We start from the raw sequence: 288358 nt of genomic DNA on the forward strand, positions 1-288358 counted from the left end.
TGATGACCTTTGAACACATATATGCATGATTGAATCATTCTGCATATTTTTTGATAACCTTAAAACATATATGCAAGATTTAATCACTATGAAATTTTTTTGACAACCGTAGACCAAGTATATGCATGATTGAGTCACTATAATTTTTTTTTGACAGGATTAGAACACATATATGCATGATTTAATCACTATGAATTTTTTTTGACAACCTTAGAACATGTATATGCATGATTGAAACACTATAAATTTTTTTTGACAGCCTTATAACAAATATATGCATGATAGAATCACTACAACTTTTTTTTAACCGCATTAGAACACATATATGCATGATTGACACATGATAAATTTCTTTGACAACCTTACAACACGTAGATGAATGATAATCATTATAATTTTTTTTTTCGACTTAGAAACACAGGTATGCATAATTGATTCACTATGATTTTTTTTGACACCATTAGAACACATATATGAATGATTGAAATAGTACGATTTTTTTTAACAGCAGTAGAACACATATATAAATGATAGATTTATAATGCATTTTTTTTTTACAGTTTTAGAACATATATATGCGTGATAGAATCACTATGAATTTTTATTGACAACGTTAGAATACATATATGCATGATTGAGTCACTATGAAATTTTTTTGACAGCCATAGAATACATATATGCATGGTTGAATCACTATGAAGTTTTTTTGATACCCTTAGAACACATATATGCATGATTGAATTTTTTTTGATTTCGTTAGAACATATATATGCATGATTGAATCTCTATGAAATTTTTTGGACAACCTGACAACACATATATGCATGATCAAATCAGTATGAATTTTTTTTGACAGCCTTAGAACATATATATGCATGATTAAATTTTTTTTGACAGCCTTAGAAGACATATATGCATGATTGAGTTACTATGATTTTTTTTTGACAGACTTAGAACCCATATATGCATGATTGAATCACTATTAAATTTTTTTAGCAACGCTAGAACACATATATGCTAGATTGAGTCACTATAAATTTTTTTTGACAGACTTAGAACACATATATGCATGATTGAATCACAATGAAACTTTTTAACAGTCTTAGAACACATATGTGCATGATTGAATATTTTTTACAGTCTTAGAACACATATATGTATGATTGAAAATTTTTTGACAGCCTTAAAACACATATATGCATGATTGAATCACTACAAAAATTGTTTTACTGGATTAGAACACATATATGCATGATTGAAGCACTGTAATTTTTTTTGACAACTTTGAATACATATACGCATGATTGTCACTATTTACATATATGCATGATTTTTTTTGATATTCTTAGATCATAGATATGCATGATTGAATCACTAATTTTTTTTTTACAATGTTAAACATATATATGCATGATTGAGTCACTATGAAAATTTTTTGACAGCGTTAGAACACATATATGCATGATTGAATCACTACAAAATTTTTTTGACGGCCATAGAACATATATATGCATGATTGAATCACTATAATTTTTTTTTGACCAATTAAAACCCATATATGCATGATTGAATGTCTATGATTTTTTTTTGACAACTTTATAACACATATGTGCATGATTGAATCACTATGAAATGTTTTAGACAGCCTTAGAACATATATACGCACGATAATTTTTTTTTGACAGCCTTAGAACACATATATGCATGATTGAAATTTTTTTGATGGCCGTAGAACACATATATGCATGATTGAGTAGCTCTGAAGTTTTTTTGACATGCATAGAACACATATGCATGAATGAATCACTTTGAAATTTTTTAGAGCACATATATCCATGATTGAGTCAGTATGATTTTTTTTTGATAGCCTTAGAACAAATATATGCAAGATTCAATCTGTAAAAATTATTTTTGACAACTTTAGAACACATATATGCACGATTGAAATATTTTTGACAGCCTTAGAACACATATATGCATGATTGAATCACTACAAATTTTTTTGACTGCATTAGAACACATATATTCATGATGGAATCACTGTAATTTTTTTTGACAACTTTAGAAGACATATATGCATGATTGAATCACAATTTACATATAAGCAAAATTGAATTAGTATGATTTTTTTTGACATTCTTAGAACACAAATATGCATGATTGAACCACTATAATTTTTTTTTGACAATGTTAGAACATGTATGTATGATTGAGTCACTATGATTTTTTTTTTGACAATGTTAGAAATCGTGTGCGTGATTGAGTCACTATGATTTTTTTTGACAGCCTTAGAACACATATACACATGACTGAATCACAACGAAATTTTTTTAACAATGTTAGAACACATATATGCATGGTAGAATTTCTATGAATTTTTTTTGATAGCCTTAGAACACATATATGCATGATTGAATCACTATGAAATGTTTTTGAAAACCTTAAAACAAATATACAGATCATTGAATCACTATAAATTTTTTTGGACAGTCTTATCACACATCTATGCATGATTGAATCACTATGAAGTTTTTTTTACAGTTTTCGAACACCTCTATGCATGATTGAATCACTATGAAATTTTTTTGACAACCTTAGGACACATATATGCTTGATTGAATCACTATCGATTTTTTTTGACAACCTTAGAACACATTTGTGCTTAATTGAGTCACTATGAAATTTCTTTGACAGACTTAGAACACATTTGCATGATTGAATCACTATAAATTTTTTTATAGCTTAGAACATATATATAACTGATTGAATCACTATAAAAAAAATTTGATAGCATTAGAACACATATAAGCATAATTGAATCACTATTAAAATTTTGTGACAGCCTTAGAACAAATATATGCAAGATTGAAACACTATAAATTTTTTTTGACAGCCTTAGAACACATATATGCATGATTAAATCACGATGATTTTTGTTTGACAGCCTTAGAACACATATATGCATGACTGAATCACCATGAATTTTTTTTGACAGCCTTAAAACACATATATGCTTGATTGAATCACGATAATTTTTTTTGACATGGTTAGAACACATGTATACATGATTGAGTCACTATATAATTTTTTTGACAGCCTTAGAACACAGATAAATGATTGAATCACTATGAAATTTTTTTGACAGCCTTATAAGACATGTACGCATGATTGAATCACTGTGAATTTTTTTGACAACATTTGAACACATATGTGATAATTGAGTCACTATGTAATTTTTTTGACAGCCTTAGAACATATATATGCATGATTGAATCACTAGGATTTTTTTTTGACAACCTTAGAACACATATGTGCATGATTGAATCACTATCAAAATTTTTTGACAACCTTAGAACACATATACGCACGATTGAATCAGTATGATTTTTTTTTGACAACGTTAGAACACATATGTGTTTTGTTGAGTTACTATGAATTTTTTTGACAGCCTTAGAACACATATATGCATGATTGAAATCTATGCATGATTGAATCACTATGATTTTCTTTTTTACAGCCTTAGAACACATATATGCATGATTGAATCAATATGAAATTATATTGACAACCTAATAAGATATATATGCTTGACTGAATCACTATGAATTTTTTTGAGAGCCTCAGAACACATATATGCATGATTAAGTCACTAAGAAATTTTTTTGACAGCCTTAGAGCACATATATGCATGATTGAATCACTATGAAATTTTTTTGACAGCTTTAGAACACATATATGCTTGATTGAATCAGTATGAAAATGTTTTGACAACCTTAGAACACATATATGCATGATTGAATTAGTATGAAATTTTTTTGACACCCTTAGAACACATATATCCATGATTAAATCACTATGACATTTTTTTGACAGCCTTAAAACACATATATGAATGATTGAAATTTTTTTGACAGCGTTAGAACATATATATGCGTGATTAAATCACTATAGTTTTTTTTAACCACATTACAACACATATATATGCATTATTGAATCGCTATAATTTTTTTTGACAACCTTCGAACTCGTACATGCATGGTTGAATCACTATAATTTTTTTTTGACATTCTTAGAACACATATATGCATGATTGAATCACTACAAATTTTTTATTACAATGTTAGAAAACTTATATGCATGATTAAGTTGCTCTGAAATTTTTTTGATAGCCTTAGAACCCATATACACATGATTAAATCACTCTGAAATTTTTCTGACAACCTTACAATACATATATGCATGATTGAATCACTATGATTTTTTATTGACAATGTTAGAACACACATATGCATGATTGAGCCTCTATGAAATTTTTTTGGGAGCCTTATAACATATATATGCATGATTGCATCACTTAGAATTTTTTTTGAGAGCCTTAGATCATATTATGCATGATTGAGTTTTTTTTGACAGCCTTGGAACACATATACACATGAATGAATCACTATACAATTTTTTTGACTGCCGTAGAAGACATATACGCATGATTGAATCAATATGATTTTTTTTGACAAACTTAAATCTCATATAAGCGTGATTGAATCACAATGATTTTTTTTTATAGCCTTAGAACATACATATGCATGATTGAATCACTATGATTTTTTTTGACAATGATAGAACACATATATTTTTTGACAGCCATAGAACACATATACGCATGATTGAATCACTATGATTTTTTTTGAAAAACTTAGAACACATATACGGATGATTGAATCATTATAAAACTTTATGGACAGCCTTAGAACACATCTACGCTTGATTCAATCAATATGATTTTTTTTTGACAACCTTAGGACACACATACGATTGATTAAAACACTATGATTTTTTTTGACAACCTTAGAACACATATGTGCTTAATTGAGTCACTATGAATTTTTTTTGACAAACGTAGAGCACATATTTGTATGATTGAATTACTATACATTTTTTTGACAGCCTTAGAACATATTTATGCATGATTGAATCACTAGAATTTTTTTTTACAGCATTAGAACACATATACGCATGATTGAATCACTATTAAATTTTTTTTACAACCTTAGAATACATATATGCAAGATTGAATCACTATAAATTTTTTTTGACAGCCTTAGAACACATATATGCATGATTGAATCACTATGATTTTTTTTGACAGCCTTAAAACACATATATGCATGATTGAATCACTATAAAATTTTGTTGACAAGGTTAGAACACATATATACATGATTGAGTCACTATAAAATTGTTTTGGTAGCCTTAGAACACACACATAATTGATTGAATCACTATAAATTTTTTTTGACAGCCTTAGAAGACATATATGCATGATTGAATTACTATGATTTTTTTTTTGACAGCTTCAAAACACATATATGCATGATTGAGTCTCTTTGAAATTTTTTTGACAGCCATTGAACACATATATGCATGATTGAATCACTATAAAATGTTTTTGATAGCCTTAGATCACATATATGCACAAGATTACAAATTTTTTGACAGCCTAAGAAAACATATACGCATGATGGAATCACTATGAATTTTTTTTTGACAGCCTTAGCAAACATATACGCATGATTGAAGCACTCTAAATTTTTTTTGACAACCTTAGAACACATATAGGCATGATTGAATCACTATGAAATTTTTTGACAGAGTTAGAACACATATGTGATTAGTTGAGTCACTATGTAATTTATTTGACAGCCTTAGAACACATATACGCATGATTGAATCACTATGAATTTTTTTTGACAGCCTTAGAACACATATATGCATGATAAAATCACTATCAAATTTAGTTGACAACCTTAGAACACATATACGCATATTTGAATCACAATGATTTTTTTTTGACAATGTTAAAACACATATGTGCTTAATTGAGTTACTGTGAAAACTTTTTGACAACCTTAGAACACATATATGATTGATTGAATCACTATGACTTTTTTTTGACAGCCTTAGGAAACATATATGCTTGATTGAATCAATATGAATTTTTTTTGACAGCCTTAGAACACATATATGCATGATTGATTCACTATGAATTTTTTTTAACAGCCTTAGAGCATATATATGCATGATTGAATCACTATGAATTTTTTTGACAGCCTTAGAACACATTTATGCATGATTGAATCAGTATGAAATTTTTTTGAAAACCTTAAAACACATATATGCAAGATTTAATCAATATAAGATTTTTTTGACTGCTTTAGAACATATATATCCATGATTAAATCACTATGAAATTTTTTTGACAGCCTTAAAACACATATATGAATGATTGAAATTTTTTGAGAGACTTAGAACATATATATGCGTGATTGAATCACTGCAATTTGTTTTTGGTCGCATTACAACACATATATGCATGACTGAATCACTATAATTTTTTTCGACAACCTTAGAACCCTTACATCGACGGTTGAATCAGTCCAACTTTTTTTAAACCTTAGAATGCATATATGCAAGATTGAATCACTATAAATTTTTTGTGACATTCTTAGAACACATATATGCATGATTAAATCACTACACTTATATGCATGTTTGAGTCGCTGTGAATTTTTTTTGATAGCCTTAGAACCCATATATGCATGATTGAATCACTATTAAAATTTTGTGACAACCTTCGAACACATATATTCAAGATTAAATCACTATAATATTTTTTTGACAGCCTTAGAACACATATATGCATGATTAAATCACTATGAATTTTTTTTGATATCCTTAAAACACATATATGCATGTTTGAATCACTATGAATTTTTTTTGACATCCTTAAAACACATATATGCATGATTGAATCACTATAAAATTTTGTTGACAAGGTTAGAACACTTATATACATGATTGAGTCACTATAAAATTGTTTTGATAGCCTTAGAACACACACATAAATGATTGAATCACTATAAAATTTTTTTGACAGCCTTAGAAGACATATATGCATGATTGAATCACTATGATTTTTTTTGACATCTTCAAAACATATATATTCATGATTGAGTCTCTTTGAAATTTTTTTGACAGCCATAGAAGACATATATGCATGATTGAATCACAATGAAATGTTTTTGATAGCCTTAGATCACATATATGCAAGATTACAAATTTTTTGACAGCCTAAGAAAACATATATGCATGATTGAATCACAATGAATTTTTTTTGACTGCCTTAGCAAATATATATGCATGATTGAAGCACGATTTTTTTTTGAAAACCTTAGAACATATATAGGCATGATTGAATAACTATGAATTTTTTTTGACAATGTTAAAACACATACGTGATTAGTTGAGTCACTATGTAATTTTTTTGATAGGTTTAGAACACAGATATGCATGATTGAATCACTATGATTTTTTTTTGACAGCCTTAAAACACATATATGCATGATAGAATCACTATCAATTTTTTTTCACAACCTTAGAACACCTATACGCATGATTGAATCACTATGATTTTTTTTGACAATGTTATAACACATATGTGCGTAATTGAGCTTCTATGAAAATTTTTTGACAGCCTTAGAACACATATATGCTTGATTGAATCACTATGAATTTTTTTGACAGCCTTAGGAAACATATATGCATGATTGAATCAGTATGAAATTTTTTGGACAGCCTTAGAACACATATATGCATGATTGAATCACTATAATTTTTTTTTGACAGCTCTAGAGCACATATATGCATGATTGTATCACTATGAATTTTTTTTGACAGCCTTAGAACACATATATGCATGATTGAATCAGTATGAATTTTTTTTGACAGCCTTAAAACACATATATGCATGATTGAATCAGTATAAATTTTTTTGATAGCCTTAGAACATATATATTGAAGATTAAATCACGATTAAATTTTTTTTGACAGCCCTACAACACATATACGCATGATTGAATCACTATGAATTTTTTTTGACAACTGTAGAAGACATATACACATGATTGAATCAATATGATTTTTTTTGATAAACTTAAAACACATATACGCGTGATTGAATCACTATGAATTTTTTTTGACAACCTTAGAATGTACATATGCATGATTGAATCACTATGATTTTTTTTTGACAACGTTAGAACACATATATGCTTGATTGAGCCTCTATGAATTTTTTTGACAGCCTTAAAAAATATATATGCATGATTGAATCACGAAGAATTTTTTTATTAGCCTTCAAAAACATAGATGCACGATTAAATTTTTTTTGATAGCCTTATAACACATATACGCATGATTGAATCACTATGATTTTTTTTGACAGCCGTAGAACACATATACGCACGATTGAATCACTATGAATTTTTTTTGACAGCCTTAGAACACATATATGCATGATTGAATCACTATGATTTTTTTTTCACAACGTTAGAACACTTATGTGCTTAATTGAGTTACTATGAAATTTTTTTGACAGCCTTAGAACACATATATGCATGATTGAAATATATGCATGATTGAATCACTATGAAATTTTTTTGACAGCCTTAGAACACATATATGCATGATTGAATCAATATGAAAATTTTTTGACAGCCTTAGAACACATATATGCATGATTGAATAACTATGAAATTTTTTTGACAGCCTTAGAATACATATATGCATGATTAAGTTACTATGATTTTTTTTTTACATCCATAAAACACATATATGCATGAGTGAATCACTATGAAATTTTTTTGACAACCTTAGAACACATATATGCATGATTGAATCAGTATGAATTTTTTTTGACAACCTTGGAACACATATATACATGATTGAATTTTTTTGACAGCCTTAGAACACATATGCACATGATTGAATTACTATGAATTTTTTTTGAAAATGTTAGAACAAATATATGCATGACTGAATCACTATAAAATTTTTTGGACAACCTTAGACCACATATATGCATGATTGAATCACTATGAACTTTTTTTTATAGTTTCAAAACACATCTACGCATGATTGAATCACTATAAATTTTTTTTGACAAGCTTAGGACACACATACGCTTGAATAAATCACTATTAATTTTTTTTGACAACCTTAGAACACATATGTGCTTAATTGAGTCACTATAAAATTTTTTTGACAGGCTTAGAACACATATTTGCATGATTAAATCACTATAAATTTTTTTGACAACCTTAGAACATATATATGCATGATTGAATAACTATAAATTTTTTTTGACAACATTAGAACACATATATGCATGATTGAATCACTATGATTTTTTTTTTACAGCCTTAAAACACATATATGCATGATTGAATCACTATAAAATTTTGTTGACAAGGTTAGAACTCATTTATACATGATTGAGTCACTATAAAAGTGTTTGACAGCCTTAGAACACATAGATAAATGATTGAATCACTATGAGATTTTTATGACAGCCTTAGAACACATATATGCATGATTGAATCATTATGATTTTTTTGACAACTTCAAAACACATATATGCATGATTGAGCCCCTTTGAATTTTTTTTGAATGCCTTAGAACACATATATGCATGATTGAATCACTATGAAATAATTTTGATTGTCTTAGATCACATATATTCAAGATTACAATTTTTTTGACAGCCTAAGAAAACTTATACGCATGATTGAATCACTATGAAATTTTTTTTGACAGCCTTAGAAAACACATACACGCATGATTGAATCACTACAAATTTTTTTTGACAGTCGTAGAACACATATACGCATGATTGAATCAATATAATTTTTTTTTGACAAACTAAAAACACATATACCCGTGATTGAATCATACGTATATGTGCTTTTTTTTTACAGCCTTAGAACATACATATACATTATTGAATCACTACAATTTTTTTTTGCTGCATTAGAACACATAGATGCATGATTGAATCACTATAATTTTTTTACATAACCTTAGAACACATACATTTATGATTGAATCACCATAATTGTTTTGATAACCCTAGAGTACATATATGCAAGATTGAATCCGTTTAAAATTTTGTTAACATTCTTCGAACACATATATGATTGATTGAATCACTAATAAATTTTTTTGACAACGTTGGAACACATATATGCATGATTGAGTCACTATGAATTTTTTTTTTATAGCCTTAGAACACATATATGCATGATTGAATTACTATGAATTTTTTTTGACAGCCATACAACACATATATGCATGATTCAATCACTATGAATTTTTTTTGACAGCCTTAGAACACATCTATGCAAGATTGAATCAGTATGAATTTTTTTTGACAGCCTTATAACACATATATGCATGATTGATTCACAATAAATTTTTTTTGACATCCTTAGAATACATATATGCATGAATAAATTTCTTTTGACAGCCTTAGCACATATATATGAGTGATTGAATCACTACAATTTTTTTTATGACCGCATTAGAACACATATGCATGATTGAATCACTATAATGTTTTTTGAGAACCTTAGAACCCATACATTCATGGTTGAATCAGTATAAATTTTTTTAAACCTTAGAATACGAATATGCAAGATTGAGCCACTATAAAATTTTTGTGACATTTTTAGAACACACATATGCATGATTGAGTCACTATAATTTTTTTTGACAATGTTAGAAAAAATATATGCATGATTGAGTCATTGTGAATTTTTTTTGATAGCCTTAGAACACATATATGCATGATTGAATCACTATGATTTTTTTTGACAGCCTTACAACACATATATGCATGATTGAATCACTGTGATTTTTTTTGACAACGTTAGAACACATATATGCTTGATTGAGCCTCTATATAATTTTTTTGACAGCCTTATATATATATACAATTGTATCACAAAGAAATTTTTTTGACAGCCTTAGAACACATATATGCATGATTGATTTTTTTTTGACAACCTTAAAACACATATACGCATGATTGAATCACTATGAAATTTTTTTGACAGTCGTAGAAGACATATACGCATGATTGAATCAATGTGATATTTTTTTAACAAACTTAAAACATATATACGCGTGATTGAATCACTATGAATTTTTTTTGACAGCTTTAGAACATACATATGCATGATTGAATCACTATGATTTTTTTTGACAACGTTAGAACACATATATGCATGATGGAGCCTCTATGAATTTTTTTTGACAGCCTTAGAACATATATATGCATGACTGAATCACTAAGAAATTTTTATGACAGCCTTAAAACACATATATGTATGATTGATTTTTTTTTTTACAGCCTTAGAACATATATACGCCTGATTGAATTACTATGAATTTTTTTTGACATCCGTAGAAGACATATACGCATGATTAAATCAATATGATTTTTTTGGACAAACTTAAAACACATATACACGTGTTTGAATTACTATAGTTTTTTTGTGACAACCTTAGAACATACATATGCATGATTGAATCACTATGATTTTTTTTACAACGTTAGAACATATACATGCATGATTGAGCCTCTACGAAAATTATTTGACAGCCTTAGAGCATATATATGCATGATTGAATCACTAAGAAATTTTTTTGACAGCCTTAGAACACTTATACACATGATTGAGTAAGTATGAATTTTTTTTGACAGCCGTAGAACACATATACGCATGATTGAATCAATATGATTTTTTTTTGACAAACTTAAACCACATATACGCGTGATTGACTCACTATGATTTTTTTGTGACATCCTTAGAACACATATAAGCATGATTGAATCACTATGATTTTGTTTTTACAATGTTAGAGCACATATATGCATGATTGAGCCTCTATGATTTTTTTTTGACAGCCTTAGAACTTATATATGTGTGATTGAATCACTAAGATTTTTTTTTGATAGCCTTAGAACTCATATATGCGTGATTGCATTTTTTTAGACAGCCTTAGAATACACATACGCTTGATTGAATCAATATAATTTTTTTTGGCAAACTTGAAACACATATACGCGTGATTGAATAGCTATGAAGTTTTTTTGACAGCCTTAGAACATGCATATGTATGATTAAATCACTATAATTTTTTTTGATAACCTTAGAACACATACATTTATGATTGAATGAGTATGATTTTTTTTAGAGCCTTAGAAAATATATATGCATGATTGAATTTTTTTGACAGCCTTCGGACACATATATGCATGATTGATTTTTTTTTGACAGCCTTCGAACACATATATGCATGATTCAATCAATATGAAATTTTGTTGACAACCTTAAAACACATATACACATGATTGAATCAATATAAAATGTTTTTGACAGTGTTAGAACACATATATGCTTAATTGGGTAACTATGAAATTTTTTTGATAGCCTTAGAACACATATATGCATGATTGAATCACAATGAATTTTTTTTGACAGCCTTAGAACACATATATTATTGATTGAATAACTATAAAAAGTTTTTGACAGTGATTGAATTACTACAAATTTTTTTTCACATCATTAGACTACATATATGCATGATTAAATGACTACAAATTTTTTTTGACAACTTTAGAACACATTTCCACATGATTCAATCTTTATGAAATTATTTTGACAGCCTTAGGATACACATCCACATGATTGAATAACTATGATTTTTTTTGACATCTGAGAACACATATCTGCATGATTGAATCACTATAAAATTTTTTTGAGATACGTAAAGCAGAAGTATGCATGATTGGATCCCTATGAAAATTTTTTGACTGCCTTAGAAGACATGTATGCATGATTGTATCTCTATGATTTTTTTTTGACAGCCTTAGAACACATGTATAAATGATTGAATCACTATGAATTTTTTTCTGACAACCTTAGATTAGATTTATGCATGATTGAATTTCTATTTTTTTTTTCACAGCCAAAGAACACATATATGCATGATTGAATCACTATGACCTTTTTTTGACAGCCGTAGAACATATATATGCTTTACTTAATCACTGTAATTTTTTTTCACTGCTTTAGAATATATATATGCATGATTGAATCACTATGATTTTTTTTTACTGATTTAGAACACATATATGCTTGATTGAAACACTATGAAATTTTTTACAGCCTTAGAGCACAAATATGCATGATTGAATCACTATTTTTTTTTGACAGCATTAGAGCACATATATGCATGATTAAATCACTTTAAATTTTTTTTGACAGCAATATAATAAATATACACATGATTGAATCACTATTATTTTTGTTGACAATCTTGGAACACATATCTGCATGATTTAATCATTATGAATTTTTTTTCACAGCTTTAGAACTCAAATATTTATGATTGAATCACTATGATTTTTTTTTTACAACCGTAGAACACATGTATGTATGATTGAATCACTATGATTTTTTTTTGACATCCTTAGAACACATATATACATGATTGAATCAGTATAACATTTTTTTGATAGCCTTAGAACACATATATACATGATTGAGTCACTATGAAATTCTTTTGACAGCCTTAGAACACATAGATAATTGATTGAATCAATATGAATTTTTTTTGACAGACTTAGAACACATATATGCATGATTGAAATTATTATGTTTTTTCTTGGCAGCTTCAAAACACATATATGCATGATTGAGTCTCTTTGATTTTTTTTTGAAAGTCTTAGAATACATATATGCATGATTGAATCACTATGAAATGTTTTTGACTGCCTTAGAACACATATATGCAAGATTGAAATTTTTTTAACTGCCTAAAAACACATATATGCATGGTTGAATCACTATGAAGTTTTTTTGACAGCCTTAGAACACATATATGCTATATTGAATCAGTATGATTTTTTTTGACTGCCTTAGAACACAGATACGCATGATTGAATCACTACGAATTTTTTTTGACAATGTTAGAACACATATATGCATGATTGAGCCTCTATGAATTTTTTTTGACAGCCTTAGAACTTATATATGTGTGATTGAATCACTAAGAATTTTTTTTTATAGCCTTAGAACTCATATATGCATGATTGCATTTTTTTAGACAGCGTTAGAATACATATACGCTTGATTGAATCAATATAATTTTTTTTTGGCAAACTTGAAACACATATACGCATGATTGAATAACTATGAAGTTTTTTTGACAGCCTTAGAACATGCATATGTATGATTAAATCACTATAAATTTTTTTGATAACCTTAGAACACATACATTTATGATTGAATGAGTATGATTTTTTTTTTACCGCCTTAGAAAATATATATGCATGATTGATTTTTTTTGACAGCCTTCGAACACATATATGCATGATTGATTTTTTTTTTGACAGCCTTCGAACACATAAATGCATGATTGAATCATTATAAAATTTTGTTGACAACCTTAAAACACATATACGCATGATTGAATCAATATAAAATGTTTTTGACAGTGTTAGAACACATATGTGCTTAATTGGGTAACTATGAAATTTTTTTGATAGCCTTAGAACACTTATATGCATGATTGAATCACTACGAAATTTTTTTGACAGCCTTAGAACACACATATTATTGATTGAATAACTACAAAACGTTTTTGACAGTGATTGAATTACTACAAATTTTTTTTCACAGCATTAGAATACATATATGCATGATTAAATGACTACAATTTTTTTTTGACAACCTTAGAACACATTTTCACATGATTCAGTCTTTATGAAATTATTTTGTCAGCGTTAGGATACACATCCACATGATTGAATCACTATGAATTTTTTTTGACATCTTAGAACACATATCTGCATATTTGAATCACAATAAATTTTTTTTGAGAGACTTAAAGCACAAGTATGCATGATTGGATCCCTATGAAAATTTTTTGACTGCCTTAGAACACATGCATGACTGTATCTCTATGATTTTTTTTTGACAGCCTTAGAACACATGTATAAATGATTGAATCACTATGATTTTTTTTCTGACAACCTTAGATTACATTTATGCATGATTGAATTTCTATTTTTTTTTTCACAGCCAAAGAACACATATATGCATGATTGAATCACTATGACCTTTTTTTTACAGCCGTAGAACATATATATGCTTTACTTAATCACTATAAATTTTTTTCACTGCTTTAGAATATATATATGCATGATTGAATCACTATGATTTTTTTTACTGATTTAGAACGCAAATATGCTTGATTGAATCACTAAGAATTTTTTTACAGCCTTAGAGCACAAATATGCATGATTGAATCACTAATTTTTTTTACAGCATTAGAGCACATATATGCATGATTAAATCACTTTAAAAGTTTTTGGACAGCAATATAATAAATATACACATGATTGAATCACTATTATTTTTTTTGACAATCTTGGAACACATATCTGCATGATTTAATCATTATGAATTTTTTTTCACAGCTTTAGAACTCAAATATTTATGATTGAATCACTATGAATTTTTTTGACAACCGTAGAACACATGTATGTACGATTGAATCACTATGATTTTTTTTTGACATCCTTAGAACACATATATACATGATTGAATCAGTATAACATTTTTTTTATAGCCTTAGAAAACATATATACATGATTGAGTCACTATGAAATTGTTTTGATAGCCTTAGAACACATAGATAATTGATTGAATCAATATGAAATTTTTTTGACAGCCTTAGAACACATATATCATGATTGAAATTATTATGATTTTTCTTGGCAGCTTCAAAACATATATATGCATGATTGAGTCTCTTTGAATTTTTTTTGAAAGTCTTAGAATACATATATGCATGATTGAATCACTATGAAATGTTTTTGACAGCCTTAGAACACATATATGCAAGATTGAAATTTTTTTAACTGCCTCGAAACACATATATGCATGGTTGAATCACTATGAAGTTTTTTTGACAGCCTTAGAACACATATATGCATTATTGAATCACTATGATTTTTTTTTGACTGCCTTAGAACACATATACGCATGATTGAATTACTATGGTTTTTTTTTGACAACCTTAGAACACATAAACAAATGATTGAATCACTATGATTTTTTTTTGACAATGTTAGAACACATATCTGCTTAATTGAGTCACTATGATTTTTTTTTGACAACCTTAGAACACATATATGCATGATTGAATCAGTATGAATTTTTTTTGACAGCCTTAGAACACATATATATACATGATTGAATCACTATAATTTTTTTTTGACAGCCTTAGAACACATATATGCATGGTTTAATTTTTTTGACAGCCATAGAACATATATATGCATGATGGAATCACTATAATTTTTTTTGAGTACCATAGAACACATATATGCATGATTGATTCACTATAATTTTTTTTGACAACTGTAGAATCCAAACATGAATGGTTGAATCACTATAATTTTTTTTAAACCTTAGAATACATATATGCAAGATTGAATTACTATAAAATTTTTGTGACATTCTTAGAACACATATATGCATGATTGAATCACTATAATTTTTTTTTGACAATATTAGAACACATATATGGATGATTGAGTCACTGTAAATTTTTTTTGATAGCCTTAGAACACATGTATGCATGGTTGAATCACTATGATTTTTTTTTGACAATGTTAGAACACATATATGCATGATTGCTCCTCTATGAATTTTTTTTGACAGCCTTAGAACATATATATGCAAGATTGAATCATTAAGAATTTTTTTTAACAACCTTAGAACACATATATTCGTGATTTAATCACTATGAATTTTTTTGGACAACATTTGAACACATATATGCATGATTGAATCACTATGATTTTTTTTGACAACCGTAGAACACGTATATAAGAGATTGAGTCACTATAAATTTTTTATGACAGCCTTTGAACACATATATGCATGATTGAGTCACTATAATTTTTTTTTCAAAACTTTAAAGCACATATATGCATGATTGAGTCACTATGAATTTTTTTTGACATCCTTACAACACATATATGCATGATTAAGTCACTATGAATTTTTTTTGACAGCCTTAGAACGCTTATGATTGAATCACTATGAATTTTTTTTGACGACCTTAGAACACATATATGCATGATTGAATTTTTTTTGTCAACCTTAGAACATACATATGCTTGATTGAATCACTACATTTTTTTTTGACCGCATTAGAACACATATATGTATGATTGAATCACTCTAATTTTTGTTGACAACCTTAGAACACATACATTTACGATTGAATCTCTATAAATTTTTTTGACAACCTTAGAGTACATATATGCAAGATTGAATCACTATAATTTTTTTTTGACAGTCTTAGAACACATATATGAATGATTGAATGACTACAATTTTTTTTAACAACGTTGGAACACATATATGGATGATTGAGTTACTGTAATTTTTTTTTGATAGCCTTAGAACACATATATGCAAGATTAATCACTATGTAATTTTTTTGACAGCCTTACTACACATATGCATGATTCAATTACTATGATTTTTTATTTGACAATATTAGAACATATATATGCATGATTGAGTCTCTATGATTTTTTTTTTACCACCATAGAACACATATACGCATGATTAAATGAGTATGAATTTTTGTTGACAGGCTACGAACACATATATGCATTATTGAATCAGTATGAAATTTTTTAGACAGCCTTAGAGCACATACATGCATGATTAAGTCACTAATTTTTTTTTGATGGCCCTAGAACATATATACGCATGACTGAATCAATATGATTTTTTTTGACAACCTTAAAAACATATACGCAAGATTGAATCACTATAAGTTTTTTTTGATAATGTTAGAACACATATGTGCTTAATTGAGTCACAATGAATTTTTTTTGATAGCTGTAGAACACATATATGCATGATTGAATCACTATGATATTTTTTGACAACTGTAGAACACATATACAAATGCTTGAATCACTATGAATTTTTTTTTACAATGTTAAAACACATATCTGCTTAATTGAGTCACTATGATTTTTTTTTGACAACCTTAGAACACATATATGCATGATTGAATCAGTATAATTTTTTTTTGACAGCCTTAGAACACATATATGCATGATTTAATCACTATGAATTTTTTTTGACAGCCTTAGAACACATATATGCATGATTAATCACTATGAATTTTTTTGATAGCCTTAGAACAATTATATGCATCATTGAATCACTATAATTTTTTTTTGACATTAATAAAACAAATATAAGCAAGATTCAATCATTATAAAAAAAAATTTGAGAGCCTTAGAACACATATATAAATGATTGAATTAGTATATTTTTTTTTTGATTGCCTCAGGGCACATATATGCATGATTGAATCACTACGACATTTTTTTAACAGCCTTAGAACACATATATGCATGATGGAATCACTATGAATTTTTTTGACAGCCTTATAACATATATATGCATGATTGAATCGCTATAATTTTTTTTTGACAGCCTTAGAACATTTATATGCATGATTGAATCACAATAAATTTTTTTTGACAACATTAGATATGCATCATTGAGTCACTATAATTTTTTTTTGGCAGCTTTAGAACACATATATGTATGATTGAAATTTTTGTTGACAGCCTTAGAACATATATGCATGATTAAATCACTATAAACTTTTTTTGACAGCCTTAGAATATATATATGCAGGATTGAATCACTATTAAATTTTTTTGACAGCCTCTGAACACATATATGCAAGATTGAATCACTATAATTTTTTTTTGACATCATTAGAACACATATATGAATGACTGAATCACTATAAATTTTTTTTGACAACCTAAGAACACATATATGCATGATTTAATCACTATGAAATTTTTTTGACAGCCTTAGCACACATATATGCATGATTGAATCACTATGAATTTCTTTTGACAGCCTTAGAACACATACATGCATGATTGAATCACTATGATTTTTTTTTGACATAGAATACATACATGCATTATTTAATCACTAAGAAATTTTTTTGACAGCCTTAGAACACATCTATGCATGATTGATTCACTACAATTTTTTTCTGACAGCATTGGAACACATATATGCACGATTGAATCACTATGATTTTTTTTGACAAACTTAGAACATATATATATATATATATATATACATTTTTGAATCACTATGAAATTTTTTTGACAGCCATAGAACAGATATATGCATGACTGCATCACTAATACATTTTTTTGACAGTCTTAGAACATATATTTGCAAGATTGAATCTGTATGAAATTTTTTTGACTGCCTTTAAACACATATATGCAAGATTGAATCACTATGATTTCTTTTTTGACAGCCTTAGAACATACATATAAATGATTGAATCTCTATGAATTTTTTTATAGCAATAAAACAAATACACACAGGATTGATTCACTCTTTTTTTTACTGCATTAGAACACAAATATGCATGATTGAATCACTATAAATTTTTTTTGACAGCGTTAGGACCCATATATGCATGATTGAATCACTATAATTTTTTTGACAGCCTTGGAACACATATATGCATGATTGAATCACTATGATTTTTTTTACAACAATAGAATAAATATATCAATGATTGAATCACTATAAATTGTTTTGGACAACCTTAGAACACATATATGCATGAATGAATCACTATGAATTTTTTTTGACATTCTTACAACACATATATGCTTGATAGAATCACTATGATAATTTTTGACAGCCTTACAACGCATATATGAATGATTGAATCACTATGAATTTTTTTTGACAGCCTTAGAGCACATATATGCACGATTTAATCACTATGAAATTTTTTTGACAAGCTTGAAACACATGTATGCATGATTGAATCACTACGAACTTTTTTTGACAGACTTGGAACACATATATGCCTGATTGAATCACTATAAATTTTTTTTGACAGCAATAGAATAAATATTTGCATGATTGAATCACTATAAAAAAAATTTGATAGCCATAAAACACATATATCCATGAGTGAATCACTTTGAAATTTTTTTGAGAGCCTTAGAACACGTATATGCACGATTTAATCACTATGAAATATTCTTGACACCCATGGAACACATATTTGCATGAATGAATCTCTATGATTTTTTTTTGATAACCTTAGAAAACATATACGCGTGATTGAATCATTATGAAATTATTTTGACAGCCTTGGAACACATATATGCATGATTGAATCAATATGAAATTTTGTTGACATCCTTAGAACTCAAATATGCAATTTTGAATCACTATAATTTTTTTTACAACAACAGAACAAATATATGCATCACTGAAACACTATAAATTTTTTTTGACAGCCTTAAAACACATAAATGCCTGATTGAATCACTATAATTTTTTTTGACAGCAATAAAACAAATATATGCATGATTGAATCATTACAAATTTTTTTGACAACCTTAGAACACAAACATACTTGATTAACTCACTATGATTTTTTTTTGATAGACTTAGAGCACATATATGCAAGATTGAATCACTATGACATTTTTTTGATAGCCTTAGAACACATATATGCATGATTGAATCACTATGAAAGTTTTTTGTCAGCCTTAGAACAGATATATGCATGATTGAATTACTATGATTTTTTTTGACAGATTTAAAACACATATATGCAAGATTAAATGACGATAATTTTTTTTGGCAGTATTAGAACACATATATGCATGATTGAGTCACTATGATTTTTTTTGTCAACCTTAGAACACATATATGTATGATTGAAATTTTTTTCACAACCTTAGAACATATATGAATGATTAAATCACTATAAATTTTTTTTTGAAAGCCTTAAAGCACATATTTGCATGATTGAATCACTATGAATTTTTTTTGACAGCCTTAGAACACCTATGTGCATGATTGAATCACTAAGAATTTTTTTTGATAGCAATAAAATAAAAACATGCATGATTGATTCACTATATATTTTTTTGATAGCGTTAGAACACATATATGCACGATGGAATCACTATAATTTTTTTTTGATAGCCTTAGAACACATATATGCATGATTGAACCACTGTAAACCTTTTGTTGACATCCTTAGAACACATATGGGCTTGATAGAATCACTATGAATTTTTGTTGACAACCTTAGAACACATATATGAAAGATTGAATCACTATGAAATTTTTTTGACAGCCTTAGAACACATATAAGCATGATTGAATCCCAATAAATTTTCTGTGAAAACCTTAGAACACATATAAGCAAGATTGAATCATTATATAAAATAAATTTTGAGAGCCTTAGAACACATATATACATGATTAAATCTGTATAATTTTTTTTTGATTGCCTTAGGGCACATATATGCATGATTGAATCACTATGACATTTTTTTGACAGCCTTAGAACACATATATGTATGATACAATCACTATGATTTTTTTTTGACAGCCTTAGAACATATATATGCATGATTGAATCAGTATAATTTTTTTTTGATAGCCTTAGAACATATATATGGATGATTGAATCACTATGAATTTTTTTTGACAACATTATAACACATATATGCATGATTGAGTCACTATGAACTTTTTTTGGCCGCCATAGAACACATATATGTATGATTGAATTTTTTTTTACTGCCTTAGAACATATATGCATGATTAAATCACTATAAAGTTTTTTTGACAGCCTTAGAGTACATTAATGCATGATTGAATCACTACTAATTTTTTTTGAGAGCCTCTGAGCACATATATGCAAGATTGAATCAGAATGATTTTTTTTACAGCATTAGAACACATATTTGTATGACTGAATCACTATAATTTTTTTGACATCTTGAGAAGTCATATATGCATGATTAAATCACTATGAATTTTTTTTATAGCCTTAGCACAAATATATGCATGATTGAATCACTAAGACATTCTTTTGACAGCCTTAGAACACATACGTGCATGATTGAATCACTATGATTTTTTTTTACAGCATAGAATACATACATGCATTTTTTAATCACTAAGAATTTTTTTTGACAGCCATAGAACACATCTATGCATGATTGAATCACTACAATTTTTTTGACAACATTGGAACACATATATGCACAATTGAATTGCTAGATTTTTTTTTTGACAAACTTAGAACACATATATACATTATTGAATCACTATGTCAATTTTTTGACAGCCATAGAACATATATAAGCAAGACTGAATCACTAAGACATTTTTTTTGACAGCCTTAGAACACATATTTGCAGGATTGAATCTATATGAAACTTTTTTTGACTGCCTTTAAACACATATATGCAAGATTGAATCTCTATGAAATTTTTTTGATAGCAACAAAACAAATACACACATGATTGATTCACTACAAATTTTTTTTAATGCATTAGGACACATATGCATGATTGAATCACTATAATTTTTTTTGACAGCCTTAGAACACATATATGCATGATTGAATCACTATGATTTTTTTTTTAGCAATAGAACAAATATATGCATGATTGAATAACTATGAAATTTTTTGGACAACATTAGAACACATATATGCATGATTGAATCTCTATGAAATTTTTTTGACATCCTTACAACACATATATGCTTGATAGAATCATTATGATTTTAGTTTGACAGTCTTAGAACACATATATGCATGATTGAATCACTATGAAATTTTTTTGACAGCCATAGAACACATATATGCATGATTGAATCACTATGAAATTTTTTTGACAGACTTGAAACACATATATGCATGATTAAATCACTACAAACTTTTTTTGACAGACTTGGAACACATATATGCCTGATTGAATCACTATGATTTTTTTTTGACGGCAATAGAACAAATATAAGCATGATTGAATCACTATAAAAAAAGTTTGATAGCCATACAACACATATATGCATGATTGAATCACTATGAAACTTTTTTGAGAGCCTTAGAACAAGTATATGCACGATTGAATCACTATGAAATATTCATGACACCCATAGAACACATATATGCATGACTGAATCTCTATGAATGTTTTTTGATAACCTTAGAACACATATACGCATGATTGAATCACTATGAAATTATTTTGACAGCCTTAGAACACATATATGCATGATTGAATCACTATGAAACTTTGTTGACAGCCTTAGAACTCATATATTCAATTTTGAATCACTATATTTTTTTATAACAATAGAACAAATATATGCATCATTGAAACACTATAAATTTTTTTTGACAGCCTAAATACACATAAATGCCTGATTGAATCACTATAAATTTTTTTTTGACAGGAATAAAACAAATATATGCATGATTGAATCCTTATAATTTTTTTTGACAACCTTAGAACACAAATATACTTGATTAACACACTATGAATTTTTTTTATACCCTTAGAGCACATATATGCAAGATTGAGACTATGACATTTTTTTGACATCCTTAGAACACATATATGCATGATTAAATCACTATAAAAGTTTTTTGACAACCATAGAACAAATATATGCATGATTGAATTACTATGATTTTTTTTGACAGATTTAAAAGACATATATGCATGATTGAATGATGATATTTTTTTTTGACAATATTAGAACACATATATGCATGATTGCGTCACTATGATTTTTTTTGTCAGCCTTAGAACACATATATGCATGATTGAATTTTTTTTCACAATCTTAGAACATATATGCATAATTAAATCTCTATAATTTTTTTTTTGAAAGCCTTACGACACATATATGAATAATTGAATCACTATGAATTTTTTTTGACAGCCTTAGAACACATATATGCATGATTAAATCACTATAAAAGTTTTTTGACAACCATAGAACAGATATATGCATGATTGAATTACTATGAATTTTTTTTTGACAGATTTAAAAGACATATATGCATGATTGAATGACGATATTTTTTTTGACAATATTAGAACACATATATGCATGATTGCGTCACTATGATTTTTTTTGTCAGCCTTAGAACATATATATGCATGATTGAAATTTTTTTCACAATCTTAGAAAATATATGCATGATTAAATCACTATAATTTTTTTTTAGAAAGCCTTAAAACACATATATGCATGATTGAATCACTATGATTTTTTTTTGGCAGCCTTAGAACACATATATGCATGATTGAATCACTATGATTTTTTTTATTGCAATAAAACAAATACATGCATGATTGATTCACTATAAATTTTTCTGATAGCGTTAGAACACATATATGCAAGATGGAATCACAATAAATTTTTTTGATATTCTTAGAACACATATATGCATGATTAAACCACTGTGAAATTTTTGTTGACATGCTCAGAACACATATGTGCTTGATAGAATCACTATGAATTTTTGTTGGCAACCTTAGAACACATATATGCAAGATTGAATCACTATGAAATTTTTTTGACAGCCTTATTACACATATGCATGATTGAATCCCTATATTTTTTTTGAAAGCCTTAGAACACATATAAGCAAGATTGAATCATTATAAAAAAAAAAAATTGAGAGCCTTAGAAAACATATATACATGATTGAATCAGTATATTTTTTTTTTATTGCTTTAGGGCACATATATGCATGATTGAATCACTATGACATTTTTTTGACAGCCTTAGAACACATATATGCATGATGGAATCACTATGAATTTTTTCTTACAACCTTAGAACATATATATGCATGATTGAATCAGTATAATTTTTTTTACAACCTTAGGACATATATATGCATGATTGAATCACTATGAATTTTTTTTGACAACATTAGAACACATATATGCATGATTGATTCACTATGAATTTTTTTTGGCAGCCTTAGAACACATATATGTACGATTGAATTTTTTTTGACAGGCTTAGAACATATATGCATGATTAAATCACTATAAAGTTTTTTTGACAGCCTTAGAATACATATATGCGTGATTGAATCACTATTAAATTTTTTTGACAGCCTCTGAACACATATATGCAAGATTGAATCACTATAAATTTTTTTTTGACAGCATTAGAACACATATATGTATGACTGAATCACTATAATTTTTTTGACAACTTGAGAACACATATATGCATGATTAAATCACTATGAAATTTTTTTGACTGCCTTAGCACAAATATATGCATGATTGAATCACTAAGATATTCTTTTGACACATACGTGCATGATTGAATCACTATGATTTTTTTTGTCAGCATACAATACATACATGCATTATTGAATCACTAAGAAATTGTTTTGACAGCTTTAGAACACATCTATGCATGATTGAATCACTACGATTATTTTTTGACAACATTGGAACACATATATGGATGATTGAATAACTATAATTGTTTTTTGACAAACTTAGAACACATATATACATTATTGAATTACTATAATTTTTTTTTGACAGTCATAGAACAAATATATGTATGATTGAATCACTATGACATTTTTTTGAAAGCCTTAAAACACATATTTGCTAGATTGAATCTGTATGAAATTTTTTTGACTGCCTTTAAACACATATATGCAAGATTAAATCTCTATGAATTTTTTTTGATAGCAGCAAAACAAATACACGCATGATTGATTCACTACAAGTTTTTTTTTACTGCATTAGAACACATATATGCATGATTGAATCACTATAAAAAATTTTTGACCACTTTAGGACACATATATGCATGATTGAATCACTATAATTTTTTTTACTACCTTAGAACACATATATGCGAGATTGAATCACTATGATTTTTTTTACAACAATAGAACAACTATATGCGACAATAGAACACATTTTTGGACAACCTTAGAACGCATATATGCATGATTGAATCTCTATGATTTTTTTTTGACATTCTTACAACACATAAATGCTTGATAGAATCACTATGATTTTTTTTGACAGCCTTAGAACACATATATGCATGATTGAATCACTATGAAATTTTTTTGATAGACTTGAAACACATATATGCATGATTGAATCACTACGAACTTTTTTTGATAGACTTGGAACACATATATGCCAAATTGAATCACTATGAATTTTTTTTGACAGCAATAAAACAAATATATGTATCATTGAATCACTATAAAAAATTTTTGATAGCCATAGAACACATATATGCATGATTGAATCAGTATGAATTTTTTTGAGAGCCTTAGAACACTTATATGCACGATTGAATCACTATGAAATATTCTTGACACCCATAGAACTCATATATGCAAGACTGAATCTCTATGAATGTTTTTTGATAACCTTAGAACACATATACGCATGATTGAATCACTATGAAATTATTTTGACATCCCTAGAACACATATATGCATGATTGAATCACTGTGAAATTTTGTTGACAGCCTTAGATCTCATATATGCATTTTTAAATCACTATAATTTTTTTTTACAACAATAGAACAAATATATGCATCATTGAAACACTATAATTTTTTTTGACAGCCTTAAAACACATAAATGCCTGATTGAATCACTATAAAATTTTTATGACAACAATAAAACAAATATACGCATGATTGAAACATTACAATTTTTTTTGAAAACCTTAGTACACAAATATACTTGATTAACTCACTATGAATTTTTTTTTATAGCCTTAGAGCACATATATGCAAGATTGAATCACAATGACATTTTTTGACAGCCTTAGAACACATATATGCATGAGTGAATCACTATGAAAGTTTTTTGACAGCCTTAGAACAAATCTATGCATGATTGAATTACTATGAACTTTTTTTGACAGATTTAAAACACATATATGCATGATTGAATGACGATAAATTTTCTTTGACAATATTAGAACACATATATGCATGATTGAGTCACTATGATTTTTTTTGGCAGCCCTAGAACACATATATGCACGATTGAAATTTTTTTCACAACCTTAGAACATATATGCTTGATTAAATCACTATAATTTTTTTTTTGGAAGCCTTAAAACACATATATGCATGATTGAATAACTATGATTTTTTTTGACAGCCTTAGAACACACATATGCCTGATTGAATCACTATGAATTTTTTTGATAGCAATAAAACAAATACATGCATGATTGATTCACTATAATTTTTTTTGATAGCGTTAGAACACATATATGCATAATGAAATCACTATAAACTTTTTTTGATAGCCTTAAAAAAATATATGCGTGATTGAACCACTGTGAAATTTTTGTTGACATCCTTTGAACACATATGTGCTTGATAGAATCAATATGATTTTTTGTTGACAACCTTAGAACACATATATGCAAGATTGATTCACTATAAATTTTTTTTGACAGCTTTAGAACACATATATGCATGATTGAATCACTATGGCATTTTTTTTGACAGCCCTGGAACACATATATGCATGATTGAATCACTATGAATTTTTTTTGACAGACTTGGAATACATATATGCATGATTGAATCACTATAATTTTTTTTTTGTCAGTATTAGAAGACATACATGCATGATTGAATCGCTATGAATTTTTTTTGATAGCCGTAGAACACATATATGCATGATTGAGTCACTATAATTTTTTTTTGACAGCATTAGAACGCATTTATGAGTGATTGAATCACTATAAAACTTTTTTGACAACCTTAGAACACATATATACATTATTGAATCACTATGATTTTTTTTTTACTGCCATAGAACACATATATGCAAGATTAAATCACTATGACATATTTTTGACAGCCTTAGAACACATATATGCAAGATTGAATTACTATAAATTTTTTTTTGACAGCGTTAGAAGACATATATGCAAGATTGAATCACTATGATTTTTTTTTGAAAGCCTTAGAACACATATGCATGTTTGAATCACCATGATTTTTTTTTATAGCAATAAAAGAAATACATGCCTTAGAACACATATATGCATGATGGAATCACTATATTTTTTTTGACAGCCTTGGAACCCATATATGCATGATTGAATCACTGTAAATCTTTTGTGACATCCATAGAACACATATATGCTTGATAGAATCACTATGAATTTTTTTTAGCAACCTTAGAACACATATATGCAAGATTGAATCACTATGAAATTTTTTTGATTGCCTTAGAACACAGATATGAATGATTGAATCACTATGATTTTTTTTTGAAAGCCATAGAACATATATATGCATGATTGAATCACTATGAATTTTTTTTGACAGACATGGAACACATATATGCATGATTGAATCAGTACAATTTTTTTTGACAGACTTGGAACACATGTATGCATGATTGAATCACTATGAACTTTTTTTAACCGCCTTAGAACACATATATGCAAGATTGAATCACTATGAATTTTTTTTTAGAGCCTTAGAACACATATATGCGTGATTGAATCACTACAATTTTTTTGACAGCAATAAAACAAATATATGCATGATTGAATCAGTATAACATTTTTTGGACAACCTTAGAGCACATATATGCATGATAGAATCACTGTGAAATTTTTTTGACATCCTTATAACACATATATGCTTGATAGAATCACTATTTATTTTGTTGACAGCAATAGAACAAATATATGCATGATTGACTCACGATAAAAATTTTTTGAGAGCCAAAGAACACATATATGCATCATTGAATCACTTTGAAATTTTTTTGAAAGCCCTAGAACACATATATGCACGATTGAATCACTATGAAATATTCTTGATACCCATAGAACCCATATATGCGTGATTGAATCTCTATGAATTTTTTTTGATATCCTTAGAACGCATATATGCATGATTGAATCACTATGAAATTTTTTTGACAGCCTTAGAACACATATAAGCATGATTGAATCACTATGAAGTTTTTTTGATAGCCTTAGAACACATATATGCATGATTGAATGACTATGATTTTTTTTGACAGCGTTAGAACACATATATGCATGATAGAATCACTGTGAAGTTCTTTTGACAGCCTTGGAACACATAAATGCATTTTTGAATCATAATAGTTTTTTTTACAGCAATAGAAAAAATATATGCAAAATTGAAACACTATAAAAAGTTTTTGACATCCTTAAAACACATATATGGCCGATTGAATCACTATCAAATATTTTGAAAAGGAATAAAACAAATATATTTATGATTAAATCATTACAAATGTTTTTTGACAACCTTAGAACTCAAATATACTTGACTGAATCACTTTGAATTTTTTTTGACAGCCTTAGAGCACATATATTCTAGATTAAATCACTATGAGATTTTTTTGACAGCCTTAGAACACATATATACAAGATTGAATCACTATGAATTTTTTTTGACAACCTTAGAACACATATATGCATGATTGAATCACTATGAATTTTTTTTGACCGCCTTAGAACACATATATCCATGATTAAGTCACTATGAATTTTTTTGGCAGTCTTAGAACACATATATGCATGATTGAAATTTTTTTTGACAGCCTTAGACAATATATGCATGATTATATCACTATAAGTTTTTTTTGACAAACTTAGAAAACATATATGCATGATTGAATAACTATACAATTTATTTTACAGCCTTAGAACACAAATATGCATGACTGAATCACCATAAAATTTTTTTGACAACACTAGAACACATATATGTATGATTGAATCGCTATAAAATTTTTTTGATAGCCTTAGAGCACATATATGCATGATTGAATCACAATAAAATTTTTTTGACAGCCTTAGAATACATATATGCTTGATTGAATCAATATAATTTTTTTTGACAGCATTAGAACACATATATGCAAGATTGAATCACTATAAAACTTTTTTGACAGCATTGGAACTCATATATACATTATTGAATCACTATGAATTTTTTTTGACGACCACATAACACATATATGCATGATTGAATCACTATGGCATTTTTTTTGACAGCCCTAGAACACATATATGCAAGATTGAATCAGTATAATTTTTTTTTGACAACCTTAGAACACATATATACAAGATTGAATCACTATGATTTTTTTTATATCCATAGAACAGACATATGAATGATTGAATCACTATGAATTTTTTTTGATAAAAATAAAACAAAAACATGCATGATTGACTATAAATTTTTTTTAACTGCATTAGAGCACATATATAATTGATAAAATCACTATAAATTTTTTTTGACAACCTTAGAGCACATATATGCATGATTGAATCATTGTGATTTTTTTTTGGCATCCCTAGAACATATATATGCTTGATAGAATCACTATGAATTTTTTTTGACAACCTTAAAACACATATATGCAAGATTGAATCACTTTAAAAATTTTTTCACAGCCTTAGAACACATATATGCATGCTTGAATTACTATAAATTATTTTTGAAAGCCTTAGAACACATATATGCATGATTGAATCTCTATGAATATTTTTTGACAGACTTGGAACACATATATGCATGATTGAATCACTACAAATTTTTTTTTACCGACTTGGAACACATATATGCATGATTGAATCACTATAAACTTTTTTTGACCGCCTTAAAACACATATATGCAAGATTGAATCACTATGATTTTTTTTAGAGCCTTAGACCATATATATGCATGATTGAATCACTATAATTTTTTTTTGTCAGCAGTAGAACAAATATATGCATGATTGAATCACTATAAATTTTTTTTGACAGCCACACACGTATATGCATGACTGAATCACTATGAAATTTTTTTGAGAACCTTAGAACACATATATGCAGGATTGAATTACTATAAAATTTTCTTTACACCCATAGAACACATATATGCATGATTGAATATCTATGAAATTTTGTTGATAGCCTTAGAACACATATATGCGTGATTGAATCTCTATGAATTTTTTTTGACAACATTAGAACACATATGTGGTTGATAGAATCACTATGAAATTTTTTTGACAGCCTTAGAATACATATATGCATGATAGAATCACTATAAATTTTTTTTGACAGCCTTAAAATACATATATGCAAGATTGAATCACTATGAAGTTTGTTTGACAACCATAGAACACATATATGCAAGACTGAATCACTATGAAATTTTTTTGACAGCCTTAGAATACATATATGTAAGATTAAATCACTATGAATGTTTTGACAGCCATTGAAAACATATATGCAAGATTGAATCACTATGATTATTTTTGACCACCATAGAACACATATATCTAAGATTGAATAACTATGAAATTTTTTTGGCAGACTTAGAACACATATATGCATAATTGAATCACTATAATTTTTTATTGATAGCCTTAGAACATATATATGTAAGATTGAATCACAACGATTTTTTTTGACAGCCTCAGAACACATATATGTACGATTGAGACACAACAAATTTTTGTTGACAGCCTTGGAACACATATATGGACGATTGAATCACTATGAATTTTTTTTGAGAGGATTAGAACACATATATGCATGATTGAATCGCTATAATTTTTTTTACTGCAATATAACAAATATATGCATGATTGAGTCACGATAAATTTTTTTGACAGCCTTAGAACACATATATGCATGATTAAATCACTATGTTTTTTTCTGACAACATTAGAACACATATATGCATGATTAAGTCACTACGAATGTTTTTTGGCAGCCTTAGAAAACATATATGCTTGATTGCATTTTTTTTTACAGCATTAGAACATATATACAAGATTAAATCACTATGAAATTTTTTGGGTAGCCTTAGAACACATATATATAAGACATAATCACTATGAATTTTTTTTTACAACCTTAGAACACAAATATGCATGATTGAATCTCTATAATATTTTTTTGATATCATTAGAACACATATATGTATGATTGAATCACTATAAATTTTTTTTGACTGCCTTAGAACACATATATCCATGATTGAATCTTTATAATTTTTTTTTGAAAGCCTTAGCACACATATATGCATGATTGAATCACTATGAATTTTTTTTGACAACCTTAGAACACATACATCTCTGATTGAATCACTATGAAATTTTCTTAACAACATAAAATACATACTTTCATGGTTGAATCACTGTAAATTTGTTTTCACAACCTTTGAACACATATATGCATGATTGAATAACTAAAAAATTTTTTTGACTGCCAAACAAGAAATATATGCATGATTGAATCACTCCGAACTTTTTTTTATAGACTTGGAACACATATATGCACGATTGAATCACTATGATTTTTTTTATAGCAATAGAACAAATATATGCATGATTGAATCACTATAAAAAACTTTTGACAACCGTAGAACACATATATGCTTGACTCAATCGCTATGAAATTTTTTTGAGAGCCTTAGAACACATCTATACACAATTGAATCACTATGAAATATTCTTGACAACCTTAGAACACATATATGCTTGATTGAATCACTATGACAATTTTTTAACATATTTAAAACACATATATGCATGATTGAATTACTATGATTTTTTTTGACAGCCTTATAACACATATATGCATTATTGAATCGCTATGAATTTTTTTTGACAATATTAGAACATATATAAACATGTTAGAGTCACTATGAATTTTTTTGGCAGCCTTAGAACACATGTATGCATGATTGAAATTTTTTTGATAGCCGTTGAACATATATGCATGATTAAATCACTATAAGCTTTTTTTGACAAACTTAGAACACATATATTCATGATTAAATCACTATAAAATATTTTTGAGAGTCTTTGAACACATATATGCATGATTGAATAATTATGAATTTTTTTTGACAGCACTAGAACACATATATGCATGATCGAATCACTATAAAATTTTTTTGACAGCCTTTGAACACATATATGCATTATTGAATCACTATAAAGAAAATTTGACTGCCTTAGAACACATATCAGCATGATTAAATCACTATAAATTTTTTTTGACAGCCTTAGCACACACATATATGCATGATTGAATCACTATTAATTTTTTTTTGACAGCCTTAGAGCATATACATGCATGATTGAATCAATATAATTTTTTTTAGCAGCATACAACAGATACATGCATGATTGAATCACTGTAATTTTTTTTGATAGCCTTAGAACACATTTATGCATGATTAAATCACTATAAAATTGTTTTGACTGCTTAAGAACTCATACATGCATGATTGAATCACTATAATTTTTTTTTGACAACCTTAAAACACATATATGCATGATTAAATCACTATGAAGTTTGTTTGACAGCCTTAAAACATATATGCATGTTTAAATCACAATAAATTTTTTTGACAGCCTTAGAACACATATATGCAGGATTAAATCACTATGATTTTTTTTTGACAACCTTAGAACACATATATTCATGATTGAATCTCTATGAAATGTTTTTGACAGCATTAGAACACATATATGCATGATTGAATCACTATGAAATTTTTTTGATTGCCTTAGGACACATATATGCATGATTGAATCACTATGAATTTTTTTTGACAGCCTTAGGACACATACATGCGTGATTGAATCACTATGAATTTTTTTTGACAACATAGAACACAAACATGCACGATTGAATCACTATAAAATTTTTTTGGCAGCCTTAGAACATATATATGCATGACTGAATCACTAGATATTTTTTTTTACAGCATTAGAACACATATATGCATGATTGAATCACTACAAATTTTTTTTGACATTGTTAGAACACATACCTAGATTCTTAAATCACTATTTTTTTTGACAACCATAGAACACATATATGCATAATTGAATCACTATGACATTTTTTTGACAGCCTTATAACACATATATGCAGGATTGAATCACTAAGAAATTTTCTTGATAGCCTTAGAACACATATATGGAAGAATGAATAACTATGAAATTTTTTTGACAGCCTTAGAACACACATATGCCTGATTGAATCACTATGAATTTTTTTTGATAGCAATAAAACAAATACATGCATGAGTGATTCACTATAAACTTTTTTCGACAGCTTTAGAACACAAATATGCATGATTGAATCACTATATACTTTTTTTGACAACGTTAGAATACATATATGCATGATAGAATCACTATAATATTTTTTTGAGAACCTTAGAACAAAAATATGCTTGATTGAATCACGGTGAATTTTTTTTGACATCCTTCGAACATATATATGCATGATAGAATCACTATGAATTTTTTTTGAATGCCTTAGAACACAAACATGCTTGATAGAATCACTACAAATTTTTTTTGACAGCCTTAGAACACATATATCCAAGATTGAATCACTATAAATTTTTTTGACAGTCATAGAACACATATATGCATGATTGAATCACTATGAAATATTTTGGACAGGTTTAGAAGACATATATGCATCATTGAATCACTATGAAATTGTTTTGACAGACTTGGAGCACATATATGCAAAACTGAATCTCTACGAAATCTTTTTGCCAGCCTTAGAACATATATATGCATGATTGAATCACTACGAAATTGTTTTGACAGCCTTAGAACTCATATATGGAAGATTAAATCCCAATGAATTTTTTTTGATGGCTTTATAACACATATGTGCATGAGTGAATCATAATGAAATTTTTTTGAGAGCCTTAAAACACATATATGCATGATTGAATCACTACAATTTTTTTTTGACAGCAATAGAATAAATATATGCATGATTAAATCACTATAAATTTTTTTTGACAGCCTTAGAACACATATTTGCAAGATTGAACCACTATGTAATTTTTTTTGAGAGATTTAAAACACTTATATGCACGATTGAATCACTATAAAATTTTCTTAGCACCAATAAAACACATATATGCATGATTGAATGTCTATGAAATTTTTTTGATAGCCTTAGAACACATATATGCGTGATTGAATCACTAAATGTTTTTTTTTGGTAGCAATAGAACAAATATCTGCTAGTTTGAATCACTATAAATTGTTTTTGACAATCTTAGAACACATATATGCAAGATTGAATCACTGTGAATTTTTTTCGACAGCCTTAGAACACATATATGCAAGATTTAATCAAGTTGATTTTTTTTTAACAACTTTAGAACACATATATGCAAGATTGAATCAATATGAACTTATTTTGACAGCCTTACAACACATGTTCTTGATTGAATAACTATGATTTTTTTTTTGACAGACTTAGAACACATATATGCAAGATTTAATCACTACAAAATTTTTTTGACAGCCGTATAACACATATATGCAAGATTGAATCACAATGAAATTTTTTTGACAGCCTTAGAAGAAATATATGCAGGATTGAGACAAATTTTTTTTTGATTGCCATGGAACACATATATGCTTGGTTGAATCACTATAAAATTTTTTTGAGAGACTTAGAACACATATATGCATGATTGAATGAGTATAATTTTTTTTGACAACATTACAACAAATATATGCTTGATTGAATCACTATAAGTTTTTTTGATAGCATTAGAACATATATATACATGATTGAATCACTATGATTTTTTTGTGAGAACATTAAAACACATATAGACATGACTAAGTCACTATGAAAATTTTTTGACAGCCTTAGAACACATATATGCTTGATAGAATCACTATGATTTTTTTTTTCGCAACCTTAGAACACATATTTGCAAGATTGAATCACTATGAATTTTTTTTGACAGCCATAGAACACATATATAAATAATTGAATCACTATGAATTTTTTTTGACAGACTTAGAACACATATATGCAAGATTGAATCACAGTGAATTTTTTTTGACAGCCTTAGAAGACATATGCAAGATTGAGACACAAATTTTTTTTTTGACTACCATGGAACACATATATGCTTGGTTGAATCACTATTAATTTTTTTAAGAGCCTTAGAACACATATATGCCTGATTGAATGAGTATAATTTTTTTTTGACAACATTACAACCAATATATGATTGATTGAATCATTCTAAGTTTTTTTGACAGCCTTAGAACATATATTTGCATGATTGAATCACTATGATTTTTTTGTGACAACATTAGAACACATATAGACATGATTGAGTCACTATGAAATTTTTTTGATAGCCTTAGAACATATGTATGCATGATAGAATCACTATGATTTTTTTTTTGCAACCTTAGAACACATATATGCAAGATTGAATCACTATGAATTTTTTTTGACAGCCATAGAACACATATATAAATAATTGAATCACTCTGAAAGTTTTTTGAAAGCCTTAGAACATATATATGTATGATTGAATCACTATGATTTTTTTTGGCAGACTTGGAACACATATATGCATGATTGAATCACTATGAACTTTTTTTTACCACCTAAGAACTATATGCAACATTGAATAACTATAAATTTTTTTTAAGAGCCTTAGAACACATATGCATGATTGAATCACTACAAATTTTTTTTGACAGCAATAAAACAAATATATTCATGATTGAATCAATATAACATTTTTTGGACAACCTTACAACACATATAAGCATGATTGAATCACTGTAAAAGTTTTTTGACATCCTTAGAACACATATATGCTTGATAGAATCACTATAATTTTTTTTGACAGCAATAGAATAAATATATGCATGATTGAATCACTATAAAATATTTTTGAGAGCCCAAGAAAACATATATGCATGATTGAATCACTATGAAATTTTTTTGAGAGCCTTAGAACACATATATGCAGGATAGAATCACTATGAAATATTCTTGACACCCATAGAACACATATATGCCTGATTGAATCTCTATGAAAATTTTTTGATAGCCCTAGAACGCGTATATGCAATGTTGAATCACTATGAAGTTTTTTTGATAGCCGTAGAACACATATATGCGTGATTGAATCACTATGGATTTTTTTATAGCCTTAGAACACATATATGCATGATTGAATCACTGTGAAGTTCTTTTGACAACCTTAGAACACATAAATGCATATATGTGTTCTAAGATTGAAACACTATAAAAAGTTTTTGACAATCTTAAAACACATATATGCAGGATTCAATCACTACAAAATGTTTTGAAAAGCAATAAAACAAATGTATTTATGATTGAATGATTACAATTTTTTTTTGACAACCTTAGAACACAAATATACTTGACTGAATCACTATAAATTTTTTTTGACAGCCTTAGAGCAGATATATGCAAGATTGAATCACTATGAGATTTTTTTGACAACCTTAGAACACATATATACAAGATTGAATCACTATAAAAGTTTTTTGACAGCCTCAGAATACATATATGCATGATTGAATCACTATGAATTTTGTTTGACAGCCTTAGAATACATATATGCATGATTTAGTCACTATAAATTATTTTAGGCAGCGTTGGAACACATATTTGCATGATTGAATTTTTTTGACAGCCTTAGTATATATATGCATGATTAAATCACTATAAGTTTTTTTTGACAACCTTAGAACACATATATGCATGATTGAATCATTGTGAGTTTTTTTTTGGCATCCCTAGAACATATATATGCTTGATAGAATCACTATGATTTTTTTTTGACAACCTTAGAACACATATATGCAAGATTGAATCACTATAATTTTTTTTCACAGCCTTATAACAAATACATGCATGATTGAATTACTATGATTTTTTTTAAAAGCCTTAGAACACATATATGCATTATTGAATCACTATGAATATTTTCTGACAGACTTGGAACACATATATGCATGATTGAATCACTATGCAATTTTTTTGACAGACTTGGAACACATATTTGCATGATTGAGTCACTATAATTTTTTTTTAGAATGTTAGAAAAAATATATGCATGATTGAGTCATTGTGAATTTTTTTTGATAGCCTTAGAACACATATATGCATGATTGAATCACTATGAAATTTTTTTCACAGCCGTATAACACATATATGCAAGATTAAATCACTATGATTTTTTTTTTGACTGCCTTTGAACACATATATGCATGATTGAGACACAACAATTTTTTTTTGACCGGCTTAGAACACATATATGCATGATTGAATCATTATGATTTTTTTTTGAGATCCTTAGAACACATATATGCATGATTGAATCACTATAATTTTTTTCTGACAACCTTAGATCAAATATATGCATGATTGAATCACTATAAGTTTTTTTGACAGCCTTAGAACACATATATGCATGATTGAATCACTTTGATTTTTTTTTTTATCGCCTTAGAACACATATATGCATGATTGAGTCACTATAAATTTTTTTTGACAGCCTTATAACACATATATGTAAGATTGAATCACTATGATTTTTTTTTGACAAGCTTATAACACATATATGCCAGATTGAATCACAATGAAATCTTTTTGAATAACTTGGAACACATATATGCAAGATTGAATCACTATGAATTTTTTTTGACAACCTTAGAATAGATATATGTAAGGATGAATTACTATGAATTTTTTTTTACAGCCTTAGAACACATATAAGCTTGATTGAATGACTATGATTTTTTTTGACAGCTGCATAACACATATATGCAAGATTGAATCACTATGAAATTTTTTTGACTGCTTTAGAACAGATATGCATGATTGAGACACAACAAAAAATTTCTGACTGCCATATCACTATGAAGTTTTTTTGAGAGCCTTAGTAGACATATATGCATGATTGAAACACTATAATTTTTTTTTGACAGATTTAGAAAAAATATATGCATGATTGAATCACTATAAGTTTCTTTAACAAAAGTAGATAACATAAATGCATGATAGAATTACTATGAAATTTTTTTGACAGCCTTTGAACAGATATATACATGATTGAAAAACTATGATTTTTTTTTAAAACATTAGAACACATATATGAATGATTGAGTCACTAACAAAATTTTTTGACAGCCTTAAAACACATATGCATGATTGAATCACTATGGTTTTTTTTTGACAGACTTAGAACACATATATGCATGATTGAATCACTATCAATTTTTTTGTCAGCAATAGAACAAATATATGCATGATTGAATCACTATAATTTTTTTTAACAACCTTAGAACACATATATGCATGATTGACTCACTATGAAATTTTTTTGACAGCCTTAGAACACATATGTGCTTGCTAGAATCACTATGAAGTTTTTTTGAGAACCTTAGAACACATATGCATGATTGAGTCACTATGAAATGTTTTTGTCAAAATATATATCACAGATATGCATGATTGAGTCACTATTAAATTTTTTTGACAGCCATAGGACACATATATGCATGCTTGAATTACTATGAAATTCTTTTGACAACCTTAGAACTCATATCTGCGTATGATTAAATCACTATGAAATTTTTTTGACTGCATTAGAACACATATATATACATGATTGAATCACTATAAATTTTTTTTGTCAACCTTAAAACAAATATCTGCATGATTGAGTCACTATGAATTTTTTTGACAGCCTTAGAACACAAATATGCATGATTGAATAATTATAAAAAATTTTTGTCAGCCATAGAACACATATATGCATGATTGAATCACTATGAGATTTTTTTGACAGCCTTAGAACACATATATGCATGATTGAATCACTATGATTTTTTTTTGGCATCATTAGAAAACATATGCATGATTGAATCACTATAAAAAAACTTTGATAGCCTTAGAACACAGATATGTCTGATTGAATCTCAATGAAATTTTTTTGACAGCCTTAGAACACATATATGCATGATTGAATCACTTAAAATTTTTTTTGACAGCCTTAGAACACATATTGGCATAATTGAAATTTTCTTGACAGCCCTAGAATACATATATACATGATTGAATCACCATAAATTTTTTTTGACAGCCTTAGAACACTTATATGCACGATTGAATAATTATAAAAAATTTTGTCAGCCATAGAACACATATATGCATGATTGAATCACTATGAGATTTTTTTGACAGCCTTAGAACACATATATGCATGATTGAATCACTATGAATTTTTTTTGGCATCATTAGAAAACATATGCATGATTGAATCACTATAAAAAAACTTTGATAGCCTTAGAACACAGATATGTCTGATTGAATCTCAATAAAATTTTTTTGACAGCCTTAGAACACATATATGCATGATTGAATCACTCTAAATTTTTTTTTGACAGCCTTAGAACACATATAGGCATAATTGAAATTTTCTTGACATCCTTAGAACATATATATGCATGAATCAATCACTATGAATTTTTTTTGAACAGACTTGGAATACGTATATGCTTGATTGAATCACTATGAATTTTTTTGACAGCCTTAGAACACATATAAAAAAGATTGAATCACAATGAATTTTTTTTGACATCCGTAGAACACATATATGCAAGATTGAATCACTATGAAATTATTTTGATAGCCTTAGAACACATATATGCTTGATTGAATCACTATGAAATTTTTTTGACAGACTTATATCACATATATGCAAGATTGAATCACTATGAATTTTTTTTGACAACCTAAGAACACATATGTAAGATTGAATCACTATGAAATTTTTTTGACAGCATTAGAACACATATATGCTTGATTGAATCACTATGATTTTTTTTGACGTAGTTAGAAAACATATATGCATGATTGAATCACTTCGATTTTTTTTTTAGTACCGTATGACACATATATGAATGATTGAATCAATATGACATTTTTTTGACTACCTTAGTACACATATATGCATGATTGGGACACCAAGTTTTTTTTTGACTTTCCTAGAACACATATATTCATGATTGAGTCACTATGAAATTTTTTTGGGAGCCTTAGAACACATATATGCATGATAGAATCACTATAATTTTTTTTTGACAACCTTATAACACATATATGCATGATTGAATCACTGTGATTTTTTTTTGACATCCTTAAAACACATATATGCTTGATAAAATTACTATGATTTTTTTTGACTCTCTTAGAACACATATACGCTTGATAGAATCATTATGATTTTTTTTTTAGAAGCTTAGAACACTTATATGCAATATTGAATCACTATGATTTTTTTTTACAGCCTTAGAACACATATATGCATGATAGAATCACTATAAATTTTTTTTGACAACCTTAAAACACATATATACAAGATTGAATCACTATGGAATTTTTTTGACAACCTTAGAACAAATATATACAAAATTCAACCACTATGAATTTTTTTTGACAGCCTTAGACCACATATACGCTTGATTGAATCACTATGAAATTTGTTTGACAGACTTAGAACACATATATGCAAGATTGAATCACTACAATTTTTTTTTGACAACCTTAGAACACATATATGTGAGATTGAATCACTATGAATTTTTTTTGACAACATTAGAACACATAAATGCTTGATTTAATCAGTATGATTTTTTTTGACATACTTAGAATATATATATGCCTGATTGAATCACTACATAATTTTTTTGACAGCCTTAGAACACATATATGCATGATTGAGACACAATAATTTTTTTCACAGCCTTATAATATAGACATGCAAGATTGAATCACTATGAATTTTTTTGAGAGCCTTAGAACACATATATTTATGATTGAATCAATATAAATTTTTTTTGACAGCCTTATAACAAACATATGCATGATTGAATCACTATAAGTTTTATTGACAACCTTAAAACACATATATGCATGATTGAATCACTATGAAATTCTTTGACAGCCTTTGAATACATATATGCATGATTGACACACTATGAAATTTTTCGAACAGTCTTAGAACACATATATGCATGATTGAATCACTAGCAATTTTTTTTGACAGCCTTAGAACACATATGTGCATGATGGAATCATTATGATTTTTTTTGACAGCCTTAAAACACATATATGCATGATTAAATCACTATGAATTGTTTTTGACAGACTTAGAACACGTATATGCAAGATTGAATCACTATAAATTTTTTTTGACAACCTTCAAATACATATATGCAAGATTGAATCACTATGATTTTTTTTTGACAACCTTAGAACACGTATATGCTTAATTGAATCACTATAAATTTTTTTTGATAGATTTAGAACACATATATGCAAGATTGAATCACTATAAATATTTTTTGACAACCTTATAACACATATATGTAAGATTGAATCATTATGGTTTTTTTTTGACAGCCTTAGAACAGATATATGCTTGATTGAATCACTCTGAAATTATTTTGACAGTCGTATAACACGTATATGCAAGATTGAATCACTATTATTTTTTTTTGACTGCCTTAGAACACATATGCTTGATTTAGACACAACAACATTTTTTTGACTGCCTTAGAACACATATATGCATGATTGAATCACTATGAATTTTTTTTTAGAGCCTTAGTAGACATATATGCATGATTAAATCACTATATTTTTTTTTTGACAACATTAGAACAAATAGATGCATGTTTGAATCACAATAAGTTTTTTTGACACAAATAAAACACATATATGCATGATTGAATTTTTATGATATTTTTTTGACAGCCTTTGAACACATTTACGCATAATTAAAAAACTATGATTTTTTTTTACAACATTAGAACACATATATGCATGATTGAGTCACTATGAAATTTTTTTGACAACCTTAAAACACATATATGCATGATTGAATCACTATGATTTTTTTTATATAGCCTTGGAATACATATATGCATGATTGAATCACTACAAATTTTTTTTGACAGCCATAGAACAAATATATGCATGATTGAATCACTATAAAATTTTTTTAACAACCTTAGATCACATATATGCCTAATTGAATAACTATCAATTTTTTTTTACAGCCTTAGAACACATATGTGCTTGATAGAATCACTATGATTTTTTTTACAGCCTTAGAACACCTATATGTAAGATTGAATCACTATAAAATTCTTTTATAACTACCTTAGAACACATATATGCAAGATTGAATGACTATGGTATTTTTTTGAGAGCCTTAGAACACAAATATGCATGATTGAATCACTAGATATTTTTTTTGATAGCATTAGAACAAATATATGCATGATTGAATCACAAAAATTTTGACAACCTTAGAACATATATATAAATGATTAAATCACTATGAACTTTTTTTGACAGCCTTAGAACATATATGCATGATTGAAATTTTTTTGACAGCCTTAGAAAATGTATATACATGATTGAATCATTATGAGATTTTTTTGACAGCCTTAGAACACATTTATGCAAGATTGAATCAATATGAAATTTGTTTGAATGAATAGAACAAATATTTGCTTGATTTAATCACTATAAATTTTTTTTGACAGCCTTAGAACACATATATGCATGATTGAATCACTATGAAATTTTTGTGACACCTTTTGAACAGATATATGCATGATTAAAACTTTTTGGATAACCTTAGAACATAATTGCTTGATTAAATTACTATGAAATTTTTTTGACAACCTTATAACACATATATACATGATTGAATGCGTATGAATTTTTTTTGACCACCTTAGAACTCACATATGCATGATTGAATCACTATAACCTTTTTTTGACAGCCTTAGAACACATATATGTAAGATTAAATCACTATTCATTTTTTTTGAAAGCCTTAGAACATATATATGCTTGATTCAATCACTATGAAACTTTTTTGACAACATTAGAACACATATATGCATGAATGAGTCATTATGAAATTTTGTAGACAACCATAGAACACATATATGCATGATTGAATCACTATGATTTTTTTTTGAAAACCTTAGAACAAATATATGCATGATTAAATCACTATAAATTTTTTTTTGATAGCCGTAGGACACATGTTTGAAAGATTGAATCACTATGATATTTTTTTTATAGACTTAGAACACATATATGCACGATTGAATCACTATGAAATTTTTTTGACAGCAATAGTACAAATATATGCATGATTGAATAACTATGAAGTTTTTTTGACAGCCTTAGAACACATATGTGCTTTATTGAATCACTATGAAATTTTTTTGACAGCCTTAGAACACATATATGCCAGATTGAATAACTATAAGTTTTTTTTGACAACCCTAAAACATATATATGCAGGATAGAATCACTATGACTTTTTTTTGATAGCTTTAGAACACATATATGCAAGATTGAATCACTATGAATTTTTTTTGACAGCCTTAGAACACATATATGCAAGATTGAATCACTATGAAATTTTTTTAACTGCCTAAGAACACATATATGTATGATTGAATCACTATGAGATTTTTTTGACAGCCTTAAAGCACATATATCTAAGACTGAATCAGTATGAAATTTTTTTGATAGCAATAGAACAAATATATGCATGATTGAATCACTATAAAGTTTTTTTGACAACCTTAGAGCATATATATGCAAGATTGAAACACTATGAAATTTTTTTGACAACCTTAGTACAAATATTTGCTTGATATAATCACTTTGAAATTTTTTTGACAGCCATAAAACACATATATGCAAGATTGAGTCACTATAATTTTTTTTAACAGCCTTAGAACACATATATTCATGCTTGAATTACCATGAATTTTTTTTGACAGCCTTAGAATACCTGTATGCAAGATTGAATCGCTATGGAATTTTTTTGACAACCTAAGAACATATATATGCAAGATTGAATCACAATGAAATTTTTTTGACAGCCTTAGAACACATATATAGATGATTGAATCACAATGAAATTTTTTTGACTGCCTAAGAACACATATATGCATGATTGAATCACTATGATTTTTTTTTACAGCCTTAGAAAACATATATGCTTGATTGAATCACTATAAATTTTTTTGGACAGCCTTAGAACACATGTATGCATGATTGAATCATTATGAAATTTTTTTGACAGTCTTAAAACACATATTTGCAAGACTGAATCACTATGAATTTTTTTTGATAGCCTTTGAACACATATTTGCAAGATTGAGTCATTATTAAATTTTTTTGACAGCCTTAGAACACATGTATGCATGATTGAATTGCTATGAAATTTTCTTGACAGCCTTAGAACTCATATCTGCAAGATTGAATCACTTCAGAATTTTTTTTACAACAATAGAACAAATATATAAACGGTTGAATCACTCTGAAATTTTTTTGATAGCCAAAGAAAACATATATGCAAGATTGAATAACTATGATATTTTTTTGACAGCCTTAGAACACATTTATGCATGATTGAATCACTATGAATTTTTTTTGACAGCAATAGCACAAATATATGCATGATTGAATCCTTTGAAATTTTTTTGACAGCCTTAGAACCCATATATTCTGTATTTAATCACTATGAAATTTTTTTGACAGTCTTAGAACCAATATATGCAAGATTGAATCACTATAAATATTTTTTCACAGCCTTAGAAGATATATATGCTTGATTGAATCAATATAATTTTTTTTTAACAGACTTAGAAGACATATATGCATGATTGAATCACTACAATTTTTTTTTGACAGCCTTAGAACACATTGATGCCTGATTGAATCACTACAATTTTTTTTTGACAGCCTTAGAACTCATATATGCTTGATTGAATCACTACAAAATCTTTTTGACAACAATAAAAAAAATATATACATGATCGAATCTCTATACAAAAATTTTGACAACCTAAAAACAAATATATACATGATTAAATCACTATGAACTTTTTTTGACAGCCTTAAAACATATATGCATGATTGAAAATTTTTTGATAGCCTTAGAACACGTATATACATGATTGATTCACTACGAGATTTTTTTGACAGCCTTAGAACACATTTATGCATGATTGAATCAATATGACATTTGTTTGAATGAATAGAACAAATATTTGCTTGATTTAATCACTATAAAATTTTTTTGACAGTCTTACAACACATATATGCATGATTGAATCACTATGAAATTTTTATGACACCTTTAGATCATATATATGCATGATTAAAATTTTATGGACAACCATAGAACATAATTGCTTGATTGAATCACTATAAAATTTTTTTGACAACCTTAGAAGACATATATACATGATTGAATGCGTATGAATTTTTTTTGACCGCCTTAGAACTCACATATGCATGATTAAATCACTATAAGTTTTTTTTGCCAGCCTTAGAACACATATATGTAAGATTGAATCACTATTCATTTTTTTTACAGCCTTAGAACATATATATGCTTGATTCAATCAGTATGAAATTTTTTTGACAACATTAGAACACATATATGCATGAATGAGTCATTATGAAAATTTTTAGACAACCATAGAACACATATATGCATGATTGAATCACTATGAATTTTTTTTTAAAATCTTAGAACAAATATATGCATGATTAAATCACTATAATTTTTTTTTTATAGCCGTAGGACACATGTTTGAAAGATTGAATCACTGAGATTTTTTTTATAGACTTAGAACACATATATGCATGATTGAATCACTAAAAATTTTTTTGGACAGCCTTAGAACACATGTATGCATGATTGAATCATTATGAAATTTTTTTGACAGTCTTAAAACACATATTTGCAAGATTGAATCACTATGAAATTTTTTTGATAGCCTTTGAACACATATTTGCAAGATTGAGTCATTATTAATTTTTTTTTGACAGCCTTAGAACACATGTATGCTTGATTGAATTGCTATGAAATTTTCTTGACAGCCTTAGAACTCATATATGCAAGATTGAATCACTTCAGAATTTTTTTTACAACAATAGAACAAATATATAAATGGTTGAATCACTCTAAAATTTTTTTGATAGCCAAAGAAAACATATATGCAAGATTGAATCACTATGATATTTTTTTGACAGCCTTAGAACACATTTATGCATGATTGAATCACTATGAATTTTTTTTGACAGCAATAGCACAAATATATGCATGATTGAATCCTATGAATTTTTTTTGACAGCCTTAGAACCCATATATTCTGTATTTAATTACTATGAAATTTTTTTGACAGCCTTAGAACCAATATATGCAAGATTGAATCACTATAAATATTTTTTCACAGCCTTAGAAGATATATATGCTTGATTGAATCAATATAATTTTTTTTTGACAGACTTAGAAGACATATATGCATGATTGAATCACTACAAAAATTTTTTGACAGCCTTAGAACACATTGATGCCTGATTAAATCACTACAAATTTTTTTTGACAGCCTTAGAACTCATATATGCTTGATTGAATCACTACAAAATCTTTTTGACAACAATAAAAAAAATATATACATGATCGAATCTCTATACAAAAATTTTGACAACCTAAAAACAAATATATACATGATTAAATCACTATGAACTTTTTTTGACAGCCTTAAAACATATATGCATGATTGAAATTTTTTTGATAGCCTTAGAACACGTATATACATGATTGAATCACTACGAGATTTTTTTGACAGCCTTAGAACACATTTATGCATGATTGAATCAATATGACATTTGTTTGAATGAATAGAACAAATATTTGCTTGATTTAATCACTATAAATTTTTTTTGACAGTCTTAGAACACATATATGCATGATTGAATCACTATGAAATTTTTATGACACCTTTAGATCATATATATGCATGATTAAAATTTTTTGGACAACCTTAGAACATAATTGCTTGATTGAATCACTATAAATTTTTTTTGACAACCTTAGAAGACATATATACATGATTGAATGCGTATGAATTTTTTTTTGACCGCCTTAGAACTCACATATGCATGATTAAATCACTATAAATTTTTTTTGCCAGCCTTAGAACACATATATGTAAGATTGAATCACTGATCATTTTTTTTTACAGCCTTAGAACATATATATGCTTGATTCAATCACTATGAATTTTTTTTGACAACAGTAGAACACATATATGCATGAATGAGTCATTATGAAATTTTTTAGACAACCATAGAACACATATATGCATGATTGAATCACTATGATTTTTTTTTTAAAACCTTAGAACAAATATATGCATGATTAAATCACTATAAATTTTTTTTTTATAGCCGTAGGACACATGTTTGAAAGATTGAATCACTGAGATTTTTTTTATAGACTTAGAACACATATATGCATGATTGAATCACTATAAATTTTTTTGGACAGCCTTAGAACACATGTATGCATGATTGAATCATTATGAAATTTTTTTGACAGTCTTAAAACACATATTTGCAAGACTGAATCACTATGAAATTTTTTTGATAGCCTTTGAACACATATTTGCAAGATTGAGTCATTATTAAATTTTTTTGACTGCCTTAGAACACATGTATGCTTGATTGAATTGCTATGAAATTTTCTTGACAGCCTTAGAACTCATATCTGCAAGATTGAATCACTTCAGAATTTTTTTTACAACAATAGAACAAATATATAAACGGTTGAATCACTCTGAAATTTTTTAGATAGCCAAAGAAAACATATATGCAAGATTGAATCACTATGATATTTTTTTGACAGCCTTAGAACACATTTATGCATGATTAAATCACTATGATTTTTTTTTTACAGCAATAGCACAAATATATGCATGATTGAATCCTATGAATTTTTTTTGACAGCCTTAGAACCCATATATTCTGTATTTAATCACTATGAAATTTTTTTGACAGCCTTAGAACCAATATATGCAAGATTGAATCACTATAAATATTTTTTCACAACCTTAGAAGATATATATGCTTGATTGAATCAATATAAATTTTTTTTGACAGACTTAGAAGACATATATGCATGATTGAATCACTACAAATTTTGTTTGACAGCCTTAGAACACATTGATGCCTGATTGAATCACTACAATTTTTTTTTGACAGCCTTAGAACTCATATATGCTTGATTGAATCACTACAAAATCTTTTTGACAACAATAAAACAAATATATACATGATCGAATCTCTATACAAAAATTTTGACAACCTAAAAACAAATATATACATGATTAAATCACTATGAACTTTTTTTGACAGCCTTAAAACATATATGCACGATTGAAATTTTTTTGATAGCCTTAGAACACGTATATACATGATTGAATCACTAGGAGATTTTCTTGACAGCCTTAGAACACATTTATGCATGATTGAATCAATATGACATTTGTTTGAATGCATAGAACAAATATTTGCTTGATTTAATCACTATAAATTTTTTTTGACAGTCTTAGAACACATATATGCATGATTGAATCACTATGAAATTTTTTTTGCCAGCCTTAGAACACATATATGTAAGATTGAATCACTATTCATTTTTTTTTACAGCCTTAGAACATATATATGCTTGATTCAATCACTATGAATTTTTTTTGACAACATTAGAACACATATATGCATGAATGAGTCATTATGAAATTTTTTAGACAACCATAGAACACATATATGCATGATTGATTCACTATGATTTTTTTTTTAAAACCTTAGAACAAATATATGCATGATTTAGTCACTATAATTTTTTTTTGATAGCCGTAGGACACATGTTTGAAAGATTGAATCACTATGAGATTTGTTTTATAGACTTAGAACACATATATGCATGATTGAATCACTATGAAATTTTTTTGACAGCAATAGTACAAATATATGCATGATTGAATAACTTGAATTTTTTTTGACAGCCTTCGAACACATATGTGCTTTATTGAATCACTATGAAATTTTTTTGACAGCCTTAGAACACATATATGCCAGATTGAATAACTATAAGTTTTTTTTGACAACCCTAAAACATATATATGCAGGATAGAATCACTATGACTTTTTTTTGATAGCTTTAGAACACATATATGCAAGATTGAATCACTATGAATTTTTTTTGACAGCCTTAGAACACATATATGCAAGATTGAATCACTATGAAATTTTTTTAACTGCCTAAGAACACATATATGTATGATTGAATCACTATGAGATTTTTTTGACAGCCTTAAAGCACATATATCTAAGATTGAATCACTATGAAATTTTTTTGACAGCAATAGAACAAATATATGCATGATTGAATCACTATAAAGTTTTTTTGACAACCTTAGAGCATATATATGCAAGATTGAAACACTATGAATTTTTTTTGACAACCTTAGTACACATATTTGCTTGATATAATCACTTTGAAATTTTTTTGACAGCCATAGAATACGTATATGCAAGATTGAATCACTATAATTTTTTTTAACAGCCTTAGAACACATATATTCATGCTTGAATTACCATGAATTTTTTTTGACAGCCTTAGAATACCTGTATGCAAGATTGAATCGCTATGGAATTTTTTTGACAACCTAAGAACATATATATGCAAGATTGAATCACAATAAAATTTTTTTGACTGCCTTAGAACACATATATAGATGATTGAATCACAATGAAATTTTTTTGACTGCCTAAGAACACATATATGCATGATTGAATCACTATGATTTTTTTTTACAGCCTTAGAAAACAATTATGCATGATTGAATCACTATAAATTTTTTTGGACAGCCTTAGAACACATGTATGCATGATTGAATCATTATGAAATTTTTTTGACAGTCTTAAAACACATATTTGCAAGATTGAATCACTATGAAATTTTTTTGATAGCCTTTGAACACATATTTGCAAGATTGAGTCATTATTAATTTTTTTTGACAGCCTTAGAACACATGTATGCATGATTGAATTGCTATGAAATTTTCTTGACAGCCTTAGAACTCATATCTGCAAGATTGAATCACTTCAGATTTTTTTTTACAACAATAGAACAAATATATGCACGGTTGAATCACTCTGAAATTTTTTTGATAGCCAAAGAAAACATATATGCAAGATTGAATCACTATGATATTTTTTTGACAGGCTTAGAACACATTTATGCATGATTGAATCACTATGAATTTTTTTTGACAGCAATAGCACAAATATATGCATGATTGAATCCTATGAATTTTTTTTGACAGCCTTAGAACCCATATATTCTGTATTTAATCACTATGAAATTTTTTTGACAACCTTAGAACCAATATATGCAAGATTGAATCACTATAAATATTTGTTCACAGCCTTAGAAGATATATATGCTTGATTGAATCAATATAATTTTTTTTTGACAGACTTAGAAGACATATATGCATGATTGAATCACTACAAATTTTTTTTGACAGCCTTAGAACACATTGATGCATGATTGAATCACTACAAATTTTTTTTGACAGCCTTAGAATTCATATATATTTGATTGAATCACTACAAAATCTTTTTGACAACAATAAAACAAATATATACATGATCGAATCTCTATACAAAAATTTTGACAACCTAAAAACATATATATACATGATTAAATCACTATGAACTTTTTTTGACAGCCTTAGAACATATATGCATGATTGAATTTTTTTTGATAGCCTTAGAACACGTATATACATGATTGAATCACTACGAGATTTTTTTGACAGCCTTAGAACACATTTATGCATGATTGAATCAATATAAAATTTGTTTGAATGAATAGAAAAATATTTGCTTGATTTAATCTCTATAAATTTTTTTTGACAGCCTTACAACACATATATGCATGATTGAATCACTATGAAATTTTTGTGACACATTTAGAACAGATATATGCATGATTAAAATTTTTTGGACAACCTTAGAACATAATTGCTTGATTAAATCACTATAAATTTTTTTTGACAACCTTAGAACACATATATACATGATTGAATGCGTATGAATTTTTTTTGACCGCCTTAGAACTCACATATGCATGATTAAATCACTATAAAATTTTTTTGACAGCCTTAGAACACATATATGTAAAATTGAATCACTATTCATTTTTTTTGACAGCCTTAGAACATATATATGCATGATTCAATCACTATGAAATTTTTTATGACAACATTAGAACACATATATGCATGAATGAGTCATTATGAAATTTTTTAGACAACCATAGAACACATATATGCATGATTGAATCACTGTGATTTTTTTTTGAAAACTTTAGAACAAAAATATGCATGATTGAATCACTATGAGATTTTTTTGACAACCATAGAACACATTTATGCATGATTGAATCACTATGAATTTTTTTTGACAGCAATAGCACAAATATATGCATGATTGAATCCTATGAATTTTTTTTGACAGCCTTAGAACCCATTTATTCTGTATTAAATCACTATGAAATTTTTTTGAATGCCTTAGAACCAATATATGCAAGATTGAATCACTATAAATATTTTTTCACAGCCTTAGAAGATATATATGCTTGATTGAATCAATATAATTTTTTTTTGACAGACTTAGAAGACATATATGCATGATTGAATCACTATGAATTTTTTTTGACACCCTTAGAACACATTGATGCACGATTGAATCACTACAATTTTTTTTGACAGCCTTAGAACACATATATGCTTGATTGAATCACTACAAAATCTTTTTGACAGCAATAAAACAAATATATACATGATCGAATCTCTATATAAAAATTTTGACAAACTTAGAACATATATATACATGATTAAATCACTATGAACTTTTTTTGACAGCCTTAGAACATATATGCATGATTGGAATTTTTTTGATAGCCTTAGAACATTTATATACCTGATTGAATCACTATGAGATTTTTTTTGACAGCCTTAGAACACATTTATGCATGATTGAATCAATATGAAATTTGTTTGAATGAATAGAACAAATATTTGCTTGATTTAATCACTATAAATTTTTTTTTGACAGCATTAGAACACATATATGCATGATTGAATTACTATGAAATTTTTGTGACACCTTTAGAACAGATATATGCATGATTAGAACTTTTTGGACAACCTTAGAACATAATTGCTTGATTGAATCACTATGAAATTTTTTTGACAACCTTAGAACACATATATACATGATTGAATGCGTATACATTTTTTTTGACCGCCTTAGTACTCACATATGCATGATTGAATCACTATAACCATTTTTTGACAGCCTTAGAACACATATATGTAAGATTAAATCACTATTCATTTTTTTTGACAGCCTTAGAACATATATATGCATGATTCAATCACTATTCATTTTTTTTGACAGCCTTAGAACATATATATGCATGATTCAATCACTATGAATTTTTTTTTACCACATTAGAACACATATATGCATGAATGAGTCATTATGAAATTTTTTAGACAACCATAGAACACATATATGCGTGATTGAATCACTATGAAATTTTTTTGAAAACCTTAGAACAAATATATGCATGATTAAATCACTATAAAATTTTTTTGATAGCCGTAGGACACATGTTTGAAAGATTGAATCACTATGAGATTTTTTTTATAGACTTAGAACACATATATGCATGACTGAATCACTATGAAATTTTTTTGACAGGAATAGTACAAATATATGCATGATTGAATAACTATGAAATTTTTTTGACAGCCTTAGAACACATATGTGCTTAATTGAATCACTATGAATTTTTTTTGACAGCCTTAGAACACATATATGCCAGATTGAATAACTATAAGTTTTTTTTGACAACCCTAAAACATATATATGCAGGATAGAATCACTATGACTTTTTTTTTATAGCTTTAGAACACATATATGCAAGATTGAATCACTATGAAATTTTTTTTGACAGCCTTAGAACACATATATGCAAGATTGAATCACTATGAAATTTTTTTAACTGCCTAAGAACACATATATGTATGATTGAATCACTATGAGAATTTTTTGACAGCCTTAAAGCACATATATCTAAGATTAAATCACTATGAATTTTTTTTGACAAACTTTGAACACTTATATGCATGATTGAATCAGTATGAAATTTTCAGACAACATTAGAACACATAATGCATGGTTGGGTCACTATAATTTTTTTTTCACAGCCTTAGAATATATATATACGCATGATTGAATCACTATGACATTTTTTCGACTGCCTTAGAATATATATATGCATGATTGAAATTCTTTTGACAGCCTTAGAACATATATACGCATGATTGAATCACTATGAAATTTTTTTGACAGCCTTAGAACACAAATATGCATGATTGAATCACTATGAAATTTTTTTAACAGCCTTAGAACACATATATGCAACATTGAATCACTATGAATTTTTTTTTGACAGCCTTAGAACACATATATGCATGATTGAATCACTATGAATTTTTTTTGACAGCCATAGAACACTTACATGCATGATTGAGTCACTATGATTTTTTTTTCACAGCCTTAGAACACATGTTAACATTATTGAATCACTATGAAATTTTTTTCACAACTTTAGAACACATAGATGCATGATTAAAATTTTTTGCACAACCTTATAACATAATTGCATGATTGAATTACTATGATTTTTTTTTTGACAAACCTAGAACATATAAATACATGATTGAGTCACTATGAAATTTTTTTGACAGCCTATTAACGCATATATGCATGATTGAGTCACTATGAAATCTTTTTGACAACATTTGAACACATACATGCATGATTGAGTTACTATGAAATTTTTTAGACAGCCTTAGAACACATGTTCGCATGATTGAATAACTATGATTTTTTTTTCACAACTTTAGAACACATATGCATGATTAAAACTTTTTGGACAGCCTTAGAACATAATTACATGATTCAATCACTATGAAAATTTTTTGACAACCTTAGAATACATAAATACATGGTTGTATGACTATAAATTTTTTTTGATAGCCTTAGAACAAATATATACATATTTCCATCAGTATGACATTTTTTTGATTGCCTTAGAACACATATATGCAAGATTGAATCACTATGAAATTTGTTTGACAGTTAGAACACATATATACAAGATTGAATCACTATGAAATTTTTTTGACGATGTTAGAGCACATATATGCATGACTGAAACACTATGAAATATTTTTGACAGCCTTAGAAAATATATATACAAGATTGAATCACTATGAAAGTTTTTTGACAGCCTAAGAACACATATATGCGTGATTGAGTCACTATGAATTTTTTTTTACAGTCGTAGAACACATATACGCATTACTGAATCACTTTGAAAATTTTTTCACAGCTTTGGAACACACATATGCATGAATGAAATTTTTTTGACAGCCTTAGAAAATAATTGCATGATTGAAAAACTATGATTTTTTTTTTACAATGTTAGAACACATATATACATGATTGAAACACTATGAATTTTTTTTGACACCCTTAGAACATATATATGCATGATTGAATCACTATGACATTTTTTTGATAGGCTTAGAAGACATATGTAAGATTGAATGACTATGAAATTTTTTTGACAGCCTTAGAACACATATATGTAAGATTGAATCTCTATGAATTTTTTTTGATAGCCTGAGAACAAATATATGCATGAGTGAATAAAAATAAATTTTTTTGACTGCCTTAGAACACATGTATGCAAGATTGAATCGCTATAAATTTTTTTTGAGATCCTTAGAACACATATATATGCATGAGTGAATCGTTATGGATTTTTTTTGATAGCCTTAGAACACATATATGCCAGATTGAATCACTATAATTTTTTTTTTACAACATTAGAACACATATATGCCAGATTGAGTCTCTATGAATTTTTTTTTACTGCCTTAGAACATATATACTCATAATTGAATCACTATGAAATTTTTTTGACAGCCTTACAACACATATATGCGTGATTGAAATTTTTTTAATGGCCTTAGAATACATATATGCAAGATTGAATCAATATAAAATTTTTTTGACAGCCTTAGAACACAAATATGCATGATTGAATCACTATGATTTTTTTTGACAGCCATAGAATACATATATGCATGATTGAAACACTATGAAATTTTTTTGACAGCCATACAAATCATATATGCAAGATTGAATCACTTTGAAATTTTTTGACAGCCTTAGAGCATATATACGCATTATTGAATCACTATTAAATTTTTTTCATAACTTTAGAACACATATATGCATGAATGAAATTTGTTTGACAGCCTTAGAACATAATTGCATGATTGAATAACTATGGAATTTTTTTGACAGCCTTAGAACACATATATACCTGATTGAATCACTATGACATTTTTTTGATAGCCTTACAAAATATATATGCAAGATTTTATCATTTTGTAATTTTTTGATAGCCTTAGAACACATATATGCATGACTGAATCACTATGAAATTTTTTTGACAGCCTTAGAACACATATATGCAAGATTGAATCACTATGAATTTTTTTTGACAGCCTTAGGACTCATATGTGCATGATTGAAACACTACGAAATTTTCTTGATAGCCTTAGAAAACATATATGCAAGTTTGAATCATTTTGATTTTTTTTTATTGCCTTAGAACACATATATGCGTGATTGAGTCACTATCAATTTTTTTTTATAGTTGTAAAACACATATACACATTATTGAATCACTATGAATTTTTTTCATAGCTTTGGAACACACATATGCAAGATTGAATCACTATGAATTTTTTTTGACAACCTTAGAACACATATATACAAGATTGAATCACTATGAAATTTTTTTGATAGCCTGTGAACACATATATGCACGATTGAATCACTCAGAAATTTTTTTGACAGCCTTAAAACACATATATGCATGATTGAATCACTGCTTTTTTTTTGACAGCCTTATAACACATATATGCAAGATTGAATAACTATAAATTTTTTTTAACAGCCTTAGAACATATATATGCAAGATTGAATCATTATGAAATTTTTTTGTCAGCCTTGGAACACATATATGCATGAGTGAATCACTATGAATTTTTTTTGACAACATAGGAACACATATATGCAAGATTAAATCACTATGATTTTTGTTTGACAGCCTTAGGACACTTATATTCGTGAGTGAATGTCTATGATTTTTTTTGAAAGCCTTAGAACACATATATGCAAGATTGAATCACCATGAAGTTTTTTTGACAGCATCAAACTTAATTGCATGATTGAATCACTGATTTTTTTTTACAACATTAGAACACATATATGCAGGCTTGAGTCATTTTGAATTTTTTTGACAGCCTTAAAACATATATACGCATGATTGAATCACTATGAAACTTTTTTGACTAGCTTAGAACACATATATGCATGATTGAAATTTTTTTGACAGCCTTAGAACATATATGCATGATTAAATTACTATGATATTTTTTTGACAGCCTTAGAACACACATATGCAAGATTGAATCTCTATAAATTTTTTTTGACAGCCTTAGAACACATACATGCATGGTTGAAACACTTTGAAATTTTTTTGACAGCCTTAGAAAAGATATATGCAAGATTGAATCACTATGATTTTTTTTTGACAGCCTTAGAACATATATATGCATGTATGGAGAAAATATATTAGCAAGATTGAATTTTTTTTTGCAGTCGTAAAACACATATACGCATTATTGAAACACTATGAATTTTTTTTCACAGCATTGGAACACACATATGCATGATTGAAATTTTCTTGACAGCCTTAGAACATAATTTTGTGAATGAATAACTATGAATATTTTTTGACAACCTTTGAACACATTTATACATGATTGAATCACTATAATTTTTTTTTGACAGCGTTAGAACATATATATGCATGATTTAATCACTGCGACATTTTTTTGATTGCCTTAGAACACATTTATGCAAGATTAAATCACTATGATTTTTTTTTGACAGCCTTAAAACGCATATATGCAAGATTGAATCACTTTGATTTTTTTTTGATAGCCTTAGAACTAGGGGTGGCAATTGGGTCGGGTTGGCGGGTCAGCATACCTCAATACGACGTGGTTATTAAACGGGTAACCTGACCCATTTATTAATTGAGTAACTCGAGACGCCACAGTTAACCCATTCAATAAATGCTTTATGTAAGCGGGTAAATGGGTTGGCGGGTGGGTTGGCAGGTCGAGTTTGGGTAAACAGGTTGGCGGGCAGGTCAGGATCAGTTAAACGTGTTGGCGGGTCAGGTTCGGGTAAACGGGTTGACCCGCCCGCCTAACCCGTTTATAAAACGGGTCAGTCAATTTCGCATAGCCCTAACACGAACCCAACCCGTTTACGACACAAACCCGTTTACGACAAACTCGAAGCAGGCTAAGAAGCGGGTTGGCGGGTCATGTCAGATTTTGCCAGCCTAGCTTAGAACACATACATGCATGAGTGAATCACTATGATTTTTTTTTACAGCTTTAGAACACACATATGCCAGATTGAATCATAATGAAATTTTTTTGATAGCCTTAGAACACATATATGCATGAGTGAATCACTATAATTTTTTTTTTGATAGCCTTACAACACATATATGGAAGTTTGAATCACTATGAATTTTTTTTGAGAGCCTTAGAACACATATATGCAAGATTGAATCACTATGAATTTTTTTTTATAGCCATAAAACATAATTGCATGATTGAATCACTATGAATTTTTTCTGACTGCCTTAGAACATATATATGCAAGATTGAATTTCTTTTGACAGCCTTAGAACACATATACATGATTAAATCACTATAAATTTTTTTTGACAGCCTTAGAACATATATATGCATGATTGAATAACTATGATTTTTTTTTGACAGCCTTAGAACACATATATGCAAGATTGAATCACTATGAAATATTTTTCACAACCTTAGAACACATATATGCAACATTGAAACACTTAATGTTTTTGACAGCCTTAGAAAATATATATGCAAGATTGAATCACAATGAATTTTTTTTGACAGCCTTAGACCACATATAGGCATGATTGAGTCACTATGATTTTTTTGACAGTCCTAGAACACATATACGCTTTATTGAATCATTATGAAATTTTTTTCATAGCTTTGGAACACACATATGCATGAATGAATTTTTTTTTGAGAGCTTTAGAACATAATTGCATGATTGAATAATTATGAATTTTTTTTGACAGCCATAGAACACATATATGCATGATTGACTCACTGAATTTTTTTTTGATAGCATTAGAACAAATAATTGCATGATTGAATCACTACAATTTTTTTTTCATAGCACTAGACCAAATAATTGCATGATTGAATCACTATCAAGGTTTTTTACAACATTAGAACACTATACATGTGATTGAATCACTATGAAGTTTTTTTGACAACCTTATAACACATATATGCATGATTGAATCACTATGAAAGTTTTTTGACAGCCTTAGAACACATATATGTATGAATGAATCACCATAAATTTTTTCGACAGCCTTAGAACACATATATGCATGATTGAATCATTATGAAAATTTTTGGACAACCTTAGAACACATATATGCATGATTGAATCACTATGATATTTGTTTGACAGCCTTAGAATACACATATGCATTATTGAATCACTATGATATTTGTTTGACAACAATAAAACAAAGATACACATGATTGAATCACTATAAAAAATTTATGACAACCTTAGAAGACATATATGAATGATTAAATCACTATAAATTTTTTTTGACAGCGTTACAACACATATATGCATGATTAAATCACAATGATTTTTTTTGACATCCTTAGAACACATATATGCTTGAGTGAAGCACTATAAATTTTTTTTGACAGACTTAGAACACATATATGTCTGATTGAAGCACTATGAATTTTTTTTACAGCCTTAAAACACATATATGCATGATTAAATCACTATGAAATTTTTTTGACAACATTAGAACACATATATGCATGATTTATTCACTATGAAATTTTTTTGACACACTTAGAACATATATAGGCATGATTGAGTCAGTATGAAAATTTTTTGACAGCCTTAGAACACATATATGCAAGATTGAATTTTTTTTGACAGCCTTAGAACATATGCATGATTAGATGACTATAAATTTTTGTGGAAGCCTTAGAACACACATATGAAAGATTGAATCACTAAGAATTTTTTTTGACAGCCTTAGAACACATATATGCATGAATGAATCACTATCAAGTTGTTTTGACAACCTTAGAACATATATTTGCATGATTGAATTAATATGATTTTTTTTTGAAAGCATAGAACACACATTTGCATAATTGAGTCACTCTTAAAATTTTTTGACAGCATTAAAACATATATATGCATGATTGAATCACTATAAAGTTTTTTTGACAGCCTTACAACACATATATGCATTATTGAATCACTATAAAGTTTTTTTGACAGCCTTATAACACATATATGCATGATGGAATCACTATGAAATTTTTTTGACAGCCTTCGAACACATACATGCAAGAATGAATCACTATAAAATTTTTTGACATCATTACAACACATATATGCAAGATTGAATCACTATGAATTTTATTGACAGCATTAGAACACATATATGCAAGATTGAATCACTATGAATTTTTTTTGAAAGCCTTAGAACACATATATGCCTGATTGAATCACTATGAATTTTTTTTGACAGCCTTAGAACACATATATGCCTGATTGAATCACTATGAAAATTTTTTGACAGCCATAAACAACATATATGCATGATTGAATCACTATGAAATTTTTTTGACAATATTATAACACATACATGCATGATTGAATTACTATAAATTTTTTTTGAGAGCGTTAGAACATATATATGCATGATTGAATCACTATGAGTTTTTTTTGACACACTTTGAACATATATAGGCATGATTGAGTCACTATGATATTTTTTTGTCAGTCTTAGAACACATATATACATGATTGAAATTTTGTTGGCAGCCTTAGAACATATAGGCATGATCAGATCACTATAAATTATTTTTGACTGCCTTAGACAAACATTTGAAAGATTGAATGACTTATTATTTTTTACAGTCTTAGAACACATAAGCATGATTGAATCGCTATAAAGTTTTTTTGACAACCTCAGAACATATATAAGCATGATAGAATATCTATGAAATTTGTTTGATAGCAAAGAACACGCATGCATAATTAAGTCACTACGAATTTTTTTTGACAGCAATAGAACAAATATATGCATAATTGAATCACTACAAAATTTTTTTGACAACCTTAGAACACATATATGCATGATTGAATCACTATGAATTTTTTTTGACAGCCTTAGAACACATATTGAAGATTGAATGACTGAATTTTTTTTAATAGCCTTAGAACAAATATATGCATGAGTGAATCACTATAATTTTTTTTTTGATAGCCTTACAACACATATATGGAAGTTTAATCACTATGAATTTTTTTTGAGAGCCTTAGAACACATATATGCAAGATTGAATCACTATGAAATTTTTTTGATAGCCATAAAACATAATTGCATGATTGAATCTCTATGAATTTTTTCTGACTGCCTTAGAACATATATATGCAAGATTGAATTTCTTTTGACAGCCTTAGAACACATATACATGATTAAATCACTATAAAATTTTTTTGACAGCCTTAGAACATATATATGCATGATTGAATAACTATGAATTTTTTTTGACAGCCTTAGAACACATATATGTAAGATTGAATCACTATGAAATATTTTTCACAACCTTAGAACACATATATGCAACATTGAAACACTTAATTTTTTTGACAGCCTTAGAAAATATATATGCAAGATTGAATCACAATGAATTTTTTTTGACAGCCTTAGACCACATATAGGCATGATTGAGTCACTATGATTTTTTTGACAGTCCTAGAACACATATACGCTTTATTGAATCATTATGAAATTTTTTTCATAGCTTTGGAACACACATATGCATGAATGAATTTTTTTTTGAGAGCTTTAGAACATAATTGCATGATTGAATAATTATGAATTTTTTTTGACAGCCATAGAACACATATATGCATGATTGACTCACTGAAATTTTTTTTTGATAGCATTAGAACAAATAATTGCATGATTGAATCACTACAATTTTTTTTTCATAGCACTAGACCAAATAATTGCATGATTGAATCACTATCAAGGTTTTTTACAACATTAGAACACTATACATGTGATTGAATCACTATGAAGTTTTTTTGACAACCTTATAACACATATATGCATGATTGAATCACTATGAAAGTTTTTTGACAGCCTTAGAACACATATATGTATGAATGAATCACCATAAATTTTTTCGACAGCCTTAGAACACATATATGCATGATTGAATCATTATGAAAATTTTTGGACAACCTTAGAACACATATATGCATGATTGAATCACTATGATATTTGTTTGACAGCCTTAGAATACACATATGCATTATTGAATCACTATGATATTTGTTTGACAACAATAAAACAAAGATACACATGATTGAATCACTATAAAAAATTTATGACAACCTTAGAAGACATATATGAATGATTAAATCACTATAAATTTTTTTTGACAGCGTTACAACACATATATGCATGATTAAATCACAATGATTTTTTTTTGACATCCTTAGAACACATATATGCTTGAGTGAAGCACTATAAATTTTTTTTGACAGACTTAGAACACATATATGTCTGATTGAAGCACTATGAATTTTTTTTACAGCCTTAAAACACATATATGCATGATTAAATCACTATGAAATTTTTTTGACAACATTAGAACACATATATGCATGATTTATTCACTATGAAATTTTTTTGACACACTTAGAACATATATAGGCATGATTGAGTCAGTATGAAATTTTTTTGACAGCCTTAGAACACATATATGCATGATTGAAATTTTTTTGACAGCCTTAGAACATATGCATGATTAGATGACTATAAATTTTAGCGGAAGCCTTAGAACACACATATGAAAGATTGAATCACTAAGAATTTTTTTTGACAGCCTTAGAACACATATATGCATGAATGAATCACTATCAAGTTGTTTTGACAACCTTAGAACATATATTTGCATGATTGAATTAATATGATTTTTTTTTAAAGCATAGAACACACATTTGCATAATTGAGTCACTCTTAAAATTTTTTGACAGCATTAAAACATATATATGCATGATTGAATCACTATAAAGTTTTTTTGACAGCCTTACAACACATATATGCATGATTGAATCACTATAAAGTTTTTTTGACAGCCTTATAACACATATATGCATGATGGAATCACTATGAAATTTTTTTGACAGCCTTCGAACACATACATGCAAGAATGAATCACTATGAATTTTTTTGACATCATTACAACACATATATGCAAGATTGAATCACTATGAATTTTATTGACAGCATTAGAACACATATATGCAAGATTGAATCACTATGAATTTTTTTTGAAAGCCTTAGAACACATATATGCCTGATTGAATCACTATGAATTTTTTTTGACAGCCTTAGAACACATATATGCCTGATTGAATCACTATGAAAATTTTTTGACAGCCATAAACAACATATATGCATGATTGAATCACTATGAAATTTTTTTGACAATATTATAACACATACATGCATGATTGAATTACTATAAATTTTTTTGAGAGCGTTAGAACATATATATGCATGATTGAATCACTATGAGTTTTTTTTGACACACTTTGAACATATATAGGCATGATTGAGTCACTATGATATTTTTTTGTCAGTCTTAGAACACATATATACATGATTGAAATTTTGTTGGCAGCCTTAGAACATATAGGCATGATCAGATCACTATAAATTATTTTTGACTGCCTTAGACAAACATTTGAAAGATTGAATGACTTATTATTTTTTTATAGTCTTAGAACACATAAGCATGATTGAATCGCTATAAAGTTTTTTTGACAACCTCAGAGCATATATAAGCATGATAGAATATCTATGAAATTTGTTTGATAGCAAAGAACACGCATGCATAATTAAGTCACTACGAATTTTTTTTGACAGCAATAGAACAAATATATGCATAATTGAATCACTACAAATTTTTTTTGACAACCTTAGAACACATATATGCATGATTGAATCACTATGAAATTTTTTTGACAGCCTTAGAACACATATATTGAAGATTGAATGACTGAATTTTTTTTGATAGCCTTAGAACAAATATATGCATGATTGAATCACCATAAATTTTTTTTGACAGCAATAGAACAAGTATATGTATGCTTGAATCCCAATAATTTTTTTTAACAACCTTAGAACACATATATGCAGGTTTGAAGCACTATGAATTTTTTTTGATAGCCTTAGAACACTATGCATGATTGAATCACTTTAAAATTTTTTAGACAGACTTAGAACACATATATGCCTGATAGAATCACGACAAATTTTTTTTGACAACCTTAGAACACATATATGCATGATCGAATCACTGTGAAATATTATTGATTGCGTTAGAACACATAGATGCATTATTGAATCACTATGACATTTTTTTGTCAGCCATAGAATATATAGGCAAGATTGAAACACAATGAAAATTTTTTGACAGCTTTAGAACACATATATGCATGATTGAATCACTATAATTTTTTTTTGACAGCCTTAGAATATATACATGCGTGATTGAATCACTATGAATTTTTTTTGAAAGCCTTAGAACACGTATATGCCCGATTGAATCACTAATTTTTTTTTTTACAGCCTTAGAACACATATATGCCTGATTGAATCAGTATGAAATTTTTTTGACAGCCTTAGAACATATATATACATGATTGAATCACTATGACATTTTTTTTATAGTGTTAGAACACATATATACATGGTTGAATCACTATGACATTTTTTTGACAGCCTTTGAATATATAGGCAAGATTGAATCACTATGAATTTTATTTGACACCTTTAGAACACATATATGCATGATTGAATCACTATGAAAATTTTTGGACGACCTTAGAACACATACATGCATGATGAATCACTATGAATTTTTTTTTAAAGCCTTAGAACACATATATGCCTGATTGAATCACTATGAATTTTTTTTTACAGCCTTAGAACACAGACATGCATGATTGAATAACTATAATTATTTTTTGACAATATCAGAACACATATATTCATGATTGAGTCAGTATGAAATGTTTTTGACAACCTTAGAACACATATATGAATTATTAAATCACTATAAAAAATTTTGACAACATAGAACACACATATGCATAATTGAGTAATTATGAAATAGTTTTGACAGTCTTAGAACACATACATGCATGATTGAATCTATATAAAATTTTTGGACAGCCTTAGAACATATATATTCATGATTGAATCACTATGAAATTTTGTTGAAAGCCTTAGAACACATATATGCCTTATTGAATTACTATGATGTTTTTTGACAACATTAGAACACATATATGCATGATTGAGTCACTATGAATTTTTTTTTACTCACTTAGAATATATATAGGCATGATTGAGTCCCTATGAATTTTTTTTGACAGCCTTAGCACACATATATATGCATGATTGAAAATTTTTTTGACAGCCGTAGAACATATATGCATGATTAGATCACTATGATTTTTTTTTGACAGCATTAGAACACACATATGGAAGATTGAATCAATATGAATTTTTTTTGACAGCTTTGGAACACATATATGCTTGATTGAATCACTATGTATTTTTTTTGACAACCTTAGAACATATATATGCATGATTGAATCACTATGAAATTTTTTTGACAACAAAGAACAAACATATGAATAATTGAGTCACTATGAAATTTTTTTCACAGCCTTAGAACATATACGCGCATGATCGAATCACTATAAATTTTTTTTTTACAACAATAGAACAAATGTATGCATGATTGAATCATTATAAATTTTTTTGACAACCTTAGACCACATATATGCGTGATTGAATCACTATGAAATTTTTTTGACAGCTTTAGAACACATATATACATGATTGAATCACTATGATTTTTTTTTGACAGCCTTACAACACATATATGCATGATTGAATCACTATGAGTTTTTTTGACAGCCTTCGAACACATATACACAAGATTGAATCACTATGAATTTTTATGACAGTATTAGAACACATATATGCATGATTGAATCACTATGATTTTTTTTTAAAGCCTTAGAACACATATATGCCTGATTGAATCACAATGGAGATTTTTTATGGCCTTAAAATACATATACGCTTGATTGAATCACTATGAAATTTGTTTGACAACATTAGAACACATATATCATGATTGAGTCACTATGATTTTTTTTGACACACTTAGAATAAATAAATGTATGATTGAATCACTATAATTTTTTTTTATGAAATATTTTTGAGAGCCTTAGAACACATATACTAATGATTGAATCACTATAAAAAAAATTTGACAGCCTTATAACACATATATGCATGATTGAATCACTGTAAATTTTTTTTGCCAATCTTAGAACACGTATCTGCATGATTGAATCACCATGATATTTTTTTGACAGCCTTAAAACACATATATGCATGATTGAATCACTATAATATTTGTTTGACAGCCTTAGAAAACATATACGCATGATTAAATAACAATAATTTTTTTTGACAGCCTTAGAACACATATATCCAAGATTGAATCACTACACATATATGCGTCATTGAAGCACTATCATTTTTTTTTACAGCCTTAGAACACATATAGGCATGATTAAATCACTATAAATTTTTTTTACAGCCTTAGAACAAATATACACATGATTGAATCACTACAAAAGTTTTTTGACATCATTAGATATCCTATATGCATGATTTAAGCACTAATTTGTTTTTGACAACCTTAGAACACAATTGCATGATTGAACCACTATGAAATTTTTTAGACTACCATAGAACACATATATGCAAGATTGAATCACTATGATTTTTTTTTTAGGCCTTAGAACATGTATATAGATGATTGAATCACTACAAATATTTTTTGGGAGTAATAGAACAAATATATGCATGATTAAATCACTACAAATTTTTTTTGACTGTAATAGAACAAGTATACGCTTGATTGAATCACTACAAATTTTTTTTGACAGCAACAGAACAAATATATGCATCATTGAATCACTATAAAAAAAATTTGACAGCCTTAGAACACATATACGCTTGATTGAATCACTATGAAATTTTTTTGACAGCCGTAGAAAACATATATGCATGATTGAATCACTATAATTTATTTTGGCTACATTAGAACACATATATGCATCAGTGAATCACTATAATTTTTTTTTGACAGCCTTAGAACACATATAAGCATGATTGAATCACTAGAAAAAAAATTTGACAGAATAGAACACACATATGTATAATTGAGTCACTATGAATTTTTTTTTATGGCCTTAGAACACATATATGCATGATCGAATCACTACAAATTTTTTTTCACAGCATTAGAACAAAAATATGCATGATTGAATCACTATAAATTTTTTTTTAGAACCTTAGAACACATATACTGATGATTTAATCACAATGAAAGTTTTTTGACAACCTTAGAACACATATATGCATGATTGAATCACTATGAAATTTTTTTTGACAGACTTAGAACACATATTCATGATTGAATCACTTTGAATTTTTTTTGACAGACATAGAACACATATGTGAATGATTGAATCACTAAAAATTTTTTTTGACAGCATAGAACACACATATGCATAATTGAGTCCCTATGAATATTTTTTGACAGCCTCAGAACACATATATGCATTATTGAATCACTATTTTGTTTTTGACAGCAATAGAACAAAGATATGCATGATTGTATCACTATAAATTTTTAGTGACAACCGTAGAACACATATATGCATGATTGAATCACAATTAAAATTTTTTCACAGCCTTAGAACATATATATGCAAGATTGAATCATTGTGAAATTTTTTTGGCAGCCTTAGAACACATATATGCCTGATTGAATCACTATAAAAATTTTTTGACAGCCTTAGAGCAGATATATGCATGATTGAATCACTATGATTTTTTTTTGACACTCTTAAAACTTATACAGGCATGATTAAGTCACTATGAAATTTTTTTGACAGCCTTAGAAGACATATATGCATGATTGAATCACTATGAATTTTTTTTGACAGCCGTAGAACACATATATGAATGATTAAATCGCTATAATTTTTTTTTGACACCATAAAAAACATATATGTCTGATTGAATCACTATAATTTTTTTTTGACAGCCTTAGAAAAGATATATGTATGATTGAATCACTACGAATTTTTTTCGACAACATTAGAACACATATATTCATGATTGAGTCACTATGAAAATTTTTTGACAGCCTTGGAACATATATAGGCATGATTGAGCCACTAAGAAATTTTTATGACAGACTTAGAAAACATATATGCAAGATTGAAATTTTTTGGACACCCTTAGAACATGTATGCATGATTAGATCACTCTAAAAGTTTTTTGACAGCCATAGAACACACATATGAAAGATTGAATCACTATGATTTTTTTTTGAAAGCCTTAGAACACAATTATGGCTGATTGATTCACTATAAAATTTTTTGACAGCCTTACAACGCATATATGCATGATTGAATCACTATGAAATTTTTTGACAGCCTTAGAACACATACATGTATGATTGAATCACTATGATTTTTCTTTGAAAGCCTTAGAACACATATATGCCTGATTGAATCACTATGAATTTTTTTTGACAGCCTAAAAAAGAAATATGCATGATTGAATGTCTACAAAATTTTTTTGATAGCCTTAGAACAAATATATGCATGATTGAATCACTATGAAATTTTTTTGACAACCTTAGAACATACATATGCGTGTTTGAATCACAATCAATTTTTTTTTGTAGCATAGAATACACATGCACAATTGAGTCACTATGAATTTTTTTTGACAGCCTTAGAACACATATATGCATGAATCACTATGAAATTTTTTTGACAGCCTTAGAACATATACATTCTTGATTGAATCACTATGAATTTTTTTTGACAGTCTTAGAACACATATATGCATGATTGAGTCACTATGATTTTTTTTGGCTCCCTTAGAACACATATATGCATGATTGAATCACTATGAATTTTTTTGACAGCCTTAGAACACATATATGCAAGGTTGAATGACTATGATTTTTTTTTACAGCCTTAGAACACATGTATGCATCACTGAAACACTACAATTTTTTTTTGACAACAATAGAACAATTATATGCGTGATTGAATCACTATAATTTTTTTTTGACAATGTTAGAACATATATATACATGATTGAATCACTAGGATTTTTTTTTGAAATCCTTATAACACATATATGCATTATTGAATCATTATGAAATTTTTTTGCCAGCCTTAGAACACATATATGAATGTTTGAGTCACTATAAAGTTTTTTTTACAGCAATAGAACAAATATATGCATGATTGCATCACTATGAATTTTTTTTGACAGTCTTAGAACTCATATATGCAAGAGTGAATCACTATGCAATTTTTTTGGCAGAGTTAGAACGTATATATGCATGATTAAATCACTAGAAACTTTTTTTGACACACTTATAACATATTTATGCTGATTGAATCACTATGAAATTTTTTTGACAGCCTTAGAACACATATATGCACGATTGAATCACTACGAAATGTTTTTGACTGCCTTAGAACACATATATGCATGAATGAAGAACAAATATATGCATGATTTTATCACTATGAATTTTTTTTGACAGCCTTAGAACACACGTGCATGATTAAATCACTATGATTTTTTTTTGACAGCCATAGAGCACATATATTTATGATTGAATCACTATAATTTTTTTTTGAAAGACTTAGAACACATGTGCATGATTAAATCACTATGAAATTTTTTTGACAGCCATAGAGCACATATATTTTTGATTGAATCACTATGAATTTTTTTTGAAAGCCTTAGAACACATATATGCCTGATTGAGTCACTATGAAATGTTTTTGACAGCCTTAGAACACATATATGCATGATTGAATCACTATGAATTTTTTTTGACAACACTAGAACACATATATGCATAATAGAGTTACTATGAACTTTTTTTGACACACTTACAACATATATTATCAGGATTGAGTCACTATGCAATTTTTTTGACAGCCTTAGAACACATATATGCATGACTGAATTTTTTTTGACAAGCTTAGAACATGTATAAATGATTAAATAACTATTGTTTTCTTTTTTATAGTCCTAGAACACACATATGCATCACTGAATCACTATTAAAGTTTTTTGACAGACTTAGAACACATATATGCAAGATTGAATCACTATGAAACTTTTTTGACAACCTTAGAACACACATAAGCAAGATTGAATGACTATGAAATTTTATTGATAACCTTAGAACACAGATATGCTTGATTGAATCACTAAGAATTTTTTTTGATAGCCCTAGAACACATATATGAATGATTAAGTCACAATGAATTTTTTTTTACAACATTTGAACACATATATGCATGATTAAATCACTATGATTTTTTTTGACAAACTTAGAACACAAATAGGCATGATTGAATCACTATAATTTTTTTTTGACAGCCTTAGAACACATATATGCATGATTGAATCACTATAAATTTTTTTATGATTTTTTTTAGAGCCTTAGAACACATATACTCATGATTAAATCACTATAAATTTTTTTTGACTGCATTATAACACATATATGCATGATTGAATCACTATATTTTTTTTTTGCCAACCATAGAACACATATCTGCATGATTGAATCACTATGATATTTTTTTGACAACCTTATAACACATATATGCATGATTGAATCACTATAATTTTTTGACAGCTTTAGAACACATATATGAATGATTAAATCACAATAAAATTTTTTGAGAGCCTTAGAACACATATACTCATATTAAATCACTATAAAAACTTTTTGACTGCATTATAACACATATATACATGATTGAATCACTATAAATTTTTTTTGCCAACCTTAGAACACATATCTGCATGATTGAATCACTATGATATTTTTTTGACAACCTTGTAACACATATATGCATGATTGAATCACTATAAATTTTTTGACAGCTTTAGAACACATATATGAATGATTAAATCACAAAAAAATTTTTTGACAGCCTTAGAACACATATATCCAAGATTGAATCACTAGACATATATGCGTGATTGAATAACTATAATTTTTTTTGATAGCCTTAGAACACATATAGGCAAGATTAAATCACTATAAATTTTTTTTGACTGCCTTAGAACACATATATGCATGATTGAATAACTACAAAAGTTTTTTGACATCATTAGAAATCCTATATGCATGATTAAAGGACTAAATTTTTTTGTGACAACCTTAGAACACACATCTGTATGATTGAATCCCTATGAAATTTTTTAGACTGCCATAGAACACATATGCAATATTGAATCACTATGAATTTTGACAGCATTATAACACATATATGCATGATTGAATCACTATAAATTTTTTTTGCCAACCTTAGAACACATATCTGCATGATTGAATCACCATGATAATTTTTTGGCAGCCTTAAAACACATATATGCATGATTAAATCACTAAAAATTTTTTTTGACAGCCTAAGAAAACATATATGCATGATTAAATAACAATAAATTTTTTTGACAGCCTTAGAACACATATATCCAAGATTGAATCACTACACATATATGCGTGATTGAAGCACTATAATTTTTTTTGACAGCCTTAGAACACATATAGGCTTGATTAAATCACTATAATTTTTTTTACAGCCTTAGAACACATATACGCATGATTGAATCACTACAAAAGTTTTTTGACATCATTATAAATCCTATATGCTTGATTGAAGCACTAAATTTTTTTTGACAACCTTAGAACACATTTTCATGATTGAATCACTATGAAATTTTTTAGACTTCCTTAGAACACATATATGCAAGATTGAATCACTATGATTTTTTTTTACGTTCTTAGAACACGTATATGCATGATTGAATCACTACGAATATTTTTTGGGAGTAATAAAACAAATATATGCATGACTGAATCACTACAATTTTTTTTTTGATTGTAATAGAACAAATATATGCTTGATTGAATCACTACAATTTTTTTTTGACAGCAATAGAACAAATATATGCATCATTGAATCACCATAAAAAAATTTGATAGCCTTAAAACACATATATGCATGATTGAATCACTATGATTTTTTTTTGACAGACGTAGAAAAATATATGCATGATTGAATCACTATAAATTTTTTTTGGCTTATTTAGAACACATATATGCATGAGTGAATCACTATAAAAAAAATTTGACAGCCTTGGAAAATATATAAACATGATTGAATCACTAGAAAAAAATTTTGACTGCATAGAACACACATATGTATAATTGAGTCACTGTGATTTTTTTTTACGGCCTTAGAACACATATATGCATGATCGAATCACTAAAATTTTTTTTTCACAGCAATAGAATAAATATATGCATGATTGCATCACTATAATTTTTTTTTGAGAACCTTCGAACACATATAAGCATGATTGAATCACTAGAAAAAAAATTTGACAGCATAGAACACACATGTATAATTGAGTCACTATGAATTTTTTTTATAGCCTTAGAACACATATATGCATGATCGAATCACTAATTTTTTTTTTTCACAGCAATAGAACAAATATATGCATGATTGAATCACTATAATTTTTTTTTGAGAATCTTAGAACACATATACTCATGATTGAATCAGTATAAAAAAAATTTGACAACATTATAACACATATATGCATGATTGAATCACTATAAATTTTTTTGCCAACCTTAGAACACATATCTGCATGATTGAATCACCATGATATTTTTTTGACAGCCTTAAAACACATATATGCATGATTAATTCACAATGATTTTTTTTTACAACATTAGAACACATATATGCATGATAAAATCACTATGATTTTTTTTTGACAACCTTAAAACACATATAGGCATGATTGAATCACTATAATTTTTTTTGACAACCTTAGAACACATATATTCATGATTGAATCACTATAAATTTTTTTTATGAATTTTTTTTGTGAGCCTTAGAACACATATACTCATGATTGAATCACTATAAAATTTTTTTGACTCCATTATAACACATATATGCATAAATGAATCACTATAAATTTTTTTTTCCAACCTGAGAACACATATCTGCATGATCGAATCACTATGATATTTTTTTGACAGCCTTATAACACATATATGCTTGATTGAATCACTATAAAATTTTTGACAACTTTAGAACACATATATGCATGATTAAATAACAATAGATTTTTTTGACAGCCTTAGAACACATATATCCAAGATTGAATCACTACACATATATACATGATTGAATCACTATAATTTTTTTTTGATAGCCTTAGAACTCATATAGGCATGATTAAATGACTATAAATTTTTTTTGACGGCCTTAGAAGACATATACACATGATTGAATCACTACAAAAGTTTTTTGACATTATTAGAAATCCTATATGCATGATTGAACCACTATTTTTTTTTTTGACAACCTTAGAACACATATCTGCATGATTGAATCACTTTGAAAATTTTTAGACTGCCATAGAACACATATATGCAATATTGAATCATCATGAATTTTGACAACATTATAACACATATATGCATGATTGAATCACTATAATTTTTTTGCCAACCTTAGAACACAAATCTGCATGATTTAATCACCATGATATTTTTTTGACCACCTTAAAACACATATATGCATGATTAAATAACTATAAATTTTTTTTGACATCCTTAGAAAACACATATACATGATTAAATAACAATAAATTTTTTTGACAGCATTAGAACACATATATCCAAGATTGAATCACTACACATATATGCGTTATTAAAGCACTATAATTTTTTTTGACAGCCTTAGAACACATATAGGCATGATTAAATCACTATAATTTTTTTTGACAACCTTCGAACACATATACGCATGATTGAATCACTACAAAAGTTTTTTGCATAGTTTTCTGCTGATCTGGCGAATGGTCTGCTCCTGAAGTTGTTTTTTTTTTTTATGTCTGGTGACTTGGACTCATGCATTGAAGCACCAAATAATGAAGTATACATGCACGACAATCAACAAAATCCAAAACAAAAATCAAAACAAAACACAAACATAAAAACAATTAACAGTTTTATTTCTAATATACATACATATGATACACAAGGAATAATAATTAACATAATAAAAGCACTCAAACACAAAGTAACTAAACTATGTCAGACTTATTCTATAAAAACCAATCTAAATCTAAATCAACAAATTTAGCAAATAATCTATTTTAATCAATGTCAAAACAATCTAATTAATCTCTGAAATAAAAGACAATTTTAATCTAAATCACAAAATCAATAAATACAGGAAATCACCACTATGTTCTCTAAGACTCACCTGTCTAATCGCTCCTTGAATCATAAAATTCGGTGAATCCTAGGAAAAACATGTGAATCCTATATTTTCTAACTATGTTAAATCCAACAGATTAAAACAAATAAAAAGAATTAACTAAACATATATTAATAAACTGAAATCTCAAAAATAACATAATATAATCGCCGTTCCCCGACAACGGCGCCAAAATGTGGTTGAACTTTTGCAATAGTATTTTTAAAAGGTATTTTTCAACAAATATTTGGAAAATCGTCAACCAAAAACAATAAATACCGACTTTCCACTTTTGTGGCGAGTACGGGTCGAATCCTCAGGGAACAGGAAAATATTCAAATTAAATCTAAAAACTTCAATTTATTAATATCATAAATGTTTACAAAGAAATTAAAACCTCTACAATTAAGCTACACACTCAAAACAAACTAGAAATTAACTCAGACAAATCCTAAACTAGGTTGCTTAAACTTCTTCAGATCGCAGGGGCGTTTTTGTCATTTCACCAAGTATAATTTTCTCGCGCTTGACAAGATTAACCTTGTAATCTGTAGTAAGCTTATCAACCTAACACAAAGAAAAGAACAAGTCAGTACACAATTATGATAATGAATTCTAAAAATTACACTAAACTAATTCTAAAATTAATTACTAAATCTAAAATTGCAATTAAGCTAAAAATAAAATAAAATGCAATATCTAATTAAACAAACTTTAAATTGAAATTAAAAACTAATTTAACCTAACTAGGATTAGTTAACCTAACTAGGATTAGTTAACCTAACTAGGGTTAGTTACCTAACTACGGTTAGTCAACCTAACTAAGGCACTAAATGTAACGCCCCGGGGTTTTAAAACCTTTAAAAATGCAGATTTTTTTTTTTTTTTAAACAGTGGAAATAATTTTTGATTTTCGGTTTCCTAAACCTCAGGCACATCACATTCCAATTAACAACAAAAACAACAATAATTTATATCAACATTATATACATAGTCTTTTCACAAGGTTCAAAAATGAAAACATTTAGGATTAAATTTAAAATAAATCCTAAATTAATCTCAGGATCTTGGGAATCTAGATTCTTCGATGCCACACTTGTCCAACATCCATTGTAAGATTTCCTATTCCATATTTGAACCTGAAATCCCCATAAAACGGGGTTAGACTTATGATAGCCAAGTAAGTCATTAATCAAAACCATACAATTCAAATATTAAGCATGATTTCAATAATTTACAAATCAAAATGCATTTATTCAAGAACAATTATGCAAAATAAGGCAATTAAAAACAATTTAAAATAATGCATAATCTCAGATCAAATTCTGTGAAAGAAAGAGGTCATTGTTTCGATATTAACGCCCTCCTGGTACGGTGGAGAGTACTCCGATCTCAAACTAAGTATTCCGGGGGTATATTATTCTATTGTGGATTACCCAGATACCTGAGTGAAACGGGATCCCATGCGAGCGGTCAACGACCGAGAAGATTATCAGCAATGGCGAGCAAACAAGGAGAGTTGGATGCATCCACTGGCATGCGGCATCCTTGAGACCCGTTGTCTCGACCTCCTCAACCCGAGTGACAGGAGGTCCAGGGAATATATCGCTCCCAACAATCATCATCTTCACAAATGTCACTCCTGGTTGTACCACTACCCCTTCCAGGGTAGGCTAAACCTAGATGGGCTTGAAGGATTCTTTTATAGGACTTTTCATCTTTTCAAAAACTAGGCTTAATAGCCAAATCATTCCTTTCAAATAAACACGATTCATATGTATCCAGCCCATCCAGAATTTTGCTCTATCACAACGAGCATTCGCCTATGAAGGCGAGAATTAAGTTTGTATAGACATGACTCCCGCAACAATAAAATCTTTCGAAAATCAATATGCTATACAAAATTCTTTTATCAAAATCAAAGTTTTGATCATAGTATCCATCCAAATTTTATTCAAATCATAAGATTGAAAATCTTGTCATTCAAAACAAATATTTATTCATGCGGATATTAAAATATGCATTTGATCAAGAATCAAATTTAGATAATCATGCATGAATTAAAAACATGAATCAAAAGCATGTCTAATATAAAATTATAAGATTTTGATAGAATAACTTACTTGGATTTTGGTAGAACTTAAGGAGAACAGGATAAAGCGCTCGTGCTTTGATTTAATCTGATAGAATTCATTATATTAGTTAATATTTTTATATCGAATTTCGAGTAGTATTTGCCCTATATTTTAAAGAAGTATCTTTTGAAGAAATTATTAAAAATTTAAAAATTTATTTGTAATTGACTTTAAAACTTTTATAAGAATTTTCACAGAGTTTCCTCTGTAATAACTCAAATGTTCGAAAAAGGGTTTGAACTTGAATTCGAGTTGTAAGAATTCAAACATGACTTTGCATCACAAATATTTTTATAAAGGTTTTTCAAAAATTTTGATTTAAATATTTAAAAGGATTTTTGAAAAATTTTAACAAAATTTCTTTTATAAAAATCGATTTTTTTCTGAAATAATTATAAAAATTTTGATATATCTTCTACTAAAAATTTCTAAACTATCTAAAAAGCTTTTGCCAAAATTCTGATTAAAATAATTAATCTTTAGAAATTATTTAAAAATTTGGTCAGAATTACTGCTATACTAATTCTACTTTTTTCAAAAATCTTTAAATCATTTTGACAGAACTCCTGTTATAAAAACTCAACTTTTTTAAAAGTCTTTTAGAAAATTTTGCCAGAACTACTGCTAAAGTAGTTCAGAATACTTAAAAATATTTAGAAAAATTTGAACAGAACTTCCCTTGCGTAGAGGCTGGGTTGGATTAAATTTTGACAAAATTGTCAAAATTTAAATCCACACAAAGTAGAATTGGGGTTTAGAAGGAGAATTTGAATTCAGAAGATGGTTCTTGAATACTAACCTTGTTTAGTTGATTTGAGCAGCGCTTCCGCTATCCAAATCTGACTTTTCTGCTAAGTTTAGCAGAACTCCTGCAGGTAGTGCTTCCGAGGCTGTTTCTGATCTGACGGAGCTTCTTGCAGAAGAACGGACTTCGCTAAAAGAAAGAAGAAAAGGGCTAGAAGAGGTTTCTCAGAAAAAATCTGAGATTCTACGGAGGTTTTGGTTTAAAAGTTAGAGAGAGAAAATCAAAGGTAGAGAGAGAAAGTAGGAGAGAGAGAGCTTAGAGAGAGAAGGGAGGGTTTTGAACTTGGGTAGAGAGAGAGGGGGTGAGGGGGTATTTATAGGAGAGAGAAGGGAGGTCGCCCCCCCTGTGGGGCCCACTTTGGTGACATTTGTCACCAAAGTAATTAAAAAATTAATTTTTGAATGACACTTGTCATTCTTCTGACAAGTGTCAAAGAGAGAGAGAGGCTTAGTGTCACCTCCTCACTGAGGAGTGACACTTGTCCTCCCATGGTTTTGGAAAACCATGGCCTGTCCATGGTTTTGGGCCAGTGGTTTTTCTAAAACCATGGTCTGAGATTAAAATATTATAAATTAATATATTTTATTCAGTTTACTACTTTTTAATACCCAATTTAACCTTGGCTCAATCCCATCTTTCAGGATTGCCATAAGGGGATTTAGAATTACTTGAGTGTCCTTCTGTAGTTCAATAAATTACATAGCCTGCCATTGAAAATGGTAAATTACCATTTTTGTCCCTAACAATTTTATTAATTCCCTGAAAATATCCTAAAAGAAAATTTACTATTTTGACCTTATATAGTTGGGTATTTTAACGAAAAATGCCACTGAATTGGCAAATTACTAAGCTACCCTTTGACAATTTGATTAATGACTAGAATGTCCCTGAATTCTGATTTTTGAACAAGCCTCAACAAAATTTTATCAGGATTTTAAATATATATTCAGATCTTTACTTTGAACAATACTAACCATAAAAATAAGGGTTTTAACACTATAATTCACATTCAGAATAAATAAAAATTAAAACTTGAATTTTCTTCAGAATTTATAAATCATTAAAAATTTTGGGTATTACACTAAAGGGTCGTCTATGCCTAACACTAAACATAATCAAGGGAAGGGTTATTGAATGCCGATGGAGGGCTAAGATGTATGCATGTGGGGCCCAAGGATACTTACCTTAGGGAGCAATGAGAGATCTTCAATACCAAAAATCGCCAGTCCTAAGGGACCCACACATTTTTGGTCAAGATTTTCTTAGTTAAGAGAATGTGATTCTCTTTAAGGTAAGTGCAATTGAAATGATGATAAAGACTTTGCAAATTTCAATGCACCTTCCTAAATTATGGAAAATGATTCCTTCCGTAGGCTGGAGCTTTCATGAAGGCCCAGACTTACCACAATGGGACCTCACGAATTTAACATTTACTCAATTAACACACAACATTCAAACCCAGCCATTAACCTAGCTATTCAACGTATAAAAACTACCTAATGCTACACAAAGGACTCAAATACTTGCTTAAAATATAAAACCTGACTTTTTAAATTCCTAACTAAAATGACCCTAGCCAAAAGTTAACACACTATCACGAATTCCAAAGGCATCTAATCTGGTACTTGCTAAAGATTATATGGACATAAATCTGACCTAATTAGATTGAATAAAACTAAGTGACACAATAAACTACTTAAGACACTCTATACGATTTTGAAGAAAATCTAAAAAGTCAAACATTCCTAAAAATGAATTCCAACACCCTTTACGTTAATCCATTGCGGAACTACTGTTACAAAACAGAACTACAGTTAATAACATTGAAATGAAATTTAAACATGGACTTGACATTAACCTAAGCTAATTATATAGACAACAATGACACATAAAAATCATAAAGGGAACTCTAAAGCTTGGCTATTTTGTAACTATCGACCCTACCTAATACACCACATAAATGAAATTTTATAAGGTACAACAACATATATCTAAGCACATATCATTAGCATAATACTATATTGCTGTTAATAGCAGATTTAACAAAATTCATTACTTATTAACCCTCACTACAGAATTGGTCCTAACCTAATCAACGAACCCTAACCGAATGATCTAACACTAGCTTAATCGACTGTTAGAGATCGGATCTAGCTGCATCTAGATCAGAATCAGATTACAACACTCCTACATAATTTCAGAGGTTAATAAATTAAAAGACAAATCACCCTTATCTTACGATTATATACATTATCTACAATATGTTACAATCAGCCAGTTGATGCATACGAATTGAAATCGAGTAGCTTGATCAAGTCACCTAATGAGCAACTCCCAGATCGGTTCTTGCTCATGTAAGAACCCAATCAAACGATGATTTTAAACAAGAAATAAAACACTTTTTTGACTGATAAAAGCAAGTACACGACAGACCCACAGTTGGAACAAGACACACCTATATGCACAACTCGATCTAACTATAAGAAAAGAGGAAGAGAAGACACTCCTTTTTGGCTTGTTCGACGAAAGAGGGGGAACACGAGTGGTTGATGGAGGTTGGATTCATTGCCAGCACAGCCTTGCATGCCTATGCTATGGATTCTTGCTGCTGCACCCATCCGGAAGGCGATTCAAGAGGGTTAGGAAAAGAAGAAGAAGGCCACGTGGGAGAGAGGATTGGCCACGTGGGAGAGAGTATTGGCCACTCCCTGTGGATGTAGACAGCACACTGATGGAGAAAACCTCCTTAGGACTGCAACACCTACAAGAACACAGCAAAAACATACAAGAATGAAATACAAAACAACATGGAGGAAAGAAAAGGAAGAGGGAGAAGGGAAATAAGATGAAAAGAAAAAGAAAAGGGTGAAAAGGTGAGAGAGTGGAAGGGGGAGAGAGATAGGAATAGGGGGGCATTTTTCTCCAGCTCCAAAAATGCGAAGACCTAAAATTTTGAACTATTTAAACTACCTAACTTATGCCTAATTCTAAAACCCACCTAACACAAAAGTTAGTTTCAATTAAATGCTAAACTATGTCCTATTTAAAACTAACTACCTAAATGAGTTATAAAGAGGAGGTTTTTGGAAATATCTTTATTTAAACACTTCAAATCACGTAGGTTTGGGTAAAAATGAGGTTTGGATCCAGTCCAAGATCTGAAATTGAGTTTCTGGATTGGATCTAGACCCGCTCTACATCGGAAATTGAACCAAAACCCTAAAAATGCGATATTTTCCTCAATTTAACTCCGATTCGAGCGAAACTCAAACCGAGACCTCTTTATATCTAAATGCATACATTCATGGGTTCTAAACCTTAAAAACACATAAAAATGCATGAATATTATATTAACATGATGTGCATTTCATGCATCATCATTATGCATGATTGAATCACTACAAATATTTTTTGGGAGTAATAGAAAAAATATATGCATGATTGAATCACTAATTTTTTTTTGACAGTAATAGAACAAATATATGCATGATTGAATCACTACAAATTTTTTTTGACAGCAATAGATCAAATATATGCATCATTGAATCACTATAAAAAATTTTTGACAGCCTTACAACACATATATGCATGATTGAACCGCTATGAAATTTTTTTGACCGCCGTATAAAACATTTATGCATGATTGAATCACTATAAAACATTTTTGGCTGCATTAGAACACATATATTCATGATTGAATCACTATAAAAAATTTGTGACACCCTTAGAACACATATAAGCATGATTGAATCACTAGAAAAAAAATTGACACCAAAGAACACACATATATATAATTGGGTCACTATGATTTTTTTTTTACAGCCTTAGAACACATATATGCATGATTTTATCACTACAATTTTTTTTTTCACAGCAATAGAATAAATATACACATGATTGAATCACTATAAATTTTTTTTGAGAACCTCAGAACACATAGATGCATGATTGAATCACTATGAAAGTTTTTTAACATCCTTAGAACACATATATGCATGATTGAATCACTATGAAATTATTTGGGCAGACTTAGAACACATATATGCATGATTAAATCACAATGAATTTTTTTTGACAGACTTAGAACACATATATGTATGATTGAATCACTACAAAATTCTTTTGACATCCTTAGAACACATATATGCATCAATTTTTTTTTTACAGCCTTAGAACACATATATTCATGATTGAATCACTATGATTTTTTTTGACAGCCTTAGAACACGTATATGCATCATTGAATCACTAAATTTTTTTTTGACAGCCTTAGAACACATATATGCATGATTGAATCACTACAAATTTTTTTTGAAAGCAATAGAACAAATACATGCATGATTGAATCACTATGATTTTTTTTTTGACAGACTTGTAACATACATGCAAGATTGAATCACTATGAAATGTTTTTGACAGACTTAGAACATATATATGCATGATTGAATCACTACAAAATTTGTTTGATAGACCTGGAAGACATATATGCATGATTAAATCACTACGATTTTTTTTTATAGTCTTAGATCACATATACGCATAATTAAATCAATTTGAATTTTTTTTGACAGCCTTAGAACACATATACGTAAGATTGAAATAGTAAAAAAATTTTTTGATTGCAATAAAATAAATATACGCATGATTGAATCACTATAAATTCTTTTTGACAACCTTACAACACATATATGGATGATTGAATCACTATGACATTTTTTTGACAACCTTAGAACACATATATGTTTGATTGAATCACAATGACATTTTTTTGACAGCCTTAGAACATATATAGGCAAGATTGAATCACTATGAAATTTTTTGACAGCCTTAGAACACATATATGCATGATTGAATCACTATAATTTTTTTTGACAGCCTTAGAACACATATACGCAAGATTGAATCACTATGATTTTTTTTTGACAGCCTTAGAACACATATATGCATGATTGAGTCACTATGAAATTTTTTTGACAGCTTTAGAACACATATATGCAAGATTGAATGACGATAAAATTTTTTTGACAGCCTTATAACACATATATGCATGATTGAATCACTATAACATTTTTTTCACAGCAATAGAAGATATATATCCATGATTAAATCACTCTAAATTTTTTTTGACAACCTTAGAACTCTTATATAAATGATTGAATTACTATGAAATTTTTTTGACAACCTTAGAGCACATATATTGAGGTTTGAATGACTATGAAATTTTTTTTGACAGCCTTAGAAAAATTATATCCATGATTGAATCACTGTAAAAATTTTTTGACAACAATAAAACAAATATGTGCATGATTGAATCACTATAAATTTTTTTTGACAGCCTTAGAACATATATATGCATGATTGAGTCACTATAAATTTTTTTTGAGAGCCTTAAAACACATATATGCAGGTTTGAATCACTATAATTTTTTTTTGACAGACTTAGAACACATATATGCATGATTGAATCACTATGAAATTTTTTTGGTAGCCTTAGTTCACATATATGCATCAAACATTTTTTGACAGCCTTAGAACACATTTGTGCATGATTGAATCACTATGAATTTTTTTTGTCAGCCTTAGAACACATATATGCATGACTGAATCACTATGAAATTTTTTTGATGGCCTTCGAACACATATATGCATGATTGAGTCACTATAATTTTTTTTGACAGCCTTAGAACACATATAAGCATGATTGAATCACTAGAAAATTTTTTGGACAACCTTAGAACACATATATGCAAGATTGAATGACTATGAATTTTTTTTGACAGCCTTAGAACACATATATGCGTGATTGAATCACTACAATATTTTTTTGGCAGAAATAGAACGAATATATGCATGATTGAATCTCTATAAAAAAGTTTTAACAACCTTATGACAAATATATGCATGATTGAATCACTATGATTTTTTTTACTGCCTAAGAACACATATATGAAATATTAAATCACTATGAAACTTTTTTGACATCCCTAGAACACATATATTGAAGATTGAATGAATATAAATTTTTTTTGATAGCCTTACAAAAAATATATGTATGATTGAATCACTATAAATTTTTTTTGACAGTAATAGAACAAATATATGCATGATTGAATCACTGATTTTTTTTTTTTGACAGCAATAGAGCAAATATACGCATGATTGAATCATTATAAATTGTTTTTGACAACCTTAAGACACATATATGCATGATTGTGTCACTATAAATTTGTTTTGGCAGCCTTAGAGCACATATATGTTACGACAATGAAGCCATACATGATACTTCAAGTACAAGGTTTTGATGATGAGCAAGTGAAATCAACTGCATTTCAGCTAAGGCTATGAAGAAATTGAAGAATTCAGTGAAGAATCCTTGAAGACTAGTGTGCAAATGTTTAATTCATTAAAAGTCTTAGATTCTTGTAAGAGCCTTACTTAGAGTGCATATTTAGGTTGCATTTCATCTTAAAAGTCTTTAGAAAAACTTTTCTAAAAGAAACTCTTTTGAAAATCTTTTTAGAAAACTCTTTTCTTAAATTTTCATGTTTATTAGTCGACCAATAGACGTATCAGTCGACTAATCCTTTCGCACCATATTTTCTAAAAAGTCATTCGTGTCAAATTAGTCGACCGAAGGTTTTATCAGTCGACTGGACAGAATGTCTGTTTTCTGGAAAATTAGCAGCAGTCGACTAATGGTTTTTCAGTCGACTGAACAGAACATGTGTTTTCTGAAAAATTTAGCAGCAGTCGACTAATGCTTTTTATCAGTCGACCGAACAGAATGTTTGTTTTTCAGAAGTTTTTAGCAGCAGTCGACTAAAAGGTTTTTCAGTCAACTGATGATATTATCAGTCGACTAACTTTTCTTAAGTCGACTAAGTTTCAAAAGTTCAGATTTTCAAACGGCTCGATTAACAGATCAGTCGACCGACGATAACTGTCGGTCTACTAATAACTAACTATTAGTCGACTAACTGATGTTTCAGTCGACCAATTTTGCCGTTTTCCTGAAACTTCAAAAAGGCATGTCTTTTCATTTTTCAAACGTTTTGATCGTTCGAAATGGATCGTTTTGACACCCTTTCATACTCTCAACGTATGGAATCTTTTAACTATAAATATGAGTGCATTTTACACTCAAAAATAACAATTCAATCGATTTGAATCTTGCTTTTCACTCTTATTCAGTCAAGTATTGATTTTCTCACTCACGTGATATTTTCACTTCAGTTTTTCACTCAAATCACTTTGAGAGATAGTGAATTCATGAGTAGAGTGTTTCAACAACCTCAAAAGCCTATTGCATCTCATTTGCATTCAAAAGGAAGGCTCATAGGTTGTATTGTAAGTTCTTATTTCTTTTCTGTAAAAAGGACTCCTTGGAGTAAAGGAGTTGTTTGCTTTCAGTTGGGTTGTTACTGAAAGTGGGACCGGTTATGGTCTGTGTGATCTTGTAGTTTACAAGGTTGATAGTGGAAAATCTCAAGCGGGTTTTGCTTGGGGACTGGATGTAGGTCGGGTTTGACCGAACCAGGATAAAATCTCGTGTTCTTTGTGTGTTTGCTTTGAGATTTGCAAAATCATTCAATATTTCGCAGAAAAGTTTTAAAAGCACAATTCACCCCCCTCTAGTGCTCGTTGCCTCGATCCTAGTGCACTTTCATTTGGTATCAGAGCACAGGTTTGCTATTACTTTGATTTGACCATCATCTAGCATGGCAACTACAACATCTCAGCACAAAGAAGGAAGCTCCTCTGTTCGTTCTCCTCTCTTCGACGGAACAAACTATGGATACTGGAAAGTAAGAATGACAATATTCCTGCAATCCATGGATCTCGATATCTGGAGAGTTGTTTCAGAAAAGTACCAAACTCCATCAACTGATTTCAGCCGATGGACCGATGATGAAAAGAAGACTGCTTCACTGAATGCCAAAGCTATGAATGCGCTGTATTGTGGCGTTGACAAGGTAGAGTTCAATCGCATCTCTCAATGCTCTACAACTAATGAAATCTGGCATACTCTTCTCGTAACACACGAAGGTACGTCTAAGGTAAAGGAATCTAAAATTGCTTCTTTAGTTCATAAATTTGAATTGTTCAAAATGAAGCAAAATGAATCTATATCGGACATGGTAACTAGAATGACCGATATAACTAACACTTTGAAATCCCTTGGAAAAGAATACTCACAAGTGGATTTAGTCAGAAAAATTCTAAGATGTTTAACTCCTGAATGGGAGAGAAAAACCACTGCTATTGAAGAAGCAAATGATCTCAATACTCTCACTCTTGAAGACTTAGTTGGTAACCTAATGGCATATGAGGTCCAACTTCAAGACAGACAAGAAGAAGAGCCTAAAAAGAAATCTCTTGCTTTTAAGGCTACTTCTGACTCACAAGATTCTGAAGAAGATGAAGATGAAGATATTGCCCTCATCACAAGGCAATTCAGAAGATTCATCAAAAAGGGAAGATTTCAAAGAAAGGCAAAGAAAGTAGATTCTTCCATTCCCAATGAAGTAAAGTGCTTTAACTGCAAAAAGGCAGGACATATCAAGAAAGATTGTCCTCTTCTCAAATTCAAGCCCAAGGACCAATTCAAGAAGAAAAAGGCATTTCAAGCCTGTTGGGATGATAGTGACTCCTCCTCCGATGAAGAATCAAATGAAGAAGTCGCCAACATGTGTTTTGTAGCACAAGAGAATTCGGTAAGTCAATTTGACTATGATGAGTTATTTGAAGCATTTAATGATTTATATGCTAAATTTAAGAGTCTTAGTTCTAAAAATAAAGAGTTAAAAACTGAAAATTTAACTCTTGACTCTCAAAATAAAGTGTTACTTCAAAAAATAGAAGATCTCAAGAAGGAAAATTCTTGCCAAGCACTTGAGATAAAAGAAATTGGATTTAGAACCAATCTCTTACAAAAGAAAATATCTAGTCTTAAAGAAAAGTCAAATGATCTTCTTTCTATAGTGACCAAATTCACAAATGGTCAAGAGAATCTAGAAAAACTTCTTGGTTCTCAAAGATGCTCGGTTAATAAAACCGGATTGGGATATAGCTTCTTTGATAGTCAAAATAGACCAAACTATGTGGTGAAAAATCAAAGACATTATTCTCAACCTTTTGTTCATAAAACTAAATTTTCTAGTTCTAATAGAAATGCATCTAGAAATGATTATTCTAGAAATGATTATAGAAAGAATATTTATTATCAAAGGAAACCAAAATCCAAATGGATATGGGTTCCTAAGACTAACTCTCATGGACCCAAAAATAGAAAGGGGTCAAATGCTCTGTTTTCTGATTTTGTTGTAGGTACACAACATAAGGAGCAAATGGATATTGGACAGTGGCTGTTCCAAACATATGACTGGAAGGCCGGAGTTATTTTCCACCCTCCAAAATAAGGATGGAGGAACCGTCACCTTTGGTGACAATAACAAGGGAAAAGTGATAGGTATTGGTAATATTGGTAATCCAAAATTTCCCTTGATAGAAAATGTTCTTTTAGTGGATGGTTTAATGCATAATTTAATATCTATTAGTCAATTATGTGATAAAGGTTTTCATGTTTCTTTTGAAAATGATTTATGCTTAATTTCTGATTTTCAATCTAAAAAGATCATTTTTAAAGGTAAAAGAAGAAACAATGTGTATGAACTATATCTAGATGAATTACCCTCTTTTAATGAAAAATGTCTTATTGTTTCAAATGAAATTCAATGGTTATGGCACAAGAGACTTGGACATGTTAATTTTAAAATTATTTCAAAATTATCCAAGAATGATCTTGTAAGAGGCCTACCTAGAATACCATATAAAAAGGATCACTTATGTGATGCTTGTCAAAGGGGTAAACAAATCAAGAGTTCTTTTAAAGCAAAAGATATAGTTTCAACAAAACGTCCTCTTGAACTTTTACATTTAGATCTATTTGGACCATCTAGAATTCAAAGTTTGAATGGTAGCAAGTATGCTTTTGTTATAGTAGATGATTATTCTCGATTTACATGGGTGATTTTTCTAAAAAGCAAAAATGATGCTTTTTCAGAATTTTCTAAACTTTGTAGAAGAATTACAAATGAAAAATCTACATCTATTATTAAAATTCGTAGTGATCATGGTGGTGAATTTGAAAATGAATCTTTTCTAAAGTTTTGTGATTTACATGGTATATCTCACAACTTTGTTTTTCCTAGAGCGGCTCCACAAAATGGAGTTGTTGAAAGAAAGAATAGAACTTTGCAAGAATGTGCTAGAACCATGCTTCAAGATAAAAATTTACCAAAATATTTTTGGGCTGAAGCAATTAATACAGCATGTTATGTCTTAAATCATGTTCTTATTCGACCAATTTTACATAAAACATGTTTTGAATTGTATTATGATCGTATACCAAAGATCTCATATTTCAAAATTTTTGGTAGTAAATGTTTCTTGTTAAATACCAAAGATAATCTTGATAAGTTTGATTCAAAATCAGATGAATCAATATTTCTTGGATATTCTTCTAGAAGTAAAGCATATCGTATTTTCAATAAAAGAACATCTTGTATTGAAGAATCTTTACATGTTGCATTTGATGAGAATTGTGAGCAGGTTATTCCTCTAAGCGAAGAAGAAGAAGCAACACTTCAAGAAGAACCCTTGACAGAGAGTACTTCTCAAGAAAATATTCCTCTTCAACCGGTTTGGAAAGAAGTTCCTAATCATCCACATGAACAAGTTATTGGTGAAATAAAGAGTGGTGTCCAAACTAGAAGGCAGTTAGAAAAATATATTGCAAATGTTGCTTTCATATCTAAATTAGAACCAAAGAATATCAATGAGGCATGTGATGATGAATTTTGGCTTTTAGCCATGTCTGAAGAACTTAACCAATTTACTAGGAATGATGTTTGGGATCTAGTTGATAGACCAAAGGATCATCCAATAATTGGAACAAGATGGGTCTTCCGAAATAAGCTGGATGAAAATGGTGAAGTCATTCGTAACAAAGCAAGGCTAGTGGCACAAGGCTATAATCAAGAAGAAGGCATAGATTTTGATGAAACCTATGCACCAGTGGCTCGATTAGAGTCAATTCGTATGATGCTTGCTTTTGCTAGTTACATGAACTTCAAGTTATATCAAATTGATGTTAAGAGTGCATTCTTAAATGGACACATCAATGAAAAAGTATATGTAGAGCAACCTCCAGGCTTTGAAAATGAGAAATATCCAGAAAAGGTCTACAAATTGAAAAGAACTTTGTATGGACTCAAACAAGCACCAAGAGCGTGGTATGAAAGACTACGAAATTTTCTAGAACAATCTGGTTTTTCCATTGGTCGGGTAGACTCCACTTTATTTATTAAAAATCTTAATTCAGATATTCTTATTGTGCAAATTTATGTTGATGACATAATATTTGGTTCTACTAATGATTCTCTTTGTAAAGAATTTGCTAAAGCTATGCAGGAAGAGTTTGAAATGAGCTTGATGGGCGAATTAAACTACTTCCTTGGACTTCAAATAAAGCAAACTGAAGAAGGAATCTTCATCAATCAGGGTAAGTATACAAAAGAACTTCTCAAGAGATTTGGGATGGACTCATCGAAATCAAGAAGGAATCCTATGAGTACAACTACTTCTCTTGATAAAGATGAAAATGGTAAAAGTGTAGATACTAAGCTCTACAGAGGTATGATCGGATCTCTATTATACTTAACTGCTAGTCGACCTGATATTATGTTTAGTGTTTGTATGTGTGCAAGATTTCAAGCTAATCCAAAGGAATCTCATTTAACTGTAGTAAAACAAATTCTTCGATATTTGAAAGATACTTCAGATTTCGGTTTGTTTTACCCAAAATCATCTTCCTTTGATTTAGTTTCATATAGTGATGCAGATTTTGCAGGAAGTAAATCTGATCGCAAGAGTACTAGTGGAACTTGTCATTTCTTGGGAAATTCCTTAGTCTCTTGGTTTAGTAAAAAGCAAAATTCAGTATCACTCTCAACAACTGAAGCTGAATATATAGCGGCTAGTTTAGCATGTTCACAAGTAGTTTGGATGAAACAGACCTTAAAAGATTTTGGTTTGAATTACTCCACAACAACTATTTATTGTGATAACACTAGTGCTATAAATCTTTCGAAAAATCCTATTCAGCACTCAAGAACTAAGCATATTGAAGTTAGACATCATTTTTTAAGAGATCATGTGTTAAAAGGAGATATTTCGTTAAATTTTATTTCCACTAAAGAACAACATGCTGATATCTTCACTAAACCTCTTAAAAATAAAGATTTTATGAGAATTAGGAGAGAACTAGGTATTTGCTCGTTTTTGGATTTATAAAAATGCTGATTTTTTGAACAAAATCTCAAAATCGCACTATATTAGTCGACCGATAAAATTCTAGTCGACTGATGTTTTATATTTTGGAATGTATCGCATCATATTAGTCGACCGATATATTTCTAGTCGACTGATGATATTTTTAGAATTAGTCGCATTATTAGTCGACCGATAAAGTTTTAGTCGACTAAAATTTTTAAATCTTAAATGAAGGGACCCGACACCCCTTGGATTTGTTTTTAAAACCCATTTTTTTAAAAAAAAGAAGGCATCGTTTCATTCTCGCACCTTTTCGTTTTTTTAACGAAACCCTTAAACCGAAAACCCCTCTTTCTCTTTTGCCTCTCTCTCTCTCTATTCCGAAAAACCCTCGGAGTACCGTTCGACTCCATCATCGCCGGGAGTTTCTTACCGTAACAGGGAGACGCCGGAATCTTCTGGCCGTGATCTTCAAACGCTGGAATCCTCTTGCAGCGACTGGCGCATCTTCAAAACACTCCGGAACTCTCTTGCCGTGACAGTGCATTACCAGAATCCCCTTTTGGCCGACCTCTCCTCACCGTCAGCCACTGCGTCGTCCTTTGTTTTTGAACGCCGGAAAGCTTTTTCCCTTTGCCGGACGTCATTTGGAAGCTGACATTTTGGTAACCATGCCTCGCACGAAGTTTGCAACTGCAAAAGGTTTAGGTTCTCCTCCTCCTACACCTACTTTAAGACATGGTTTTTCACTAAGATTACTTCGCAACCCTCTTCTCTATGACACTTTTGGATCAATTTCTGCACTACCTATTTTACCAGGCCGAAATGTTCTATTTCACTTGTTTTCTTGTTACAAAATAAGAGAATTATTTCCTGGTATTTCACATCTTTTTGATGCTTGTGCAGATACCCTTCACTATCCTTTTTTTATTCACTTGTTTTACACGAATTTACAAATGAATCATGAAACTGGAGTTTTGTCTTCTCTTGTTCGTGATGTTGAAATCGAGTTTGATTCGAAATTGCTTGGAGAAATTCTTGAAATTCCACCTTCAGACACTCTTTTTAACACTATTGAATTGAATGATGAAAGAGTTTTTGAACAAATTCTTCTTCCAGAAGCACCTCACTGCCCTCCTTTCAAAAATACTAATCTTCAAACTCGTGCATGCATTGCTGGACGAATCCTTGCCCACAATGTTCTACTCAAAACTGGTTCTTTTGATTATTATTCCACAGATCTATCTACGGCTCTTTATGTTTTATTTGGAAATATTTCTGTCAACTGGACCAATGTGTATTTTACAAACTTGTGAAAACAAAAACCATTTCTTCCTTATGGTTGTCTTTTAACCCGTATTTTTAGACATTTTAAAGTTCCTTTAACAAATGAAAAGTACATTGAGCAAAAAGAGTTCTTTGATCAAACAATTTTTAAAAGAATGAAAATTAAATATCTGCCTTCCTTAAATGTTGATCAAACTGAACCATCTGATCCTAATGAACCATCTATTTCTGAACATTCACCTTCTGCGACACCTTCATCTCATGCAAAAAGAAAGAAATTTTCGACAAATCAAGACCATGATGAAGTTATGCAGAGACTGGAAGCGTTGGAGCTGCATCAACACACCTTTCGTGAAGATGTGACTCAACAACTTGTTTCAATTCAAAAGGATGTAACTGCAATTAAGGATTTGCTAAACTCTCTTTTCTGATGTTTGATCTTTGAAAAACATACTTTATGGGTTGTAATATTTTAAACTTATCTCTATTTTTGCTTATGCTATTTTTGCCCTTACTCTTTTTTATTCTGACAAAGGGGGAGAAAAAGATAAAGATAGCATTACTTTGAAATTGTAGGGAGATCTTGAGAAAAAGATGATAGCAATTACATTACAGGAGATCTTGTATGAGAAATGCAAAATTAAGAGAAAAAGAAAGCTTTGAATGAATGTATTTCTAAATACATGAAAAAATGATGAATGAAAATGCAAACCAATCAATATGTGATATATGTGCTTTAAATGTGCTAACTTTTAATGTTTTGCAGCATATTGATAGGGGGAGTAAAATCTCCATCTATGCATCTAAATGCTTCATCTTTGATTAAGTTTGTCATCATCAAAAAGGGGGAGATTGTTACGACAATGAAGTCATACATGATACTTCAAGTACAAGGTTTTGATGATGAGCAAGTGGAATCAACTGCATTTCAGCTAAGGCTATGAAGAAATTGAAGAATTCAGTGAAGAAACCTTGAAGACTAGTGTGCAAATGTTTAATTCATTAAAAGTCTTAGATTCTTGTAAGAGCTTTACTTAGAGTGCATATTTAGGTTGCATTTCATCTTAAAAGTCTTTAGAAAAACTTTTCTAAAAGAAACTCTTTTCTTAAATTTTCATGTTTATTAGTCGACCAATAGACTTATCAGTCGACTAATCCTTTCGCGCCATATTTTCTAAAAAGTCATTCGTGTCAAATTAGTCGACCGAAGGTTTTATCAGTCGACTGGACAGAATGTCTGTTTTCTGGAAAATTAGCAGCAGTCGACTAATGGTTTTTCAGTCGACTGAACAGAACATGTGTTTTCTGAAAAATTTAGCAGCAGTCGACTAATGCTTTTTATCAGTCGACCAAACAGAATGTTTGTTTTTCAGAAGTTTTTAGTAGCAGTCGACTAAAAGGTTTTTCAGTCAACTGATGATATTATCAGTCGACTAACTTTTCTTAAGTCGACTAAGTTTCAAAAGTTCAGATTTTCAAACGGCTCGATTAACAGATCAGTCGACCGACGATAACTGTCAGTCTACTAATAACTAACTATTAGTCGACTAACTGATGTTTCAGTCGACCAATTTTGCCGTTTTCCTGAAACTTCAAAAAGGCATGTCTTTTCATTTTTCAAACGTTTTGATCGTTCGAAATGGACCGTTTTTACATCCTTTCATACTCTCAACGTATGGAATCTTTTAACTATAAATATGAGTGCATTTTACACTCAAAAATAACAATTCAATCGATTTGAATCTTGCTTTTCACTCTTATTCAGTCAAGTATTGATTTTCTCACTCACGTGATATTTTCACTTCAGTTTTTCACTCAAATCACTTTGAGAGATAGTGAATTCATGAGTAGAGTGTTTCAACAGCCTCAAAAGCCAATTGCATCTCATTTTCATTCAAAAGGAAGGCTCATAGGTTGTATTGTAAGTTCTTATTTCTTTTCTGTAAAAAGAAGGACTCCTTGGTGTAAAGGAGTTGTTTGCTTTCAGTTGGGTTGTTACTAAAAGTGGGACCGGTTATGGTCTGTGTGATCTTGTAGTTTACAAGGTTGATAGTGAAAAATCTCAAGTGGGTTTTGCTTGGGGACTGGATGTAGGTCGGGTTTGACCGAACCAGGATAAAATCTCGTGTTCTTTGTGTGTTTGCTTTGAGATTTGCAAAATCATTCAATATTCCGCAAAAAAGTTTTAAAAGCACTATTCACCCCCCCTCTAGTGCTCGTTGCCTCGATCCTAGTGCACTTTCAATATATGCATGATTGAATGACTTTAAATTTTTTTTGACAGACTTAGAACACATATATGCATGATTGAATCACTACAAAATCTTTTTGATAGCCTTAGAACACATGTATGCATCGAACTTTTTTTGACAACCTTAGAACACATATGTGCATGATTCAATCACTATGAATTTTTATTGACAGCCTTAGAACACATATATGCATGATTGAATCACTATGAAATTTTTTTGACAGCCTTAGAACACATGTATGCTTGATTGAATCACTATAATTTTTTTAACAGCCTTAGAACACTATATGCTTGATTGAATCACTATGAATTTTTTTGACAGCCTTAGAACACATATATGCAAGATTGAATGACTACAAATTTTTTTTGACACCGTTAGAACACATATATGCTTGATTGAAACACTATATTATTTTTTTGACGGCAATAGATGTAAGACCCACTGTATTTCTGAGGAAATTTTATTTGATATATACTTCGGTGTTGAGACTCTCTTTGCTTACGAGAGAATTAATCGTAAATTTGGTGAATATTTGCTCTCTGAGGTTCGAAATCACGTAGATTTGCTCTACGAGGTGATTCGGGGCAAATCATGAGGAATCAAACCTCAATACTTGTAAGTTAAATTTATATCTTATTTAAATAGGTTCACTCCGAATTTGGAGCCTAAACGAGAAAAATTTCTCGTTATTTGATGAAAATTGTGAAGAAAGGGTATATTGGTAATTATGAGTCATATCGAGGCTTAAATTCATCGAGATTGGGAAATTAAATATACATTATTATAATTTAGACTTTAATTCACGAAATGTAATTTAAAAATTTAGTTTTGAAATTAATTTAATCATGTCTATTTAAATAACAATTGAATTGGGTTTTTATAAAGTGAATTGCAAAATTTATAAAACCTTGAAGTGGTTTTTCAAAAAAATGTTTTAAGGGGTTGGTTTTGCGCATTAGGGAAGGTGGTTGGCATAGGCCCCACCTCAGCCCATGTTTTTTTTTATAAAACTCAAATACCTTTTCAAAAAGACTCACCTTTTTAAAGGTAGTTTTGAAAAGATTAAAATAAAATAGATTTGGGCCTTAAAAAGGCATTTAGACAGGTTAGTGGGCTCAACCCACATTTTAAGGAAGGTAGGTTGGGTGCCTCTTAGAGGGTAGCCCCTACACATTTCAAATGGTTTAAAAAAAAGAAGAGAAAATCGATTTTTGAAAGGGTTGACCTTGGCCTTGACAGGTAAAGGCCAACCACTCCCCTTGAATCAAGGGGAGTGGTTGGGGCCACCCTTGACCCCCTTTGTAGACCTATAGCTATAAGGTCCACGAATATTTTTGAGGAGTTTACTGCTTGCTTAGTGTTGATATGTGCTCTTTTGTATAATCACGAAGTTATATTGCATAATTAAGTATATTTTGAATCTACCCTGTGTTTTGGCTTTGTACGCGCGACCCGAAAATCGTGTAGATATACTGTGTAAGTAAGAAGTGCCTAATTTCGGACGAATTACACTTTGAAATTTTAAAGGTTAATTTATAATATGTTTTTATAGTTTGTCCTTGAATTTGGGACTTGTACGACGTAAAAACCTCGTCAGTGCATGTGAATTACGAGTTTTGGACCCGAAATCATAATACGCTTAATTCTTGCAAATGAAAGGTAATTTTTTTGAAGGGCCTTGACCATTTTGTATTAATTGAGGTTAATTAGAGAACTAAATGATTTATTTGAATTTAATTAATATTTTAGTGCATTAATTAAGCGTGGGTTTGAAATACTATAAGTGGCAATTTTTGGATTTGGAGCGGATCTACTAGAAGAGGACCCAAATCCATTGGCCGCCCTCTCTAGTGGACATCCTTAGTCTTGGTTGACCAGCTGGTCAAGGTTGACCAGCTGGATGGCACTTTTGAAATATTTTGCATGGCATTTGAAAAGGAGGCCACTATTGGCCCTTGGTCTTTTCAAAAACCCCATCATGAAGCATCATGAGGGGTGACTTTTTAGAAAAGGAGCATGGGGCTGGTGCCCCATGGTAGTTTTGTAAAGATTTTAAAACAATTCAAATGCTGAAAAATGATTGGGCATAGCCAAGGGGCAGCCCATGTAAATCCTACAACCTTTAAAGGCTTTTTGAAATTCTTTTTAATGTCAATTTTGAAATCCTTTTGAAATGATTTTAAATGCATAGCATGCATTGGGCGTAGACTTCTAAGAGGGGGGCGTGGAGCACCCCAGCCCTCCATCCTAGCTAGGTTAATCCCAGCCGTCCACTCCATAAACCCTACCTATTTAGTGTTGTGAAGAGAGAGAAAGAGGGACCCTTGGGCGATTTTTCTTGAGGAGCTTCTCTCTCCTCCTCCCCCTTCCCTCTCCAAAACCGTGGTGAGAGTGAGAGAGGTTGGGGTGTGTGGTACCTAGCTGGAGCTCCCACCTTAGGCAGCACCACCATCTCCTTCTTCTCCATTGTTTCCTCAAAGCCTCGTAGGTGAGACACTCCTACTTATGTCCATAAGTGTGGTTTTCAATGGAGCATTTGGGTTTCTCCCATTATCGATTTTCTTGAGCTAGTTGTATGCATGTTGAATAGGGTTTCATTTTGAGCAAGTTTACATGTTTATGGATTCAAGAGAGTTTCCTCTTTGCATACCTCATTATGGGTTCGTTTGAGCAAGGGTATGGGTGTTTCTATGTTCTTCGTGAGCTACTACTTGTTTAGCTTGAAATAGTGGATTTTAATGGTGTGCTTGCATGCATGGAGATTGTGTTTTTGTTTTGACACGATTGCATGTATTTTCGATGTGCAACGGAGTATAGGTAGCAATTAATCTTTCTTTTTGGGTTCGGTTTGTTTTTATTTTTCCCTTTGCACGGCCATACGTTATCCCCAATTTGTTAGTTTGGTACATAGCAGCCACGGTTCTGCCCCATTATGGCAGCGAACCGTGCCGCTAAGGCTTTCACTATTTTCTTCTTCGGTTGGCAAGGAGACCCTGAACAGCCCCCACGCCATGCAGCTCACTCTTTTGATCCAACTCTCCTTGGATTAGCTGCTGGCCTGGACTAGTTGGGTCGAGCCTAGGTGGAAATGCACCATCTTTTCTTTGTCTTCTCCATGCTATTTGTCCTCTATCCTCAGTTTGTGTAAGATCCACGATTTTCATTTTCATGTATATTGTGTAATTATATGGAAATCGATGAATTTTTATGTTTTGGCAATTTCTGAAGATTTGCTTATTTTGAGGACTGGGTTAAATCGCGTGATTTTATGTAAATAGAGCAATTTCGGGAAATCTAGAGCAGATCAACCTCCGAAACTTTTAGGGTAAGTTTGGAATAAGATTGTAGTGATACACCCCAAATTTGAGATCCGAACGACGAAAGGACCTCGTCAGTGCATGTGAATTACGAGTCTTGACTTAATTTTTGGAGCCGAATCTTAGAACGCTTAATTTTAACTAACGAGAGAATATTTTCTCAAGAGACATCAACCATTCTACGTTAATTAAGGTTATAAAGAGAATAAAATAATTTTTTGGAATTAAATTATTATTTTAATTCATTAAATAAGCATTTTCTTATGACATACACGATATGCGGTTTTGGTTTTGGATCCGGAGCACCTAGTGGATCCAAGACCCATGGACAACCCCTATAGTGGAGGTCCATGTCCTTGGTTGACCAGCTGGTCAAGGCTGACCAGCTGGATGGCAATTTTGAAAAGGTTTTTGCATGGATTTAAAGCTTAGGCCTTTATTGGCCATATGTCTTTCCAACACCCTCATGATGAAGCCTAGGCTCCATCATGAGAGGCGCCATTTTCAAAAGGGAGCCATGGGACTGGCGCCCCATGGCAGGCTTGTAAAATTTTCAAAAGCTTTTGAATCCTTAAAAAAACCATTGGGCACGTTGGGTGGCAGCCAAGGGCGCCCCCTTGTTATTTGTTGAAGTTTTAAGGCTTTAAATGAATGGCGTTTTTGAAATTCTGCAAAACCTTTTTAAAAGACCAACATGCATTGGTTTTTCGGGGGCGTTGATCTCCCCAACCCTTCATCTTGGAGGGATTAAATCCCAGTCGTCCATCCCTCAGCCCACATCTATAAAATCTTTACACAAAAATGGGTCCCCCTTGTTTTGGACGATTTTTCCTCTTTTCTCTCTCTCAAAACTTCCCCTTTTCTCTCTTGTCTCCTACCTCCAGCCGTGGGTTTCACCTTGGCGTGGAATAGCTACAACACCTCCACACCTTCCATCTCCTTCTTCAAGTTTATCTAAGGTGAAGACTCACCTTGCTGGATATAGTGTCGGTATGAGAAAGGAAACTGTTGGAGCTTTGCACCTGGGCATGCAAATCCAAATAGTGGATTAGATTACATAGCCATTGTTAAATTCTTAAATCACCATGGATTAGTATGAATTCTTGTTGCATGTATTTGAAATCTCTTTTCTCTTCGTTTTCTTCCAATATCAAGCTGATTGAATCATTCTCTTGCTTATTGCTATTACCCTATTAGTGTATTGCTATCTTGTTGTTTTCTTTTTTTGTTGTCATAGTTCTTGGCTATTGCCACACTTTCGGGTGTGCTGGACCGAGTTGGGCTCATCCATCTTACACCCAGGCTAGATGACAGTCCCTTGTGATTGCTGAATGCTGGCTGGCACGTTCCAGCCATCAAAATTTATTTTTTTTATGTTGTGTTATCATTCTCTTTTTTTTTTTTGTTTGCATTTTCCTCTTGTGGTGCTAGGCTTAACCCAGTCCCAAAATGCTGGGATTGGGGTTGCAGCCGTGGTTGTAGGAACTGATCACGACGTGACCAGTCCATTTTGGCCGTGGGAAGTTAGACCTCTGGTAGCAATGCATCTTCCTCTTTTTTTTCTTTTTTTTTCTTTTTTACGATTTTCGTTTTGGCTCATTGAACCTATGTGGTGGAGCAGGCTGGGTCGGCTCTGGGCGTGCACCCAGCACTCCTTTTCGTAGTTGAACCGCACCCTTGGGCTCTGGTTCACACGCAAAGGGTGGCTCGGTCTGGTCATGCAGACCAGACCCATTGTAAATCAATGCAATTGAGTTGAGCTGGGCACATTCGGTTAGCCCAGCCCTTATAACCCAAGTTTTTGGTTTCTTTTCCTCTGAGTCAAGTCTGTTCAAGGCACTCTTGTGCCCTCCCTTTTAGTTCGGTTCGACTTGGCTAGGTGCTGGTCTGAACCGGGGGTTCAGACCAGCACCATAGCTAGGTCTGGACCTGCGGTGCCCGTGAAGCCTAGTCCAACAGTTTCCCTTGGCTGGAGCTGGGTGCACTCCGCGCGGGTGTTGTACACCCTTAGTTCTTGTCTGAGCATTGTGAGAGCCGGTCTGAACCAAGGTTCAGACCTGAACACCTCGGTAGTCCTGCTAGCACCTATTGCCAGCCGCGGCTCATTCACGGTAGAGCTAGGTGATAGTCGCAAGGTGCTGGGCCCCCGGGCTGTGTGTCGACCCTTTTGTGGATCCAGGTCCGAACCAAGTGGTTCCGACCTGCTTGTGGTAAGGGCAGCAGGATCCTATGGACCAGTCCCTTCCTCCGGGTCCAGATTCCTCGGTGCCCCCAAAACGTAGGTCTAGCCGCAGCTGCACTAGTTGGCAGCTTACTTATCTTAATCCAGCCCCTTCGACCGTCTGGTCCGCACTAAGAGTCGGACTAGAACCCTTGGTGTTAGTATGATTGTCTGTCCTGTAGGACCTGACAATCGTATTAGTTGGGATTTTGAGCAGTGAGTGTGTGGATCGGCAAGTTGGCACCCTTGCAGCCTCGTTTATGCCATATTGTGGCTGCCAACCTTCTTCCCCGTTTAAACAAGAGCGAGCCTACTATAGGTTGGCTCTATTAGGTTTGAGCTAGCCTTAGTAGTGCCCCGCACCATCCTCGCACCCCGGTTAAGTTTCAGCATGAGCCTTGGTTTGCTTATTTTCGATATATATATAGATAGATATATAAATATATGTATCTAGGTATGAATGTGTACAAGTATATGTGAATATACGTATATGAAGGTGGAACCATGAGTATGTTCTAAACATGGATACGCATGTAAATATGTATATATATATATAAAAGCACATGATCATCATTTTGGTGTAATTGAATGGACTTACGACACTTCAGTGTCCTGTCCAAGTAATTTCTTGAATGACTCCACACTCCGAACTAAGTTTGAGTTACCCAGTGTTGTCTTACATTCGTTTTGGCAAACAGTTTGTTTCGGGTCCGTGGGTGCGGCACCCCTAACCGTGGTAATGCCAATGTAATACTCATTAAATGGGTTAATTCCAGAAATCACTTGCGACACGTATGCGTGTCGTATTGCTTAAGGAAAACCCTTATGCCTTGGTTTGCGTTCGACAGACTAGAAAGGTGTGCAGTTGAACATTTTTGTAAATCCAAGAACTTAGAGACTTCGTTGATTTAAAATCACAAGTGGTTCAATATCTCTGTTTCGGGTCCGCAGGCACGGTTCTCCATACCGTGGAAATAGCTAATGTTGTTCCCATAAGATGAGAATATCCTAGATTTCACCATAAACATGTAAGTGCGTTAACCACGTATGAAAATATTGTTAAATGCAATCATAACACTGAAGTATGCAATATAGTGCAGTTTAATATCATGTGATGCCTGTGTTGTTTATACTTGTGCAAAAGATAGAATCCTGTGATATTCCTTCACTTTGCACTTAGCACATCCTCACACTGTTATTGAGTAGTGTGTACCCTGAGGAGGTACATCACTGAGGCATTGGTAAGCGCATTAGGTGCACTTACCTTATGAAATGAAAAGAAAGAAAATTAAACACCATAGGGCATGAATATTGAAATGTTTTGCTGTGGGCTCAGTTGGAGTCTTTAGGCAGTGGCCTTTGTGTTGTGTGGACTCTTGTGTGATATACCCTAACACAGAAATAAAATAATATGGTGTTTTGACTGCTTTCACGAGCAGTGTGCTCCGTTGGCCGTGTGAGGCTGAGCACATGGATGGGCAGGCCAAGTCCTCGTTTTTGCGTACCCTACGGGGACCACGAGGCAGATGCCTCGTTGTGAGGTATGATTGAACATGAGCCTTAAGAAAGATAAAACTGTTTCGCCCCATTCAGAAAATGGTTCACCTTGGGAGAGGGTGGATGGTACAACCCTGAGTGACTTGTCGTTACTACGACACGTGTTTGACAGAAGTTGTAGCGTCCTTTGGCCTCCAGTCACTCAGAGTCAGGGAGGTCGAGGTTGCCTTCTTAGGACCTCACTACTGCAGTAGTATGGATTGCAATCCTTGCCTATGCGAGTGTTTTCTCCTAGTCGTGTGCTGCTCGCATGAGGTTGACTCGGTCTGTAGCTTCCCCAGTTACCACCCTAGACAATTAATAACAGACGTCGGGTGCATGTCTCACAGAATGCGAGGTTTCCTTCGCGTACCCGAAGGAGTAATCAGAAGAACTTAAAGACTAACCAATCAGCTCACTTACTGTAGTTGCTTGTGCTGTGGACTTTACTCCAGTTGCTTTTTCTTGTTCAACTGTTACTTGGTTACTTTGCTGCTCAACACTTGTTACAGTTGTTATTACCTTGAGCACTTGCCTTACAGTTACTGTTGCTTCTTTAGTTACTTGCTGCTCAGTTCGGCGTTTTAGCTACTTGTTTACCCTGTTATTGTAGCTTGTTGACTAGTACTTGTCACTTTGCACTTACCTGACACAGACACTTACACTTGTTAGCTATTCCTGTTTTTCCTGTGTAGATGGTATATCTATACATGCTTATGGTTGTTTCTTCACCACCTCACAAGAGTACTGACCCCGTTTTATGGGGATGTAGGTGACGAATAGGTGTAGTGCGGATGTGGTGATACACGGTGGAGGCTCTGAGGACCCACACACACACTTGACCTGCAGATCCTGTACCCGGTGGTTTTGGGGTTTTTGTTGTTATTGGGATATATTCCTAGTTTTGTACTTTTGTACTCACTTTTGTAAATTCTTAAACTGTTGGGATGTTTCTCCGTGTTATTTTACAGCTACACTTTTTGTACACACCGTTGGTTACACTGTTTTCAGTTGTTGCACTTATCTGTGGTGGCCGCCAAGACTTGCGGCTTTGTCATTTTTCCCACACTTGCTTTCCGCTGGTTTTCTACTTAAACCCTTTCAAAAAAAAAAATTCACTGAAAATTCCAAGTTTTCCAAGGTCGGGGTTTGGGGCACCACAGTGATTGGTATCAGAGCAGAGTTTAAATGTGTGGCCAGAGCTTCATCGTGCATCATCCATCGCACTATAAGTATAAGTTAAGCTTCTTTATTTCCTGCTTTTAGATAGTTTGTGTTTGTGGTTATGTGTATGTGATAGATGTCAACAAACCCTACCTACGACAAGATTTTGGAGGCTCTCCAAAGCTTGACTCGAGGCGAAGAGGCCTGAGTGGAGCTGTGCAACATTTGGCATGTGATATGCATATGTTGGCACCTCTATGTGCCAGGTATTTGGAAGATCACGTGGGGCAGATCTGTCCCCGTGAGTTGGCTGAGTGCCCCTACTGTAGTCTTCGTGGGCATGTCGAAGAGGAATGCTAGACGAAACAGAGGGATGAGCTCTGGAAGAGCAATGCGGAAGACATCGAGGACGTTTCTTTGGTCTCTGGACCATTGGTGGTGGAAGTGGATAGCCAGGACGGAGAAAGGCATGGAGCAATTGATTCTCCCCAATATTCTCCCGAGTCCTACCCCTATGCCGTGTCTTCAGAGTATGTGCCGCCGATTCTGAGGGAAGTTCAGGAGATCTCTGACATGCCGCTGAGGAATGTTGTTTCTCCTGCATGTGTTAGATCGAGGTGTTGTGGTAGTCGGAAGGACTACAGGGACTTCTACACTAGCAAATCATGAATTTGCGATGTGTTGTTTTCATGTTAGAAATACAGAGTCAGTGTTTTTTTTTTATTTTGTCATGCTTAAGTTGTTGGCAGTGCTTGTTTAACCCTATCTTGATGAAGGGTGCTTCTGTAATGATTCAGTTTCTTATTAATAAAATGGAATTTTCCTATCCCTATGTGTTTGTTGGTTGCTTATGTATAGACTTGTGCGTATTTAGATGGCGTGGTGCACCAGGTGTGATGATCTTATGGAGACTCTGAACAACCTTACAGAGGTTGTAGGACGACAAGCGGAGACCATAAGGAACATGGGCGAGCACCTCCAGCAAGCTGCCTAGGGACAGGGAACACCTGCCCAGGTTCCTGTTGCAGCAGTCCCATACAAGCAATTTATGAGCTTGAACCCTCCCTCGTTTGATGGGAAGTCATCGCCGGAGGCAGTCGAGGACTAGATCAGAGAAATAGAGCGTATTTTCCGTGTGTTACAAGTCGGCGATGATCAAAAAGTTGATTTTGGGACATATCGTCTCAGGAAGGATGCAAAGAGGTGGTGGGCGACCACCTGGTAGATCAAATTCGATAACCAGCCAGTTGATTACGAGCAGTTTGTAGAGGCATTCTATGCAGTATATTTTCCAGCTCATGAGAGGGGCTGAAAAATGCAAGAGTTTCTTGACCTCCAACAGGGTAGTTCTTCTCTCTCTGAATACGTCACATGTTTTCGCAGCTTGGAGAGGTTTTGTCCGCACTTATACACGATAGAGAAGGAGCGAGCTCTTAAATTTGCTCGAGGTCTGAAGCTGGTACTACGGACGAAGGTGTACACCTGTGCACCTATGACGGTCGAAGAGGCTTTAGAGATGACCTCCTTGCTTGAGTATGACTGGACCAAATTGCAGAAGACTCCCGCACCATGTCAGCAGTAGCAGAATCCTGGCCAAAGGAGTTGGCCAAGGAAGAGACAATTCCAGAGGAACCAGGGTGAAAGGAAGTTCTATCCTCAATCAAAGAAGCAGCGAAACAACAACAACAACAGCAACACCCGTCAGATTCAGCATCAGAACCGTAGACCCCAATACCAACAACGCCAGTAGCCACAACAGAAGCAGCTCACCGCAGCCAGTTGTCCGAAATGTACCATAGATCATCCAGGGTGACCTTGCCCACGGGACATAGGCAAATGCTTATATTGCGGGAAGATGGGTCATTATATTCGGGATTGCAGAAAGAAACAGGCGGATGACCAGCGCAGGAATACGCCGAGTACTTTTCAGCCAGCACAGCAACGACAACCTTCGACACAACAGCAGCAGCAACCGCAGTCGTATCCACCGAGGCCAGCAAACCAGAAAGTCATTGCCGGTCGAGCATATGCGGCAACATTTGAGCAAGTGACCAAGGCAGAGTTGGTCCAAGGTACGATCTCAGTAGTCGAACATGAAGCATTTACTTTGTTTGATTATGGTGTTACTCATTCGTTCATAGCAGCTAGATTTGCTCGTACCTTAACTTTGGCAGTCGAGTCTCTGAATTTTCCGTTGGAGGTTCGCACTCCAACTGAAGAGCAGTCTTTTTGTGACTCGTATATCCCGAACATTGAGGTGTCAGTGGCAGGACAAAACCTGTCAGCTGATGTTATCCTGTTAGATATGACCGAGTACAATGTGATTTTGGGCATGGACTGGCTTTTTTAGTACCATGCTCAAGTCTTTTGTCGGGAAGGCAAGATCGTTCTTTTTTGGCCTGATTGTCCTATTTTGGAGATCAAGCTTCCTCGACCTCTGCGCGATAGCCGCATGATATCTTCCTTCAAGGCTCAAAAGTATCTGCGAAACGGGGGTACTGCCTTCTTAGTCAGTATTGCCCAGTTGAACCCAAGATGGTTTTGATCGATGACTTGGACGTGGTCCGAGATTTTGTCGATGTGTTTCCTAAGGAGCTATCTGGGTTACCCCCGAGGCAAGAGATCAAATTTGGTATCAAGTTGCTGCCTGGAACAACACCGATTTCCAAGGCACCATACCGTATGGCCCCAGCAGAACTCGAGGAGTTGAAGTGTCAATTGAAAGAACTTCTCGATCAGGGTTTTATTCGACCTAGTGCTTCAATGTGGGGAGCACCAGTGCTGTTTGTACGGAAGAAAGATGGATCCCTGAGGTTGTGCATCGATTATCAGATGCTCAACCGGGCGACAATTAAGAACAAGTATCCTTTACCTAGGATCAAAGATCTTTTCGATCAGTTACAGAAGGCGAAGGTTTTCTCGAAGATTGATCTCAGATCGAGCTACCATCAGCTTCGTATCCGAGAGGATGATATTGCGAATACAGCTTTCAGAATGAGATACGGGTTGTATGAGTTTGTGGTGATGCCTTTTGGCCTCACGAATGCTCCAACAACATTCATGGATTTGATGAATCGGATCTTTCGTCCATTTGTGGACTCGTTCGTGATAGTATTCATCGACGATATTTTGGTCTATTCGGAGAGTCCAAAGAAACATCGAGAGCATCTGCGGATTGTTTTGAGTACTCTTTGTGAACATCAGTTGTTCGCCAAATTCTCTAAGTGCGAATTTTGGCTCGAGCGGGTCATGTTCCTTGGCCATGTGATATCGAAGGACGGAGTATCTGTTGATCCAGCGAAAGTCGAAGCAGTTCTGGGCTGGAAGAAGCCTCAAAATGTGTTTGAGATTCATAGTTTTCTTGGGTTGGCCGATTACTATCGATGTTTTATCCAAGACTTTTCGAGGATCGCTTTACCTTAGACGAAGCTGTTACATAAGGGTGTTAAGTTCGTGTGGAACTGTAAACACCCCAAATTTTCACCCTCATCCAGTGTTTGTCCATTTAATATGTAATTGCATATCACTGCATACATTTTTGCATATCATTTCATCGCATTGCATAGCATTGCATGTCATTGCATTTCATTTTCGAGATCCAGCACTCCTATTTCAAAACATTCAATCCAGATTTGAATTTTAAAGCTTTTATTTCAAAATCAATTTCAAAACCTGGGTTTTTATTCAATACTCTGTCATTTTCCAACCCCAGGACTTTATATTTCGAAATATTTTCTCAAGAAAACAATCTGGATTCATTTCAAATTCAAATTTTAATCGATTTCAATTCACAGATGAGACCCATTGAGGTGGTGTCGCTTCTGAATTCCTCTATTCATCAAATTTCTCAAAGTTTTGAAAGTTTCAGTCCGATCAGGACTCTGTCCCAGAGTCCTAATCCAGTCAGGAGTCTGTTTTGAAATCTGTTTTACTTCCATTTTCAGTCTTTTTCGATTATTGTCAAAATTTAGGTCATTTTACAGAGTCTAGTTAGTTCAAAACTCTATTTTAGAGTTCGGTCGAGTTAGGAGTCTAACCCTGACTGTGTTTTCTGACTTATTTCATCATTTCTTGGTAAAATCTATCAAAAAATTTTACATTTGAATTCTAAAATTTAAAATCTCAGAGTCCTAAGAGTTCAGGACTCTAACTCGGAGTTCCAGTTCGCTTGAGACCTTATTTTTAAAGATCTTGAATTTCAAATGTCGATTTTAACCCTTTTTCAAAGCCATTTTCAGTGTTTATTTCAAAATTCTTCAAAATTCGATGTGGGCCCACTCAGTTGGCACCATATCCAGAGGAGTTCTAACCTAGTTAGGACCCTATGCCATTTCAAAAATTATAACTTTGAAGTTTGTCTTTGAAAATCCTTTTGAAAACTCCTTCAATTTCAAGTTTTAAAATCGCTTTTTGAAAAAACTCAAGTAGGGCCCACTCAGGGTGGTGCCATATTCGAGTCAGTCAGGGCTAGACTAAGGTTAGTTGATGTCTTGGTTAGTGTTAGAGGTTTAGAAGAGTCAAAACCATTTTGAAAAACTCATTTTTGAAAGTTAGTTTTTAAAACTAGTGTTTTTAAAGGTTTTTAAAGGTGTTTTAAAAAGCCAAATGTAGAAAATGCCAAGTGGCATTACATTTGGGGATTTTTTAGGAAAGTCTAAGGGTTAATTAGGCACTAGTTTAGATAATTTAGGCTAGGGGTAGTTAGGTCTTTCCACCCAAAAATCGCCCCCCCTTGTTAGAGTCCAAAAAATTCAAAATTCCCAATTTTTAAACCTAAAAAAATTCTATAAATAGTCTCCATAGGGGGGTCGATTTTTCCAACTTGCTCTCCTTGGGATTCTTGGAGCTTCTCTCTCCTCTCCAGCCCTTTTTCCATTGCAGCCACCTCAAGGTAATTATTTTGTTTAATTTTTAGCTTTTATTTCATGTTTTTAATAGTTTTAAATCAATTTTAGCCATTAATACCTCCTATTTCATGGATTCAACCATGGTTTCACCTCAAGAACCATCAAGAATCAGCAAGAACGATCCAAGAAGGTGATCTAACCCTGTTTTGGGTGATTTACAGGGATTTCAATCCATTAGAATTAATTTTAATATGATTCTTTATATTATTAACCAATAAAATACATGATTTACCCTTTTAATGGGTTAAATCTATGTTTTAAAGGTGATATCAAATTCCAGCCATTGATTCCCTGTTTTTATTTTATTTTCATGGTTTATACATGATTGTTTTACGTTATATAGCATAGAAATAATTTTTATTTACTGTTTTATGGTTTATTTTATTGATTTACATTAGTTAATGCATGGTTTTCCAAGTTTCTTAAATTTCTGTGTGTTTTAGGTTTAGAACAATAAAGATAATGTTATTTCGGATTGAAGTACTCATTGTTTATTTCTGATTTTTTTATATGTGATGCATGCATGAGTTATTGAGTTACTGTAGAAAAATTAGAGGTTTTGGATCTTGGGAACCCTGTCAAAAAATCAGACATCAAATCGGGTTTTTAAAGCTTTAAAATCGTGGTTAAAATCAAGAAGGTAACTTGCTGTTATGATATTTCTCTCATCTTATATCCGATTTTAGATATGTAAAGTGCTATGGATTTACATTGAGTAGATATGTCTGCTATGAAATTTTCGGATTTTTTGATCACTGTTTAGTATTTTTCCCCCTTTAGAGAATCTGTTTTTAAATTTAAAACTCATTAGGGTTTACCAAAACCCTAATCAGACTTGTGTTAGTCATAAATCCCAAACCACAGATCCGATTCATAATCTGTAAAAAGTGAGTATTATTATTTTTTTATCTACTATTTACTATTAAAATTTCAGAGATTTTTGTTTAGGTTTGTTATTTATGTTTGTATTTTCAATCTGAAACAGCTGTTTTAATCCCTGTTAAAAGTGATATATTTTAGCTCAGATTGCCGGAAGGGTTTCTCCCTAACCGGAGATGCTTTTTCTGATCTGTAAATTGGGAAATCTCTGTTTTTCTTCTTAGTTAGTCTCTGTAAAAGTTCATAAATTTTCATAGAAATTTGACCCCTGGTTCGGGTCTTGGACTGAGACTGGTTGGTGAACTAGGTCAAAAATAGCATATTTTTAGGGTTTAATGCAATTTTCGGATTAATTTAATGTCAAAAAATTATTTTTATAATTCCAATTCGACATTAGGGTTATAAAAAGTGTAGGTACCAAATTTGATGAATTTTGGAATCTGATTGATGGCTGAATTAAGCAAATTGCAAAATCGGGTTCCTGAAAGATCTAAAAACACTGCCAAAATCACAGTTTTTGTGATATTCTTGGATTTTCTTGCATAAGCATACATTTTTAGGGTTTAATCACATTTATAATCATATTAGGATACCTTTGGTCAAATTTGATGCTCATTTGATTTCATTTAGTTCATAAAACCTAAGTTTTTACCAAAATCTATTTCAGAAAACCCTGATTTCAAGGCCATAGTCTTGCTATCGGGGGCAATTTGGTCATTTGACCTCAATTTCGAAATCCCTAACCCTAATTTTCACATATTTAAGCATGTCACATCATATTTAGCTTAGTTTATTCCATTCAAATTTCAAAACTTGCATTTTACCAAATATATTTCTAAAAACCTTAATTTCAAGGCCAGTCTTGTTATTAGGGGTATTTTGGTCATTTTGACCCCAATTTCGAAATTTCATATCTTCTCTTTCATATTTATTCAATTTTATTTCATATTTTATCAATTTTAATTTAAGGGAATCATGGCAAAAAGGCTTATATCTAGCAAAATCCAACAATTTCCTGATATTGTTGGATAAATCTAGAAAAGCCAACATATATTCACTAACAAGTTTTCTAGTTTTGCAGGTACATTGAAGACTTTATTTTTCATGTATTTAAATTTCAATAGTGATGTAATTTGTAATTAAACTTTGGAATAAGAATTTACATTTCCTGCTTAGCTTAGGTTGCATTGCATATAGTTTAAATAATGTTAATGTGTGATGGATGATGATTCATGCATATTCAAACTCACTATGGTCTACACGAATGGCACATGCACTAGCTTTTATGAAGTTTATAAACTTGGTGGAATTCGTATTTATGGCCATAGTCAGAATATGAATGATACCCAGATTTATGATCTTCACATTAGCCACATTCAGCCTACACTCTTAGGCTAACTTCAAAATGCACTGCATTTCTCAAAAATACAAAAAGTATTTCTCAATTCCTCAAAATCATATTCATTCATTTCATGAATTTTCCAATTCCAATTCCAAGTCAAAGGAATCAAATTCTTTAAAATTTCCTAAGTCTTATTCAAAATCGATTTTCTCAAAACTCTAAGTTTTCAAATGATATTTCAAGTATTTCCCAAGTTCCAAATTCAATTTTCTAAGTTATATTTTCAATTTCAGAGTTCTGATTCAAAGAAATCAAAATTTCCAAAGTTATTTCATATTTCTCAAAATCGATTTTCACAAAATCCTTACATTTCTTCAGAAATCGATTTTTACTTTTCTCAGAAGTACATTTGAAATCCCAATTCACGATTTTCCATGTGATATCTATTCTAAGTGTTTCAGTTATTCAAAGCAAGCATCATGTTTTCAAATATGCATTTTCTGAAAATTCATAGCACATGCCTGATTCTATGTGCATTTAGAAATTAGAATATGATTTAGACAAGTTGAATAGAGTAGATCATAAGATTGATCCTTGGTTCAATTAGCCCTGTTAAAGGTGGCAGGAACGATTGAACCTTGTACCGACAGGCGAGTCCCATTCTACGGAATTTTCCCGTATTTTAAAAACGGAGGCGAGTTATTTTCAAAATCTTTTCAAAGGTCAGTTTGACTTGCAAAAGTTAAAAATTTTGCGATGATAACAGGTTTGGCGACCGTGATGGGACCTGTCTTCGCCTGATCAATCTAATGCTCTACTTAGTTCAAATTGTCAAAATCGATTTCCATGGAATGTCAGCTTTGCTTTATGATATCATGTGAACCTAGGAGCCTAGACTTGAACCCAGCTGACATGGAATGCATATAGACTAGGTATGGTTTGGTAGGACCATATTGAGGAGAATTATTCATGCTCACATAGACTTAGGTCTAATACAACACTCCTCAATTTAGGAATTGTATGAAAACAATGTTTGCTTCTTTAAATATTTCAAAATTCTATCTCTTTAGCACTTAGAGCCTTTTGTTTGATTGCATGTGCTTATGTTTTTCAAAAACCACCCTACCTATATTGTCCCGGTCTTCACGTTGCTGGGCTCTCTTCCAGAACCACAGTTCGGGACAGAGCCTCACAACTGGGCCACTTATTTGGGTGAAAACCCCCCTACCACGTACCAAGGGCCATAGTCCAACGTATATCGGCAGGTGCTCAAGGATGTTGGAAAACTTGAACCTAGAACCGGAGAATTGATTTTATGTCACGTACATTGAGCCTTGGCTTGAGTATATAGGCATAACTGAATTGGATACAGTTGATCTGAACCTTAGAGTTAGGATTAAGGTCCTACAACTATTTCAAAATTTGTGCATCTAGAGTCAGCTTTTAGGGAATGTTGTATGTGCATACTTGATGTGATTGAATATGTTATAGTCATTTCCTTTTATTTTCCATATTTTCCCAATTTTCTAAAATACTGGACGATTTTCTCAAAATTTCCCAATCTATGTCCATGTACTGTCCATGTTTTAAACCTTGAACGATTTTCCAAATACTTTATTTTCCCTTTATTTCTTCATATTTCATCAAACCCTGGACGATTCTCCAAATTTCCCTTAATTTCCTTCAAAACTCCAGGTGATTTCCCATCTTTCCTGTCTTCTGGATCTCGAATTTCCTACTTTATTTTTATTCTGCCTGCATTTCCCTCAAATTTCCTGTATTTTCCCAAGTCTTATTCTAATTTTCCATGTTTTCGAGTCTGATGGCATCCAGTCAGCTTGATTCAGTCTTTCCTGAGGGTCACATCTCCTACGAGGTGCGACAAAGTCTTCCCGAACATCGAGTCCTCAGCACCGGATCCTTCTTTCCCCGGTGGTACTATTTATGGTTCAAGAATTTCTCTCATATGTTTCCGGACCACTTGGACGATTGTGAGTTAGAACTGGCGTCCGCAGTGGGAAAGCAGACAGTCAATGGCAATTTGATCCATGCACTAGCAGAGCGGTGGAATCCGAGCACTTCTACTTTCTGGTTCCCATGGGGTGAGATGACGGTGCTGATGGATGAATTTTCAGAGATTATGGGATTGCCCGATCCAGCCGGTCAGCCTGGAGATCCATTGGAGAGACAGTTTCTGATTAATGTTAAGGGTCTGGACCCTAAGGATGCCTTAGCTCGCATGACGGGATGCAAGTCTTGGCCTCTGATTGAAGAAGATGGAAATGAATATGTGGACCTGCTCGAAATCTACAGACAGTATGGAGCATTTGCGGAAGTCAGCTCATTGTCTCGAACAGCTTGAGAAAGAATTCAGCACGCGATGGTTCTGTGCACGGTGGGATTAGCTTTCTTTCCCGACGGACGGAATTATATGGATATCAGAATAGTTCAGCTTCTAAGGAGATGGGGAAGTCGACAGACCAGCCGCCTCTCGATAGCCATGGCCGCACTCGCCTTTCTATACCGAGGGTTGACTCGTTTCGCACTCGGAGAGTCGATCCTAGTCGAAGGGTGCACCTATGCCTTGCAGTCTTGGTTCCTCCGGCACGTGCCCGCCCGAGCCAGTTCATTCAGATACAATGGAGAGAAGCTTCTTCCAGTTGCGCGATATCGGTTCTTGATCAACAACCTTCAGGAGGAAGAAGTCGTATGGGACTACTTCAATCGTCAGGAATCACCTCCCAGATATACCTACGCTTATGGCAAGCGGTTCAGGCTACTTGGCCCGTTCTTCTGCGCATACTATCATCCAGAGCGGTGTGTCAGGTAGTTCTCTCAGAGACAGAAGCGCGTAGAGATCCGTCCACTAGCAGGGGTTCTGCCAGAATTCGACCTCACATCAGATCAGTGGTCTGGAGCATACCATTCTGCCAGACATGGCTGGGCTTCCTTTGTCAATCTTACTATTTTTCCTGGTCCTCGTGTATCTTCCGATTATCCGGAGTGGTGAAAAATTGTCTGTCCCCCTCCCCTCTGTCAAGTGTATTATTGATAAAATCATGTTTTTCCCCTCAATAAAATTCCTTTATTTTACATTTCACTTTGGTTTGACGACCTCGCCTAGGTAACAAGGCATATTTCTAGTTGTTTATTTTGTAAAGAATAGCAGCGCAATTGTCGTAACTCCAGCGACGACTGAATCCCTAGTAATGGGATATTATTTCAATTGTCTACCAAAATTCTCAATAAATATTTTCCTCCAAACCAAATTCCCTTCAAGAACCTAACCATCAATCCTACCTTGCAGAGAGCATCAGCAATATTCAAGAGAACATTTGTGATACTCGATGGTTCATACAAGATCCGGAAAGAAAACCTCATCAATCGAAGGTGTCGCATACTCAGTAGCTTCAGAAGAAGACCCCCCGATCAGCTAAAAATCACGACCAGCAGGTTGAGGATGACATCGATCCTTAAATGCACGTCATGTTCAAGAAAATGATGACCAAGATGCTGGCAGAGCAAGCTGAGGCCAGTACTGAGCAAATTCAGACCAAACAGAAGGATAAGGGTCATGTCGTCAAGAATGTAAAGATCAGCAAAAAGCAGAGTCGTCACGAGGAAATGTTTGATGAGTCAGAATCAGCTGACGATGCTGACAAGGAATGTGAAAATAAACATGAATTCAAAAGGTCGACTCAGGGCCAGAGGTCGGCTTACAAATCCAAAAATCAGTCTGTTGATGACCCTACTCAGTTGCAACTAAAAGATATGATGAAAATGGTCAAAGATCTGCAGGCCCGCGACAAGGGCAAGAAAGTCTTCACCAGCGAAGACTTCTATGATGGTTTAGATGGGGACGACAATCTGGATAATCTCCCCAGAAAATTTATCAAGTTTGATGGTTCTGGCGACCCTAAGGCTCACCTCGCCATGTTTTTCGCTGAATGTTCACGATTCAAGCGTGACAATCGGGCACTCTTCCTTTGCTTCCCTCGCAGTCTGGAGGGAACGACAGCTAAATGGTACTCGGAGCACATCAACCCCATAGAGCTGAAAGAATTTGATAAGGTGGTGAATATGTTCATTGAGCGCTTTCTGTTCAATGCTGAGGCGCTCCCGACCCTTAGCCACCTCTGTGGCCTGAAACAGAGAGAAAATGAAAAGGCCCGAGATTTTATCCACCACTGGAGGTTAGCTTGCAATAAGATGAGAGACCCCATATCAGAAGGGCATGCTTTGTCCTTGATTCTAAGCAACTTCTCGCAACCACTGAAAGGCCTCATCTCCACCGCACCGTCCAGAACCTTTATAGAGTTAACAGAACGAGCCGAATGGCTCGAATTGAGTATGGAGAATGGTTTCTGCGAAGGTTTCACTTTCACCAAGAACAACAGTCAGAATGAGTCGAAAAAGAAGACTCATTTCACTAATTCTGTCAGTAATAAACAGAATCATCGCAAGGGGCAGAATAGAGACTTCTGTTATGGGGCAGGAGGTTCAAACAAGAATGACCAGAAAGGAAAGTCGATCCCGCAATTCAGCAAACCGCTTCAGCTAGAGCAGGGACCAAAACCCCGAGAGAAAGTGAAGCACGAAGGATGGAGCTATGAGAGGAAGTTCACTTCATTAGATCAAACACTCGAGACTGTACTCGAGTACCTGTTGACCAAGGAGATGGTCAAATTGCCCTGGCTGGTCGATCCTTCCGCTCCTATGGGAAAATTCAAAGACCAATTCTGCAAGTTTCATCGAACAGTGGGGCACAACACTAAGAATTGCTTCGTTCTGAAGAACATTGTTCAGGACCTTATTGATAAAAATCTTCTGGTAGAAGGTGCGGAAGATGAAAATATAGATATTCTAAAAGAGCCATTTCCTCGTCATTCTACAGTAGTCATCACCGAACAGTCGTTTCAACCACAGGAGCATATCAGGCCGTGCTCTGAAAATGATATGCAAGCTCAGCATCGGGTCCTGGTATTGCAACAGGCTCAGTCCAAGGCCCAGAAGATGGACCTTATTTCAGCTTTCGGCAAAATGAAAGTATCTGACAAGCCCGCTGGGGTATCTCCCGAGGTAGCCAAAAGTATGCCATGGCTCCCTAAGCATCTCATTAAGTCCACCCCAAAGAAAAGCGGGACATCCACTCTAAAGCCTATTACAGCATTATCCAATGTCTCAATTTTGGACTTAACCCAAGCTTCCGCTAAACATCAGCAAGTATTAAATAATCTGTTGCAGAAAATCAAGGTGAAACCAAGCATAACTTCGGAAGACATGGCCCACATAGTCAATCAGGCCATGACTAATGCTCAAGTTACATTCTCCGATGAGGATCTCCCTAAACCTCATGTATTTCACAACAATGCCTTGTATGTTGTGGTTCAAACCAGAGGGATGACAGTTCCTCATGTGCTGATCGATGGAGGCAGCAGCCTCAATATATGTCCGGAAATGACCGCCAAAGCTTTGGGCATTAAAGAAGAAGAATACATTCCAGATCCAATCACCATTTATGGGTTCGACAATCATGGCCAAACAGCGAAAGGAAAAATCTTCCTAGAGATCTTCATTGACTACTCGGTCCATTCAATTCTCTTTCACGTGGTCAATGTGCCGCCCACTTATAATCTGCTTCTCGGGAGACCATGGATCCACAACACAAACGCAGTACCATCTACTCTGCATCAGTGCATCAAGTGGTCAAAAGGTGGTATGATCACGATAGTCTTAGGCGAAGATCCGGAGCAGAGGCTAGCACAGCCCATGGTTCCCAGGCCCTCTTTCAATACTGATATCCCTAGCATTAGGGGTATCGAAGAGGTCAGCTTTGAAGAGAATTCGGGAATAATACAGATGACAGAGCAACCCGAGCATACGGTGGCTACGACCCGATGGGGAGGTCCACAGTTCTTCAAGATTGGGGGACGAATTGATTACAACACACTTAAGGATCATCCTCTATTCTCCCAATTTATGAAAGCTAAAAAGGGATTTGATTTACTAGTGAGGCACGGCTACCAGCCTTTTCAAGGCCTAGGCAAAAATGAAGATGGTCGTCTTGAACCAGTGATTCCTCAGCATTGCCCTAAAAGGGCCAGATTGGGCTTTAATGGCCGAAGATCTCAGAAAGGCACTATTTTCGTTAAGGGAACGCATTAGAAGAATTCATTTGTCTTTCCTTTTCTATTCTTTTGTCGGGATGATATCCCATTTCATTCTCATTATTGTCATTTTGATTAATTCTATCTTTCAATAAAGTCGCAAGTTTCCTTTGTCTATCTTGGTGCCATTTGTCTCTTTACTTCTCAATATTAAATCTTCACGAAATTGAAATCATTTTGCTCTTTTATCTTTCCAATTACTTTCAATAAAAGCAATTTATTTCATGATGAGCAATTTCCCTAAATCAATTTATCCTCCAATTTTCAGAATGTCTTCCCGATCTAACAAGAAACTCGTCTTTAATCCAAAAGCCTGTTCGAAATCAGCAATAATTCATCAGGTCAGAATAAGAACAGAATGCAGTCAGACTGCAAAGCAGTCAGAAGAATCCACAGAGTTCGATTCAGCTCTTCAAGAACTGCCAGAATTTGCATCGGTTCAGAAGCAAGATGAGCCATCATCCTTAGTTCAAGATCCGACTGAGGATATCAATATCGGATCAGAAGACGATCCTAAAATTCTCAAGATTGGCAGTGGTTTGAGTCCAGGAGAGAAAGAAAGGCTCACTAATTTTCTCAAGCAGCATGAAGAAGTATTCGCATGGACTTATGAGGATATGCCAGGTTTAGATCCGAAATTGGTGGAACATCGCCTCGTTCTGAAGCCTGAGGCGAAACCAGTCAAGCAAAAGTTGAGAAAAATGGATCCTCGAATCGAGCAACAGGTCAAGGAAGGACTTGAGGATCTGCTTAAAGCAGGATTCATTCGAGCAATTGATTACCTGGATTGGTTGGCGAATATCGTAGCAGTTCCTAAGAAGAATGGTAAAGTGCAAATCTGTATCGACTTCCGTGATCTCAATAAAGCCACTCCGAAGGATGACTATCCGCTCCCAAATATTGATCTCTTAGTTGATAGCACGGCTGGGCATGCCATGTTCTCCTTCATGGACGGATACTCCGAATATAATCAAATCAAGTTGGCCGCTCGCGACCAATCCAAAACATCCTTTACCACGCCATAGGGCACTTTCTGTTACACGGTTATGCCTTTTGGGCTCAAGAATGCGGGAGCCACATATCAGCGTGCTATGGCCGTTATTTTCCATGATCAGATGCACAAGACTATGGATGCATATGTCGATGATATTCTGGTGAAATCCAAAGAAGAGGAAGATCACATCAAAGCTCTCAATCAAGTTTTCAAGCGACTCATTCTTTACAAGCTAAGACTCAATCCACAAAAATGTGTTTTTGGAGTCGAATCTGGCAAGTTGCTAGGCTTCTTAGTCAGCAAGAAGGGGATAGAAATGGATCCCGCTAAGGCCAAAGCTATCATTGGCATGCCGCCCCCGACTAATCTCAAAGAATTGCGTAGCCTTCAAGGACGCATGCAATCAATTCGGCGATTCATTTCTAATTTGGCCATGAGATGTGAGCCTTTCAATCATTTGCTCAGAAAAGGAGTGAGGTTCGAATGGGGACCAGAGTGTCAGCAGTCGTTCGAACGCATCAAGAAATATCTTCTCAATCCTCCTGTTTTAAAGCCGCCAGAATTAAGGAAACCCCTATTGCTATACATTTCAGTTAATCAAGTTGCTTGCGGTGGATTCTTGGCGCAATACGAAGAAGGCAGCTTGATAGAACATGCCATTTACTATGTGAGCAAGACCTTTATTGATTACGAGAAGAAATACTCTCAGATAGAGAAGACGTGTTTAGCTCTGGTATGGATGTGTCAGAAATTGAGACATTATCTATTGGCGTCTGAAGTCAAGATTCTATCTAAATTAAATCCTCTCAAGTACATTCTTGAACAACCATTTCTCAGCGGACGAATCGCCAAATGGCAAATCCTATTAATGCAATACGACTTGGAATATGTCTCTCAGCAATCTATCAAAGGCCAAGCAATTGCAGACCAATTAGCAGATTTTCCTCTAGCAGAGGATGTTAAAGCTGAGGATGATTTCCCCGATGAGCGGATCTGCAATATTCAACAATCCCCAATTTGGAATTTATTCTTCGACGGTTCCAAGAATATGGCAGGCATAGGAATCAGAATTCTGCTAATCACACCAGAGAAAGAGATGATTCCCTTTTCTCTTAAATTGGATTTTCAGTGCACTCACAATATGGCCGAGTATGAAGCTTTGATACAAGGTCTGAAAATTCTACAGGACTTCAATGTCAGTAGAGTGCATGCTTATGGTGACTCCTTGTTCGTCGTCAATCAAGTCCTAGTTGAATGGCAAGTAAAAGATCAGAAATTACTTCCTTACCAGAAGATTGTCTCAGCTCTTGCCAACAAATTCGAAGAATTCCAACTTTTTCATATCAAGAGAGATTTCAATCAAGTTGCAGACAGTTTAGCTAATCTGGGATCCATCATGTCTTTCAGGAGTAGAGAATCTTGTCACTCATTTGAAATTGGCAGACTTGATCAACCCGCTTTCGTCCCAGTAGAGCAGATAAACCAGGCTGAGCAAAAGAAGAAGCCCTGGTATCATGATATCAAGAATTTCATTAAAATTGGCGAATTTCCTCCAGAATTATCAAAGAGAGAGCAGCGAGCAATTCAACGCATGTCTGCTCGATATTTTATTCTTGCCGACGTCCTTTATCGTCGTGGATTCAGTTCTGAGTATTCCAGATGTTTGGACGAAGAAGAAGCCAAAGAAGTTGTGCAAGAAGCACATGAAGGCATTTGCGGTGGTCATGTTGGCTATCAGACTCTCGTCAAACAAATCATCCGAGCAGGATATTATTGGAGAACTATGCAACAAGATTGCTATCGTTTTGTAAAGAAGTGCGTTCAATGTCAGATGCATGCGCCTTCCATTCATGCGCCAGCGACATACTTGCAATCTGTCGTCTCGCCATGGCCATTTTCCATGTGGTTTTTCGATGTTGTAGGCCCCATCACTCCTTCAGCCTTCAATGGTCATAAATATTTTCTTGCCGCAACAGAATACTTTACTAAATGGGTAGAAGCAGTCACTCTACGCACAGTAGAAGGTCGACACATGGTTTCTTTTATCCATAAGAATATCCTTTGCCGTTTCGGTATACCGCATGATATTGTGTCGGATAATGGTAGTCATTTCAAGAATGAGAGAATGAGGACATTCTGCTCAAAGTTCAAAATTCATCATCATTTCTCCGCTCCTTATTATCCTCAAGGGAATGGTCAGGCAGAGGCCACCAACAAGATTCTGATCTGAATCCTGGAGCGAACTTCAGAAACGAGCCGTGACTGGCATGAAAAGATTCATGATGCATTATGGGCATACAGAACCACCATTCGAACTCCAACGGATGCTACTCCGTCAGAACTTGTCTACGGAACTGAAGTAGTACTGCCTCTACATGTTCAGAAACCTGCTCTAAAATTTGCATCACTTCTAGAATTACCTCTTGATCAGTATCAGCAACAGCGACTGGTACAGCTTGATTTGCTCGATGAAAGAAGGCTCAGAGCAGCAGAGCATGCTCAATCTTATCGCCAGAGGATAGCCCGACAATATGCAAAATCTGTCATTGAGAGAAAATTTCGGGTCAGTGATCTAGTGCTCAGATCAACAACTTATCTCAGGCACCGCCCGGGTGGCAAATGGTCGCCAAATTGGGAAGGTCCTTATGTTGTCAAGGAGGCACTACCTCGCAATTCATATCGGCTCATCAATGCTGATGGAATAGAATTACAAGATCCCATCAATGCTCGACATTTGAAAAAATTCTATACTTGAACAATTTCCTATTCTTTGTAATTCTTCCAAATTTTCTTCAATAATGATCAAAACTCTTTTTCCCAGTTACACTGGGGCATTTTAAAAATTTGTTTTTATCTACAAATACCCTGTATGTAGGCAGGATAAACAAATCTCTCATTTCACGCACTTGTGCATTCATGTGCATCAATTTGCATTCAATTGCATTAATAACGATCTGGTCAGTATTGAGATTTCAACTATAAATCCCATCACAATTCCTAACGATTCAAGATTGAAAGACAATCACCAGAACTGAACCAAAATCCAGTATCCAAACTGGTACATTTTTAAAATCGGTATGCATACCGGTATCATTTCAAAATCGAGCACTCGTGTTAGTGTTCCACTGAATGGTCATGTCAGTCGACCTCTTGAGTTCAGTCTTCGTGCTGATCACTCATCCAATTCCCAAATTTCCAATTTCCAATTTCCAAATATCAATTTCCAAATTCCAAAATTCTAATTTCCAATTTCCAAATATCAATTTCCAAAATTCCAAAATTCTAATTTCCAATTTCCAAATATCAATTTCCAATTCCCAAATTTCTAAGTTCCAATTTCCAAATATCAATTTCCAAATTCCAAAATTCCCAATTTCTAGTTTTCAACTTCCGAATATCAAATTCCAAACTTCCAATTTCTAATTTCAAATATCAAAATTCCAATTTCAAAAATTCAAAATTCAAAATTCCAAATTTCGACCTTTTGGTCAACCAATACCCAATTCCAAATTTTTTTTTTCTTGCGAGAGACCCTTTTTATAGGGAGAGTTCGAGGGAGCTCGCTCTTTTTGCATGCTATCCAATTCATTCACTTAGCCCCTTTTCAGGGAGAGTTTGAAGGGACTCGTGTCTTTGTGAACCCTTTGCAAAACAGAATTCCAAATTTCACACAAGGAACCCTTTTTATAGGGAGAGACTCGACAGAGACTTGCTTTCCTTGTGGCCCCATAATTTCAGACTACGCCATTTCATTATGAAGGACCCTCTTTTCAGGGAAAGTGTGATGAACTCGTTCCTTCATGACCAATTTACCAACCTCACCAATTCCGGCCCCCTTTCCATAAGAGAAGCCTAATGTTAGGAAGTTTTGACGAAAGCTTAATTTCTCTTCGAAAGTTCGTTTTGCAAACACCTCCCAATTCCAATTTCTAAATCTTCTCTTTTGGGGAAAGGAGAAGAAATTTTTTGTCATGGATGCGTTGCGTTGTGCTTCAAATGCTCACTTTCACAAAAGGATTTCAAGAAAATTTTGCCAATTTGTCATTAAATATTTGTTGATTTCAAAAATCTTTATTGCACAAAATTATTACTTCAGAATACCTGCACTATTACTTCCGAAAGGGCAATGCTTTCGCGAAAAAGGATTCAAAATTCAAAATCTTTCTTTTGGCCAACCAAAAGGATGAAGAATAAATCCGCGATATGGCCAGCAAAGAGAATTCAATGTTGTTGCAAAACCATGAGTGATTGATATTGATCGCAGTCAATGGCACATTTTTAAAGACCATTCTTGAAAAATAAAGCAGTCGAAATATCCTGGGTGATACAAAAAAATCCACTCAATCTCCATATCTCCTCAATCACCTAAGCTGCAATTAAATATCTGCAAAAGGGATCTCTCAATTGTCGTCAAGATGAAGGCGAATTAAGCGAGTCGACCCCCGGGGCCAAAGAAGATTTGGATCATCTCCAAGATGACGGAGTTTGTGACGGATCCTTCCAGGGAAAGTTCAGATCACCGTCGAGATGAAGGCGAGTGTGATGAGCCTACCGACAAACCCTAAAAGGTATTTAATTTCTGCTATCATCAAGAGATTTCCTACCAAAGAGCCAATAACTATCAAGATAATCCCTGAGAGAAAAGAAGGATCAGAACATCTCTGAGATGAAGGAGTTTGTGACGTACCCTTCCAAAAAAAAAAAGAAAGAGACAAGTCAGGACATCTCCAAAATGAAGGATGATGTAATTCCCGAAAAATCCAAGAAAGCTCCAATTCTATCAAAAAGAGTGCAGAAAGATCATCATGAGAAAAGAATCCCAGGATATCAGACTGCCGAATCTATCAAGAATCTTCTTTAATTTTGTGAAATTCTTTTATCAATATTCTTTCACCAATAGCTCTCGCAAAATCAAGAATACTTTCTTTTCCGTCCATATCAAGGAAATTGATAGCTTCCTTGAAAGAAAGTCAATCGCAAGCAATTTGATTTCGAATCTTGATTCTACGGAGTTAAGCCCAGTCGGAGGTAATAATTCAGGTAGAAAAGAGGGAATACTTTCAAAACAATGTGCATCATTTTCAATTATTTTGAATCAACAACAATTTTCAACATTTTGACAATATTTTCTAGCTATCTTGGCATGAAACGAGAGCTTGGGGTTCATCTTTGGCAATCCTGACACCATCCCTTTTAGGACTTGATTACGAGAGTTTTCAAGATTCCTTCCCTTCTTTGGTATAATCTGAGCGCATGGGCTCTCAGATTCGCACACTTCCTGATCATGCATATAATTTAGGGTTTATTAACATTTAAATATGCATGATTTTATGAAATAATGTTTCAAAAACCCAATTTTATGTTAGTTTTTGAGTAAATGTGCTAAAATGATTTAAAAAGAGAAAATGCTTGAAAATTAGTGTTATTTTGCAATTCAATGAATATTTTAATGTTTGTCATTGTGAGTTCCTAAAAATAAAAATAAAAATTAGAGTTGAGAATCTAGTTAGTTAGTTTTAAAAATAAAAAAATAAAAAATTATAAAATAAGTTGAAATGAGGTTTAGTGTAAATATTTTTAAGAAGTAGTCTTTAGTTTAGTTGAGTTTTGAGGTTTTTAGCAAATAAAATTCTGTAAAACAGTTTTTAGATTTTTTGAGAATAATAAAACAAACTCGGTTTCACGGTTTGAGTGTTTTGAAAATAAATCTGTTGCAAACCGGTTGAACCGGTTTGGAATTTTTTAAAATTGAAAAAACAAACAGTAGCAAACCGGTTCAAACCGGTTTGCTTGATGTTAAAAACCCAACGGAGGGGAAAATTTTCCCCGTCTTCATCCTTTGCGCCAGAGCCCTCTTCTCCTAACCCCTCTTTTCCCTCCACCTTGTTTCCTTACCTCCTTCTTCTCCTTCTCCCTTGATTTTCTCTTCTTCCCTGTTTCCAGTGGAGGTGCTTCTTCAACGGCGATGGCGTTGACGGTGGAGGCCAGCTTCTTTCCCCAAGCCCCTCAGGTTCACGGTGAGTGCTGAGTCTACTTCTTCTTCTTCTTCTTCTTCTTCTTCTTCTTCTTCTTCTTCTTCTTTCTGAATTTTAATTTTCATAATGTTTGAATTTTAATGTGGAAAAGATAAAAAAAGGAAAGACAAAAAATAATATCTGCAAAAGATTTTCGGTGATCAATAGAGATCTGCCGAAACATTTGTTCTGAGGCATAATTATAGTAAATGCTTGCATTAATTCTTGATCAAAAATCTTGATCGGAATCTGCTGAAGGAATTTCTGTATATTGATTATCTGAATCAATATCAGAAGTAGATGAATTGAGTTCAAAATTCTGTTGATCGTATTAATTGAAATCTGATTTCCGGCAAATGAAGTCCAGCTTGAATGAGTTTTCCGATGCTTGTTTATTTGAGTGTGAACGATTAGATGTCTGGATCAAATATCTCCAAGTGATTCCTGATTTACATTGTTGATCTTCAAATAGAGAATATCGGATTACTGATCAAAGTAATTCCAGTAATCGGCTGAATCTCTGTCGGAATCCACTCTGCTTTGCCGGAATTTTTTTTTCTCTTCACGGTGAAAATCTGTTTCACCGTGGAATGGTTGGATTGTTTGATTTCTGGATTGAATAGATGATTTCAATCGATTGATTATCGGTAACATCGGGCTATTCATTTCTGTGAAAGCCAATGTCTGATTTGGTTCACAGAAGATGCTTTTTCATCCGCCGGAATTCATGTGATTGAGGTCCGAATTTGCTCCAATCTGCTAGAGTAGCACCTCAAAGTTGATCGTCACTTCATAGTCACAGTATAATGGCATTCTGGTGTGTTCTACAACAGAAGTTGGTTGTGTGAAGGATTATCATTGCATTTGATTGATTTTCACCAGTTTTTGGAAAGAATTTGATCATTCGGATATCGGTTATGTTATGGATCAGTTAAACCGGATACATGGATCCAGTTAAGTGCTGAACTAATATTTCTATCAATGTTACCATTTTCTGGAATAAATTGGATTTCTGGTGTGATTTTCAGTTGATTGAGTGAATGTAATTCATTGATTGTTGATCTTTAACAACTGCGGTTACTGATTTTCACTGATTTGTATTGTTTTGAGTAGTAATTTTAGATGTTAGTTAGGTAACTAGTTAAGCATAAATTAGATGTTGTTTTGAAATAATTACCATCAAATTAGTGAGTTGTAAATAGTTAGCATATAGTTACTTAGGTGTTTAGTATTAGATCATTATATTAGTGTTGGCAATTTAGATTAGTAGCATTTGATTTGTTAGCATGTGCTTGATTCAACATCTTGCAAATAGACTACTTAATTGATTTGAAATAATTCAAAATTAATAGAGCTTTACTTGTCAATTAGAATTCTTTCATAATTTTTAGCATTTACTCAGTATGTTCTGTTTAGTATATTTTCTATTTCTTTCTCTTGTACTGCTCGTGTCATTTTGACTTGTGCAGGATCACACCGAAGTGGAGTGAAAGTGATTACACGACACACGAAGTGCAAGAATAGAAGAATTTTTACTTTTTAGTTTAGATTTAGGAATTTAATTGGGTTTGTAAATATTGCACTTTACGCCCTCTGCGAAGGGTATTCATTTGTTGTAATAGTTAGTTGTTTTTACCTTTTCTGAACATTTTTACATTTCAATAATTCGGCAATAAAGAATAGTGTAGATTTGTGTACTTGAATACGAAATATTCCCGTTCCCTGAGTTCGACCCGGTCTCATCCACTAGTGAGAACCGGTTTTTATTATTTGATGTCTGGTTTTCACATGTTTTTCATATAAAAATCTTTTCAAAATTACAACGATTTAAAAGAAGACATCAAATTTTTAGCGCCGTTGCCGGGGAACGGCGTAATATTAGTATTCACTTTATTGCCTAGTGTTTGTGTGTGCATTTAGGTTTAGAACCACGTATGTGCATATCTTAGAGAAGAGCTTATTTTTCTGCACAGCCCACCTACTAGGACCCCCTTAGAGGTGACTGTGTACGATTGGTACCGTACACATAGATTTTATATTTCTCATGCATAATCTCTGTTATGTGTAACTGCGTGGTGTTTGTTTAGTTTTTGTTGTTTTTAGTTCACTCGCTTTGTGGTTTGCGTGGTTTGGCCGCTTAGTGCGTTAGTTAGTTAGAAAACCCAAAGTTAGGACGTGTGCTACACCGGTCTACTCCAAGGTGTACGCAATGGCTGACGATCATCAATTGATCCGTCCTTTGAGGGAGTACTTCATGCCAAATACGTATACTCCCACCTCCTGCATCACGAGACCTGATGTAGGAGCGAGCCATTTTGAGATTAAGGCCAGTGTGATTCAAATGTTACCTTCGTTTTATGGCCTTAGCAATGAAGACCCATATCGTCATCTCGACGAATTCCTTGAGATTTGCTCGACTGTGCGAATCAATAATTTTGGAGACGACGCTATGAGGTTAACTTTGTTTCCGTTCTCTCTCAAAGATAAAGCCAAGCACTGGTTAAAATCTCTTGAAACGGTTCGTATTACTACTTGGGAAGGAATGCAAAAAGAATTTTTAAAAAAATATTTCCCAATTGGTAAAACGAATCAGTTTCGTAAAGCTATAACCAGTTTTTCTCAAATTGAGGGAGAACAATTTCACGAGTCTTGGTAGAGATTGAAAGATCTTCTCCGCAAGTGTCCCCATCACCAGGTGCCTCGTTGGCAGTTGGTGCAGTATTTTTATGACGGGCTTACTGAAAAGCATCGTCAAATGGTTGATTCGTCTTGTGGGGGCACTTTTATGTTCAAAAGTGAGGACGAGGCGTGGTCTCTATTTGAGACCTTGAGTGAAAACACGATGGATCATACCTTGTCTTCACGGCTCGATAGGACTACATCTCTGTCTAGTGGTCCTAGGAAAGTTGGGATTTCCGAATTTGGGTCCGAATTAGAATTGTGTACCAAGGTTGACCAATTGACTAGGAAGTTAGATCAATTCCTAGCCAATTCTTTGAGAAATCCAGTAGAAAGAGTGTGCGAGATATGTGCTAGCCCTGCACACTGTGTTGCGGATTGTCCGGCAGCGCCATTATATCCTGAATTCGTTCAGGAGAAGGTGAATGCTGCCCAAGGTTTTGCTAAACCCATGTCCGATTCATTTACATCATCATATAACCCAGGTTGGCGAAACCAGTCTATTTCCCCATCCCATCAGCCCTCCCAGACACAGTATAGACCCAGTAACCCTTCACAAGGTTACTCGCATCCTATATTTCCACAGGTTCATTCCCAGTATTGTCTACCTTCTCCTCAGGAGCCCATTCCAAGTTCATCATTTCAAGAGAAGATGTTAGAAGCTTTTTCTGATATCAAGGCAACTCTTTGTTCCCATACGCAGTCAATAGCCAAGCTAGAAACTCAAATGAGACAGTTAGCTCAGACATTGAGTAGACAAAGTCAGGGGAACCTTCATAGTCAGTCTGTTGTCACATCCAAGGGAGAGGATTCCATGTTATTTGACTTGCAACCCACTACTTCACATCATGAGCAAGTCAAATCTGTTACATCTCTTCAGTATGGGAAGGCGTGTCACCCTACTCAGGAATCGACTCATGAACCCCATATCATTTCTACTGACGAGTCGATCTCCATGATACCTCAACAGAAGGGGCCTTACTCACAAAATACATTTTCATCATATAAAGCCCCATTTTCTCAGCCTTTAGGATCACCAATCGTTTTGAGTAAGCAAGAGGTGCAGATGCAGAAGGTGCTTGACCAAGTCAAGCCTGATCATATTCACCACTTGTCTGAAGTAGCATTCATTGATACTCGGTCGGTCCTAGACTCTCGATTCTTGACCAGTCTCTCAGATGAGACTAATCTCTGTTCTTTATGTCAAAAGAGTCATGGTACTACATTTGGAGGTAGAAGGGATGGAAACACAGTGCGTAGTGTCACAGATGACACTCTTTTCTTCATAGAGCCCGGTTGAGTCTGACTTTATGTCCATTGATCTCATGGACGATGAAGGTTTTTCTAGGGATCCGTCTGGCTGGGGACGTGAAACTTAGCGCTTTATGGGAGGCAACCCATATTCTGTATAGTATTACATTTGTTGTTAGGATTTGTAGATTTTATTTGGTTTTATTTTTCGTTTTTCTATCTTTTCTATGAGTTTCATGTTTTGTCCTGTATACATTGCATTCATTACATTCATAGAACGTGTATTTTTAATTCATGTCAGGTTATTCTACTCTTTTCCCTCATTTATTTCTCTCATGTGCATTCACTGAGTTTCATTCAAGCATGGGGGAGTGCCACTGGGACAGTGTCATTCAAGCATGGGGGAGGGTGTAGAGTGCACACCTTGATATTTCTGTTTACGTTCTTGCACATGTTTACACATCTCTCATGAAAAGTAGATTTTTAAAGAAAAAGTTTAAACTTATATGAATGTTATTTCAAATCTGATGTTTTTAGAGGATTTTTTTTTAAGCCCCACGAAATTTTTTTTCTGACATAGATCTAAAAATTATGGTTGTTTATGTGGATTTCGAGGAAATGATGATAGATACATGTTAGAGTTTATTTTGAATCATAAATATGAATATGCATAGTTATATTTTTGAAAAACTAAGCAAATGAACAAAAGCATAGAAATGAGCTCAAAAAGTGAGAAAAAGTATGCGTTAGGTTGTTTGGATAATTTCACAATCCTTAGTAGATGGAACTTAGATGTAAGTTGAAACTTTTAATTCCATTTTCGAAAAGGAGAGTGGAAAACTTCGTAATCCTAAGTAACTGAGAACAGATACAAGTTGAAATATTTGACTCTCATGTTATAAAGGTGAATGAAGGAAGTCACTTTTATGTCTTAGTTGATATCTTTTGATATATATTGAAAAAAAGTATAGAAGATATTGACATTGCACAAGGCATAAAAGCAGACCACACGCAAGCTATATGAGAAAAATAAGTGCGCAAAAAGAAAAAAAATATGAAAAGAAAAAAAAGAGAGAAAAGAGCTTAAAAAGAAAGAAAAGTTCAATGCTTAGAAGTGTGATTGAGAAAACCTGTGCAGAAAACATATGAGTGAGGATAAGTAAATAATAATATGTTTTTATTGGATTTTCTAAGAATAAAACATAAATAATTGTGATTTTTTAGAAAAGTGAAAGAAATTCTTTTCTGTGGTGGTATATAAAAGACTAATTATATTTTGATTTTGAAATAACAGGAAATATTTGTGAAAATAAAGTCTTTGATTATCTACTGATTGTGAGGATGTGTAATATTATGCATACATGACAGAGATGTTTGTGGGTAGCATCACTGCAAACCCTCACGAGACCTTACTCGTCCACTGGGGTAACCCAGGGGTTGAAAGGGCTTGTTGCATGAGCTAAATGCAACCGTGATTCCTACGAAAGTGAGTTAGGTGATAGTTTGATTTCTTGCATTTTTTTAGTTTGCTCGAGGACTAGCAAAACATAAGCATGAAGGTATTTGATCATGCATATAATTTAGGGTTTATTAACATTTAAATATGCATAATTTTATGAAATAATGTTTCAAAAACCCAATTTTATGTTAGTTTTTGAGTAAATGTGCTAAAATGATTTAAAAAGAGAAAATGCTTGAAAATTAGTGTTATTTTGCAATTCAATGAATATTTTAATGTTTGTCTTTGTGAGTTCCTAAAAATAAAAATAAAAATTAGAGTTGAGAATCTAGTTAGTTAGTTTTAAAAATAAAAAAATAAAAAATTATAAAATAAGTTGAAATGAGGTTTAGTGTAAATATTTTTAAGAAGTAGTCTTTAGTTTAGTTGAGTTTTGAGGTTTTTAGCAAATAAAATTCTGTAAAACAGTTTTTAGATTTTTTGAGAATAATAAAACAAACTCGGTTTCACGGTTTGAGTGTTTTGAAAATAAATCTGTTGCAAACCGGTTGAACCGGTTTGGAATTTTTTAAAATTGAAAAAACAAACAGTAGCAAACCGGTTCAAACCGGTTTGCTTGATGTTAAAAACCCAACGGAGGGGAAAATTTTCCCCGTCTTCATCCTTTGCACCAGAGCCCTCTTCTCCTAACCCCTCTTTTCCCTCCACCTTGTTTCCTTACCTCCTTCTTCTCCTTCTCCCTTGATTTTCTCTTCTTCCCTATTTCCGGTGGAGGTGCTTCTTCAACGGCGATGGCGTTGACGGTGGAGGCCAGCTTCTTTCCCCAAGCCCCTCAGGTTCACGGTGAGTGCTGAGTCTACTTCTTCTTCTTCTTCTTCTTCTTCTTCTTCTTCTTTCTGAATTTTAATTTTCATAATGTTTGAATTTTAATGTGGAAAAGATAAAAAAAGGAAAGACAAAAAATAATATCTGCAAAAGATTTCCGGTGATCATTAGAGATCTGCCGAAACATTTGTTCTGAGGCATAATTGTAGTAAATGCTTGCATTAATTCTTGATCAAAAATCTTGATCGGAATCTGCTGAAGGAATTTCTGTATATTGATTATCTGAATCAATATCAGAAGTAGATGAATTGAGTTCAAAATTCTGTTGATTGTATTAATTGAAATCTGCTTTCCGGCAAATGAAGTCCAGCTTGAATGAGTTTTCCGGTGCTTGTTTATTTGAGTGTGAACGATTAGATGTCTGGATCAAATATCTCCAAGTGATTCCTGATTTACATTGTTGATCTTCAAATGGAGAATATCGGATTACTGATCAAAGTAATTCCAGTAATCGGCTGAATCTCTGTCGGAATCCACTCTGCTTTGCCAGAATTTTTTTTTCTCTTCACGGTGAAAATCTGTTTCACCGTGGAATGGTTGGATTGTTTGATTTCTGGATTGAATAGATGATTTCAATCGATTGATTATCGGTAACATCGGGCTATTCATTTCTGTGAAAGCCAATGTCTGATTTGGTTCACAGAAGATGCTTTTTCATCCGCCGGAATTCATGTGATTGAGGTCCGAATTTGCTCCAATCTGCTAGAGTAGCACCTCAAAGTTGATCGTCACTTCATAGTCACAGTATAATGGCATTCTGGTGTGTTCTACAACAGAAGTTGGTTGTGTGAAGGATTATCATTGCATTTGATTGATTTTCACCAGTTTTTGGAAAGAATTTGATCATTCGGATATCGGTTATGTTATGGATCAGTTAAACCGGATACATGGATCCAGTTAAGTGCTGAACTAATATTTCTATCAATGTTACCATTTTCTGGAATAAATTGGATTTCTAGTGTGATTTTCAGTTGATTGAGTCAATGTAATTCATTGATTGTTGATCTTTAACAACTGCGGTTACTGATTTTCACTGATTTGTATTGTTTTGAGTAGTAATTTTAGATGTTAGTTAGGTAACTAGTTAAGCTGTTAGTTAATTGAAATAATTACCATCAAATTAGTGAGTTGTAAATAGTTAGCATATAGTTACTTAGGTGTTTAGTATTAGATCATTATATTAGTGTTGGCAATTTAGATTAGTAGCATTTGATTTGTTAGCATGTGCTTGATTCAACATCTTGCAAATAGACTACTTAATTGATTTGAAATAATTCAAAATTAATAGAGCTTTACTTGTCAATTAGAATTCTTTCATAATTTTTAGCATTTACTCAGTATGTTCTGTTTAGTATATTTTCTATTTCTTTCTCTTTTACTGCTCGTGTCATTTTGACTTGTGCAGGATCACACCGAAGTGGAGTGAAAGTGATTACACGACACACGAAGTGCAAGAATAGAAGAATTTTTACTTTTTAGTTTAGATTTAGGAATTTAATTGGGTTTGTAAATATTGCACTTTACGCCCTCTGCGAAGGGTATTCATTTGTTGTAATAGTTAGTTGTTTTTACCTTTTCTGAACATTTTTACATTTCAATAATTCGGCAATAAAGAATAGTGTAGATTTGTGTACTTGAATACGAAATATTCCCGTTCCCTGAGTTCGACCCGGTCTCATCCACTAGTGAGAACCGGTTTTTATTATTTGATGTCTGGTTTTCACATGTTTTTCATATAAAAATCTTTTCAAAATTACAACGATTTAAAAGAAGACATCAAATTTTTAGCGCCGTTGCCGGGGAACGGCGTAATATTAGTATTCACTTTATTGCCTAGTGTTTGTGTGTGCATTTAGGTTTAGAACCACGTATGTGCATATCTTAGAGAAGAGCTTATTTTTCTGCACAGCCCACCTACTAGGACCCCCTTAGAGGTGACTGTGTACGATTGGTACCGTACACATAGATTTTATATTTCTCATGCATAATCTCTGTTATGTGTAACTGCGTGGTGTTTGTTTAGTTTTTGTTGTTTTTAGTTCACTCGCTTTGTGGTTTGCGTGGTTTGGCCGCTTAGTGCGTTAGTTAGTTAGAAAACCCAAAGTTAGGACGTGTGCTACACCGGTCTACTCCAAGGTGTACGCAATGGCTGACGATCATCAATTGATCCGTCCTTTGAGGGAGTACTTCATGCCAAATACGTATACTCCCACCTCCTGCATCACGTCAGCAGTAGCAGAATCCTGGCCAAAGGAGTTGGCCAAGGAAGAGACAATTCCAGAGGAACCAGGGTGAAAGGAAGTTCTATCCTCAATCAAAGAAGCAGCGAAACAACAACAACAACAGCAACACCCGTCAGATTCAGCATCAGAACCGTAGACCCCAATACCAACAACGCCAGTAGCCACAACAGAAGCAGCTCACCGCAGCCAGTTGTCCGAAATGTACCATAGATCATCCAGGGTGACCTTGCCCACGGGACATAGGCAAATGCTTATATTGCGGGAAGATGGGTCATTATATTCGGGATTGCAGAAAGAAACAGGCGGATGACCAGCGCAGGAATACGCCGAGTACTTTTCAGCCAGCACAGCAACGACAACCTTCGACACAACAGCAGCAGCAACCGCAGTCGTATCCACCGAGGCCAGCAAACCAGAAAGTCATTGCCGGTCGAGCATATGCGGCAACATTTGAGCAAGTGACCAAGGCAGAGTTGGTCCAAGGTACGATCTCAGTAGTCGAACATGAAGCATTTACTTTGTTTGATTATGGTGTTACTCATTCGTTCATAGCAGCTAGATTTGCTCGTACCTTAACTTTGGCAGTCGAGTCTCTGAATTTTCCGTTGGAGGTTCGCACTCCAACTGAAGAGCAGTCTTTTTGTGACTCGTATATCCCGAACATTGAGGTGTCAGTGGCAGGACAAAACCTGTCAGCTGATGTTATCCTGTTAGATATGACCGAGTACAATGTGATTTTGGGCATGGACTGGCTTTTTTAGTACCATGCTCAAGTCTTTTGTCGGGAAGGCAAGATCGTTCTTTTTCGGCCTGATTGTCCTATTTTGGAGATCAAGCTTCCTCGACCTCTGCGCGATAGCCGCATGATATCTTCCTTCAAGGCTCAAAAGTATCTGCGAAACGGGGGTACTGCCTTCTTAGTCAGTATTGCCCAGTTGAACCCAAGATGGTTTTGATCGATGACTTGGACGTGGTCCGAGATTTTGTCGATGTGTTTCCTGAGGAGCTATCTGGGTTACCCCCGAGGCAAGAGATCAAATTTGGTATCAAGTTGCTGCCTGGAACAACACCGATTTCCAAGGCACCATACCGTATGGCCCCAGCAGAACTCGAGGAGTTGAAGTGTCAATTGAAAGAACTTCTCGATCAGGGTTTTATTCGACCTAGTGCTTCAATGTGGGGAGCACCAGTGCTGTTTGTACGGAAGAAAGATGGATCCCTGAGGTTGTGCATCGATTATCAGATGCTCAACCGGGCGACAATTAAGAACAAGTATCCTTTACCTAGGATCAAAGATCTTTTCGATCAGTTACAGAAGGCGAAGGTTTTCTCGAAGATTGATCTCAGATCGAGCTACCATCAGCTTCGTATCCGAGAGGATGATATTGCGAATACAGCTTTCAGAATGAGATACGGGTTGTATGAGTTTGTGGTGATGCCTTTTGGCCTCACGAATGCTCCAACAACATTCATGGATTTGATGAATCGGATCTTTCGTCCATTTGTGGACTCGTTCGTGATAGTATTCATCGACGATATTTTGGTCTATTCGGAGAGTCCAAAGAAACATCGAGAGCATCTGCGGATTGTTTTGAGTACTCTTTGTGAACATCAGTTGTTCGCCAAATTCTCTAAGTGCGAATTTTGGCTCGAGCGGGTCATGTTCCTTGGCCATGTGATATCGAAGGACGGAGTATCTGTTGATCCAGCGAAAGTCGAAGCAGTTCTGGGCTGGAAGAAGCCTCAAAATGTGTTTGAGATTCATAGTTTTCTTGGGTTGGCCGATTACTATCGATGTTTTATCCAAGACTTTTCGAGGATCGCTTTACCTTAGACGAAGCTGTTACATAAGGGTGTTAAGTTCGTGTGGAACTGTAAACACCCCAAATTTTCACCCTCATCCAGTGTTTGTCCATTTAATATGTAATTGCATATCACTGCATACATTTTTGCATATCATTTCATCGCATTGCATAGCATTGCATGTCATTGCATTTCATTTTCGAGATCCAGCACTCCTATTTCAAAACATTCAATCCAGATTTGAATTTTAAAGCTTTTATTTCAAAATCAATTTCAAAACCTGGGTTTTTATTCAATACTCTGTCATTTTCCAACCCCAGGACTTTATATTTCGAAATATTTTCTCAAGAAAACAATCTGGATTCATTTCAAATTCAAATTTTAATCGATTTCAATTCACAGATGAGACCCATTGAGGTGGTGTCGCTTCTGAATTCCTCTATTCATCAAATTTCTCAAAGTTTTGAAAGTTTCAGTCCGATCAGGACTCTGTCCCAGAGTCCTAATCCAGTCAGGAGTCTGTTTTGAAATCTGTTTTACTTCCATTTTCAGTCTTTTTCGATTATTGTCAAAATTTAGGTCATTTTACAGAGTCTAGTTAGTTCAAAACTCTATTTTAGAGTTCGGTCGAGTTAGGAGTCTAACCCTGACTGTGTTTTCTGACTTATTTCATCATTTCTTGGTAAAATCTATCAAAAAATTTTACATTTGAATTCTAAAATTTAAAATCTCAGAGTCCTAAGAGTTCAGGACTCTAACTCGGAGTTCCAGTTCGCTTGAGACCTTATTTTTAAAGATCTTGAATTTCAAATGTCGATTTTAACCCTTTTTCAAAGCCATTTTCAGTGTTTATTTCAAAATTCTTCAAAATTCGATGTGGGCCCACTCAGTTGGCACCATATCCAGAGGAGTTCTAACCTAGTTAGGACCCTATGCCATTTCAAAAATTATAACTTTGAAGTTTGTCTTTGAAAATCCTTTTGAAAACTCCTTCAATTTCAAGTTTTAAAATCGCTTTTTGAAAAAACTCAAGTAGGGCCCACTCAGGGTGGTGCCATATTCGAGTCAGTCAGGGCTAGACTAAGGTTAGTTGATGTCTTGGTTAGTGTTAGAGGTTTAGAAGAGTCAAAACCATTTTGAAAAACTCATTTTTGAAAGTTAGTTTTTAAAACTAGTGTTTTTAAAGGTTTTTAAAGGTGTTTTAAAAAGCCAAATGTAGAAAATGCCAAGTGGCATTACATTTGGGGATTTTTTAGGAAAGTCTAAGGGTTAATTAGGCACTAGTTTAGATAATTTAGGCTAGGGGTAGTTAGGTCTTTCCACCCAAAAATCGCCCCCCCTTGTTAGAGTCCAAAAAATTCAAAATTCCCAATTTTTAAACCTAAAAAAATTCTATAAATAGTCTCCATAGGGGGGTTGATTTTTCCAACTTGCTCTCCTTGGGATTCTTGGAGCTTCTCTCTCCTCTCCAGCCCTTTTTCCATTGCAGCCACCTCAAGGTAATTATTTTGTTTAATTTTTAGCTTTTATTTCATGTTTTTAATAGTTTTAAATCAATTTTAGCCATTAATACCTCCTATTTCATGGATTCAACCATGGTTTCACCTCAAGAACCATCAAGAATCAGCAAGAACGATCCAAGAAGGTGATCTAACCCTGTTTTGGGTGATTTACAGGGATTTCAATCCATTAGAATTAATTTTAATATGATTCTTTATATTATTAACCAATAAAATACATGATTTACCCTTTTAATGGGTTAAATCTATGTTTTAAAGGTGATATCAAATTCCAGCCATTGATTCCCTGTTTTTATTTTATTTTCATGGTTTATACATGATTGTTTTACGTTATATAGCATAGAAATAATTTTTATTTACTGTTTTATGGTTTATTTTATTGATTTACATTAGTTAATGCATGGTTTTCCAAGTTTCTTAAATTTCTGTGTGTTTTAGGTTTAGAACAATAAAGATAATGTTATTTCGGATTGAAGTACTCATTGTTTATTTCTGATTTTTTTATATGTGATGCATGCATGAGTTATTGAGTTACTGTAGAAAAATTAGAGGTTTTGGATCTCGGGAACCCTGTCAAAAAATCAGACATCAAATCGGGTTTTTAAAGCTTTAAAATCGTGGTTAAAATCAAGAAGGTAACTTGCTGTTATGATATTTCTCTCATCTTATATCCGATTTTAGATATGTAAAGTGCTATGGATTCACATTGAGTAGATATGTCTGCTGTGAAATTTTCGGATTTTTTGATCACTGTTTAGTATTTTTCTCCTTTTAGAGAATCTGTTTTTAAATTTAAAACTCATTAGGGTTTACCAAAACCCTAATCAGACTTGTGTTAGTCATAAATCCCAAACCACAGATTCGATTCATGATTTGAAAAAAGTGAGTATTATTATTTTTTTATCTAATGTTTACTATTAAAATTTCAGAGATTTTTGTTTAGGTTTGTTATTTATGTTTGTATTTTCAATCTGAAACAGCTGTTTTAATCCCTGTTAAAAGTGATATATTTTAGCTCAGATTGCCGGAAGGGTTTCTCCCTAACCGGAGATGCTTTTTCCAATCTGTAAATTGAGAAATCTCTGTTTTTCTTCTTAGTTAGTCTCTGTAAAAGTCCATAAATTTTCATAGAAATTTGACCCCTGGTTCGGGTCTTGGACTGAGACTGGTTGGTCAACTAGGTCAAAAATAGCATATTTTTAGGGTTTAATGTAATTTTCGGATTAATTTAATGTCAAAAAATTATTTTGATAATTTCAATTCGACATTAGGGTTATAACAAGTGTAGGTACCAAATTTGATGAATTTTGGAATCTGATTGATGGCTGAATTAAGCAAATTGCAAAATCGGGTTCTTGAAAGATCCAAAAACACTGCCAAAATCACAGTTTTTGTGATATTCTTAGATTTTCTTGCATAAGCATATATTTTTAGGGTTTAATCACATTTATAATCATATTAGGATACCTTAGGTCAAATTTGATGCTCATTTGATTTTATTTAGTGCATAAAACCTAAGTTTTTACCAAAATCTATTTCAGAAAACCCTGATTTCAAGGCCATAGTCTTGCTATCGGGGGCAATTTGGTCATTTGACCTCAATTTCGAAATCCCTAACCCTAATTTTCACATATTTAAGCATGTCACATCATATTTAGCTTAGTTTATTCCATTCAAATTTCAAAAGTTGCATTTTACCAAATATATTTCTAAAAACCCTAATTTCAAGGCCATAGTCTTGTTATTAGGGGTATTTTGGTCATTTTGACCCCAATTTCGAAATTTCATATCTTATCTTTCATATTTATTCAATTTTATTTCATATTTTATCAATTTTGATTTAAGGGAATCATGGCAAAAAGGCTTATATCTAGCAAAATCCAACAATTTCCTGATATTGTTGGATAAATCTAGAAAAGCCAACATATATTCACTAACAAGTTTTCTAGTTTTGCAGGTACATTGAAGACTTTATTTTTCATGTATTTAAATTTCAATAGTGATGTAATTTATAATTAAACTTTGGAATAAGAATTTACATTTCCTGCTTAGCTTAGGTTGCATTGTATATAGTTTAAATAATGTTAATGTGTGATGGATGATGATTCATGCATATTCAAACTCACTATGGTCTACACGAATGGCACATGCACTAGCTTTTATGAAGTTTATAAACTTGGTGGAATTCGTATTTATGGCCATAGTCAGAATATGAATGATACCCAAATTTATGATCTTCACATTAGCCACATTCAGCCTACACTCTTAGGCTAACTTCAAAATGCACTGCATTTCTCAAAAATACAAAAAGTATTTCTCAATTCCTCAAAATCATATTCATTCATTTCATGAATTTTCCAATTCCAATTCCAAGTCAAAGGAATCAAATTCTTTAAAATTTCCTAAGTCTTATTCAAAATCGATTTTCTCAAAACTCTAAGTTTTCAAATGATATTTCAAGTATTTCCCAAGTTCCAAATTCAATTTTCTAAGTTATATTTTCAATTTCAGAGTTCTGATTCAAAGAAATCAAATTTTTCAAAGTTATTTCATATTTCTCAAAATCGATTTTCACAAAATCCTTACATTTCTTCAGAAATCGATTTTTACTTTTCTCAGAAGTACATTTGAAATCCCAATTCACGATTTTCCATGTGATATCTATTCTAAGTGTTTCAGTTATTCAAAGCAAGCATCATGTTTTCAAATATGCATTTTCTGAAAATTCATAGCACATGCCTGATTCTATGTGCATTTAGAAATTAGAATATGATTTAGACAAGTTGAATAGAGTAGAGCATAAGATTGATCCTTGGTTCAATTACCCCTGTTAAAGGTAGCAGGAACGATTGAACCTCGTACCGACAAGCGAGTCCCATTCTACGGAATTTTCCCGCATTTTAAAAATGGAGGTGAGTTATTTTCAAAATCTTTTCAAAGGTCAGTTTGACTTGCAAAAGTTAAAAATTTTGCGATGATAACAGGAACAGTGCCTGTGAGGACAGTTTCCAGATCCTGAAGACGAAGTTGACAACCTCACTGGTGTTAGCGCTACCTTCTGGTAGATGTGGTTTTGTGGTATACACAGACACCTCTGGTACTGGTTTAGGTTGCGTGCTTATGCAGCATGACCGAGTGATTGCCTATGCCTCCAGACAGTTGAAGACTCATGAGCAGAATTATCCGACACATGATTTAGAATTGGCAGCAGTCGTGTTTGCTTTGAAATCGTGGCGACATTACCTTTATGGGGAATCGTTTGAGGTCTTTTCAGACCATAAAAGCCTCAAGTATTTGTTCTCTCAGAAGGAGCTGAACATGAGGCAGCGACGATGGCTTGAGTTTATCAAGGACTACGATTTCACGTTGTCTTATCATCCTGGTAAGGCGAACGTTATGGCGGATAGGCTTAGCCGCAAAACGAGTGGTGTTCTGGCCAGTCTTGTGTGGAGCGAGAAGCTTGTTGAAGAGTTCGTAGCCTAGAAACCTTTTTCTGTTGGTGATGGTTCGCTTAGATTGTCCGGTCTGACCATTCGATCCCAGTTTTTGCCGAAGATTGTAGTGGCTCAGAAGCTTGACGACAAGTATGGCAAGTTTCTAGCCTTGGCTAAGCAAGCAGTTTCTTCTTTCAAAGTGTCCGAAGATGGCAACGTTCGTATGAGAGATCACCTTTGGGTTCCGAGCAACCCAGAGCTGAAGAGAGAAATTCTTGACGAAGCTCATATGTCGAAGTACACGATTCATCCGGGAGGAACGAAGATGTTCAAGGACTTACAACAGAAGTATTGGTGGCATGGCATGAAGCGAGAGATAGCGGCTTACGTTGCAAGGTGTTTGACTTGTCAGCAAGTCAAAGCAGAACATCAGCGTCCCGGTGGTACCTTGCAGAGGATTGAGATTCCTCAATGAAAATGGGAGGATGTTACGATGGATTTTGTGGTTGGTTTACCACTGTCTAGGCATAAAAATGATGCGATTTAGGTAGTCGTGGATAGACTCACCAAGTCTGCCCACTTTCTGCCAATCAGGATCAGTCAGTCGCTTGAGAGTTTAGCTGACTTGTACATTAGAGAGATCGCTCGACTTCATGGTGTGCCGAGATCTATCATTTCCGATCGTGATCCCCGATTCACTTCGCGACTATGGGGTCATTTGCAATCTGCTTTGGGGATGAAGTTGAAATTTAGTACAGCCTTTCATCCTCAGACGGATGGACAGTCCAAGCGAACGATTCAAACGTTGGAAGGTATGTTGTGAGCTTGTATGCTAGATTGGAAGGGTGAATGGGATTCACACCTATGCTTGGTAGAGTTCGCATATAACAATAGTTACCACGCTAGTATCGGGATGACCCCGTATGAAGCGTTGTACGGTAGACCTTGTCGGTCGCCATCTTATTGGGACGTCATCGGCGATAGATTGAGAGAAGTGCCGATTGTTCTTCAACACTATACGCAGCAGGTGCAGAAGATTCGTGAGCATTTAAAGGCAGTGCAAGATAGGCAGAAGAGTTACGCCGATAAGAGACGTCGCAAATTGTCTTTTGATGTTGGAGACATGGTTTTTGTCAGAGTTTCGCCGACGAAGAGCGTGTTTCGTTTTGGAAAGAAAGGGAAGTTGAGTCCAAGGTATGTTGGACCATTCGAGATCGTGGCAAGGATTGGTGAAGTGACATATCGTGTCGAGTTACCTCCAAAATATGCTCACATTCACAATGTATTTCACGTGTCGATGCTCAGGAAGTACGTTCCTGACCCATCATATATCATTCAGTACGAAGATATGGACGTGCAGGAAGATCTGACTTTGTCAGAAAGGCCTATCGAGATTGTTGACCGATGAGATCAAGTTTTGCGTACCAAGACTATTCCGTTAGTTAAGGTACGGTGGCAGCACCATGGCATTGAAGAATGCACATGGGAACCAGAAGCGAGCATGAGAGAGACTTATCTGGAACTTTTTGTAACCTCCTAAGGTTGATTTCGCGGACGAAATCCTTTTTTTCAAGGGGAGGATGTAAGATCCACGATTTTCATTTTCATGTATATTGTGTAATTATATAGAAATTGATGAATTTTTATGTTTTAACAATTTCTGAAGATTTGCTTATTTTGAGGACTGGGTTAAATCGCGTGATTTTATGTAAATAGAGCGATTTCGGGAAATCTAGAGCGGATCAACCTCCGAAACTTTTAGGGTAAGTTTGGAATAGGGTTGTAGTGATACACCCCAAATTTGAGATCCGAACGACGAAAGGACCTCGTCAGTGCATGTGAATTACGAGTCTTGACTTAATTTTTGGAGCCGAATCTTAGAACGCTTAATTTTAACTAACGAGAGAATATTTTCTCAAAAGGCATCAACCATTCTATATTAATTAAGGTTATAAAGAGAATAAAATAATTTGTTGAAATTAAATTATTATTTTAATTCATTAAATAAGCGTTTTCTTATGACATACATTATATGCGGTTTTGGTTTTGGATCCAGAGCACCTAGTGGATCCAAGACCCATGGACAACCCCTATAGTGGATGTCCATTTCTTTGGTTGACCAGCTGGTCAAGGCTGACCAGCTGGATGGAAATTTTGAAAAGGTTTTTGCATGGATTTAAAGCTTAGGCCTTTATTGGCCATATGTCTTTCCAACACCCTCATGATGAAGCCTAGGCTCCATCATGAGGGGCGCCATTTTCAAAAGGGAGCCATGGGGCTGGCACCCCATGGCAGGTTTGTAAAGTTTTCAAAAGCTTTTGAATCCTTAAAAAAACCATTGGGCACGTTGGGTGGCAGCCAAGGGCGCCCCCTTGTTATTTGTTGAAGTTTTAAGGCTTTAAATGAATGGCGTTTTTAAAATTCTGCAAAACCTTTTTAAAAAACCAACATGCATTGGTTGTTGGGGGGCATGGAGCTCCCCAACCCTTCATCTTGGAGGGATTAAATCCCAGTCGTCAATCCCTCAGCCCACACCTATAAAAGCTTTACACAAAAATGGGTCCCCCTTGTTTTGGACGATTTTTCCTCTTTTCTCTCTCTCAAAACTTCCCCTCTTCTCTCTTGTCTCCTACCTCCAGCTGTGGGTTTCACCTTGGCGTGGAATAGCTGCAGCACCTCCACACCTTCCATCTCCTTCTTCAAGTTTATCTAAGGTGAAGACTCACCTTGTTGGATATAGTGTCGGTATGAGAAAGGAAACCGTTGGAGCTTTGCACCTGGGCATGCAAATCCAAACAGTGGATTAGATTACATAGCCATTGTTAAATTCTTAAATCACCATGGATTAGTATGAATTCTTGTTGCATGTATTTGAAATCTCTTTTCTCTTCGTTTTCTTCCAATATCATGCTGATTGAATCATTCTCTTGCATATTGCTGTTACCCTATTAGTGTATTGTTGTCTTGTTGTTTTCTTTTTTTGTTGTCATAGTTCTTGGCTATTGCCACACTTTCGGGTGTGCTGGACCGAGTTGGGCTCATCCATCTTACACCCAAGCTAGATGACAGTCCCTTGTGATTGCTGAATGCTGGCTGGCACGTTCCAGCCATCAAAATTTATTTTTTTTATGTTGTGTTATCATTCTCTTTTTTTTTGTTTGCGTTTTCCTCTTGTGGTGCTAGGCTTAACCTAGTCCCAAAACGCTGGGATTGGGGTTGCAATCGTGGTTGTAGGCACTGGTCACGACATGACCAGTCCATTTTGGCCGTGGGAAGTTAGACCTCTGGTAGCAGTGCATCTTCCTCTTTTTTTCCTTTTTTCTTTTTTTTTTTATGATTTTCGTTTCGGCTCATCGAACCTATGTGGTGGAGAAGGCTGGGTCGGCTCTGGGCGTGCACCCAGCACTCCTTTTCGCAGTTGAACAGCACCCTTGGGCTCTGGTTCACACGCAAAGGGTGGCTCGGTCTGGTCCTGCAGACCAGACCCATTGTAAATCAATGCACTTGAGTTGAGCTGGGCACATTCGGTTAGCCCAACCCTTATAACCCGAGTTTTTGGTTTCTTTTCCCTGGGTCAAGTCTGTTCAAGGCACTCTTGTGCCCTCCGTTTTAGTTCGGTTCGACTTGGCTAGGTGTCGGTCTGAACTGGGGGTTCAGACGAGCACCATAGCTGGGTCCGGACTTGTGGTGCCCATGAAGCCTAGTCCAGCAGTTTCCCTTGGCTGGAGCTGGGTGCACTCTGCGCGGGTGCTGTACACCCTTAGTTCTTGTCTTAGCATTGTGGGAGCCGGTCTGAACCAAGGTTCTGACCTGAAGACCTCGGTATTCCTGCTAGCACCTATTGCCAGTCGCGTCTCATTCACGGTAGAGCCGGGTGCTAGTCGCAAGGTGCTGGGCCCCCGGGCTATGTGTCGATCCTTTTGTGGATCCAGGTCCAAACCAAGTGGTTCCGACCTGCTTGTGGTAAGGCAAGCAGAGTCCTGTGGACCAGTCCCTTCCTCCGGGTCCAGATTCCTCGGTGCCCCCAAAACGTAGGTCTAGCTGCAGCTGCAGTAGTTGGCAGCTTACCTTATCTTAATCCAGCCCCATTGACCGTCTGGTCCACACTAAGAGCCGGACTAGAACCCCTGGTGTTAGTATGACTGTCTGGCCTGTAGAACCAGACCATCGTATTAGTTGGGATTTTGAGCAGTGAGTGTGTGGATCGGCATGTTGGCACCCTAGCAGCCTCGTTTATGCCATATTGTGGCTGCCAACCTTCTTCCCCATTTAAACAAGAGCGAGCCTACTATAGGTTGGTTCTATTAGGTTCGAGCTAGCCTTAGTAGTGCCTCGCACCATCCTCGCACCCCGGTTAAGTTTCGGCATGAGTACATGCCTTGGTTTGCTTATTTTTTATATATATATATATATATATAGATAGATATATAAATATATGTATCTAGGTATGAATGTGTACAAGTATATGTGAATATACGTATATGAAGGTGGAACCTCGAGTATGTTCTAAACATGAACACACATGTAAATATGTATATATATATATATATATATATATATATATATAAGCACATGATGATCATTTCGGTGTAAACGAATGGACTTACGACACTCCGGTGTCCTGTCCAAGTAATTTCTTGAATGACTCCACACTCCGAACTAAGTTTGAGTTACCCAGTGTTGTCTTACATTCGTTTTGGCAATCGGTTTGTTTTGGGTCCGCCGGCGCGACACCCCTAACCGTGGTAATGCCAATGTAATACCCATTAGATGGGTTAATTCCAGAAATCACATGCACACGTATGCGTGTCGTATCGCTTAAGGAAAACCCTTATGCCTTGGTTTGCTTTCGACAGACTAGAAAGGTGTGCAGTTGAATATTTTTGTAAATCCAAGAACTTAGAGACTTCGTTGATTTAAAATCACAAGTGGTTCAATATCTCTGTTTCGGGTCTGCAGGCGCGGTTCCCCATACCATGGAAATAGCTAATGTTGTTCCTTTAAGACGAGAATATCCTAGATTTCACCATAAACATGTAAGTGCGTTAACCACGTATGAGAATATTGTTTAATGCAATCATAACACTGAAGTATGCAATATAGTGCAGTTTAATATCATGTGATGTCTCTGTTGTTTATACTTGTGCAAAAGATAGAAACCTGTGATATTCCTTCACTTTGCACTTAGCACATCCTGACACTGTTATTGAGTAGTGTGTACCCTGAGGAGGTACATCACTGAGGCATTGGTAAGCGCATTAGGTGCACTTACCTTATGAAATAAAAAGAAAGAAAATTGAACACCATAGGGCATGAATATTGAAATGTTTTGTTGTGGGCTCAGTTGGAGTCTTCGGGCAGTGACCTTTGTGTTGTGTGGACTCTTGTGTGATATACCCTAACACAGAAACAAAATAATATGGTGTTTTGACTGCTTTCACGAGCAGTGTGCTCCGTTGGCCGTGTGAGGCTGAGCATGTGGATGGGCAGGCCAAGTCCTCATTTTTGCGTACCCTGCGGGGACCACGAGGCAGATTCCTCATTGTGAGGTATGATTGAACATGAGCCTTAAGAAAGATAAACCTGCTTCACCCCATTCACAAAATGGTTCACCTTGGGAGAGGGTGGATGGTACAACCCTAAGTGACTTGTCGTTACTACGACACGTGTTTGATAGGAGTTGTAGCGTCCTTTGGCCTCCAGTCACTTAGAGTCACGGAGGTCGAGGTTGCCTTCTTAGGACCTCACTACTACAGTAGTATGGATTGCAATCCTTGCCTATGCGAGTGTTTTCTCCTAGTCGTGTGCTGCTCGCATGAGGTTGACTCGGTCTGTAGCTTCCCCGGTTACCACCCTAGACAATTAACAACAGACGCTGGGTGCATGTCTCACAGATTGCGAGGTTTCCTTCGCGTACCCGAAGGAGTAATCAGAAGAACTTAAAGACTAACTAATCAGCTGACTTACTGTAGTTGCTTGTGCTGTGGACTTTACTCCAGTTGCTTTTTCTTGTTCAACTGTTACTTGGTTACTTTGCTGCTCAGCACTTGTTACAGTTGTTACTACCTTGAGCACTTGCCTTACATTTACTGTTGCTTCTTTAGTTACTTGCTGCTCAGTTTGTTGTTTTAGCTACTTGTTTACCCTGTTACTGTAGCTTGTTGACTAGTACTTGTCACTTTGCACTTACCTAACACAGGCACTTACACTTGTTAGCTTTTCCTTTTTTTCCTGTGTAGATGGTATATCTATACATGCTTATGGTTGTTTCTTCACCACCTCGCAAGAGGACTTACCCCGTTTTATGGGGATGTAGGTGACGAACATGTGTAGTGCGGATGTGGTGATACACGGTGGAGGCTCTGAGGACACACACACACACTTGACCTGCAGATCCTGTACCCGGTGGTTTTTGGGTTTTTGTTGTTATTGGGATATATTCCCAGTTTTGTACTTTTATACTCACTTTTGTAAATTCTTAAACTGTTGGGATGTTTCCCCGTGTTATTTTACAACTACACTTTTTGTACACACCGTTGGTTACACTGTTTCCACTTGTTGCACTTATCTGTGGTGGTCGCCCAGACTTGCGGCTTTGTCGTTTTTCCCACACTTGCTTTCCGCTAGTTTTCTACTTAAACCCTTTAAAAAAAAATCACTGAAAATTCCAAGTTTTCCAAGGTTGGGGTTTGGGGCGCCACAGTTTGGCCATGGGTTGCTTGGGGGCCACATTTTTTTTTCAGCCGGACTGGTCCAGACTGCTGGACGTGTCCAGCAGTGCTTAACCCAGTTTGTTTTCCCGTGAGGGCGCCCTTGTCACTCCCCTTTGGGTTTCGTTTGAGCCTTAGCCGAACCCACCAAACTCGTGTTGGTGTGGGTTCGGTTCCCAACATTTGGCTTGACGTGGTCTGGACCAAACGTGGTCCAGGCTTGTCAAGGCCAGCAGCAGGTATGTTACGTTTGGGCGTTAGACCATCTCGCCCTCCAGCTTGGGCGTGGCCATGTTGCGTCAGTTGCAGCATCTGGGCTGCAACCGGGTGTAGATTGCAGGGCCTGCACCCTTCCTTCGGCTGTTGGCTAGAGCCAACTTTGGTCTGGACCAATCGGTCCAGACCTGGACCTTGATGTTGAACCTTTTGATGTTGAACCTGCTGCAAACCAAGTCGCAGCAGGTGAGTCACCTTCAGTTGCAGGCCGATAGGCCTGCGCCCCTTTCATGGTTTGTGGCTAAACCACTTAGGGTCTGGACACATGGTACAGACCTCGTCTAGACCTAGAGTAAACTTGTGGGTCTGGACCAATCGCTCCATGCCTGGGTCTTCGAGTTGGCAGCATTCCGGGTGGTTGGTCATGTCTTGACCGAGCCTTGTTGGTCCCGTCGGTTCAGCACTGATAGCAAGCAGCTTGCTGCCACCTCGCTAGGTGCTGCCTCTTTGTTTGCACAACATTTCCGGCTTGAGCCTGCTGTGTGTGCAGGGCGCCACATGGCAGTGGGTGGCCTGGTGGTCATAGCGGCTGCACTATAGATATTCTTCCCATTTTATCATCGTGCTTCTAGCCTTGTTAGCGAGCCTTTGGGCTGCAGCCTACGAGGCTGCAAGAACACACGTAGCACGAGGTCCAATACCCCAATCACTCTACGGTTTTGACTCGTTGTGTCACAATGAATAGTGTGCGCCAATCAAAAGCAAACTGATGTTTATTCGGTTACGATTGCCGGAAGTAGTGTTGAATTCATCGTCGTGATGCGATGGACTCCCACTTGTGTCCATGTGTTTGTCTTGCAAGAGAACATGATCCTCGCGCTAATGACACCCTATCATAGGTTTCTAAATAAAATAAGAAGGATTGGCATAGTTAAAGAATCTTTGGCTCGTGTCAATAGAAATAATATAGTGTGTCAATCCCCTTGCCGTATGTAATTGACTTTGTGACACCTTGTTTTATGCCTTTGTAAAATTAAGGTCTTTACGATAGTGAGAAGTTTATAGCACTTCTCTTGCCGTACATGGCGCGGCTCAAACTACATGTTTATATACGTAATCACCATGAGTTAATGTTTGTAAAGTATGGTAATGAATTACATAATATATTGATAAACGTATCAAAATGAGTAATGTAAATGCACATCCCTGTATGTGTGCTTGTTTCACTTAGAATGCAAATTATGCCTTCTTGAATGCCTTCGAAATAAGGTTTTACTTAATTATGAAACCCATAGTGTATACCATCAAATTCGTGCTATCATCATTACATTTGCTGTTTGTGAATGTATGATTCAACTTTGACAATTACTCGTGTTTTCCCTAAGTATGGAGGGAGTTTAAGGCACTGATGTCTTCTTTATAATCGTTGAAATTTTGAAAAGATTTTTATATGTAAAACATGTGAAAACCAGACATCAAATAAAAAAAACCGGTTCTCACTAGTGGATGAGACCGGGTCGAACTCAGGGAACAAGAATATTTTGTATTCAAATACACAAATCTAAACTAATCTTTATTGTCGTATTATTAAAATGTAAAATGTTCAAGAAAGGTAGAAACAACTAACTATTACAACAAATGAATACCCTTCGCAGATGGCGTAAAAAGCAATATTTATAAACCCAAAATTAAATTCCTAATTCTAAACTGAAAAGTAAAAAGAAGTTTCTACTCTTGTGCTTCCCGTGTCGTGCAATCACTTCTGCTCTACTCCTGTGCGATCCTGCACAAATCAAACAAACACAAGCAGTACAAGATACTAATAGAGAATACACTAAGTAAAATATACTAATTAAATGGTAACAATGAAATCACAATTCACTAAGAAATGCTAAACATGTAACTGCTTAAGCTAATAACAAAGTAATTAACAACAACTAATTAAATCTAGTTAATTACTTACTAACATCTAACAATTAACTAATATTCAATTAACTAATGTCTAATAAAAACAAGGAATGGACAAAATAGGAGATTTATGTAATGAAAAGCAAAACAGTAAATGAAACAATAACAAAATAGTGAAATTCAGCAACAAACTATGAAATGCTAAACAGGGAAAATTATTGAATTAAGTAAATTGAAAAATTTGAACATGAAATAAAAACATTAAAAACAAAGAATGCAGACAATCAGAGAAAACAAGAGTCTAAAATGAAAAAAATTGAAAACAGGAATTTTAATAAAGAAAACAATACATGAATTAAGAGTAAAAAAGGAATTTACTGGGAAAACAACAAGTTAACTAGTAATAATAAAAAACAAGAAAAAAAAAAAAAACAAACAGAAAAATTGGTAAATGATCAAAACAGAAACAATTAAAAAAATATATAAAACGAAAAACTAGAAACAAAAACAAAACAAACAAAAACAAAACAAACAAAAACAGAAAAACTAAACAAATGACTGCAAAACAGAAATTGAATGAAAGAGAAAGAAAAACAAAACAGGGAAATGAAAAAAATTAAAAACAGAAAATTAGAAATGATTCAACAAAACAGGAATTCAGAATTAAAAAAAAATATGGAATTTAATGCATAATCAAAACCGAAATTATTGAACTTAAATCAGAGTTTAGGAAAAGAAAAAATTGCTGAACTAAAATTCATGCTTGAATCGAAATTGCTAAACTACAACAAAACAGGAAAATGAAATGGAAATAGGAATTTTAAAGAAAACAGGAATTGAACTAAAAACTGGAAAATGAAGTAAATGGAAGCAGAGAATGACTGTAACAGCAAAAACTGGAAATTAAAAACTGCAATATGTACAAACAGGAAATTATAGAGAACAATACAGGAACTTTCGGAATTAACAAACAGGAAATCGTGTAAAATAAAACTTGAAAAACAGAATGTAAAATGACAGAGCAGGAACTAATTTTTTACAACATGAAATGAAAAATTTCAAAGAACAGGAAAATGAAAGAACAAAACAAGAGCTGATTGAATAATAAAAAAAAAACAGGAAATCGATTTAAAGAAAACTGGAAACCGAAATAAAAGAAAAACAAGAAATGAAGATAACAAAACGTTAAACAGGAAATATGATGAATGCAAAACAGGGAAATCTATGCGATGAATGAATCAGACTACAGAAACAGGAAATGAATGGAAGAAACACTAAAAGCAATGAGAATGAAGAAATCGAAATTACAGGAAATCATAAATTGCAGAAAATCAACAGATGAATAACAGAAAATCAAATGCTAATAACGAAACAAGATTCTACTAAAAAAAATTAAGGAAATTAAAGAATGCTACAGATCTGATGCTTATTTCACAATGAGAAATATGTAATTACAGAAACATGTGATCTATTTTTTTTTATGGAATGAACAACGATAAAGAAAAACATGCGATATATTTTTTTTCTCTTTTTTTTTTCCGTTTTTCATAAACAAACACATAACAGATTGATAATACAAAGAAGAAATAGATGAATCTGAAGAAGAAGAAGAAGAAGAAGCTGGAAGAGATGGAGAAATAGGGAGAAGGGGAAGAAGGAGGTAAGGAAAGGCCGACAATGGTGTGGACGGTGAGAAAAGAGGGAAGAGAGGGAAAGAAGGGAAAGAGGGAAGCTCTAGCGTGAATGGGGGAGACAAGTGAAAATTTTCATTTTTTTCAGCTTTTAAATAAACGCAAACCGGTTAAACCGGTTTGTAAATTTTTTTTTCAGTTTTTAAAATCACAAACCGGTTTGAACCGGTTTGTTAGAATTTGTTTTTTTCTTTTTTTTTCAGTTTAAAAAAAAAAACAAACTGTGTAATGGTTTCTTTTATTATTTTCAAAAATCTAAAAAAACTGTTTAAAGAAAGTCTATTTGCTAAAAACCTCAAAACTATTTTAATCTAAAGACTATTTCTTAATAAATATTTACACTAAACCTTATTTCAACTTATTATTTTTCTAAAACTAACTAACTATATTCTCAACTCTAATTTTTATTTTATTTTTATGAACTCACAATGACAAACATTAAAATATTCATTAAATTGCAAAATAACACTAATTTTCAAGCATTTTCTCTTTTTAATTCATTTTAGCTCATTCACTCAAAACCAGCATAAATTTGGGTTTTAAATCATTTTTTTATAAAATCATGCATATTTTTGATATGAAATAACCCTAAAATATATGCATGATCAAATACCCCCATGCTTATGTTTTGCTAGTCCTCGAGCAAACTAGAAAAATGCACGAAATCAAACTATCACCAAACTCACTTTCGTAGGAATCACGATTGCAGTTAGCTCATGCAACAAGCCCTTTCAACCCCTGGGTTACCTCAGTGGATGAGTAAGGTCTCGTGAGGGTTTGCAGTGATGCTACCCACAAACATCTCTGTCATGTATGCATAATATTACACATCCTCATAAGCAGTAGATAATTAAAGACTTTATTTTCACAAATATTTCCTGCTATTTCAAAATCAAAATATAATTAGATTCTTTTATATACCACCACATAAAAAGAATTTCTTTCACTTTTCTAAATATCATAATTATTTATGTTTTATTCTTAGAAAATCCAATAAAAACATATTATTATTTACTTATCCTCACTCATATGTTTTCTGCACAGGTTTTCTCAATCACACTTCTAAGCACTGAACTTTTCTTTCTTTTTAAGCTCTTTTCCTGATTTTTCATTTTTCACGCTTTTTCTTTTTGCGTATTCATTCTTCTCTTATAGCTTGCGTGTGGTCTTCTTTTATGCCTTGTGCAATGTCAATATCTTTTATACTTTTTCAATGCACACCAAAAGATATCAACTAAAACATAAAAGTGACTTCCTTCATTCACCTTTGCAACGTGAGAGTCAAACATTTCAACTTGTATCTGTTCTCTGCTACTTAGGATCACAAAGTTTTCCACTCTCCTTTTCGAAATGGAATCCAAAAGTTTCAACTTACATCTAAGTCCCATCTACTAAGGATTGTGGAATTATCCAAACAACCTAACACATGCTCTTTTTTCATTTTTTTAAGCTCATTTTTACGCTTTTGTTCATTTGTTTAGTTTTTCAAAAATACAATTGCACATATTCATATTTGTAATTCAAAATAAATTCTAACATGTAACTATCATCATTTCTTCAAAATCCGCATAAACAACTATAATTTTTAGATCTATATCAGAAAAAAATTTCATGGGGCATAAGAATCCTCTAAAAACATTAGATTTGAAATAACATTCATATAAGTTCAAACTCTTTCTTTAAAAATCTATTTTCCATGAGAGATGTGTAAACATGTGCAAGAACGTAAACAAAAATATCAATGTATGCAAACTACACCCTCCCCATGCTTGAATGACACTGTCCCAGTGGCACTCCCCCATGCTTATATGAAACTAAGTGAATGCACATGAGAGGAAATAAATGAGGGAAAAGAGTAGAATAACCTGAAATGAATTAAAAATGCACGTTCTATGAATGTAATGAATGCAATGTATACATGACAAAACATGAAACTCATAGAAAGAGATAAAAAAAATGAAAAATAAAACCAAATAAAATCTACAAATCCTAAAAACGAATGTAATATTGTACAAACTATGGGTTGGCTGCCATAAAGCGCTAAGTTTCACATCCTCAGCCAGACGGATCCCTGAAAAAACCTTCATCGTCCATGAGATCAATGGACATGAAGTCAGACTCAATCGAGCTCTCTATGAAAAATAGTGTCATCTGTGACAGTGCGCACTGTGTTCCCATCCCGTCTATCTCTAAATGGCTTGAAGTGCCCGATTGTAAACACCCCAAATTTTCACTCACCTCACTGACATCGCCCTCATTCATCATATTTCAGTTCTTCAGAAGCAATGAAGGGCAAAATGGTCATTTTCTGAGATTGAACCTTGCAGAAAGTCCAAAATTTCATTCTTGAGCCTCAAAATTTCTATTTTTAGGTTCAGAGACATCTTCAAATTGCAAAATTTCAAAATCCTTTTTCCGGACAAAAAGCTAAAATTTCCAAGTCCGAGCTCAAAGTGACATTTCATAGAACATGTCTTTGCATAACATTGCATCATTTCATTGCACAACATGTCATTTTGAGATCCAGAACTCCTGATTTTCAAAATTGTCAATCCATATTTGATTTTTAAACTTTTTCAAATTGATTTTTAAAACCCTGGGTATTCAAAATTACCAATTTTTCCCATTTTACCCCCAGGATTTTGAATTACAAAAGTTTTTCTCAAGGAAAATAATCTGGATATTGATTTTATCTCAAAACTTTTTACAAAAAGATTTTAAATCTCTTTACAAAATTTTTTACATTTACTTTATCCATATTTTTGCCCTGAAAAACCATTTTTTCCAAATTCTTGAAAACAAATAATGTTTTATCTCGTATTTTCAAATAAATGGAGCGGGACCCGCCTTTGAACTAGCATCATACTCAGATTCCCAGGTAAGTTTCTTATTCTCAAGCGGGACCCACCCGGAAATCGTACCAATTTGCAAATTTTTCTTTTTAATTTCTTATTATTATTTATTTATTTATTTATTTTTTGTTAGTGGGCCCACACACATGTGGCACCCCAATTGAAAATAAAAGACTTGCAAAAACCAAACAAAACTTTATTTTCAAAAGGATTTTAAAAGTGGATTGAGGTGGCATTTCCATAAAAGCCTCTCATTTATTTCAACATTCATTTTTTTATTTTATTCTTTTTTATTGATTTGTTTAAATAAATTTTCTTTTTAAGAAGGATGCAGCCTTAAATGTCACAACCGAATTTCCCTAAAGATATAAATTTAATTTTGCCTAAAACTTAGGTAAATGAAACAAAATTTTGAAAAAAAACAGGGAATGCGCCCCTCTTGAAAACGGCTATTTCAAAAAAAATTCAAAAAAAAAAAGGTAACGGAACCTCATGAATGGGGGGGGCTGCGTTTTTCTTCAAGGGGCTGAATTTTTTTTTTAAAAGGGAGAGGCTATTGATTCATCAAGGGAGGAGGAGCTGGCCGATTGAGGCTGAAGAGAGAGGAGGAGCTGGCCGATTGAGGCTGAAGAGAGGGGAGAGCCGATTGATTGTTATTTTTTTCTGTTTTGCAGGTGTTTGCCGCTGAGCGTGGAGCTCCCTCCCACCTCCAGCGACTGCTGTTCATCTTCTTCAACCCACCAGAGGCTGCCACACATCACCAGCCGCAGGGGATCCATCAGCTAAACTGCAATTACTTCAGCGCAGTCAGCAGGAAGTCAAGTTGCTCCCCATCCATCTCCAGCCCCATTGAAACTCCATCTAGCAAAAACGCAGGAGCTTCTCTGCCGTGAAGTACCCTCTGCTGGGCAGTGAAGTCTGGTCCATGGGGATTCTGCTATTCCACCCAGATTGCAAGAACCCCCCATTTGCTGTCTGTGTGGTGGAGGCCTTCCGATTTCCTTCAGCCCAATAGAAGCAGATCCGATCGTTTGGTGTAGGGCATCCAGCAGGGGTTTCACAAAACTTTTCACTGATTCTCTTCAGTCCAGCAGAAGAAGATCACCCCTTTCATCGTTGGTTACAGCTTCATCGAGTGCAGGAGATCCACAAGCTGGATCAAAGTATTGATACAAATTTGCTGTCAAAGAATATTGATCAGCAGGATCGATCAATGCAAATCTGGTGCATACTGTGTAATTGGGTCAATCAATTTTTTTTTTCTTTTTATTATTGCATGTTCAGTTTTGTTTGATATTCCAGATGCTTGTCTGTTCATTCCTGTATGTTTCTTGTAATTTGGTTCTTAATGTTAATTATTCTACACATGCCTATGGTCTTTATTTTGAATATCTAGTAGGCTTCAAAATTGCAGAAATTTGATCTGCATGTATTTGAATAGTCTTACTAATATTATTTTAGCATCCTTAGTTAATAGCTTTGATTGGTTACGTAAAATTGAGTTTGCAGAAACTAAAATAATAGTAAACAGCATATAGTTTTAACTTTCTCAATAACTGCTATTGCAGATTTTACTGTAGTATAGCCTGTTGTTATTCTAGCATTTACTTGTTTCTAGACTCAACTTCATTGGCATTTATACTCATTACTTGTTCTATTTTTTTTTTACAACACCCTGCACTAATTTCTTGTGGTTGCCACTTGTGACAACATCACTCCATGGCATTAGCCATTCCAACACTACACCACCCTCACCTATGCTGTACACCTCCAACACTTCAGCCATTATTTACATTTTCTTTTTACATTTCCATCATATTAAGCTATAGCTTTTGTACCTAAGTATATGATCTGCTTTAACACTTCCCTATACACCCATCTGATGCTGTTAGCATTTGAGCATTTGCCCTTTAAAATTCAACTGCAGTAATGATAGATGTGAGGCTCCAACTTGTGGAAATAAGCTAAGCAAAAGAGTCATTTTCTTTTCGTTTGGTTTGCTGTGACTTGTGGTCACAATATGATATTCAAATTTCTTTTATTCAAGTAATGTAATGTCTTTAAGATCTAGACGTTATTCATTGCCATTCATCTAATTCCTTGGATTCGTTTAGATCATTTCTATATATACATCAAAATTTGATCATGAATATTGCTAGTTTAGCAATACATGCATTTAACCCATCCTCTTTTTCTGCAGGTATGCAGTCTGGATAATTAGCCACATTCATGAACGGATATATTCATATCCATTCATGATCTCTATACCATCTTTTGCATGCTTCATTATTGGTATATAGGGAAGCTCCATATCAATTTTTACTGAGAAATACATTATAATTTGGGAAATACGGCTGTTCGAAATCACCTACAGAAACTGTATATACCTGTATTTTCTGATTTTACCCATTATATGGAATTTTCATTAATATGTATATTTTCTCATTATATGTATATATATATATATCTATATATATATGTAAGACCCGCGAATTTCTGAGTGCTTTATTGTGTGATTTGAGTAAGAATGTAGGTTTGTGTGTACTTGTGAAGTAGCACGTGATTTGATGAAATTTGACTATGCTTTGTATTTTCGCCTTGTATTCGCGACCTGAAAATCGCGTAAATATAATGTGCAAGTAAGAAGTGTCTAATTTTGGATGAATTACCCTTTAAGAATTTAAGGGTTGAATTATATTATATTTTTATTGTTTGTCCTCGAATTTGGGACTTATACGATGTAAAAACCTCGACAGTGCATGTGAATTAAGAGTTTTGACCCAAGCTTGGACTTGAATCGTGATACGCTTAATTCTCACAAACGAAAGGCGATTTTCTTAAGGGGCTTCGAGCATTCTATGTTAATTGAGGTGTTATAGAGAGCTAAACGATTTGTTGGGGTTAAATTGATATTTTAAGGCATTAATGAAGCGTGGTTTTGAAACTTAATGCGTTAGCAATTTTGGATCTTGGATCCGGGTCACCTAGAGGACCCAAAACCTTTGTGCGCCCTTCTAAGAGGATGAGTTTAGACTTGGTTGACCAGTTGGTCAAGGGTTTGACCAGATGGATGGCATATTTGTAAGCTTTTGCATGGCTTTTGAAAAATAGGCCACGATTGGCCCTTTTCTTCTTTTGAAGCTCATGATGAGCCTTGAAGCTCATCATGAAAGACATTTCTTTAATAAGGAGACCATGGGGTTGGCGCCCCATGGCATTTTTGTAATTGTTTCAAAACAATTCAAATGCTAAAATCCGATTGGGTGAGCTTGGTTGGCTCTTTCGTAAAACTTTCAAACATTAAAGGTACTTTGCAATGGCATTTTTGAAAGATTTCTGAAATGTTTTAAAAGCTCAACATGCATTGGGCGTGGATACCCATGGGAGGGGCGTGGAGCACTCTAGCCCTCCATCTTATGAGTTTTAATCCTAGCCGTTCTTTTTGTAAACCCTATGTACTTAAAGGAAGTAAGAGAGAGAAAGGGGCAATTTTATTGGAGCATCCTCTCTCTCCTCTCTTGCTCTCCTCTCTCTTCCCCTTCTTCCTCTTCTTCTCCAAAACCGAGTGAGAAGAGTCGTGAGTGTGAGTGTGGGGTGGTTCCAGCCGTGAGCACCTCCTTCATCTCTTTAGCCGATTTAAAGCCGCGAAGGTGAGACACCTCCTTTCCCTATGCTTAGTGTGGATTTCGGATAAGTAAATGCATCTTGTTTCATGCATTTTCGTGAGTTGCCAGATACATGTTTTCCTTCAGATTTGTGGATTTCTAATGGGTAAGATTGCGTGCATAATGAATGTCCGATTAAGTATGTTTTTAAGCTTCTTCCTCATGCAATATTGGCATTATAGCTTAAGGTCATACGGTTCTTAATGTTTCCACGATTATTGGTACTTTTACACCTCGTTTTAGCATTGGTAAAATGGGTTTACAAGCAAACGTTTTAGCCTTTCCTCTTTCCTCAAAAGCTTCAAGTTTGTTCTTACATGGTTTAGTTGTAGCAGCAAGGTTTTTCTAATGCTTTGTTGCGGGTGGTAAGGGGGCCACGGTTGGCACATGGCCAACAAACCCAGCTCATGCGGGTTAGCCCCTTTGAGGGTGCTGCTGATTCTGGCCAAACAGGTCGAGCTGCGACTCTATGTGCATCAAGCTTTTTCATTTTCAGTTTCTTTTTCTGTTGCATGTTGGGCCTTTATTTCACTTCTTGGCTGGACGACCCAGCCATACTGGACACGTTCCAGCAGGGTTAGCCCAGACCGATTACAACTGGGTCGGCCCGTTGAGGGGTTCAGGTGCCGCTGGACTGGGGAAGGCGGGCTGAGCCCTGCTCTTCTTCTACCCCTCAAATTCCGGACTAGGCATCCAGAAAATTCCTAGACGCCTGGTTGTTTTCGGGTGACCCCCAGGCCGACCACCAACGGGCCAGCCTGGGTGCCCTTTTGTTTCCTTCGATCTAGGTTGGCGTGGCCGTTAGCCGAGCCCACCAGCTTGTGCTGGCGTGGGTCAGGCTTGCCTCCGGCCTGACATGGTCTGGACTGTGCACGGTCCAGACCTGTCAATGCCCGCTCCAGATTCTTTCAGTTTGGGGCGTCAGCCCCTCACGCGCCACTAGATTTGGGCATTCGGCCCTCGCTGCAGCTGCAGCGATTTCGGCTGCTGCTGGGTGCAGGCGGCGGGCCTGCACCCCTTCTCTTTTGCGATGCTGGCTGGAGCCAACTGGGTCTGGACTCACGATCCAGACCATGGTCACGTTCGAGCACACCCGGGACAACATAGTGTTGTCCTTCTTCAGTTCGAGTTCCTGCACCTTGTGACAGTGAGTCTTGTTGTCTTCACCTTTATGCCGAGTCCGTAGTGCTGCCCCAACCGGGCCTGCAATAGGTGTGTTCGTAGCACGGGGTCCAATACCCCAACCGCGTAATGGATTTGACTTATCGCAAATGGATTGTGCTCGTCTACCAAAGCAAACTTTATATGTAATTTTCCATTCTTATCGTCATGCTTTCGCCTTGTTAGCAGACCTCCGGGCTGCAGCCAAAAAGGGCTGCAAGTGTGTTTGGAGTGGGATCCAATATCCCAACAAGTGCACTAAGTGTTTTGACATATGCAACGTATGTGTGAGGACCGATGTATTGCATCATGATTCGACTTAGCGTAGTTGGTGCACATTTGCGTACATAGATGACATGCGTAAAGTGCCACAACTACCAAAACTGAGCAACATAAGGCTCAAAATACATATGCGATGCTCATTGCCTGAGCGAGGAGCGATCAGGGCTTGAAATACGTATTTTTCCCAATATGCGTATTTCAACCCTCACACTGTGGCCAAAACTCGCATGGCGAGGCCACCAGTGCAGGATCATCGTAGTGTCGACACCCAAGCGTGTCGAGAGCGAGGTCAACACAGTCCCATCTGAATGGGAAATCACATCGCCGGTACCAGAGTATAGTCGCACTCTGCCCGCGCAACCGGGGCACAAAGCGCCAATCGCAGCAAGTGTCCTACGAAAACAAGCGAAGTACACGCAAACGTGTACCGTGACATAAGTCACGACACAAACACCTTGCTGCCGAGTGGTCAGCGGGGTATTAGCACCGGAATCCGCGGCTGCAACGACATTGTTGATAAAAAAAATGAACATTGTCGCTAACCGGGCCAAATCTGCTTGGCGGCGACGAGAGGGACAACTGCCGCCACGAAGGACATCCGTGGAACTCAAAGGGGCATCATGACAACCCAACTGAGTTCGCTAATGGTGCAGACCATGAGCTGGGGGTCCCGCTCGTGACTGCCCAGTGATGCCAAGGCTACCGGGTGCCTTAGCGCACGGTGCCTAGCTTGGCGCCAAAGGGAACCAAGGCACGACCCTTGTGAAGCCTGTAGCCGACAGCCACCTGGACCCACAGCCACCATGGTCTGCACACTGCGTGCGGACCATGTGCTGCTAGGCTGCAGCATGGGCCAACACGTTGCCGAGCACACTCGGGTGCACCCGCACCCGGCTAGGCGCCAAGGGAGCTCCATAGCGGGCTCGGCGCTACTAGGCCCAAAAAGGCCAGACCTATACCCCCTAGTAGGTCTGATCCAACGAGGATCAGACCCATTAAGGTCACTAGGAAGCCCCTGGACTGCACCCTAATGGGTTCAGTCCGACAGGCCGGGCTTAGCCGGCACCCACATGGGGTGCGGCTAGCCCAAAAGACCAAAGACAAGGGGCTGGGCCAAAACAGCTTGGCCCAGACCCTGCGGGTCTAGGACCAGATGGGCTAAGGCGGGCTGGGGCACACAAGTGTGTCCCCAGCCACAGCCCCTGGTCTGTCCCAAGGGTGGGCTCAAACCAGGGCGCAAGGTGGCTCACACCCGCACCAAGGGTGCGCCCAAGGCGGGTGGCGCCGCCCAAGGGTGACAGTCTGGACCCAGTGGGTCAAGACCAGCTGAGCCAAAAAGGGGGCCCAAAAACGGAGTCTGCATCCCCTGGTCTGACCCATGTCCAGGTCCAGACCAGGCCGTGCTAGGCCTGACGCACCACCATGGTGGGTGCGTCCCAAACGAACCTGGACTGACCCACCAACGGTCAGTCCGGGGCTTGGCTGCAGCAAACCGCGAGGCCATGGGGCACCACGAAACCCCACAAGGGTCTGGGCTGGTTGCGGAAGAGCCCAGCCCAGCCACCCAACGAAGAAAACCCCCCCTCAAGAGGGCGTTAGATAAAAAAAATTAGCAGTTATATACTAATGTATATATATTTATATACTTCAAATTTTGCAGCTGAAAGGATGTCATTTTCCGGCAGTGTACAGGCTGATCCGGCCAAAATGCTAAAGACGAAACTCGCAGAGGGTTTTGTCAGCTTTCTATGGAGTCCAAGAACTCTTGAAAATGGTATACGGGTTGGAAAATACCGCCAGAAAATCCGGTGTCTCTCATGGCATTTCTGGGTTGCTGACGAAAAAATGTGTCAGACAAAGACACTATTTTCAGTCAGCTCTTTGTGCCGAAACAGCGAAAACGTACAACTACAAAGTTGTATAGATCGATCTTATCTTTCCGAAATGCCCAAGGACTCTCCGATCCGAAGAGTATCTAGGGAGATACGCTCATTTTTCCGGAGAGTTCCCTGTCAACCCGAAAAACGAGAAAATATAGCGTTTTTTTTTTTTTGCAAACAAAATGTAATTCAGGCCAAATAGAACGTGTATAACATCAAAAGGAAACATGGAAACTCATGCTTTTCCGTCGAGCATACAATGGCTCGAAGCCATGACGATCCGGTATGCACTTTGCAAGTGCATCCCGGTTCGTCCAAGGGCATGTAACCCGTGCTCAAACAATAGAAATGAAATGTAAAGAGTAAAGTTTTTTTTTTTTTTTTACTCACCTTGGGTAGGAGGAGCTGCTTCTCAGCTGGAGTTTGTGGCTGGAGCAGCTGCTACGTAAGTGAGGAAGGGAGGGGAAGAAGGGGGAAGAAGGAGAGAGAGGAGAAAGGGCCAGCCCTTTCTCTCTCCTCTCTTTCTCAAGTCTATATAGAGGGAAAATGGGTTAGGTGGAGATGGAGGGTGGGGAAGGAAAGGAGGAGGATGAGGGGCTCTCCCCAATTCTCTCCTTGATCCTAGGAAAGGGCCAAAAAGGTCAAGGGGCTGGCTCCTTACCTAACCCCAACCACTCCCCTTGATTCAAGGGGAGTGGTTGGCTTTGACTTTTCAAAGCCAACCCCCAAAAGAAGAATCCGATTTTTTCCAAGTTTCTTTTATACATATTATATATTTTTTTTAAAATCATTAAATGGGAGGGGTTAGGGGCTATCTCCAGCCCAAAAAGTCGTGGACCTATGTCCACCTACTTTTTGAAATCCCAAAACAAGGCCTGAAGTTTTGTTTTTTTACAAACTTTTCAAAATTGCCTTATGAAAGGAGTTTTTTTGTAAATTTCTTTTCATAACTCCTCAAAATGGCATGGGCTGAGGTGGAGCCCATGCCAACCACTTTTAAAATGCCCAAAACAATCCTGCATACAAAATATTTTGAAAACCCACTTTTATGTTTTACAATATACTTTTAGATTTTACGAAAATTGCAATTCGCTTTATGAAAAATCCAATTCACTTCATTATTTAAATGAACATGATTAAATTAATTTAAAAACCAAAATTTTAAATTACATCTCATGAATTAAAGTTTAAATTATAATAAAGTATGTTTAATTTCCCAATTTTAATGAAATTGGGCCTCGGTATGACTCAAAATTAACGATATACCCTTTTTTGCCAAAATCCGTGAAATAACAAGATATTTTTCTCGTTTAGGTTCCAAATTCGAAACGAACCCAAACGAATATAATATAAATCGACTCTACAAGTATTGAGATTTGACTCGCCGCGATTTGCCCTGAATCTCCTCGTAAAACAAATCTACGTGATTCAGAGCCTCAGAAAACGAAAATTGTCATATCTATGAGAAATACTCGTACCAAAACAAGAAATTTAGCAACAATAGTACATATATCAATTTAAAATTCTTCAGAAAAATAGTGGGGCTTACATCCTTCCCTCCTAAAAAGGGATTTCGTCTGCGAAATCACGAACGCTAGGCTACAAAAAGATCAGGGTATTTCTCCCTCATGCTGGACTCTGGCTCCCATGTGCATTCTTCAATGCCATGGTGTTGCCACCGTACCTTAACCAGCGGAATGGTCTTGGTACGCATAACTTGATCGCAACGATCCACGATCTCAACAGGTCTCTCAGTCACCGTTAAGTCCTCTTGCACTTCGACATCTTCGTATCGGATGACGTGTGATGGATCCGGAATGTACTTCCTCAACATCGACATGTGAAAAACATTATGAATTTGAGCATACTTCTGCGGTAGCTCAATCCGATAGGCTGCTCCACCGATCTTCTCAAGGATCCTGAACGGCTCAATGTATCTAGGACTCAACTTCCCTTTCTTCCCGAAACAAAAGACGCTCTTCGTCGGTGATACTTTCACAAAAACCATGTCATCGACATCAAACTGTAGCTCTCGCCGCCTCTTATCGGCGTAACTCTTCTGTCTGTCCTGGGCTGCCTTCAGACGTTCTCGGATCTTCTGCACTTGCTGAGTGTAGTGCTGGAGAACAATCGGTGATTCACTGGATCGATCACTGATATCGTCCCAATATGACGGTGATCGGCAAGGTCTCCCGTACAAAGCCTCGTACGGAGCCATACTGATACTAGCGTGATAACTATTGTTGTAGGCAAACTCGACCAAACATAAGTGTGAATCCCAATCACCTTTCCAGTCGAGCATACATGCCCGCAACATATCTTCTAATGTCTGTATCGTCCTCTCTGACTGGCCATCAGTCTGAGGGTGAAAGGCAGTACTAAACTTCAACTTCGTTCCCAAAGCTGACTGTAACTGTCCCCATAATCGTGACGTGAATCTGGGATCACGGTTGTTATCGTCGCGAAATTTTTCCCCCGTCTTCCCTTCCTTGCGGAAGAGAGAGAGGGAAAACGCTTCCGCGCTTCAAACTTGACCGGATTTTGGAAATTGTTTTGAAATACTCGCCTCCGTTTTGAAAATTGCAAGAAAATCCATGGGATGGGGCTCGACCTGTCGGTACGAGGTTCGACCGTTCCTGCCGCCTTTAACAGGGGTAATCAAACCAAGGACCAAAATTGTGCTTGACTTAGCGAAATTATCAAAGTTATGTTCTATCCTAAATGCACAGAGAATTCAGGCATGTGCTATGAGATTTTGGAAGATGCAGCTTGGGAAAACATGATGTATGCTTGGAAAATATTTGGAGTTGAAAAGATTCTCTCAGGAAAAAGCTGAAAGTCACTTTCTCAAGAAAACTCTTGTGAAAAAGGGGTTTTTGAAATCACGGGAAAGTTCATGAAGACTTGGGAAAATCATGAATGGTTGAAAATCCTGGGAAAATAGAAATGGTTCTTGAGAGAAAGGTGAACATTTGAAAAGGGAAACACTTCTTAGGAGAACTTGGACTTTGAGAGTTTTCTTAGGAAAATGATGGAAAATTTATAGGAAAACTCTTTGGAAAAGGAAAATTGAAACTTGGGAAGTTGAAAACCTGAGAATCTTAACCTTGAAATACTTGGAAATCGATTTTGACTTTGAGAAAGGTGAGAGACTTGAAAATCTTGGGAGAATGACCTTTTCCCATGGAAAACTGTGGAAAAACTTGACTTGAGAAAACCGATTTTGAAAGATTCTTAGAGTTTCTTGAGAAATCGATTTCTTGAGAATGAAATTTTCTTAAGAAAACCAATGATTTCATGATGCAAATGACATGAATGAAAGAATGCACTTTGAAAGGTTTTCTAAGAAATTTGTTGGAAAATGTGCATTAAGTCAAAATAAATCCTTCACATATCCTGACTGTGGCCATGAATATGTTCAGAGTTTAATTGATTTAATACACAAGATTTTGAAAAATTTAGAAATATGATGTGCATTTTCAAGATAGCCTAAGAGTGTAGGCTCAATGTGACTAGTAGAAAGATGATGGATCTGGGTCTCGTCCATATTCCGACTAGGGCCGTAAATATGGATTCCACCGAGTTCATCAACTCCCTAAGAGTTGGTGCATGTGCCATTCGTGAACATCCATAGTGCTTTTGAAATAAAAACGCATGAATCATATAAGCAGGATATTGCATAAATTTAAACTATATGATATGCATCCTAGTCTAAGCAGGAAATTAAATATCTTATTCCAAAATTTATATTATTACATCACTAAATAAATGAAATAAAAGAAATTTGCAGACTTCAGCATCTTCATTTGAATGTCCCTGCCAAACTTGAAATAGAGTTAGCTCGAATATGTGGGTTTTTCCAAGATTTTCCAATAATATTATGAAATTATTGGACTTAATTGGATATAAACCCTATTCTCATGCTTCCTTGATATTTGAAATGATGCAAATGCAGAGAATTCAGTGGAAAACAGTTTTAAATTCGGAATTGGGGTCAAAATGACCAAAATACCCCTAAAATTAAAGTTACACCTTTAAAATCAGGGTTTTTTGAAGGAAAACTTGGTAAAATTGAGATTTCGAAATTCAAATTGAATCAAATGATGATGAAATGCAGTAAGAGACATGATGACATGCTGCTAAACACATTAGGACTGTAAAATCAGAATTTGACATTTTGCAATTTATCCAAAATAACGAATTTCGCTCATTTTTCACTTGGATCCGGGTCCTGCGGGACCCTATTTTGGTATTATGGCTAATCCGAACCTCAAATAGACTTAAAATTGCACCAAATTCGGTATGAAGCATCTACTTACTCTGATAAACAACCTAGAATGCTAAAAATCACGAAATAATATGATTTAAATGCTAAAATTTAAAGAAAGTCCTAAAATGGTGGATTTTGCCTGTGGATCCGAACCAAATGCAATGCTTAATATGATAATGCAAGATTCACACCATAAAAACTTCTGATATTTTGCAGACTGTTAAAGGACCCGAAGTGGAACATTTTTGGTTTTTACAGCCTTGGGATTTGAGCCATATTGAGTTCAATAACAGAGATTTCATCCTGACAGAGGTAAAAATCACCCTAATCTGATGTAAAATGCTAAAAACATATAAAACAGCCATGGAAATTTATAAAATTAATCAGAGCTATGCACGACACCTACATGAACAACTTTCATGTTCATGACCTTGGCATTTGATCAACATAAACATGGATAAAAATATAACTTTGTGTTCCTAAATTGACATAACAGACCAATATGACCAAACAGAGAACTGACAAGAAAAATCCGAAGCAGGTATCAACACTGTTCTAAAAATCACAGGATTTCAGATGCAAACAGAGGACACCTCGGACATAACTTTCACTTTTTATAGTTTTGGATTTAGAGCAACACACAAAGAGCAACCATAGCCCTAAGTCGATCCAAGATCTCAAAGGCCCAAATCTGGCTCTGACACGTGTCCTGAACTCTCGGATTTTTGTCAGACATAAAACAAAATACGAAAAATTTGAGAAAATCATATTAAAAACTAGACATTTTCCCAAGTTCAGAACATTTTTCGGATCGAAAATAGGATCTCCCATGAGAGATATCTTGATTTTAAACATCGGCAAATGATTTTCAAAACGCATCCTGGGTAACGAAACCCGACTTGCCATTTTGAATGTTTACTGCAGTAAACAAATTCAAATGCCTCCGAATTTTTGGCAAAATTTCAAGGACACCTAGCGGCGCATTCCGTGTTTTTTGGGATTTTTAATAAAAAATAAATGCATGAAATGACGTGTGGACTGACTGACAAAAACAGAGACCTACTGAAAATAAACAGAATTGAAATAAATGCTAAATTAATCCTAATTAATTCATGAAATATGCTAAATGAATGAAATAAAATGTAAATTAAACCTAGCTAACTACATGCATGTTAAAAATTATCAAAGAAGCATGATTAAATATTTTTATATATGTCGTTTTATGAGAATAACTCAATCCATCTCTCGGATGAGCTCTTTCTTCAAACGACTCCCGAATCGAATTATGGCATCAAATCAAGGGGAAAAGAGGTGAACCTTGCTTCGTTACGCAGCGTAGAAGCTCTTGAAAGAGGCGGCTATCACGAGCTTCCTTCGTCCTTTGTTTCGGGCTTCGGATGGTTCACCAAAATCGACCCTCTACACCTTCTTCACTGAGCCAAAGGGGCGTGAACTCCAAAGTGCAAAAATCAAATTTTTTAGGGAGGCTAGGTCAAATTTTCAAGTTCACAAAATGGTCTCCAAAGATGGTCTCTCTAAAAAAAAATGGTCTCTCTATGCTTGGCGTGGAGCCTTGTTTTTATAGATTTTCTGAAAAAAATTTAAATTTCAAACAGGCTCAATCTGAGCCCTCCATGTGGCACCATCTCAAGGGGTGCTATTTTGATTTTTGAGAAAATAAAAAATAAGAATTTTGTGGGTGAGACACCTCAGCAGGATTTGAAATTTTTCAAAATTTGGCTTGCTTGATTTTCTCTGCAGGAAGCTCCCAGATGGCGCCACCTCAGAGGGTGCTCTCTTGGAATTTGAAATTCAAACTTGCTTTTTGTAGGGAGTCCTCAGGTGGAGCCACCTCAGGGTGGGCTACTTTTATTAAAAATAAAATAAAAATTAAAATTTGAAGCCAAGTGAGACTCTGGATTGGCGCCACCTCAAAAGGTGTTCTGAGGTGTAAAGTTGGAAGCAGTAGGAGCATGCCATGTGGCGCCATCTCTGGAGGTGCTTGACATGTGTCAGAGGGATAGGAGTGGAGGAAGCAGACTGTGACACCTCAGAAGAATTCAAATTCTACTTTTCTGCAGGAAAGGAGAGGCTGACATGTGGCATTTTCTCAGAGTGGCTCCTACGATGCCATGTGGCAGGAGAACATGAAGGGAGGAAGCAAAATGCGCCACCTCATAGTGGGGGTTTTCTACTTTTTCTGATGCAGGGAGGTCTGGACATGTGGCGGACAAGTGTCAGCTGTCTGGAGAGGCCTTCTCAAATGGCGCCACCTCAGAGGAGAATTTGAATTTCAAATGGAGGTTGGCCCTGGAGGAATGGAGGATGGACATGTGGCGCCACCTCAGGGTGGCTCCTACAATGCCATGTGGCAAGAGGGAGGGAAAGGGACACGTGTCACCATCTCACACAAAATAGAAAAGGTGAAGTTCAGGATTTGCGCCACCTCAGCCTGGAGTTTGAATATTTGAATTCTAGCTTTCTTTGAAGGAGGCAGAAAGTGACATGTGTCACTTGCTTTTTCTGAAGAAAGCAGACAGAGACACGTGTCCCTTGCTTTTTCTGAAAAGAGCAGAGGGTGACATGTGTCACTTGCTTTTTCTGAGAAGAGCAGGAAGTGACATGTGTCTTCTACTTTTTCTAAAGGAAGCTGGAGATGACATGTGTCATCTACTTTTCTGAGAAAAATAGGAGGGAGACATGTGTCTTCTGCTTTTTCTGAAAGGAGCAGAGATTGACACGTGTCGCTTGCTTTTCCTGAGGAAAGGAGAGAGTGACATGTGTCACTTGCAGGAGACATAATTCAAATGGTGCCACCTCAGAGGAGACAAGTTCTACTTTTTCTGAACAGGACAACACATGACACGTGGCATCTCATGGTGACCTTGGAATGACACATGGCATAGGGTGAAGATGGTAGACATTGACACGTGGCATAAAATGAAGAGGATGTCTAATGACATGTGGTGGCAAGACACGTGTCAAAGGATGGCAGAAGAGAGAAGGTGATATGTGGCGCCAACTCTAGGTGAACCCTATGCTGACACATGGCAGGTAAATGGGAGGAGAGAGAAAAGACAAGTGGCGCCAATCCAAAGGACAAGGCTCCTATATTTTTGGGTTTTTCAAAATTCAAATTTTCAAAAGAAAAGCTTGTGTGACACCACCTCAGCGTGGGTCCCACATTGCTTCTTTATTGAAATAAGGATAAAACAACAACTTCTTTTTGGAATTTTCATAAAATCTGGACTAATGGGTAAAACAGGAATTTTTGGAAAGAGTTGGCCCCTGTAGGGCGATTTTGTAAAAGGAGGATATTTGAAATTGTTTGACAAAAAGGCAAAATCTGAGTTGAATTGTATTGAAAATTATCCAGATTTTTTTCTTGAGGAAATATTTTGAAATTCAGAGTCTTGGGGGTAAAATGGGAAGAATTGATAATTTTGAAGACCCAGGGTGTTGAAATCAATTTTGAAAAGGGTAAAAATTCTAATCTGGATTGAAAATTTTGAAATCAAGAGTTCTGGACCTCGAAATGACATGTTGTGCAGTGCAGTGATTTGAAATGCTCATGCAATGATATGCAATGTCGTCTTATGAAATGCAATCTTGAACCAAGACTTGGAGATATCTGTCTCCTGTCAGGAGTAAAATTTTGAACATCGGAGATAAAAATAGAGAAATTTTGAGAGTTGCAGATGAAATTAAGACTTTTGCAAGGTCCAGGCTCAGAAAATGACCATTTTGCCCTCCAGCAATTTCAGAGGCTGGATGATGATGCTTGGTGGACTGTCGGGGAGGTGAGTGAAAATTTGTGGTGTTTACAGATGCCCCTCTTTTCTACTAAGCCGGCTCATGGCCGAGCTTAGTGGCAAAGAAAAACACACCAAATTGAGGCTATACATAAAAAAAATGCCCCAGTTAGAAGGATCTGACTGGGTGTGAAAAAATTAGCCCGAGGAAGATTGTAGATATGAAGCGAAGAATGGAGAGGAAAGACTCACTCTGTGAGAGCAAAATTCCGGTTTTATGCCCTTAACCTGGATGGGACAGAAATACCTCGCATGGAACGAAACTCAGGTTTTAACCCTTGATCTGATTGGGGAATGGAATATCTCATCGAAATGAGACTCAGGTTTGTACCCTTAACCTGATCGGGCGGAAAATGAAATACCTCTTTGAATGAGGCTCAGGTTTGTACCCTTATCCTGATCGGGCGGACAATGGAATACCTCTTCGACAGAGGCTCAGGTTTGTACCCTTAACCTGATTGGGCGGAAAATGAAATACCTTATCGACAGAGGCTCAGGTTTGTACCCTTATCCTGATCGGGCGGAAGATGAAATACCTCTTTGATTGAGGCTCAGGTTTGTACCCTTATCCTGATCGGGCGGAAAATGAATGGAATCCTCGAAGGAAGAGACCATGATGGAACCTTCGGATCTTGCACAATAAATCCGACAGAGTTTTTGCAAAAGGAAGGAAAATGGGGTCCCTAAAGCTTGAAAAGGGATTGATTTTGGGCGTCTCATTGCTGAGACTAAAATCAGCTTTTGAAATTGCCTTTTGCGGGAAATGATTGGTGGTTCGACCTTGAACCAAAATGGGACTGTCTATGGTGGGACAGTGGGGACACCGGGAAATGTGCAAATCTGAGAGTTCATGCTCTCAAAGAAGAGAAGGAATCAAGTCCTTAGGAGGGATTTAAAATTGGTGTCAGGATGTATAAAAAATGGACATCAAGCTCTCACTTCACGTCAGGATAGCTAGAAAATATTATCAAAATGTTGTTGATTCAAAGTTGTTGAAAATGTTGCACGTTGTTTAAAGATATTCTTTCTTTTCCACCTAAAGCATTACCTCCAAACAAGGTTCACTTCGTAGAATCGAGATTGGAAATCCAAATTGCTTGCGATTGACCTTCTTCAAGGAAGTTATCAATTTCCTTGATATGAGCAGGAAAGAGAATTTGATATTATGAAAGCAGTTGATGAAAGAGTATTGATAATAGAATTTCACAAATTTAAAGAGGATTCTTGATAGATCTGGCAGTTTGATATCCTGAGAGCTTCTCTCCTGATACTCTTTCGGCTCTCTGGTGTTTTGGCTATAGTCTCCTTCATTTTGGAGATGTTCTGATTTTTTTCTCTCTTTCTTCTTCCTCTCTTTCTCTCTTTTGGAAGGGTACGTCACAAACTCCTTCAACTTGGAGATGTTTCGATCCTTCTTGGACGATGTTGGCTCATGGGTTAGAAATCTTTGGAAGATAGCTAAAATTAAATATCTTTTAGGGATTGTCGAGAGGTTCATTGCATCTGCCTTTATCTCGACAGTGCTTTGGACTTTCTCTGGAAGGATCCGTCACAAACTCCGTCATCTTGGAGATGTTTCAAATCTTCTTTGGCCCCGGGAATCTACTCGCTTAATTCGCCTTCATCTTGACGACAAGTGAGAGATCCCTTTTGCGAATATTTAATTGCAGCTTAGGTGGTTTTGAGGAGACAGGGCTTGGATAAATATTCTCTTTTCTAGCACTCAGGATATTTCCACTGCCTCATTTTACAAGAATAACCTTTAAAAATGTGCCATTGACTGCGATCAATATCAATCATCTATGGCTTTGCAAAACATTGAATTTTCTTTGCTGGCCATATCGAGGGTTTATCCTTCATCCTTTTGGTTGGCCAAATAGAAAGAATTTGAAGTTTGAATCTCTTTTCGCAAAAGCTTCACTCTTTTGGGAGTAATGCTGAAGGTAAACTGAGGTAAAGATTTATGCAATAAAATTTTGAAATCAATAATTAATTGATTGACAAATTGATAAATTGATAAATTTTTCTTGAAATCCTTGGTGAAAGAGAGCATTTAACATCCGGCTTAACACATTCGTGATGAAAATTGAGTCCTGAAAAGACTCAGTAAAAGATCAATTCGACAGTTGAGTTTTGTTTTGACTTACCAGCTCGAAAGCAGGATTTTATCGAAGTACCAGCTCGAAAGCAGGATTTTATTTGTTTGACCAGCTCGAAAGCAGGATTTTTGGAAGTACCAGCTTGAAAGCAGGATTTTGATAGAGGTATCAGCTTGAAAGCGAGATTTTTGGGAATACTAGCTCGAAAGCAGGATTTTGATTGTTTGACCAGCTCGAAAGCAGGATTTTGATTGAAGTACCAGCTCGAAAGCAGGATTTTTGGGAATACCAGCTCGAAAGCAGGATTTGGATTGTTCGACCAGCTCGAAAGCAGGATTTGTCGACCGACTAGCTTGAAAGCAGGATTTGGGTTGACCGACCAACTCGAAATCAGGATTTTGATTGTTCGACCAGCTCGAAAGCAGGATTTGGGTTGACCGACCAGCTCGAAAGCAGGATTTGATGACCGACCAGCTCGAAAGCGGGATTTTGATTGTTCGACCAGCTCGAAAGCAGGATTTTGATTGAAGTACCAACTCGAAAGCAGGATTTTTGGGAATACCAGCTCGAAAGCAGGATTTGGATTGTTCGACCAGCTCGAAAGCAGGATTTGTTGACCAACCAGCTTGAAAGCAGGATTTTTGGGAATACCAGCTCGAAAGCAGGATTTGGATTGTTCGACCAGCTCGAAAGCAGGATTTGTTGACCGATGATCATGCATATAATTCAGGGTTTATTAACATTTAAATATGCATGATTTTATGAAATAATGTTTCAAAAACCCAATTTTATGTTAGTTTTTGAGTAAATGTGCTAAAATAATTTAAAATTAGAAAATGAATAAAAAAATAGTTTTATTTTACATTCTTATGCCTATTTTTAGTTTTAGTTGGTTTTAGTTTTTATTAAAAAGAAAAAAAAATTTAGAAAAATAGTTTTATTCAATTTAAGTTTTTTTAGAAAAGAAAAGAAAAAATATAGTAGATTAGTTTTGAAGTTCTTTTATAAATAGTTTTGTTTTTGAAAAGTTTCACAATTTTCTTTACTTTTGAAAAGAATAAAAAATAAATAAAAAAATAATTAATAAAAAAAAAATTATATAAAAATACAAACCACCCGGTTTGTATTTAAAAAAAAAAAAAATATATAGCAAGTAAAAACCAAACCAGTTGGAACCGGTTTGGAAGTTTTGAAAATAAAAAGGGGTTGTTTCAAACCGGTTCCAACCGGTGTAAATCCTTTTAAAAAGGGGCGTACAACAGATCGGAGGGGGCTCCATTTTTGCGCCAAAATTTTCTTTTCCCCCCTCTGCTTTTCCCCTCTTTATTCCGTTTCACAGTTGCCGGATCTTACGATACTTCTTCTTCTTCTTCTTCTTCTTCTTCTTCTTCTAGCAGCCGATCCTCATCCGGTGGCAAGAAAACTCCCGTCGATTGCGGTGTCTGAAGTGGAAGCCACTTCCTCCTTCAATTCCTGGTAAGTCATCTACTTCTATCTTCTTCTTCTTCTTCTTCTTCTTCTTCTTCAGTTTAATTCTTTCTGAATCATAATGTTTGAATTTCAAAATGGAAAAAAAAAAAAAACAAGAAACATAAAACGAATTCTGTGAAGAACTCTGGTGATTGACAATTATTCTGCCGGAATGATGTTCTGATGAATAAATCTTAATAATCTGATCAAATTCTTGATTCAGATTTAGTGAATTCGTTTATTGTTATCAAAAAAAAAAAAAAAAAATTTCTGTTCTAAGCATTATCGATTATCTGGATCGATATTTGCATTTTCCGGTGAAAGATAAATTCTGGAATTCTGATCACCGTGCGGTTGTTGTTTTCCGGTGAGTAAATCTTGGATAATGAAAATCTGGATTGATCAACTGAATGATGTTTAAGAAATTTCAGTATGAGTGAGCATTATTTGATCAACTGAAGAAATCGGATTGAGATATTTCTAAGTGATTAAAATGCAAATCGATATATTTGTTTCTAATTTTTTTTCTCTTTCCGGCATCTCTGTTTTTTTTCCGGTAATAGATCATCTGATCTTTCTGGTGAATTGAAGTTGTTGTTGAGCTTTAAATTTACAGTGATTTCCTGAAACTGTTGCATCTCCAGTGTTTATCTACATACATATGCATTCGATCAAACTGAAATTGATCGCATGAGTGAATCCAGGCATCCATTGGAGTTGTTGAATATTTGAATTGACTGTATTTCACTAATATGCAGAAATTTTGTTCAGCAATGTAAAAATCTGTTCAATTTGAAACTATTCAAAGCTGAACTGTGATTTTCTTAAAGTGTCTGATAGAAGCTGGCAATTAATCAATTGAACTCAATCCGTTATTCAAAGTTTAATAGCTGTTACTATTCATTTTCCGATTGTTTGCATTCTTTGTTTTCAATGTTTTTTTTTATGATTCATATCTTTTTCAAATTACTTAGTTCAATCATTTTCCTTGTTTAGTATTTTTTCATTTGTTGTTGAATTTCACTATTTTGTTCCTGTTTCAATAACTGTTTTGCTTTTCCTTATATAAATCTCTTATTTTGTCCATTCCTTGTTTTTGGTTCGACATTAGTTAATTGAATATTAGTTAATTGTTAGATGTTAGTAAATAATTAGCTAGATATAATTAGTTGTTGTTAAGTGCTTTGCCAGTAGATTAAGTAGTTACTTGTTTAGCATTTCTTAGCGAATTGTGATTTCATTAGATCATTTAGCAAGTATATTTCTATTTCTGGTACTGCTCGTGTCCTTTTGACTTGTGCAGTTTTGCACGAGATTAGAGCTAAAGAGACTATGTGACACAAAATACGAAGATAGAAGATTTTTACTTTTCAGTTTAGACTTAGAATTTTAATTGGGTTTGTAAATATTGCACTTTACGCCCTCTGCGAAGGGTATTCATTTGTTGTAATAGCTAGTTGTTTTTACTTTTCTTAAAACAGTTTACATTTCAATAATTCAGCAATAAAGAATAGTTTAGAATTGTGTGCTTGAATACAAAATATTCCCGTTCCCTGAGTTCGACTCGGTCTCATCCACTAGTGAGAACCGGTTTTTATTATTTGATGTCTGGTTTTCACATGTTTTTCATATAAAAATCTTTTCAAAATTACAACGATTAAAAGAAGACATCAAATTTTTGGCGCCGTTGCCGGGGAACGGCGTAATATTAGTATTCACTTTATTGCCTAGTGTTTGCTTTGCATTTAGGTTTAGCACCACGTATGTGCATATCTTAGAGAAGAGCTTACTTTTATGCACAGCCCACCTATTAGGATTCCCTTAGAGGTGACTGTGTACGATTGGTACCGTACACATAGATTTTATATTTCTTTGCATAATCTCTGTTATGTGTAACTGCGTGGTGTTTGTTTAGTTTTTGTTGTTTTTAGTTTACTCGCTTTGTGGTTTGCGTGGTTTGGCCGCTTAGTGCGTTAGTTAGGTAGAAAACCCAAAGTTAGGACGTGAGCTACACCGGTCTACTCTAAGGTGTATGCAAGGGCGACGCTCACTTGACCCTGAGCTGGTAGAGCCGATTGAGGACCCCGAGTCCCTTATTAGGAGAGCCCAGAGATCTGCAACCATGGCTGAGAATCAGCAGATTACTCGTCCCCTTAGGGAGTACTTCATGCCTAACACCTATACTCCCGCCTCCTGCATCACAAGACCTGATGTAGGAGCAAATCAGTTTGAGATTAAGGCCAGTGTAATCCAAATGTTACCTTTATTTTATGGCCTTAGCAATGAAGATCCATATCATCATCTCGACGAATTCTTAGAGATTTGTTCTACAGTGAGAATAAACAACTTTGGAGATGACGCTATGAGGTTGACCCTGTTTCCCTTCTCTCTGAAGGATAAAGCCAAACACTGGCTAAAGGCATTAGATACAGTTAGAAATACCACGTGGGAACATATGCAAAGAGATTTTTTAAAGAAATATTTCCCAATCGGTAAGACGAATCAGTATCGAAAAGCCATCACCAGTTTTACGCAAATAGAGGGGGAACTGTTTCATGAGACTTGGGAGAGGATGAAGGATCTTCTCCGCAAGTGTCCCCATCACCAGGTGCCTCGATGGCAACTGGTGCAATATTTCTATGACGGTCTTACTGAGAAGAATCGTCAAATGGTTGATGCCGCATGTGGGGGCACTTTCATGCTCAAGAGTGAGGATGAAGCGTGGTTGCTCTTTGAGACATTAAGTGAGAATTCGATGCACCACGCGACAGCTTCACGGTCTGATAGAGTTACACCTGTACAGGATAGTGCTAAGAAGGCAGGTATTTTCGAAATAGGGATGAACCTTGAGTTGAGCAACAAGGTAGACCAATTGTCCCAGAAATTAGATCAATTGTTGTTGGGTCCCTCTCCTGCCATGCAGGTGTGTGCGTTGTGTGCGAGTCCTGCACACCATGTTCTCCAGTGTCCAGCTGCGTCACAGTATCCTGAGTTTGTCCAAGAGCAGGCTCAGATGGCTCAGAACTTCGCTAGGCCCGCACCCAATCCATTTGCCAATACTTACAACCCGGGCTGGCGAAACCATCCAAATTTCTCATGGCGTAACTCACAAGCCCAAGCTCCTAACCCTTCCCAGAATCAATCCAGGCAAGGTGGTTATACACCTGGATTTCACAGATCCAATGATCCTTCAACCCAACCTGCGTATAATCAAATCCATTTTCAGGAGCCTTCACATAGTCAGTCCTTCGAGGACAAAATGCTACAAGCATTTTCAGATATTAAGGCGAATTTGAGCTCACATACCCAGTCAATTTCAAAATTAGAAACTCAAATGGGGCAGCTCGCTGAAGCACTTAGCAGGAGAACTGAGGGAGCATTGCCTAGTCAGCCTATAGTTAACCCTAGGGGTAAAGAACCTCTGCAGAGTTTGCATATGATAGATACACATCAAGAGCAAGCTCAGGCAGTAGTAACCCTTAGAAGTGGGAAGCAGTACCATTCGAGGGAGGCTGCAGAAGAAAGAGAGAAGATAAGTAAGAAGCAGCCAGTCCCTAATGTTGTACCTCAGGAAAGCGAGAAGGTTCTTCCATTTGAGCCTTCCACAACCCATATTCCTAAAGCCCCCTTTCCTGAGGCGTTAGAGAAACCGAGAGCATTAGGTAAGTCGGGAGTAAACATGCAAGAGATGCTTGAGATATTCAAGCACGTCCATATAAACCTTCCCTTACTAGATGCCATCCAGCAAGTCCCTGCATATGCAAAGTTCCTCAAAGAGCTTTGTACGCAGAAAAGGAAGTTGAGGTCCCATGCGCAGAAGAAAATATATTTGACGGAGCAGATCAGTGCAGTATTGCAACACCAGACTCCACCCAAACTTAAGGACCCAGGGACCCCTATCATATCATGTGTCATAGGAAACATTACTGTTGAGCGTGCTTTGCTTGACCTTGGGGCAAGTGTTAACATTTTGCCGGGTTTCTTCTATGACAAATTTGGATTGAAAGAGATGAAATCCACACCTATATATGACGCTTCAATTAGCGGATAGATCGATTAAGGTCCCGAGAGGGATACTTGAAGATGTGTTAGTCAAGGTGGAGGATTGTTATTTCCCTGTCGACTTCGTGATATTAGATATGGAGGGAGTTGATAGCATCAGACAGACTCCTATTATTCTTGGTCGCCCTTTCCTAGCTACCGCCAATGCATGCATTAATTGCCGCACTGGTGAAATGGATGTTTCATTTGGAAATAGGAAAATGAGGATGAACATTTTTTGTGCATCAATGGAGTCTGATACTGAAGAAGCTTCTTTTGAGGTTGATATCATTCAAGATATTATAGAAGCTGAACATGATTGGTTGTTGAGTGATCCACCTCAAGAGGAGATTGATGAATCATTCAAAGAGGATTGCCTTGATATGATAGATAGTGAGGCAGATAATGTCAGTGGGATTTGGCATCCTGAACCACTTCCAGAATTAGCTGAGAAGCCTGCAAAGCCATCGATAGAGAGTCCCCCAGAGTTGGAGTTGAAGCCTTTACCAGCTTCACTCAAGTATGTCTTTTTAGGAAAAGAGCAGACTCTCCCAGTTATTATTTCTGCAAACCTGACAGATTCACAGGAACATCAGTTGTTACAGGTTTTGCATGAGCACAAGGAAGCTATTGGATGGTCTGTGGCGGATTTAAAGGGGATTGACCCCTCCTTTTGTATGCATCGGATTATTATGGATGAGGGAGCTAAACCTTCAAGAGAATCACAAAGGAGATTAAATCCTCACATGAAAGAAGTGGTGAAGAAGGAAGTAGTTAAATTGTTAGATGCTGGGATTATTTATCCTATCTCCGATAGTCAGTGGGTGAGTCCTATTCAGGTTGTTCCCAAAAAGTCTGGGCTCACTGTGGAAAAGAATGAGAAAGGAGAGAGCATTCCCATGAGGATTACTACGGGATGGCGAGTATGTATTGACTATAGGAAGTTTAACAGTGCAACTAGGAAAGATCATTTCCCGTTACCGTTCATCGACCAAATTTTAGAAAGACTTGCAGGCCAGCAATATTATTGCTTTTTAGATGGATATTCCAGATATAACCAGGTGGCCGTTCATCCCGAGGATCAGGATAAGACGACATTTACCTGTCCCTATGGTACATTTGCGTATAGGAGGATGCCGTTTGGGCTTTGTAATGCCCCGGCTACATTTCAGAGATGTATGATGGCGATTTTCTCTGACATGATGGATGATGTCCTTGAGATTTTCATGGACGATTTCTCGGTTTATGGCTCTTCTTTTGATAATTGTCTCCAAAAATTATCTCGTGTACTTCAGCGCTGTAGGGAGACAAATCTAGTGTTGAGTTGGGAAAAGAGTCATTTCATGGTACAGCAGGGGATTGTTCTTGGACATATTGTGTCTGAGAAAGGTATTGAGGTCGATAAGGCCAAAGTGGAGACCATTGTCAAATTAGCTCCACCGACCTCTGTGAGGCAAGTGCGTTCATTTTTAGGGCATGCAGGTTTCTATAGACGGTTCATTAAGGATTTTAGTCAGATTTCTAGACCGTTGTGTAACCTGTTGTCGAAAGATCAGTCGTTTGTGTTTGATGATGCCTGTCTGAAGGCATTTTTAGCCCTAAAGGAAGCATTGACCACTGCTCCTATTCTCAGATCTCCTGAGTGGTCAGTGCCTTTTGAGATTATGTGTGACGCTTCAGATTATGCGGTTGGAGCTATTTTAGGACAGAAAATTGAGAAACGATCTCATGTTATTCATTATGCTAGTAGGACTCTGTCTGACACACAAATGCATTATACTACCACTGAGAAGGAGTTACTAGCTGTTGTTTTTGCACTTGAGAAGTTTCGATCATATTTGTTAGGCTCCAAAGTTATCATTTACTCAGATCATGCTGCATTGAGATATTTTATGAGTAAAAAGGATGCTAAACCGCGTCTCATTCGTTGGATTCTTCTGTTACAAGAATTTGATATTGAGATTCGAGATAAGAGTGGATGTAAGAATCTTGTAGCAGATCATCTGTCTAGACTGACTATAGATTCATCTATTGATCAAGGACAGATTGTTGATTCTTTTCCGGATGAGCAGTTATTTCATGTCAAGCGTTTACCTTGGTTCGCGGATATTGTAAATTTTCTGGTTACTAGAGAGTATCCTACGCACTGGAACCGGAATGAAAAAGATAGATTTTTTGCGCAGGTGAAACATTATTTTTGGGAGGAACCAAAATTATTTAGATCATGCCCAGACCAGATGATTCGGAGATGTGTGCCTGAAGAAGAGTATCATTCCATTTTATCATTTTGTCATTCTTTAGCTGGTGGAGGTCATTTTTCTAGTCGGAAGACCGCTGCAAAGGTCCTTCAGTCTGGATTTTGGTGGCCCACACTTCATAGAGATGCTCACGAATTCTGTAGGAAGTGTTTGCGATGTCAGCAAACAGGTCGCATTACCAAGCGCGACATGATGCCTCTTTTACCTATTCTGATTGTGGAAATTTTTGATGTTTGGGGCATTGATTTCATGGGTCCTTTTCCGCCATCATTTGGATTTACATATATTTTAGTGGCGGTTGATTATGTTTCAAAATGGGTCGAGGCTGTGGCCACCCGGACCAATGATCATAAAGAGGTGCTTCGGTTTATCAAGCACAACATTTTTAGTCGGTTCGGAGTTCCTAGAGCGATCATCAGTGATGGTGGTACGCATTTTCGTAATGTGCAGGTAGCTTCCTTACTTAGGAAATATTCTGTGCATCATCGGATTGCTACACCTTACCACCCACAAACCAATGGCCAAGTTGAGGTATCTAACAGGGAGATAAAGAGGATTCTTGAAAAGACAGTCAGACCAGACCACAAGGATTGGTCTCAGCGCCTTGATGGTGCCTTGTGGGCTTATAGGACTGCTTTCAAGACCCCGATTGGTATGTCACCGTTTCGATTAGTTTTCGGGAAACCTTGCCATCTTCCTGTTGAGTTAGAACATAGAGCATATTGGGCTATAAAAAAATTCAATTTCAACATGACCCAAGCTGGAGTCGAGAGAAAATTTCAGTTGAGTGAGCTAGAGGAATTGCGTAATGAAGCCTATGAGAGTGCAAAGATTTACAAAGCTCGAACTAAGCATTTTCATGATCGATATATTGTTAGGAAACAGTTTGAGCTTGGGCAAAAGGTATGGCTTTATCATTCACGTCTTCATCTTTTTACAGGTAAGTTGAAGTCAAGATGGAATGGTCCATTTGTTGTGCATAGGGTGTTTCCATATGGAGCGATAGATCTTTTTGACCCTCGTACGGGTGCTATTTTTAAAGTAAATGGGCAACGGCTGAAGCCTTATATCTCAGATATTGTGATAGGACAAGACATTGAGGATGTTGATCTTTTAGAAGTTTAGGACTCACATAAGTTTGTATATATTAAAAATTTTGTAAATATTCATAGAAAAACAATTTTTTTAAGAGTACTTTCATATAGTTCATGTGCATAATTCATAAACCATAATCATGGTAGGCATATTTTCACATTTTAGATTTCATTGAGTTTACTTTCTTTCCCTCATTGATTTTATCTCATGTGCATTCACTTAGTTTCACATAAGCATGGGGGAATGCCACTGGGACAGTGTAATTCAAGCATGGGGGAGGGTGTAGTAGCTCACCAGAATATTTTTGTCTACTTGCACATGTTTACACATCTCTCATAAAAAGTAGATTTTTTTTTTAAAAGAAAGAATTTGAACTTATATGAATGTTATTTCAAATCTAATGTTTTTAGAGGATTTTTAAGCCCCACGAAAATTTTTTCTGACATAGATCTAAAAATTATGGTTGTTTATGTGGATTTCAAAGAAATGATGATAGATACATGTTAGAATTTATTTTGAATCATAAATATGAATATGCACAGTTTTATTTTGAAAAACTAAGCAAATGAACAAAAGCATAAAAATGAGCTCAAAAAGTGAGAAAAAGCATGCGTTAGGTTGTTTGGATAATTTCACAATCCTTAGTAGATGGAACTTAGATGTAAGTTGAAACTTTTAAGTCCATTTGCATAGGGAGAGTGGAAAACTTCGTGATCCTAAGTAACTGAGAACAGATACAAGTTGAAATGTTTGACTCTCATGTTATAAGGGTGAATGAAGGAAGTCACTTTTATGTCTTAGTTGATATCTTTTGGTATGAAAAAGTATACAAGATATTGACATTGCACAAGGCATAAAAGCAGACCACACGCAAGCTATATGAGAAAAATAAGTGCGCAAAAAGAAAAAGCGTGAAAAGAAAAAAATTAGAGAAAAGAGCTTAAAAAGAAAGAAAAGTTCAGTGCTTAGAAGTATGATTGAAAAAACCTGTGCAGAAAACATATGAGTGAGGATAAGTAAATAACAATATGTTTTTATTGGATTTTCTAAGAATAAAACATAAATAATTGTGATGTTTAGAAAAGTGAAAGAAATTCTTTTTCTATGGTGGTACATAAAAGACTCTAATTATATATTGATTTTGAAATAACAGGAAATATTTGTAAAAATAAAGTCTTTGATTACCTACTGATTATGAGGATGTGTAATATTATGCATACATGACAGAGATGTTTGTGGGTAGCATCACTGCAAACCCTCACGAGACCTTACTCGTCCACTGGGGTAACCCAAGGGTTGAAAGGGCTTGTTGCATGAGCTAAATGCAACCGTGATTCCTACGAAAGTGAGTTAGGTGATAGTTTGATTTCTTGCATTTTTCTAGTTTGCTCGAGGACTAGCAAAACATAAGCATGGGGGTATTTGATCATGCATATAATTCAGGGTTTATTAACATTTAAATATGCATGATTTTATGAAATAATGTTTCAAAAACCCAATTTTATGTTAGTTTTTGAGTAAATGTGCTAAAATAATTTAAAATTAGAAAATGAATAAAAAAATAGTTTTATTTTACATTCTTATGCCTATTTTTAGTTTTAGTTGGTTTTAGTTTTTATTAAAAAGAAAAAAAAAATAGAAAAATAGTTTTATTCAATTTAAGTTTTTTTAGAAAAGAAAAGAAAAAATATAGTAGATTAGTTTTGAAGTTCTTTTATAAATAGTTTTGTTTTTGAAAAGTTTCACAGTTTTCTTTACTTTTGAAAAGAATAAAAAATAAATAAAAAAATAATTAATAAAAAAAAAAATTATATAAAAATACAAACCGGGTGGAACCGGTTTGTATTTTAAAAAAAAAAAAATATATAGCAAGTAAAAACCAAACCGGTTGGAACCGGTTTGGAAGTTTTGAAAATAAAAAGGGGTTGTTTCAAACCGGTTCCAACCGGTGTAAATCCTTTTAAAAAGGGGCGTACAACAGATCGGAGGGGGCTCCATTTTTGCGCCAAAATTTTCTTTTCCCCCCTTTACTTTTCCCCTCTTCATTCCGTTTCACAGTTGCCGGATCTTACGATACTTCTTCTACTTCTTCTTCTTCTTCTTCTAGCAGCCGATCCTCATCCGGTGGCAAGAAAACTCCCGTCGATTGCGGTGTCTGAAGTGGAAGCCACTTCCTCCTTCAATTCCTGGTAAGTCATCTACTTCTATCTTCTTCTTCTTCTTCTTCTTCTTCTTCTTCTTCTTCTTCAGTTTAATTCTTTCTAAATCATAATGTTTGAATTTGAAAATGGAAAAAAAAAAAAAAAAAACAAGAAACATAAAACGAATTATGTGAAGAACTCCGGTGATTGACAATTATTCTGCCGGAATGATGTTCTGATGAATAAATCTTAATAATCTGATCAAATTCTTGATTCAGATTTAGTGAATTCGTTTATTGTTATCAGAAAATAAAAAAAAATATTTCTGTTCTAAGCATTATCGATTATCTGGATCGATATTTGCATTTTCCGGTGAAAGATAAATTCTGGAATTCTGATCACCGTGCGGTTGTTGTTTTCCGGTGAGTAAATCTTGGATAATGAAAATCTGGATTGATCAACTGAATGATGTTTAAGAAATTTCAGTATGAGTGAGCATTATTTGATCAACTGAAGAAATCGGATTGAGATATTTCTAAGTGATTAAAATGCAAATCGATATATTTGTTTCTAATTTTTTTTCTCTTTCCGGCATCTCTGTTTTTTTTTCGGTAATAGATCATCTGATCTTTCTGGTGAATTGAAGTTGTTGTTGAGCTTTAAATTTACAGTGATTTCCTGAAACTGTTGCATCTCCAGTGTTTATCTACATACATATGCATTCGATCAAACTGAAATTGATCGCATGAGTGAATCCAGGCATCCATTGGAGTTGTTGAATATTTGAATTGACTGTATTTCACTAATATGCAGAAATTTTGTTCAGCAATGTAAAATTCTGTTCAATTTGAAACTATTCAAAGCTGAACTGTGATTTTCTTAAAGTGTCTGATAGAAGCTGGCAATTAATCAATTGAACTCAATCCGCTATTCAAAGTTTAATAGCTGTTACTATTCATTTTCCGATTGTTTGCATTCTTTGTTTTCAATGTTTTTTTTTATGATTCATATCTTTTTCAAATTACTTAGTTCAATCATTTTCCTTGTTTAGTATTTTTTCATTTGTTGTTGAATTTCACTATTTTGTTCCTGTTTCAATAACTGTTTTGCTTTTCCTTATATAAATCTCTTATTTTGTCCATTCCTTGTTTTTGGTTCGACATTAGTTAATTGAATATTAGTTAATTGTTAGATGTTAGTAAATAATTAGCTAAATATAATTAGTTGTTGTTAAGTGCTTTGCCAGTAGATTAAGTAGTTACTTGTTTAGCATTTCTTAGCGAATTGTGATTTCATTAGATCATTTAGCAAGTATATTTCTATTTCTGGTACTGCTCGTGTCCTTTTGACTTGTGCAGGATTGCACGAGATTGGAGCTAAAGAGACTACGTGACACAAAATACAAAGATAGAAGATTTTTACTTTTCAGTTTAGACTTAGAATTTTAATTGGGTTTGTAAATATTGCACTTTATGCCCTCTGCGAAGGGTATTCATTTGTTGTAATAGCTAGTTGTTTTTACTTTTCTTAAAACAGTTTACATTTCAATAATTCAGCAATAAAGAATAGTTTAGAATTGTGTGCTTGAATACAAAATATTCCCGTTCCCTGAGTTCGACTCGGTCTCATCCACTAGTGAGAACCGGTTTTTATTATTTGATGTCTGGTTTTCACATGTTTTTCATATAAAAATCTTTTCAAAATTACAACGATTAAAAGAAGACATCAACCGACCAGCTTGAAAGCAGGATTTGGGTTGGCCGACCAGCTCGAAAGCAGGATTTGTTGACCGACCAGCTTGAAAGCAGTATTTGGGTTGGCCAACCAGCTCGAAAGCAGGATTTGTTGACCGACCAGCTCGAAAGCATGATTTGTTGACCGACCAGGTCGAAAGCAGGATTTTATCAAAAATGATTGTCATAGATAGAGATATGACTCAAAGGTTTGAAAATGATAGATATTTAATGAATTTGTAATCCGAAGGCCTGGAAAGTTGGAACCTGCAGGCGGGAAAATGACTGATGTTGGCAAGATTGTAACCCGAAGGCTTGAATTGAGAATCTGATAAAGTGGGTGGTCCAGAGGTTGAAATTGGAAATTGAGTGACCCGAAGGTCGAATAGAGAATTGGGTAACCCAATGGTCAAAATTAGAAATTTAGAATTGGAAATTATAAATTATAAATTGAAAATTGAAAATTGGCTGTTAGAAATTTGGAAATTGGGAATTTGGAAATTGAAAATTGGGTGTTGGAAATTGGATGTTGGAAATTGGGTGCAGAATAAATGCAAATGGAATGCAAATGCACATGACAATGCAAATGAAGTGCAAATGAGCGCAAATGGGTGCAAAATGAGAGATTGGTTTATCCTGCCTGCATACAGGATGTTTTGAAGTAAAGATAAATTTTCACAAAAAAAATGCCCCAGTGTAACTAGGGAGGAAAATTTTGAATAAAAGAAGAATAATTGGTGAATAAGGCAACAAGCTCCTTGACCGATAGGCATCCTCAAGATCATTCCTCACAAGAGAGACATTGTGAAAAGGAAGGATAAGCAAATAAGATGGTGCCAAGCTATTGAAAAAAATTCGATGACTTTATTGATGCTTAAAAATCAAGGAAAGAAAATGGGATTACATTATTCTTTTGAAAAGCAAGAGGAGAAATGGAAAAGTGTCGGCATGGTCATCTTCTGGAATGATTGTAAAAAAAAATCTTAGTCGGGATGACTAGTCCTCCTTTTCGTCTTCAACGAGGAGCTTCTTGTCAATGCAGTCTTGAACAATGTTCTTAAGGACGAAACAATGCTCGGTGTCATGACCCATTGTCCGATGAAACTTGCAGAACTGATCTTTAAACCTTCTCATGGTTACAGAAGGATCTGCTATCTTGGGGAGTCTAACCATCCCTTTGGCGATCATATATTCCAGAACTTGCTCGAGCGGTTGTTCTAAGGGAGTAAAATTGCGGTCGTATCCCCAACCATCATGCTTTGGCCTCCCCTGGGGCCTTAATTTTAGTTGGATGCTCGCGGGAGAGCTGTCATTCTGCTTGTTGATTCTGTTTTCTTGTCCTGTATGATCATCTTTGCTGGAATTTAGACTCCCTGGCCCCGCCGGTGTGGTTCTTTCTGCCACCCCTTTTGCTTTTGCCATTGTTGTTGCCAGAGGCATTCACGGAGAAAGTGAAGTTTGACTTCTTCTTGATATCTGAATTGCTCTTTGAGAGTGTGAGGCTCTCATATACTCCATTTTCTATTCCCATCTCGAGCCATTCAGCTCGTTCTATCAATTCAATAAAAGATCGTGCTGGGGAGGTAGAGATCAGGCCTCTCAAAGGTTGGGAGAAATTATTTAGGATGACTGACAACGCGTGTCCTTCTGATATTGGGTCCTTCATTTTGTTGCAGGTCTCTCTCCATCTGCGAATGAAGTCTCTGGCTTTTTCACTATCTCCCTGCTACAGATTACAGAGGTGATTTAACGTTGGTAGCGCTTCAGCATTGAACAAAAATCGCTCGATAAATAGATTAACCACCTTATCGAATTCCCGCAGCTCGATTGGATTGATATGCTCGGAGTACCACTTGGCGGCAGTGCCTTCTAGGCTACGAGGAAAACAGAGAAATACGACCCTATTGTCTCTCTTGAATTTGGAGCATTCGGCGAAGAACATGGCGAGATGGGCTTTCGGGTCGCCGGAACCATCGAACTTGATGAATTTACGGGGAAGGTTCTCTAGATCTTCATCTCCTTCTAAGCCATCATAAAAATCCTCGCTGGTGAAGACTTTCTTGCCCTTGTCGCAGGCTTGCAGATCTTTAACCACTTTGGCCATTTCCCTGAACTGTGTCTGCAAAAGCTTTTCTGCAACTTGATCTTTTGATTTGTGACTCCTCCTTTGTTCTCGGCTATGTTTCTGAAATGCTGGAGGCACTTCATATTCTTCATCGGTGTCTTCCTCTGATTCTGATTCATCTGAAATTTCTTCTGGCTGAACTTGCTTCTTGAAAGTCTTCTTATCCTTGTGCCCATGGAACTTCTCTCTGAATGGGTTCTTCTCTGCACTGGTCCCAGCCTGTTCACTCATCATTTTGGTCATCATTTTCTGGAACGTGGCATACATCTGCGGGTCTATGCCATCCTCCCCTTGCTGCTGCTCTTGACTCCTCTCGGATCGCGGGGAGTCCATCTCTTCTTCTGAGGCTGAGGAGTACTGTGGTGATGTGGTTTTTCTTTCTGACCTTGTTCGAACCATCAAATGTTATGGATGCTCTCTGCAGGATGAAGTCTTGATTAGACTCTGAGGAAATTTTGGATTGGGAGGAAAATGATTATTGACGATATGGTAGAAAATTGAAAGAATATCCCATTGCTAGGGATGGAGTCGCCGCTGAAATTACGACAATTATGTTGCCATTCTTTGTAAGAGAAATAGCAACGAAAAATGTGCCTTGTTACCTAAACGAGGTCGTCAACCACGAGGAAAAACACCATTTTGAAGGAAAGAGATATCTCTTGAAAAAAACAATCCGCAAACGGATTTAGAATAAGGAGAAGGCAAGTGGGTAAACAATTTCCACCGCAATAATCAAGGTATACACGAGCAAAATAAGGTGAAGAATTTTTTGCAAATAGACAAAAGGATTGAAAATCCAATGAAATAAAACATATGATTTGGAGAAACTGCAGGCAGGATAAAAATGCAGCTGGAAATTCGAGATCCAGTAGAAAGGGAGAATGGAAAATCACCTGGAGTTTTGAAAGAAATGAGATATTTGAGTAAATCATCCAAGGTTTTTGGAAATAAAGGAAAATGTGAGAAATATGGATATTTTAAAAATATTTTGGGAAAATGTAAGGAAATAGAGGTAACATACAAACAATCACATCCTGCACAAACATTTATAAACATACAGCACTCCCTAAAAAGCTGACTCTAGATGCCTCATTTTGAAAATAGTTGTAGGACCCTAATCCTAATTCTAGGTTCAGATCATCTTTGTCCAATCCAGTTATACCGATATACCCGAATTGAAATTCGAGGTACGTGGCATATAATTTCAACTCCGGTTCTAAGGTAAGGTTTTCCAACATCCTTGAGCGCCTACCGATATACTTCGGACTGTGGCCCGCGGTACGTGGTAGGGGGGTGTTAACCCAAATAATTGGCCCAGTTGTGAGGCTCTGTCCCGAACTAGGGTTCTGGAAGAGAGCCCAGCAACCTGAAGACCGGGTAATGATAGGTAATGGAGATTTTGAAAAATGATCACATGCAAGAAATAGAGGGCTCTAGATCCTAGAGAGATAGATTTTGAAAACTTTTAAGAAGCATACATTGTTTGCATTCAGATCCTAAATTGAGGAGAGTTGCATTTAGACCTAAGTCTATGTGAGCATGAAAATTTCTCCTCAATATGGTCCTACCAAACCATGCCTAAGCTATATGCAATCAATGTCAGCTAGGTCAGAATCTAGGCTCCTAGGCTCACATGATAGCAAAAGTAAAGAGCTGACATTTTGTGAACATAATTTCGATGATTGAACTAAGTCAAGCACTACTTTGACCAGACGAGGACAGGTCCCATCACGGTCGCCAAACCTGTTATCGTCGCGAAATTTTTCCCCCGTCTTCCCTTCCTTGCGGAAGAGAGAGAGGGAAAACGCTTCCGCGCTTCAAACTTGACCGGATTTTGGAAATTGTTTTGAAATACTCGCCTCCGTTTTGAAAATTGCGGGAAAATCCATGGGATGGGGCTCGACCTGTCGGTACGAGGTTCGACCGTTCCTGCCGCCTTTAACAGGGGTAATCGAACCAAGGACCAAAATTGTGCTTGACTTAGCGAAATTATCAAAGTTATGTTCTATCCTAAATGCACAGAGAATTCAGGCATGTGCTATGAGATTTTGGAAGATGCAGCTTGGGAAAACATGATGTATGCTTGGAAAATATTTGGAGTTGAAAAGATTCTCTCAGGAAAAAGCTGAAAGTCACTTTCTCAAGAAAACTCTTGTGAAAAAGGGGTTTTTGAAATCACGGGAAAGTTCATGAAGACTTGGGAAAATCATGAATGGTTGAAAATCCTGGGAAAATAGAAATGGTTCTTGAGAGAAAGGTGAACATTTGAAAAGGGAAATACTTCTTAGGAGAACTTGGACTTTGAGAGTTTTCTTAGGAAAATGATGGAAAATTTATAGGAAAACTCTTTGGAAAAGGAAAATTGAAACTTGGGAAGTTGAAAACCTGAGAATCTTAACCTTGAAATACTTGGAAATCGATTTTGACTTTGAGAAAGGTGAGAGACTTGAAAATCTTGGGAGAATGACCTTTTCCCATGGAAAACTGTGGAAAAACTTGACTTAAGAAAACCGATTTTGAAAGATTCTTAGAGTTTCTTGAGAAATCGATTTCTTGAGAATGAAATTTTCTTAAGAAAACCAATGATTTCATGATGCAAATGACATGAATGAAAGAATGCACTTTGAAAGGTTTTCTAAGAAATTTGTTGGAAAATGTGCATTAAGTCAAAATAAATCCTTCACATATCCTGACTGTGGCCATGAATATGTTCAGAGTTTAATTGATTTAATACACAAGATTTTGAAAAATTTAGAAATATGATGTGCATTTTCAAGATAGCCTAAGAGTGTAGGCTCAATGTGACTAGTAGAAAGATGATGGATCTGGGTCTCGTCCATATTCCGACTAGGGCCGTAAATATGGATTCCACCGAGTTCATCAACTCCCTAAGAGTTGGTGCATGTGCCATTCGTGAACATCCATAGTGCTTTTGAAATAAAAATGCATGAATCATATAAGCATGATATTGCATAAATTTAAACTATATGATATGCATCCTAGTCTAAGCAGGAAATTAAATATCTTATTCCAAAATTTACATTATTACATCACTAAATAAATAAAATAAAAGAAATTTGCAGACTTCAGCTCCTTCATTTGAATGTCTCTGCCAAACTTGAAATAGAGTTAGCTCGAATATGTGGGTTTTTCCAAGATTTTCAAATAATATTATGAAATTATTGGACTTAATTGGATATAAACCCTATTCTCATGCTTCCTTGATATTTGAAATGATGCAAATGCAGGGAATTCAGTGGAAAACAGTTTTAAATTCGGAATTGGGGTCAAAATGACCAAAATACCCCTAAAATTAAAGTTACACCTTTAAAATCAGGGTTTTTTGAAGGAAAACTTGGTAAAATTGAGATTTCGAAATTCAAATTGAATCAAATGATGATGAAATGCAGTAAGAGACATGATGACATGCTGCTAAACACATTAGGACTGTAAAATCAGAATTTGACATTTTGCAATTTATCCAAAATAACGAATTTCGCTCGTTTTTCACTTGGATCCGGGTCCTGCGGGACCCTGTTTTGGTATTATGGCTAATCCAAACCTCAAATGGATTCCAAATTGCACCAAATTCGGTATGAAGCATCTACTTACTCTGATAAACAACCTAGAATGCTAAAAATCACGAAATGATATGATTTAAATGCTAAAATTTAAAGAAAGTCCTAAAATGGTGGATTTTGCCTGTGGATCCGAACCAAATGCAATGCTTAATATGATAATGCAAGATTCACACCATAAAAACTTCTGATATTTTTCAGACTGTTAAAGGACCCGAAATGGAACATTTTTGGTTTTTACAGCCTCGGGATTTGAGCCATGGTGAGTTCAATAACAGAGATTTAATCCTGACAGAGGTAAAAATCACCCTAATCTGATGTAAAATGCTAAAAACATATAAAACAGCCATGGAAATTTATAAAATTAATCAGAGCTATGCACGATACCTACATAAACAACTTTTATGTTCATGACTTTGGCATTTGATCAACAGAAACATGGATAAAAATATAACTTTGTGTTCCTAAATTGATAGAACAGACCAATATGACCAAACAGGGAACTGACAAGACAAATCCGAAGCAGGTATCAACACTGTTCTAAAAATCACAGGCTTTCAGATGCAAACCGAGGACACCTCGTACATAACTTTTACTTTTTACAGTTTTGGATTTAGAGCAACACACAAAGAGCAACCATAGCCCTAAGTCGATCCAAGATCTCAGAGGCCCAAATCTGGCTCTGACACGTTTCCCGAACTCTCAGATTTTTGTAAGACATAAAACAAAATACAAAAAATCTGAGAAAATCAGATTAAAAACTAGACATTCTCCCGAGTTCAGAACATTTTTAGGATCGAAAATAGGATCTCCCATGAGGGATATATCGATTTTACAAGTTGTCAAATGATTTTCAAAACGCATCCCGGGTAACAAAACCCGACTTGCCATTTTGAATGTTTACCGCAGTAAACAAATTCAAATGCCTCCGAATTTTTGGCAAAATTTCAGGGACACCTAAGGGCGCATTCAGTGATTTTTTTTGGGATTTTTAATTAAAAAATAAATGCATGAAATGACGTGTAGACTGACTGACAAAAACAGAGACCTACTGAAAATAAACAGAATTGAAATAAATGCTAAATTAATCCTAATTAATTCATGAAATATGCTAAATGAATGAAATAAAATGCAAATTAAACCTAGCTAACTACATGCATGTTAAAAATCATCAAAGAAGCATGATTAAATATTTTTATATATGTCGTTTTATGAGAATAACTCAATCCATCTCTCGGATGAGCTCTTTCTTCAAACGACTCCCGAATCGAATTATGGCATCAAATCAAGAGGAAAAGAGGTGCACCTTGCTTTGTTACGCAGCGTAGAAGCTCTTGAAAGGGGCGGCTATCACGAGCTTCCTTCGTCCTTTGTTCCGGGCTTCGGATGGTTCACCAAAATCGACCCTCTACACCTTCTTCACTGAGCCAAAGGGGCGTGAACTCCAAAGTGCAAAAATCGGATTTTTTAGGGAGGCTAGGTCGAATTTTCAAGTTCACAAAATGGTCTCCAAAGATGGTCTCTCTAAAAAAAAATGGTCTCTCTATGCTGGGCGTGGAGCCTTGTTTTTATAGATTTTCTGAAAAAAAATTGAATTTCAAACAGGCTCAATCTGAGCCCTCCATGTGGCGCCATCTCAAGGGGTGCTATTTTGATTTTTGAGAAAATAAAAAATAAGGTTTTTGGTGGGTGAGACACCTCAGCAGGATTTGAAATTTTTCAAAATTTGGCTTGCTTGATTTTCTCTGCAGGAAGCTCCCAGATGGCGCCACCTCAGAGGGTGCTCTCTTGGAATTTGAAATTCAAACTTGCTTTTTGTAGGGAGTCCTCAGGTGGCGCCACCTCAGGGTGGGCTACTTTTATTAAAAATAAAATAAAAATAAAATTTGAAGCCAAGTGGGACTCTGGATTGTCGCCACCTCAAAAGGTGTTCTGAGGTGTAAAGTTGGAAGCAGTAGGAGCATGCCATGTGGCGCCATCTCTGGAGGTGCTTGACATGTGTCAGAGGGATAGGAGTGGAGGAAGCAGACTGTGACACCTCAGAAGAATTCAAATTCTACTTTTCTGCAGGAAAGGAGAGGCTGACATGTGGCATTTTCTCAGAGTGGCTCCTACGATGCCATGTGGCAGGAGAACATGAAGAGAGGAAGCAAAATGCGCCACCTCATAGGGGGGGGGTTCTACTTTTTCTGATGCAGGGAGGTCTGGACATGTGGCGGACAAGTGTCAGCTGTCTGGAGAGGCCTTGTCAAATGGCGCCACCTCAGAGGAGAATTTGAATTTCAAATAGAGGTTGGCCCTAGAGGAATGGAGGATGGACATGTGGCGCCACCTCAGGGTGGCTCCTACAATGCCATGTGGCAAGAGGGAGGAAAAGGAGGGAAAGGGACACGTGTCACCATCTCACACAAAATAGAAAAGGTGAAGTTCAGGATATGCGCCACCTCAGCCTCGAGTTTGAATATTTGAATTCTAGCTTTCTCTGAAGGAGGCAGAAAGTGACATGTGTCACTTGCTTTTTCTGAAAAAAGCAGAGAGAGACACGTGTCCCTTGCTTTTTCTGAAAAGAGCAGAGGGTGACATGTGTCACTTGCTTTTTCTGAGAAGTGCAGGGAGTGACATGTGTCTTCTACTTTTTCTAAAGGAAGTTGGAGATGACATGTGTCATCTACTTTTCTGAGAAAAATAGGAGGGAGACATGTGTCTTCTGCTTTTTCTGAAAGGAGCAGAGATTGACACGTGTCGCTTGCTTTTCCTGAGGAAAGGAGAGAGTGACATGTGTCACTTGCAGGAGACATAATTCAAATGGTGCCACCTCAGAGGAGACAAGTTTACTTTTTCTGAACAGGACAACACATGACACGTGGCATCTCATGGTGACCTTGGAATGACACATGGCATAGGGTGAAGATGGTAGGCATTGACACGTGGCATAAAATGAAGAGGATGTCTAATGACATGTGGTGGCAAGACACGTGTCAAAGGATGGCAGAAGAGAGAAGGTGATATGTGGCACCAACTCTAGGTGAACCCTATGCTGACACATGGCAGGTAAATGGGAGGAGAGAGAAAAGACAAGTGGCGCCAATCCAAAGGACAAGGCTCCTATATTTTTGGGTTTTTCAAAATTCAAATTTTCAAAAGAAAAGCTTGTGTGACACCACCTCAGCGTGGGTCCCACATTGCTTCTTTATTGAAATAAGGATAAAACAACAACTTCTTTTTGGAATTTTCATAAAATCTGGACTAATGGGTAAAACAGGAATTTTTGGAAAGAGTTGGCCCCTGTAGGGCGATTTTGTAAAAGGAGGATATTTGAAATTGTTTGACAAAAAGGCAAAATCTGAGTTGAATTGTATTGAAAATTATCCATATTTTTTTCTTGAGGAAATATTTTGAAATTCAGAGTCTTGGGGGTAAAATGGGAAGAATTGATAATTTTGAAGACCCAGGGTGTTGAAATCAATTTTGAAAAGGGTAAAAATTCTAATCTGGATTGAAAATTTTGAAATCAAGAGTTCTGGACCTCGAAATGACATGCTGTGTAGTGCAATGATTTGAAATGCTCATGCAATGATATGCAATGTCATGTCTTATGAAATGCAATCTTGAACCAAGACTTGGAGATATCTGTCTCCTGTCAGGAGTAAAATTTTGAACATCTGAGATAAAAATAGAGAAATTTTGAGAGTTGCAGATGAAATTTAGACTTTTGCAAGGTCCAGGCTCAGAAAATGACCATTTTGCCCTCCAGCGATTTCAGAGGCTGGATGATGATGCTTGGTGGATTGTCGGGGAGGTGAGTGAAAATTTGGGGTGTTTACAACGGTCCGAAATGATAGACGTAGGTACACCATGTAACCGTACAATCTCTCGGATATACAAGTCTGCTAAGCTCTCAAGCGGCTGACTAATCCGGATAGGTAAGAAGTGAGCAGACTTGGTGAGTCTGTCCACAATTACCCATATCGCATCGTGCTTTCGCCTGGTTCGCGGTAAACCTACCACGAAATCCATCGTGATATCCTCCCATTTCCACTGAGGAATCTCAATCCTCTGCATGGTACCACCAGGACGTTGGTGCTCGATCTTGATTTGCTGACAAGTCAAACACCTCGATACATACGCTGCGACTTCATGCTTCATCCCGTTCCACCAATACCTTCGTTGAAGGTCCTTAAACATCTTCGTACCACCAGGATGGACGGTGTACTTTGACAGATGAGCCTCATCAAGAATCTCCTTTCTCAACTCGGGGTCATTTGGCACCCAAAGTCGTTCCTTCATGCGAATGCAACCGCTATCGTCCACGCGAAAGACTGAGCCCTCTTCACGAGCTCGATCGACAAACTTCTGATATAGAGCGTTCTGCTTCTGTGCCTCAATAACCGTAGGCAAGAATTCTGATCGAATGGCCAACCCAGACAATCTGATCGTTCTGCCTCCAATCACGAATGGCTTCCAAGCCACAAAATCTTCGATCAATTTCTGGCTCCTCACAAGACTAGCCAGAACACTGCTCGATTTGCGACTAAGCGCATCTGCAACGACGTTCGCCTTACCAGGGTGGTAAGACAACGTAAACTCATAATCCTTGATAAACTCGAGCCAACGACGCTGTCTCATATTTAACTCCTTCTGGGAAAATAAATACTTGAGACTCTTGTGGTCAGAGAAGACCTCGAATGTATCTCCGTACAGATAATGTCGCCAGGACTTCATGGCGAACACCACAGCTGCTAACTCCAAGTCATGAGTCGGATAATTCCTCTCGTGAATCTTCAGCTGCCGCGAAGCATACGCAATAACACGACCGTGCTGCATGAGCACGCATCCCAATCCTGTACCTGAGGCGTCTGTATACACCACAAAGCCGCCTCGACCAGAAGGTAAAGCTAATACCGGAGAGGTAGTCAGCTTCGTCTTCAGGATCTGAAAACTCTCTTCGCAAGAGTCAGTCCATTCGAACTTGACTCCCTTACGCAGAAGCTTCGTCAAAGGAAGCGCAATCCTGGAGAAGTCCTGTATGAAACGCCGGTAGTAACCAACTAGCCCGAGAAAACTGCGGATATCTGTAACAGACTGATGCTGCTTCCAGTCCAACACTGCTTCGACCTTTGCTGGATCAACTAACACACCATCACTGGATATCACATGACCCAAAAACATGACGCGTCGAAGCCAAAACTCGCACTTAGAGAACTTGGCGAACAATTTGTGCTCCCGAAGTACTCCCAACACAATACGCAGATGTTCTCGGTGCTGCTCAGGGGTCTCTGAGTAGATCAAGATATCATCGATAAATACGATCACAAATGTATCCACGAACGGACGGAAGATACGATTCATCAAATCCATGAATGCTGCTGGTGCATTAGTGAGCCCAAAAGGCATCACAACGAACTCGTACAACCCGTACCTAGTTCGAAAAGCCGTCTTCGAGACATCTTCTTCTCGGATCCGAAGTTGATGATAACCCGATCTGAGGTCGATCTTCGAGAATATCTTCGCTCTCTGCAACTGATCAAAGAGATCTTCTATTCTCGGCAACGGATATTTATTCTTAATCGTTGCTTGGTTGAGCATTCTGTAGTCAATGCACAACCTCAGGGATCCATCTTTCTTCTTCACGAACAGAACAGGTGCACCCCATGGCGATGCACTGTTTCTAATAAACCCTTGCTCCATCAACTCTTCCAACTGACGCTTCAGTTCCTCGAGTTCTGCCGGAGCCATACGATATGGTGCCTTTGAGATCGGAGTCGTTCCAGGTAACAACTCAATACAAATCTCGATCTCACGCTTCGGAGGTAATCCAGGCAGTTCCTCAGGAAACACATCGGGGAACTCCCGAACTACTTCAAGAACCTCAATAGGGGTTAACACCGATTCAACTGGGGCCATACTGACCAAGAAAGCAGTACCCCCATTCCGCAGATATTTATGAACCTTAAATGACGAAATCATATGACTGCCTCGAATAGGTCGAGCAAGGCTGATCTCCAAAACTGGACTATCAGGAGGGTACAAAACCACCTTGCCTTCTCTGTATAGAACTTGAGCATGATACTGAAATAACCAATCCATGCCTAGAATGACATCAAACTCCGTCATATCTAGCAGGATCAAGTCAGCTGGCAAGTCCTGACTTGCCACTGACACATCTACGCTCGGAATGTACAAAGTACATAGAGACTGATCACCAGTCGGCGTACGAACTTCCAAAGGGTAATTCAACAATATAGCAGACATAGGCAAGGAACTAGCAAATCTCGAAGCTATGAAAGAATGCGAAGCACCACAGTCAAACAAGGTAAAAGCTGCATGACCAGCGACTGGAATAGTACCTTGGACCAACTCTCCCTTGGTCACTTGCTCGATAGTGGCTGCGTAGGCACGCCCTGCCACCGTCTTCTGGTTACCCGTCTTCTGCTGGGAAGATTGCTGCGACGGGTACGTCTGCTGCTGCTGCGGCTGCTGCTGAGGAAGTCGCTGAGGCGCTGGCTGTGATGTTCCTGGCGTGTTCCTCCTCAGATCGTCGGGTTGCTTCTTCCGACAATCCTTGATATAGTGGCCCATCTTGCCACAGTAGATGCATCCTCCGAGGTCCCGTGGACACGGTCGGCCAGGATGATCCATCAGACATTTTGGGCAACCCGATGCTGCCACCATCTGTCTCTGTTGCTGCTGGGGCTGGCGATTCTGTCGCTGTCGGTTGTTGTTGTTGCGGTTCTTCTTTGCTGGCGGGGCAGACTTCTTTCCACCCGAATTCTGCTGAAATGAACGTTTCTTAGGCCAACTCTTTTGGCCTTGCTGCTGCTGGTTACCCTTGGTCTGCGGAGTCTTCTGGGATTCTGTCCACTCCTGCTCGAGAAGTGTAGCCATCTCCAGGGCTTCCTCTAGAGTCGAGGGAGCATGCGTGAACACTCTCAGGCACAAGGCTAACTTCAGTCCACGAGCAAACTTCATCGCTCGTTCTTTCTCGGTCACGTACACGTGTGGACAGAAGCGCTCTAGGCTTCTAAACTTCGTGATGTAGTCTGCCAAGGTAGAGCTCCCCTGCTGAAGGTCGAGGAACTCCTGCATCTTACGACTGCGCTCGTGGGTCAGAAAATAGGCCGCGTAGAAGACCTCCATGAACTGCTCCCACGTAACTGGCCCACCTCCAAACTTCACATCCCAGGTGGTCGCCCACCACCTTTCGGCATCCTTCCGAAGCCGATATGAGCCAAAGTCCACTTTCCTGTCATCACTGACCTGCAGCACACGGAAGATCCGCTCGATCTCTCGTATCCAATCCTCGGCTGCCTCGGGTGTAGACTTTTCATCAAAGGAGGGAGGGTTCATAGCCATGAACTGCTTATAGGGCACGACTGTCGCTGGAACTGGAGAGGGAGTAGGAACCGGGGTCTCTCGCTCCTGAGAGGTCCGCATGTTCTCTCCCATAGCACGCATGGCCTCAGCCTGCCTACCCACAACCTCAGCTAGGTTGCTCACAGTGTCCATGATACGATCGCAACGCTCGCGCCAAGCCATCTTGTGCAAAAAGAAGGTACGTGTAAGCGATGAGACAAGTCAAAGCATAACTTCATTACTTAAAAAGCAGACGCATACATATCATCAGTACAAGCCAAAATTACCCTCTATAACAGGGTTACGATACATAAACCTCCGCAACAAAAACACAAACAAAGCAAGTCTACAAAATGAACACTGACTCAGTGTTCCAACCATACATGTTCACATATGAACAAACACAATCACCGCTGCCTACGAGTGTAGTAGTTGCGGTAGGTGTTCCGATTCCCGTATCGTCGCTGCATCGGACGAGGAGGAGAAGCAGGTGTGTACTCAGGAGGACTCACTGCCTAAGACCACGGAGGTGAAGCTGGCGTGTACTCGGGAGAAACAGAGCGTGAGTAGGAAGCTGGCGTGTACTCGGGAGAAACTGGTGCAACCGGTGCATCTCCCACTGGGTCAACTGCTGACTGAGTCTGACCGTCCTCAGGAGCCTCATTCTCCTCGGTCTCAGCGTTACCCATGATGAGTTTATCGCCCAACTTGCGCTGACACTCGATCTCTATATGCCCCCTAAAGCCACAGTAGGGGCATATGCTCAGGGCACGAGGACAAATCTGTCCTGCGTGATACTCGTCACATCTCCCACACTCCGCACAATCTGCAAGTATCCGGGCACTCCGCACAATCTGTTGAACCGCTTGATCGAGGGCCTCTGTGCCTCGAATCAAGTCGATAAGAGCTCCGAGCATTCGCTCATTCCTTGAATCAGCAAGCATCTAACAAGTTATATAACTAATCAAGCATGCAAAACTAAATACCGCATAAATCATTAAGAAACAAATGAAAGCAATAATTTAGAACATACTTACAGTGCGATGGACGATGCACGCAGAAGTCTTGGACCACACTTATAAACTGCAACTCTGATACCAATCTCTGTGATGCCCCAAACCCCGACCTTGTAAAAACCTTGAGTTTTTGAGCAAAAAAATTTTTTTTTGAAGGATATACAAAGTGAAAAACAACTAGCGGAAGTAAAGGAGGGAAACAGGGATAAAGCAAAGGCCGCAAGTCTGAGCAAGCCACAGTGAGAAAACCAAACCACAGTAGACAAATAAAGTATTCTTCATTTCCACAATAGTTATAATGATACAAAAACAAGACTGGGTACAAAAAGGAACAGTCTCCCAAAAAGGAGAGGTACAACCCCTCAAACCCCAAAACCAGAAGAAGCCAGAATCTGCTGCAAAGTGTGGGTCTCAAGGCTCCTGCTGTGCGTCGTCGCATCGCGCTGCATCTACTCGTCACTTGTATCCCCATAAAACGGGGTCAGTACTCTTGCGAGTTGGTGAGACAAACCATCCATACATTATCATTTTTAAGGAAAAGCAGAAGGTAAGCAACATGCTACAAGTGTGCTAAGTACAAGACTATAACTAGCATGATGGAACAGTTAGAAACACTTGAATAAAAGTATCAGTGCGTGTCAGGTAGGTGCACGTGCCACAAGACTGTAAAACTACAAGTAAGTAACAGTGCAACTACTAAAGTAACAAAACAGAAACTGAACAACAGAAGTAGCAGCTAAAGTAACAGAGTAGGAACCAACCAACAAAGGGTAGCAACTGAACAAAAGTGTGTACTGCTCTAAAGTAGCAACTACAGTAAGTCAGTCTGTTTGGTTAGTCCTTATGTTCATCTTTTTACCTCCTTCGGGTACGCGAAGGAAAACCCTCGAGTTCTGTGAGACATGCACCCGGCGTCTGTTATTCAATTTCTAATGTAGTAACCCGGGATGCTACAGAACGAGAAAACCACCTGCGGGCGACACGCAGCCAGGAGAAACCTTTCGCAGGGGTAAAGGATTGCAATTCGTACTACTGCAGTAGCAAAGGTCCCTATAGAGGGCAACCTTGACCTCCCAAACTCCGAGTGACTGGAGGTCAGAGGGCACACTGGCTCCTCAAAGGAACAAGTCGTAGTAACGACACGTCAATCGGGGCTGTACCATTCACCCTCTCCCTCGGTGACCAAATTGTGAATGGGGCGCGGTAGGTTTATCTTATTTAGGCTCAAACTTCAAGTCATACCTCCTCTCGAGGTAGTCGTGCCTCGTGGTCCCCGCGGGGTACGCAAACGAGGACTTGGCCTGCCCATTCACGTGCTCGGCCTCACACGGCCACCACGAGCACACCGCCTGTGAGGGCGATAATATACCATTTTATTTTATGCCTAGGGTGACACGAACATGTGAGCACATTCTCACGAACCCGGACCATTGCCCGTAGACTCCGACCGAGTCTCAAGACCTCAACAGGTCAAAAGTGTCAAACCCTATAGTGTGTTTAGTTCTTTCCAAGTGTATGTCAGGTCAAGTGTAAAGCACACCGTTGGTGCTGCGTATATCCATCGATATACGGAAGTGAGCTGTAAACACACCAAATTTTTACCTTCATCCAGTGTTTGTCCATTTCATAAGTCATCACAGATCATTGCATGTCATTGCACGCATTCTGCATAGCATTGTATGACATTGCATCTCATTTTCGAGATCCAGCACTCCTATTTCAAAACATTCAATCCAGATTTGAATTTTAAAGCTTTATTTCAAAATCAATTTCAAAACCTGGGTTTTTATTCAATACACTGTCATTTTCCAACCCCAGGACTTTGTATTTCGAAATATTTTCTCAGAAAACAATCTGGATTCCTTTCAAATTCAAACTTTAATCGATTTCAATTCACAGATGAGACCCATTTAGATGGTGTCGCTTCTGAATGCCTCTATTCATCAAATTTCTCAAATTTTTCAAAGTTTTAGTCCGATCAGGACTCTGTCTCAGAGTCCTAATCCGGTCAGAAGTTTGGTTTTTAAGTCTGTTTTACTTCCATTCTCAATCTTTTTCGTTTGTTTTCAAAATTTAGGTCATTTCACAGAGTCCAGTTAGTTCAGGACTCTATTTTAGAGTTCGGTCGAGTTAGGAGTCTAACCCTGACTGTGTTTTCTAACTTATTTCATCATTTCTTGATAAAATCTTTTGAAAATTCTTTCATTTGGCTTTTAAAATCTAAAATCTCAGAGTCTTAAGAGTTCAGGACTCTAACCCGGAGTTCCAGTTCGCTTGAGACCCTATTTTCAAAGATCTTGAATTTCAAATACTGATTTTAACCCCTTTTCAAAGCCATTTTCAGTGTTTATTTCAAAAATGTTCAAAATTCAATGTGGGCCCACTCAGTTGGCACCATATCCAGAGGAATTCTAACTCAGTTAGGACCTTATGCCATTTCAAGTTTTAAAATCGCTTTTTGAAAAACTCAAGTAGTGCCCACTCAGGGTGGCGCCATATTCGAGTAAGTCAGGGCTAGACTAGGGTTAGTTGATGTCTTGGTTAGTGTTAGAGGTTTAGAAGAGTCAAAACCATTTTGAAAAACTTATTTTTGAAAGTTAGTTTTTAAAACTAGTGTTTTTAAAGGTTTTTAAAAGTGTTTTAAAAACCCAATGTGAGAGAATGCCAAGTGGCACCACATTTGGGGGATTCTTAGGTTTAGCTAGGGGTTAATTAGGCATTATTTAGGATAATTTAGACTAGGGGTAGTTAGGTAACTCCACCCCAAAATCGCCCCCCCTTTTAGAGTCCAAAATTTTCAAAATTGTCAATTTTTAAACCTAATTTTTTTATTATAAATAGAGGCATAAGGGGGGTCAATTTTCCCATCTCTCTCCTATTGGATTCTTGGAGCTTCTCTCTCCTCTCCAGCCCTTCCTCCATTGCTGCAACTCCAAGGTATGAACTTCTTCACTTTTCTTATTTTATTTAATGCTTTTTAATGCTTTAAACCTAGATTTAGGCTTGGACACCCCTCCTTATGGAAGATCAACCATGGTTTCACCTCAAGAACCATCAAGAACCAGCAAGAACAATCCAAGAAGGTGATCTAACCCTGTTTTGGATGATTTACAGAGATTTTAATCCATTAGAATTGATTTAAACATGATTCTTTGCATTATTAACCAATAAAATATATGATTTACCCTTTTTAATGGGCTAAATCTATGTTTTAAAGGTGATATCAAATTCCAGCCATTGATTCCCTGTTTTTAATTTATTTTCATGGTTTATTCATGTTTGTTTTACGTTCTATAAACATAGAAATAAGTTTTATTTACTGTTTTATGGTTTATTTTATTTATTTACATTAGTTAATGCATGGTTTTTCAAGTTTTTTTAAATTTCTGTGTGTTCTAGGTTTAGAACAGTAAAGATGATGTTATTTCGGATTGAAGCACTCATTGTTTATTTCTGATTTTTTTATATGTGGTGCATGCATGAGTTATTGAGTTACTATAGAAAAATCAGAGGTTTTGGATCTCGGGAACCCTGTCAAAAAAATCAAACATCAAATCGGGTTTTTAAAGCTTTAAAATCGTGGTTAAAATCAAGAAGGTAACTTGCTGTGATTATATTTCTCTCACCTTATATCCGATTTTAGATCTGTAAAGTGCTATGGATTCACATTGAATAGATCTCTCTTCTGTGAAAGTTTCGTATTTTTTGATCACTGTTTAGTATTTTTCCCCATTTAGAGAATCTGTTTTTAAATTTAAAACTCGTTAGGGTTTACCAAACCCCTAATCAGACTTGTGTTAGTCATAAATCCCAAACCACAAATCCGATTTTAGATCTGTAAAATGTGAGTATTGTTATTTCTCTGTCTTCACCACTAAAATTTCATAGATTTTTGTTTAGAATTGCTATTTATGTCTGTATTTTCAATCTGGAATAGCTGTTTTAATCCCTGTTAAAAGTGATATATTTTAGCTCAGATTGCCAGATTGGTTTCTCCCTAACCGAAGATGATTTTTCCGATCTGTAGATTGGGAAATCTTTGTTTTTCTTCTTAGTTAGTCTCTGTAAAATTTCATAAATTTTCATGAAGATTTGACCCCTGGTTCAGGTCTTGAACTGAGACTGGTTGGTGAATTTGGTCAAAAATAGCATATTTTTAGGGTTTAATGAAATTTTCGGATTAATTTAATGTCAAAAAAATATTTTTATAATTCCAATTCGACATTAGGGTTATAACAAGTTCAGGTACCAATTTTTATGGATTTTGGAATCCATTTGATGGCTGAATTAAGCAAATTGCAAAACCGGGTTCCTAAAAGATCCAAAACACTGCTAAAATCACAGTTTTTGTGATATTATTGGATTTTCGTGCATAAGCATATATTTTTAGGGTTTTATTATGTTCATAATCATATTAGGATGCTTTAGGTTTAATTTTGTATTCATTTGATTTTATTTAGTGCATAAAACCTAAGTTTTTACCAAAATCTTTTTTTAAAAAACCCTGATTTCAAGGCCATAGTCTTGCTATCGGGGCAATTTGGTCATTTGACCTAAATTTCGAAATCCCTAACCCTAATTTTCATATTTTTAATCATGTCATATCATATTTAGCTTAGTTTATTACATTCAAATTTCAAAACTTGCATTTTATAAAAATATCTTTCTGAAAACCCTAATTTCAAGGCCATAGTCTTGTTATTAGGGGTATTTTGGTCATTTGGACCCCAATTTCGAAATTTCATATTTTGTCTTCCTTATTTATTCAATTTTATTTCATATTTTATCATTTTGATTTAAGGGAATCATGGCAAAAAGGCTTATATCTAGCAAAATCCAATAATTTCCTGATATTGTTGGATAAATCTAGAAAAGCCAACATATATTCATTAACAAGTTTTCTAGTTTTGCAGGTACATTGAAGACTTTATTTTTCATGTATTTAAATTTCAATAGTGATGTAAACTAAATTAAACTTTGGAATAAGAATTTACATTTCCTGCTTAGCTTAGGTTGCATTACATATAGTTTATTTTTATAATTTTAATGTGTGATGGATGATGATTCATGCATATTTTTACAAATTCACCATGGTCTACACGAATGGCACATGCACTAGCTTCTATGAAGTTTATAAACTTGGTGGAATTTGTATTTATGGCCATAGTCAGAATATGAATGATACTTAGATTTATGATCTTCACATTAGCCACATTCAGCCTACACTCTTAGGCTAACTTCAAAATGCACTGCATTTCTCAAAAATACAAAAAGTATTTCTCAATTCCTTAAATCCATATCCATTCATTTCATGCATTTGCCAATTCCAATCTCAATTCAAAGAAGTTCATTTTTTTTAAAATCCCCTAAGTCTTATAGCAAAATCGATTTTCCCAAAGGCATTGAATTTCAAAGAATATTTCAGGTATTTCTCAAGTTCATAAACTCAATTTTCCAAGTTATGCAGTCAATTTCAAAGTTTGAAGTTAGAAAAATCAAAGTTTTTTTAAGTCTTATTCAAAAGAATATGGATTTGCCAATGATATTTCAAATATTTCCCAAGTTCCAAATTCAAATTTTCTGAGTTAGAATTTCAATTTCAAAGTTCGAATTCAGAGAAACCAAGTCTCTCAGAATCGATTTTCACCAAATGTCAAGGATTCCTCAAAATCGATTTTTACTTCTCTCAGAAGTATATTTCAAATCCCAATTCACGATTTTCCATGTGATACCTATTCTAAATATTTCAATCATTCAAAGCAAACATCATGGTTTCAAAATGTGCATTTTCTGAAAATTCATAACACATGCCTGATTCTATGTGCATTTAGAAATTAGAATATGATTTAGACAAGTTGAATAGAGTAGAGCATAAGATTGATCCTTGGTTCAATTACCCCTGTTAAAGGTGGCAGGAACGGTTGAATCTCGTACCGACAGGCGAGTCCCATTCTTCGGAATTATCTCGCATTTTAAAAACGGAGGCGAGTTATTTTCAAAATCTTTTTCAAAGGTCAGTTTGATTTGCAAAAGTAAAATTTTGCGATGATAACAGGTTTGGCGACCGAGATGGGACCTGTCTTTGCCTGATCAATCTAATGCTCTACTTAGTTCAAATTGTCAAAATCGATTTCCATGGAATGTCAGCTTTTGATTTATGCTATCATGTGAACCTAGGAGCCTAGACTTGAACCCAGCTGACATGGAATGCATATAGACTACGTATGGTTTGGTAGGACCATATTGAGGAGAATTGTTCATGCTCACATAGACTTAGGTCTAATACAACACTCCTCAATTTAGGAATCGTATAAAAACAATGTTTGCTTCTTCAAATATTTCAAAAATCTATCTCTTTAGGACTTAGAGCCTTCTATTTGCTTGCATGTGCTCATGTTTTCAAAAACCACCCCCACCTATATTGTCCCGGTCTTCACGTTGCTGGGCTCTCTTCCAGAACCATAGTTCGGGACAGAGCCTCACAACTGGGCCACCTATTTGGGTGAAAACCCCCCTGCCACGTACCAAGGGCCATAGTCCAACGTATATCGGCAGGTGCTCAAGGATGTTGGAAAACTTGAACCTAGAACCGGAGGAATTGATTTTATGCCACGTACATCGAGCCTTGGCTTGAGTATATAGGCATAACTGGATTGGATACAGTTGATCTGAACCTTAGAGTTAGGATTAAGGTCCTACAGCTATTTCAAAATTTGTGCATCTAGAGTCAGCTTTTAGGGAATGCTGTATGTGCATACTTGTTTGTGCAGAATGTGATTGAATATGTTATAGTCATTTCCTTTTATTTTCCATATTTTCCTTAATTTTCTAAAATACTGGACGATTTTCTCAAAATTCCCCAATCTATGTCCATGTACTGTCCATGTTTTAAATCTTGGACGATTTTCCAAAATACTTCATTTTCCATTTATTTCTTCATATTTCATTAAACCCTGGACGATTTTCATAAAGTTCCTCCATTTTCTTCAAAACTCCAGGTGATTTCCCATCTTTCTTGTCTTCTGGATCTCGAATTTCCTGCTTTATTTTTATCCTGCCTGCATTTTCCTCAAAATTCCTGTATTTTCCAAGTCTTATTCCAAATTTTCCATATTTTCCAGTCTATTCTGATGGCATCAAGTCAGCTTGATTCAGTCTTCCCTGAGGGTCACATCTCCTACGAGGTGCGACAACATCTTCCCGAACATCGAGTCCTCAGCACCGGATCCTTCTTTCCCCGGTGGTATTATTCATGGTTCAAAAACTTCTCTCGTATGTTTTCGGACCATCTGGACGAGTGTGGATTGGAACTGGCGTCCGCAGTGGGAAAGCAGACAGTCAACGGCAACTTGATCCATGCACTAGCAGAGCGGTGGAATCCGAGCACTTCTACCTTCTGGTTCCCGTGGGGCGAGATGACAGTGCTGATGGATGAATTTTCAGAGATCATGGGATTGCCCGAGCCAGCCGGTCAGCCTGGAGATCCATTGGAGAAGCAGTTTTTGATTAATGTCAAGGATCTGGACCCTAAGGATGCCTTAGCTCGCATGACAGGACGCAAGTCTTGGCCATTGATAGAGGAGGATGGAATGAATATGGGGATTTGCTCGAAATCTACCGACAGCATGGGACATTTGTGGAAGTCAGTTCGTTGTCTAGGACAGCTCGAGAGAGAATTCAGCATGCGATGGTTCTGTGCACGGTGGGATTGGCTTTCTTTCCCGACGGACGAAATTACATAGATATCAGAATAGTTTAGCTTCTAAGGAGATGGGGAAGTCGACAGACCAGCCGCCTCTCAATAGCCATGGCCGCACTCGCCTTTCTATACCGAGGGTTGACTCGTTTTGCACTCGGAGAATCGATTCTAGTCGAAGGGTGCACCTATGCCTTGCAGTCTTGGTTCCTCCAGCATGTGCCAGTCCGAGCCAGTTCATTCAGATACAATGGAGAGAAGCTTCATCCAGTTGCGCGATACCGGTTCTTGATCGACAACCTACAGGAGGAAGAGGTCGTATGGGACTACTTTGATCGCCAGGAATCACCTCCCAGATATACTTATGCATACGACAAGCGATTCAGGCTACTGGGCCCGTTTTTCTGCGCATACTATCATCCAGAGCGGTGTGTCAGGCAGTTCTCTCAGAGGCAGAAGCGCGTAGAGATTCGTCCACTAGCCGGGGTTCTGCCAGAATTCGATCTCACATCAGATCAGTGGTCCAGAGCATACCATTCTGCCAGACATGGCTGAGATTCTTTTGTCAGTCTTACTATTTTTCCTGGTCCTCGTGTATCTTCTGATTATCTGGAGTGGTGGAAAATTGTTTGTCCCCCTCCCCTCTGTCAAGTGTATTATTGATAAAATCATGTTTTTCCTCTCAATAAAAATTCCTTTATTTTACATTGGTTTGACGACCTCGCCTAGGTAACAAGGCATATTTTCAGTTGCTTATCTTGCAAAGAATAGCAACGCAATTGTCGTAATCCCAGCGACGACTCAATCCCTAGTAATGGGATATTATTTCAATTGTCTACCAAAATTCTCAACAAATATTTTCCTCCAAACCAAATTTTCTTCAGAAGCCTAACCATCAGTTCTGCCCTGCAGAGAGCATCAATAATATCCAAAGAGAACATTTGCGATACCCGATGGTTGATACAAGATCCAGAAAGAAAGCCGCATCAGTTGAAGGCGTCGCGTACTCAGTAGCTTCAGAAGAAGAGATGGACTCACCTCGATCAATCCAGAGTCAGGGTCAGCAGGCGGATGATGGCATCGACCCCCAAATGTATGTCATGTTCAAAAAGATGATGACCAAGATGCTGGCAGAACAAGCTGAGGCTAGTACTGAGCAAATTCAGACTAAGCAGAAAGATAAGGGTCATGCCGTCAAGAATGTGAAGATCAGTAAAAAGCAGAATCGTCATGAGGAAATGTCTGATGAGTCAGAATCAGCAGATGATACTGACAAAGAGTATGAAAACAAGCAAGAATTCAAAAGGTCGACTCAGGGGCAGGGCTCGGCCTACAAATCCAAGAATCAGTCTGTTGACGACCCTACGCAGTCACAACTGAAAGATGTGGTGAAGATGGTTAAGGATCTTCAAGCGCGTGACAAGGGTAAAAGAGTCTTTACAAGTGAAGACTTCTATGATGGACTGGATGGGGATGATGATCTTGATAATCTCCCCAAGAAATTTATCAAGTTTGATGGTTAGGGTGACCCAAAAGCACATCTCGCCCTATTCTTCGCAGAATGTTCCAGGTTCAAGAGGAACAATCGTGCCTTATTTCTCTGCTTCCCTCGCAGTTTGGAAGGTGTCGTAGCAAAGTGGTACTCAGAGCACATTAATCCGATAGAACTGAAAGAATTCGACAAAGTGGTCAATTTATTTATTGAGCGCTTTCTATTCAACGCTGAAGCACTCCCGACTCTCAGTCATCTCTGCAGTCTAAGGCAGAAGGAAAACGAGAAGGCCAGAGATTTTATTCATAGATGGAGATCCGCTTGCAATAAGATGTGCGAGCCAATAGCAGAAAAACACGCACTATCTTTGATCCTGAGCAACTTCTCGCAACCCCTGAGGGGACTAATTTCTACATCTCCATAGAAGATCTTCATAGAACTAACAGAACGAGCCGAATGGCTCGAGTTGAGTATGGAGAACGGGTCTTATGAAGGTTTTATGTTTACAAAGAATAACAGTCAACAAGAATCAAAGAAGAAAGCCCATTTTACCTACTCTGCCAGTAACAACAAGAATCAGAACAAAGGAAATGGAAAAAATCATAGTTATGCTTCAGGAGGGTCAAATCCCAACAAAAGTGATCAGAAAGGCAAGTCGATTATTCAATATGATAAGCAGCCACAGCAAACCCTCGAACAAAGATCAAGACCACAAGAAAAGCCGAAGTGGGAAGGATGGAGTTATAACCGCAAGTTTACTCCTCTAGACCAGTCCCTCGAGACAGTATTAGAATATATGCTCGGCAGTGATATGATTAAGCTTCCAAGGGTAGCTGACCCGCCAGTGGTTAAGGGAAAAATGAAGGACAGATTCTGCAAGTTCCACCGAACTGTGGGACATGATACCGAGAATTGTTTCGTTCTCAAAAACATCATACAAGATTATATTGACAAAAATCTGTTAGTAGAAGGGGCTGAAGATGAGAAAATGGAGATTCTAAAACAGCCTTTCTGGCAGCACTCAATAGCAATGATATCTGATCATCCCTTTCAGCCACAAGATCATATCCGACCATGCCCTAGTAGTGATATCAAGGTGCAGCATCAGGTATTAGTATTGCATAAGGCCCAGTCCAGTCCTCAAAAGATGGACCTCGTTTCAGCATTCAGTAAGCTGAAAGTTTCGAGAGAACCCGCTAGAATATCTCCAAAGGTAGCCAAAAGAATGTCATGGTTACCCAAGAACCTTGTCAAATCTACTTCAGAAAAAGGGAGAAAACGAGAAGAAAAGGTCGACATGGTGCAAAGACCAATCACTGCCCTCTCTAATATCCCTATCCTTGAGTTGGCACGTGCCTCTCCTATGCATCAACAAGTTCTGGACGATTTACGGTGAAAGATCAAAGTCAAGCCAGACACCACACCTGAAGACATGGCTCAGATCGTTAATCAGGCCATGACCAATGCTCTCATAACCTTCTCAGATGAGGATCTGCCAAAACCTCACGCATTTCATAACAATGCCTTGTACATTGTGGTGCAAACCCGGGGAATGACTGTACCCCACGTGCTTGTAGATGGAGGCAGTAGCCTCAACATTTGTCCTGAAATGACTGCCAAGGCTCTGGGTATAAAAGAAGAAGAGTATACACCGAATCCGATCACCATTTATGGGTTTCATAATCATGGACAGACAGCAAAGGGAAAGATCTTCTTGGAAATATTTATCAACTACTCTGTTCATACAGTGCTTTTCTATGTCGTTAACGTGCCACCAACGTATAATCTTCTACTGGGAAGAACATGGATTCATAATGCCAACGCTGTGCCATCCACTCTGCATCAGTGCATCAAGTGGTCTAAAGGTGGCATGATAACTACTGTTTTGGGGGAAGATCCTGAAGAGAGGCTACCTCAACCTATGATCCCTAGGCCAACTTATACTGCTGATATCCCTAGCATTAGGGAAAGTGAAAAAATTGTTCTCAGTGAAAGCCTTGAAATGCTAAAGTTAGGAGCAACATCAGAGACAAATCACACAGCAGCGATGGTCCAATGGCAAGGACCACATTTCTTTAAGATTGGGGGTCGTCTCGATTACAGTACTTTCAAGGACCATCCTCTTTTCCCGCAGTTTGTTAGGACCAAGAAAGGATTTGACCTGTTACTGAAGCATGGTTATCAGCCTTTCAAAGGATTGGGCAAGGACGGAGATGGCCGGCTAGAGCCAGTGATCCCTGATCAGCATCCCCGCAGGGCAGGACTAGGATTCACGGGCAAAAGATCCCACAAAAATACTGTCTTTATTAAAGGGATCCATTAAAAATTTTCTACCATTTGTCTTTTCTATTCCATTCATTTGAGTTTTGCAGTTTGTAGGGACAATGTCCCATTTCAGTTCATTTTAAGTGCCCTTATTTCATTTCAAGTCTTCAATAAAGTTATCAAGTTTCTCGTCTATCTGGATGTCATCTTTCTCTTATTCCTCCGCAATTTGTCTTTAAAATTCATTTGTTCTTATTTTTTTTTATTCTCATGCAATTTATGTCATAGTAAAGGAGCTTTCTCTAAAAGCTATTCCTTTTCAAAATTTCAGAATGTCTTCTCAACCGATAAAAAGGTTAGTCATTAATCCTTCAATCCTATCGAAACCGACAAAGATATATCGGGTCCGAGCAAGAACAGGGGACAGTAAGGTCACAAAGCAGTCAAAAGAAATGGCAGAATTCGATTCGTCGCTTCCAGAGTTGCCAGAATTTGCAGCGATTCAGAAACAAGATGAACCATCGACCCTAGTCCAGGATCCGACTGAGGACATCAATATTGGTTCAGAAGATAGTCCGAAAATTCTCAAGATCGGCACCAGCCTAAGTATAGATGAGAAAAAAAGGCTCATTGACTTTCTCAAGCAGCACCAAGAAGTATTCGCATGGACTTATGAAGATATGCCTGGTTTAGATCCTAAATTGGTAGAACATCGACTCGTTCTGAAGCCTGATGCGAAACCTGTTAAACAGAAGTTAAGGAAAATGGATCCTCGAATCGAGCAACAGGTCAAGGAAGGACTTGAGGACTTGCTTAAAGCAGGATTCATTCGAGCAATAGATTATCCGGACTGGTTGGCGAATATCGTTGCAATTCCCAAGAAAAATGGCAAAGTGCGAATTTGTATCGACTTTCGCGATCTCAATAAAGCTACTCCGAAGGATGACTATCCCCTCCCAAATATTGACCTCCTAGTTGATAGCACGGCTGGGCATGCCATGTTTTCCTTCAGGGACGGATACTTCGGATATAATCAGATCAAGTTAGCCGCTCGTGACCAATCCAAAACATCCTTCACTACGCCATGGGGCACTTTCTGTTATACAGTCATGCCGTTTGGACTCAAAAATGCTGGGGCAACCTATCAGCGTGCAATGGCCGCCATTTTCCATGATCAGATGCATAAGACCATGGATGCATACGTTGATGACATCTTGGTCAAATCCAAGGAGGAAGAAGACCATATCGATGCCTTAAGTCAAGTCTTCAAGCGGCTTATTCTTTATAAGCTAAGACTCAACCCTCAGAAGTGTGTCTTCGGAGTTGAATCAGGCAAATTGCTAGGCTTCTTGGTCAGCAAAAAGGGGATAGAAATGGATCCCGCTAAAGCAAAGGCCATCATTGACATGCCACCTCCAACTACTCTTAAGGAATTGCGTAGTCTTCAGGGACGTATGCAATCAATTCGGAGATTCATATCCAACCTTGCCATGAGATGTGAACCTTTCAATCATCTACTCAGAAAAGGAGTGAAATTTGAATGGGGACCACAGTGTCAGCAATTGTTTGAGCGTATCAAGAAATATCTTCTTAATCTGCCCGTTCTAAAGCCACCAGAATTGGGAAAGCCTCTCTTGCTATACATTTCAGTTAACCAAGCCGCTTGTGGCGGATTCTTGGCACAATATGAAGAAGGCAGTTTGGTTGAACATGCCATTTACTATGTAAGCAAGACTTTCATTGACTACGAGAAGAAATATTCTCAAATAGAGAAGACATGCCTAGCACTGGTATGGATGTGTCAGAAGCTGAGACATTACTTGTTAGCATCAGAAGTCAAGATTCTCTCAAAACTTAATCCTCTCAAGTATATTCTCGAACAACCATTTCTTAGTGGACGGATTGCTAAGTGGCAAGTCCTGTTAATGCAGTATGATCTGGGGTATGTTTCTCAGCAATCTATCAAAGGTCAAGCAATTGCAGACCAATTGGCAGATTTTCCTTTAGCAGAAGATGTTAGAATCGAGGATAGCTTTCTCGATGAGCGGATCTGTAATGTTCAACAATCCCCAGTTTGGAATCTATTTTTCGACGGATCCAAGAACATGGCCGGCATAGGAGTCGGAATCTTGCTGATCACACCAGAGAAAGAGATGATCCCCTTTTCTCTGAAACTGGATTTTCAATGTACCCATAATATGGCTGAGTATGAAGCTTTAATACAAGGTATTCGAATTTTGCAAGACTTCAATGTTCAGAGGGAACACGCTTTCGGCGATTCATTGCTCGTCGTCAGCCAAGTCAAAGCTGAATGGAAGGTAAAAGATCAGAAGCTACTCCCTTACCAAAAGATCGTTTTATCCCTTATCAACAATTTCGATGAATTTCAGCTTTTCCATATTAAAAGAGAGTTTAATCAAATAGCTGATGGTTTGGCCAGCCTGGGCTCCATTATGTCTTTCAGAAATGGAGAATCCTGTCGCTCCTTTGAAATGGGTAGACTTGACCAACCTGCCTTCGTTCTGGTAATGCAAGTCAACCAGGCGGAACAGAAAAAGAAGCCTTGGTATCAAGATATCAAAAACTTTATTGAAACTAGGGAGCTTCCACCAGAGCTATCAAAGAAGGAGCAAAAAGCAATTCAGCATATGTCCGCCCGCTATTTTATCCTTGCCAATGTTCTTTATCGTCGTGGGTTCAGTTCTGAGTATTCCAGGTGCTTAGACGAAGAAGAAGCTAAAGAAATCATACGAGAAGCGCATGAAGGTATTTGCGGTGGTCATGTCGGCTACCAAACCCTTGTTAAACAAATAATTCGGGCAGGATACGATTGGAGAACCATGCAGCAAGACTGCTATCGTTTTGTGAAGAAGTGCGTTCAGTGTCAGATACACGCACCTTCCATTCATGCGCCAGCCACGTACTTGCAATCAGTCGTGTCTCCATGGCCATTTTCTATGTGGGCCTTCGATGTCGTAGGACCCATCTCTCCTTCGGCTTCTAATGGTCATAAATATTTCCTTGCCGCAACAGAGTATTTCACCAAATGGGTTGAAGCCGTCACTCTGCGTACAGTGGAAGGTCGACATGTAGTCTCATTCATTCATAAGAACATTCTTTGTCATTTCGGTATACCGCACGACATCGTGTCAGATAATGGTACTCATTTCAAAAATGAGAGAATGAAGATCTTTTGTTCAAAATTCAGAATTCATCATCATTTTTCAGCTCCTTATTATCCACAAGGAAATGGTCAGGCAGAAGCAACCAACAAGAGTTTGATTCGCATCTTGGAAAGAACCGTTGATACGGGTCGTGATTGGCACGAGAAAATTCCTGATGCACTTTGGGCATATCGAACTACCATTCGAACCCCAACCAATGCGACTCCTTCAGAACTTGTTTATGGGACTGAGGTGGTGTTACCTCTTCATGTTCAGAAACCCGCCCTTAAGTTCGCATCTCTTTTAGAGCTACCACTCGATCAGTATCAGCAACAGAGATTGGTACAGTTAGATTTACTCGATGAAAAAAGACTCAAAGCAGCAGAACACGCTCAGTCTTATCGTCAGAGGATAGCAAGGCAATATGCCAAGTCAGTCATCGAAAGGAGATTCCAAGTTAATGACTTGGTCCTTAGATCAACGGCTCATCTCAAGCATCGTCCACGTGGCAAATGGTCACCAAACTGGGAAGGTCCCTACGTGGTGAAAGAAGCGTTGCCCCGTAATTCATATCGTCTGATTAATGCAGACGGGGTAGAACTATCCGACCCCATTAATGCTCGACATCTGAAGAAATTCTATACCTAGAAAATCTCTATTCTATCTTTTGTATTCTTCAAAAATTCTCCTCAATAAATGATCAATTATTCTTTGGTCAAAATACCCCTCTTCCCCAGAATATACTGGGGCATTCTTGGTAAAGTTGCCTTTTATCCAAAACAATTTGTGTGCAGGCAGGATCTAATAAATCTCTCATTTGCATGCATGTGCACTCAGTTGCATCCATTTGCATTTGCACGCATTCATCTGCATCAATTTGCATTGGATTTCCCATTCAGGATAAGGGATAAATCCTGAGACCCCGGCAAGTCGTCCAAGTCATCGTCAATTGATGACCCAGTGCTCGTACTGGTAATCTTTTAAAAACCAGTGCTCGTACTGGTAATCTTTTAAAAACCCAGTGCTCGTACCGGTAATCTTTTAAAATTCAGTGCTCGTACTGATAACTTTTTAAAATCCAGTGCTCGTACTGGTAACCTTTTAAAGTCCAGTGCTCGTACTGGTATCCTTTAAAAATCCAGTGCTCGTAATGGTAGTCTTTTAAAATTCAGTGCTCGTACTGATAATTTTTTAAAATCCAGTGCTCGTACTGGTATCCTTTAAAAAACCAGTGCTCGTACTGGTATCCTTAAAAAATCCAGTGCTCGTAATGGTAGTCTTTTAAAATTCAGTGCTCGTACTGATAACTTTTTAAAATCCAGTGCTCGTACTGGTAGCCTTTTAAAGTCCAGTGCTCGTACTGGTATCCTTTAAAAATCCAGTGCTCGTACTGGTAATCTTTTAAAAATCCAGTGCTCGTACTGGTAATCTTTTAAAAATCCAGTGCTCGTACTGGTAATCTTTTAAAATACAGTGCTCGTATTGGTACTTTGCAAAAGTTCGGTCTTCGTACTGGTCGCAACATAACTCTCACATTGAGGTTCAGGGTCAATCTTTAGACCTGCGAACCGAACAATCTGTATCAGACTCTTGGGTCGTTCCATTCTGTTAATCTGACATTCGGGTTGCCGATTTTGTCAAGACCTCTAGTCATTCGTGTTATCAAGCAGTTCTTTGAGTTTTCAAAAGCTATCAAAATCAATCACCAAGTATCTCTCTTGCGAGGGACCCTTTTTCCAGGGAGAGTTCGAGGGAGCTCGTTTCTTTTCGCATGTCTTTATTGTTCGTTCGTTGAACCCCTTTTTCTAGGAAGAGTTTGAAGGGACTCGTGATTCACTAACAGTTTGCAAAATAATCTTTATTGGGAGAGTTTCGACGGAAGCTCGTCCTCCTTGTAACCCTAAATGTCTTTTGTTAGGCCACCCCCGTCGTCGAGGACCCTTTTTCCAGGGAGAGTGTGATGGACTCGTTCCTCTATGATATCCTTTCAATCTCTGTTAGCGGCCCCCTTTCCATAAGAGAAGCCTAGAAATAGGGAGTTTTGACGAAAACTCTATTTCTCTTCGAAAGTTCGTTTTGCAAACAACTCCTCTTCAGGGAAGAGAGGAGTATCTTTTGTTACCCGTTCAAGTAAGGGTCAAGCCTGAGTCTCTCCTTTGGGGAAAGGAGAGGAGAATCTAGCCATAGATGTGTCATATAGATCTCAAATGATTTCCTTCACCAAGGATTCCAAGAATATTTTGCCAATTTGCCATAAAAAAAAAATAGTTGTGGATTCCAAAATCTTTATCGCATAAAATTGTACCTCAGAATACCTTCAGTATTACTTCCGAAAGGACAAAGCTTTTGTGAAAAAGGATTCAAAATTCAAAATCTTTCTATTGGCCAACCAAAAGGATGAAGAATAAATCTGCGATATGGCCAGCAAAGAAAATTCAATGTTGTTGCAAAGCCAGAAGTGATTGATATTGATCACAGTCAATGGCATATTTTTAAAGACCATTCTTGGAAAATAAGCAGTCGAAATATCCTGGGTGATACAGAAAAATCCACTCAATCTCAATGTCCCCTCAATCACCTAAGCTGCAAAAGAGATCTCTCAACTGTCGTCAAGATGAAGACGAATTAGACGAGTCGACCCCCGGGGCTAAAGAAGATTTGGATCATCTCCAAGATGACGGAGTTTGTGACGGATCCTTCCAGGGAAAGTCCAGATCACCGTCGAGATGAAGGCGAGTGTGATGGACCTCCCGACAATCCCTAAAAGGTATTTAATTTCTGTTATCATCAAGAGATTCCTAACCAATGAGCCAATAACCGTCAATATAATCCCTATGAGAAAAGAAGGATCGGAACATCTCTGAGATGAAGGAGTTTGTGACGTACCCATCCAAAAAAATAAAGAGAGAAAAAGCTAGGACATCTCCAAAATGAAGGATGATGTAATTCCCGAAAAATCCAAGAGAGCTCCAATTCTGTCAAAAAAGAGTGCAGAAAGATCATCATGAGAAAAGAATCCCAGGATATCAGACTGCCGAATCTATCAAGAATCTTCTTTAATTTTGTGAAATTCTTTTATCAATATCCTTTCGCTAATAGCTCTCGCAATATCAAGAATACATTCTTTTCCGTCCTTATCAATGAAATTGATAGCCTCCTTGAAGGAAAGTCAATTGCAAGTAATTTGAATTCGAATCTTGATTCTACGGAGTTAAGCCCAGTCGGAGGTAATACTTCAGGTAGAAAAAAGGGAATATTTTTCATATATATATGTGCTTATCATTCTTGAATTAACTACATTTTTTTATCTTATTGGCAATCTTTTTAAGTTATCCTGACATGAAGTGAGAACTTGATGTTTATTTTGATGTATCCAGGCGTTGTTGTTATCCCTTTTAGGATCGGATGATGGGAGTTGTCCAAGATCCTTCCCTTCTTGTTTTGATCTGAGTGCCTGGGCTCTCAGATTCGCACACTTCCCTGTGCTCCCAACTGTCCCACCATAGACAGTTCCCGTTCAGATTAAGGGTTAAACCTGAATTTTCCGCAAAAGGTCATCTGTCTTAAAAGCCATTCAGTCTTAGCAATGAAACGTCCAAGATCAATCCATTTTCAAGTTTTAGGGAACCCCCTTTCTTCCTTTTGCAAACCCCTCTCAGATTTATTGTGCAGAATTCGAAGGTCCCATCATGGTTTCTTCATTTGAGGATTCCGTATATCGTCCCCTTTCAGGTTAAGGGTTAAGCCTGAGCCTTGTTTTTCCACGAGGTATCGTCCCCTTTCAGGATAAGGGTTAAGCCTGAGCCTCGTTTTTCCACGAGGTATCGTCCCCTTTCAGGTTAAGGGTTAAGCCTGAGCCTCGTTCCATACGAGGTATTTCCTGTCCCATTCAGGTTAAGGGCAAAACTTGAATCTCACTTCTTTTCGAAGTAAAATTTTTTCCTTGTTCTTCATTTCATATCTATCATCATCCTTTGAACTAATTCTTTCATACCCAGTCAGATTCATCTAACTGGGGCATTTTTATAGTCCAAATTTGATATGTTTTCTTTGCCACTAAGCGCGGCTTTCAACCGGCTTAGCAGCAAAGAGGGGCATCTGTAAACACACCAAATTTTTACCTTCATCCAGTGTTTGTCCATTTCATAAGTCATCACAGATCATTGCATGTCATTGCACGCATTCTGCATAGCATTGTATGACATTGCATCTCATTTTCGAGATCCAACACTCCTATTTCAAAACATTCAATCCAGATTTGAATTTTAAAGCTTTATTTCAAAATCAATTTCAAAACCTGGGTTTTTATTCAATACTCTGTCATTTTCCAACCCCAGAACTTTGTATTTCGAAATATTTTCTCAGAAAACAATCTGGATTCCTTTCAAATTCAAACTTTAATCGATTTCAATTCACAGATGAGACCCATTTAGATGGTGTCGCTTCTGAATGCCTCTATTCATCAAATTTCTCAAATTTTTGAAAGTTTTAGTCCGATCAGGACTCTGTCTTAGAGTCCTAATCCGGTCAGAAGTTTGGTTTTTAAGTCTGTTTTACTTCCATTCTCAATCTTTTTCGTTTGTTTTCGAAATTTAGGTCATTTCACAGAGTCCAGTTAGTTCAGGACTCTATTTTAGAGTTCGGTCGAGTTAGGAGTCTAACCCTGACTGTGTTTTCTGAATTATTTCATCATTTCTTGATAAAATCTTTTGAAAATTCTTTCATTTGGCTTTTAAAATCTAAAATCTCAGAGTCTTAAGAGTTCAGGACTCTAACCCGGAGTTCCAGTTCGCTTGAGACCCTATTTTCAAAGATCTTGAATTTCAAATACTGATTTTAACCCCTTTTCAAAGCCATTTTCAGTGTTTATTTCAAAAATGTTCAAAATTCAATGTGGGCCCACTCAGTTGGCACCATATCCAGAGGAATTCTAACTCAGTTAGGACCTTATGCCATTTCAAAAATCCTAATTTTAAGTTTACTTTTGAAAATCTTTTGAAAACTCCTTCAATTTCAAGTTTTAAAATCGCTTTTTGAAAAACTCAAGTAGGGCCCACTCGGGGTGGCGCCATATTCGAGTAAGTCAGGGCTAGACTAGGGTTAGTTGATGTCTTGGTTAGTGTTAGAGGTTTAGAAGAGTCAAAACCATTTTGAAAAACTCATTTTTGAAAGTTAGTTTTTAAAACTAGTGTTTTTAAAGGTTTTTAAAAGTGTTTTAAAAACCCAATGTGAGAGAATGCCAAGTGGCACCACATTTGGGGGATTCTTAGGTTTAGCTAGGGGTTAATTAGGCATTATTTAGGATAATTTAGACTAGGGGTAGTTAGGTAACTCCACCCCAAAATCGCCCCCCCTTTTAGAGTCCAAAATTTTCAAAATTGTCAATTTTTAAACCTAATTTTTTTATTATAAATAGAGGCATAAGGGGGGTCGATTTTCCCATCTCTCTCCTATTGGATTCTTGGAGCTTCTCTCTCCTCTCCAGCCCTTCCTCCATTGCTGCAACTCCAAGGTATGAACTTCTTCACTTTTCTTATTTTATTTAATGCTTTTTAATGCTTTAAACCTAGATTTAGGCTTGGACACCCCTCCTTATAGAAGATCAACCATGGTTTCACCTCAAGAACCAGCAAGAACAATCCAAGAAGGTGATCTAACCCTGTTTTGGATGATTTACAGAGATTTTAATACATTAGAATTGATTTAAACATGATTCTTTGCATTATTAACCAATAAAATATATGATTTACCCTTTTTAATGGGCTAAATCTATGTTTTAAAGGTGATATCAAATTCCAGCCATTGATTCCCTGTTTTTAATTTATTTTCATGGTTTATTCATGTTTTTTTTACGTTCTATAAGCATAGAAATAAGTTTTATTTACTGTTTTATGGTTTTTTTTTTTTATTTACATTAGTTAATGCATGGTTTTTCAAGTTTTTTTAAATTTCTGTGTGTTCTAGGTTTAGAACAGTAAAGATGATGTTATTTCGGATTGAAGCACTCATTGTTTATTTCTGATTTTTTTATATGTGGTGCATGCATGAGTTATTGAGTTACTGTAGAAAAATCAGAGGTTTTGGATCTCGGGAACCCTGTCAAAAAAATCAGACATCAAATCGGGTTTTTAAAGCTTTAAATCGTGGTTAAAATCAAGAAGGTAACTTGCTGTGATTATATTTCTCTCACCTTATATCCGATTTTAGATCTGTAAAGTGCTATGGATTCACATTGAATAGATCTATCTTCTGTGAAAGTTTCGTATTTTTTTATCACTGTTTAGTATTTTTCCCCATTTAGAGAAACTGTTTTTAAATTTAAAACTCGTTAGGGTTTACCAAAACCCTAATCAGACTTGTGTTAGTCATAAATCCCAAACCACAGATCCGATTTTAGATCTGTAAAAAGTGAGTATTGTTATTTCTCTGTCTACAGTTCACCACTAAAATTGCAGAGATTTTTGTTTAGAATTTCTATTTATGTCTGTATTTTCAATCTGGAATAGCTGTTTTAATCCTTGTTAAAAGTGATATATTTTAGCTCAGATTGCCAGAAGGGTTTCTCCCTAACCGAAGATGATTTTTCTGATCTGTAGATTGGGAAATCTCTGTTTTTCTTCTTAGTTAGTCTCTGTAAAATTTCATAAATTTTCATGAAGATTTGACCCCTGGTTCAGGTCTTGAACTGAGACTGGTTGGTGAATTAGGTCAAAAATAGCATATTTTTAGGGTTTAATGTAATTTTCGGATTAATTTAATGTCAAAAAATTATTTTTATAATTCCAATTCGACATTAGGGTTATAACAAGTTCAGGTACCAATTTTTATGGATTTTGGAATCCATTTGATGGCTGAATTAAGCAAATTGCAAAACCGGGTTCCTAAAAGATCCAAAACACTGCTAAAATCACAGTTTTTGTGATATTATTGGATTTTCGTGCATAAGCATATATTTTTAGGGTTTTATTATGTTCATAATCATATTAGGATGCTTTAGGTTTAATTTTGTATTCATTTGATTTTATTTAGTGCATAAAACCTAAGTTTTTACCAAAATCTTTTTTTAAAAAACCCTGATTTCAAGGCCATAGTCTTGCTATCGGGGCAATTTGGTCATTTGACCTAAATTTCGAAATCCCTAACCCTAATTTTCATATTTTTAATCATGTCATATCATATTTAGCTTAGTTTATTACATTCAAATTTCAAAACTTGCATTTTATAAAAATATCTTTCTGAAAACCCTAATTTCAAGGCCATAGTCTTGTTATTAGGGGTATTTTGGTCATTTGGACCCCAATTTCGAAATTTCATATTTTGTCTTCCTTATTTATTCAATTTTATTTCATATTTTATCATTTTGATTTAAGGGAATCATGGCAAAAAGGCTTATATCTAGCAAAATCCAATAATTTCCTGATATTGTTGGATAAATCTAGAAAAGCCAACATATATTCATTAACAAGTTTTCTAGTTTTGCAGGTACATTGAAGACTTTATTTTTCATGTATTTAAATTTCAATAGTGATGTAAACTAAATTAAACTTTGGAATAAGAATTTACATTTCCTACTTAGCTTAGGTTGCATTACATATAGCTTATTTTTATAATTTTAATGTGTGATGGATGATGATTCATGCATATTTTTACAAATTCACCATGGTCTACACGAATGGCACATGCACTAGCTTCTATGAAGTTTATAAACTTGGTGGAATTTGTATTTATGGCCATAGTCAGAATATGAATGATACTTAGATTTATGATCTTCACATTAGCCACATTCAGCCTACACTCTTAGGCTAACTTCAAAATGCACTGCATTTCTCAAAAATACAAAAAGTATTTCTCAATTCCTTAAATCCATATCCATTCATTTCATGCATTTGCCAATTCTAATCTCAATTCAAAGAAGTTCATTTTTTTTAAAATCCCCTAAGTCTTATAGCAAAATCGATTTTCCCAAAGGCATTGAATTTCAAAGAATATTTCAGGTATTTCTCAAGTTCATAAACTCAATTTTCCAAGTTATGCAGTCAATTTCAAAGTTTGAAGTTAGAAAAATCAAAGTTTTTTTAAGTCTTATTCAAAAGAATATGGATTTGCCAATGATATTTCAAATATTTCCAAAGTTCCAAATTCAAATTTTCTGAGTTAGAATTTCAATTTCAAAGTTCGAATTCAGAGAAACCAAGTCTCTCAGAATCGATTTTCACCAAATGTCAAAGATTCCTCAAAATCGATTTTTACTTCTCTCAGAAGTATATTTCAAATCCCAATTCACGATTTTCCATGTGATACCTATTCTAAATATTTCAATCATTCAAAGCAAACATCATGGTTTCAAAATGTGCATTTTCTGAAAATTCATAACACATGCCTGATTCTATGTGCATTTAGAAATTAGAATATGATTTAGACAAGTTGAATAGAGTAGAGCATAAGATTGATCCTTGGTTCAATTACCCCTGTTAAAGGTGGCAGGAACGGTTGAATCTCGTACCGACAGGCGAGTCCCATTCTTCGGAATTATCCCGCATTTTAAAAACGGAGGCGAGTTATTTTCAAAATCTTTTTCAAAGGTCAGTTTGATTTGCAAAAGTAAAATTTTGCGATGATAACAGGTTTGGCGACCGAGATGGGACCTGTCTTTGCCTGATCAATCTAATGCTCTACTTAGTTCAAATTGTCAAAATCGATTTCCATGGAATGTCAGCTTTTGATTTATGCTATCATGTGAACCTAGGAGCCTAGACTTGAACCCAGCTGACATGGAATGCATATAGACTACGTATGGTTTGGTAGGACCATATTGAGGAGAATTGTTCATGCTCACATAGACTTAGGTCTAATACAACACTCCTCAATTTAGGAATCGTATGAAAACAATGTTTGCTTCTTCAAATATTTCAAAAATCTATCTCTTTAGGACTTAGAGCCTTCTATTTGCTTGCATGTGCTCATGTTTTCAAAAACCACCCCCACCTATATTGTCCCGATCTTCACGTTGCTGGGCTCTCTTCCAGAACCATAGTTCGGGACAGAGCCTCACAACTGGGCCACCTATTTGGGTGAAAACCCCCCTGCCACGTACCAAGGGCCATAGTCCAACGTATATCGGCAGGTGCTCAAGGATGTTGGAAAACTTGAACCTAGAACCGGAGGAATTGATTTTATGCCACGTACATCGAGCCTTGGCTTGAGTATATAGGCATAACTGGATTGGATACAGTTGATCTGAACCTTAGAGTTAGGATTAAGGTCCTACAGCTATTTCAAAATTTGTGCATCTAGAGTCAGCTTTTAGGGAATGATGTATGTGCATACTTGTTTGTGCAGAATGTGATTGAATATGTTATAGTCATTTCCTTTTATTTTCCATATTTTCCTCAATTTTCTAAAATACTGGACGATTTTCTCAAAATTCCCCAATCTATGTCCATGTACTGTCCATGTTTTAAATCTTGGACGATTTTCCAAAATACTTCATTTTCCATTTATTTCTTCATATTTCATTAAACCCTGGACGATTTTCATAAAGTTCCTCCATTTTCTTCAAAACTCCAGGTGATTTCCCATCTTTCCTGTCTTCTAAATCTCGAATTTCCTGCTTTATTTTTATCCTGCCTGCATTTTCCTCAAAATTCCTGTATTTTCCAAGTCTTATTCCAAATTTTCTATATTTTCCAGTCTATTCTGATGGCATCCAGTCAGCTTGATTCAGTCTTCCCTGAGGGTCACATCTCCTACGAGGTGCGACAACGTCTTCCCGAACATCGAGTCCTCAGCACCAGATCCTTCTTTCCCCGGTGGTATTATTCATGGTTCAAAAACTTCTCTCGTATGTTTCCGGACCATCTGGACGAGTGTGGATTGGAACTGGCGTCCGCAGTGGGAAAGCAGACAGTCAACGACAACTTGATCCATGCACTAGCAGAGCGGTGGAATCCGAGCACTTCTACCTTCTGGTTCCCGTGGGGCGAGATGACAGTGCTGATGGATGAATTTTCAGAGATCATGGGATTGCCCGAGCCAGCCGGTCAGCCTAGAGATCCATTGGAGAAGCAGTTTTTGATTAATGTCAAGGATCTGGACCCTAAGGATGCCTTAGCTCGCATGACAGGACGCAAGTCTTGGCCATTGATAGAGGAGGATGGAAATGAATATGGGGATCTGCTCGAAATCTACCGACAGCATGGGACATTTGTGGAAGTCAGTTCGTTGTCTAGGACAGCTCGAGAGAGAATTCAGCATGCGATGGTTCTGTGCACGGTGGGATTGGCTTTCTTTCCCGACGGACGAAATTACATAGATATCAGAATAGTTCAGCTTCTAAGGAGATGGGGAAGTCGACAGACCAGCCGCCTCTCAATAGCCATGGCCGCACTCGCCTTTCTATACCGAGGGTTGACTCGTTTTGCACTCGGAGAATCGATTCTAGTGGAAGGGTGCACCTATGCCTTGCAGTCTTGGTTCCTCCGGCATGTGCTAGTCCGAGCCAGTTCATTCAGATACAATGGAGAGAAGCTTCTTCCAGTTGCGCGATACCGGTTCTTGATCGACAACCTACAGGAGGAAGAGGTTGTATGGGACTACTTTGATCGCCAGAAATCACCTCCCAGATATACTTATGCATACCACAAGCGATTCAGGCTACTGGGCCTGTTTTTCTGCGCATACTATCATCCAGAGCGGTGTGTCAGGCAGTTCTCTCAGAGGCAGAAGCGCGTAGAGATTCGTCCACTAGCCGGGGTTCTGCCAGAATTCAATCTCACATCAAATCAGTGGTCCGGAGCATACCATTCTGCCAGACATGGCTGAGATTCTTTTGTCAGTCTTACTATTTTTCCTGGTCCTCGTGTATCTTCTGATTATCTGGAGTGGTGGAAAATTGTCTGCCCCCTCCCCTCTGTCAAGTGTATTATTGATAAAATCATGTTTTTCCTCTCAATAAAAACTCCTTTATTTTACATTGGTTTGACGACCTCGCCTAGGTAACAAGGCATATTTTCAGTTGCATTTTTTTATTCTCATGCAAAGTATGTCATAGTAAAGGAGCTTTCTCTAAAAGCTATTCCTTTTCAAAATTTCAGAATGTCTTCTCAACCGATAAAAAGGTTAGTCATTAATCCTTCAATCCTATCGAAACCGGCAAAGATATATCGGGTCCGAGCAAGAACAGGGGACAGTAAGGTCACAAAGCAGTCAGAAGAAATGGCAGAATTCGATTCGTCGCTTCCAGTGTTGCCAGAATTTGCAGCGATTCAGAAACAAGATGAACCATCGACCCTAGTCCAGGATCCGACTGAGGACATCAATATTGGTTCAGAAGATAGTCCGAAAATTCTCAGGATCGGCACTAGCCTAAGTATAGATGAGAAGGAAAGGCTCATTGACTTTCTCAAGCAGCACCAAGAAGTATTCGCATGGACTTATGAAGATATGCCTGGTTTAGATCCTAAATTGGTAGAACATCGACTCGTTCTGAAGCCTGATGCGAAACCTGTTAAACAGAAGTTAAGGAAAATGGATCCTCGAATCGAGCAACAGGTGAAGGAAGGACTTGAGGACTTGCTTAAAGCAGGATTCATTCGAGCAATAGATTATCCGGACTGGTTGGCGAATATCGTTGCAATTTCTAAGAAAAATGGCAAAGTGCGAATTTGTATCGACTTTCGCGATCTCAATAAAGCTACTCCGAAGGATGACTATCCCCTCCCAAATATTGACCTCCTAGTTGATAGCACGGCTGGGCATGCCATGTTTTCCTTCATGGACGGATACTTCGGATATAATCAGATCAAGTTAGCCGCTCGTGACCAATCCAAAACATCCTTCACTACGCCATGGGGCACTTTCTGTTATACAGTCATGCCGTTTGGACTAAAAAATGCTGGGGCAACCTATCAGCGTGCAATGGCCGCCATTTTCCATGATCAGATGCATAAGACCATGGATGCATACGTTGATGACATCTTGGTCAAATCCAAGGAGGAAGAAGACCATATTGATGCCTTAAGTCAAGTCTTCAAGCGGCTTATTCTTTATAAGCTAAGACTCAACCCTCAGAAATGTGTCTTCGGAGTTGAATCAGGCAAATTGCTAGGCTTCTTGGTCAGCAAAAAGGGGATAGAAATGGATCCCGCTAAAGCAAAGGCCATCATTGACATGCCACCTCCAACTACTATTAAGGAATTGCGTAGTCTTCAGGGACGTATGCAATCAATTCGGAGATTCATATCCAACCTTGCCATGAGATGTGAACCTTTCAATCATCTACTCAGAAAAGGAGTGAAATTTGAATGGGGACCAGAGTGTCAGCAATCGTTTGAGCGTATCAAGAAATATCTTCTTAATCTGCCCGTTCTAAAGCCACCAGAATTGGGAAAGCCTCTCTTGCTATACGTTTCAGTTAACCAAGCCGCTTGTGGCGGATTCTTGGCACAATATGAAGAAGGCAGTTTGGTTGAACATGCCATTTACTATGTAAGCAAGACTTTCATTGACTACGAGAAGAAATATTCTCAAATAGAGAAGACATGCCTAGCACTGGTATGGATGTGTCAGAAGCTGAGACATTACTTGTTAGCATCAGAAGTCAAGATTCTCTCAAAACTTAATCCTCTCAAGTATATTCTCGAACAACCATTTCTTAGTGGACGGATTGCTAAGTGGCAAGTCCTGTTAATGCAGTATGATCTGGGGTATATTTCTCAGCAATCTATCAAAGGTCAAGCAATTGCAGACCAATTGGCAGATTTTCCTTTAGCAGAAGATGTTAGAATCGAGGATAGCTTTCCCGATGAGCGGATCTGTAATGTTCAACAATCCCCAGTTTGGAATCTATTTTTCGACGGATCCAAGAACATGGCCGGCATAGGAGTCGGAATCTTGCTGATCACACCAGAGAAAGAGATGATCCCCTTTTTTCTGAAACTGGATTTTCAATGTACCCATATTATGGCTGAGTATGAAGCTTTAATACAAGGTATGAGAATTTTGCAAGACTTCAATGTTCAGAGGGAACACGCTTTCGGCGATTCATTGCTCGTCGTCAGCCAAGTCAAAGCTGAATGGAAGGTAAAAGATCAGAAGCTGCTCCCTTACCAAAAGATCATTTTATCCCTTATCAACAATTTCGATGAATTTCAGCTTTTCCATATTAAAAGAGAGTTTAATCAAATAGCTGATGGTTTGGCCAGCCTGGGCTCCATTATGTCTTTCAGAAATGGAGAATCCTGTCGCTCCTTTGAAATGGGTAGACTTGACCAACCTGCCTTCGTTCCGGTAATGCAAGTCAACCAGGCGGAACAGAAAAAGAAGCCTTGGTATCAAGATATCAAAAACTTTATTGAAACTAGGGAGCTTCCACCAGAGCTATCAAAGAAGGAGCAAAAAGCAATTCAGCATATGTCCGCCCGCTATTTTATCCTTGCCAATGTTCTTTATCGTCGTGGGTTCAGTTCTGAGTATTCCAGGTGCTTAGACGAAGAAGAAGCTAAAGAAATCATACGAGAAGCGCATGAAGGTATTTGCGGTGGTCATGTCGGCTACCAAACCCTTGTTAAACAAATAATTCGGGCAGGATACTATTGGAGAACCATGCAGCAAGACTGCTATCATTTTGTGAAGAAGTGCGTTCAGTGTCAGATACACGCACCTTCCATTCATGCGCCAGCCACGTACTTGCAATCAGTCGTGTCTCCATGGCCATTTTCTATGTGGGCCTTCGATGTCGTAGGACCCATCTCTCCTTCGGCTTCTAATGGTCATAAATATTTCCTTGCCGCAACAGAGTATTTCACCAAATGGGTTGAAGCTATCACTCTGCGTACAGTGGAAGGTCGACATGTAGTCTCGTTCATTCATAAGAACATTCTTTGTCGTTTCGGTATACCGCACGACATCGTGTCAGATAATGGTACTCATTTCAAAAATGAGAGAATGAAGATCTTTTGTTCAAAATTCAGAATTCATCAGCATTTTTCAGCTCCTTATTATCCACAAGGAAATGGTCAGGCAGAAGCAACCAACAAGAGTTTGATTCGCATCTTGGAAAGAACCGTTGAGACGGGTCGTGATTGGCACGAGAAAAATCATGATGCACTTTGGGCATATCGAACTACCATTCGAACCCCAACCAATGCGACTCCTTCAGAACTTGTTTATGGGACTGAGGTGGTGTTACCTCTTCATGTTCAGAAACCCGCCCTTAAGTTCGCATCTCTTTTAGAGCTACCACTCGATCAGTATCAGCAACAGAGATTGGTACAGTTAGATTTACTCGATGAAAAAAGACTCAAAGCAGCAAAACACGCTCAGTCTTATCGTCAGAGGATAGCAAGACAATATGCCAAGTCAGTCATCGAAAGGAGATTCCAAGTTAATGACTTGGTCCTTAGATCAACGGCTCATCTCAAGCATCGTCCACGTGGCAAATGGTCACCAAACTGGGAAGGTCCCTACGTGGTGAAAGAAGCGTTGCCCCGTAATTCATATCGTCTGATTAATGCAGACGGGGTAGAACTATCCGACCCCATTAATGCTCGACATCTGAAGAAATTCTATACCTAGAAAATCTCTATTCTATCTTTTGTATTCTTCAAAAATTCTCCTCAATAAATGATCAATTATTCTTTGGTCAAAATACCCCTCTTCCCCAGAATATACTGGGGCATTCTTGGTAAAGTTGCCTTTTATCCAAAACAATTTGTGTGCAGGCAGGATCTAATAAATCTCTCATTTGCATGCATGAGCACTCAGTTGCATCCATTTGCATTTGCACGCATTCATCTGCATCAATTTGCATTGGATTTCCCATTCAGGATAAGGGATAAATCCTGAGACCCCGGCAAGTCATCCAAGTCATCGTCAATTGATGACCCAGTGCTCGTACTGGTAATCTTTTAAAAACCAGTGCTCGTACTGGTAATCTTTTAAAAACCCAGTGCTCGTACCGGTAATCTTTTAAAATTCAGTGCTCGTACTGATAACTTTTTAAAATCCAGTGCTCGTACTGGTAACCTTTTAAAGTCCAGTGCTCGTACTGGTATCCTTTAAAAATCCAGTGCTCGTAATGGTAGTCTTTTAAAATTCAGTGCTCGTACTGATAATTTTTTAAAATCCAGTGCTCGTACTGGTAGCCTTTTAAAGTCCAGTGCTCGTACTGGTATCCTTTAAAAATCCAGTGCTCGTACTGGTAATCTTTTAAAAATCCAGTGCTCGTACTGGTAATCTTTTAAAAATCCAGTGCTCGTACTGGTAATCTTTTAAAATACAGTGCTCGTATTGGTACTTTGCAAAAGTTCAGTCTTCGTACTGGTCGCAACATAACTCTCACATTGAGGTTCAGGCTGAATCTTTAGACCTGCGAACCAAACAATCTGTATCAGACTCTTGGGTCGTTCCATTCTGTTAATCTGACATTCGGGTTGCCGATTTTGTCAAGACCTCTAGTCATTCGTGTTATCAAGCAGTTCTTTGAGTTATCAAAAGCTATCAAAATCAATCGCCAAGTATCTCTCTTGCGAGGGACCCTTTTTCCAGGGAGAGTTCGAGGGAGCTCGTTTCTTTTCGCATGTCTTTATTGTTCGTTCGTTGAACCCTTTTTTCTAGGGAGAGTTTGAAGGGACTCGTGATTCACGAACAGTTTGCAAAATAATCTTTATTGGGAGAGTTTCGACGGAAGCTCGTCCTCCTTGTAACCCTAAATGTCTTTTGTTAGGCCACCCCCGTCGTCGAGGACCCTTTTTTCAGGGAGAGTGTGATGGACTCGTTCCTCTATGATATCCTTTCAATCTCTGTTAGCCGCCCCCTTTCCATAAGAGAAGCCTAGAAATAGGGAGTTTTGACGAAAACTCTATTTCTCTTCGAAAGTTCGTTTTGCAAACACCTCCTCTTCAGGGAAGAGAGGAGTATCTTTTGTTACCCGTTCAGGTAAGGGTCAAGCCTGAGTCTCTCCTTTGGGGAAAGGAGAGGAGAATCTAGCCACAGATGTGTCATATAGATCTCAAATGATTTCCTTCACGAAGGATTCCAAGAATATTTTGCCAATTTGCCATAAAAAAAAAAATAGTTGTGGATTCCAAAATCTTTATCGCATAAAATTGTACCTCAGAATACCTTCAGTATTACTTCCGAAAGGACAAAGCTTTTGTGAAAAAGGATTGAAAATTCAAAATCTTTCTATTGGCCAACCAAAAGGATGAAGAATAAATCTGCGATATGGCCAGCAAAGAAAATTCAATGTTGTTGCAAAGCCAGAAGTGATTGATATTGATCGCAGTCAATGGTATATTTTTAAAGACCATTCTTGGAAAATAAGCAGTCGAAATATCCTGGGTGATACAGAAAAATCCACTCAATCTCCATGTCCCCTCAATCACCTAAGCTGCAATTAAATATCTGCAAAAGAGATCTCTCAACTGTCGTCAAGATGAAGGAGAATTAGACGAGTCGACCCCCGGGGCCAAAGAAGATTTGGATCATCTCCAAGATGACGGAGTTTGTGACGGATCCTTCCAGGGAAAGTCCAGATCATCGTCGAGATGAAGGCGAGTGTGATGGACCTCCCGACAATCCCTAAAAGGTATTTAATTTCTGTTATCATCAAGAGATTCCTAACCAATGAGCCAATAACCGTCAATATAATCCCTGAGAGAAAAGAAGGATCGTAACATCTCTGAGATGAAGGAGTTTGTGACGTACCCTTCCAAAAAAATAAAGAGAGAAAAAGCTAGGACATCTCCAAAATGAAGGATGATGTAATTCCCGAAAAATCCAAGAGAGCTCCAGTCGGAGGTAATACTTCAGGTAGAAAAAAGGGAATATTTTTCATATATATATGTGCTTATCATTCTTGAATTAACTACAATTTTTTATCTTATTGGCAATCTTTTTAAGTTATCCTGACATGAAGTGAGAACTTGATGTTTATTTTGATGTATCCAGGCGTTGTTGTTATCCCTTTTAGGATCGGATGATGGGAGTTGTCCAAGATCCTTCCCTTCTTGTTTTGATCTGAGTGCCTGGGCTCTCAGATTCGCACACTTCCCTGTGCTCCCCACTGTCCCACCATAGACAGTTCCCGTTCAGGTTAAGGGTTAAACCTGAATTTTCCCAAAAGGTCATCTGTCTTAAAAGCCATTCAGTCTTAGCAATGAAACGTCCAAGATCAATCCCTTTTTAAGCTTTAGGGAACCCCCTTTCTTCCTTTTGCAAACCCCTCTCGGATTTATTGTGCAGAATTCGAAGGTCCCATCATGGTTTCTTCATTTGAGGATTCCGTATATCGTCCCCTTTCAGGTTAAGGGTTAAGCCTGAGTCTCGTTTTTCCACGAGGTATCGTCCCCTTTCAGGTTAAGGGTTAAGCCTGAGCCTCGTTTTTCCATGAGTTATCGTCCCCTTTCAGGTTAAGGGTTAAGCCTGAGCCTCGTTCCATACGAGGTATTTCCTGTCCCATCCAGGTTAAGGGCAAAACCTGAATCTCACTTCTTTTCGAAGTAAAATTTTCTCCTTATTCTTCATTTCATATCTATCATCATCCTTTGAACTAATTCTTTCATACCCAGTCAGATTCATCTAACTGGGGCATTTTTATAGTCCAAATTTGGTGTGTTTTCTTTGCCACTAAGCTCGGCTTTCAACCGGCTTAGCAGCAAAGAGGGGCATCTGTAAACACACCAAATTTTTACCTTCATCCAGTGTTTGTCCATTTCATAAGTCATCACAGATCATTGCATGTCATTGCACGCATTCTGCATAGCATTGTATGACATTGCATCTCATTTTCGAGATCCAGCACTCCTATTTCAAAACATTCAATCCAGATTTGAATTTTAAAGCTTTATTTCAAAATCAATTTCAAAACCTGGGTTTTTATTCAATACTCTGTCATTTTCCAACCCCAGGACTTTGTATTTCGAAATATTTTCTCAGAAAACAATCTGGATTCCTTTCAAATTCAAACTTTAATCGATTTCAATTCACAGATGAGACCCATTTAGATGGTGTTGCTTCTGAATGCCTCTATTCATCAAATTTCTCAAATTTTTGAAAGTTTTAGTCCGATCAGGACTCTGTCTCAGAGTCCTAATCCGGTCAGAAGTTTGGTTTTTAAGTCTGTTTTACTTCCATTCTCAATCTTTTTCGTTTGTTTTCGAAATTTAGGTCATTTCACAGAGTCCAGTTAGTTCAGGACTCTATTTTAGAGTTCGGTCGAGTTAGGAGTCTAACCCTGACTGTGTTTTCTGACTTATTTCATCATTTCTTGATAAAATCTTTTGAAAATTCTTTCATTTGGCTTTTAAAATCTAAAATCTCAGAGTCCTAAGAGTTCAGGACTCTAACCCGGAGTTTCAGTTCGCTTGAGACTCTATTTTCAAAGATCTTGAATTTCAAATACTGATTTTAACCCCTTTTCAAAGCCATTTTCAATGTTTATTTCAAAAATGTTCAAAATTCAATGTGGGCCTACTCAGTTGGCACCATATCCAGAGGAATTCTAACTCAGTTAGGACCTTATGCCATTTCAAAAATCCTAATTTTAAGTTTACTTTTGAAAATCTTTTGAAAACTCCTTCAATTTCAAGTTTTAAAATCGCTTTTTGAAAAACTCAAGTAGGGCCCACTCGGGGTGGCGCCATATTCGAGTAAGTCAGGGCTAGACTAGGGTTAGTTGATGTCTTGGTTAGTGTTAGAGGTTTAGAAGAGTCAAAACCATTTTGAAAAACTCATTTTTGAAAGTTAGTTTTTAAAACTAGTGTTTTTAAAGGTTTTTAAAAGTGTTTTAAAAACCCAATTTGAGAGAATGCCAAGTGGCACCACATTTGGGGGATTCTTAGGTTTAGCTAGGGGTTAATTAGGCATTATTTAGGATAATTTAGACTAGGGGTAGTTAGGTAACTCCACCCCAAAATCGCCCCCCCTTTTAGAGTCCAAAATTTTCAAAATTATCAATTTTTAAACCTAATTTTTTTATTATAAATAGAGGCATAAGGGGGGTCGATTTTCCCATCTCTCTCCTATTGGATTCTTGGAGCTTCTCTCTCCTCTCCAGCCCTTCCTCCATTGCTGCAACTCCAAGGTATGAACTTATTCACTTTTCTTATTTTATTTAATGCTTTTTAATGCTTTAAACCTAGATTTAGGCTTGGACACCCCTCCTTATGGAAGATCAACCATGGTTTCACCTCAAGAACCATCAAGAACCAGCAAGAACAATCCAAGAAGGTGATCTAACCCTGTTTTGGATGATTTACAGAGATTTTAATCCATTAGAATTGATTTAAACATGATTCTTTGCATTATTAACCAATAAAATATATGATTTACCCTTTTTAATGGGCTAAATCTATGTTTTAAAGGTGATATCAAATTCCAGCCATTGATTCCCTGTTTTTAATTTATTTTCATGGTTTATTCATGTTTGTTTTACGTTCTATAAGCATAGAAATAAGTTTTATTTACTGTTTTATGGTTTATTTTATTTTTTTACATTAGTTAATGCATGGTTTTTCAAGTTTTTTTAAATTTCTGTGTGTTCTAGGTTTAGAACAGTAAAGATGATGTTATTTCGGATTGAAGCACTCATTGTTTATTTCTGATTTTTTTATATGTGGTGCATGCATGAGTTATTGAGTTACTGTAGAAAAATCAGAGGTTTTGGATCTCGGGAACCCTGTCAAAAAAATCAGACATCAAATCGGGTTTTTAAAGCTTTAAAATCATGGTTAAAATCAAGAAGGTAACTTGCTGTGATTATATTTCTCCCACCTTATATCCGATTTTAGATCTGTAAAGTGCTATGGATTCACATTGAATAGATCTCTCTTCTGTGAAAGTTTCGTATTTTTTGATCACTGTTTATTATTTTTCCCCATTTAGAGAATCTGTTTTTAAATTTAAAACTCGTTAGGGTTTACCAAACCCCTAATCAAACTTGTGTTAGTCATAAATCCCAAACCACAAATCCGATTTTAGATCTGTAAAACATGAGTATTGTTATTTCTCTGTCTTCACCACTAAAATTTCAGAGATTTTTGTTTAGAATTGCTATTTATGTCTGTATTTTCAATCTGGAATAGCTGTTTTAATCCCTGTTAAAAGTGATATATTTTAGCTCAGATTGCCAGAAGGGTTTCTCCCTAACCGAAGATGATTTTTCCGATCTGTAGATTGGGAAATCTTTGTTTTTCTTCTTAGTTAGTCTCTGTAAAATTTCATAAATTTTCATGAAGATTTGACCCCTGGTTCAGGTCTTGAACTGAGACTGGTTGGTGAATTTGGTCAAAAATAGCATATTTTTAGGGTTTAATGCAATTTTCGGATTAATTTAATGTCAAAAAAATATTTTTATAATTCCAATTCGACATTAGGGTTATAACAAGTTCAGGTACCAATTTTTATGGATTTTGGAATCCATTTGATGGCTGAATTAAGCAAATTGCAAAACCGGGTTCCTAAAAGATCCAAAACACTGCTAAAATCACAGTTTTTGTGATATTATTGGATTTTCGTGCATAAACATATATTTTTAGGGTTTTATTATGTTCATAATCATATTAGGATGCTTTAGGTTTAATTTTGTATTCATTTGATTTTATTTAGTGCATAAAACCTAAGTTTTTACCAAAATCTCTTTTTAAAAAACCCTGATTTCAAGGCCATAGTCTTGCTATCGGGGCAATTTGGTCATTTGACCTAAATTTCGAAATCCCTAACCCTAATTTTCATATTTTTAATCATGTCATATCATATTTAGCTTAGTTTATTACATTCAAATTTCAAAACTTGCATTTTATCAAAATATCTTTCTGAAAACCCTAATTTCAAGGCCATAGTCTTGTTATTAGGGGTATTTTGGTCATTTGGACCCCAATTTCGAAATTTCATATTTTGTCTTCCTTATTTATTCAATTTTATTTCATACTTTATCATTTTGATTTAAGGGAATCATGGCAAAAAGGCTTATATCTAGCAAAATCCAATAATTTCCTGATATTGTTGGATAAATCTAGAAAAGCCAACATATATTCATTAACAAGTTTTCTAGTTTTGCAGGTACATTGAAGACTTTATTTTTCATGTATTTAAATTTCAATAGTGATGTAAACTAAATTAAACTTTGGAATAAGAATTTACATTTCCTACTTAGCTTAGGTTGCATTACATATAGCTTATTTTTATAATTTTAATGTGTGATGGATGATGATTCATGCATATTTTTACAAATTCACCATGGTCTACACGAATGGCACATGCACTAGCTTCTATGAAGTTTATAAACTTGGTGGAATTTGTATTTATGGCCATAGTCAGAATATGAATGATACTTAGATTTATGATCTTCACATTAGCCACATTCAGCCTACACTCTTAGGCTAACTTCAAAATGCACTGCATTTCTCAAAAATACAAAAAGTATTTCTCAATTCCTTAAATCCATATCCATTCATTTCATGCATTTGCCAATTCCAATCTCAATTCAAAGAAGTTCATTTTTTTTAAAATCCCCTAAGTCTTATAGCAAAATCGATTTTCCCAAAGGCATTGAATTTCAAAGAATATTTCAGGTATTTCTCAAGTTCATAAACTCAATTTTCCAAGTTATGCAGTCAATTTCAAAGTTTGAAGTTAGAAAAATCAAAGTTTTTTTAAGTCTTATTCAAAAGAATATGGATTTGCCAATGATATTTCAAATATTTCCAAAGTTCCAAATTCAAATTTTCTGAGTTAGAATTTCAATTTCAAAGTTCGAATTCAGAGAAACCAAGTCTCTCAGAATCGATTTTCACCAAATGTCAAGGATTCCTCAAAATCGATTTTTACTTCTCTCAGAAGTATATTTCAAATCCCAATTCACGATTTTCCATGTGATACCTATTCTAAATATTTCAATCATTTAAAGCAAACATCATGGTTTCAAAATGTGCATTTTCTGAAAATTCATAACACATGCCTGATTCTATGTGCATTTAGAAATTAGAATATGATTTAGACAAGTTGAATAGAGTAGAGCATAAGATTGATCCTTGGTTCAATTACCCCTGTTAAAGGTGGCAGGAACGGTTGAATCTCGTACCGACAGGCGAGTCCCATTCTTCGGAATTATCCCGCATTTTAAAAACGGAGGCGAGTTATTTTCAAAATCTTTTTCAAAGGTCAGTTTGATTTGCAAAAGTAAAATTTTGCGATGATAACAGGTTTGGCGACCGAGATGGGACCTGTCTTTGCCTGATCAATCTAATGCTCTACTTAGTTCAAATTGTCAAAATCGATTTCCATGGAATGTCAGCTTTTGATTTATGCTATCATGTGAACCTAGGAGCCTAGACTTGAACCCAGCTGACATGAAATGCATATAGACTACGTATGGTTTGGTAGGACCATATTGAGGAGAATTGTTCATGCTCACATAGACTTAGGTCTAATACAACACTCCTCAATTTAGGAATCGTATGAAAACAATGTTTGCTTCTTCAAATATTTCAAAAATCTATCTCTTTAGGACTTAGAGCCTTCTATTTGCTTGCATGTGCTCATGTTTTCAAAAACCACCCCCACCTATATTGTCCCGATCTTCACGTTGCTGGGCTCTCTTCCAGAACCATAGTTCGGGACAGAGCCTCACAACTGGGCCACCTATTTGGGTGAAAACCCCCCTGCCACGTACCAAGGGCCATAGTCCAACGTATATCGGCAGGTGCTCAAGGATGTTGGAAAACTTGAACCTAGAACCGGAGGAATTGATTTTATGCCACGTACATCGAGCCTTGGCTTGAGTATATAGGCATAACGGGATTGGATACAGTTGATCTGAACCTTAGAGTTAGGATTAAGGTCCTACAGCTATTTCAAAATTTGTGCATCTAGAGTCAGCTTTTAGGGAATGTTGTATGTGCATACTTGTTTGTGCAGAATGTGATTGAATATGTTATAGTCATTTCCTTTTATTTTCCATATTTTCCTCAATTTTCTAAAATACTGGACGATTTTCTCAAAATTCCCCAATCTATGTCCATGTACTGTCCATGTTTTAAATCTTGGACGATTTTCCAAAATACTTCATTTTCCATTTATTTCTTCATATTTCATTAAACCCTGGACGATTTTCATAAAGTTCCTCCATTTTCTTCAAAACTCCAGGTGATTTCCCATCTTTCCTGTCTTCTGGATCTCGAATTTCCTGCTTTATTTTTATCCTGCCTGCATTTTCCTCAAAATTCCTGTATTTTCCAAGTCTTATTCCAAATTTTCCATATTTTCCAGTCTATTCTGATGGCATCCAGTCAGCTTGATTCAGTCTTCCCTCAGGGTCACATCTCCTACGAGGTGCGACAACGTCTTCCCGAACATCGAGTCCTCAGCACCAGATCCTTCTTTCCCCGGTGGTATTATTCATGGTTCAAAAACTTCTCTCGTATGTTTCCGGACCATCTGGACGAGTGTGGATTGGAACTGGCGTCCGCAGTGGGAAAGCATACAGTCAACGACAACTTGATCCATGCACTAGCAGAGCGGTGGAATCCGAGCACTTCTACCTTCTGGTTCTCATGGGGCGAGATGACAGTGCTGATGGATGAATTTTCAGAGATCATGGGATTGCCCGAGCCAGCCGGTCAGCCTGGAGATCCATTGGAGAAGCAGTTTTTGATTAATGTCAAGGATCGGGACCCTAAGGATGCCTTAGCTCGCATGACAGGACGCAAGTCTTGGCCATTGATAGAGCAGGATGGAAATGAATATGGGGATCTGCTCGAAATCTACCGACAGCATGGGACATTTGTGGAAGTCAGTTCGTTGTCTGGGACAGCTCGAGAGAGAATTCAGCATGCGATGGTTCTGTGCATGGTGGGATTGGCTTTCTTTCCCGACGGACGAAATTACATAGATATCAGAATAGTTCAGCTTCTAAGGAGATGGGGAAGTCGACAGATCAGCCGCCTCTCAATAGCCATGGCCGCACTTGCCTTTCTATACCGAGGGTTGACTCGTTTTGCACTCGGAGAATCGATTCTAGTGGAAGGGTGCACCTATGCCTTGCAGTCTTGGTTCCTCCGGCATGTGCTAGTCTGAGCCAGTTCATTCAGATACAATGGAGAGAAGCTTCTTCCAGTTGCGCGATACCGGTTCTTGATCGACAACCTACAGGAGGAAGAGGTTGTATGGGACTACTTTGATCGCCAGAAATCACCTCCCAGATATACTTATGCATACCACAAGCGATTCAGGCTACTGGGCCTGTTTTTCTGCGCATACTATCATCCAGAGCGGTGTGTCAGGCAGTTCTCTCAGAGGCAGAAGCGCGTAGAGATTCGTCCACTAGCTGGGGTTCTGCCAGAATTCGATCTCACATCAGATCAGTGGTCCGGAGCATACCATTCTGCCAGACATGGCTGAGATTCTTTTGTCAGTCTTACTATTTTTCCTGGTCCTCGTGTATCTTCTGATTATCTGGAGTGGTGGAAAATTGTCTGCCCCCTCCCCTCTGTCAAGTGTATTATTGATAAAATCATGTTTTTCCTCTCAATAAAAACTCCTTTATTTTACATTGGTTTGACGACCTCGCCTAGGTAACAAGGCATATTTTCAGTTGCTTATCTTGCAAAGAATAGCAACGCAATTGTTGTAATCCCAACGATGACTCAATCCCTAGTAATGGGATATTATTTCAATTGTCTACCAAAATTCTCAACAAATATTTTCCTCCAAACCAAATTTCCTTCAGAAGCCTAACCATCAGTTCTGCCCTGCAGAGAGCATCAGTAATATCCAAAGAGAACATTTGCGATACCCGATGGTTGATACAAGATCCAGAAAGAAAGCCGCATCAGTTGAAGGCGTCGTGTACTCAGTAGCTTCAGAAGAAGAGATGGACTCACCTCGATTAATCCAGAGTCAGGGTCAGCAGGCGGATGATGGCATCGACCCCCAAATGTACGTCATGTTCAAAAAGATGATGACCAAGATGCTGGCAGAACAAGCTGAGGCCAGTACTGAGCAAATTCAGACTAAGCAGAAAGATAAGGGTCATGCCGTCAAGAATGTGAAGATCAGTAAAAAGCAGAATCGTCATGAGGAAATGTCTGATGAGTCAGAATCAGCAGATGATACTGACAAAGAGTATGAAAACAAGCACGAATTCAAAAGGTCGACTCAGGGGCAGGGGTCGGCCTACAAATCCAAGAATCAGTCTGTTGACGACCCTACGCAGTCACAACTTAAAGATGTGGTGAAGATGGTTAAGGATCTTCAAGCGCGTGACAAGGGTAAAAGAGTCTTTACAAGTGAAGACTTCTATGATGGACTGGATGGGGATGATGATCTTGATAATCTCCCCAAGAAATTTATCAAGTTTGATGGTTAGGGTGACCCAAAAGCACATCTCGCCCTATTCTTCGCAGAATGTTCCAGGTTCAAGAGGAACAATCGTGCCTTATTTCTCTGCTTCCCTCGCAGTTTGGAAGGTGTCGCAGCAAAGTGGTACTCAGAGCACATTAATCCGATAGAACTGAAAGAATTCGACAAAGTGGTCAATTTATTTATAAAGCGCTTTCTATTCAACGCTGAAGCACTCCCGACTCTCAGTCATCTCTGCAGTCTAAGGCAGAAGGAAAACGAGAAGGCCAGGGATTTTATTCATAGATGGAGATCCGCTTGCAATAAGATGTGCGAGCCAATAGCAAAAAAACATGCACTATCTTTGATCCTGAGCAACTTCTCGCAACCCCTGAGGGGACTAATTTCTACATCTCCATCGAAGATCTTCATAGAACTAACAGAACGAGCCGAATGGCTCGAGTTGAGTATGGAGAACGGGTCTTATGAAGGTTTTATGTTTACAAAGAATAACAGTCAACAAGAATCAAAGAAGAAAGCCCATTTTACCTACTCTGCCAGTAACAACAAGAATCAGAACAAAGGAAATAGAAAAAATCATAGTTATGCTTCAGGAGGGTCAAATCCCAATAAAAGTGATCAGAAAGGCAAGTCGATTATTCAATATAATAAGCAGGCACAGCAAACCCTCGAACAAAGATCAAGACCACAAGAAAAGCCGAAGCGGGAAGGATGGAGTTATAACCGCAAGTTTACTCCTCTAGACCAGTCCCTCGAGACAGTATTAGAATATATGCTCGGCAGTGATATGATTAAGCTTCCAAGGGTAGCTGACCCGCTAGTGGTTAAGGGAAAAATGAAGGACAGATTCTGCAAGTTCCACCGAACTGTGGGACATGATACCGAGAATTGTTTCGTTCTCAAAAACATCATACAAGATTATATTGACAAAAAACTGTTAGTAGAAGGGGCTGAAGATGAGAAAATGGAGATTCTAAAACAGCCTTTCTGGCAGCAATCAACAGCAATGATATCTGATCATCCCTTTCAGCCACAAGATCATATCCGACCATGCCCTAGCAGTGATATCAAGGTGCAGCATCAGGTATTAGTATTGCATAAGGCCCATTCCAGTCCTCAAAAGATGGACCTCGTTTCAGCATTCAGTAAGCTGAAAGTTTCGAGAGAACCCGCTAGAATATCTCCAGAGGTAGCCAAAAGAATGTCATGGTTACCCAAGAACCTTGTCAAATCTACTTCAGAAAAAGGGAGAAAACGAGAAGAAAAGGTCGACCCTAGTCCAGGATCCGACTGAGGACATCAATATTGGTTCAGAAGATAGTCCGAAAATTCTCAGGATCGGCACTAGCCTAAGTATAGATGAGAAGGAAAGGCTCATTGACTTTCTCAAGCAGCACCAAGAAGTATTCGCATGGACTTATGAAGATATGCCTGGTTTAGATCCTAAATTGGTAGAACATCGACTCGTTCTGAAGCCTGATGCGAAACCTGTTAAACAGAAGTTAAGGAAAATGGATCCTCGAATCGAGCAACAGGTCAAGGAAGGACTTGAGGACTTGCTTAAAGCAGGATTCATTCGAGCAATAGATTATCCGGACTGGTTGGCGAATATCGTTGCAATTTCTAAGAAAAATGGCAAAGTGCGAATTTGTATCGACTTTCGCGATCTCAATAAAGCTACTCCGAAGGATGACTATCCCCTCCCAAATATTGACCTCCTAGTTGCTAGCACGGCTGGGCATGCCATGTTTTCCTTCATGGACGGATACTTCGGATATAATCAGATCAAGTTAGCCGCTCGTGACCAATCCAAAACATCCTTCACTACGCCATGGGGCACTTTCTGTTATACAGTCATGCCGTTTGGACTAAAAAATGCTGGGGCAACCTATCAGCGTGCAATGGCCGCCATTTTCCATGATAAGATGCATAAGACCATGGATGCATACGTTGATGACATCTTGGTCAAATCCAAGGAGGAAGAAGACCATATTGATGCCTTAAGTCAAGTCTTCAAGCGGCTTATTCTTTATAAGCTAAGACTCAACCCTCAGAAATGTGTCTTCGGAGTTGAATCAGGCAAATTGCTAGGCTTCTTGGTCAGCAAAAAGGGGATAGAAATGGATCCCGCTAAAGCAAAGGCCATCATTGACATGCCACCTCCAACTACTATTAAGGAATTGCGTAGTCTTCAGGGACGTATGCAATCAATTCGGAGATTCATATCCAACCTTGCCATGAGATGTGAACCTTTCAATCATCTACTCAGAAAAGGAGTGAAATTTGAATGGGGACCAGAGTGTCAGCAATCGTTTGAGCGTATCAAGAAATATCTTCTTAATCTGCCCGTTCTAAAGCCACCAGAATTGGGAAAGCCTCTCTTGCTATACGTTTCAGTTAACCAAGCCGCTTGTGGCGGATTCTTGGCACAATATGAAGAAGGCAGTTTGGTTGAACATGCCATTTACTATGTAAGCAAGACTTTCATTGACTACGAGAAGAAATATTCTCAAATAGAGAAGACATGCCTAGCACTGGTATGGATGTGTCAGAAGCTGAGACATTACTTGTTAGCATCAGAAGTCAAGATTCTCTCAAAACTTAATCCTCTCAAGTATATTCTCGAACAACCATTTCTTAGTGGACGGATTGCTAAGTGGCAAGTCCTGTTAATGCAGTATGATCTGGGGTATATTTCTCAGCAATCTATCAAAGGTCAAGCAATTGCAGACCAATTGGCAGATTTTCCTTTAGCAGAAGATGTTAGAATCGAGGATAGCTTTCCCGATGAGCGGATCTGTAATGTTCAACAATCCCCAGTTTGGAATCTATTTTTCGACGGATCCAAGAACATGGCCGGCATAGGAGTCGGAATCTTGCTGATCACACCAGAGAAAGAGATGATCCCCTTTTTTCTGAAACTGGATTTTCAATGTACCCATATTATGGCTGAGTATGAAGCTTTAATACAAGGTATGAGAATTTTGCAAGACTTCAATGTTCAGAGGGAACACGCTTTCGGCGATTCATTGCTCGTCGTCAGCCAAGTCAAAGCTGAATGGAAGGTAAAAGATCAGAAGCTGCTCCCTTACCAAAAGATCATTTTATCCCTTATCAACAATTTCGATGAATTTCAGCTTTTCCATATTAAAAGAGAGTTTAATCAAATAGCTGATGGTTTGGCCAGCCTGGGCTCCATTATGTCTTTCAGAAATGGAGAATCCTGTCGCTCCTTTGAAATGGGTAGACTTGACCAACCTGCCTTCGTTCCGGTAATGCAAGTCACCCAGGCGGAACAGAAAAAGAAGCCTTGGTATCAAGATATCAAAAACTTTATTGAAACTGGGGAGCTTCCACCAGAGCTATCAAAGAAGGAGCAAAAAGCAATTCAGCATATGTCCGCCCGCTATTTTATCCTTGCCAATGTTCTTTATCGTCGTGGGTTCAGTTCTGAGTATTCCAGATGCTTAGACGAAGAAGAAGCTAAAGAAATCATACGAGAAGCGCATGAAGGTATTTGTGGTGGTCATGTCGGCTACCAAACCCTTGTTAAACAAATAATTCGGGCAGGATACTATTGGAGAACCATGCAGCAAGACTGCTATCGTTTTGTGAAGAAGTGCGTTCAGTGTCAGATACACGCACCTTCCATTCATGCGCCAGCCACGTACTTGCAATCAGTCGTGTCTCCATGGCCATTTTCTATGTGGGCCTTCGATGTCGTAGGACCCATCTCTCCTTCGGCTTCTAATGGTCATAAATATTTCCTTGCCGCAACAGAGTATTTCACCAAATGGGTTGAAGCTATCACTCTGCGTACAGTGGAAGGTCGACATGTAGTCTCGTTCATTCATAAGAACATTCTTTGTCGTTTCGGTATACCGCACGACATCGTGTCAGATAATGGTACTCATTTCAAAAATGAGAGAATGAAGATCTTTTGTTCAAAATTCAGAATTCATCAGCATTTTTCAGCTCCTTATTATCCACAAGGAAATGGTCAGGCAGAAGCAACCAACAAGAGTTTGATTCGCATCTTGGAAAGAACCGTTGAGACGGGTCGTGATTGGCACGAGAAAAATCATGATGCACTTTGGGCATATCGAACTACCATTCGAACCCCAACCAATGCGACTCCTTCAGAACTTGTTTATGGGACTGAGGTGGTGTTACCTCTTCATGTTCAGAAACCCGCCCTTAAGTTCGCATCTCTTTTAGAGCTACCACTCGATCAGTATCAGCAACAGAGATTGGTACAGTTAGATTTACTCGATGAAAAAAGACTCAAAGCAGCAAAACACGCTCAGTCTTATCGTCAGAGGATAGCAAGACAATATGCCAAGTCAGTCATCGAAAGGAGATTCCAAGTTAATGACTTGGTCCTTAGATCAACGGCTCATCTCAAGCATCGTCCACGTGGCAAATGGTCACCAAACTGGGAAGGTCCCTACGTGGTGAAAGAAGCGTTGCCCCGTAATTCATATCGTCTGATTAATGCAGACGGGGTAGAACTATCCGACCCCATTAATGCTCGACATCTGAAGAAATTCTATACCTAGAAAATCTCTATTCTATCTTTTGTATTCTTCAAAAATTCTCCTCAATAAATGATCAATTATTCTTTGGTCAAAATACCCCTCTTCCCCAGAATATACTGGGGCATTCTTGGTAAAGTTGCCTTTTATCCAAAACAATTTGTGTGCAGGCAGGATCTAATAAATCTCTCATTTGCATGCATGAGCACTCAGTTGCATCCATTTGCATTTGCACGCATTCATCTGCATCAATTTGCATTGGATTTCCCATTCAGGATAAGGGATAAATCCTGAGACCCCGGCAAGTCATCCAAGTCATCGTCAATTGATGACCCAGTGCTCGTACTGGTAATCTTTTAAAAACCAGTGCTCGTACTGGTAATCTTTTAAAAACCCAGTGCTCGTACCGGTAATCTTTTAAAATTCAGTGCTCGTACTGATAACTTTTTAAAATCCAGTGCTCGTACTGGTAACCTTTTAAAGTCCAGTGCTCGTACTGGTATCCTTTAAAAATCCAGTGCTCGTAATGGTAGTCTTTTAAAATTCAGTGCTCGTACTGATAATTTTTTAAAATCCAGTGCTCGTACTGGTAGCCTTTTAAAGTCCAGTGCTCGTACTGGTATCCTTTAAAAATCCAGTGCTCGTACTGGTAATCTTTTAAAAATCCAGTGCTCGTACTGGTAATCTTTTAAAAATCCAGTGCTCGTACTGGTAATCTTTTAAAATACAGTGCTCGTATTGGTACTTTGCAAAAGTTCAGTCTTCGTACTGGTCGCAACATAACTCTCACATTGAGGTTCAGGCTGAATCTTTAGACCTGCGAACCAAACAATCTGTATCAGACTCTTGGGTCGTTCCATTCTGTTAATCTGACATTCGGGTTGCCGATTTTGTCAAGACCTCTAGTCATTCGTGTTATCAAGCAGTTCTTTGAGTTATCAAAAGCTATCAAAATCAATCGCCAAGTATCTCTCTTGTGAGGGACCCTTTTTCCAGGGAGAGTTCGAGGAAGCTCGTTTCTTTTCGCATGTCTTTATTGTTCGTTCGTTGAACCCCTTTTTCTAGGGAGAGTTTGAAGGGACTCGTGATTCACGAACAGTTTGCAAAATAATCTTTATTGGGAGAGTTTCGACGGAAGCTCGTCCTCCTTGTAACCCTAAATGTCTTTTGTTAGGCCACCCTCGTCGTCGAGGACCCTTTTTCCAGGGAGAGTGTGATGGACTCGTTCCTCTATGATATCCTTTCAATCTCTGTTAGCGGCCCCCTTTCCATAAGAGAAGCCTAGAAATAGGGAGTTTTGACGAAAACTCTATTTCTCTTCGAAAGTTCGTTTTGCAAACACCTCCTCTTCAGGGAAGAGAGGAGTATCTTTTGTTACCCGTTCAGGTAAGGGTCAAGCCTGAGTCTCTCCTTTGGGGAAAGGAGAGGAGAATCTAGCCACAGATGTGTCATATAGATCTCAAATGATTTCCTTCACCAAGGATTCCAAGAATATTTTGCCAATTTGCCATAAAAAAAAAATAGTTGTGGATTCCAAAATCTTTATCGCATAAAATTGTACCTCAGAATACCTTCAGTATTACGTCCGAAAGGACAAAGCTTTTGTGAAAAAGGATTCAAAATTCAAAATCTTTCTATTGGCCAACCAAAAGGATGAAGAATAAATCCGCGATATGGCCAGCAAAGAAAATTCAATGTTGTTGCAAAGCCAGAAGTGATTGATATTGATCGCAGTCAATGGCATATTTTTAAAGACCATTCTTGGAAAATAACCAGTCGAAATATCCTGGGTGATACAGAAAAATCCACTCAATCTCCATGTCCCCTCAATCACCTAAGCTGCAATTAAATATCTGCAAAAGAGATCTCTCAACTGTCGTCAAGATGAAGGAGAATTAGACGAGTCGACCCCCGGGGTCAAAGAAGATTTGGATCATCTCCAAGATGACGGAGTTTGTGACGGATCCTTCCAGGGAAAGTCCAGATCACCGTCGAGATGAAGGCGAGTGTGATGGACCTCCCGACAATCCCTAAAAGGTATTTAATTTCTGTTATCATCAAGAGATTCCTAACCAATGAGCCAATAACCATCAATATAATCCCTGAGAGAAAAGAAGGATCGGAACATCTCTGAGATGAAGGAGTTTGTGACGTACCCTTCCAAAAAAATAAAGAGAGAAAAAGCTAGGACATCTCCAAAATGAAGGATGATGTAATTCCCGAAAAATCCAAGAGAGCTCCAATTCTGTCAAAAAAGAGTGCAGAAAGATCATCATGAGAAAAGAATCCCAGGATATCAGACTGCCGAATCTATCAAGAATCTTCTTTAATTTTGTGAAATTCTTTTATCAATATCCTTTCGCTAATAGCTCTCGCAATATCAAGAATACATTCTTTTCCGTCCATATCAATGAAATTGATAGCCTCCTTGAAGGAAAGTCAATTGCAAGTAATTTGAATTCGAATCTTGATTCTACGGAGTTAAGCCCAGTCAGAGGTAATACTTCAGGTAGAAAAAAGGGAATATTTTTCATATATATATGTGCTTATCATTCTTGAATTAACTACAATTTTTTATCTTATTGGCAATCTTTTTAAGTTATCCTGACATGAAGTGAGAACTTGATGTTTATTTTGATGTATCTAGGCGTTGTTGTTATCCCTTTTAGGATCGGATGATGGGAGTTGTCCAAGATCCTTCCCTTCTTGTTTTGATCTGAGTGCCTGGGCTCTCAGATTCGCACACTTCCCTGTGCTCCCCACTGTCCCACCATAGACAGTTCCCGTTCAGGTTAAGGGTTAAACCTGAATTTTCCCAAAAGGTCATCTGTCTTAAAAGCCATTCAGTCTTAGCAATGAAACGTCCAAAATCAATCCCTTTTCAAGCTTTAGGGAACCCCCTTTCTTCCTTTTGCAAACCCCTCTCGGATTTATTGTGCAGAATTCGAAGGTCCCATCATGGTTTCTTCATTTGAGGATTCCGTATATCGTCCCCTTTCAGGTTAAGGGTTAAGCCTGAGCCTCGTTTTTCCACGAGGTATCGTCCCCTTTCAGTTTAAGGGTTAAGCCTGAGCCTCGTTTTTCCACGAGTTATCGTCCCCTTTCAGGTTAAGGGTTAAGCCTGAGCCTCGTTCCATACGAGGTATTTCCTGTCCCATCCAGGTTAAGGGCAAAACCTGAATCTCACTTCTTTTCGAAGTAAAATTTTCTCCTTATTCTTCATTTCATATCTATCATCATCCTTTGAACTAATTCTTTCATACCCAGTCAGATTCATCTAACTGGGGCATTTTTATAGTCCAAATTTGGTGTGTTTTCTTTGCCACTAAGCTCGGCTTTCAACCGGCTTAGCAGCAAAGAGGGGCATCTGTAAACACACCAAATTTTTACCTTCATCCAGTGTTTGTCCATTTCATAAGTCATCACAGATCATTGCATGTCATTGCACGCATTCTGCATAGCATTGTATGACATTGCATCTCATTTTCGAGATCCAGCACTCCTATTTCAAAACATTCAATCCAGATTTGAATTTTAAAGCTTTATTTCAAAATCAATTTCAAAACCTGGGTTTTTATTCAATACTCTGTCATTTTCCAACCCCAGGACTTTGTATTTCGAAATATTTTCTCAGAAAACAATCTGGATTCCTTTCAAATTCAAACTTTAATCGATTTCAATTCACAGATGAGACCCATTTAGATGGTGTCGCTTCTGAATGCCTCTATTCATCAAATTTCTCAAATTTTTCAAAGTTTCAGTCCGATCAGGACTCTGTCTCAGAGTCCTAATCCGGTCAGAAGTTTGGTTTTTAAGTCTGTTTTACTTTCATTCTCAATCTTTTTCGTTTGTTTTCGAAATTTAGGTCATTTCACAGAGTCCAGTTAGTTCAGGACTCTATTTTAGAGTTCGGTCGAGTTAGGAGTCTAACCCTGACTGTGTTTTCTAACTTATTTCATCATTTCTTGATAAAATCTTTTGAAAATTCTTTCATTTGGCTTTTAAAATCTAAAATCTCAGAGTCTTAAGAGTTCAGGACTCTAACCCGGAGTTCCAGTTCGCTTGAGACCCTATTTTCAAAGATCTTGAATTTCAAATACTGATTTTAACCCCTTTTCAAAGCCATTTTCAGTGTTTATTTCAAAAATGTTCAAAATTCAATGTGGGCCCACTCAGTTGGCACCATATCCAGAGGAATTCTAACTCAGTTAGGACCTTATGCCATTTCAAAAATCCTAATTTTAAGTTTACTTTTGAAAATCTTTTGAAAACTCCTTCAATTTCAAGTTTTAAAATCGCTTTTTGAAAAACTCAAGTAGGGCCCACTCGGGGTGGCGCCATATTCGAGTAAGTCAGGGCTAGACTAGGGTTAGTTGATGTCTTGGTTAGTGTTAGAGGTTTAGAAGAGTCAAAACCATTTTGAAAAACTTATTTTTGAAAGTTAGTTTTTAAAACTAGTGTTTTTAAAGGTTTTTAAAAGTGTTTTAAAAACCCAATGTGAGAGAATGCCTGTAAGACCCGCAATTTTTTCAGAAAATATCTGAATAAAATTCATGAGGCATTTACCGGTAAAAATAGCATTTCTTCTCAGAATGCAAAACGAATCAATTCCTGCGAGCCAGTTATACTTAGGATATTCGTCGAATCGCGAATATATGCTCAAACACTCTGGAAGCCATAACTTTCTACCTGAATGAAATCAAAGGATTCCTACGAGCCAACTTTCTTAGTTACGTCAATACGAAGAAAATGGCGTACTCAGAATTTTTCGTTAAAAATCGCCGAAAACCCGAAATTCTTGCGGGACCCACGGAAATATTGGTGGGACCCACAGAAATATTCCTCAGAAAATATCTGGTGGGACCCACAAAAATATCCCATGGAATATCCAAGTGGTCCCCACACCAAGGAACCTCTTGGAATTAAAAAGAAGCCAAGGGGGTAGAAGGGGCATGAGAAAATCCAAGAGGAGGTGGGCTTGGGCTATAAATAGCCCTCCCCACTCTCTCTCTTCTCATAAAAATTGACCCCCTCTCTCTCTTGTCTTCTCTCTCTCTCCTAAACCTCCCCTACCTAGCCTAGCCCACCTGAGCCCACCTGACCTGGTTTGAGCCTGCCTGACTTAGCCTGAGCCTGCCTGACCTGGTTCTAACCCACCTGACCTGGGTCTGAACCCACTTGACCTGGTCCAAACCCAGTTGACTTGACTTGAACCTAGTTGGGTTTAAAGTCAAAGTCAAAGTCCTTTTTGGTCCAGATTCCGGTTTGGATTTCTGAACCCAGACTTAGCCTACTTGAGCTGAGTTCGAACCTGCTGAACCCAGTTGACTTGGATCGAACCCTGTTTGGTTCAAACCACTTAGGTTGAGTAGCTTGACCTACTCTACCTCTTTCTCAACTAAGTCAGCTTCATCTGACTTAGTCTGACCTCTCGAAGGAAGGCTCGAAGCCAAAGAAGCAACCTGGAGCCGTTTCTTCCACGATTTGAAGTAAGTTCGCTTCGTTGATCCATCTCTCTCAAGTATTTGACTGTTTGTATATAGAATATACTTTCTGAAGTAATATCTTGCTTTAGTTCTTGATTGAGCCCTTTTTGGACACTTCGGTGTTCACCCGCTCGTCTCGTAACTATCGTCGGATATATCTATGTTCAAACACGCAGTATTTGCGTTCTTCAAAATGGTATCTCGCTTTAGTTCTTGGTTGAGCCCTTTAGGACACTTCGGTGTTCACCCGCTCGCCTCGTAACTATCGTTGGATGCGGATTTAGGTGTATATCTGCTGATTCTGCCGACGCGTCTTATATCGCACAGGCTATGTAATTTACCTTTGCCGTCGCGTCGTATGATGCCAAGGCTCCCTGTTTTCTGTACTTCCGATTACTGCACTTCCGATTATGCATTTACTTACGCCGTCGCGTCGAACGATGCCAAGGCTCCTGCTTTCTGCAATGTATTTACTTACGCCGTCGCGTCGAACGATGCCAAGGCTTCTGCTTTGTTATATATATAGAATATTTCGTTCAGTTACACACCCTGAACAATAGTATATGCATTTCTTTACGCCGCCGCTGTATAAAGCACAGGCTTCTGCTTATACTACATATATAGCGCATAAATGAGCGTTCAAATGGAGATCAAACTCCAAATCGCCCATGCGATTCCTTGACCGCTCCTCGTTCAAGATTCTGCTTGACGAATGAAGCCCCTATTGGAAAGGCTTCGGTTTTTGGCAAAATGCTCTTTACGTAAAGACTAAGTTAATTACGTATGGCCTGGCTATGGCCCAGGGTTCCTGCAACCTTGATGGATGCAAAGTACGCACAACGGTGCGCATCCATTTCCCGAATTAAGCGTGGCGATTTCCTACCAAAGAGGGGAGATGCCGCTGAAATTGATAAAAGAAACGCATGCTTTCTCCGTAAAAGAGAGGAAGTGCTGCTAAAATTTCTGAAGAAGCTAAGAATAGCTCAGAAAGAACGTAGCAGGATACTCTGACATATAGCAGAGTGCTACCCAGTTCATGGTTTGCCCTCTACAACGTAGAAGGGTTCGTCGCACCACTGCCGGTAGAGCAGGGGAGGTGCTGACGAAATGGTTGGCAGAAGAGCTGCCGGAACCAATGGAACGGCATAATGATGTCCGTTGATGGAACGATGCCAGATCGGCTCGTGTCCTTGTGCCTGCAAGGGCACCTTGCTCGTAAGGGCCGCTGAGCAGGAGTAGAGGTTGCGCCTTGGCTAGGTTTGGACTCGTTGCGTAAAAATACGCCGAGTAGCCGATCTATTTAGATCGAGTCATATGCATGCTCATTGAGAACGGTTACACAACCAGACTCGTAAGGGCCGAAGAGCCAGAGTATGTTGTTTCCACCCAAAGAGGTGTGATGCTCGTGGTGGCCGAAGTGCCAAAGAGCGGTGTTCTGCATGCATATGAATAAGACTTAAGGTCGCACATACCCCGCGGTTGAAGATCGTGTTAGGGGTACCCCCTCAGTAATGACTGTGTTGGGGAAGACTGAATGGGGTCGGGTACATACTCCCGTAGTGCTGAAAGCACGGGCTGCCTAAATGGCATGCAGATTCTGTCCAAGTAATTGTAAGACTGGCAGACCCCTTCAGGAATTATGCTCACTGTGGAATGACAGTGATGGTACAGCCTTGAGTGACATGTATTTTACTTTGGACCTGATAGAGTCCACGATGGCCTCAATCACTCATGGGTTTTGGGGTCGTGGTTATCCTTAAGATCTAAGGATTGAACCCAACTACTGCAAGTAGAGGATGCATCCGAATATGGGCCTAGTAGGATTCTCCCAGTTGAAACACACTGCCCTACTATGGATAGGGTCAACAGGCCTCTGGGGTATCTAAAATACATAGAATAATCAACCCCCAGAACGTCGCGTTGATGCCCGGACAATAGCTCTACCTGCGTACCAAAGGCGGGAGCGGTTAATTATCAAACAATGCATTAGTTCTAGGTACAGCGATGCTTTGAATGTATGAGTGGATGACGTGTTGAGTCAGTCCTGCATAACCTTTGTGAAGGTGTCATGTTCGGTATACTACTGGACCGACTGGGCAAAGACCCGTGTTGTATCCGCACGACTAAGCGAAACTCAAGGAGTTGTCCTTAGATGCGTGGGATACGGATGTGCCAAGTATGAAGACTTGAGCTAGACATCACTTTGAGACCCGGTAGAGGTCATGGCTAAGTCGTGGAGACTTAAGCGGCTATTCAAATCACAGCCCTGAAAAGGCTTGCTCTAAGTCATGAAGACTTGAGCGGATGTTCAACTCATAGCCCTGAGGAGGCTCCTGCGATATACGCTAAGTCTTGGAGGCTTGAGCGTCGTTATTGCGCATTGCGACCCTGAGTGGTCATTATTGTATTTGAGTTGAATGGATGTATGACTGCATGCTTACCAGACCATCAGTGGTTCTGACCCCGTTTCATGGGGATTTCAGGTGTTGTACCTGCGTGGCGATATGCGGAGCAAGGCGGCATCGAGTTCCAGGGTTTCTCTAGACAGAGTTGTACTGCTTCCTTTTTATTGAACCTACACTGCTCTCCTAAGCTGTAGTGTTGTAATAAACATGAGTTTTTGATAAAATGGAACACTTTGGTGGTCAATGAGTTGCTTAGCCACATACCTGCAACGTGCTCGGAGTTTTCTAAAACTGACGACTCATTATCGTCTGATTCCGCTGCTAAAAGTTTTTCTAAGTTCCGCTGCAAAGAAAAAAAAAAGAAATTCATGAAAATTTTAACTTAGCTTTGTTTTGGAAATCCGGGGCGTTACAGAATTGGTATCAAAGCATGAATCTGAGAAACCTGGTTCAAGATCCATCATAGTCCCGATATTGCACTGTAAGTATATGTTTTTATACTTTTGTTCTGATCTGGGTGCATCTTTGTATAGATGGCAACTCATGACTCTCGTGGATACTGCTATCGCTGCAAGGTCATGCACGATGAGTGGATATGCCCGTATGAAGTCCAAGACTGCCAATATTGTGGCGAAGATGGGCATTCCGCCAACGAATGCCAAAGGAAATGTACCGCCGATATGGGTCGGCAGGCTTCAAAGGGTCTCAGGGATGAGACTTCGCGTGTCAGTGGACCGCATCACTCTAGTGTTGGGAGCAACCATACCCCAACATCTTTTGATGAATTACCAAGGCTGAGGGATTTTGATTTGAACTTCCCTGCGGAGGTCTATCACTCACCAAGCTACCATCCGGCATCACATATGCCGAGCTTAAATGGTAGGAACAAAAGAGGGGATTCTTTCTGTTCGCCGTTCATTATTCCAGACTCCCAAAGTCTTGATCTTGCTGACTGGGAAAGTGGACTGGAGTCCCTCATATATCCCCAATATTCGCTTGCTAGTGCGGAAGTGCCGCCCAAGCCAAAGCTAGTAGTGCCTGCTCCAAGGTCATGTGGCAATAGATGGATCTTTTGAAGTTTGTCATCATCAAAGAAATCCAAGTCTTAAAGAGACTGGTGATGCTTTGGAGTCAGTAGACTCATGTATATAGTTTTTCAATGCCTAAAGTCTGCCAGTGCGGCATGACGTTTTGTTTAAGGCGATGCTTGTGTAAATGTGATGTATATTAAGTAAATAAAGCTTTTACTTCCATATATACATTGAGAAACTAAAAACAAGTGCTTGTGTGTGCATAGATAAATGGCTCCTACGACGAGGAGAACCATACCAAGCGAGGAGTCCCATACGCAGGGATTCCTGTTGGAGACACTCAACAACCTGGTTACAGCCATCCGTGAAACGAGGCCAGAACCAGTCGCACCACGAAACGAGCACCTGGGAGGAGTGACTTATGAGAAGTTCCTCAAGCTTGACCCGCCAGTTTTCATTGGCAGAGCCGATCCTGAGCTCGCGGAGAGTTGGATCGAAGAGACGGAACGTGCCTTCTTAGTACTGGGAGTACCAGAGGAAAAGAAGACCAATTTTGGCACGTATCGGTTGAAAGACAATGCACGGAAGTGGTGGGATACCACTAAACTTATCCAGTTCTCACAAGTGGAAGTCATTCCTTGGACTGACTTTCGGAGGACTTTTATGGATAACTACTTCCCATTGCATTCCAGAAACAAGAAAAAGATGGAGTTTCTGGAGTTGGAACAGGGCGGTATGAGTCTAATGGACTATACCACCAAATTTCAGAATCTAGAGCGCTACTGCTCTCGATTGTTCGAAACAGACCAAGAAAGGGCCGACAAATATGTGAATGGTCTGCGCAAAGGGCTGCGATCTCGAGTGATAACAAGCATGCCTTCGACTTTTCAGGCTGCGGTAGCAGCAGCTGCAAAAATCCAAGAGGACTGGGCACGATCTAAAGTGATTGTAGCAAAGAAGCCCATAGTGAATGGTGGGAATCGTAAAAGGACGTTCCCAAGTGGCCAGGGTTCACGACAACCCTTTCAAAAGAAGAAGTTCCAAGGAGGGAACAACACTCAGCAAGTCGTGAGGCCAAGACAGAACCCAACTCCGAATGGTCAGCAGTCCAACTTCAGCTGCCCAAGGTGTCGTATGAACCACCCTGGAAAGCCATGTCCTCGTGACATTGGTGGGTGCTTGTATTGTGGCAAGATGGGCCACTTTATAAGGGATTGCGCCAAGAAGGCTGCAGATGAACAGAGGAGTAATGCCGGATCTGCCGGACCCTCTCGACCAGCACCACAACGTTCTCAGTTTCAACGACCTCCACCTAGAATAGAACAAAGGCCTGCTGCAGGTCGTGTATATGCTGTAACGACTGAACAAGTCGAAAATGGTGACCTGATTGAAGGCACCGTACCTGTTAATGGACATGCAGCTTACGTCTTGTTTGATTGTGGTGCTACTCATACGTTTATCTCTGACGATTTCACCGAACAACTCCACGCTTCGGTGCAACCGATTGATAAAATGATCGAAGTATATAACCCGTTGGGTTCACGCACCAAATGTATCTGGTGTGTGAAAAAAATGGATATTGAGATAGCAGGGCAACACTTGCCTACTGACGCCATCCTGATCGATATGGTACAGTATGATGTCATTCTGGGAATGAATTGGTTGGCTCAGAATAATGCCAAGATTCTGTGCCGCGAGGGCAGAGTGATTCTATCTCGACCCGGATTGCCTAAGATGGAGTACCGGTTATCCAAGCCTGTTCCACAGAAAAGGCTCATATCAGCACTTAAGGTACAAAAATACCTTAGGAAGGGTTGTGTGGCCTTCCTGTTGAGTCTCTCGGTGGAAAAATCCAACGACCAACCCCTTGAGAGTTTGGAAGTGGTACGGGAGTTTCCCAATGTATTTCCTGAGGAATTGCCAGGACTTCCGCCACTTCGTGAGGTTGAATTTGGAATTCAATCCTTACCTGGAACAGCGCCGATATCCAAAGCCCCGTATCGAATGGCGCCAGCTGAACTCAGTGAGTTGAAGTGTCAGTTGGAAGAACTGATGGAACAAGGGTTCATCCGACCGAGTGTGTCACCGTGGGGAGCCCCGGTACTATTTGTAAAGAAGAAGGATGGATCCCTTCGGTTATACATCGATTATCGGATGCTTAACCAGGCAACTGTTAAAAATAAGTACCCGTTGCCTCGGATTGAGGACTTATTCGATCAGCTCAGAACAGCGAGGGTGTTCTCCAAGATCGACCTCAGGTCTGGGTACCATCAGCTCAGAGTAAAGGAAGAGGATATACCCAAGACAGCCTTCAGAACGAGATACGGCCATTATGAGTTCGTAGTAATGCCCTTCGGACTCACTAATGCGCCTGCTGCCTTTATGGATCTAATGAACCGGATATTCAGACCATATTTGGATAGCTTTGTCATCGTCTTTATTGATGACATTCTCGTATATTCTGAGAACAAGGAACAACACGTGGAGCACTTGAAAATCGTCTTGAAAACCCTTCAAGATAACCAACTCTATGCTAAGTTTTCAAAATGTGAATTCTGGCTAGACAAAGTGATGTTCCTTGGTCATGTGATCTCAAAAGATGGAATCGCAGTGGATCCTGCGAAGGTGGAAGCTGTGATGGACTGAAAGCAGCCAGAAAATATCACTGAGGTCCGTAGCTTCCTTGGACTTGCCGGATATTATCGAAAGTTCATACAAGACTTCTCCCGAATCGCCGTACCGATGACGAAATTACTTAAAAAGAGAGTCAAGTTTGAATGGACTGACCAGTGTAAGGAGTGCTTTGAGGTTCTCAAACAGAGGCTTACCACTGCCCCTGTCCTTACCTTACCTTCTGGTCAGGGAGGCTTCGTTGCTTATACCGATGCCTCGGGAACAGGTCTGGGTTGTGTGTTGATGCAGCATGGCAAAGTAATCGCCTATGCATCACGACAGTTGAGGGTCCATGAGAAAAACTATCCAACCCACGACTTGGAGCTTGCCGCGGTAGTGTTCGCGCTTAAAATCTGGCGACACTACCTGTATGGAGAGAAATTTGAGGTCATGTCGGACCATAAAAGCCTAAAATACCTCTTTTCTCAAAAAGAACTCAATATGCGGCAACGGCGATGGCTGAAATTCTTCAAAGACTATGAATTCACGCTTTCCTATCACCCTGGAAAGGCGAATGTTGTAGCAGATGCCCTTAGTCGCAAGACTGTTGGCACTCTGGCCAGCCTAACCGAACAATGGAAGTTGATGGAGGATTTCGTCAAGTGGAAGCCATTTTTGGCTGATTCAGGTAGAATCCAAATGTCATGTTTGACGATCCACATTGAGTTCCTCGATCGCATCGTAGCCGAACAGTTCAAGGATCCCCAGTACTTGGAATTGAAAGCTCGTGCTGAAAAAGATAACACTTTCTTCCATTTGAAAGAAGATGGAGGAATATGGATGGAAGAAAGAATTTGGGTTCCAAATAACCCTGAGCTAAGACAGGAAGTACTCCAGGAGGCTCATAATAGCAAGTACACCATTCACCCTGGAGGTACGAAGATGTTCAGAGATCTACAGAGAAAGTACTGGTGGAGGGGTATGAAACGTGATGTGGCTACGTTTGTCTCGAAGTGTTTGATCTGCCAGCAAGTTAAGATCGAACATCAGCGCCCTGGTGGAAAGATGCAATGGATCGAGATTCCAGAATGGAAATGGGAAGACATTACGATGGATTTCATCGTTGGATTGCCTCGATCCAAGAGACAACACGATTCGATATGGGTGATCGTGGACAGACTCACCAAGTCTGCTCACTTCCTGCCAATCAACACTCGATACTCAACTGAACGATTGGCAGGGATCTACATTCGGGAAATCGTTAGACTCCATGGAGTGCCGATTTCGATCATATTCGATCGTGACCCGAAGTTCACCTCTCACTTTTGGGAGCAGCTTCAGAGAGCCCTGGGGATGAAACTCAAGTTCAGTACAGCATTCCATCCCCAAACAGATGGGCAATCAGAACGAACCATACAGACTCTTGAAGATATGCTAAGAGCCTGTATGCTGGAATGGAAAGGTGATTGGGATTCCCACCTAGCGTTGGCTGAACTTGCTTATAATAATAGCCACCACGCTAGCATTGGGATGGCACCGTATGAAGCCTTGTATGGACGACCCTGTAGATCACCAATCCATTGGAGAGAAGTGGGTGAGCGAACCTTGGACTCGCCCATTGTGTTGCAGCATTATACTGAGCAAGTCCACACGATCAGAAAGAAGCTACTGACTGCTCAGAGTCGACAGAAGAGCTACGCCGATCAGCGGCGTAGGGAACTCACTTTTGCGGTTGGAGATAAGGTTTTTATCAAGGTCTCTCCAACCAAGAGTGTGTTTCGTTTTGGAAAGAAGGGGAAGCTCAGCCCAAGATTCGTAGGTCCCTTCGAAGTTTTGAGCCGGATCGGAGAGACTGCCTACCGAGTAGCATTGCCACCACAATACGCGCAAATACATGATGTATTTCACGTATCAATGCTTAGAAAGTACGTTCATGATCCTTCTCACATCATTCAACATGAAGACATTGACATCCGAGAAGATATGACGGTAGAAGAAAGGCCAGTGGAGATCATGGACCGACGGGAGCAAGTGCTAAGAACGAAGGTCATTCCACTTGTTAAAGTGAGGTGGCAGCATCATGGAATCGATGATTGCACTTGGGAGCCTGAATCAGATATGCGGGATAAATATCCTGAACTCTTCACCTTGTACTCTTAGCTGAATTTCGCGGACGAAATTCCTTTAAGGGGGTAATGATGTAAGACCCGCAATTTTTTCAGAAAATATCTGAATAAAATTCATGAGGCATTTACCGGTAAAAATAGCATTTCTTCTCAGAATGCAAAACGAATCAATTCCTGCGAGCCAGTTATACTTAGGATATTCGTCGAATCGCGAATATATGCTCAAACACTCTGGAAGCCATAACTTCCTACCTGAATGAAATCAAAGGATTCCTACGAGCCAACTTTCTTAGTTACGTCAATACGAAGAAAATGGCGTACTCAAAATTTTTCGGAAAAAATCGCAGAAAACCCGAAATTCTTGCGGGACCCACGGAAATATTCCTCAGAAAATATCTGGTGGGACCCACAAAAATATCCCATGGAATATCCAAGTGGGCCCCACACCAAGGAACCTCTTGGAATTAAAAAGAAGCCAAGGGGGTAGAAGGGGCATGAGAAAATCCAAGAGGAGGTGGGCTTGGGCTATAAATAGCCCTCCCCACTCTCTCTCTTCTCATAAAAATCGACCCCCTCTCTCTCTTGTCTTCTCTCTCTCTCCTAAACCTCCCCTACCTAGCCTAGCCCACCTGAGCCCACCTGACCTGGTTTGAGCCTGCCTGACTTAGCCTGAGCCTGCCTGACCTGGTTCTAACCCACCTGACCTGGGTCTGAACCCACTTGACCTGGTCCAAACCCAGTTGACTTGACTTGAACCTAGTTGGGTTTAAAGTCAAAGTCAAAGTCCTTTTTGGTCCAGATTCCGGTTTGGATTTCTGAACCCAGACTTAGCCTACTTGAGCTGAGTTCGAACCTGCTGAACCCAGTTGACTTGGATCGAACCCTGTTTGGTTCAAACCACTTAGGTTGAGTAGCTTGACCTACTCTACCTCTTTCTCAACTAAGTCAGCTTCAGCTGACTTAGTCTGACCTCTCGAAGGAAGGCTCGAAGCCAAAGAAGCAACCCGGAGCCGTTTCTTCCACGATTTGAAGTAAGTTCGCTTCGTTGATCCATCTCTCTCAAGTATTTGACTATTTGTATATAGAATATACTTTCTGAAGTAGTATCTTGCTTTAGTTCTTGATTGAGCCCTTTTTGGACACTTCGGTGTTCACCCGCTCGTCTCGTAACTATCGTCGGATATATCTATGTTCAAACACGCAGTATTTGCGTTCTTCAAAATGGTATCTCGCTTTAGTTCTTGGTTGAGCCCTTTAGGACACTTCGGTGTTCACCCGCTCGCCTCGTAACTATCGTTGGATGCGGATTTAGGTGTATATCTGCTGATTCTGCCGACGCGTCTTATATCGCACAGGCTATGTAATTTACCTTTGCCGTCGCGTCGTATGATGCCAAGGCTCCTTGTTTTCTGTACTTCCGATTACTGCACTTCCGATTATGCATTTACTTACGCCGTCGCGTCGAACGATGCCAAGGCTCCTGCTTTCTGCAATGTATTTACTTACGCCGTCGCGTCGAACGATGCCAAGGCTTCTGCTTTGTTATATATATAGAATATTTCGTTCAGTTACACACCCTGAACAATAGTATATGCATTTCTTTACGCCGCTGCTGTATAAAGCACAGGCTTCTGCTTATACTACATATATAGCGCATAAATGAGCGTTCAAATGGAGATCAAACTCCAAATCGCCCATGCGATTCCTTGACCGCTCCTCGTTCAAGATTCTGCTTGACGAATGAAGCCCCTATTGGAAAGGCTTTGGTTTTTGGCAAAATGCTCTTTACGTAAAGACTAAGTTAATTACGTATGGCTTGGCTATGGCCCAGGGTTCCTGCAACCTTGATGGATGCAAAGTACGCACAACGGTGCACATCCATTTCCCGAATTAAGCATGGCGATTTCCTACCAAAGAGGGGAGATGCCGCTGAAATGGATAAAAGAAACGCACGCTTTCTCCGTAAAAGAGAGGAAGTGCTGCTAAAATTTCTGAAGAAGCTAAGAATAGCTCAGAAAGAACGTAGCAGGATACTCTGACATATAGCAGAGTGCTACACAGTTCATGGTTTGCCCTCTACAACGTAGAAGGGTTCGTCGCACCACTGCCGGTAGAGCAGGGGAGGTGCTGACGAAATGGTTGGCAGAAGAGCTGCCGGAACCAATGGAACGGCATAATGATGTCCGTTGATGGAACGATGCCAGATCGGCTCGTATCCTTGTGCCTGCAAGGGCACCTTGCTCGTAAGGGCCGCTGAGCCGGAGTAGAGGTTGCGCCTTGGCTAGGTTTGGACTCGTTGCGTAAAAATACGCCGAGTAGCCGATCTATTTAGATCGAGTCATATGCATGCTCATTGAGAACGGTTACACAACCAGACTCGTAAGGGCCGAAGAGCCAGAGTGTGTTGTTTCCACCCAAAGAGGTGTGATGCTCGTGGTGGCCGAAGTGCCAAAGAGCGGTGTTCTGCATGCATATGAATAAGACTTAAGGTCGCACATACCCCGCGGTTGAAGATCGTGTTAGGGGTACCCCCTCAGTAATGACTGTGTTGGGGAAGACTGAATGGGGTCGGGTACATACTCCCGTAGTGCTGAAAGCACGGGTTGCCTAAATGACATGCAGATTCTGTCCAAGTAATTGTAAGACTGGCAGACCCCTTCAGGAATTATGCTCACTGTGGAATGACAGTGATGGTACAGCCTTGAGTGACATGTATTTTACTTTGGACCTGATAGAGTCCACGATGGCCTCAGTCACTCATGGGTTTTGGGGTCGTGGTTATCCTTAAGATCTAAGGATTGAACCCAACTACTGTAAGTAGAGGATGCATCCGAATATGGGCCTAGTAGGATTCTCCCAGTTGAAACACACTGCCCTACTATGGATAGGGTCAACAGGCCTCTGGGGTATCTAAAATACATAGAATAATCAACCCCCAGAACGTCGCGTTGATGCCCGAACAATAGCTCTACCTGCGTACCAAAGGCGGGAGCGGTTAATTATCAAACAATGCATTAGTTCTAGGTACAGCGATGCTTTGAATGTATGAGTGGATGACGTGTTGAGTCAGTCCTGCATAACCTTTGTGAAGGTGTCATGTTCGGTATACTACTGGACCGACTGGGCAAAGACCCGTGTTGTATCCGCACGACTAAGCGAAACTCGAGGAGTTGTCCTTAGATGCGTGGGATACGGATGTGCCAAGTATGAAGACTTGAGCTAGACATCACTTTGAGACCCGGTAGAGGTCATGGCTAAGTCGTGGAGACTTAAGCGGCTATTCAAATCACAGCCCTGAAAAGGCTTGCTCTAAGTCATGAAGACTTGAGCGGATGTTCAACTCATAGCCCTGAGGAGGCTCCTGCGATATACGCTAAGTCTTGTAGGCTTGAGCGTCGATATTGCGCATTGCGACCCTGAGTGGTCATTATTGTATTTGAGTTGAATGGATGTATGACTGCATGCTTACCAGACCATCAGTGGTTCTGACCCCGTTTCATGGGGATTTCAGGTGTTGTACCTACGTGGCGATATGCGGAGCAAGGTGGCATCGAGTTCCAGGGTTTCTCTAGACAGAGTTGTACTGCTTCCTTTTTATTGAACCTACACTGCTCTCCTAAGCAGTAGTGTTGTAATAAACATGAGTTTTCGATAAAATGGAACACTTTGGTGGTCAATGAGTTGCTTGGCCACATACCTGCAACGTGCTCGGAGTTTTCTAAAACTGATGACTCATTATCGTCTGATTCCGCTGCTAAAAGCTTTTCTAAGTTCCGCTGCAAAGAAAAAAAAAAGAAATTCATGAAAATTTTAACTTAGCTTTGTTTTGGAAATCTGGGGCGTTACAATGCCAAGTGGCACCACATTTGGGGGATTCTTAGGTTTAGCTAGGGGTTAATTAGGCATTATTTAGGATAATTTAGACTAGGGGTAGTTAGGTAACTCCACCCCAAAATCGCCCCCCCTTTTAGAGTCCAAAATTTTCAAAATTGTCAATTTTTAAACCTAATTTTTTTATTATAAATAGAGGCATAAGGGGGGTCGATTTTCCCATCTCTCTCCTATTGGATTCTTGGAGCTTCTCTCTCCTCTCCAGCCCTTCCTCCATTGCTGCAACTCCAAGGTATGAACTTCTTCACTTTTCTTATTTTATTTAATGCTTTTTAATGCTTTAAACCTAGATTTAGGCTTAGACACCCCTCCTTATGGAAGATCAACCATGGTTTCACCTCAAGAACCATCAAGAACCAGCAAGAACAATCCAAGAAGGTGATCTAACCCTGTTTTGGATGATTTACAGAGATTTTAATCCATTAGAATTGATTTAAACATGATTCTTTGCATTATTAACCAATAAAATATATGATTTACCCTTTTTAATGGGTTAAATCTATGTTTTAAAGGTGATATCAAATTCCAGCCATTGATTCCCTGTTTTTAATTTATTTTCATGGTTTATTCATGTTTGTTTTACGTTCTATAAACATAGAAATAAGTTTTATTTACTGTTTTATGGTTTATTTTATTTATTTACATTAGTTAATGCATGGTTTTTCAAGTTTTTTTAAATTTCTGTGTGTTCTAGGTTTAGAACAGTAAAGATGATGTTATTTCGGATTGAAGCACTCATTGTTTATTTCTGATTTTTTTATATGTGGTGCATGCATGAGTTATTGAGTTACTGTAGAAAAATCAGAGGTTTTGGATCTCGGAAACCTTGTCAAAAAAATCAGACATCAAATCGGGTTTTTAAAGCTTTAAAATCGTGGTTAAAATCAAGAAGGTAACTTGCTGTGATGATATTTCTCTCACCTTATATCCGATTTTAGATCTGTAAAGTGCTATGGATTCACATTGAATAAATCTATCTTCTGTGAAAGTTTTGTATTTTTTGATCACTGTTTAGTATTTTTCCCCTTTTAGAGAATCTGTTTTTAAATTTAAAACTCGTTAGGGTTTACCAAAACCCTAATCAGACTTGTGTTAGTCATAAATCCCAAACCACAGATCCGATTTTAGATCTGTAAAAAGTGAGTATTGTTATTTCTCTGTCTACTGTTCACCACTAAAATTTCAGAGATTTTTGTTTAGAATTGCTATTTATGTCTGTATTTTCAATCTGGAATAGCTGTTTTAATCCCTGTTAAAAGTGATATATTTTAGCTCAGATTGCCAGAAGGGTTTCTCCCTAACCGGAGATGATTTTTCCAATCTGTAGATTGGGAAATCTCTTTTTTTCTTCTTAGTTAGTCTTTGTAAAATTTCATAAATTTTCATGAAGATTTGACCCCTGGTTCAGGTCTTGAACTGAGACTGGTTGGTGAATTAGGTCAAAAATAGCATATTTTTAGGGTTTAATGCAATTTTCGGATTAATTTAATGTCAAAAAATTATTTTTATAATTCCAATTCGACATTAGGGTTATAACAAGTTCAGGTACCAATTTTTATGGATTTTGGAATCCATTTGATGGCTGAATTAAGCAAATTGCAAAACCGGGTTCCTAAAAGATCCAAAACACTGCTAAAATCACAGTTTTTGTGATATTATTGGATTTTCGTGCATAAGCATATATTTTTAGGGTTTTATTATGTTCATAATCATATTAGGATGCTTTAGGTTTAATTTTGTATTCATTTGATTTTATTTAGTGCATAAAACCTAAGTTTTTACCAAAATCTCTTTTTAAAAAACCCTGATTTCAAGGCCATAGTCTTGCTATCGGGGCAATTTGGTCATTTGACCTAAATTTCGAAATCCCTAACCCTAATTTTCATATTTTTAATTATGTCATATCATATTTAGCTTAGTTTATTACATTCAAATTTCAAAACTTGCATTTTATCAAAATATCTTTTTGAAAACCCTAATTTCAAGGCCATAGTCTTGTTATTAGGGGTATTTTGGTCATTTGGACCCCAATTTCGAAATTTCATATTTTGTCTTCCTTATTTATTCAATTTTATTTCATACTTTATCATTTTGATTTAAGGGAATCATGGCAAAAAGGCTTATATCTAGCAAAATCCAACAATTTCCTGATATTGTTGGATAAATCTAGAAAAGCCAACATATATTCATTAACAAGTTTTCTAGTTTTGCAGGTACATTGAAGACTTTATTTTTCATGTATTTAAATTTCAATAGTGATGTAAACTAAATTAAACTTTGGAATAAGAATTTACATTTCCTGCTTAGCTTAGGTTGCATTGCATATAGCTTATTTTTATAATTTTAATGTGTGATGGATGATGATTCATGCATATTTTTACAAATTCACCATGGTCTACATGAATGGCACATGCACTGGCTTCTATGAAGTTTATAAACTTGGTGGAATTTGTATTTATGGCCATAGTCAGAATATGAATGATACTTAGATTTATGATCTTCACATTAGCCACATTCAGCCTACACTCTTAGGCTAACTTCAAAATGCACTGCATTTCTCAAAAATACAAAAAGTATTTCTCAATTCCTTAAATCCATATCCATTTATTTCATGCATTTGCCAATTCCAATCTCAATTCAAAGAAGTTCATTTTTTTTAAAATCCCCTAAGTCTTCTAGCAAAATCGATTTTCCCAAAGGCATTGAATTTCAAAGAATATTTCAGGTATTTCTCAAGTTCATAAACTCAATTTTCCAAGTTATGCAGTCAATTTCAAAGTTTGAAGTTAGAAAAATCAAAGTTTTTTTAAGTCTTATTCAAAAGAATATGGATTTGCCAATGATATTTCAAATATTTTCCAAGTTCCAAATTCAAATTTTCTGAGTTAGAATTTCAATTTCAAAGTTCGAATTCAGAGAAACAAAGTCTCTCAGAATCGATTTTCACCAAATGTCAAGGATTCCTCAAAATCGATTTTTACTTCTCTCAGAAGTATATTTCAAATCCCAATTCACGATTTTCCATGTGATACCTATTCTAAATATTTCAATCATTCAAAGCAAACATCATGGTTTCAAAATGTGCATTTTCTGAAAATTCATAACACATGCCTGATTCTATGTGCATTTAGAAATTAGAATATGATTTAGACAAGTTGAATAGAGTAGAGCATAAGATTGATCCTTGGTTCAATTACCCTTGTTAAAGGTGGCAGGAACGGTTGAATCTCGTACCGACAGGCGAGTCCCATTCTTCGGAATTATCCCGCATTTTAAAAACGGAGGCGAGTTATTTTCAAAATCTTTTTCAAAGGTCAGTTTGATTTGCAAAAGTAAAATTTTGCGATGATAACAGGTTTGGCGACCGAGATGGGACCTGTCTTTGCCTGATCAATCTAATGCTCTACTTAGTTCAAATTGTCAAAATCGATTTCCATGGAATGTCAGCTTTTGATTTATGCTATCATGTGAACCTAGGAGCCTAGACTTGAACCCAGCTGACATGGAATGCATATAGACTACGTATGGTTTGGTAGGACCACATTGAGGAGAATTGTTCATGCTCACATAGACTTAGGTCTAATACTACACTCCTCAATTTAGGAATCATATGAAAACAATGTTTGTTTCTTCAAATATTTCAAAAATCTATCTCTTTAGGACTTAGAGCCTTCTATTTGCTTGCATGTGCTCATGTTTTCAAAAACCACCCCCACCTATATTGTCCCGGTCTTCACGTTGCTGGGCTCTCTTCCAGAACCATAGTTCGGGACAGAGCCTCACAACTGGGCCACCTATTTGGGTGAAAACCCCCTGCCACGTACCAAGGGCCATAGTCCAACGTATATCGGCAGGTGCTCAAGGATGTTGGAAAACTTGAACCTAGAACCGGAGGAATTGATTAAATGCAACACAAACACTAGACAATAAAGTGAATACTAATATTACGCCGTTCCCCGACAACGGCGCCAAAAATTTGATGTCTTCTTTTAAATCGTTGTAATTTTGAAAAGATTTTTATATGAAAAACATGTGAAAACCAGACATCAAATAATAGAAACCGATTCTCACTAGTGGATGAGATCGGGTCGAACTCAGGGAACGGGAATATGTTGTATTCGAACACACAATTCTAAACTATTCTTTATTGCTGTATTATTAAAATGTAAAATGTTCACGAAAGGTAAAAACAACTAACTATTACAACAAATGAATACCCTTCGCAGAGGGCGTAAAGTGCAATATTTACAAACCCAATTAAATTCCTAATTCTAAACTAAAAAGCAAAAAGAAGATTTATTCTTCGTACTTCGTGTCACGTAATCAATTCCGCTCCACTTCTGTGCTATCCTGCATAATTCAAATGAACACGAGCAGTAGCAGAGCTAGAAGTAAAAACAATATTAACTAGCTAAATGCTAAGAATACTGAAATATAGCATTAAAAGAAACTAATGACCATTAAAACTATATTAAACTAATGTCAATTAACTAAGTAATTCTAACACTAATAGTAATATAAAGTTCCCCAATCTATGTCCATGTACTGTCCATGTTTTAAATCTTGGACGATTTTCCAAAATACTTCATTTTCCATTTATTTCTTCATATTTCATTAAACCCTGGACGATTTTCATAAAGTTCCTCCATTTTCTTCAAAACTCCAGGTGATTTCCCATCTTTCCTATCTTCTGGATCTCGAATTTCCTGCTTTATTTTTATCCTGCCTGCATTTTCCTCAAAATTCCTGTATTTTCCAAGTCTTATTCCAAATTTTCCATGTTTTCCAGTCTATTCTGATGGCATCCAGTCAGCTTGATTCAGTCTTCCCTGAGGGTCACATCTCCTACGAGGTGCGACAACGTCTTCCCGAACATCGAGTCCTCAGCACCGGATCCTTCTTTCCCCGGTGGTATTATTCATGGTTCAAAAACTTCTCTCGTATGTTTCCGGACCATCTGGACGAGTGTGGATTGGAACTGGCGTCCGCAGTGGGAAAGCAGACAGTCAACGGCAACTTGATCCATGCACTAGCAGAGCGGTGGAATCCGAGCACTTCTACCTTCTGGTTCGCGTGGGGCGAGATGACAGTGCAGATGGATGAATTTTCAGAGATCATGGGATTGCCCGAGCCAGCCGGTCAGCCTGGAGATCCATTGGAGAAGCAGTTTTTGATTAATGTCAAGGATCTGGACTCTAAGGATGCCTTAGCTCGCATGACAGGACGCAAGTCTTGGCCATTGATAGAGCAGGATGGAAATGAATATGGGGATCTGCTCGAAATCTACCGACAGCATGGGACATTTATGGAAGTCAGTTCGTTGTCTAGGACAGCTCGAGAGAGAATTCAGCATGCGATGGTTCTGTGCATGGTGGGATTGGCTTTCTTTCCCGACGGACGAAATTACATAGATATCAGAATAGTTCAGCTTCTAAGGAGATGGGGACGTCGACAGACCAGCCGCCTCTCAATAGCCATGGCCGCACTCGCCTTTCTATACCGAGGGTTGACTCGTTTTGCACTTGGAGAATCGATTCTAGTCGAAGGGTGCACCTATGCCTTGCAGTCTTGGTTCCTCCGGCATGTGCCAGTCCGAGCTAGTTCATTCAGATACAATAGAGAGAAGCTTCTTCCAGTTGCGCGATACCGGTTCTTGATCGACAACCTACAGGAGGAAGAGGTCGTATGGGACTACTTTGATCACCAGAAATCACCTCCCAGATATACTTATGCATACGACAAGCGATTCAGGCTACTTGGCTCGTTTTTTCTGCGCATACTATCATCCAGAGCGGTGTGTCAGGCAGTTCTCTCAGAGGCAGAAGCGCGTAGAGATTCGTCCACTAGCCGGGGTTCTGCCAGAATTCGATCTCACATCAGATCAGTGGTCCGGAGCATACCATTCTGCCAGACATGGCTGAGATTCTTTTGTCAGTCTTACTATTTTTCCTGGTCCTCGTGTATCTTCTGATTATCTGGAGTGGTGGAAAATTGTTTGTCCCCCTCCCCTCTGTCAAGTGTATTATTGATAAAATCATGTTTTTCCTCTCAATAAAAATTCCTTTATTTTACATTGGTTTGACGACCTCGCCTAGGTAACAAGGCATATTTTCAGTTGCTTATCTTGCAAAGAATAGCAACGCAATTGTCGTAATCCCAGCGATGACTCAATCCCTAGTAATGGGATATTATTTCAATTGTCTACCAAAATTCTCAACAAATATTTTCCTCCAAACCAAATTTCCTTCAGAAGCCTAACCATCAGTTCTGCCCTGCAGAGAGCATCAGTAATATCCAAAGAGAACATTTGCGATACCCGATGGTTGATACAAGATCCAGAAAGAAAGCCGCATCAGTTGAAGGCGTCGCGTACTCAGTAGCTTCAGAAGAAGAGATGGACTCACCTCGATCAATCCAGAGTCAGGGTCAGCAGGCGGATGATGGCATCGACCCCCAAATGTACGTCATGTTCAAAAAGATGATGACCAAGATGCTGGCAGAACAAGCTGAGGCCAGTACTGAGCAAATTCAGACTAAGCAGAAAGATAAGGGTCATGCCGTCAAGAATGTGAAGATCAGTAAAAAGCAGAATCGTCATGAGGAAATGTCTGATGAGTCAGAATCAGCAGATGATACTGACAAAGAGTATGAAAACAAGCAAGAATTCAAAAGGTCGACTCAGGGGCAGGACTCGGCCTACAAATCCAAGAATCAGTCTGTTGACGACCCTACGCAGTCACAACTGAAAGATGTGGTGAAGATGGTTAAGGATCTTCAAGCGCGTGACAAGGGTAAAAGAGTCTTTACAAGTGAAGACTTCTATGATGGACTGGATGGGGATGATGATCTTGATAATCTCCCCAAGAAATTTATCAAGTTTGATGGTTAGGGTGACCCAAAAGCACATCTCGCCCTATTCTTCGCAGAATGTTCCAGGTTCAAGAGGAACAATCGTGCCTTATTTCTCTGCTTCCCTCGCAGTTTGGAAGGTGTCGCAGCAAAGTGGTACTCAGAGCACATTAATCCGATAGAACTGAAAGAATTCGACAAAGTGGTCAATTTATTTATTGAGCGCTTTCTATTCAACGCTGAAGCACTCCCGACTCTCAGTCATCTCTGCAGTCTAAGGCAGAAGGAAAACGAGAAGGCCAGGGATTTTATTCATAGATGGAGATCCGCTTGCAATAAGATGTGCGAGCCAATAGCAGAAAAACATGCACTATCTTTGATCCTGAGCAACTTCTCGCAACCCCTGAGGGGACTAATTTCTACATCTCCATCGAAGATCTTCATAGAACTAACAGAACGAGCCGAATGGCTCGAGTTGAGTATGGAGAACGGGTCTTATGAAGGTTTTATGTTTACAAAGAATAACAGTCAACAAGAATCAAAGAAGAAAGCCCATTTTACCTACTCTGCCAGTAACAACAAGAATCAGAACAAAGGAAATAGAAAAAATCATAGTTATGCTTCAGGAGGGTCAAATCCCAACAAAAGTGATCAGAAAGGCAAGTCGATTATTCAATATGATAAGCAGCCACAGCAAACCCTCGCACAAAGATCAAGACCACAAGAAAAGCCGAAGCGGGAAGGATGGAGTTATAACCGCAAGTTTACTCCTCTAGACCAGTCCCTCGAGACAGTATTAGAATATATGCTCGGCAGTGATATGATTAAGCTTCCAAGGGTAGCTGACCCGCCAGTGGTTAAGGGAAAAATGAAGGACAGATTCTGCAAGTTCCACCGAACTGTGGGACATGATACCGAGAATTGTTTCGTTCTCAAAAACATCATACAAGATTATATTGACAAAAATCTGTTAGTAGAAGGGGCTGAAGATGAGAAAATGGAGATTCTAAAACAGCCTTTCTGGCAGCACTCAACAACAATGATATCTGATCATCCCTTTCAGCCACAAGATCATATCCGACCATGCCCTAGCAGTGATATCAAGGTGCAGCATCAGGTATTAGTATTGCATAAGGCCCAGTCCAGTCCTCAAAAGATGGACCTCGTTTCAGCATTCAGTAAGCTGAAAGTTTCGAGAGAACCCGCTAGAATATCTCCAGAGGTAGCCAAAAGAATGTCATGGTTACCCAAGAACCTTGTCAAATCTACTTCAGAAAAAGGGAGAAAACGAGAAGAAAAGGTCGACACGGTGCAAAGACCAATCACTGCCCTCTCTAATATCCCTATCCTTGAGTTGGCACGTGCCTCTCCTAAGCATCAGCAAGTTCTGGACGATTTACGGCGAAAGATCAAAGTCAAGCCAGACACCACACCTGAAGACATGGCTCAGATCGTTAATCAGGCCATGACCAATGCTCCCATAACCTTCTCAGATGAGGATCTGCCAAAACCTCACGCATTTCATAACAATGCCTTGTACATTGTGGTGCGAACCCGGGGAATGACTGTACCCCACGTGCTTGTAGATGGAGGCAGTAGCCTCAGCATTTGTCCTGAAATGACTGCCAAGGCTCTGGGTATAAAAGAAGAAGAGTATACACCGAATCCGATCACCATTTATGGGTTTGATAATCATGGACAGACAACAAAGGGATAGATCTTCTTGGAAATATTTATCAACTACTCTGTTCATACAGTGCTTTTCCATGTCGTTAACGTGCCACCAACGTATAATCTTCTACTGGGAAGAACATGGATTCATAATGCCAACGCCGTGCCATCCACTCTGCATCAGTGCATCAAGTGGTCTAAAGGTGGCATGATAACTACTTTTTTGGGGGAAGATCCTGAAGAGAGGCTACCTCAACCTATGATCCCTAGGCCAACTTATACTGCTGATATCCCTAGCATTAGGGAAAGTGAAGAAATTGTTCTCAGTAAAAGCCTTGAAATGCTAAAGTTAGGAGCAACATCAGAGACAAATCACACAGCAGCGATGGTCCAATGGCAAGGACCACATTTCTTTAAGATTGGGGGTCGTCTCGATTACAGTACTTTCAAGGACCATCCTCTTTTCCCGCAGTTTGTTAGGACCAAGAAAGGATTTGACCTGTTACTGAAGCATGGTTATCAGCCTTTCAAAGGATTGGGCAAGGACGGAGATGGCCGGCTAGAGCCAGTGATCCCTGATCAGCATCCGCGCAGGGCAGGACTAGGATTCACGGGCAAAAGATCCCACAAAAATACTATCTTCATTAAAGGGATCCATTAAAAATTTTCTACCATTTGTCTTTTCTATTCCATTCATTTGAGTTTTGCAGTTTGTAGGGACAATGTCCCATTTCAGTTCATTTTAAGTGCCCTTATTTCATTTCAAGTCTTCAATAAAGTTATCAAGTTTCTCGTCTATCTGGATGTCATCTTTCTCTTATTCCTCTGCAATTTGTCTTTAAAATTCATTTGTTCTTATTTGTTTTTATTCTCATGCAATTTATGTCATAGTAAAGGAGCTTTCTCTAAAAGCTATTCCTTTTCAAAATTTCAAAATGTCTTCTCAACCGATAAAAAGGTTAGTCATTAATCCTTCAATCCTATCGAAACCGGCAAAGATATATCGGGTCCGAGCAAGAACAGGGGACAGTAAGGTCACAAAGCAGTCAGAAGAAATGGCAGAATTCGATTCGTCGCTTCCAGAGTTGCCAGAATTTGCAGCGATTCAGAAACAAGATGAACCATCGACCCTAGTCCAGGATCCGACTGAGGACATCAATATTGGTTCAGAAGATAGTCCGAAAATTCTCAAGATCGGCACCAGCCTAAGTATAGATGAGAAGGAAAGGCTCATTGACTTTCTCAAGCAGCACCAAGAAGTATTCGCATGGACTTATGAAGATATGCCTGGTTTAGATCCTAAATTGGTAGAACATCGACTCGTTCTGAAGCCTGATGCGAAACCTGTTAAACAGAAGTTAAGGAAAATGGATCCTCGAATCGAGCAACAGGTCAAGGAAGGACTTGAGGACTTGCTTAAAGCAGGATTCATTCGAGCAATAGATTATCCGGACTGGTTGGCGAATATCGTTGCAATTCCCAAGAAAAATGGCAAAGTGCGAATTTGTATCGACTTTCACGATCTCAATAAAGCTACTCCGAAGGATGACTATCCCCTCCCAAATATTGACCTCCTAGTTGATAGCACGGCTGGGCATGCCATGTTTTCCTTCATGGACGGATACTCCGGATATAATCAGATCAAGTTAGCCGCTCGTGACCAATCCAAAACATCCTTCACTACGCCATGGGGCACTTTCTGTTATACAGTCATGCCGTTTGGACTCAAAAATGCTGGGGCAACCTATCAGCGTGCAATGGCCGCCATTTTCCATGATCAGATGCATACGTTGATGACATCTTGGTCAAATCCAAGGAGGAAGAAGACCATATCGATGCCTTAAGTCAAGTCTTTAAGCGGCTTATTCTTTATAAGCTAAGACTCAACCCTCAGAAGTGTGTCTTCGGAGTTGAATCAGGCAAATTGCTAGGCTTCTTGGTCAGCAAAAAGGGGATAGAAATGGATCCCGCTAAAGCAAAGGCCATCATTGACATGCCACCTCCAACTACTCTTAAGGAATTGCGTAGTCTTCAGGGACGTATGCAATCAATTCGGAGATTCATATCCAACCTTGCCATGAGATGTAAACCTTTCAATCATCTACTCAGAAAAGGAGTGAAATTTGAATGGGGACCAGAGTGTCAGCAATCGTTTGAGCGTTTCAAGAAATATCTTCTTAATCTGCCCGTTCTAAAGCCACCAGAATTGGGAAAGCCTCTCTTGCTATACGTTTCAGTTAACCAAGCCGCTTGTGGCGGATTCTTGGCACAATATAAAGAAGGCAGTTTGGTTGAACATGCCATTTACTATGTAAGCAAGACTTTCATTGACTACGAGAAGAAATATTCTCAAATAGAGAAGACATGCCTAGCACTGGTATGGATGTGTCAGAAGCTGAGACATTACTTGTTAGCATCAGAAGTCAAGATTCTCTCAAAACTTAATCCTCTCAAGTATATTCTCGAACAACCATTTCTTAGTGGACGGATTGCTAAGTGGCAAGTCCTGTTAATGCAGTATGATCTGGGGTATGTTTCTCAGCAATCTATCAAAGGTCAAGCAATTGCAGACCAATTGGCAGATTTTCCTTTAGTAGAAGATGTTAGAATCGAGGATAGCTTTCCCGATGAGCGGATCTGTAATGTTCAACAATCCCCAGTTTGGAATCTATTTTTCGACGGATCCAAGAACATGGCCGGCATAGGAGTCGGAATCTTGCTGATCACACCAGAGAAAGAGATGATCCCCTTTTCTCTGAAACTAGATTTTCAATGTACCCATAATATGGCTGAGTATGAAGCTTTAATACAAGGTATGACAATTTTGCAAGACTTCAATGTTCAGAGGGAACACGCTTTCGGCGATTCATTGCTCGTCGTCAGCCAAGTCAAAGCTGAATGGAAGGTAAAAGATCAGAAGCTGCTCCCTTACCAAAAGATCGTTTTATCCCTTATCAACAATTTTGATGAATTTCAGCTTTTCCATATTAAAAGAGAGTTTAATCAAATAGCTGATGGTTTGGCCAGCCTGGGCTCCATTATGTCTTTCAGAAATGGAGAATCCTGTCGCTCCTTTGAAATCGGTAGACTTGACCAACCTGCCTTCGTTCCGGTAATGCAAGTCAACCAGGCGGAACAGAAAAAGAAGCCTTGGTATCAAGATATCAAAAACTTTATTGAAACTGGGGAGATTCCACCAGAGCTATCAAAGAAGGAGCAAAAAGCAATTCAGCATATGTCCGCCCGCTATTTTATCCTTGCCAATGTTCTTTATCGTCGTGGGTTCAGTTCTGAGTATTCCAGGTGCTTAGACGAAAAAGAAGCTAAAAAAATCATACGAGAAGCGCATGAAGGTATTTGCGGTGGTCATGTCGGCTACCAAACCCTTGTTAAACAAATAATTCGGGCAGGATACTATTGGAGAACCATGCAGCAAGACTGCTATCGTTTTGTGAAGAAGTGTGTTCAGTGTCAGATACACGCACCTTCCATTCATGTGCCAGCCACATACTTGCAATCAGTAGTGTCTCCATGGCCATTTTCTATGTGGGCCTTCGATGTCGTAGGACCCATCTCTCCTTCGGCTTCTAATGGTCATAAATATTTCCTTGCCGCAACAGAGTATTTCACCAAATGGGTTGAAGCCGTCACTCTGCGTACAGTGGAAGGTCGACATGTAGTATCGTTCATTCATAAGAACATTCTTTGTCGTTTCGGTATACCGCACGACATCGTGTCAGATAATGGTACTCATTTCAAAAATGAGAGAATGAAGATCTTTTGTTCAAAATTCAGAATTCATCATCATTTTTTAGCTCCTTATTATCCACAAGGAAATGGTCAGGCAGAAGCAACCAACAAGCTCCTTATTATCCACGTTGAGACGGGTCGTGATTGGCACGAGAAAAATCATGATGCACTTTGGGCATATCGAACTACCATTCGAACCCCAACCAATGCGACTCCTTCAGAACTTGTTTATGGGACTGAGGTGGTGTTACCTCTTCATGTTCAGAAACCCGCCCTTAAGTTCGCATCTCTTTTAGAGCTACCACTCGATCAGTATCAGCAACAGAGATTGGTACAGTTAGATTTACTCGATGAAAAAAGACTCAAAGCAGCAGAACACGCTCAGTCTTATCGTCAGAGGATAGCAAGGCAATATGCCAAGTCAGTCATCGAAAGGAGATTCCAAGTTAATGACTTGGTCCTTAGATCAACGGCTCATCTCAAGCATCGTCCACGTGGCAAATGGTCACCAAACTGGGAAGGTCCCTACGTGGTGAAAGAAGCGTTGCCCCGTAATTCATATCGTCTGATTAATGCAGACGGGGTAGAACTATCCGACCCCATTAATGCTCGACATTTGAAGAAATTCTATACCTAGAAAATCTCTATTCTATCTTTTGTATTCTTCAAAAATTCTCCTCAATAAATGATCAATTATTCTTTGGTCAAAATACTCCTCTTCCCCAGAATATATTGGGGCATTCTTGGTAAAGTTGCCTTTTATCCAAAACAATTTGTGTGCAGGCAGGATCTAATAAATCTCTCATTTGCACGCATGTGCACTCAGTTGCATCCATTTGCATTTGCACGCATTCATCTGCATCAATTTGCATTGGATTTCCCATTCAGAATAAAGGATAAATCCTGAGACCCCGGCAAGTCGTCCAAGTCATCGTCAATTGATGACCCAGTGCTCGTACTGGTAATCTTTTAAAAACCAGTGCTCGTACTGGTAATCTTTTAAAAACCCAGTGCTCGTACCGGTAATCTTTTAAAATTCAGTGCTCGTACTGATAACTTTTTAAAATCCAGTGCTCGTACTGGTAACCTTTTAAAGTCCAGTGCTCGTACTGGTATCCTTTAAAAATCCAGTGCTCGTAATGGTAGTCTTTTAAAATTCAGTGCTCGTACTGATAATTTTTTAAAATCCAGTGCTCGTACTGGTAGCCTTTTAAAGTCCAGTGCTCGTACTGGTATCCTTTAAAAATCCAGTGCTCGTACTGGTAATCTTTTAAAAATCCAGTGCTCGTACTGGTAATCTTTTAAAAATCCAGTGCTCGTACTGGTAATCTTTTAAAATACAGTGCTCGTATTGGTACTTTGCAAAAGTTCGGTCTTCGTACTGGTCGCAACATAACTCTCACATTGAGGTTCAGGCTCAATCTTTAGACCTGCGAACCAAACAATCTGTATCAGACTCTTGGGTCGTTCCATTCTGTTAATCTGACATTCGGGTTGCCGATTTTGTCAAGACCTCTAGTCATTCGTGTTATCAAGCAGTTCTTTGAGTTATCAAAAGCTATCAAAATCAATCGCCAAGTATCTCTCTTGTGAGGGACCCTTTTTCTAGGGAGAGTTCGAGGGAGCTCGTTTCTTTTCGCATGTCTTTATTGTTCGTTCGTTGAACCCCTTTTTCTAGGGAGAGTTTGAAGGGACTCGTGATTCACGAACAGTTTGCAAAATAATCTTTATTGGGAGAGTTTCGACGGAAGCTCGTCCTCCTTGTAACCCTAAATGTCTTTTGTTAGGCCACCCTCGTCGTCGAGGACCCTTTTTCCAGGGAGAGTGTGATGGACTCGTTCCTCTATGATATCCTTTCAATCTCTGTTAGCGGCCCCCTTTCCATAAGAGAAGCCTAGAAATAGGGAGTTTTGACGAAAACTCTATTTCTCTTCGAAAGTTCGTTTTGCAAACACCTCCTCTTCAGGGAAGAGAGGAGTATCTTTTGTTACCCGTTCAGGTAAGGGTCAAGCCTGAGTCTCTCTTTTGGGGAAAGGAGAGGAGAATCTAGCCACAGATGTGTCATATAGATCTCAAATGATTTCCTTCACCAAGGATTCCAAGAATATTTTGCCAATTTGCCATAAAAAAAAAATAGTTGTGGATTCCAAAATCTTTATCGCATAAAATTGTACCTCAGAATACCTTCAGTATTACTTCCGAAAGGACAAAGCTTTTGTGAAAAAGGATTCAAAATTCAAAATCTTTCTATTGGCCAACCAAAAGGATGAAGAATAAATCCGCGATATGGCCAGCAAAGAAAATTCAATGTTGTTGCAAAGCCAGAAGTGATTGATATTGATCGCAGTCAATGGCATATTTTTAAAGACCATTCTTGGAAAATAAGCAGTCGAAATATCCTGGGTGATACAGAAAAATCCACTCAATCTCCATGTCCCCTCAATCACCTAAGCTGCAATTAAATATCTGCAAAAGAGATCTCTCAACTATCGTCAAGATGAAGGAGAATTAGACGAGTCGACCCCCGGGGCCAAAGAAGATTTGGATCATCTCCAAGATGACGGAGTTTATGACGGATCCTTCCAGGGAAAGTCCAGATCACCGTCGAGATGAAGGCGAGTGTGATGGACCTCCCGACAATCCCTAAAAGGTATTTAATTTCTGTTATCATCAAGAGATTCCTAACCAATGAGCCAATAACCGTCAATATAATCCCTGAGAGAAAAGAAGGATCGGAACATCTCTGAGATGAAGGAGTTTGTGACGTACCCTTCCAAAAAAAATAAAGAGAGAAAAAGCTTGGACATCTCCAAAATGAAGGATGATGTAATTCCCGAAAAATCCAAGAGAGCTCCAATTCTGTCAAAAAAGAGTGCAGAAAGATCATCATGAGAAAAGAATCCCAGGATATCAGACTGCCGAATCTATCAAGAATCTTCTTTAATTTTGTTAAATTCTTTTATCAATATCCTTTCGCTAATAGCTCTCGCAATATCAAGAATACATTCTTTTCCGTCCATATCAATGAAATTGATAGCCTCCTTGAAGGAAAGTCAATTGCAAGTAATTTGAATTCGAATCTTGATTCTACGGAGTTAAGCCCAGTCGAAGGTAATACTTCAGGTAGAAAAAAGGGAATATTTTTCATATATATATGTGCTTATCATTCTTGAATTAACTACAATTTTTTATCTTATTGGCAATCTTTTTAAGTTATCCTGACATGAAGTGAGAACTTGATGTTTATTTTGATGTATCCAGGCGTTGTTGTTATCCCTTTTAGGATCGGATGATGGGAGTTGTCCAAGATCCTTCCCTTCTTGTTTTGATCTGAGTGCCTGGGCTCTCAGATTCGCACACTTCCCTGTGCTCCCCACTGTCCCACCATAGACAGTTCCCGTTCAGGTTAAGGGTTAAACCTGAATTTTCCGCAAAAGGTCATTTGTCTTAAAAGCCATTCAGTCTTAGCAATGAAACGTCCAAGATCAATCCCTTTTCAAGCTTTAGGGAACCCCCTTTCTTCCTTTTGCAAACCCCTCTCGGATTTATTGTGCATAATTCGAAGGTCCCATCATGGTTTCTTCATTTGAGGATTCCGTATATCGTCCCCTTTCAGGTTAAGGGTTAAGCCTGAGCCTCGTTTTTTCATGAGGTATCGTCCCCTTTCAGGTTAAGGGTTAAGCCTGAGCCTCGTTTTTTCATGAGGTATCGTCCCCTTTCAGGTTAAGGGTTAAGCCTGAGCCTCGTTCCATACGAGGTATTTCCTGTCCCATCCAGGTTAAGGGCAAAACCTGAATCTCACTTCTTTTCGAAGTAAAATTTTCTCCTTATTCTTCATTTCATATTTATCATCATCCTTTGAACTAATTCTTTCATACCCAGTCAGATTCATCTAACTGGGGCATTTTTATAGTCCAAATTTGGTATGTTTTCTTTGCCACTAAGCTCGGCTTTCAACCAGCTTAGCAGCAAAGAGGGGCATCTGTAAACACACCAAATTTTTACCTTCATCCAGTGTTTGTCCATTTCATAAGTCATCACAGATCATTGCATGTCATTGCACGCATTCTGCATAGCATTGTATGACATTGCATCTCATTTTCGAGATCCAACACTCCTATTTCAAAACATTCAATCCAGATTTGAATTTTAAAGCTTTATTTCAAAATCAATTTCAAAACCTGGGTTTTTATTCAATACTCTGTCATTTTCCAACCCCAGGACTTTGTATTTCGAAATATTTTCTCAGAAAACAATCTGGATTCCTTTCAAATTCAAACTTTAATCGATTTCAATTCACAGATGAGACCCATTTAGATGGTGTCGCTTCTGAATGCCTCTATTCATCAAATTTCTCAAATTTTTGAAAGTTTCAGTCCGATCAGGACTCTATCTCAGAGGCCTAATCCGGTCAGAAGTTTGGTTTTTAAGTCTGTTTTACTTCCATTCTCAATCTTTTTCATTTGTTTTCGAAATTTAGGTCATTTCACAAAGTCCAGTTAGTTCAGGACTCTATTTTAAAGTTCGGTCGAGTTAGGAGTCTAACCCTGACTGTGTTTTCTGACTTATTTCATCATTTCTTGATAAAATCTTTTGAAAATTCTTTCATTTGGCTTTTAAAATCTAAAATCTCAGAGTCCTAAGAGTTCAGGACTCTAACCCGGAGTTCCAGTTCGCTTGAGACCCTATTTTCAAAGATCTTGAATTTCAAATACTGATTTTAACCCCTTTTCAAAGCCATTTTCAGTGTTTATTTCAAAAATGTTCAAAATTCAATGTGGGCCCATGTAAACACCCCAAATTTTCCACATCCATTCTCAAACAATCCTCCTCAGGCAGTGCCAACCCTATTAGGTCAATGTAGGAGTCAAACCCTGAGTCAGTTTCAGAAAATCACCATTTTACCCATTTTCATTAGGAAAATTACCATTTTACCCCTAGGTCATCCCAGACCCCAGTCAGTCGGAGTCAACCAAGCTCATTGGTCAGTTCAGAACAGTTAAAATATCAGTCATCTCAAGCTCATCTGAGCTCACAATGAACAGACCATTTTCATTTCTGACCATTCCTGCCAAAATGGGATCATTTCTTCAAAAATGAGCTCATTTCTCACTCGAATCCAAGCCAATTGTCTTCAAGTCAGTCATTCCCAGTCAGTCATGTTCCCCAGAGTCTAACTTGAGCTCACCAGGAGTTCAAGTGCTCCAGTTTCAGTTCAAAACCATTTCCAAGTGTCTAGGAGCCCATTTTAGTCCATTTTAGCTCTTTCAGCTGAAATTGAGTTGAGTTCAGTCAATTGAGCTAGTGTTCAAGCCTTGATTTTAGTTCATCTCAGTATTACTGACCTTTGTTTTAGCTCAAACCCAGTTCAGGTTCGTAATTCACTTCATTCCAATGACCATTCCATACCATTTCTCTAAAAATGGCAGCTTTTCTTGAAAATTCAGTTGGAAAGGTCAGTTGAGTCAGTGTCTGTTGAGTTCATTTGAGTTCTGAAACTCTAAAACCCAGCTCAATCTAGTTCATTTCAGTTGAATCCAGCTCAAACCCTAATTTTCAGTGTTACTCTAGCTTGGCAGAGCTCGAAAATCATTTCTTCAACCATTTTTGCAAATTTTGTCAATTTTAACACTTTTTGAACTGGTACAAGTGTCAATCGGGGTCTAACATCCAAAATTCTTCATTCAGGGTTAGCATTTCGCATAGCATTTCATGTCATTTCTCATCATTTCATATCATTTCTCAGCATTTCATAACATTTCATCACATTTTATTTCATTTTCGAAGTCCAGAACTCCAGCTTTATAAATTTCAATCCAGATTGAGTTTTAAAAGTTTTCAGAAATCAATTTCAAACCTCGGGTTTCCAAAATTGACATTTTCACCCCGGGAGTCTAAATTTGGAAATATTTTCTCAAGAAAAATAATCTGGATTTCTTTCAAAATCGAATTTTCAAGTTTTACACTGGATTTGCTTCGCAATGAGCTATTGAACTTCAAAATCTGAGCTCGTTTCAAAAACTGCCAAAAATAGCTCATTTCGTTTGGAAATATTTTCTCGAAAAAAACAATCTGGATTTCTTTCAAAATTACATTTTTGAATTCTACATTGGATTTGCTTTGCAACGGGTTATTGAACTTCAAAATCCGAGCTCGTTTCAAAAACTGCCAAAAATAGCTCGTTTTGTCTGAAAATAGATTTGGAAGCATTTTCTCAACAAAAACAATTTGGATTTCTTCCAAAATTAATTTTTTAAATTCTACATTGGATTTGCTTCGCAACGAGGTATTGAACTTCAAAATTCGAGCTCGTTTCAAAAACTGCCAAAAATAGCTCGTTTCATCTGGAAAGTTTCTGAAAAGACTATTTTACCCCTTTAATCGTCAAAATGAATTTCAAAAGTGGAATTTGGACCCGCTCTGAGATGGCCCATCCATTTGCATTTTCTGTTTTAATTTATAAAAAAAGAAAAAAAAAATTTACCTTTTTCTTTATTTTTTTTTGTTTGTTTTATTTTTTTTTATTATTTTATTTTCAAAAGGTGGGACCCACAAGGGGGTCGACCACCCTAGCCCTCAATCCAGCCCATTTCCTTTCTTTCTTCCTCCATTTTCTTTTTATTTTTATTTTCATTTTTATTTTTTTACTTTCCTTTTTTCTTTCTTTTCTTTCTTTCTTCTTTCTTTTTCTTTCTTTCTTTCTTTCCTCTCCCAGCCACTCACGTATACCCTATCCAGCCTCTTCTCTTCCTCTTTCCCTCTCCTTTTCCTCCCTTTCTTTCCTTTTCTTTCTCCCCTCTTCTTTCCTTTTCCTTCCCTTCCTTCTTTCCCCTTTCTTCTTTACCTCCTTTCCATCTTTTTCAAAACCCAAATGGCTACAGCCGATTCACGTAGGCTGTTTCATGAGACAATATTAGAAACTTAGGTTTTGATTTTTATCAAAACCTAAGTTGTCATAAGAAGAAAAAAAAGAAAAAGAACGGCTGCAGCCTATTCCTCTCATCTCTCCGATCTCTCTCTCTCTCTCTCTCTCTCTCTCTCTCTCTTTGCAGCATCACAAGAGCCCCTCCTTTGTGGCAGCAGCTTCCTCCATTAGCTTAGCACCTCCAACCGGTCCAGCTACACCCCTTGGCAGCACAACACCACCACCTCTTAGAAGCTACATCAATCACAGCCACTTGCAGCAGCCTCCTTCAGCTCCTCCAGCAGCCCCCTTTTGGAAGCAGCTATAGCTGGTGCCACCTCTTCCAAAGGCTCCCACAACAGCCTTCACCAGCAACTCCTTCAGCAGCAGCCGGCTTCCCCTTCAGCACCTCTAGTCCAGCCAGTTGCAGCTTCCACGCCCAGCACCTTCGATCATCTCCAGCAGCAGCGCCATTATCACCACAGCACCCATCTTCAACCTTCACCATTGTAGCAGCTCCATCTACCATCAAGCGAGTCCCTCTAGCCGTTGCAGCAAGGTTTACACCATCTTTGCCTTGGCAAACACCACCAGCTACCTTCAAACGTTGCCATCTCCTCTACTGTCAGCCCCTTCTTCAGCCGATTAGAGCGAAAGCCTCTCAAGGTAAGACCCTTCTCACGTTTTCTCCTCTTTTTCCTAGGAATCTACTATGTGAATCCAGTTTAAGACTGGATTCACATGGCTGGAAATAATATTTTCCTAAAACTTTCAATGAATAGCCATGATCAAGGCTAAATAAGGGAGATTCATCCAACGAATGGATCGGACCCCCCTTGTTTCGATGGCCAACAGTAAAAGTGGATCATATTTCCCTGGTAATTTTATTTTATTTTAGCATTAGTTTCATGTAAATTTCATGATTTAAGTATAGCATTACATCATGTTATGTTTATTCCATTTATTCTAACTTAGTCTCATTGGAATCCCCTTTATAGTTATAGGTTCTGATTTTATAGGTACTGTCTAATCGTTATTTTGGGCATAAATTTTCATCAATAAATCTCAGGAATTTTATATATAATAGGTTTGCATGTTATTGATTCCCTGTCAAATATTTGATTTAACTTGAGTTTTGCAACTTCATTCTAAAAACCGAATTCCAAACTGAGATTTCACATTTCCAAAAATTTCAATTTCTGCTTTAGCAGAAAAAAAAACCTTCAAATTCACCCCTGTGGGGGATTCGAATCATATTCCAAAAAATCATAGTGGATTCATAATCGAATCTAATGATGATCTGGAAATTTTGAAGTTTTTCCAGTTTGTTTTACTCTCTGTAAAAAATCGGATTTCTCAGACCCCTGGGAAAATCTCGATTTTCCTTTGTCAGGGTATAGACAGATCCTAATGCATCAAGTCCGCCAAATCTGTAACTTGTCTGCACAAACTTTCAACATGAAAGTTGTTCCTAACATAATTTCCTGTCATTTCCCAAACTTTGGGAATTTTTGGATCTGCTTCATTATTTTTCCCGGATTTGCTCTTTCTATCTAACAGATTCCAATGTCCAGAAATTCCAGAGATTTAGGTCTCTGATAACAGCATGGCTTTTTCCAAACCGTAACCTGAATCCCAATGATGTCAAAATATCAAATCTTCCTCTGTTTGTCATAAACATTTTCCCATAATTTCAGCCTTTTTACCATCTGTCTACCATTTTTCCCATGTTTTCTACCAAAACCTGTCTGTTTCCCCTAAATCCTAGAGTCGCTGGATTCCGATCCGACTTGCCGGAGTGGCACAACTCCGACCATAGGTCAAAACTAGAAAGTGTAAAAAGAAAAAATCCTTGCCTTACTGTCCTCTGTCACCCCATAAAATTTGGGAAATTTTTATGGAAATTTGATATCCTAAATCTCCTTTAGAATCAACATTTTAGGCAAAAATCACAAAATTTAAGGTTTTTATTTGAATTTCCATACTTAAAAATACAAAAAAAAAAAAAATCGAGTTTCATTCTGTTATTAGGGTTATTTTAGGTGTCCATGCCAAATTTGGTTTAATTTCAAGTTCATTTGCTCCATGTGTTAGTTTATCTTTAAATGTAGAAGCGAAAATCAGGTTAAATTCGATGTTTTATGATATTTTCGCCATTTTAAGGTTTTTATCATGTACATAAGCATGTAGAATCATATTAGGTTTAATTTTAATCTCATTTGCATTTCATATTTTTCAATTTTGCAAAATTTATTTCAGAAAACCCTGGTTTCAAGGCCATAGTCTTGTTATCAGGGGTATTTTGGTCATTTTGACCTAAATTTCGAAATTTCAATTTCTAATTCTCCAAAATTTCATGCATATCATCATATTTTATCATATTATGTTTGATTTATTTCATTTGATTTTCAAAATTCCAAAATTTACAAAAATTCTTTCATAAAACCCTGATTTCAAGGTCATCAGGGGTATTTTGGTCATTTTGACCCTAATTTCGAATTTTCAAATTTATTTTCAAAATTTATTCATTATTTCTCATGTTTATATCAAAGGGGGTATGATTCTAGGTTTATATCTGAATAATATCTGATAATTTTCCATATTTTCGGATATATTCAGAAAAACCTACATTTTTGTGCTAACTTTATTTTCCAGTTTTGCAGGAATATTCAAGAAGAAGACTTAGCCATTTTATTTCTTTTATTTCAATTCAATGTAAAAATCAATGTAATATTTGGAATAAGAGTTACATTTCTGCTTAGAATAGGGCTGCATTGCATATAGTTTAATTTATGCAAATTTTAATATGTGATGTATGATTCATGTACATTATTTCAAATTCACTATGGTTTACACGAATGGCACGTGCACAAGCTTTTATGGAGTTTATAAACTCGGTGGGATTCGTATTTATGGCCATAGTCAGAATACGAAGAAAACCAAGATTTATGATCTTTATATCAGCCACATTCAGCCTACACTCTTAGGCTAACTTCAAAAATGCACTGCATTTCTCAAAACTTTAAAGGGATTTCTCAATTCCTCAATTAAAATTCCCTTTTCAAATTCATATTCATTCATTCATATCATTCAAATTGCATTATTCTCAAATTCATTTTCCAATTTCAATTTCAGAAAATTCAGCTTTCTCAAGAATTTCCAAGTCTTTCTCAAGATCTAATTTTCTCAAAATCCTAAGTTTTCAAAAGAGATTTCAAAGCATTTCCCAAGTTCAAACCAAGATTTTCCAATGTTTTAAAATTCTCAGATTTCAAAGTCTCAAGTTTTCAAAAAGATCGATTTTCTCAGATTTCTCAGTTTCTTGAGAATCCATTTGTCATTTCAAAAGTCATTTTCCAATGAATTTCTTAGATTTTCTTAGAATTCTCAAATCCATTTTCTCAAAAAAGCAATTCCAAATTTCAAAATCGATTTTCCAAAGTTCAAATTTTCCTAAGAATTCATTTTCAATCCAATTTCTGATTTCCAATGAAATTCATTGATTTTCCCAGGAATTCAATTTTCAAGTACTTTTTCAATCAATTTTCAAGCATATTTCAAATTTCCAAAGCAAACATCATATTTTCTCAAACTTGCATTTTTTTAAAAATTTCATAGCACAAGCCTGATTCTTTGTGCATTCTAGGAAAAATAGAGCATAATTTAGATATTTGAGTCGAGTTAAAGCACATAATTGGTCCTTGGTTCAATTACCCCTGGTAAAGGCGCCAGGAACGGTTGAACCTCGTACCGACAGGCGGATCCCATTCCATGGAATTTTCCCGCAAATTTTCAAAACGGAGGCGAGTAAATTTTCAAAACAATTTTCAAAACTTTGGTCGAGTTTGACTCTCAAAATTCGTTTCTCTCTTGCAAGGGAGGGGAAAAATTTTGCGATGATAACAGGTTTGGCGACTGAGATGGGACCTGTCTTCGCCTGATCAAGTATGTGCATTGACTTAGCTCAATTATCAAAATTATGCTCTATGGAATGTCAGCTTTAATTCCTGATATCATGTGAACCTAGGAGCCTAGGCTTGAATCCAGCTGACATGGATTGCATGTAGACTAGGCATGGTTTGGTAGGACCATATTGAGGAGAATTATGCATGCTCACTTAGACTTAGGTCTGAAATACAACACTCCTCAATGTAGGACTTGTATGAAAACAATGTTTGCTTCTTCAAAAGTTTTCAAAATTCTATCTCTTTAGGACTTAGAGCCCTCTGTTTGCCTGCATGTGATCATATTTCAAAAACCACCCCACCTATGTCTACCCGGTCTTCACGTTGCTGGGCTCTCTTCCAGAACCATAGTTCGGGACAGAGCCTCACAACTGGGCCACTTATTTGGGCTAACGCCCCCCTGCCACGTACCAAGGGCCATAGTCCAACGTATATCGACAGACGCTCAAGGATGTTGGGAAAACACAAGCCTAGACCCGGAGATGAGTTTTATGCCACGTACATCGAGCCTCGGCTCGAGTATATCGGCATAGCATGATTAGACACAGTTGATCTGAGCCTAGAGTCAGGATTAGGGTCCTAAAGCTCTTTCAAAATCAATGCCTTTAGAGTTGGCTTCTTAGGGATTGCTGTATGTGCATAATTGTTTGTAATTGAATGTATGATATTCATTTTCGTCTTATTTTCTCATATTTTTCCCAATTTTTCCAAAATACCGAACAATTTTCCAAAATACCTCATTTTCCATCTTTTATGAAATATCTCCTTTTTCTCAAAAACCCTGGACAATTTTTCTAAATTATCCACCTTTTCTTCAAAACTCCAGGAGATTTTCCATTCTTTCGTTCCTCTGGACTTCGAATTTCCAGCTTTCATTTTATCCTGCCTGCAATTTTCAAAATTCTTGTATTTTTTCAAAGTCTAATTCCAGTCTTCTTGTCCCTAAGTCCAATGGCATCTAGTCAGCTCGATTCTATTTTTCCGAGGGTCACATCTCCTACGAGGTGCGACAAAGTCTTCCTGAGCATCGATCTCTTAGCACCGGACCCTTCTTCCTCCGGTGGTACTATGTCTGGTTCAAAAACTTCTCTCGTATGTTTCTGGACCACTTGAGCGATTGCAGGTTGGAATTGGCATCTGCAGTAGGAAAGTTGACAGTCAACGACAATCTGATTCATGCACTGGCAGAGCGGTGGAATCCGCACACTTGCACGTTCTGGTTCCCGTGGGGCGAGATAACACTATTGATGGATGAATTTTCAGAGATTATGGGACTGCCTGAGCCAGTCGGTCAGCCTGGAGATCCATTAGAGCAGCAATTTCTGATCAATGTCAAGGGTCTGGACCCCAAAGATGTCGTAGCTCGCATGACAGGGGGCAAGTCTTTGCCACTGATTGAAGAAAACGAGAATGAGTACGTGAGCCTGATCGAGATCTACCGACAGCATGGAAAATTTGCAGAAGTCAACTCACTGTCCAGAACAGCTCAAGAGAGAATTCAACATGCGATGGTTCTATGTACTGTGGGACTTGCTTTCTTTCCAGATGGACAAAATTAAGTGGATGTCAGAATAGTTCAGCTTTTGAGAAGATGAGGAAGTTGACGGACGAGCCGTCTCTCGATAGCCATGGTTGCGCTTGCTTTTCTATACAGAGGATTGACCCACTTCACACTTGGAGAGTCCATCCTAGTCGAGGGATGTACCTATGCTCTTCAGTCTTGGTTCCTTCAGCGTGTGCCGACTAGAGCTAGTTCGTTCAGATACAATGGCAAGGAACTTCTTCCAGTTGCGCGGTACCGATTCATGATCGATTATCTGTAGGAAGAAGAAGTGGTGTGGGACTACTTTGATCGAGAATTATCACCTCCCAGATACACCTATGCATATGGCAAGAGATTCAAGCTACTTGGCCCATTTTTCTGTACCTACTACTATCCAGAGTGATGTGTCAAGCAATTTTCTCAGAGACAAAAGTGCTAGAAGCTCGGCTACTATCAAGGGTTATGCTAGAGTTCAACCTTGTATCAGCGCAGTGGTCTAGAACATACCATTTTGCCAGATATGACTGGGATTATTTCATTATTCTCACTCTTTTCTCGGGTCCTCGTGTCTCTGCTGATCATTAAGAGTGGTGGCAGACTGTCTATATGCTCCCTCTTTCTCAAGTCCACTATTGATGCAATCATATTTTTTTTCTTTAATAAACAAAAAAATTCTTTCAACTTTCATTCTATCATGGTTTGACGACCTCGCCTAGGTGACAAGGCATATTTGCAGTTGTTCGTTCTCCTTGCAAAGAATGGCAACATAATTGTCGTGACTCCAGTGGCGACCCAATCCCTAGTAATGGGATGTTCTTTCAATTATCTATCAAATTCTCATCAAATATTCTTCTTATATTCATTTCTATCCTAAATCTTCATCATCGAAATTTAATCATCTATCTCATTCTGTAGAGAGCATCAGTATTCCCAAGTGGTTCAGATCAGATCAAGCAAGAAAACACCACTGCGTCAGTGCATCAGTGATTTTAGAAGCAGGCAAGAAGAAATGGATTCTCCAAGATCTGCCAGAAGACAGAGTATGAATGATAGGGATGACATTGATCCGGCTACATATCAGATGTTCAAGAAAATGATGATTAGGATAATGTCTGAGCAGGCTGAAGACAGTCTCAGAAAGGCTCCCATCAAGGAGAAGACATTTGTCTCCTTCTCTCAGAATATCACTGGCAAGAGCAACAAGTGATTCGGCGCGTGTCTGCTCGATATTTTATTCTCGTTGATGTCCTCTATTATCGTGGATTCAGTTGTGAATATTCCAGATGCCTAGATGAAGTTGAATCCAAAGAAGTCGTGTGAGAGGTACACTAAGGCATTTGCGGTGGTCACGTCGGCTACCAAACTCTTATCAAGCAAATCATCTGGGCGGGATATTATTGGAAGACTATGGTATAAGATTGCTAGCATTTTGTGAAGAAGTGTGCTCTATGCCAGATACATGCACCTTTCATTCATGCGTCAGCAACATATTTGCAATCTGTTATCTCTCCATGGCCGTTTTCTATGTGGATCTTTGATGTTGTGGGCCCCATCACTTCTGCTTCAAACAACTACAAATATTTTCTTGCCGCAACAGAATATTTTACTAAATGGGTCGAAGCTATCACTCTACGCATAGTAGAAGGTCGACATGTGGTCTCGTTCATCCACAAAATATCCTATGTCATTTTGGCATACCACATGATATTGTGTCAGATAATGGCAATCATTTCAAGAATGAGAAAATGAGAACTTTCTGTTCGAAGTTCAAAATCCACCATCATTTCTTCGCTCCTTATTATCCTTAAGGGAATGGTCAGGCAGAGGCCACCAATAAAATTCTTATTAGAATCTTGGAGCGAACTTTGAAAACAGGTCGTGACTGGCATGAAAAGATCCATGACGCATTGTGAGCATATAGAACCACCATTCGAACTTCAATTAATGCTACTTTGTCAGAACTTGTCTACGGAACTGAAGTAGTATTGCCTCTACATGTTCAAAACCTGCCTTGAAGTTCACATCACTACTAGAATTATCGCGTGATCAATATCAGTAGCAGCGACTGGTACAACTTGATTTGCTCAATGAAAGAAGACTCAGAGCAACAGAGCACGCTCAATCATATCGTCAGAGGATAGACAAACAATATGCAAAATTTGTCATTCAAAGAAAATCTTGAGTCAATGATCTAGTGCTCAGATCAACGGCCTATCTCAAGCACCGTCTGGGTGGCAAATGGTCGCCGAATTGGGAAGGTCCCTATGTTGTTGAGAAAGCATTACTCTGCAATTCATATCTGCTCATCAATGCCGATGGTGTGGAATTATTAGACCCCATCAATGATTAACATTTGAAAATTTTCTATACTTAAATCCTCTATTCCATCCTTTGTAATTCCTCAATATATTTTCCTCAATAATGGTCAAATCCTTCTTTCCCAGTTACACTGGGGCATTATTTTAAAATTTGTCTTCAAAACATTATGTATGCAGGCAGGATCAAACAAATCTCTCATTTTGCATACATGTGCATTCATTTACATCATTTTGCATACATTTGCATTCATTTACATTTACATGCATTCATTTGCATCCATTTACATTCATTTGCATCAAATTCATTTCCCCTTCAGGTTAAGGGATAAATCTGAACTTCCCCTTCAGGTTAAGGGATAAATCCTGAGACCCCGACAGTTGTCCAAGTCGTCGTGAGGGTGAAGACTGAAAATCTTCTATCAAAATCAATTAGTAAATTCTCAAAAATCCAGTGTTCGTGCTGGAAAGATTTTCAAAATCTAGGGTTCGTGCTGATAAAAATTTTCTAAATCTAGTGTTCGTGCTGGTAAATTTTCAAAAATCTAGTGTTCATGCTGGTAAGATTTTCAAAATCCAAGGTTCGTGCTGGTAAAAATTTTCTAAATCCAGTGTTCATGCTGGTAAATTTTCAAAAATCCAATGTTCGTGCTGGTAAGATTTTCAAAATCCAAGGTTCGTGCTGGTAAATTCTTCTAAATCCAGTGCTCGTATTGGTAATCTCTCAAAATCCAGTGCTCGTATTGGTAATCTCCCAAAATCCAGCGCTCGTACTGGTAATCTTCCAAAACCCAGTATTCGTACTGGTAATCTTTCAAAACATAATGCTTGTACTGGTACGTTTTCAAAATCCAGTGCTCGTACTGGTACCCTTTAAAAATCTAACACTCGTGTTGGTGTCTTGCCCATTGGTCGCGTTATTCGATCTCTTAGGTGCAGTCTTCACGCTGACCTTTCATCAGAATTCAAGTTCAATATTAATTATGTCAATTTCGACCTTCGGGTCATCCAATTTCTATCCCCGTTCAGGATAAGGGGATAATCTTGAAACCGTTCATAGAAGCAATCCAACTCTATATAATAGTCCTCGTTCTTCATTGAACTGATAGTGTTCCATGTGAACTGATAGTCGTTCTTCATTGAACTGATAGTGTTCCATGTGAACTGATAGTCGTTCTTTATCGAACTAATAGTGTTCCCAAGTGAACTGATATTCGTTCTTCATCGAACTGATAGTGTTCTAAGTGAACCGATGGTCATTCTTCATTGAACTGATATTATTCCCACTGAGAATCGTTCTTCATTGAACTGATAGTGTTCCAAGCGAACTGATAGTCGTTCTTCATTGAACTGATAGTGTTCCAAGCGAACTGATAGTCGTTCTTCATTGAACAGATAGTGTTCCAAGTGAACTGATAGTTGTTCTTTATCGAACTGATAGTGTTCCAAGCGAACTGATAGTCGTTCTTCATTGAACTGATAGTGTTCCAAGCGAACTGATAGTCGTTCTTCATTGAACTGATAGTGTTCCAAGCGAACTGATAGTCGTTCTTCATTGAACTGATAGTGTTCCAAGCGAACTGATAGTCGTTCTTCATTGAACTGATAGTGTTCCAAGTGAACTGATAGTCGTTCTTCATCGAACTGATAGTGTTCCAAGCGAAGTGATAGTCGTTCTTCATTGAAGTGATAGTGTTCCAAGCGAACTGATAGTCGTTCTTCATTGAACTGATAGTGTTCCAAGCGAACTGATAGTCGTTCTTCATTGAATTGATAGTGTTCCAAGCGAACTGATAGTCGTTTTTCATTGAATTGATAGTGTTCCAAGTGAACTTATAGTCGTTCTTCATTGAACTGATAGTGTTCCAAGCGAACTGATAGTCGTTCTTCATTGAACTGATAGTGTTCCAAGCGAACTGATAGTCGTTCTTCATTGAACTGATAGTGTTCCAAGCGAACTGATAGTCGTTTTTCATTGAATTGTTAGTGTTCCAAGTGAACTGATAGTCGTTCTTCATCGAACTGATAGTGTTCCAAGCGAACTGATAGTCGTTCTTCATTGAACTGATAGTGTTCCAAGCGAACTGATAGTCGTTCTTCATTGAACTGATAGTGTTCCAAGCGAACTGATAGTCGTTCTTCATCGAACTGATAGTGTTCCAAGCGAACTGATAGTCGTTTTTCATTGAATTGATAGTGTTCCAAGTGAACTGATAGTCGTTCTTCATCGAACTGATAGTGTTCCAAGCGAACTGATAGTCGTTCTTCATTGAACTGATAATATTCCAAGCGAACTGATAGTCGTTCTTCCTCGAACTGATAGTGTTCCCAGTGAACTCATAGTCGTTCTTCATTGAACTGATAGTGTTCCAAATGAACCGATGGTCGTTCTTCATTAAACTAATATTATTCCCAGCGATGGTCATTCTTAATTGAATTGATATTGTTCCCAGTGAACCGACGGTCGTTCTTAATTGAACCGATATTGTTCTCAATGAACCGATATTGTTCTCAATGAACCGATGGTCGTTCTCAATTGAACTGATATTGTTCCCAATAAACTGATAGTCACCTCCTTTGGGGAAAGGAGAGGATAATTTTTGTCACGGGTGCATTAAACCGGACTTCAAATGCTCTTTTTCACCTAGGATTTCAAGAAAACTTTGTCAATTTGTCAATCAAATTATTTGTTGATTTCAGAACTTTATTGCACAAATTTTTACCTCAGTTTACCTTCAGTATTACTTCCAAAAAGGCAAAGCTTTTGAGAAGAAGGATTCAAAAATCCAAATTCTTTCTATTGGCCAACCAAAAGGATGAAGGATAAATCCTCGATATAGTCAGAAAAGAAGATTCAATGTTTTTGCAAAGCCATAGATGATTGATATTGATCGCAGTCAATGGCACATTTTAAAGACCATTCTTGTGAAAATGAGGCAGTGGAAATATCCTGAGTGCTAGAAAAAGAGAGAATTCATCCCAGCCCTGTCTCCTTAAAATCACCTAAACTGCAATTAAATATCCACAAAAGAGATCTCTCACTTGTCGTCAAGATGAAGGCGAATTAAGCGAGTAGACCTCCGGGGCCAAAGAAGATTCGAAACATCTCCAAGATGACGGAGTTTGTGACGGATTCTTCCAGGGAAAGTCCAAAGCACTGTCGAGATGAAGGCAGATGCGATGAACCTACCGACAATCCCTAAAAGATATTTAATTTCAGCTATCCTTCAAAAAAAAAAAAATCTCCAGCCAAGAAGCCAATATCGTCAAAGAAGGATTGAAACATCTCCAAGTTGAAGGAGTTTGTGACGTACCCTTCCCAAAAGAGAGCAAGAGAGGAAAAAGAAAGAGAGAAAAAGTCAGAACATCTCCAAAATGAAAGAGAATGTAGCAAAAACCCAAGAGAGCCAAAAGAGTGCAGAAAGATTATCATGAGAGAAACTCCCAGGATATCAAGCTGCCAAAATTTGCCAAGAATTTCTTTAAATTTGTGCAATTCTATTATCAATATTCTTTCATCAATTGCTTTCATAATATCAAATTCTCTTTCTTGGTCATATCAAGGAAATTGATAACCTCCTTGAAGAAAGTCAATCGCAAGAAATTTGGATGCTAAATCTTGATTCTACGAAGTGAATCTCGTTTGGAGGTAATGCTTCAGGTAGAAAAGAAGGAATATCTTTGCAACAATGTGCATCATTTTCAAAAACTTTGAATCAACAACAAAATTTCCAACATTTTGACAATATTTTCTAGCTATCCTGACGTGAAGTGAGAGCTTGATGTCCGTTTTTGATACATCCTGACACCAATTTTAAATCCTTCTTAAGGACTTGATTTCGTCGCCCAATCAGGATAAGGATACAAACCTGAGCCTCCTTTGATGAGGTATTTCATTTTTCGCCCAATCAGGATAAGGGTACAAACCTGAGCCTCCCATGATGAGGTATTTCATTTTCCGCCCAATCAGGATAAGGGTATAAACCTGAGCCTCCTTTGATGAGGTATTTCATTTTTCGCCCAATCAGGATAAGGGTATAAACCTGAGTCTCCTTTGATGAGGTATTTCATTTTCCGCCCAATCAGGATAAGGGTACCAACCTGAGCCTCATTCTGATGAGGTATTTCATTTCCCGGTCAGGTTAAGGGTACAAACCTGAGCCTCATTTTGATGAGGTATTTCATTTCCCGGTCAGGTTAAGGGTTAAACCTGAGCTTCGTTTTTACATGAGGTATTTCCCGTCCCATCCAGGTTAAGGGCAAAAACCTGAATCTCACTTCTTTTGAAGTAAATTTTTCCTCTCTATTCTCCATTTCATATCTATCATTTTCATCAGGCTTAATATTTTCATATCCAGTCAGATCCTTCAAACTGGGGCATTTTTATAGCCCAAATTTGGTGTGTTTTTCTTTGCCACTAAGCTCGTCTTCAAGCCGGCTTAGTAGCAAAGAGGGGCATCTGTAAACACCCCAAATTTTCCACATCCATTCTCAAACAATCCTCCTCAGGCAGTGCCAACCCTATTAGGTCAATGTAGGAGTCAAACCCTGAGTCAGTTTCAGAAAATCACCATTTTACCCATTTTCATTAGGAAAATTACCATTTTACCCCTAGGTCATCCCAGACCCCAGTCAGTCGGAGTCAACCAAGCTCATTGGTCAGTTCAGGAAAGTTAAAATATCAGTCATCTCAAGCTCATCTGAGCTCACAATGAACAGACCATTTTCATTTCTGACCATTCCTGCCAAAATGGGATCATTTCTTCAAAAATGAGCTCATTTCTCACTCGAATCCAAGCCAATT

Source organism: Nuphar pumila, chromosome 5 (genome assembly GCF_984573655.1).
Source record: "Nuphar pumila chromosome 5, dmNupPumi1.hap1.1, whole genome shotgun sequence".
NCBI classification, from domain to species: Eukaryota; Viridiplantae; Streptophyta; class Magnoliopsida; order Nymphaeales; family Nymphaeaceae; genus Nuphar; species Nuphar pumila.